At 45.8% G+C, this 245672-nt stretch overlaps 1 protein-coding gene and 1 long non-coding RNA gene across 4 annotated transcripts; one reads left to right on the forward strand and one right to left on the reverse strand.

Moving 5' to 3' along the window:
• Positions 1–4163: 4163 nt before the first annotated feature.
• ASTN1 (astrotactin 1) lies at positions 4164–215750 on the reverse strand. Of its 3 annotated transcripts, XM_083507036.1 has the most exons (24): positions 215736–215750; positions 214657–215330; positions 140902–141089; positions 127036–127429; positions 123903–124076; positions 120438–120545; positions 106007–106156; positions 103518–103685; positions 99366–99450; positions 59533–59607; positions 58790–58927; positions 54455–54605; positions 48021–48187; positions 45496–45690; positions 44617–44744; positions 37090–37194; positions 35771–35959; positions 16172–16440; positions 14649–14782; positions 13269–13420; positions 10596–10731; positions 10329–10429; positions 9300–9483; positions 4164–4813 (listed from the first exon to the last, which is right to left on the reverse strand). In XM_083507036.1, the coding sequence occupies exons 2-24, from the start codon at positions 214988–214990 to the stop codon at positions 4579–4581; spliced, it is 3960 nt and encodes a 1319-aa protein (XP_083363162.1). In that variant the 5' UTR covers positions 214991–215330; positions 215736–215750; the 3' UTR covers positions 4164–4578. The 3 variants fall into 3 exon arrangements, with proteins under 3 accessions (XP_083363162.1, XP_083363163.1, XP_083363161.1); XM_083507037.1 differs by lacking the exon at positions 215736–215750 and having other exon boundaries at positions 123903–124049; positions 214657–215674; XM_083507035.1 differs by lacking the exon at positions 215736–215750 and having other exon boundaries at positions 214657–215672.
• LOC310708668 lies at positions 158558–165705 on the forward strand. The gene is made up of 3 exons (XR_014527141.1): positions 158558–158683; positions 162719–162814; positions 165596–165705. It is a non-coding gene; the product is annotated as an uncharacterized lncRNA (long non-coding RNA).
• Positions 215751–245672: the final 29922 nt, after the last annotated feature.

Raw genomic sequence — 245672 nt, forward strand, 5'->3', positions numbered from 1 at the left:
CTCCAAAGCTATAAAAATCCAGTGAACAATACCTGCAAAATTAGTAACAAAAAACACAAACTATTTCAGCAATTCAGAGAGGGAACCTTCATCGTTCAGGGTGGAAGTTCAGAATTCTGCAACAAGGAACTCCCAAACTTCTTCAAGCAAAAAATTGTCACTTTTGGGAGCAAGACTTGAGCATTAGATGAGCCCTGGCAAAATAAAGTGTTGGGTGGGGGCAAGAGAAAGATACTATGAGAGACTAAGCATGGATGTGAACGGAAACGATTTGAGAAATTAGAGGCATCTCGTTTAGTCAATTAATTTGTGAATCTATTTAGAAGGTGTCCCAATCAATTTGGCAGCAGTTTTTCAAACCTGTTCATTATTTTTAGTACAAGTAGCTACAAAAATTGTGGCAGCACCATCATCTTAGAACAGATGTTCCTTCTCCTTTCCCAAATGGTAGGGAACTCATCTTCTAAGGTGGTGCCTGGCTGCAAAAAGGGTGTGCATCATCTAAGAACAAACACATATTTTCCCTTCTGGAATATTTCAATTAAAATACACAGTGCCTTGGCCTAGGTCTGCCATCTTAACCTCATCCACCTGGGTGTAAGCCCCACTGAATTCAATAGGGCTTACTTCTAAGTAGACATAGCATTGTGCTGTATGGCTTCTAGTGAGTAACAGCTCTGCTAGATATTCTCCCATCAGGGACAAGGAGAAGCAGTTGCTTGCCCTCCTCAGAGCACTCGAAAAGGGATGGACTCGGGACTCTGTCATTGTGTCATTACCAGTGAATTTGTCGTGTTACAACCAAATTCCTGCTGAGCTAAAGTCCCTTTCTTCCATGCAACTTCTTGTCTATACAGTGGTGCCTCACAAGACGAAATTAATTCGTTCCGCAAGTTTTTTCTTCTTGCGAGTTTTTCGTCTTGCGATGCACGGTTTCCCATAGGAATGCATTGAAAATCAATTAATGCGTTCCTATGGAAACCGACTTCAGACCAGGTCCGGGGACAATCTGTCCCCCGACCTCTTCTGAAGGCTGGGGGGGGGGCGAAAGTCTTTGCTCCCCCCCCCACGGCAGCATTTTAAAATCGCCCCGGACAGCGGAGGACTTCTCCGCTGTCCGGGGCGATTTAAAAGCCCTCCCGGGAAGGCAGCCAGGGGGGACAAAGATTTTCGCCCCCGGACAGCCTTCAGAAGAGGTCCAGGACCTCTTCTGAAGGCTGTCGGGGGGCGAAAATCTTTGTCCCCCCTGCCTGCCTGCCTTTAAAAGCCCTCCCGGGAGAGCGGAGAAACGCAGCGCGTTTCTCCGCTCCCCTGGGAGGGCTTTTAAAGGCAGGCAGGCAGGCAGGGGGGACAAAGATTTTCGCCCCCCGCCAGCCTTCAGAAGGCTGGGGGGCGAAAGTCTTTGCTCCCCCCCCCCACGGCAGCATTTTAAAATCGCCCCGGACAGCGGAGGACTTCTCCGCTGTCCGGGGCGATTTAAAAGCCCTCCCGGGAAGGCAGCCAGGGGGGACAAAGATTTTCGCCCCCCGACAGCCTTCAGAAGAGGTCCAGGACCTCTTCTGAAGGCTGTCGGGGGGCGAAAATCTTTGTCCCCCCTGCCTGCCTGCCTTTAAAAGCCCTCCCGGGAGAGCGGAGAAACGCAGCGCGTTTCTCCGCTCCCCCGGGAGGGCTTTTAAAGGCAGGCAGGCAGGCAGGCAGGCAGGGGGGACAAAGATTTTCGCCCCCCGCCAGCCTTCAGAAGGCTGGGGGGCGAAAGTCTTTGCTCCCCCCCCACGGCAGCATTTTAAAATCGCCCCGGACAGCGGGGGACTTCTCCGCTGTCCGGGGCGAATTTAAAATGCTGGCGGGCGGCAGCGAAGCCTTCGCTGCCGCCCGCCAGCATTTTAAAAAACCTCGGGACAAAGGAGAAGTCCCCCGCTGTCCCAGGGTTTTTTTAAATGTTGCTGGGCGGCAGCGCTGCCGCCCGCCAGCATTTTAAAATCGCCCCGGACAGCGGAGAAGTCCTCCGCTGTCCCGGGGTTTTTAAAAAACCTCTCCGCCCCCCGCCAGGCTTCAGAGCAGCCTTCCGAAGCCTGGAGGCGGGAGGAGGTCCGAGGACAGTGGGCAAGACGCCCTGTCCCGGAGATTTCCCTATGGGCTTTCGTCTTGCGAAGGAAGCCCATAGGGAAATTCGTTTTGCGAAGCGTCTCCAAAACGGAAAAACCTTTCGTCTAGCGGGTTTTCCGTCTTGCGAGGCGTTCGTCTTGCGGGGTACCACTGTATTTTTAATTTATACCATTGAGAAACATGATGGACTCAGAAAGACTATCATGTACCATTTTCTATTATCTAACAGATAATAGGCAGGCTACAGTCTATAGTTGAACAGACTACAGGCAACTTGACTGAGGCTGTTGTTGTTTAGTCGTTTAGTCGTGTCCGACTCTTCGTGACCCCATGGACCAGAGCACGCCAGGCACTCCTGTCTTCCACTGCTTCTTGCAGTTTGGTCAAACTCATGTTTGTAGCTTTGAGAACACTGTCCAACCATCTCGTCCTCTGTCGTCCCCTTCTCCTTGTGCCCTCCATCTTTCCCAACAGGGAGTCTTAACTTCTCATGAGGTGGCCAAAGTATTGAAGTCTCAGCTTCAGGATCTGTCCTTCCAGTGAGCACTCAGGGCTGATTTCCTTCAGAATGGAGAGGTTTGATCTTCTTGCAGTCCATGGGACTCTCAAGAGTCTCCTCTAGCACCATAATTCAAAATTGACTGAGGGTACTCAGGTTAAATTCAAGAGGGCAGTGATTATATGCTTCTTCATCACATTTTGGTGAGACAAAAGAAGGAACAAAGAGACCACTTATGAGGCCATCTCTAGGGATGACACTCTGCTGGAGATATCTGGCAGCTAGCATCACAGCATGCCTTGAATGTGAGGAAGTCACCTTAACATTTTCCTCTCTTGTCAGTCACCCCTTGTATACAACAGCTTGTAAAAATAGCAGCCTCTTGTCTCTTGGAAGGAACATCTCTACCTGCTACATCTAGCACTACGTTTAGATATTGGTAGTACTGAGTAGGATCTGGGCAACTCTACTCACTCCACACACAGAAGATGGTTCTATTTGTAGTTATTAGCTATGATAGAAAAAAAGGAAAATCCAAATTTAGAGCAAGCGTACTCCTGAAACAACAGTTGCTGGGAAACAACCAACCAACAGGGAGCTGTCCAGAAGATTTGGCTGGCAACTGCTGAAAACAGGATGCAGGACAGGATCCTGCACATTTGGAGAGGGGGAGAGGCAGTGGTGGTACCACCGCCAACCCAGAGCTTCCCTGACCATGGTGCCACTGAGATGGACCCTTTTACAGGCGTGGACTGCCCTGTTTTGCCACTTGAGGCAAAATGGGAAGGTGCTTCTCTGCACTGACTCACTGGCCCTTGCACACTGAAGGCTAAGCTGGATATCCGGATGCAGGCAACAGTCTCCCAACAATTTTTTGGTTTAAAGTAAAAGGCTTCTGCCAAAGACTGCAATTGTGAAAGATGCTTCATCCTTCCTCCTCCAGCTGTTTTTCTGTCCAAAACTATTCCCTAGCTCAGGGGTCTGCAACCTTTAAGACAAAAAGAGCCACGTGGACCCGTTTCCGAAGGGGAAAAAAACCGGGAGCCGCAAAACTCGTCATTATAAAAATAACTTTTTTGTCACTTTTTAATTATTTCTTTGTTTGACCCCTCAGAATTACTCCTCCTCATAGAAATAAATGTTAAATTAACAAGTTACCTTTTTGTGTGTGTATGTTCTTCACTCCCCTTCAAAACAGTGACCAGCGTACATGCCCCCTTTCAATGCAGTGACCAGCGTACATGCCCCTTACAATGTAGCGGGCAGGCGGGAAGGATCCTGATGAATCCCAACGAAGTACATTCAAGTCACAGGCCATAAAGGCAGCCATGGGGGCCGCAGATAGAGAAACTCTAGCTACATGCTAGAAAAAGTTCTCTACAGCGGCATGGATAAGACATGGCAGAGGAGCTGAAACCATAAGAAGGCACAAACCTTTCTCTGTAAAAGTTAGGCTATTAATCCATCTCATTCCAAGCATTTTATACCTTCCTTTGAACCTGTCTCCATTTTTTCTTCCTCCGTTTTTCAGTCCCAAAAAGCGATTCCCCTATTTCCTTGGCCTTGGCTGTTCGGTTGAAATTATACTGGGTGTGGGAAGAGAGCAGGCTGCCACTTTTGTACCCCAGTGTGAAGGAGGATTTCTCTCCCCAAAACACCCCCCTTTGTCTCCCCACACCACTCCGAGGAACCTCTTGGCAAACTTAGCAGAGCAATCCCCACCCCCACCCAAAATACCAAACACCACCCACTGGGTCCCACACAGCTTGAAAATGTCAGAAGTTTGTTGACTATGTCAAGCCAGGCTAACCAATGCAGCGAGTGAGTTCTCCTCTCCTTGGCTAAACATTGTCCTAGAGATCTATCTGATGCCCTGAAGATCCATGTACAAAACCCACCCATCCTGCACCTCCAAACTCCCTGTCTTCCTCCCGACTCTGAGGAAGTCCTTTGTCTTCTTTCCTTGATTCCTCTCAGTTGTCTCTGTCCCCGTAGTCATTGTAGAGGACACTCAACATCTGCTCCTCGCAGGTTTTCTTGAGGTCCCGACTCAGCTCCATCCAGCTGAATCCGTATGGCTTGATCTCACTGTAACGGCAGGCAAGGAATTTGAGCGACATGCGCTGGAGACCAATCTTGGGCTCCTGCAAGAGGCCATGGCACCAGGTGCTGAGGTCCCCAAGCTGGGAGAGAATGAGACCGGCTTTTCTGGAGAGGACAGAAAGCGACAAGGGAAGGGAAGTAGAAATGGGCCTAAGCAGGAACACAGGAAGCAATCTTATACGGAATCAATCCACCTTCTACACCAGCGGTGGGGGACTTTTTCAGATGCTTATCAAGATTAGCCTTAGCGGCCAAGTTGGACAAGTGGGCATGGTCAAACAACTGTTGATCACCTGGTGTCATTAGGTCACATGATTGACAATTGGGTTGTACTGCTCACTTGTCAAAATGCTTTGTGGGTTTCCCAAGCTTCTGCTGCCAAGGAGGGGAGCCAGAATGAAGCCTGCATTTTAACATTCAGATTTCTTTCTCTTGCGTCTCACAGGGAGGTGGTGGTGGGGACACAGGAGGAACCGAGAACTGACCCCTGAACCATGCTGGTAGTGCAAAGCCCACCTCAGTCCCCCTTTCAACACATGACATTGGAGGTTGAAATGGGGAATGTGGGAAAAGGCTTTGTGATTCTTCCTGCACTTTGAGTGCCCCTATTGCCCGTAAACCGCTGGGTGGTTGGGAACTGGCCTTGCTGCAGTAACCAACCAACTGGGAGCCACTTTCAGCTTCCAGTTGTTCAATCTGAAAGGCCACTTCACACCCAACGCCATGTATGATGTCAGGGGAGGGACGGAGGGTGTGGCTTGCTCAAAATGGCAGCCACTCTCCAGGGTTTAAGGCAGTTTCTCCTCCAGTCCCATCTGGAAACGCCAGGGCTTGCATCTGAGTCTTCTGCATGTGAAGCTTTACCAGTGAGCTATGGCTCTTCCCCAGAGAGATGGCAGAATAGAAATTGTGGTGAGAAAGATGAGACATCAACCACGCTGGAACTTAGATCGCAGCCGGGTGTGTGTGGGGACCACCTTTACCTAGATTTCTCATGAAAGCCTTCACACGAGGAGATTTTATTTGCATTACCCTCCTTGGGCAGCTTGTCCTAAAGCCCAAGAAGTGAGGCCTTTGCATCAAGTCATTAATTTAGCATCCTCTGTTTGTTGGATCGTAACATTTGTTTGTATTTGGGATACATGTTCAGGGTACAGTTCTCTGTTTCAAGTTTAAAACACGGCAAAACCCTCCTGCTGACTTTCTTATAGAACATATGTTCCTATGCAGTGCTTTTTTTCTTAAGGAAATGTTTAGGGGTATTCTCATTTTGACTCAAGAAAATCACCATTTTATAGTTCAATTCGGGGGGAAATAAATACAGTAAATGGACCAAAGTACAAAGATTCACAAAATGTTTAGGGGTATGCATACCCCTGTGTCCCCCCTTCCCAGAAAAAAGCACTGTTGCTATGGCTCAAGACAGATGTTCTGGGGAAAATACATTTCATGCTACATTGTGACAATGGCATTGTATGGGGTTGGATTGGGGGGAGATGGCAACTAATATTATTCAGCATCTTCCCCAAAGACGTTTGAGACCCCATTTCCAAAGTCTGATGTGTTGCTGGCTCAGTTGAACCATGCCTGAACTTTTAAATGGGGGGGGGGGGAGACGGAGAAATTAAGAAGCCCTTGAACCACCCCCTAATTAAAGCTGTGCTTCTGTCCCCCTCCTGGAGGTCAGTGAAAGGTGCAATGGAGTCAGCAGGAACCTTTGCTCAGTCCCAGTTCACATGTGTGCCACACTGACTTCTAAAAGAGGCCATGGAGGTCAGCATGCAGGTGAACCGAATTTAACTGCTACTATGATTGCTGTATGAGTTACTGAGAGAAAGTGCATGAAACAATTTGAACTGCTTGAAATATTTTGAATTTAATAATATGGTGGCAGGGTTGGAATGGGACCCCCCCCCCCCAGATGTTGTTCGACTACAGCACCCATCACCTCTGACCATTGGCCCTGCTGGCTGGAGCTGATGGGAGCACAACATCTACAGAGGATTAGAACTTCATCAGCTGAGCTCTCCAGGATATCAGAACCAGTGTGGCATAGTGGTCTGATTGCATCACTTGGGCCAGCAAAGCTCGTTGGCTGGGCTTTGGCAAGCAACTGTCTTTTAGTTTAATGTACCAGGCAGGGTTGTTGCAAGAGCAAAATGGCAGGAGGCTTCATGGATACCACCCTGAGCTCCTGAGAGGAAGACTGGGGACACAAGATGTAAGTGGGTTCAGGCTGGTCTGTACTCTCCAAGATTCCTCTTTGACAGACTGCCACTAACCTCTCACTGTCATATAAGCCAGATGTTTGGCTTAAGTGTCAGCATGGCACAGCCTGCAGCCTTTCAGCTTCCAGATGTCAGAGTTACCAACAACCCAGCTTTTTCTTGGGTGCTTGTTCTTTGTCATGGCAACTACTGTTGCTAGGAAATTACTTGAAAGCCAAGTGGTTGCTGAAGAAGTGCTCAAGGATGGCAAAGCATAAGAAGCCATGAAGAGTCCTCCCCCTCAGAGACTTTCTAGGGCCAAACCACGTGAGATGATGGGGAACAGTGATCGCTTTACATTTTGGCAAAAAAAGAAAAGGTCTCTAATCTGGATTGAGTCTACAGTGGAGCTCACCCCACCCCACCCAACAACATTTTCTCAGTGAAACCCATCCTCTGAAGCTGCAACACACAGATTTTCCCTAATGGAGTAAACAGCATGTTAGAAAGGGGTTTTCATTAGGAAAACAGTATTTGTGGAGTGAGGAGAGGGGCCAAACATGTATCATGATGTGCCAAGGGACTTGAACCCAGTGAGACTATGGTTGCTTTTGGCAAAAAACCAGACTTGAAACAACAACTAGTGAACTCCAGCTACAGATCTCTGTCTTCTTATTGAGTTTGACTCCAAGAGAGTTAAAGGGGGATTTCGGCTTCACTTCCTGCAATGTACACCCCCCCATTTCTTTGATTCCACTATTGCTCAGAATCATGCAGGTTGTGTAGATTTTTGAAGCAATACAAACACTTGCCAAATGTGTTTGACCAAGGGCAAAAACAGGATGAGGATAAATACTACAAGGAGCTGTGGTGCCTCTTCCAAAGTGGTTCCAGGGTGAAAAAGCCCTATTACTTTGTCCCCTCCAGCCCTCAAAGCAGGAGGGACACTGTTGGTATGCAAGATAACAAGTGCATTGAGGACAAAATGTTGAAACAGAGCAGCCGGTCTCTTAGTTAAGGTGGAATCTGCAAGTCGCTTGCCCTGTCAGTCACAAGTGCATTTAATCTGTCTGCAGGCAGCTGATCCAAGCAGCAAGTTGGATCCCTAAGTTTTATCATCATCCTTAGAGACTGATGAAATGATCTCCATCAAATGCTGTTGGGTGATAATAACTTGACACCACCTGACTCCTCTAATTTCAGTGTTCGTTTGTTTTTAAACAAGAGGGAATTAACTCTTGCATCTCTCTTGAATCTTTTTTTAAACATCCCTTACTAGTAAGTAAGAATAAGTAAGAATAAAGCTCATCCATAACCAGGAAAATAGTAAGGTAGACACCCCCACCCCACTTGCTATAGGGTAATCTGCTCTGAGGCCTTTTGAAAGGGTGTGCAAATTAATCATTTTTTTTGTCAGCCCTCTGGCATCTAATATGTGTTACTACCCTGAACTAAAGGACAGAACAATGCCATACATGTGTGCCCCTTTTATATCAGTTTAATTGTTATAGATCCCCTCAAAGAATCCTGTGGATCCCCGTTTGGTGACGATATGGGCAACTATGTTGGAATTCTTATTTCCTCACAAAGCCATAGTTCCCAACACTCCTTGGGGAAAGGTAAAAAGGTAAAGGGACCCCTGACCATTAAGTCCAGTCGCAGACGACTCTGGGGTTGCGGTGCTCATCTCGCTTTACTGGCTGAGGGAGCCGACGTTTGTCCACAGACAGTTTTTCTGGGCCATGTGGCCAGCATGAATAAGCCACTTCTGGCGAACCAGAGCAGCACACGGAAATGCTGTTTACCTTCCCGCCGGAGTGGTACCTATTTATCTACTTGCACTTCATGTGCTTTCGGACTGCTATGGGGAAAGATAATTACAGTGGTGCCCCGCAAGACGAATGCCTCGCAAGACGGAAAACTCGCTAGACGAAAGAGTTTTCCGTTTTGGAGGTGCTTCGCAAAACGAATTTCCTATGGGCTTGCTTCGCAAGACGACAATGTCTTGCGAGTTCCTGCTGGTTTTTTTCCCTTCCCCCCCTTTTTCTAAGCCGCTAAGCCGCTTATCAGCTGATCCGATCAGCAGATAAGCCGCTAAAAGCCGCTAAAAGCCGCTAATAGCGCTAATCCGCTAATCCGTCAATGGGCTTGCTTTGCAAGACGAAAAAACCGCTAGACGAAGAGAATCACGGAACGGATTCTTTTTGTCTTGCGAGGCATCACTGTACTCTTAAACCAGGTAAGCTATGCTGTGGCATAGACACACTCCCAGTATCTTTTCCATTTTACATGTTGCTGCTTAAAGAGGTCAAGGCTAGTGATGATAACTTTGGCAGATACTGTATTCTGAAACAACCGGCATGGCACAGAAGGTCTCATCTTACCGGGGGCCCAGTTCATCCTCGCATCGCCAGGTGAACTCCCCAAAGCTCTCGTAGTGCTGGTTGTAGTGGTACAGGACCCGGTGAAGGCTTGGTGAGCCCAAGTCCAGCAGGGTGTTGTAGGCTGTTTGCTGCTCCTTCCCGCTAGTGTAGCCATTGAAGAGGTTGTAGATCTTGTCTGCTATTTCTGGTTTTAAACAAAAGTGGAAGGTGAAATGTTGATCGACATAGTGAAGGGTAGTTTGGAGTTTAAATAGCGCCTCTTGGAAAAAAAGCGTTTCCCCATCACAGCTGCCCTCCTCAACACAGCATTTTTGGGAAGGGCGAAGGGAGATTGCTGGGGAAACCTCCACCCTTGGCAAGCAGGGCAAGGGAAGATAATAATAATAATAATAATAATAATAATAATTTATTTATACCCCGCCCATCTGGCTGAGTTTCCCCAGCCACTCTGGGCGGCTCCCAATCAGTGTTAAAAACAATACAGTGTTACATATTAAAAACTTCCCTGAATAGGGCTGCCTTAAGATGTCTTCTGAATGTCAGGTAATTATTTATCTCTTTGACATCTGATGGGAGGGCGTTCCACAGGGCGGGCGCCACTACCGAGAAGGCCCTCTGTCTGGTTCCCTGTAGCCTCACTTCTCGCAATGAGGGAACCGCCAGAAGGCCCTCGGCGCTGGATCTCAGTGTCCGGGCTGAACGATGGGGGTGGAGATGCTCCTTCAGGTATACAGGAGCGTTTTGTGTTTCAATGCAACAGTGAAGATGGAACAAGGATTTCAAATATGAGCTCCCGCAAGCTCTTTACCAACAACCTAGCTTTGCAACTTGCAACACAGATGTACATGCCAGATAGTATATTGTGCATTTTCAAAGCATCATTTTTCAACCCCAAACCCTAAAATTTATAGTTGCAGGAATAGGTTTTGCACACACACACAAAATGATTAAAAATAAAATAAAATCCTCAAGCAGTGTACGCAGAAGCTTCTTTTGCCAACGGGCAGGTCTCTGCAGCAGCACTGTTACCTTGGGCCTTCACATCGTCCACCACCGGGCAAGGAGTCTTCACAGTCACGTCGCTTGACCTTGAACGTCTCCCTGTGTTATCCACACCCCAGAGAGTGAACCTGATGACGGAACAGAAAATATCACCAGATACATGCAGCATATATGTTTGGACTGCATGAGCAATTGTGCCCTGCACTGCCATCTTAATTCAAAAGATGTCTATTCCCCTTTGCTGCTTGCCACATGTGGGCTCGAGACAAGTCAGCAGCAGGTATTGCTACTCACATGTAGGTGGTGTCAGGTTCCAGGCAGCGGATGATCAAAGAGATGGTGGCGGACAGCTTGTCAGGCACCTGCGCTGGCATGGCGCAGGGCGACTTGGCCCCAGAGATGATGTCATCCACAAAACTCAGCACCGTCTCTAGGGAAACAGGCAACCCAGCCATTATCTGATAATGCAGATGGACAAGGAGCAAGGAAGACAGAGGAGCATAGGAAATGTCTGCATGTTTTTAATAAATCATGTTATTTTTATGTTTTTAATAAATTGTACAGTGGTACCTCAGGTTACATATGCTTCAGGTTACATACGCTTCAGGTTACAGACTTCGCTAACCCAGAAATAGTGCTTCAGGTTAAGAACGTTGCTTCAGGATGGGAACAGAAATTGTGATCCGGCGGCGCAGCAGCAGCAGCAGGAGGCCCCATTAGCTAAAGTGATGCTTCAGGTTAAGAACAGTTTCAGGTTAAGTACGGACCTCCGGAACGAATTAAGTACTTAACAGGTACCACTGTATTATATGTGAGTGTGTATTAATGCTTAATTGCTTTTTAATTATTGGGCTTTTTCTAGGTGTTTAGCTGTTCTCATTTTTATCTGTAAGACACCTTCAGTTCCTGTCAGAGGAAAAGGGTGGTATAAAAATAAGTATATAGATAGTAATAGTCATAACGTTAATAATAATAAATTGAAGCTGGAGAGGAGTTTGGCAGCCAAAGCCATTTTACTCTGCTTCTGATTGACAATTAATTCTTAAGGTATTTGCACCCCACCTTCCTGACCCTTCAGGGTGGCTGCAACCCCCAAACAGAAGCAATTGCTTAAGCAAGCAAAGCAATAAGAATCAAACCCATCCAGCAGCAACGAGCAGAAATAAACGTGGAAAAGTAACAGAAGAGTTGGCAGCAACATTCATGGTTCATTTATGCAAGAGTGTGCCAAACAAGCGCTGATTTTTTTTACTGGCTCTGTAAGGCAGGGAGAGAAGAGGTCAGAAAAATTTCACAGGGCAGCAGATTTCACATCCTGGGTGCTACCACCAAGAAGCTCCTATCCATCACACCTTAAAGGGCAGAGAGCCCAAACCTCCTGTGGTGATTGAAGAATGTAGACAGGCTCCAATGGGAGGAGGCTGCCCTTTAGATAACCCAGTCCCAAATTGCTTGAGGCTTTAAATGACACAACCAGTACTGTGAACTGAGCAAACAAACAAATCGTGAGCCTTGACATTTCACCAAATATTCCACGAGAGGATGAACTTCCATTCATTTCAAATCCGATGGCAACGTACGGAAGTGCTGGACATTCCCCTCCTGCATTTGCCCTGAGAAATCTGGAACTTTTTATCCAATGTTTGTTTCCTTTGAGATTCTTCAGGTGCTCTACATGAGAACGAACCTCAAACTCAAACCCTGAATTTTGCTTTAAACCGGATTTTGATGGCAACTCTAAAAGTGAGTCCTGTATAATTGTTTGCACAAAAAGACAATGTAGGAAATATCCAAATGAGTGTGATCATGATGTAGAGCACAGAATAGGGTGACTAATATGGGGGGCATCCATTTCCCTTCATAAAATGTCCTGACTCTTTGCAAATGATTGTGGCATCATCCCCAGGCGTTTTGGGGCTACATTTTTAAGTCAGACACAGGCTGATACTGAGGCACAATGAAACCAAAGCTTGCCATTTAAACATAAAGGGGAAGGAATCTTTTTAAAGTCCTCAGAAATTATTGCAAGCCCTCCTGTTTATTCCCATCTACCCACTCTGGACCTCTTTGTGGGGACCAAGCTCTGCTGAATGTGGAGGGAGCCTTCTGGCTCATTCCTAGCGCAAACGGTTGAGAAACGATGGAGGTTCTTATGATCATGATGGTTTTTAAAAATGGATTTTGGATTTGGGTTGGAACCTGGATGACTTTAAAACAGGGTTGGATAAATTAGTGGGTGATATTAGCAGTCAATGGCTGCTAGCCAAGATGTCTATGTTCACCCTCTACTGCCAGATCCAGTATGATTCTGAAAACCAGTCGCTGGACAACCCAACTGGGAGAGTATTATTGTGTTCGGGTCCCCCTCTCTGGCTGGACACTGTGAAAGCTGCACCTGAAAGTGCCTTGGGCCTCATCCAGCAGAGCTCTTCTTATGCTCTTATGGAGGGAGCTCTTTTTTGTCGTCTAAACTGGAACAAACTATTTTGGCAACACTGTGATTTAGTATTAGTCCTTCTTTAAACCACAGAGCCTCTTGGGTTTGCGACGGGGTGAGCTCCTGTTTTCAGTTCAAGATCCTGCCAACCTAGCAGTTCAAAAGCACGTCAAAGTGCAAGTAGACAAACAGGTACCGCTCCGGCGGGAAGGTAAATGGTGTTTGCGTGCACTGCTCTGGTTTCGCCAGAAGCGGCTTAGTCATACTGGCCACATGACCCAGAAAAACTGCGGACAAACGCCGGCTCCCTCGGCCTATAGAGAGAGAGGAGCACGCAACCCCAGAGTCGTTCACGGCTGGACCTAACGGTCAGGAGTACCTTTACCTTTAAGAATACGGTGTTATATTGCATCAATATTTAATTCTTATGCACACTACCCTGGAATCCATGTTTTGGATGAAAGACACTGTTTAGAAATTTTCAAAAACAATTGTGTAAATGCATTTATAAAAGAATAAACTGCACTCACCAGTTTCCACTTTGGAATGGTCCAAGCGGTCAGTCACCTTCTCCTGGCGGATGAGGTAATCAACGATCTGTACTCCAATTGGGGGTTCCGAATGCTCCCACTCCAGAACTACCAGGGAGCTACTAGGTTCATGAACAGTGGACAACCTCAGCCTGCAGAGGGGAGAGCAAAAACAGAGGTCAGGCTATGGCTAACCCTTGGCAAGCGTCTCCTGGCGATGTCAATGGGAATGCCAACTCAAATTCAGCAAAATTCTGACAACAGAGTACCCCCCCTTCTGCCTTCATTTCACTATACTGCATTCAACAGAGCATCTGATGGTGCTTAAGCAATGATGCTCAATTAATAATGTGTTCTGCTTATTCAAGTACCTTCAAGCCCCCACAAGGGTAGGGGGGTAACATTAATGAGATGAACAGGGCACACTTTGCCATGCCCTGTCTTTGGTGCACAACGCAAAGGGGGTGGGCAGGGGAGGGCCCAACTAGAGATCTTTCAGACACACACCTTGCACAGAACCCAAAATGGGGACAATTAGATGGACACTCTAAACCCAGCAGGCAGATTCAGATTCCATTCCATTACGACACCTCAGCTCAACCTACCTTCTCACGGTGCGGGCATAATGGGACAGTGACCACTGCCCTGCACTCCTCGGGAGAAGGTCAAAATGAAATATAGAAACGAGCAGCATCAAACTCGTTACGCTGAGTAAGCTATGAAACCTTGAACTCCCAACAGTTGTTGTTGCTGCTGTTTTTTTTTACCCTGGTGGACAGTAAAAGCTTGCCTTTGCACCTGCAGCCTCCTTTGCAGGCTTACTACAATATTGATTTAATATTTACTTTTTGCATCCTGCCTTTTTCCTGCCATGAAAATTCATGACATAAACAGAGTATCCTAAAAACAGCAATAAAACATACACGCAAAATACTCTTAAGACCCAATAAAAGACAGACACCAGTAAAATGCACTTTCCTTTGGAAGCAATGGAGCAGAAAGGCAGTGCCTTCCTGCACTTTTTGATATACACTTTTTGATGTACACCCTGCTCGCACCTGGGCTCCTAACAGCATTATGGGGACTGTCAGGAGCTGCAGGCATGGAGATCAGTCCATGGGTGCCTTCTCTCCCACACCAGATTCAAAAAGGAACAGTCTGATCAAATCCACCACCACCACCATGATTCTGTGAAAGAGACTCAAGAGAGGTAACTCTGTTTGGAAAGGCGAGATCCTCAGTTTTCAGCCATTATTTCTCTCTTTATTTCTGGTGCTGGAAGAATATTTGCTACAACAAACAGTATCACATGAGGTCATGTTTCCCAAAAGACATTTAGCAAAATCTCAATTCTGCAAACTGATGGTGGGGGACACCTACATAGGGCGTGGGAGGGGAGCACAGGCTGGAAGCCCATCAGCACCGAAGGCACTTGAGTCACACCGACACCAGTCCTCGATGACGTCCCCACTGCCTGAGCACCATAGGGAACTCATGGTGGCCTCTTGCAACAGCTGAGAGAGAAATGAAAGGAGAACAGGAATGAGGAATAGCACAGGAGGAACATCAAGGAAATCCCCGCCATGAGCTGAATTTTCATCCTACCCAAGGGCTGCAAAGCAGGGGGCCCCTTCTGACAAATTTTGTTGAGAGGCCTGCAAATCGTTTGCTCATTTCACACTAAGCCATGGTTTGGTTTAGGACTAGGTCACTGAGTATAACAGGCAACAAACCTGCACACGTGTAGCGATCAAAACAGAAGTTGAGAATTCAATAATAGAAGACCAGCAAGCCATTAACATATCAGTCCTCTTCTGCAAACAGAAAGTAATTCAGATGGGGAGAATTTAATAAGCACTGCTATGCTGACTGCAGTTATTCTGCTTCAAGTCTGTTTCTAGCCATCACTGTTTGAGAAGATTGGAAATGTCACCATGTTTTCTCCCACTCCCTCTGCCCCCTTCAGATAAAGCGTGTTCTCATTCATAGAGAGCACGTGTTGTGGTGGGGTCTGGCAGGCCACCCCTCTGTTGATGGGCGGGTTAGTTTGGATGACCATCCGCAGTGATTGGGCAGTTGGGTTGCTGGGCAAAATTTGATGTTGCCATTTAGGGGGTTGGACCAAAGGTTATAAAATGAAGTCACGTACCACTGACTGGGCTCTTTTGCTGCGGATCACCCGCCCACCCTTCCTAATTTAGGGCTCTTGGTTGACCTTGCTATGCCTGTCATGGGGTCGCCTGCTTTGGGGGCAGGGGCCTGGTAGGAATTTTGTCCAACTGGCTGATTGGCTGGTGCCATTTGGTTTTTGCTTACTGCGTAGCAAATCGTCACAACTTATAAGGTTGCGGTTAGGCATTGGTTTAAAAACTGGTTGGTGGAGGGGTAAGGATTGGCAGTGCCTGCCCCTCCAATGCTGCTGCTGCAAGGGAATTCCATTAAAGGAGTCTAGGAGCTTGCCATCCTTTCGTCCGTACCCCTGAAGGGGGCTTAGGGCCATGTAAGCCCCCGGGAACATGCGGGGGGGGGTGTGAGGGTCTGGTGCCCGGCTCCATGCTCTGCCTAATATTGTTTTCTCTTACTGGCTTTCATTGGAATCCGGAAGTCAGTTCTGTCCCTGGGCGTGGGGACAGATAGTCATAACCAATGCCTAAGCAACCACTCACATTTATATATTTTAATAAAGTTGTGGCCAAAAATATGCCAAAAACCTTAAGCAAAAATTATGTGTGGTGTGAATTATTTATAGGTGGTTTGGAGTACCTCGACACACAATCTTGTTTATATGAAAATTTGAATACTTAAGACCGAGTGAGAGAGTGGCCTGTCCCCCTTTAGAATGCTCACTTATTTGCAACCACTGATACTACATTTAGTCCTGCCTCCCATATAAAGCCACTGACCTTCTGAGTTTGATTGTTGGTGACCAGCTCATAAATGGGTGCTGCTTTTGTGACCTCCAAGAGGACAGGCTCAGGTACAGTGTCTGTGCCAGAGGATACATGACACAGAGGACAGGATGATGGACAGCGGCCTCTGCTCTGGCATTCCATGCGCACGCCGGCTGCCATGCGCTTGGTTCCTGACTCTGACAAGCTGGCTATGTACTCTGGAAACGTAAGGACCCTGGGATCTCGCTCACGCTCCTCAGACTCATCTGATGGGGAGTTACCTGTAAGAAATGTGATTGGATAGAATCAGGAAAAGGTGAGTTGTGACCTGGTCAAGTTTCATGGTGCCCTGGACTAGAGAGATAAAACATCTGCACCCACAGGGGTGTGCAATCATTTGCAAGAACCCTGTGCAGATTTCAAGCTTATATCATTGTTTTTAAGTGTTCCCCTGTATGACTTGCCTTCCAGAACATAGATCTCTTTGGAATAATTTCCAACTTCTTAATGTTCTTCTTTAAAACTGGCATTCAAAATCATACATAGATCAGCAAACAGGAGCACTTGAGTGAGAGTCCTGAAAATCTGTTCCAGGCCTCACAGGCCGTTTCCCACCAGGCCTGGCCCTGGGCAGGGCCCTGACTGACTCCAGCTACAAAAAGCCAAGGCTGCTGAAAAGGCGAGAGACCATTTTGGCTGTCTCTTAGTGACCCGGAAACTGCAATTAATCCAGAATGCGGCAGCTAGACTGGTGACTGGGAGTGGCCGCCGGGACCACATAACACCGGTCTTGAAAGACCTGCATTGGCTCCCAGTACGTTTCCGAGCACAGTTCAAAGTGTTGGTGCTGACCTTTAAAGCCCTAAACGGCCTCGGTCCTGTATACCTGAAGGAGCGTCTCCACCCCCATCGTTCAGCCCGGACACTGAGATCCAGCGCCGAGGGCCTTCTGGCGGTTCCGTCATTGCGAGAAGTGAGGCTACAGGGAACCAGACAGAGGGCCTTCTCGGTAGTGGCGCCCGCCCTGTGGAACGCCCTCCCAGCAGATGTCAAAGAGATAAATAATTACCTGACATTCAGAAGACATCTTAAGGCAGCCCTGTTCAGGGAAGTTTTTAATATGTGACGCTGTACTGTTTTTAACACTGATTGGGAGCCGCCCAGAGTGGCTGGGGAAACTCAGTCAGATGGGCGGGGTATAAATAATAAATTATTATTATTATTATTATTATTATTATTATTATTATTATTATTATCTTAATGCAGTCCCAAGTCATCGAGTCAGAGCTTCCACAGCCGCCGCATGCCATGAACCACCGTTGACAGGACTGGTAGCGACAGCAGCAGATATGTATGTTCTATGCATATGATAATTTTTTAATTTTTTAAAAAATTAAATCTTATAAATATTTTTTTGACAAAACATCCATCTTACATATAATATATAAAAACCACTTGGCAGTCTTGGCCTGAGACTTCTCTCCTCCTCAACTAACGGTTTTCCTAATTATACTCTGATATTGCATTTTGTTATTATCATTATTATTACCCTTAAATCCAAATTTTAAATACATCATTTAAACATCATGTTGGTAATAATTGATATCTCTAACCTTACAAAACTTCTTGTAGCCCTACTAACAATGTCAATTGTTTACAATTGTCTCTCAAATATAATGTAAATTTATTCCAGTCTTTCAAAAAGGTCTGGTCCTGCTGGTTCCAAATTTTCCCAGTTAGTTTCGCCAACTCGGCATCATCCATTAACTTCATCTGCCACTCTTCTTTTGCTGGGGTCTCTTCCTGTTTCCATTTTTGGGCCAATAATATCCTTGCTGCAGTTGTTGCATACAAAAACAATGTTTTATCTTGCTTATGTATTTCTCTACCTACAATACCCAATAATAAGGCTTCTGGTTTCTTTACAAATGTATATTTCAACACTTTTTAAAGTTCATTATATATCATTTCCCAGAAAGCCTTCACTTTCTTACAAACCCACCACATATGATGGAAGGTTTTTGAATTATGGTGCTGGAGGAGACTCTTGAGAGTCCCATGGACTGCAAGAAGATCAAACTTCTCCATTCTGAAGGAAATCAGCCCTGAGTGCTCATTGGAAGGACAGATCCTGAAGCTGAGGCTCCAATACTTTGGCCACCTCATGAGAAGAGAAGACTCCCTGGGAAAGACCCTGATGTTGGGAAAGATGAAGGGCACAAGAAGAAGGGGACGACAGAGGATGAGATGGTTGGACAGTGTTCTCGAAGCTACCAGCATGAGTTTGACCAAACCACGGGAGGCAGTGGAAGACAGGAGTGCCTGGCGTGCTCTGGTCCAGGGGGTCACGAAGAGTCAGGCACGACTAAACGACTAAACAACAACAACAAACCACTTTGAGATTTTTTCTTTAAAATATAAAGGAGTATATAGAGAATTGAAATTAATAATAATAGTAATAATAATAATCCTGGCAATAATTATGCTGTTGTTTCTCAAATCTTGATTCAATAGTCTAAATGTGAACTTGGGTTATTTCCTCCCAGAATACTGCTGGTTCTAAGTGCGCGGCTCCTCAAGTAACCTTCAGCCAGGTCTCATTCCACATTTTTTAAGAATGGTGCAAAATACACTTGATTTTCCATGCAAAACCTGCATAGGCAGTTAAATGTTCTGAAGAAGCAGAAGAACTGAAAAATGCCAAATTGAGGTGGGGTGGCTGCTGAGCAACAGTAATTTAGATAAGCACTAGAAAAGTTGAACTTTTGAAAAGGGGAATGATGTGCAATTAAGGCAATTGCCCCAAGTGCAAGCAACAATGGTCCTGGTCTGCATTTTGTATGCTGAAAAATTGTGTTTCTAAATTGAGAACCACATGCAGTGAAGGCATATGGGGGGAAATGATGTGCAGCCGGACCACTACCACTTAATATCAAAAAGGTCATAAGAGGGCTGGGCGATATCTGGCGATCAACACCGCAATATGTCACCAGCTAAATATCGCAATGTGTCAATATATCAACAATGTCTGAAATAAGGATGGAGCTATGGAGCTATGCATTGGCTGGCTCAGTGGTTTTCCCACACTGTGATTTTTGCATAGCAAACACACACACACATCATGATTCACAATATATTGCCAGGTCAAAAAGAATGAAACTGATATCACAATATGGACTTCAAACTGGTCAGACCATTAGGATTGGCTGGGAGAGGAAGAACAGAAAAAGGAGAGAGAGAGAGAGAGAGAGAGAGAGAGAGAGAGAGAGAGAGAGAGAGAGAGAGAGAAGTGGGTGTCAGAAAAAGAGGGGTGACAGAAAGACAGAAGGGGGAATGGTGGGCTTCTCAGACACATCCTATTGGCCATTGTCAGGAATAGATGGACCTTTGTTCTAACTCAGGGGTAGTCAACCTTTTTATACCTACCGCCCACTAAATGCATCTTTCTTGATGGTAAAATGTCCTTACCACCCACCAGTGCTCAATGGAAGGAGGAGTGAGCTTGTGCCGTAGAACCCCCTACCACCCACCTAGAAACCTGAAATGCCCACTAGTGGGTGGTAGGAACCAGGCTGACAACCCCTGCTCTAATTCAACATGGCTCTAATTTTTAGATAGTTTGGGTTGGCATAAGGAAAACAGGTGCGATCCCAGGGCAGTTAGTCATAACTGAGCCCCACTGAAATCAACAGAAAAAATTAAGTCATGATGACCAACTCAAGTACCATTGATTTCAATGGGATTGAAGGCAGGACCACTTTACCTGAATCAGGGCTATGGTGCTTTTGAAACAGGATTAATGCAGACAATTAAGCCAACTCTGCTAGTGAGTGATGTGACACAACGGGTCTCTCTTAGAAAGAAGTTACTTTTGAATAGGCCCATTTGCATGCAGTGAGCAACAATGGTGCAAAGCACTGGTTCAGATGCTGCCAAAAATCTATGTTTGTTTTTAATAAAAACGTGGTGGTCTATTTTCCTTCCAGGAAGGGAAGTAAAATGAAGTACCGTAATGCATTCAACAGAAAAGGCTGCCTATGAACACTAGATGGTGCTATAAAATTACAGATCATGACAGGTCTGAAATCTTTATCGTATGTCTGATGGGAAAGATATGCATGTTACCAATGGCTGTAACAAGGACTCACTGTATCTGAGCCAATAGTAGATGGCAAGTGGTCTAGATGGATGAAAGAGCATTTGGATGATATAAAATCTCCACTAAGTGCATAAAAGGGTGCTTTCTGAGCACACATACACACACACACTTAAATGTGCAGTAAAATAGCACCAAATATATTATTGTCACTTTTTCCTGCTAATTCTGAGCAGCTGCCCCTAAACAGGCATTTGACACCCATGTATTGACTACATGGAATTGGCAGAAATGACTGGCAGAATCCAAGACCAGGGAGAAGAGTCGGTGAAAGAAGACTGGAAGAAATTCAAAGACTACTTACAGAAACATTGTAAAATTAATGAATGTTAGAAGAATGTTGGATAGAAACTAAGCGGTTTCCAGCTGTAATGCTTTAAGAGATATGAAAAAAAGAGGTTTTACAAATGGGTAAAAGTTTAATGGTAAGGATTTGCTGAACTAACAAATCGAATTGGAATAAAAAGAAGGGAGGTATGAGGAGGTCCGAGGAAATAAGTGTATGGAAGTTATGTTATTGAAAATTAATGTGTGTTTTTAACTGTTTTTTATTTTGTATGTTTATTTTTCTTTTTTCTTGTTATATCTTAAAAACTTTTAATAAATATCTTTTACAAAAAAAAAGAAATGTAAAGAGCAGGGCCAGAAGAAAGCCAGCAACCTTAGCAAAAAAAAAAAAACCACACTATCCAAACATTGCTTGGCAGTCTCTAGGGGTGGGCTGACCAATCTGTAGAAGTCTCTCCCCCACAACCCCACCCCTCCTCAATAGAAGCCAAATGGTCCTCCATTTCACTTAAAAATTACAAAGCTCTGACTGTATACCCAGGATCTCTTAACAGTTAAGGCATAACTGATCTGTGTTAAGGGACCCTGAGAATGCGCTCTTGGCTTAAGGATAGAATAAGTGTCTTGGTATATCAAATTAAAAGTGTGTCTACCTGTCCTAGCACAGCATACAAAAAACAACCCCAGTAACCAGCAGGTGCTGTGTTTTTAAATGGAAACTGTCTATGATTTATTCCCCCCCTAACCTATTGAATTATTGCATTTCGTGGCATCTGCTCCCTGCCACAACTTTCCCCCCAGCCCTAACATCCTCACATAGCTGTGAGGAGCGAATGTGTTCACCTTACGCATCTCCTCTCCCAAGACTGATATTCTCTGTAATCAGGGGACCAGGCAGGAGAAGCTTAGTCACAACGAAGAACTTTAGAGAGGACGGTCCCTATTTAAAATTCTGAGAAAAGCAATTATTCCATTTCACCAACTGCTTCCATTTCAGAACACAAACATTGATTTTGCAAATCCCAATGAGCTCCCAACTTGTCCTGATTGACTCAGAGGAAGGCGTGAATCCCAGAGAAAACAACAAGGAACCTGCCTGTTGTTTTGTCAAGCACAGGGGTGTGGAAATTGGGACTTTTGGGAGACCATGCATTGCTTGCACTCTCTGGCACGGCTATCCAGGTGATCCGAAGCTGCAAATCAAAAGGCGTCTGACACAAAAGCCCTGTTCACCTGTCTGGAGAAGCAGCAAGAGAGCAAGGGGGCTGCTCCGGGGCACCTTCCAGTTTTCCATGTGGTTCAGGCCTGTCGCACTTGCTCACGCTCCCCACGCAATCTGGAACCCTGCACGTTTTCCTGAACGTGAAGGAAGCTGGAAGCAGCCACATGAAAACAGCCTCTTTGTAGTCATGTTGCCCCTTCTGGAGAGCAATGGCTGCATAGGACTAATGACTTTGTGGAATATCTGGCAGCAATCAAACAACATTTTTCAGCTGACAGTAGCTAACCTGCAACTTCATTCTATTTCTGAGGCCTGGTACAAATGAATATTTGTCCCTCTATTATAATTGCCAGGAACATTTCCCTGACTGTCATTTTCTACTGCCTCTTTCTCACCCCATTCTTGTCTCACAAAACTTATGTATTATACAAATGCTGATGTACGATATTTAGGAGGCAAGATGCCAATTGAGCACATACATGCAAAAATAAGTCTATTTACACAGCCTCATTCATCTGTGCCATTTATTTTGAACACAGAAGCTGGGGTCTCGCTCCCTCCCTACCCGCAAGAGAAGAATTTGTATTTTTGGTTAGATCAAGGCGTTAATTTCCCTTCTCAAGATCTTCTAAGATCCTTTGCTCCCAGCACCCTGTTGACCCAACTCTCCCTCATTAATACAAATTGCCTGGCCAAGGTCAGAGTAGTTTCCAGCAGCCAGATATATCTGCTTTGAAATACTTTTGTGGGCCTTTCGAACCAATATTTAAACTTCCCCGGTGATAGCTGGAGGTCATGTTTTTTTAAACACTTAGATTCTTGCTATCCAGAGCATATGTTCTCTTATGTTAGCTTGTTATCTTTTAATTGGTTTCTATTCTAAATTTAATGCCAACTGTTCCTGCTGGCGGCAATAGCTGCGACTGAAGCTAGGATGGTGCCGTGTCAACGTTAGTGTTGCATGTGCAAAGTGAGTATTGCCATTCCCATTTGCCACTCTGCTTCTGGACTGCTTGTTGGGCCACTCAGATCACCCTTTTTTGGAGCTGGATGATTCTCATCTCTTAGAATAAATGCTCCCAGAAATATGTAATTGCTAAACAATGGCGCAGAAGCATTTGAGATGTCCAGTTTTCAGGGAAAGTATTCCAGCACAACTAAAGGCGTGTCGGTACAAGGTTGTGGGTGTGTACCCTGATGTGTGCACTTGGTGCCAGGCTTCCATCCCATCCCCCATCCCCCCGCCATCCACCTACCGTATTTTTTGCCCTATAGGACGCACCGGCCCACAGGATGCACATAGATTTGGGGGGGGGAATAAAGGGGAAAAAATTATTCCCCCCCCCGGCGCGGGGCTGGGGAAGCTCGGGCTTTGGCAGCTTTGGCATCGCTCTGGGAGCTTGCGGGGCTGGAGGAGGGGAAAGCGGAGCTTCCCCTTCCCCCAGCCCCCAGAACGGGACCCAGAGCCATGCGGAAGCTGCGTGCAGCTTTGGCATCGCTCTGGGAGCTTGCGGGGCTGGAGGAGGGGAAAGCCCTCGGCCAGCCTTCTAGCCAAGTCGGGGGACAGCGGGAAAGGCACGCTGCGCCTCCCGCTGTCCCCCGAGTTTGCGGGGCTGGCGACGGGGAGGAGCAGGCTTCTCCCCCCGCCAGCCTTCTAGCCAAGTCGGGGGACAGCGGGAAAGGCGCGCTGCGCCTCCCGCTGTCTCCCGAGTTTGCGGGGCTGGCGACGGGGCTCTCCTGAAGCCTGGAGAGCAAGAGGGGTCGGTGTGCACCAACCCCTCTCACTCTCCAGGCTTCAGCGAAAGCCTGCATTCGCCCCATAGGACGCACACACATTTCCCCTTCATTTTTGGAGGGGAAAAAGTGCGTCCTATAGGGCGAAAAATACGGTATCTATGCAGATTAGACCTGACCCTAGCAATTCAAGAAGCAAAACTGATATGGAGTTCTTGTATTTCACAGTGTACAGTTTTGAACTTAGTGTAATCCATGGGATAAGATATTCAAACATGGACCAGGGAGCCCTGGGTTCAAATCCTCACACATACATGGAGCTCAAAGTGGCTGAAGTAAGTCAGTCTACTTCATAGGGCTGCTGTGAAGATAACAGCGACATGATCTCAGATATGCTGCTTTGAGCTTGTGGGTGGGGGGAGGAGAGGAGGGACCCTAGAATTGTTGAGTTGGGAGGGATCCTGAGGATCAGTCAGTCTAACCTCTTGCACTGCAGGAATCTCAACGCATGATCCAATCTGAAACCATACGAATGCTAAAAATAAAATACTGAACCTGAAAGGCACGATGCCCCTTAAAGTCAAGATCCATGTAAGATCCATGGCCATTAACAAACTGTTAATTCAACAGCTTCCATTTAACAATCTCTGAACTTGTTTTAAGAACGTTGCTACTCACAATGAAAGGGTTATGTTGTGTACGTCACCCTCCATTAGTGGAGGAAAGAGCACAATTCCTTCCTTCGGGAGGAAGGGAAGACTAAAAACCTACCAACCTACAAATATCTGCACCCTCTGGACTCTCCTGCTTGCATAGCTGTCTGTTGGACAGCTCCTCAATTTAAATGCAAGAAACAAGGAGAGAAATGTCTTTGCACCGTAACACCAGTCATGGGGGCGGGGAGAGGGCAGGGCTAAGTAGGCCTGTGAGATCAAGAGGCGGAGCTTAGTACCTTTTCCAGCCAACACCTCCTCTGTTATCCATACATAGCTTTAGTCAGGCAACATGACTGATCTACTGGCAAGTTTCGTTTTCTTTATGGCTTTGAAAAGAGAGATTGGCAGATACTTTCCACTTCATAGAGAGCAAAAGGCATTGATGTCGTGGAGCTAGAGCCATGTGAAGGTGCACACAGCAGGAAGCCCCTTCCTCTGTAGGGAAGGAACAGCCATTGTATTAAGATGAAAGGTTAAGCTCTGCTTGTCAGTTCTGAGATGCCAACATCCTTCAACAGGGAAGGGGGACATTTGGATTTCATCTGGGTCATATCCAGATGCATTGCAGTGTTTGCCAACTTGCACAGCTGCAGGAGGCTGCAGGGAATGTTTGAGAGCTTTAATGTACTGGTTCAGACCACGGATGCTGCAGGTCCGGGCAGCACCTTGCCCTGGTTCCTGTGCCAAGACCTCCCCCCACAACAGGCCAGATTTTGCTGCCAGAAGCCATGGGACAACTGTGCTGCTTCTCACCGGCTAACTTCAGAATCTGCACTTTTCCACTGTTCTTGCTAACATTCTGCTGAAACATTGCCTACAAACAGCGGCCGTGGATTATCCTATTCTTCCCTTGCATTTGAGCATTATTTTGAACTACCCCCACAGGGCATTCATGTGCACAATGTAGGAATTAGGGATATGCAAAGAGAGTTAAATGAATCCCACATCAAAAACCCAAGCAAGGCTGCTTCAGTCACATTTGGGGCTTGTACAAGCCAAAGCTGGAGCGCTCTCTGAAAATCAATGCTTTGAGATGCTTTAGAGATTCAGGTGTTGTTTTTAAAGCAGCAAAATATGAAACATTTCTCCCCAAGTTCTCCAAACGAGGTAACCTCCATGGTAGAGGGAAATCTGCTCTGCAACTGACAAGTCTAGGTTCTAATCAGAAGGAATGATTTCACTAAGGCTCTTCAATCCCAGTGTTTTGGGGGAAGGAATATTGAATTAATGTATTATCATACCCATGTCTGTTCTGTGTTTGTGGCTACCTCTGCTGATGGTGTTTGCTTGGGAAAATGCTGAGCTCCCAGAAGTCTTCTGGGACTTCTGTGCCACGTGCCCACACAAACTACTTTCGTCCAATCGACTTTGCACTTAGGTTTTGTGGCTTTTGGTGCCAACTGAACAGAACGCTGTAATCGAAGTGTTTCCCGTGCCCTTCACTGAGCTGGAAAGTGGAGGGTGGGGTGGAGGGGTAGAGAAACCAGAAATAGGGATACAGTGTAGTAAAGATCTATGGAGAAGGAAGAAGTTGGGGGGGGGAGCAGAAGACTTCTGGGAGCTCAGCCAGACTATTCACAGCAAGAAGCAGGGCTGGTCTGGAGAACAGGATGGCCCCTCCACCCTGGATGAGGTGGTTAGAAGACTGGACCATGCCTGTCTTCCAGGAACCACTGGGGAACTAGGGGAGGGGGGGTAGAGCCCTTTGCATCACTGTAGAAGCTTTTAATGGGAGAAACAGCTCTCTGCTTCTCAAACATGGGTGGGTGGGTCAGGTGTTTCGTGGCCAAACAGCTGTGGAAAAGGCAGGAAGTCATTATAGGAAGAAGGTGTAACTGCTCCTGGCACTGTTGTACCGGTAAAGTCCAGTTCCTGAGAGCCAAAGAGTTGGCCACTTCTAGTCCAAGGCATGCCTGGAGTAAAACACAGATCCACTTTCCTGCTTGCTGCTGAACCACTCTGGCTGAAGCCTTGTACCCGTACAGCTGTGCTGCACAAAGACCAGGCGACCACACAGGCATGGAAATTCTATTATCAGCTGATAGGCACGCCCTAGGTCTGGAAAGAAAAGAAGAACAAAGCAGCAAGTTGTCCCCCTTCACTAACTCTGGGGTCCTGGCAACTTAAGGCCAGGTTTTCTACCAGCATGCTGCAACATGCAGCTCTAAACACATGGCCAACACTAGGAGGCAGCAAGGAACCCACAAGGTTCTAAATAGTACCAATGGTTTCAGTTCACCCAGTAAATCTTTAATCCCACCTCAGAGAGAAAAATTTTGCACAACTGAGTCTTATTATAAGGACTGGGAGATAAAGGTTTGTGCCTGAGCTGAAAAGACCATTTCCTCCCCAATTTTTACTGCCCATGTCTAAATGTTTTGCAAGGAATAGTCTGCTGCCAGTCCCTTATTGAAGAAACCCCCACAAAGAAAACAAGGCTGCTAAACTTGGGGAGGGGGGGAAGGAGCCAAGAAGATGCAGGGCATTTCTTAGCCACCCCATCGTGCTGGAAATGGACCACTTTGGGACAGCTTTGAATTGCTGCTTAGCAGGTTCGGGGGACAAAGCAGCGGTGACAGAGAATGGTTTGTCTCTTGCAATTTTTCAATCGATATAAAGCTCTTGACGTGCACAGAGGGGGGAAAAGAGAAAGGAAGAAAAAGAAGCGGGGAACATGGCAGGTGACAGGACTGAAGAGAAGCTGAAATGAGAAACTTGGGGAGAAGAAAAAGAGAAAACGCGAAATCTAAAAAAGTAAGAGAGGTTATGAATGGTGTTGCTTGAAACATGAAAAGGATAAAAACTCTGTGGTTTTTTAAAGTGCTTGATGCACACCTGTGGGGTGGGGGAGGATACAGCAAAAGGAAACAGAGAGCCTCTGAGTGAATCCAAGTATACCATCCCAGTTAATGCAAAAGAGAGAGGAAGGTCTCCTAACCAGGACTGTACACAGCAGTAAAGGCCAACCATAGCTGTATGTCGTGATAGGTCAAAAGGTCACATCCTTGCTGCAATGCTTTATCCTTTCCTTGCCAGCTGCTTTCTCCCTCCCATTTTGGACCTGTGCTTGCAAGCTGGACACTGGTCCAGGGCATTAATAAGTGGAAGGCATGTGTGTGTGTGTGTGTGGATTTTGGTTGATGTGCTTATTGGTCATAATGGTGTCGTGTTTTCCTTTGCACTTAATTCTAATGATTACACATTTTACCCAAACCACTGCAGCCTTCCTGAGGTCTGGAAAAAGAACTCTATGCCCTAATACATAAACCCAGTGAGGAAATTTTGAAGGAAATAAAGGAGGAGGATTGAAGGTTTCCTAACATTGGAGGTAACGCTGTGATGTTGGACTGGAGAGAAACTCTTGTCAATTTTTATAGATTAGCACAATTGGAGAATTTTCTTTGGACTTCTTGCATCAAAAGAAATGAATGAACTGGAGGGCCCTGGATTGAAGACTGGAAAAAATATCTAGCAGAGAGAGGAATAGCTGAATATTAGTCTAGATTGAACATTTCACTATTTTGAAGAATTATTGTAAATATAACCAGTGCTTTTTTTCTAAAGAAAAAAAATGTTGAGGGGTCCTCTCCTTTTCCTACTCATATTGAAATACTGCCCCTCAATGAGGCCAAACTTAGATTCACAAAATGTATAGGGTTATGCGTCCCCCCAGAAAAAAGCACAGCATATAACTGACAGATGGATAGTTGGAAGCCCTTTTTAAAATCTTTCTTTCTCTCTTTATTCTCTTTAATATTTTCTCTTATTGTATTTTGAAAAGCCCTAATAAAACTCTATTATTAAAAAACAACAAGAGCTCATGGGAGGAGACCCTTCCCAATGTCATCCCTTGAGCTTTAATTGAAGTGCAGGAAGACTAGTTGTCAAATGCATGACATTAATGCACTCACTTATTATGTTTTTAGAGGAAGTCCTTCATTTTACCTTTTACATACTACAATGATTTCTTTTTAACTTAAAAAAAAAGAGTTCACTTAAAGAAATAACAACGAGCAGCTGCCAGGCTCGCAGGAGGAAGCCGTCCTGCCTTCTTGCCCTTACAGAGAAGCCCAATTGAGGATGTCACGGCATTTTCAAGAAAGGCAAGGAAGGCTGCGGAGGGCAGACAATCAGAGAGATGATTTATAGAATGAAGGAACAACTCCTCGCCCACCTTGAAACTAAGGAAGATAAACACACAAAAAAGTCCTGCATCCCAACCCTTGAAAATTTCACCAAAGTTCTCTCTCCCCTATGATTTTTTTGAAATGCAATTTCTTTTCCCATTGATGGATGGGGGATACGTGAAAACATGCAAGAGGAATTTTCTGCACACACAGCACTAGTATATATGGATTCCTTCATATTTATCATTCACAAAAAGATTGTTAGGTAGGTTAGCTTGGATAAAGGGCCCCACGATCACTCGGCGAGCTTTGTGGGGGGGTATTGTTTTGCTGTTTTGTTTTACTTATTTTCATGTTTTTCTCCTGTATTTTACCACCCTGAGATCTTATAATGAAGGGCGGTATATAAATCTAATAAATAAATTAGGAAAGTCAGGATTTGGATCTGTGCGCCCCCAATGCAACACGGTAATACCATGTGATCCTTGGATGAAGTGTAATATGGAAATTTAATTCAAAAATTAAAATAAAGAAAATACACACAGCTGTCCCCACCCAAATACAATGCATTTTCAGGAAATGGTTTGTTAGGCAAGCATTCACATATTGAATTAACAATTTCCCTTGATTCCCATGGGAAATTTTCTAACCATGGAATTTTGACCCCCAAATGACCAAAAAACCCACCTCCAGATGACCAAAAAAAACCCACCTGGGAAAACCCTCTGACACATTACAAAAGCCAAACAAGGAAGGGGAAAATGCTCTCTTATTTGTCTGACCCACCCCCTTCATTCCAGCTATGGTTTCTGATGAAGCAGTTGCTGTGTGCCAACAAAACACAACAAAGTCCTGCTTCTTCAAGAGTGCTTATTTGTTTACAGTACCACGTGCAGGTTTAGTGTTTGGATATCTGAATCTGTGGCGTGTATAGCGAGGTTTGGGTACTAATTCCTTGTGTTCAGATAAGTGCAATTTTGTGTAACGTGCATTTTGGGTCGCAGGACCTGCGTGTGCCAAACTAGCTCTTGAGTAAGAGAAGCAGCTGCAAGTGACCTGCAGCCTGAGCATTGACTGGGCAGCTCAAGAGGCAAGCCATGGGGAGTTCTCTAGCCATGGGGCCCTGCCCCTCATACCTGCTGGCCTCTGTAGCTGATCTCAAATCTCTCACAGGCCCATGCAATGCTGGTGTGCTAGGTAACCTGGTTCTAAACCATTAAGACTTAATGGTTAAGGGCTTTAAAGGTCCCCATGAGCGCTCGACTAGGCCAGGAAGCAAACAGAAAGCCAGAGCAGCTGGCATAGAGCAGTAGTAAATGCTTTGAGCATTTAAGCCTCAAGACTGCATTGGTCCGAGAGTCTGCAGCCCTTGGTATTATGGTGCCCACCCTGACAATTGAACTGCGACTGTGCTGGCCCTGGAAGGGTTCCCCAATCACCCCACTTCTAATTCCACTACTGGTGCCCAGAAGTGAAGACAGTGGATCAAAGAAAACTTTAGCACTGCTAAGCCCAGTAGTTGTAGATTTCCAGAGTCTAAGCAAGAAGATCCCTCTTCTGTTAATAAATTTAGAATGGCACTTTGCCGCAGTACCGTACTGTTGAATCATGTTCAATTTGTTAGTCGCTACAGCCCTTAAATCCTTCTTGGCAAACAGCACTACCTGGTTCCCTTGCAGTCGTGTGTAATGCTTTACATTGATCTGTCCCTGTTCCAAGGTGTCCCTGTGACATCCAAAAATCACAGAAATAAGTGTCACTGGGGATAACTCATCAAATCCACCTCAGTGCAAAGCAGAATCACTCTCCTTTCCCCCCCTCTGCAGGTAAACCAGCAATCAATTGGATTTACCAAGTCTTTAGAAATCGGATTATTAAAAAGAAAAAAAGAAAGAAAAAGAAAAGTACGTAGAAGGAAAATAAGCCAAAGTATTTCCTGAGGCTTAACAAGATTTTAACCACCAGAATGGTGGAAACGGCAGAAGCTGCCACAAGAGTCATTCCTAGGGGTTTTGTGTGTGTGTTTAGGAAAAAAGGGTCCAATCTCTTGGGCCCATTCTCCTCTGCAAGGCCCAACGGTGTAGCTAGCCAGCTTGGACGCCTGGGGTGGCACATGTCTCGATGGCCCTTGTGGTCTCTTCCAACTCTATGATTCTATGATTCTATGTGCTGCACAAGGGGGCGAGGCACCCATTGGGCGGGACAGGGCAGGGTGCGCCAGAATGCCAGTGCACAAGCTATGTTCCACTCCGGCGCCCTGCAGGCCTGTGTTGCTTTTTCAAGCAGTGCAGAGCCTGTAGGGAGTCCCCCAAGCTGTAGAGCAGCTTGGGGGAGGCGGGGGGCAGATGCAAGCCCCACACTGCCGTTTTGGGCAGCGCGAAACCTGCAGGCACCCGAGCCACCACGTCATTCCCAGGAGAGATGCGTGGCTCGGGCAGACTGCAGGCCCCACAGTAAGCGCCACCCTCGCAGTGTGTCACCCAGTGCGCCTCCCCAAGCTATGCCTCTGGCAAGGCCCATTGAAATGAATAAGTGCTGCACAAGAGCACTTTGGCACCCTTTTATGGGGCTTGTCTGTTAGAAAACACCCTGGGGTGCCCTGCAGCCCCTGAACTCCGAGCATCCTCTGGTATGCGCTGGAAAAGGCATTTCCCTTCTTCTCCAGTGCGCTTCAGCGACATATATCAAATGATATATGCACACTAATCTTCTAGCATAACACAGCCAGAAGCGTGAGACATCGTAGAGCTAATCTACGTATTTATTTACACACTATGTACAGACAAAGGAATCATAGAGTCTCCTCTCTCCAGCTCCAAGAGAAGAACAGGGACAAGTAAAAGCAAAAGTACAGTACAATAGCTAATACAGCAGAAGAGATAAGACTGTCTTCAGTTCCTTCACTCTTCCCAGACAGGCATGTGATTTATCTGCAGCATCAGAGGCGTGAAATACTAACATTGTCAACCTGGGAAGGTAGCCTACCAGGAGAAGGAAACCTCTTATCCTAAACCTCTTCTGCCTTGCGGGATACATTTGGGAGGAGGAAGGGCTGGGAAGTATACCCTAAATCCAGAGTGGAGTCCCCAAGTTGGTTGGATGGCATCTTGTACTCAAGTTCTGCTGGATCTCTCAGCGGCCTTTGATACCATCGACCATAACATCCTTCTGGACCATCTAGAGAGGCTGGGAGCTGGGGGCACTGTCATATAGTGGTTCCGCTCCTTCCTCCTGGGCCGTGTTCAGAAAGTGTTGGTGGGGGATGAGTGTTCAGACCCCTGGGCTCTCACTTGTGGGGTGCCTCAGGGTTCTGTCCTCTCCCCCATGCTTTTCAACATTTACATGCAGCCACTGGGAGAGATCATCAGGAGGTTTGGGCTGGGTGTTCATCAGTATGCCGATGATACCCAGCTCTACCTCTCTTTTAAATCAGAACCAGTGAAGGCGGTGAAGGTCCTGTGTGAGTGTCTGGAGGCGGTTGGAGGATGGATGGTGGCTAACAGATTGAGGTTGAATCCTGACAAGACAGAAGTACTGTTTTTGGGGGGCAGGAGGCGGGCAGGTGTGGAGGATTCCCTGGTCCTGAATGGGGTAACTGTGCCCCTGAAGGACCAGGTGCACAGCCTGGGAGTTATTTTGGACTCACAGCTGTCCATGGAGGCACAGGTCAAATCTGTATCGAGGGCAACTGTTTACCAGCTCCATCTGGTATGTAGGCTGAGACCCTATCTGCCTGCAGACTGTCTTGCCAGAGTGGTGCATGCTCTGGTTATCTCCCGCTTGGACTACAGCAATGCGCTCTACGTGGGGCTACCTTTGAAGGTGACCTGGAAACTACAACTAATCCAGAATGCGGCAGCTAGACTGGTGACTGGGAGCGGCCACCAAGACCATATAACACCGGTCTTGAAAGACCTACATTGTCTCCCAGTACGTTTCCGAGCACGATTCAAAGTGTTGGTGCTGACCTTTAAAGCCCTAAACGGCCTCGGTCCAGAATATCTGAAGGAGCGTCTCCACCCCCATCGTTCTGCCCGGACACTGAGGTCCAGCTCCGAGGGCCTTCTGGCGGTTCCCTCACTGCGAGAGGCCAAGTTACAGGGAACCAGGCAGAGGGCCTTCTCAGTAGTGGCGCCCGCCCTGTGGAACGCCCTCCCATCAGATGTCAAAGCGATAAACAACTACCTGACATTCAGAAGACATCTGAAGGCAGCCCTGTTCAGGGAAGTTTTTAATATGTGACATTTTAGTGTATTTTTCATCTTTGTTGGAAGCCTCCCAGAGTGGCTGGGGAAGCCCAGCCAGATGGGCGGGATACAAATAATAAATTATTATTATTATTATTATCCTTCTGACAACTCCTGCAACCAAGCTCATGCCAAACGTCTTGCTCTGCTTTCCTTTGCACGACATCAGCAAGGCCGAGAGGGTGCTCTTGTTGTCTGGGCAGCTCAGGTAATCTTTGGTGCTGCTTACACAGTAGTTTGACTTCACCGCTAGAGGCGTACTCCATGGTCTCTTGAGACAGATGGATGCCAACAACCTCCCGCAACTTCCTTAGGAGGAACGCCCAGCAGTATGAATGTCGTAGTGCCATGCTACTCAGTCATGACATAGCTCAGTGGTGGGAGAGGCCAACCAAGTCTCAGGGGAGCACTTGCCTGGAGGCAGAGCCTGTATGCAAGGTTCAGTCCAGTCTTAAGGTCAGGAGTATCTCACTTCATGTAGGCAGTTAGTCTGTGGGTCAATAAAGCTGGGAGTCCAAGGTCACGAGAAGCAAGAAGCAGCAAGGTCTGGCCAGGAACGACAAATGTTGTTCCCAGCAACTGACTGCGACTGGAGAGCATGCTTAAGAAAGCTGAAGCCAGCTGGTTTACATTTGTTCAGCTATTCGTAGCTTAAATCAGGAATGGTTAGCCTGTGGCCTGCAAGCTGCATATGGGCCCCTAAGAGGTGTGTGTGTGTGTGTGTGTGTGTGTGTGTGTGTGTGTGTAGGTGATGCCCCCAAACTGTAACACATAACTGATGACTCAGCAGTTGCCAAATATTCAGCAGCTGCCTACCCTAGAAGTAGGGTGCTCATGGACCACCCCTTCTAGCCCAGGTCATCAGACATCCCTAAGATTCCAAGGTAGCCTTTCTCAATTTTGAGTCCGCAGGTGTTGTTGGACTACAACTCCCATCATCCTTGACCACTGGTCCCGCTGGCTAGGGGTGATGGGAGTTGTAGTCCAACATTTATCTGGGGACCTGAGCTTGATAAAGGCTGTTCCAAGTTGTTATGTGAGCCTTGGGCTAAAAATTCAACAGCTCAGTAGCAGGGGACTAAGCAGCCAAGTACTGAATTTAGTACCTAGGCATTTACCTGAACAAAAGAAACACACACAATTCCAAAAGGAGGCAAAATCAGTTAGCAAAAAAGAAACCACTTTATAATTGCCCAAATGTACTTTTGTTAGTGCCAGATCACAACAACCACAACTACACTCGCTAAGCCTGTCTCTATACATACCCACAATGCCATTGGCTCCACAGGGAGGAAACATACAGTACAGAACAAGAACTTGCTTTATAGTAAATGGCATAGTGAGCTTATTAACCCATCAAATGGCTGCAAGACTCAAACTTTCTAGCAGAGGCAACTATTCCAATCAACAGCCTCCTGGCTGGCCTTGGGGGAGTGGGGGGGGGGAATCAAAACAAGGTAACACAGATGCCTCCATCTCCCTGTAAGCTTAACTAGGAAACAAAAAATACCTTCTACCCCAAAGCACAAAAAAGGAAAACACTTTTTTTGCAGTGCCCCCCTCCAGATACCCAATTTACATACCCCCTGAGCACTGCAATCCTATGTGTTGCACCAAAGTGAGTGAGTGCAGGATTTCAGCCAAACTGTCATTTGGCATTATGCAAAATTAGCTAAAGGTAAAGGTACCCCTGCCCGTACGGGCCAGTCGTGTCCAACTCTAGGGTTGCATGCTCATTTCACTCTAGAGGCTGGGAGCCGGCGCCGTCCGAAGACACTTCCGGGTCGCGTGGCTTCTGGCGAGCCAGCGCAGCACACGGAAACGCCGTTCACCTTCCCGCTATAAAGCGGTCCCTATTTATCTACTTGCACTTAAGAGTGCTTTCGAACTGCTAGGTGGGCAGGAGCTGGGACCTAACGACAGGAGCTCACCCCGCCGCGGGGATTCGAACCGCCGACCATACGATCGGCAAGTCCTAGGCACTGAGGTTTTACCCACAGCACCACCCGCATCCTTTGCAAAATTAGCTACACAGCACTAAAAACGTCCCAAAGAGCTCTGGCTACAAAATCCACAAAACAGCACACTCACAACTTATGCACATTTAACTTGAGTGTGTTCAGCTTCACGTGCTTGGCAATTGAAAAATAAATAAATAAAAGGAGTGGTAAGGGCGCAGGCACCCAGGAAGAAAAAAAGCTTTGGCAATCCCTCCCTCCATTGCACCCAATGTGTTTTGACTATATGCAATTTTGGCTTTGGGTGCTATCCTCAAAATTTAGCCTCTAAGCAGGTTGTGGGCTTACTGTTTCTTTTCGCTTTGTTTATAGAAAAACAGCCTCACCACCTGTCTGAAAGTATTTGGCTGCTCACTTACAACAAAGCACCTAAATCTTTTAATGCATAAGCTCTGTGAAAGACAGCCCAGTGACATGGCCGCCATTTTACCGCTGAAACATTGAGACACAAAGCTTTTAACACAAGGTCACGAAGGCACCCTTTGTGGACGGCACCATCCCATTCATCACTGAGCCATTCTTCTTTCAGAAGGAAGTAGCATCAACATCACTGCTCCCTGACAGTCCTACTGCTCTCTAATTCCCTGTCTGCCATGGCGTGCCTGACCATATTCTGCAAATCAATCTGCAGTCTGGAATGTGGTCTCTTATAGCATCATTGGGAATTTCTACTTTTTTAAAAAACAAACAAACCCTAATTTTCTAGAACACAAAATGGTAAGGGAAATATATGAAAGGAAAGTAGTCCATTTGCAGGACAGGGCCTATTGAAATGTTCAGATATTGTTCATTCCCTCGCCTTTTCCTCCACCCTGCACAGCACCACAGCCCAATTACTTTCTGCCCTTCAACTGTTTCCCTTCCTCTCATATTCTTTACAACCCCTGAGAGCCACTAAAACACAAACACTGCAATCAAAATTTATTGTGCAGATTAAGCAACCTTTTGCAAATGATGCAATAGGCATAAATTATTCCAAGTGCAGAATTTTTCTGACAATGGAATAGTGTCAACCCACTTCTATCACATTAGCAGACCACTGATTATCTCCGCAGTTACGTGGTGTATGTTTTTAAAAAGATAATGACCATCACGGCCCCTACCTTTGCTGATATCTTCATATTCCAGCCAGAGCTGTTTTTGGACTTGCTTGTTGGGATACCAGATAGAGCAGGACTCTTCAAAGCCATAGACAGCTTCTTGTATAAAGTGGTTGCCAAACTGGTCCAGCAGGGCCACAAAATCTCCTCGGGATGTGGCTCCATCTAGAGAATGGAGGGCATTGCCAAAAGCTGCAAAGTACAACAAGCTGCAATTCAGGGGCAGGTTGAAGGTGGAGGGAGAGAAATACAAAGCATACAGGAGAAACCTCTCCTTGAAAACCAAGGGACTCTCTGCTCCAAAATGGACGAGATACTTTGGAAGCTCACAAGCAAGGTGTGAAAACTGTTTGGTAAGAAACCTTACGTCAAGCACATGAGAATCTTTGGTTCTGACATGTGGGTCCACACCCCACAGAGCAGCAAGCTTGGGAAGCGTGGGGCACATGGTTTGTTCATGGGGTACGAAAAAGGTGCATACAGGGTATTCATGACTGACTCTAAGTCCATTAGGTTCACAAAGAGTGTTGAGTACAATCCTAAGTGGGGGGGGGGGAATGTGGGAATTTTCCAGAGTCACTCAGAGGAGGATGAAGATGATGTGAAAAAAGCAGATGATGAAGAGGTAGAAGAGGAAGCTGAGGATGATGATCAGAGTTCGGATTCCAGCTCAGTGGGCAGCGCTGCTGCTGCTGTTGTCAGTGACAGTGATGACACAGCAGACTACAAGAGCGCAAAGGCCTCAGTCAGACCATCTGATGCGTCTGACACTGAACTGGAAGAACCACTGTTCACCATTGGCCATTTTTCTCCTAAGAAGGAGGAGATGAGTGCAGAAGACTTGCGTCTAGTACACAGATCTGAAAGGGCCACAAAAGGCAAACCTCCAAAGAGATTTGCTGATGAGTTTGCTAAGACAGCAACTGCTGTTCTTAGTAGCTCAGAGAAGGTATGGGAACCTTCAACAGCCCCTTTCCATCGTCTCTCTCTGGTGCCCGACCCTCAGAGGTGCCCCACTTCTGTACATGGAGGGGTACACAGCACCAATATTGAATAGTTCCTTTAGCTTGCTACTTTATTAAATTTATTCATCTCTTCCCACACCAAAAGGAGCCCTGAAGCGACTTAAAGAACCTTTCCTCCATGAGTGCATCCATTTTTCAAAAGTGATCCAAACTTCTTGCTCCCGTCGCATATTCTGGTAGTCAATTCCATAATTTAATTAACTGTTGTGACAAGAAACTCCCAAGTTCCACCTCCTGGGTCTCAGGCAGTGTGGCAGACCACAATCCGCCCCACTCACTGGGCTAAGCAGCACTTACCTTGGGAGATGGTCAGCTGGTTGAGCTGGGCGTGGTACATGACGGAGCGCACTTTCCAGTGTTGCAGCAGAGGGTATCCAGACACCTCACTGAAGTTCACCATCCCTGTGATCAAAACAACAGGTAAGCTTGGCTTTGTCACTGGGGGAGGCACAGAAAATCAGCAGACACCCACCCAACTCTCCTGAATTTCAGATTTGGCCCCATTATGTGATTTGCTTTGCACATTCAGCAGAAACAAGAAGTAAAGTTTCCCCCCTAGACTGTCCCAGGTGGAGGTTTGCAAGTTTAAATTGCCCCACACCACTTCCATTAGGAAATAAGCATGCCAAGAAGACTTGATTCTAGCTTGCTGAGAAGGCAGCTGCTTTTTGATGGACAGGGATGACGCCCTCCTTGCTGCCCCTCAATGATGAAGTATTTAGAACGCATCAATATCACCCTGTTGTTGTTTAGTCGTTTAGTCGTGCTCGACTCTTCGTGACCCCAAGGACCAGAGCACGCCAGGCACCTCTGTCCTCCACTGCCTCCCGCAGTTTGGTCAAACTCATGCTGGTAGCTTCGAGAACACTGTCCAACCATCTTGTCCTCTGTCGTCCCCTTCTCCTTGTGCCCTCCATCTTTCCCAGCATCAGGGTCTTTTCCAGGGAGTCTTCTCTTCTCATGAGGTGGCCAAAGTATTGGAGCCTCAGCTTCAGGATCTGTCCTTCCAGTGAGCACTCAGGGCTGATTTCCTTCAGAATGGAGAGGTTTGATCTTCTTGCAGTCCATGGGACTCTCAAGAGTCTCCTCCAGCACCATAATTCAAAAGCATCAATTCTTTGGCGATCAGCCTTCTTTATGGTCCAGCTCTCACTTCCATACATCACTACTGGGAAAACCATAGCTTTAACTATACAGACCTTTGTTGGCAAGGTGATGTCTCTGTTTTGTTTTTTGCCTTTTTTGTTTTGTTTATTTATACCCAGCCTTCTTCCCTGACAAGGACTTAATGCGGCTTACATACATAATATGAACAGCTAAAAACATAAGGGGGGAAGCATTAAGCAACTATTAAACATTGATAGAACTTAAACCACAGACATGCATAAAATCTATTAAAACCATACCAATAACAGCAACAAAAGCATCACGGCACCAGCCCTTTCATTAAAAGCAATCAGCTCCCAAAAGCCCATTGGAACAAGCAGGTCTTCACCTGCCTGAGGAAGGACAACAAGGAGGGAGCCAGTCTGGCTTCTCCAGGGAGCGAGTTCCAGAGTCTGGGAGCAGCCACGAAAAGGCCCTCTTCCCAGGCAGGTTCATATATGGGAGCAGGGCGTTTCAGATATAAGCTTGGACATAAGCACATCACCTCTGCTCAGAAACCCCCCCCTCCCCCACACACACACTGTGATTGTGCTAAATGTATAAATTGGTCTTCAGTCAAAAGGCACTCTTGGGGCCCACCTAATTCATATTCAACTGTATCCAGCAACTATATGAAGTCCAAGCTTGCTGACATCTCTGTGGCAGGCCAGATTGCGCTCCTGGCAAGGCAAGGCAGCAGAGCATTGCTTGATTTCCAGGTTGGCGGCATCACTGCAGAGCAGGAGCTAGGCCAGCTCTGAGAGCCAGTCAGCAGCCTAGGCTGGCCCCCAGGGTGGACTTCCAGACCAGAGTGAAGACTTACTCTCCTTTGATCTGTGGACGAGCTATAGACAGGAGCCCAGTCTGCTGCTTCACTGGTGCTCCTGCCCCCGTGACTTGTCCACCCACCAGCTCCCCTTGGATGCTGGTTTCTTGTTAATGAGGCTGAGGAGGAATTTTACACAGGGCTCAAATTGGCCTGGGATTGTGTGGTTTTTGCCTTCCTCATAGCAGAGCTGGGTTTAAACCAATGATTATATATAAATTTATTGTTCTATCCAATGGCTACAACATTCAGCAAGAGTATTAATAAAATAATAAAGAGCATACATCCGTAATATAAAAATCTGCAAAAACTTTGCCAGGTTCCTGAGCATTAAAACACAGTTTCCCTTGTGCATTTTTGACAGCTCGAATTCTAATATTATTTTGCCTTTTTAAAATCCAATTTGCCAACATCCATGATGGAAGAGAGAGAAGTTACCAGAGACACCAACAAATTCAAACCCAGCTCGATTTCAGATTAAACGTCTGAAAAACCGCAACAATTTATAGTGATTTTATCTAACTCTTTTTTCCCTCTCCCCCCCCCTCCAGAACCAGCACTTATAGGGCCACTCTGTGCACTATTGTGACTCAAAAGAAACCAAACCATTTCTGCCAGGGTGTGTCTGCTTGCTTATGTGAACAAAGGCTTCAGAAAGCGATCTCTTAGGGACAGGCTAAAAAGGGATGTGGGTGGCACTGTGGGTTAAACCACAGAGCCTAGGACTTGCTGATCAGAAGGTTGGCGGTTTGAATCCCTGCGACGGAGTGAGCTCCCATCGCTCGGTCCCTGCTCCTGCCAACCTAGCAGTTCAAAAGCACATCAAAGTGCAAGTAGATAAATAGGTACCGCTCTGGCAGGAAGGTAAACGGCGTTTCCGTGCACTGCTCTGGTTCGCCAGAAGCGGCTTAGACATGCTGGCCACATGACCTGGAAGCTGTACGCCAGCTCCCTCGGCCAATAAAGCGAGATGAGTGCTGCAACCCCAGAGTCGGCCACGACTGGACCTAATGGTCAGGGGTCCCTTTACCTTTACCTAACATCATGAGTGATGTCTTCCATCAGTGGGCGGATTCTTGCCCCATGCTGTGCCAGCTCCCCATGACTATTACCAATTAAAAATTGTGGCCATTTTTAACCCATTCCCTGCCTCTTCTCTGCTCCTTGTGCCTGCCTCCCTGCATAAATTCTCCCTAAAGCTGCTGGATCTGGAGGCATGCACAGACATTTTCCATTTGAATGGGTCTTGTGCACATAGAACCTGCAGTGCCCTAGAACCTGACTTGCAGTTCTTGGGTTTCTCAGAGTGAGGCTCACTGCCTTTTTTTCTAGAAAAAAAAGGTGCCAGTACTCACTGACGGCTCCCGCCCCGTCCATCACACGCTAGGCAACCAGGGCGCACACAGCCAGCAGCAGGGCACAGGGCACAGTGGGGGAAGTAGGACACACGTCATGTGCCACTCACTCTCACGCTCTTCTGGGAGTGGGACTCGTGCACCCCAGCCAGCCCTGGGGGTGTGACGACAGCAGTCAGGCTCCACTGGGGCTTTGCTCATGCCTTTGCAGCTCCCCATGTGGCTGAGCATCTCTGTGGTGGTGGGGAGGTGCTGGTAATGTGAACCGGTGAGTACCATCAGAAAAAAGCACATGTGAGGCCCCCACGGTTCATTAAAAACGGCAACATTCTCAAATCTGATTTCTGTATCTCACTGCGAGTCCTCTTTAGTTGGCTGTTATGCTTTCCCCTCTGCTGCTCCCCTGGGAGAACGCTTACCTTTTGGACTTAACAAACCTCCTTTCCTGGGCAAGCAAAGCAATTAATGTGCTAGATAACGGCCGTTCACCTTCGCCCAATTTCCTGGGCAACGGCCGCCCAGTTGCTTTCAAGCAGCCAAACTGGTTAAAGCACTTAATTCAAGAATATGCCTAATTAAATGTTGCTTCAGACTGCAAGAAATACAGAGGCAGGTGTGGGGCAGGAGCGGGAACAGGGGTGAGCGGGAGGCAGCGCGAGAGGCTGGAAGGTGTGGAGGTGGAAGAGAAGCACTAATTATACTAAAGGAAGGTCTGTGGGTCAGCAACTCTACGGTAATTAAAAATACAACTTGAAAGGAGCTTGCTTGTGCTTGTTTCTTTTCTGCAGCCCAGTCTCTACTTCTGAAGATAACAAGCCTCCCCCCTACTCTCTGCCCCCCCCCCCACTTTTCCTGAGAGGCCTGTCCCAAAGGCATGGCCCCACCACATTAATTTCTCCACTAATTGCGTTTTTAATGAGCTGTCTTCCACACACAGCAGGCTGGGCATTTCCCATGGGCTCCCAAGGGGCAGGCACAGCCTCAACCCATGCCAAGGGGTGTGGGCATAGGCACTCAGGAGCTTCTGAATGCCAGCTGCAAGGGAGGAGAAAGGGGCTGGATGGTGAGTGGCAATGCTCTGTCCCTCGAGCCAGTGTTGAATGGGGAGCCGCCACATTCATTCCACAGAGCCCCCTCTGGCCCTCACCCATAAAACAGCTCAGCCTCTCCTCCAAAGCAGCCCCTTGCGGCAGGGTTGTATGGCAAGTTGCCGAATGCCACACCTTCTGGAGCTATCCCCTTACGTTCTCCAGAAGCACTGACTCCTTCAGTACCTGGTCTACTATGTATGCACACCCACCAGGAGGATAGGGAAGGTAAAGCTCCGAAATCATGCACAGAAACAAAGCCTTCATTACAGTACATCCTGCGGGATTTCAAGTGCTGCCTTCCTCAGGAGCAAGATCTTATTGCACTGTTCTTGCTCCAGTTCATTTCATTATCTCATGCCTACTAATTTGTAGCGGCAGTTGTTTGTGCTCTGTTTGTGCTCTGACTGATAGGAGGAACACAATAGGAGATAAGGTATTATTGCACTTGAAAAAGACGATATATGAAAACATTATTATTATTATTATTATTATTATTATTATTATTATTATTATTATTATTATTATTATCATATGCCACCTTTCATCCAAAGATCACAGGGCAGTTCACAACATAAAAATGAGAGCACAAAATACATAATGCTTCTTGAGGAGTGGTTTTACCACTGCCTCCTTCAAGCAGGCAGGGTCTACCCCCACTTGGTAAAGGCAAAGGGACCCCTGACCATTAGGTCCAGTCACGGACAACTCTGGGATTGCACGCTCATCTCACTCTGTAGGCCAAAGGAGCTGGCGTTTGTCCGCAGACAGCTTCCAGGTCATGTGGCCAGCATGACTAAGCCGCTTCTGGTGAACCAGAGCAGCGCACGGAAACGCCGTTTACCTTCTCACCAGAGCGGTACCTATTTATCTACTTGCACTTCGTGCTTTTGAACTGCTAGGTTGGCAGGAGCAGGGACCGAGCAACGGGAGCTCACCCCATCGTGGGGATTCGAACTGCCGACCTTCTGATCAGCAAGCCCTAGGCTCTGTGGTTTAGACCACAGCGCCACCCGCGTCCCCCACTTGGTAGGAGGCTTTAATCACCTCCCTGGCCTACCCAGCTGTTGGTTCCTTGGTAGTTTCTATCAGCCAAGAGGTGCAAGGGTTCAGAGAACAAGTGGTTGCCTTGACTGACCCAAGCTCCTTGTCTACATCTCAAGCCTTACAAACTGAAACTCAGCTGAGATTGGACTAGCTAACCCTTAGGAACCTTTCCAACATTACAGTTCTACGATTCTCTGATTCATCCAACACAACAAGACTAGAAAGTGCTCTGGACACCCCTTGAGATTCAACTGTTGTAACAATGAGCTTGTGATCCCAGTGGATGTGAGCGATTTTATCCTCAAAATGCTTTGCAAGCAAGTCACAGCAAGCTACTTTCAGTTCTGCAACCTCCTTTGGGCCAGACTGTAACAGGCCCTGCACTACCTTGAAAAACTCTGCCAGAAGGCACGATGAGAATGCAATGGAGGCAGCAAAGTATGCCTTCTTTGCTGCCTTCACTGTCACTAGATAACCTCGATTATTACACCTCACCAGTGTTTGATTGCATTCAACTGAAGTTCCCACCACTCGTGTTTGAGCAGTCTTCAAGCTTGTTTCCTTGCCCTAAGCCCTGGAGTATAACAGGGAGCCTAGCAGGCTCCACCAAGTGGGAGAGGAGCTCAGCGGCGATCCTGTCAATGGCACGAACCATTTGGATGTTCCAGAGGTTGGCCAGGGCTTCAATAGGAGCACCAGTAGTATCTGCCAGAAAATCCTCCAGAGCCATCTGGAAACCTATTGGGTCCATCAGCCTCCAAGCGCAGACAATCCTAACATGTTCCCTACCTCTGCGGAGGGAAAAGGGTGCTGAAAGCCTCAATCTCTGGACCTTGTTTTCTCAACTGAGCTTGAGGAAGGTGATTTGAAAGTGGGGGGATATTGACATCAGTCCCTTGTCATGGTCAGATCTGCTTGGATTCAATGGTAAAATGTGGTTTTCACGGGACAAGTGCTGGGACCAAAAAAACAAATCCCCCCCACTCAGATACAGTGCTTTAAACCCCCGACCAGTGCCTAAAGACGCAGCACAAATGAAAGTATGGATGAGCACTTGTCTGTAAATCTGAACACAACTCTCAGTCAGTTTATGCACTTCTCCAGATTCTGGACTGCTCTTCACATATTTTATGCATGCAAAACGTTTATTTTATGGGGGGGGGACATTGAAAAATATGCATTTCATATAAAAAGTGTGTTCAAAATGTGTAGAATTGAAATGTGCACTTTCAGTATGATATTTCAAAAAAAATATGACAAAATGGGATGGAATGGACCTGTGACTGATAGCAAAACAGGAATAGGGCAGAATTAGGCTGCCAACCCACTCAAACTTCAGGTCCAGCCTGCAAGTTACAAGGCAACCACCACATGGAACGTAGGGAGCCACCTTAGAACAAGTCAGACCACCTGCACTCCCCTGGGTCCTATGGTTCTTACAGTCTTTGTGGAAGCAACAGATTTCCATGCAGTTAACAGGTTCCCTCCCCTTAGGAGTGCTGCAACAGGTGGGGGCTCTGTTCCTGGTCCCATGCACATTGGCAGAGCATGCATAAGCCCACCCCATCCTCATTATACCCCCTTCCTGCCCTCTTCCAGGTCCAAAAGGACCCCTGTGGTGGTGGGCACACATCAATTGGACTTACACAAAATGGTCACCACCTGTACCTAGGCTTTGAGGTTGACACAGGCCCCCTCCGGAATACCTGGAAGAACGGAGAAGGCCCTGGTACCTTTGAATTGCTATTTACTTCAGCACATTCAGGTCCTGACCACATTAAAGTGCCTATCTCGTCTCTGAAGTGATTATGGAAAAAACAGAGAACCTCCTTACTCAGCACTTCTGCTCCCTCGTGCACATTCGGAGTAACGCCTGATCTGCTTGGACTGGTAAATAAAATCAAGCATTTATTTCCTTTTTAAAACAAAAAACAAAAAAACCCTTACGACCAGCCAGCAGGAATCAAACTACTTCCTTTCTCATGCACCATCTGCAGAGCAGTTTTTTTAATTATTTACATTTTATTGAAGTTTTATGCAATCAGCAAAAAGAGCATAGAATCTCTCTCCTACAGACCCACTGAACACCCACTCAAATCGTATTGCCCTTACACTTATCCATATTACCTACTTCAAGAAAACGGTGTCCAAAGGGAAGAAGCAATGAAATGAAATTTCTCAGAGGCATATCTGATGCAGTTATTATGTTTTGCTACCTTTCTTGGCTGCTTTCTCACCTGCACTATTCTCAAAATTGCCCACAACAAAATTTTAAGAAGTAACTTGATACTGCCCTGTGCAGCTTTTGAGACTAGACAAGGGGCTGGATGGACACGGAAGAACTCCAGCTGGGATTACTCACCGGTAAGGAAATCTGGGTCAGGGGTAGGCTCAGAGAGCTCCTCTTGGCACTGGTTCTCTAGTGGAACGGTGGCCAACACCAACCCATCTGGCAACTGCTGCTCCAATCCACGGGCAAAGTTATTCTGCCTGGAAAAACCCAAGAGAGACAAGTTCAGAATCTGCAAAACAACAGGAAAGGTTGCTTCAAAGGACGCTGAGAAGAGAAGCGCAGCCCTCTCTACAAGAGCATGGATGAAGCAACCCATGTCAAACCAGCTCTCTCACTGTCCTCCTGGCAGTGCCAACACTCCATTCACAGGGATGGGTGAGGTTGGTGCATGCACACCTCCAGCGCCACGTTGACCTCACTGCCACCACCTTACACCATCCCAAGAGAATTGCCACTACCAGCAACAAGCAGGCCATGAATACGTCATCCTGCAAACAAGTGGGCAAAACTCTGCCCCGCCGACTGCTCTCTGATTGAAGATGAGCTCCTCTTTTGTGGTGGTGTCAATGCTTGAGGAAGAACAGCTAGAGCAGAGACCAGATGGGGGTGGGAGGTTAAGCATCCCTGTTTCCGCTTCTCCGCTGGAAATTGCTCTTTCCCTAAAACGTTTCTTATACGCAGCCTCCATTCTTATTCTGCCCATCAGAACTCCTCCAGAAGCTTGTCTAATTATGGGCAACTGCCCTGCTCTGGCTAAGACACACATCTTGCTACATTTGCCTCCCTCCCACCCCTCTCTTCTCTCACTCCCCTCTCCTTTGTGAAGCTGCATATTCTAAGAACTGAGAGGCAGCCCCTTTTTGCAGTTTTGCGTATGCTGTAAAAGCACAACACACACGGATACCGCTGCATAGACAACTAAAAGAACAGCAAGCCTTTATCCATCACCTGAACGTCCCCTTCAGCACCTGCCCAGGTGCCACCTCCCGAGTTTGATTGTTGTAACCATAGAACATCTCCCCAAAGAGAGTTTGGTTCATGGGCAGCTCCCGGCTCTCTTCACAGTCGCCACCCTCTGGACACGACTCTGAGATTAAGTGGCATGACCGACCATCTATGCCTAGCTTGTAATCTTCGATGCATCTGCCGTGGGAGGGAATGCAAGGGACAAGGTTACATCTTGCTGTGAGAGCTGTAGAAGGGAAGATGCCTGGCTCTGGAAGCGTAGTTTTGACAATAGAAGAACCCATGCACAAGTAATTTGCTGCTGCAACGCTGTGGTGAGACACTGTGTCGGAGGATCTCTCCAACGATCTCAGAAATGAAATCATGCTATTCAGCTAGAGAGTGAGAAAGGTTAACACTAGGTCTAACTCAGCAGTACGTCTCCAACAAACCCTTTCCACACTGACTTGTGTGCTAAGAAACTCCTGCATGAGGCGGATGATTCCAGGGCATGTCCCAACCAGTGCTTTTCTTCTAGAAAAAAGGTCCCATTACTGCATACCTTTGCATGCTCCCAGAAAAAAGCACTGGTCCTAAGATGCATGATCAGTTCACATGGACCTCACTTTTGCCTCATGTGAAGTGAGAATGAAACTTAGAATGCACACCAAAACACTCAATCACAGCTTTTCCAGCATGTTGCATTGGAAAGATTGATAGAGGCGGGCAAACTGTCTACTATGAAATGTTGAGAAAAGTTTAGGAAAGTATTAGGGTGTGTCGAATTTTTTGACTTTCAAATTCCAAAAAAAAATGAAAGGAGCTAAAAAGTTGTAACATGACTTGGGAATTTTGGTTAAATTTATATACCCGTATTTTTCGCTCTGTAACACGCACCCGACCATAACACGCACGTAGTTTTTAGAGGAGGAAAATCCGTAGGCATGCCACCCGTAGGCATTCCCTCCATAACACGCACAGACATTTCCCCTTACTTTCTAGGAGGAAAAAAGTGAGTGTTATGGTGCAAAAAATACGGTAATTTAGTTTTGCTCTGTAAACAAAGTGTGATTTTATTTGCTTGTTAATCAAACGTAGACTTACCAAGCTAAATGTTGTCCAATCACATAATAGCAAATTTGAATTCCTCACATCATAAACCATATTTAAAAGACCCCTCAGTGAATAAATTTCACCTCCTAAAATGACGCATCCTAATGAGGTGTTATTTATAACTCACTCCAGCCTCTCTGACTGAGGGAGTCACTCCCATACCTCTGACAGGTAGAAAGCAACCCACTCATCTCAGAACTATACAGGTAAGGATACGTATGAAATTACTCCTCCCAACTATTCTCCTGGATTTTGGCATTCCAGATTACTAAATCTAATTTCCAGAGCAGTGCAGAGCAAGCACCATTCTTCTAATTTATTAAATTTCTGAATTTTGTTCAGGCCACGGAGCTTTCACAATTTGCTATTTTTCAGGCCATGTCTCTTGCCGCCCCTTGCAGGATCTCAACATGCTTCAACTTTGATCGATTCACAGCAGGAAAAGGAATCCTCTAGACCAGGGCTTCCCAAACATAGGTCTCCAGCTGCTTTTGGACTACAATCCCCATCATCCCTGATGACTAGTCCTCTAGCTAGGGATGATGGGAGTTGTAGTTCAAAAACAGCTGAGGACCCAAGTTTGGGAAGCCCTGCTCTATACAATGGTATGCCCTCAGTGAGATTCCCCTGTTTTCTTGATCAATGCACCCAGGCACCTCAGTAGCTGCAAGAAGGCAGGGGTGCGGGAGGACACAGGCAATATTTGCCAAATCATTCTTAGAAAATTTTAGGATGTTTCCTGCTTATAGCGTTTATGGCAGAACATGGGGCACAGTGAACAGAATGGAAAGAGGGAAACGGGCTCTTCCCAATTCCTGGGAATTCTTCCAAGGAGATCCCAGCATATTTAAGGTGTGACCCAGCCTTCCCTGCCATTGCAAGATTCAGTTATTTCACCAAATGAACACACACTGTACAGCTACCGTATCATCATTATTTCAACTTCTTAATTAAGGACTATGGGCAGTAGCCAACTAACATGCCCCATCAGGACAAGGATTTGCTCTTGTGCAATGGGACTCCCATTGCACCCCATGCCCTCCCCATATCTGCCCTGGAGGGTTGGGGGAGACCCAGAAGAGATTTAGGGAGCATGTCAGGAGAGGAGAGGGGGAAAGCCTTGTTGCAGAAGTGAAAATCTTTGTGCTAGTGAGACATGTTACTCAGAGCTACTTTGGATGCTCAGCGCTACTATGGAATAACCACTAGCTTATTGTTTTGAAGAGAAAGCCAGGAGTAACTGAGTGCTACAAAGGGAGTTTGAAGTGTAGATTAGCAGCATAGCAGCTATAAATGGTGCATTTAATACTGAGAAAAGAAAAATAAGCACAGCCAGACTTACAAACACACAAAAAAAGTTCAACAAAAGATGTTCCACATTCCTGGAAGATACTAAAGACGTTTGTGGAACTCACCCACAGAACATAAGGATATTGTATAGAACAGGATCTTCTGGCAAAGGCACCATCTGCTGCAGGCAGAGCTGTTCGCAACCACCATTGAATCCGTCCGAACAGTCCACACCAATGTGGCGATCGTAGCAGCCAGTGCCATCTTTCATGGGGCTGAGGCCAGGCGGACACTAGCATGACAAGAAAGCACAAACCAGCTTAGCCACACACAGGAGGTGGGAGATTGCAGAGCTCTTGCTTTCTGCTTCGCTCGACACAAAATTGTGTTAATGGCACGCAACAGCATAATCGCACCTCTGCTGGCTGCCTTCCAACAACAACCGTACAAAAACAAACTTCGCTGCATCTCCCATCTGGGCAGTTCAAGGCACCATGTTTAGTGAGAAAAACTCAATTAGAACCCTACTATTTCTCTTTTGCTTGAATCAGTGGCAAGATCTGCAGTGTCTTCTCTGCTATTTCCTTGATTCTCATTTCTTGGAACCGATTCTGCTTTCCCCCACCCTTCCTCCTGCTCCTCCTCTCCCACATTCTTTCTACTAGATAATTCCACAATACCATTCACACTCCAGGCTCATAACCTTAGTGTTACATTCCTAATCTCAGTTGTAAAATCTCATAGCTTTCATCTTTGTAATAATACCTGCAACTATTGGCCCTTTTCTCTCATTTGATGTGACTGAGTAGCTTGCTCTCTTCCATTATTTCTCACTTCAACTGTTTTAACACTTCTTCTTCTTGCTAAGTCTTCCTATCTCCTCTAACTTGGGCACTGTGTCTTCCTTAGCCTCAATGCAATCCCGAGGAAGTGCTCCTCTATTCGGTGGGTGAATAGGCAATCACCCCATTCATCATCACCCTCATCCACGCTACTGCTTTCTTCATAGTTACCCGGGAACTATTGGATGCACTAGATGTGAGGAAGTATCTCTGTGTGTGCATGCGCACATACACACACACACACGGCTGGATTCAGGATGGACTCAGGTTCCTGCAGGGATTGTGCCTCTGCAGACTGATGAGAGAGTTGTACCTTTAACTGACTTCCGTTGTTTTTAGGCGAACAACGTGCTTGCAGTGAACTCTGAACTGCATCCATCTCTGGTTACTTGAGAAAATGGTCATGGTGCTACCTCCATGGCCAGACATCTAAGCAACTGAATCAGGAGCCCCCAGTTATCCAGGGACTGTTTCCCTAGGCTTTCCAATTCGTTTCAGTTTTTGGATTGAGATACGGAACACAAGAACAACTTGGAATGCAGTGAGTTAAAGAGCTATCCAGCTCAGAGAAAATACTGTCAAGAAGGTTCTTCTCTCAAATGGAGCCCTTTGAGGCACACGGTGGAAAAAGTCACGGGCTGCTCTCTATCCTTCTTCATGTATTTTGGCTCATGAGGTGTTAACAGAGGATTTGTTCCTGAAATGATTTCCCCCTCACAGTCCTGGTGACTGAAGCTCACACAACAAGTCACAGGTTGCTTGCTGACACTAATTCTGCAATTTCCAAAACAAACGGCCCCCTGTGGGCTCACTAGGCTCTCATCCTGCCCCATGTCGCACTTCCCCCTCCAGTGCCAGCTGGAATGCTGAAGCACAGGAGCACTTTAGGTGTTTTTACGATGCTGGCACTTGATGAGCAAGCCCAGATGTTCAGGATGATGGCAAACAGGCAAATGAGGAGCCTGGGGACCCTGCCCAGCACCCATCCCCATCTCATTGGCTTCCCATCTGTCTGACCAGATGTGCAAGCAAGTTGGGAGTGGGTGGGCAAGTGAGGTACGTGTGCGTGTGTGCGCGTGCCTCCCTCCCTAAAATTGATTTGATTCCTTTGTGGCCATTAGCAGGAACCATTTACCGTCATACTCTTCTGTAGCTCCCACTCTTTTACATGGACCAGGGGCAGGTATTTGCTAGTGGGTTGTGCCTCAAGTTCGTGTAGCATAAGCAATAAAAAGGCAACAGTGCCTCAGTGCGATGCTCCCTGCACTTTCCCTTGTAACCTGCACCATTCAGCAGCAAAGCATGTGTTTGCTACACTACAACATCTGCAACGCTCGGGTGTTGGATACTACACTGGTGGGGGTCACCCCCTTACATGTTCTTCTGCTTTGTCGCCACGCCCTGCTACTTCCCTATAGCCTCATCATTTTCTTCAGATGGAAATAAGGTTTAAAACTTGTGCAAAGTGTACATCAACTATTCTGATTAAAAAGGTAAAGGGACCCCTGACCATTAGGTCCAGTCGTGACTGACTCTGGGGTTGCAGCGCTCAACTCGTTTTATTGGCTGAGGGAGCCGGTGTTTGTCCGCAGACAGCTTCCAGGTCATGTGGCCAGCATGACTAAGCCGCTTCTAGTGAACCAGAGAAGCGCATGGAAATGCCGTTTACCTTCCCACCAGAGCGGTACCTATTTATCTACTTGCACTTTGACGTGCTTTCGAACTGCTAGGTTGGCAGGAGCAGGGACTGAGCAATGGGAGCTCACCCCATCACGGGGATTTGAACCGCCGACCTTCTGATCAGCAAGTCCTAGGCTCTGTGGTCTAACCCACAGCGCCACCCGCGTCCCTTCTATTCTGATTACAAGGATGTATATACCAGATGCCTTGTTCTATATCATACTAATACCTCCAGCACACCAGAAGCTGCCTTATGCTGATGGAGTCACATGACTGCTCCATCTAGCTGAGTCTTATTCTATCCTGACTGGCAGTGGCTCTTCAGGGTTTTGGACAGGGAGCCTTCCCACTCCAACCTGGAGATGTCAGGAATTGTACCCTGTGGCCTTTGCTCTGCAGACTGCCGCTGAGCCTTGGGGTTAAGTTATAAGAAGTTCCGCTTGCGCATTCTGAAACCATTGAGTCTGCATTAGTGGCCCACAGACAAGGCAAGCCTTGATCAGCAAGGATAATAGCATCTTCAAGGATATGGTGTGTGTTTTTGTGAGGGAATACATGGGTTTGGCTTCCTGGGAGTTGTAACTGCGATACAACCTTTCAGACTCTGCCTCCTATGATTAGGGTACTGCAAATGTTTGTGATTATTTTTTTACCTAAAGCAAAAATTGCACATTTGCCATTGCAGACAAGTATCCCAAACAAGAAACAGGTTTGAAAACAGTCTTTGAAGAATAAAAGGGGAGTGAAACCAAATTGTGAGGAGAAGCCATGAAGTCAGCAATGATATGAAAGCACATTAGATTTGCTCTTTAAATGGGGAATGACATGCAGTTAAGCATGTGGTGTGCAAGAACAATTGGACACTGCAAAATTCTCACCCATGCTTTTGACAACAGCAAAAATATGTCTCAAAGTATGCTGTTTTCAAGTTGCACTAACTGTAAAGAACATTTGGCTGTGGTGGCAAAATTTACCACCTTTGTGCATTCATGAGATGGAAAGCAAGACCAGGAAACTTTTAAGTCCTTGTGGGCCTCTTATATGTGTCAGAATTGCAAAACAGACACCAATCCATTGAAGGACATTTTCCTGCTGCTTTAAGAGATTATATTAATTGCTTAAGGTTTTTATTTGTGGATTTATCTTATATATGGATCATCATACAGTGGTACCTCAGGTTAAGCACTTAATTTGTTCCGGAGATCTGTACCTAACCTGAAACTGTTCTTAACCTGAAGCACCACTTTAGCTAATGGGGCCTCCCGCTGCTGCTGCGCCACCGGAGCACGATTTCTGTTCTCATCCTGAAGCAAAGTTCTTAACCTGAGGTAATATTTCTGGGTTAGCGGAGTCTGTAACCTGAAGCATATGTAACCTGAAGCGTATGTAACCCGAGGTACCACTGTATTATATGTTTTGTTGTAAGTGAATGAACTGTGTTTTTACGTGTTTCACAATTTTATTCATACCTATGTATTAAATGTCCTGAACATGTGAAGCCAGAGGTGGAATTAAATGGGTACATTCTCTTCCCCTCCTCCACTCCCTTGCTCACTCCTTCTGCTCATGCTGCTGCTGTCAGCAGTGGCCCTGTCAGCAGTCATTTCAGAGATCTCTGTGCAGAAAGTGTTCTACCTGCTGATCGCTCCCCCAATTCATCGCACATCCGACTTTGGCACAACGCCTCTCCCAGTGCAGAGCAGGTGCAGAGGAAGAGCATCAGCAACGGGACATGTGCAGCAGCTTCGCGGGCGCAGTTTGAAGCAGATGGATTGCTTTCCACCTATCTCTCCTGGGAGTCCTTGTGCAAAAGGGTGCAGTGAAATGGGCTGCGGGGGCGTGAGAGCAGGTGGGGAGGTGGAGGAAGGGAACATCTGCCACAGAGCAGTTAGCAAGCATCTCCTCCAGAGCATTGGGGGCTGGTAGATAGACAGTGGCGGCGGCAGCAGGAGGAGTGGACTCTGGAGGCAGAGAATTAAGTCGTCAGGACCCGACCCCATGTGGGAGCTTCACTTATAAATATAGGGATGCCCAAGCCTGCATCGAACCTACCCACCACATTCTCAGCCAGAAGTTCTCCCACTAATCATAGGTGCACATGAACTTTCTGTGGTTTCATGGTAGTTAAGGAAAGGCTTGCTTGTTCCAACGGGTGCACATAATCTCTCCCACATTCAGCTTTCAGGGGACAAGGAATTTAAAAAAGAAGAGCTGTCTCGGGACAGAGTCCTCCACAGATCAAGGCACCACTGACTGTGGCCTACGAAATTTGGCCTTATATTTGTTTGTTTTTGTTTGTTTGTATTATGATTATTTATAAAATTTATTTTCAAGGCAACTTATAACAAGTTAGCTAAGAACAATAACACAATACAGTGAAATAGCTTGATATGAGTGTTGCTTGCCTCCCTTGCCATCAGAGGTGAGGCTTCTGAAGCTCTGGAAGGTACGGAAGAGTACCTGTAAGGTAAGTCACACCTGCTGAATTTCTGTTTCTCGTGCAGCTGTCGAGAAATAATGGTAAGCATCTGCACAGTGGTTGAGAGCATTCAAAGGGCTTCATATATGCTCTGCTCATCTCTAATAATAACTGAGTGCACATTACAGATAGGTAGCCGTGTTGGTCTGCCATAGTCAAAATAAAAAAATTCCTTCCAGTAGCACCTTAAAGACCAACTAAGTTAGTAACTTAGTTAGTAACTTAACTTACTAACTTAGTTGGTCTTTAAGGTGCTACTGGAAGGAATTTTTTTATTTTGAGTGCACATTCTTGACCACAGAATCGTTTGTCCAAATTTGAACCATAAGGATGCAAACAGAGGTTGGTTGCACTCTAATACTTTCTGAACTTTTCAGCTGGGAAGTTTGCAAAAGCGCATTCCTGGCTAGCTTTCGAAATGGGAGTTCTTCTATTTTGGTGGTTTGTTTATTTCAACTTACTCTTGAGTCTTGTGGCACAGGGATAAAAAGAGATAAAAAGAGCAAGGACCAGGAAAATGTCTTGCTGTGAATTTCTGTTTATGGGGAATGATTGATGACGTTCCTCTTAGGGATGACTCCTCCTAGTGGAAGGAACAGGCAAGGCCCACTAAAGCTTTCCTTCTTCACTCCAGGGGGAGCAGTCCTACCTCTCACCAAAACACTTGGCAGAGCAGACAACTCCTCGGCCCCACATCCCAACCTCAACACCCTGAACGCTGGGTTTGCACTTGCTCAATGGAGCAGCTGGGGTAGGCAACACACCAATCAAGTAGAAAATGGAGCTCCCACTTACCCAGGTTGTTTGTTGTGTCCTCGGGTTTCTGTGGCTCACCCAACCCTGTCTCTTCCACATTCACTTATTAGAAAGAATACCATCTCCGCAGCTCCAGGGGAATTTTGCTAATATTTAAATAGCTACTGAGCAGATTGTACCAACAAAGAGTATGACTCATTCATTCCCTTTGGCACCCACGCTAATTCATCGAAGGACTTCTTCACACATTAAAAAAATACACAAATGTACATCAAAGATGTTTTACGTGTATTCCTAAAAAAGTGAAGTGTGAAGGCGGCAAACTTGTAGTTGCAAGAGTATGTAACATACAGAAAGAGTGTGCATCGTACTCATTAGGAAGTCAAGTGTCATGCCAGCTTCCTACCAGGTGTGGCAAGTCTATATTTGTCTTGCATAAGGGGGAAGGTGGGCATAAAATGGGGAAACTGTAGGAGACGGGAGACAAAGAACAGCCACAGAGCTGAAAGATAATACAAACATATGGGGCTTTGTCCGCTGCCTTGAAGGATTTCTTCGGGAGAAGAAAAGGCTAAGGATTAAACCCTACACAAATCCGGAGTGGAGTCCCTAAGATGGCTGGATGAATGGAGCTTTCTATGCGTCCTTCCAGCAACTCCTGCAGCCGGTCTGGTGCCAAACGTATACGCCAAACAAATACATTGAAACCCCAAATAAATCATGTGTGCAAACAGACATTTATCTCTGCAATCCCACTTTCTCAAGAGGCAGCCTCATCACTCTCAATAAAAAGTACACGAACCATACAACCCGTAGAATCCAATTTCCGATCTGCAATGCAGCGGAAGTTCTTGCTGCAGCCACCATTGTCCCTGGAGCAGTCCCGAACTGGCCCAAATGAATCCAGAAGAACTTCCAGGTTGTCAAAAGAGGAGGAAGTCATCAGTTCTTCCCTGCAAGAGAGAAAAATACAATTGTTAATATTCATTGTTTTAATATTACTATTCGTTGCAGCACATCAGTGTTCTATGAGCTTTAGAGCAGACGCTGCTGGACTACAAATTCCATCATCCCTGGCCATTGGCCAAGAACATCTGGAAGGCCTACTATGCTTAGCAGGAGAGTATTAAAGTGGCTTAATACATGGAGCTGTGTGTCTCTGCTAAAGGATGACTGAGCACAGAGACAGGGTAGCTGCAGATGATGTGAGTTCTTTGTGGCTGTGCACAGATGACCATTTCTGTGGACCACCAGTAGCTTGAAAAGTGGAAAAATACAGCCAATTAATGTAGTAGGCATTAACTACTCATTAACTACCCATTTCTTAGTACAGGCAATGCCCCATTTGCATGAGGGATAGGTGTTTTGATGCACCACGCCCATTTATTTTATATATTTATATTTATTTTTGTGCATTTGTGTGCTTGCATAATGCTGCAGTTTGTGTGGGTGGAGATAGGTAGCCATGTGAACTGCAGCATGATGATGGATCAGGTGGGCATCCCAGGCAGGTGAGCCTAGGTGAACATTGTGGGCAGCAAGCAGCCCACAGGTGAGCTGCAGAGGGACATCCAGGGCAGGGCAGGGTCCCCAGCAGCCCCCTTGCTCTACTGGCACTGCATGCCTCACGCCAATGTCACCATTCTGGCATCTGGAACGTGAGGAGGCAAGCAGCAGCACAGCCCGTGTGCCACGGGGGAACTGCTCCAGCCTGCCTTGCCAGATCCTCAGTGACTGGGCCGTGGTGCAGCTCAGCTGAAAAGGGGCAAAGAGGTGGACAGGTGCATGAGTGAGGAGGCAGAAACCCAAACCTGATGGAGTCAGGGAAGGGCATATCATTTTATGGGCTGGAACTCATTTTTTGCAAATTTCTTCAGTGAGGGGTCTATAAAAATATGTTTTGGGGTGTGAGGAATTCAAACCTGCTATTAGTTTTGTGACTGGACAACATTTAGCTTGTGATCGAAGAAGAAGCATGTAAACTTGCTTTCGGAAAACCAAAGAATTTTAATTTTACCTTCTGGGAATGTCAGGTAATGCTAAACAACAACAACAACAACAACAATGTACAATAATATTAATTTATGACATAACTGCAAGTACTTGGCAATCATTTTAAATGATTTATATGCAATTTTACACACATTTTACTTACCACGCAAAGCTAAATTATATAAATTTAACCAAAATATCTTTTGACTTCCCAAGTCATGTCACAACGTTTTGGCACCCCTCATTTTGGGGAAGTTGAAAATTGACAAATTCAACACACCCTAGCAGGGAGGGCTTTGCAAGCTTTCCTGCAACCCCCCCCCCTTTTGCTGCTGCCACTGGAGGTGGGCAGAGAGAGGAGCCAAAGAAAAGGAGCACCCCTTTTGTCCGTCTACCACTATGGGCACGACTGGAGGAAGGAGAGAAAAGCCTGCATTTCACAAGGAAAGCTACTTTCTCCCTCTTCGTGGGGCAGAGGGGAAAGGAGCTTCTTTCCACTGCTGTTGTAGGGCGGAGAGGGGAAAGGACGCGTTTAAAAATGCAGGCTTCCAGACTTCCGGGGTGGCGCCTCTGGCAATGGCGGACTCCCTCTGAAATGGAGGGACTAGCTCCGCACGAAACGGGTCTTTTCCGCTGCGACGTAGCGGGGACCCTTCTGGAAATCACAGGCGGATGAAGCCTGTGACTGTGGGACTCGGCGGGCACCCTTAGCACCCCCCCCAACCCAAGGCAAGGGTTATGAGAAGCTGGTAAAAATAAGATTTAAATTTTAAGTTTTAAGGTTTTTATATAAGATAAGATGAAAATAGAGTAAGGTAATGTAATGACAGAATTATGGTTACAGATAGGTAGCCGTGTTGGTCTGCCATAGTCAAAATAAAAAAATTCCTTCCAGTAGCACCTTAAAGACCAACTAAGTTAGTTCTTGGTATGAGCTTTCGTGTGCATGCACACTTCTTCAGATACACTGAAACAGAAGTTGCCAGATCCTTCTATATAGTGAGAAGGTGGGGAGGGGTATTACTCAGAAGGGTAGTGGGATGGGTGATTGGCAGATAGCTAAATGAGCCTGTTGACGACTCTTAACGACTGCAATAGGTCTTACAGGAAAAGGCAAGTGGTGAGAAGGTGAAAAATGTCTTAGTCATGTATAATGAGATAAGAATCCAATGTCTCTGTTCAGACCAGGTTTCTCCATGGTTTTAAGTTTGGTAATGAGTTGCAATTCAGCAGCTTCTCTTTCCAGTCTATTTCTGAAATTCCTTTGTAGTAAAACAGCTACTTTGAGATCTTGTATAGAATGTCCTGGGAGATTGAAGTGTTCTCCTACTGGTTTCTCTGTTTTGTGATTCTCGATGTCTGATTTATGTCCGTTTATTCTTTGGCGTAAGGTTTGGACAAACAGGCCTGTAAGACCTGTAAGACCTATTGCAGTCGTTAAGAGTCGTCAACAGGCTCATCTCAGCTATCTGCCAATCTCCCATTCCCACCACCCTTCTGAGTAATACCCCTCCCCACCTTCTCACTATATAGAAGGATCTGGCAACTTCTGTTTCAGTGTATCTGAAGAAGTGTGCATGCACACGAAAGCTCATACCAAGAACTAACTTAGTTGGTCTTTAAGGTGCTACTGGAAGGAATTTTTTTATTTTGACAGAATTATGGAAAGGATTTGCTGGGACAATTATTAATCAAGATACAAGAGATGGGAGAAGGAGGATGTCATGGAAAGAAGGTAATGAAAGTGGAGAATTTGAAAATGATGGTTTATTTTTCTTTTTTCTTTTTCCTTGTCTTTTTTTCTGGAATTTTTTTTTCTTTGTAATTTTAAAAAATTCTTTTTTCAATAAATATTATTCAAAAAAATAAAAATAAAAATGCAGGCTTCCTTCTTTCAGTGGTGCAGAATATGGCTGCCTGAGGGGGCCCTGACTGTGGCTTTTGGAAGGGGTGTGAAGCAGGCGCCCCCAGTGTGGCACAGGCCAGAGCTCCTCTCCCGGGTTTGGAGGAACCAAGACTCATGGAGAAGAGCACAGGGCCAGGTTGTACTGGAGGCTCTGCACCGGCCAGGTGCTGTTGGCTGGCTGCGCTCTCCCCTGCGTGGTGTACAGGAGGCACCGCCCTCTCTGGATCCCAGCCTTGCCAGGCTGCTGGGAGAGGGGGCAGCCATGCCCTAGCCTCGCCTTGCTGGCGGGGGGCACGTGCCTCTTGCACCCTTCTCTGGAAGACAAGAGAGCCAGTGTGGTGTAGTGGTTAAGAGTGGTAGACTTGTAATCTGGGGAACCGGGTTCGATTCCCCGCTCCTCCACATGCAGCTGCTGGGTGACCTTGGGCCAGTCACACTTCTCTGAAGTCTCTCAGCCTCACTCACCTCACAGAGTGTTTGTTGTGGGGGAGGAAGGGAAAGGAGAATGTGAGCCGCTTTGAGACTCCTTCAGGTAGTGATAAAGCGGGATATCAAATCCAAACTCCTCTTCTTCTTCTTCTCGTGCTGCCCTCCCCAAATCTGAGCCTTGCAAGGGTGCTGTGGGGACGCGGCAACTGTGCACCCTTCAGTCCCAGCCTCGCACGAGCCCAACAAGACCTGGATCTGGGGAGGGTGGCACGAGAAGGGTGCAATAGCCAAGCTGGCATCACTCGAGCAGAAGCAGGGGCTGGACGAGCGCAGTGGGGTTCATTTGTCCTCTGCCCCTCACCCTGCCCCACTGCCTTATTTCCTTTTGCAGGCAAGTAAAGCCTCTCCCCCTTTCCTCTGCCCTGCCCCCTGGCCTGCGGCAGGTTTTTGGAGGGTGATGTGTAAAGGGAGAGGAGGCTTGGCTGAGCTGTAAAAGGAGAGGAGTATGGCATGACCAGAGGAGTATGGCAGGGTTGGTGGGGCTGGCAAGTAATGCAAGCAGGGACTGTAGCTCTTAGTAAAAGAGAAATCTGTTGCCCAAATGGTAAGTGTGTGTCGTCTGCCGAATGTGCCCTGCCCTGCTGTCCTGTACCAGAGGTGTGTCCAGGGAAGAGGAAGAGAGAGAAGTGGAGCCATTCAGGTGTCCTGGGAGTCAACTCTAAGCATGAGAGTGCAGAGAGGAAGAAAACTTAGGCTTCCAGGAACCCAAGCGACCCTTTGATCGTTCTAAAGCTTAGAACAAGCACGTACCTGACCTCCACAGCATCTTCCATCACTGTCATGTCTGTTTTGCACTTGGCTGATGGATTGATGGCCAATTCAGCGGGTGGGATGACAAAGCTCTTGCTCAGCGGCAGCCACATCCCTTCCCCAAGAGTATAGGTGAATCTGGATTCAGAGAGAGGAAACCAGTTGGATACGTGGCCCAAGAAGAAGCATTCATTGTGGACATGAATCTAGATGCAATTATCTAGCAGGCTATGACTCAGTTGGCAGGACTTTGCTTGCGTAATGTTCCCTGTTCAGTGACCGGCATCTAGAGTTAAATATCTCCAGGAAGAGGTGCTGAGGAACACTTCTGCCTGCATGACTCTGCCAACAGTGTCTGTGGCTGGAGGGCCAATGCCTGGATTCACTCTGAGTTAGCTTTGCTGCATTCAGCTATGTCACCTCCTAGCCAAATCTGATTGGTTATGCAGAAAAGTCACAGTTCATAGGAAGAAGTCGGGTTCCAAGACATAAACGGTGTTGCCAAATAGGGCTGTGTGGTTGTGTGCACAAGGAGAGAGGTTTGTCAGGCATGTTTTTTCTCTCCCCGGTAGTTCGCCCCTTTCATGCTGAAAATATTCACTTGTGAATATTTGGTGCCACTCTACCTGAAATGGCATTTTCCTAGTATATGCTGAGGCAGGAAAGGGAGAAAGAGCAGCAGAGAACAAGGAGGGATAATATAGATGATTGGTCACTCTGGCTGCATTGGAAAAAAACCTTACCTGAATATCTTGTCAGAAGGTTGTTCTCCCAGCACCAAATCAAATCCACGTTGGAATATGGTATATGGCCATGGCCTGGAGAAAAACAAAACCACAGAAACCATGAAAGCTAGCTAGCTTTCTTTCTTTCTTTCTTTCTTTCTTTCTTTCTTTCTTTCTTTCTTTCTCTTTCTTTCTTTCTTTCTTTCTTTCTTTCTTTCTTTCTTTTCTTTCTTTCTTTCTGCCTTACTTTCTACGTCACCAAATGGCTCAGGAGAAGTTACAAAAAATGTCAGAACTGGAACAACTATATTAAAACCATAAAATGAAAGCACAAGTCAAGCAATGACAAAGCAACAGAGCAGAAGACCAGAACAGCAGTGCACAGCAACAAAGGAAGATAGGAGATACTCACTCAACCAAAGGCTTGGATAAGAGAAGAGTACACACCTCACAATATTTCACCTCATAATTGCACGTGAGCTGACAGCACGCAATAGCAGCCAAACCCGAGACAGGACACAGGTTTGCTGTGGCACCCAAGGAAGGAGCTCCTCAACACCCTTCAGGCAACTTTGAGGTAAGTAAACACAGCAGAGATATTTCTCAATGGAGTCCATCACATAGCATGCTAAGTCCCACATGGGTGGGATGCTAGGCCATGGGACTTCCCAGACTCTTTCATTCACTTGTATCAGTGATGAGGAGGTTTCTTACAGTAACCCTGAATAGGAACTTAGGCTTGCAAAAGAAACAAACCCCAAACTGATTAATAATAATGGACACTCCCACACTTATACTATAGCAATTAAATTTTCAATGCAAGAGATTCTACATTACAGCCTTCAACTTATTCACTGTTCCCCCCTCCCTATTTAACATGTTTATTGCATCACAGACAAACAAACAAACAGAAATAGATATGCCAGTCTTTCTGTTTTCACTGCAGATCTAATCGCTAGGGTGTGCAGATGCAGAAAAAGACAGGTTTCTTTCAGCACCTTTAATACGGTCAAACCTTGGTTGTCGAACGTAATCTGTTCTGGAAGACTGTTCAACTTCCGAAATGTTCAGCAACCAAGGCACGGCTTCTGATTGGTTGCAAGAGCTTCTTGCACTCAAGTGGAAACTACGTCAGACATTTAATTTCCGAAAAACGTTCCAAACCTGGAGCATTTACTTCCAGGTTTTCAGCATTCGGGAGCCAAAACGTTCCAAAATGGAGGCGTTTGGGAACCAAGTATTGACTGTAATTGTACAGAAGAGGGAATTCCAGCAGGTGTGGCTTGACCATATGTAAAAGTAAAAGCATCTAGTTTGCTTTTAAGGTCAGCACACATTACCAACTTCAAAACTCAGTGAGGTCATTTCCCCATCCTGCCTCACATCACTGGATGCGCTTCCAATTCACCAGCTGTCTGTCTACACAAGGGTGTGGAGAGGGAACATGGATGTCTTCCTATGGCTTGCATTTTCAAATTGTATCAAAGCTGGTTTGGGGGGAAACACAATCTAAACACAGTATTTCTCAAGGAACAGCAGGACAGATGTGGATTGTGGCTAATGCAGTGGCGTAGCGTGGGGGGTGCCAGGGGTGCTGGCCGCACCGGGCACAAGATCTGGGGGGGTGCGAGTCCAGAGGGAAGGGACAAGTTCCTTCCTCCGCCGGGCTCCCCGCCGCCACCGCCAGCCTTGCGCCCTAGCGCACGCGCGCCCCCCGCCGCGGCTGCGCTCCACTCACTGCTCGCAGGAGGAGCAGCCGCTGCAGCAGCGCCAATGCCGCCACCGACGCCTGGCCGGGCACGGGCAGCCTCCGCACCCCGACGCCGACGCCATCCCCTCGGCCCAGCCACAGGCGGTGGCTGCTTCTGCCAACTGGGAGGGAGGAGAGCTCCGAGGGGCCTCGCAGCGCCCTGCGCTCCCCAAAACCCTCCAAGAGGAAGCTGACGGGCGGGCGAGGGTCTCCCGGCGGAAGGGGGCGCCGCTGGCTCCGGCTCTCAGCGCAAGTCTCAGCCGCGGGGGGGGGGGGCGCGAGGACCCGGCCGGGAGGAGGAGAGGCGCTCGCCAAGCCCGGATCTGGAGCGCCTTGGAGCACGGGCTCCACCTACAGCCCAAGTAGAGGAGGGGGCGGGGAGGTGCCCGAGGGGAGGGGGCTTCGGCTGCCTCGGCCCGCAGGGGCTCCGCAAATAATAAATTTAATAAATTCCTGCTGAGCCTTTGGAGGGGGTTCTTGGCTCCTTCGCTCGCCCCCAGCCCCAGTGGGGGGCCGGCCGCAACATTGGGGGGGGCGCTCGCACTCGAGTGCTAAAATCCATGGGTTAGGGGGCGCAAATTACTTGCCTTGCCCCGGGTGCTGACAACCCATGCTACGCCACTGGGCTAATGTCATGTGCATTAAGAAGAAGAAAGCTTTTGGCTTCAGCCAGGTCTGGATTTAGGTTTGAGGAGGCCCTAAGCTACTGAAGGTAATGGGGCCCTTTATATGTCCAGCTGTCCTTTGTCAACAATAAATTGTCGCTGTTTTTTGTGTTATTGTAATTTATGGAACTAATAGGTATCTAAAGCCATTTGCCACTGTTGCTGTATGTAGGTCTTATTTTATTTGTTTTTTATCTTATATTTTGGAAACATAAAGTAAAGGTAAAGGGACCCCTGACCATTAGTTCCTGTCGTGGCCAACTCTGGGGTTGCAGTGCTCATCTCGCTTTATTGGCCGAGGGAGGCGTACAGCTTTTGGGTCATGTGGCCAGCATGACTAAGCCGCTTCTGGCAAACCAGAGCAGCGCACGGAAATGCCGTTTACCTTCCCGCCGGAGCGGTACCTATTTATCTGCTTGCACTTTGATGTGCTTTCAAACTGCTAGGTTGGCAGGAGCTCACCCCGTCGCGGGGATTCGAACCGCCAACCTTCTGATCGGCAAGTCCTAGGCTCTGTGGTTTAACCCACAGTGCCACCAGTGTCCCTTTGAGAAGGGCTAACAGGAGGTACATAAAAGGACTGTGCCTAAGCTACATGCTCAGGGATTGTATGTCAGGAGTGGGCAGACTTCAGGCTTCTTGGATCTAATATTTCACTTGAACCCCAAAATCTACTAGCTAGAGCCAGGTGCAAAAGATATATAGTTAGAATTAAAGAGCAAGGTACTTCAGAGACTAGGAATTTGTTTTTAGAGCTGTGCTCACACTCTTTTCATACCAAAGTCCACTCCTGGCTAGCTTTCTTCACCTCAGCAGCCTAATTTAGTTAAGTTATTGCTATCGTTAAACAATTAGGAGTGATAAACACATCCAAATTTCTGTCCCCCCCCCAAAAATCCATCCATCTACCAGGAGATCCCAGTCTGTCTTCTGCCCACCCCAGTTTAAATCTTGTTCCCACAACTTCAGAGCTTCAAAAGACTTGCCCACAGTTCTCTGAAAAGTTGTGTGTTATCCTGTGGTGACATTGGTACAGCTCTGGCTGAGGTATAATTACAGCCCATGACTCACACAAAAAACACAAGATATTTTGAAGGGCAGCTGAAAATTATAAGGTGCAGCCACCATTATGAGTCAACCTCTAGCACAATAACCCCCTCCTTCCCCCCCCCCTTTTTCCTTTTTAGCATTCTTGTTATACTTGTAATTTCTGGCTGGATTCTGAATCAATGTGAAGAGAATTCATCCATCATCCAACATAGGTGTTCAAAGGAAGGGATTTCAGCCGTAAGCGAGAGAGAAAACAGAGTTGTTCCAGAGAGCATGAACATTCCAGGTGGTTGAGGGTAGTAGCTTTGGAGATGCAAGTGTAATAGATTGAATTTTTACACTGGTGTAGCTCAGTCGGTATAGCATGAGACTCTTAATCTCAGCGTTGTGAGTTCGACTCTAACGTTGGGTGAAAGATGCCTCCTGCATTGCAGGGGGTCAGACTAGATGACCCCTGGGGTCCCTTCCAACTCTACAATTCTATGATTCTGTGATTCTACAGTTCTGTTTTGCTGTTTTCCACACCCCAAATGCCTGTCACTCACCAAACCACCCTAGAACAATCGGTTCTCATAATCCAGTCTAGATTATCCAGGCTCACCACAAGTATTAGTTAGTATAGAATCATAGAATCATAGAGTTGGAAGAGACCACAAGGGCCATCAAGTCCAACCCCCTGCCAAGCAGGAAACACCATCAGAGCACTCCTGACATATGGTTGTCAAGCCTCTGCTTAAAGACCTCCAAAGAAGGAGACTCCACCACACTCCTTGGCAGCAAATTCCACTGTCGAACAGCTCTTACTGTCAGGAAGTTCTTCCTAATGTTTAGGTGGAATCTTCTTTCTTGTAGTTTGGATCCATTGCTCCGTGTCCGCTTCTCTGGAGCAGCAGAAAGTAGTAGGTTTAGCCTGCCTCTCAGGTCTGTGACAGAACCCTCAAGAGAGCTAACAAGCTCAAAAACCATTTACTCCACTGACCATGAATCCAACTCAGGAGAGCTGCCGCTATTCAGCAGCTTTGCAAAGGAATGCTACATTAAGACACCAGCAAAGCTAAGTGGCTTTCTAAACTTCAGAGGCCTCATGGGTGTAGAGTGATCTAACCCCAATTCTGCAAGGAAAGGCTCATGAGCTTCTGTCAGTCCCCAGGGCCTTGTGAAGGAGGCTATCTATTGTCTACAAAGCACCAACAATGGGAACATTGCAAAATGAAGAAATCCAACTAGCCAGACTGCGATGGTGGCTTCAACCAGCTGTATATCGATGAAACAGATGTCGTTCCTGAGCCACTCAGCCAGCAATGTCAATTTCAACATTGGACCACTGGAAGCAGAGGGATTCAGGAGTAGCAGCAGTTCCACCCACAATATACTGCTGGGTGAAGCCACCAACATGCTCTGCCCCTCAATCGCAAAGGGAGGGCCAAGCTGTATTGCTGGGCCGATACAGTTTATTCCTCCCTTTGCTACTCTAAACTGCTACTGCCCCCAGGTGAGTGAGCCCTAGTGCCTCACATGAGAGCCAGAGAGGCATGGGGCTCACTCAGCTGGGGGACGGGAGTCTTCCCACCCCCCAGCTGAGCAGTGCAAACAAGCTGCGTTGTCCTGGCCTGTGAGGCACTGGGGTGAAAGAGCCGCAGCTCCTGAAGCGAGAGCTGCGGGAGTTTCACCCTCACAGGCTGGGGACAATGCAGCTTGTTGTTTCAACATTGTGGTGTATTGCCAGATTGCAATGTTTGACAGTGTTGAAAACCTCACACCACCCAGCCCTAAAGGTAAAGTTAAAGGACCCCTGACAGTTAAGTCCAGTCGCGTACGACTCTAGGGTTGCGGCACTCATCTCGCTTTGCTGGCCGAGGGAGCCGGCGTTTGTCCGCAGACAGTTTTTCCGGGTCATGTGGCCAGCATGACTAAGCTGCTTCTGGCGAAACCAGAACAGCACACAGAAACACCGTTTACCTTCCCGCCAGAGTGGTACCTATTTATCTACTTGCACCTTGACGTGCTTTCGAACTGCTTGGTTGGCAGGAGCATGGGAGCTCACTCTGTCATGGGGATTCGAACCACCAGCCTTCTGATCGGCAAGCCCTTGGCTCTGTGGTTTAGACCACAGCGCCACCCGAGCCTCCCTGGAGAGAGCATTCTACAAACAGGGAGCCACCCTCCCGACCTCTTGTGGGGGAGGCACATGAAGAAGGACCTCAGATGATGATCGCAGGGTTTGGGTCGGTTCATATTGGGAGAGGTGATCCTTGAGGTATTGTGGTCCTGAGCTGTTTAAGGCTTCATAGGTCAAAACCAACACTCTGAATTGGACCCGGAAACTAATTGGCAACCAGTTTAGTCGGACCAGGATATGGTACAATGGGCAGAGTGTCCCGCATAGACCACAGAGTTTCCTACTCAGTCATAATATTCATGGAGTGACTTTGGTAAGTCACTGTCTCTCAGCCTAATCGCTTGTGAGAATAAAAGGTATACGTTTGGAGAACTCTCAGTGTTCTTTGAGCAATGAAGCACCCTGAGAAGACAATGTGGAATAGTGGAATGAGTGTTGGGACTTAAGAGTGGAGAGAAGAGATTTCAAACTCCCACTCCACCAGAAAACTTCCTGGTTGTCATTGGAACGACTGACATGCTAATCTATTTCTCCACTTGCTGTGAAGTTTTAAAAGTTGGGGGGGCCAGGCACACAGCTTAGATGGCCTTGGAGGAAGGGTGGAATAAGCAGACAGGGGAAGAGGAAGAAAGGGGATGGTGAAGGTAAAAAGGGCACTTGTGAGCCGTTCCACGTAATTAGGTATCATTTTGGTCAGCGATTCAGATTGAAGATAATTTCCCAATAAATACAATGGATGAGAAAATGGTGGTGACTGTTGCAACAATAAATAAGCACTTTCATTTCTAACCCAAGTGTCACAGCACCACAAACAACAAAAGGTTGATTGCAGAATTATGTATTTTGATGTTGTTTCAAGGCATAGATATGACTCTACTTTTTTCTGCTGTTGAAATCGATGGCTGAAACGGGAAATTTTTTCATTCCTTTTTGATAGCAGGACCAGCCTGAATAAGGCAAGATTTCCAAAGAGCTATACAAAGTGTACTTTATGGGCCTCATTTATACCTCTCAATACTCAGGTAGATGGGCTTTCTTTCTATTCTGCAGGCTTGCAGTGAGTGAGGAGCAAAAGATCAGATGGACTATTGTTCCACAGACATACTGGGGTGAGCATTTTTTAAAAAAAAAAAATAAGGGAGAAGTTTCCATTTAGGTGTGAGCAAGGCTGGATTTACGTATAAGCTAAGCAAGCTATAGCTTAGGGCCCCACTCTCTTGCCCCCCCCCATTTCGCTATTAATATACTTCTTCTTAATTGTATTTCAGTTCAACAATTACTTTGCTAAAATACATATTTCATTATGTGCAAATGGCTTTAGATACCTATTAGCTCCATAAATTACCATATAGCATATATTGAACACAAAAAGCAGTGACAATTTGTTGTTGACAAAGGACAGCTGGACATATAAAGGGCCCCATTATCTTCAGTAGCTTAGGGCCTCGTCAAACCTAAATCTGGCCCTGGGTGTGAGGGGAGTGAATTAAGTCAGATAGACACCTCTGTGGAGCCAGGTTTGAGCAAGGCTCCTGTCAATACAGACTCACTCACTAATGGTTCATTGTCCTTGATTACTGATTAGAACTAGTTAGTCAAAGGTAAGTATTTTTGTATTATTAGCAAAAGGCCCCCTGAGTTGGACTGTCCAGCTCTCCTAATTCCTCACATCATCTGTTACTGAAGCTCTTGTGTCAGATTGACCCAAGCTAACCTTATTTCTCCAAATTGAACGTGACCTCCAGACCCTAAGGAAGAAGTGAAGGCCACTTTCCCCATCACCTACTGACTGATTGTAGCTGCATAGTAGAACATATGGATTCTGGGTCCACAACCTGGCTTCTTCAGCGAGAAAGGATGCGAAAGACTCAGCTGCTGTCAGTCAGAGCAAGGCAACACTGGGTTAGATGAAGAAATAGACTGCTAGAAAAAGGCAGCCTCCTATGTTCCAAACCCAGAAGTGGTTACTAGCAAAGGCAAAGCCAGAACCACAGCAATGAATCATGCAGAGTTGAATCTTCTGGGTGAATCCTTTGGGCTGAGAGGAGTCTTTAAATGTTCAATTTATTTCTCTCTTGTGGTACGCTAGAGTGTTTTGGTACACAGGTTGAGAATTACTGGCCTAATAAGACAAACTCAGAAATAGAGGATTGTGAGGGGAGAGGGTTAGAATGGAGGTGGAGAGAACACACCAAATGCTGAGCAGATATAAGGATACAAGTGCCAAGAGAAAGCAAAAAGATATATTTTAAAACATTTTTTTTCTTGGTGGCATCACTACTTTTGGCATTTCTCATTTTGCCTGAGAAGGAACCTCCCAGCTTCTTTTAAATGAAACATGGAAGCAACCTAGGTATTTACAGAAAGCCTTGAGAAGGAGGAGGAGGAGGATTTTGGATTTGATATCCCGCTTTATCACTACCCTAACATTCTCCTTTCCCTTCCTCCCCCACAACAAACACTCTGTGAGGTGAGTGAGACTGAGAGACTTCAGAGAAGTGTGACTGGCCCAAGGTCACCCAGCAGCTGCATGTGGAGGAGCGGGGAAGCGAACCCGGTTCACCAGATTACAAATGAAACAGAATCTTCAAGAATTAAACGGCATTAAGGTTGTGAAAAAACTGAAATTTTGGGGAGTCTGGTTGACAGCCAGAAACCCTAATCTATTTGAAGATAATTATGTTAAGATTTGAAAAGAAGTGAAGATGGGGAGGGATGAAACATTCACTTTTAGGGCCATTGTCAGCTATAAAAACGAATGTATAGATGGTATTTAACACCGTATAAAACTGCAAAAATGTATAAAAGTAAATTAAGTATCTTTTGGAAGTGTAAAATGTCAGATGGAACTTTTTTTCATGTGTGGTGGACCTGCAGAAGGGCAAAAGGTTATTGGGAAATTATTTATAATGAGTTTTAAAAAAAATGATTAAAGTGATGATCCCCAAGAAACCAGAACTTGGACCAGAACTTCTGAAGGAACTGTTTGCTTCTGTGTGCTATGACGGTGGCAAGAACAGTCTACACGCAAAAACGGGAAGAAGCCCCAAGAAAAGAAGACTGGCTTATGGAGACACTGAGATGGCTAGACCTACTGTGAGAATTAAAGAACAAAATGAGGGGGGGGGGAATCTTGGAGAATGGAAATATTTTGTGGAATATTTGTAAAAATATCATGGTCATGGTAAACCGTATGCAGGATTTGAAGTGTAGTAACAGATGAGAATTAGTAGTTTAATAATTTAGAATTAATGTATATAATGGATAAAATGTAAGTGATATAGCAGCTTTATAAGGGAATAAAAGAACACCGTGGAAGGGTGGATGGGAAGTCAACGGATATGAAAGATTTGTTCTGATTGTATTTGAAAAGAATCTGTAAAATTTGAAAAAATAATTTTAAAAAATGCAAAAAAGAGAGAATTCTTCAGAACATCCATATTCAGCTTAAAATTCCACTGTAGACAACGTGGGCAGTTGAAGTCCCCTACCTAGCTTCTTTACCAGGGTTGATGAGACAGCTTGACTCATAATCTGCATACATATTTTCTATGGGTCCCAGGCAGAGGTTTGCAGAGATATATACAACCCCCTTTCTAGAAAGTTACACCAATCTTATCAAAATGTTTTTTTACTTCTCTCAATATTCATTATATGTTTTGCCCTAGCAGAAACCTTTGAATTCACCAGGGGCTGTGAAGTACCGTATTTATAACATGCACCTTACCATAACACGCACATCGTTTTTAGAGGAGGAAAACGGGGGGGGGGGGGATTCTGAATGAAACAGTGGATGTATCATTTTTGTGATTCATGCTGTGGCCACAGACATGTGATCTGATGGTGAATTTGGGGTGACCCAATGCAAAGATCCTGAGGATCCATGTGGACCCATGCTTTGTAACCACGTTTTTGCACCATTGCAGCCCCAGGCAACAGTGGGTGCGTGATTTTTTTGTTGCAGGCTGTAGCCATGGACATGTAATGTGATCTGATGGTGAATTTGGGGTGACCCAATGCAAACATCCTGAGGATCCATATGGATCCGTGCTTTGTAACCACGTTTTAAGTGGGGAGGGAAGGAAAAACAGAGAAGGGACAAGGAGCACAAGAGGGGTGTGCAGAGAAGCAGCTGGCTAAAATGCAGGAGAGGGATTTAACGGGAGGGAGGAAAGGAAGGCAAAAGTTTTTCCCCCACCCAAGCCAGCCCCCCCCCTCTCTCCCACCTGCATGTTTTCCAGCTGCCTACGAGTCCCTAGAATGCTTCCCTGGACGCAGCAGCAGCAGCACCGGAGCACGGAGAGGAATTAGAAGGAAGGGCGCGATCCTTTCCTTTCCCCTCTGCTTGCCTGGAGGGCAGGGGATTTCCCTGCTCTTTGTTCCGCTTGAGCAAACACAGCAACAAAACAGAAGAGGGTGGGCAGTAAGACCCTGAAGCAGAATGCAGGAAAGCAGCAGCTTCCTCTCTTCAGGCTTCCCTTCTCCGCGACACGTGATCTCATTTTTGCCTGATTTTTGCCCCTGCACTCGCGCCAGTCGGCTCCAGGGACCACACATTTGCTCAATAGCACGCACAGACATTTCCCCTTACTTTTTAGGAGAAAAAAATCTGCGTGTTATAGAGAGAAAAATACGGTAACTCTTTCAGCCATGGGCAAAGTTGATTAGGCCTACAAAGAGAGTTGTCAACTATGTTTTCTACCTAAAGCAAAATTTCATGATCAGATGGAGAGCAATTTGAGAATCAAAAATCAGTGACAGATTTAAGGTTCTACACTTTAGGCAGGAAGATGCACAAATATAAGATGAAAGACACCTGGTCATAGTAGACCACAAACTTAACATGAGTCAACAGTGTGATGCAGCGGCAAAAAAGCTAATGCTATTCTAGGTTGCATCAACAAAAGTATGGTGTTCCAATCAAATGAAGTCATAGTAGCGCTCTATTCTGCCTTGGTCAGATCACGCCTGGAGTTCTGGGTGCTACTGTTTAAGGAGGATGTTGACAGGCTGGAACGTGCACAACCAAGATGATCAAGAGTCTGAAAACCAAGTTGAGGGAGTTGAGTATGTTTAGTCTGAAAAAGAGGAGATGTGATAGCCATCTTCAAATATCTAAAAGGCTGTCGCATGGAAGATGGAGCAAGCCTGTTTTCTCCTGCTCTGGAGGGTAGAAGCCAAACCTAAGGATTCAAATTACAAGAAAGGAGATTCTGGCTAAACATCAGAAGGACCTTTCTGACAGTAAGAGGAACAAATTCCCCTAGAAGGTCATGGATTCTTCTTCCTTGGAGGATTTTAAGCAGAGGGTGGATGACCATCTGCAACGGATGCTTTCGTTGAGATTCCTACATTGCAGGGGGCTGGACTCTACGACACGCAGGATTCCTTCCAACTCCACAATTCTATGATTCTATGCACACATTCTGGCAAATCCAGAACAATTCATCATACAGAGTGATTTGAGCTAAGACAAGTACCTACTTCTTATTTTCGTGCTCTTTCATGGCATACTAGCAACTGCCTTACAGCACCCACTTTGTGAATTATAGTAGTTCTAGGGGCACGGGTGGCGCTGTGGGTTAAACCACAGAGCCTAGGACTTGCTGATCAGAAGGTCGGCGGTTCGAATCCCCGCAAGGGGGTGAGCTCCCGTTGCTCGGTCCCTGCTCCTGCCAACTTAGCAGTTCAAAAGCGCATCAAAGTGCAAGTAGATAAATAGGTACCGCTCCGGCGGGAAGGTAAATGGCATTTCCGTGCGCTGCTCTGGTTCGCCAGAAACGGTTTAGTTATGCTGGCCACATGACCCAGAAGCTGTAAGCCAGCTCCCTCGGCCAATAAAGCGAGATGAGCGCCACAACCCCAGAGTTGGACATGATTGGACCTAATGGTCAGGGGTCCCTTTACCTTTAGGAAGTAAACTCATGACCGGTGCCATTCCATACAAGAGTTTTGGCAATGGTGGGTGGAGTGGAAAGTGCAGACCAGTTTTGTTAGTTCTGCCCCCAGACTCCTAGGGGAGAAGGCTGCCTGTGAATGACTTTGATGCTGAAGCCTACGACAAACACTGGGTGGAGCATATGGGGGCAGGAAATGGAAGAACCAAGGCCAAGAATCCATGCTGATGTATTGTCCTAACTGCTTTTTCCTGCACACAGCCACTCAAACACTCTGAAATGTCTCGTGCCCCACAGAGCCTCTCTTTTCTCATCATTTTGACTACCATCCCCCAAGGAGCTATTGGCTTTTCTTTCTCTGCACAGTGAGAACTCTGGAGCTGTTGTGCTTGTTCCCCAAAATGAGTAACAGATGGATGAACATTCTCCGTTCAACCCACCTTTTTAGTCGATATCTTTTGCCCCCTGTCGTTTATGTCACTTTGTTTTTCTCCCATCTTCCTTTCTCTCTTTAGTGTCTCTCTTTTCCCTTCTTTCATGTTCCCTGCAGGTTGCTTGGTGCTACGATTCCATACCTCTTGGCGAGTATTTCGGCTGCCTGCTCTTTAGATCTCACAAAAGGAAACCGGGGCTGATCAAACACAATTCAGTGCCTGATGAGAGTGGATTAGCCCTAGTGGGAAATGACAGGTCTAATATTTTTGCTCAGGCTTCTAAACTGAGTGTAAATTCAACCCTCATAAAAGTCAGTGGCTGGTGGGGCTGAGATAAAACAAACAGATCAGGCTTGTGCATCGTCAACGCTTCCACGAGTCCACAGCACAAGGAGGTGGGATTCGGTAGCCGGTGCCAAGGATTGCAACTTTATTTCTTTGTGAAGTATGTCTGTAGCCCTTGAGGTTCCCAGAATCGCTTGGGAATAAGAAGGAAGTAGAAACAAGGTCCAGAGGGTACATTTTTAATCCAGTTCTTTCCAAGGTGTACTTCTCTGTACCCATCAACTGTCCCGCTTTAAGTAGGACATCCCAGAATTATAGAAGAATTACCCCCTCAGTGCCATGAACTGGCACGACAACAGGGAGGGGGGAAGAGGATCCTGGTGAGGGGTGCAGACACAACTGGTACATATCGGGGCAAGCAGAGGATGGAGAAGGGGAGGTTGTGGGGCTTAGGGTTGGGATGGCAGGGGATGGTGAGGGGGCAGCCATCAGTTCAAGAGAGTCAGAGAAGGGGGACACATCACCAAAGGAGCCTCTATCTCCAAGAACACGGTGGGCTCTGAGCAATGCTGGATTTGTGTATAAGCTAAACAAGCTATAGCTTAGGGCCTACTCTCTTGCCCCCCCCAATTTATTTCTTTTTTAAACCTTTGATAAAATATATGTGTTGTTATGTGCAAATGGCTTTAGATACCTATTAGGTCCATAAATTACCATATAGCATATATTCAACACAAAAACAGTGACAATTTGTTGTTGACAAAGTACAGCTGGACATATAAAGGGCCCCATTACCTTCAGTAGCTTAGGGCCTCATCAAACCGAAATCTGGCCCTGGCTCTGAGACATCCAGAACAGCGGGAGGTTGAATTCCAGAAGACTGGGGCAGGCAAAGGAACACAGAGCAGCTCACCACTTGACCAGGTGGGGATCTTGGGGCTTGTTAGCTCTCAGAAGAGTTCCCTCAGCTGGATCTGGCTCAGGGCAGGTGAGGGTCACATGCCTTGTCAAGTGGAGAGACCCAGCTGCTCAGCTGGAGCAAGCAAAGATGCTTCAGTCGAGATTCAGGACAGAAGGGGAAGCAGGGCAAGAAGCTCTGTGTCTGCTCAACTTTCCACGTTGATGGACCACAGTTTGGGTATTCCAGAAGCTCCATGGGACTGTGTTTTTGGGGACTGATCACTAGGTTCCCTGGATCAGCTGCAGCAGCAGGAGCCTGGTCTGACTGTTGGACTTTGGACTTAGCTTACAGTATCAAAGCGGGACCATTTTTCTTGATCTGTTGGACTGCTGAACTACAGGCTAGCATATGGGACTGGGTACACCAGTGGGTCTTGACACCTTATACATCGGAGTTCAGGACACACTATTTGCACTGGGGCAATATTAGGGTTGCCTTATTTTGAAGAGCAAAAAAGAGGACACCTCAGCGGCGCTTGGCATCATGGGCATTATAAGTCAAGGGTGGGGAATCTGCAGCCATTCAGATGGTACTGGACTGCAACCCCAATTATACCTGACCAGAAGCCATGCTGGCTGGTGCTAATGGGAACTACAATACAACAATACCTGTCCCTGTACGTGGAAGCACTATTTTGTTATCAAGACAGCCACTGACATCTCTATGCTCCATCCATTTATGTAACCTAAGCTAATGGGCATCACCATGTAAATCGATCTGTTAAGTTTAAGCTTACCTTGAAAAAGTCAATTTCACTGAGTGATGCCTAGTTCTAATATTATGATCATCTTAATATCTTGCTCACTGGAAGGACAGATCCTGAAGCTGAGGCTCCAATACTTTGGCCACCTCACGAGAAGAGAAGACTCCCTGGAAAAGACCCTGATGTTGGGAAAGATGGAGGGCACAAGGAGAAGGGGACGACAGAGGACGAGATGGTTGGATAGTGTTCTCGAAGCAACTAACATGAGTTTGACCAAACTGCGGGAGGCAGTGGAAGACAGGAGTGCCTGGCGTGCTCTGGTCCAGGGGGTCACGAAGAGTCGGACACAACTAAACGACTAAACAACAACAAATATCTGGTTGCAAAATATGCATTAGCAGAATACTTTGCTTTCCACCAGTGGGTGCAGCAAAGGCTAGAACTTGAGTCTGAAGCCCAGGCCTCTTCAGTCCAGACCCCCTCCATGGCCACCTGGGAGTGGCAGGTGATGGAGGCAGCATCAACTGGGCCCTGTGCCAATACCTGAGTTGGCATGGGCATGTTGAATCCCACAGACTCCATTCCTTCATCCTATTTTGATAAAACATTTTATAGCCAAGGGGCACCCAGCCAGGCACATACATGGTTATAGATGCTCATTTGATTATCTTGACTTTAAAAATTTATATTGTACTTTTTTACCAGAAAATGACACTTATTCCCAAGGAAATGCGTTTAGCACTGGGAGCAGAAGCAAGCTCTGTTTTATTCCCGTAGTCCTGGTGGCACTATGATTTAAGTGAATTTAAAATGTGAAACTGCAAGTGCTCAAAACATTTCATTTCATTTTTTTACATGTTTTGTTGTATCAGAGTCAGCAACTTAGGTTCCTCGGGCCCAGGGGCCAAATGCTCCGCTTCACACCTTGCCCTTGGGACTCTCTCCAGGTTGAATTCTCCACACAGTCCTTGGGTACTTTTCTTGCCTGTCTGCAATGTGTTTTTGAGAGGTGATGATGCCCCCTGCTTACCTGGATGCAGGACAGAGAGAGCCGTATATGTATAGCCTTTGCGTGACTGACATGTAGCCAGCTGTACGAAGATGGGGGGATGTTGTGCTCTTTCTGGGGTAGTTTGTCCACCTTTGGTCCCCACCCTTCACTCAGCTCTCACCTGTGGTTCGTAGAAGCTTGTCAGTATGTGACAGCGGCCACATCCTGGCAATGGCTTCAACTGGCTGGCTAAAGAAGGTAAGGGTAGCTGATGTGTCTTAAACCCTTGGTGAGTTCCCCTGCATGTAAAGACAGGGTCCAGCGGATTGAGTGGACAAGATCAACAGTGGGGTCCAACAGTCAAGAAAGCGGTTTCTGCATATGCAGTAGAGGAAAATGAGGTTCATCAACCTGGGAAGGTAGTTCATCAAAGGGAAGGAAAACTCTGGTCCTAAACTTCCACTGCCTTGTTGGGATATATTTGGGAGAAGAAAAGGCTAAGTAAAACTTACACAAATCCAGAATGGTGTCCCTATATAGTTGGATGGTGTATTGTACGTCTCCTTCTGGCAACTCCTGCAGCCAAGCTGGTGCCAAAGGTATTGCTCTGCTTTCCTCTGAACCACACCAGTGAGCCCAAGAGAGAGATCTTGTTGCCTGGGCAGCCCAGGACTTCCATACACACTGCCCAAGCTTGCAACCCGGGGAGGTCACTCCATGTGACCATCTAAATGGGGAGACTCAAAGGTCTCTTAAATCCAGGGTCCAGATCCACCATGGCTTTCCATACAACTCAGAATCAACACTTCTACATCTCCTACAATCTCACATATTTTTATGCTGCTAGATGCTAGTACCTATTTAATCATTCTATAAGATGTACGGAACAAGAATGGTTTATAAAGAATAATCAGGGGAGCAGAGAGTGAATAACAGCAGGGCAAGAAAGCAATAGCCTTCCAAACGGTTTGTTTATCTGGCTTTGGCTTGTGTTCCATGTTGCTGGAAGCAAGAAGGTTTCTGAAAATTCACTTGGAAACCCACGCTTTGAATTTCTGAAAATGTTAAAAGCAGTATTTATTATGCTGCTCCCATGCTACCTGTTTACCAAACCTTGCACATGAAAAGGTCCGCTTCCTGAGATTACGTGGTCTCTTCAGGGCTTGCTAGAAGCTGCCTGAATGCAAATTGTCCTAGGTTTGATCCTATGGTGTCATTATTCTCTGAAAGGAGCGATAGCAGCCTGCAATTTACAGGAACAAATCAAACATTCAGGATAAAGCCCAGGTTCTCAAAGGAAGAGGAAACCTCCCTGAAGAAGGAGCTGACAGTTCTAAGGAGAGGCGTGGATTCTGGCAGAGCAGAAGGGCAAGAAAGGTGAAAAGGAAAGGAAGGGGAAAAACCAAGAAGACAGGACAAAAACAGTGAGCACTTTCCCAAGAAGTGCTTTTGAGTGGAGGGCTCAAAAAGGCCAGAGCCTTGAAAAGTGATCTGAGAAAAGTAGGGCCACTCTTTCATGAAGTGCTCTAAGAGGGATTTGGTTTGCTCAAAGAAAATAAAATCTCAGTCAAAATAAAGAATATCCATCTTTCCATCTCAGACATTCCCCAAGTATCTGATAGCCAAGGCACACTTTTCTGAGTTAAAATTAGAGGAGCACTTCCCTCTTGTACCTGACTAGGACAGTGTGTAGAAGTAAGAATTGTGCCCCCCTCAGGAGCACCCCCACCCCCTGGTCACTAGGAAGCCCGGTCACCAGATTGCTCAGAAGCTCAGAATGGCACCCTTGAAGCTTCTATATCATTCTGTGCCAATGCAACTGGTAAAGCATTTCCAACCATTGAATACTGCATGGGGATGGGTAAAGTGGAAAGCAAGGACTTACTACAACACAGAACTGAGAGTAGCCAGCGGGGTTGGGTTTTTTGCACCAAGGCTTTTGAGTAGAAGCAGTCTATCCAAGCAGTGATAACTTGTGGTTTCAGTGCGGGGACTTTAAAGGTCCACAACCATTCCTAACCTGCCCTTGTGCTGCTTCATGGAGTAAGAGGAGGAACCAGAAATGACTAGTCAAGGAGCAGAAAGTGTCCCTGGAAAAGAAGACTATCAGCTTGTAAACTGTTAATTTGACTGTTAAGAATTCAAAATGACACCGGCAAATGAAGGTTGAGAGCCAGGAGCGCCATCTTGGCCCTGCAGTGTGCATGGCCCTGGCGCTGAAATTCGTGGGTGCCCGGCCCCTTCATGGGGAATTTTGTGGGTGCTCAAGCACTCAGGGCCCCAGGGAGTTGGCACCTATGTTGAGAGCAGTATTGATCTGAAGGCCGATTTTCTTCATTGTACATGTTGCTATCTCTCTTTTATTGGCCAACTGTCCCTAGGGGTTGGGAGAGGGAGGAACTGGCACAATGAGCTGCAAGGAAGAGAAGCAGAGATAAACTGTAGAAGCAGAAATAGGCTGTATGATCCCCTCTATCTGTCTTTAGAGAAGACATCAGAATTCCCAGAAGTGTGAACAAAGGGTGGAAATTCCACAGTAAAAACCTAATATGGAAGCACCTACGTGAAGCCAGGTTTACATATGGCTACTTTTCACATGATAGGTGTCTCATGGCTGTAGCTACTGCCAGGATCTTTAAAATATCCACCGGCACTTTTGATAATGGCCACCAGGACAAGACTTTCTCTACTGACTTCTGTGGGACTTGACAGTGGGGCGTGTGCCTGGTATGCATTTTCTGTAACTTCCATCTCCACTTGGATTCTATATGTTGCCCTTCTAATAACTTTTAGTGATTGGTTTACTGCCCTGTAGCTTTGACCACATGCCTCATCCTTTTCCCAATATCCTAGAACAAGCAGCACTTGACCTTTCTAGGTTCCATTTGATGTTTGGGAGTGATCCTCTGGCCACAGGCAGAAGTTCTCCCACAACTCTAGAGATCCCATAGTAATCTGAAACTGCTGCTAAGCCTAGTCTGACACTACAAGAGGGAGTGGTATAACTTAGGCAGGTATGATTTTGTTTTGCTGAAACAAATCCCCAGAGAGAAATAAAAGGACAGGGATGCAATGATTTAGAGAGGAGGTAAAATAACCGAGGTGTAGAGAGTAGCCGGCCATCCCAGCACAGGGCAGGTTCTTATATCTCTCCCCCTTTTCCCTCTTGTGTTCCTTTTTCTCACAGATTTTTAAAGCCATGGGCTCTGCCAGCAAAATCAGTAAGTAAAAAGAAGAATGATGTTGCACCAGAAGTTTAAGTCCCTTTACCTCAAGGCAGTTTTGGGGGGGTCAAATTGAAACCTTTGAAATGGCCACCTCCAATTTGTCACCCTCAAAAAGACTGGCAAATTAGTGGAATCTGTTCCAATGCAAGCCCAACATTTACATGTGGCCAAGGAAACACAAGCAAACCTAGCTATTCTTCTGAACTGGTTCTGTCTCTGGAAGACAGAACCATTCTCCAACTACCACACCCCTTGTTATGTGAGGGATTGCAGTCAAAATAACCATGCATTCTTGCTGTTTAGTAACTCTAGGGACAAACAACCACAGAGCTGCAAAGTGCTAGATAGACAGGTTGCAAATAAAAGCAATTTAATTGACAGAGACAGAGCTCTGTGTCATGTCACTTCCCTTGAGTTCTCTGGTGGTGAAAGGACACAAAGGTTTTAATCTTTTCTACTTCCTCTTGATTCAGAACTCAATCTCTTTTCCACTATGCTTCTGAGGCAGATGGACGTCTATCTGGTCTCCATTTGGAGAATCCATTTTAACCCAGCCATGTATTTTGTAATCTAGAAGTAGAATTTGCCTACCTTGTTTTTGTTATTGGCAATGCTGGAATTGAATGCAATTCAATTGTTATGCTTACTTTACAGTTTATTGCATGATTATTTTATTAAAAGGGGAAATCCAGTCTGCTACCACAGACTGGGTAAATATGGGAAGGCTATACAGCCTAGTCTCAAAGTTTCTACATTAATGCTGAAAGGGATGAAGTTTTAAACTAAGCATATTATGTCTAAGAGGGACGCGGGTGGCGCTGTGGGTTAAACCACAGAGCCTAGGACTTGCCGATCAGAAGGTCGGCGGTTCAAATCCCCACAATGGGGTGAGCTCCCGTTTCTCAGTCCCTGCTCCTACCAACCTAGCAGTTTGAAAGCACGTCAAAGTGCAAGTAGATAAATAGGTACCGCTCCGGCAGGAAGGTAAACGGCATTTCCGTGCGCTGCTCTGGTTTGCCAGAAGCGGCTTAGTCATGACCCGGAAGCTGTATGCCAGCTCCCTCGACCAAGAAAGCGAGATGAGCACCGCAACCCCAGAGTCGGTCACGACTGGACCTAATGGTCAGGGGTCCCCGTTACCATTTTATGATGTCTAAACACTACACTGATCACACTAAACATTCTGCTCACACAAACGAGCAACAGGGAGGGTAGATTGTAAAATAATACATCCTATTCTAACTACAGATACCTCAGGTTGAAAGTGCTTCAGGTTGAGCGCTTTCGGGTTGTGCTCTGCGGCAACCCAGAAGTAATGGAGTGCGTTACTTCTGTGTTTCGCCACTCACGCCGCTCAAAACGACATCACGCGCATGCATGGAAGTGGCAAAACGCGACCCGTGCATGCACGCCATCGCATCTTACGTTCCATTCAGGATGCGAACGGGGCTCCAGAACAGATCCCATTCGCATCCCGAGATACCACTGTACAAAATCCACCCAACAGATTAAAGTAGCTATTACTTCAGAGACCATGCCATCAGTCTGAGAAAAGCTAAAACTGAAAATCTTCAACCCCATCGCTGGGATTCAAACCGCTGACCTTTTGATCGGCAAGCCCAGAGGCTCAGTGGTTTAGACCACAGCGCCACCTGCGTCCCCTAAAGCTATGCAAACTGTAGTTCTATGTAGTTTGGTAAGCAGGCCAGGCCTATGTAGGCAACCCCAAATGACTAACATTTGATACCCAATCAGGAATTCAAATGCTCTGTGTTGCCTTGACAGGGATGATATCACAATAGCTAGAACAGAATCACCAGTGTTTTCCTGCATCTCATGGAAACATCATTCCAGACCTTCATTGTATGTTAATTTTGGGGGGAAATGTGACAGGACTAGCTAATAAAATTCAAATGTACATGTTGGTTTAAATGACGAGAGCTTTTAGATTGAGACCAATATTCATGACTCGCAAGCCCAGCTCTGCCTCAAATTGCAGGGAGGGAATCAAAGAATAGTACAATCAATTATTATGGTAAGCATGCCAGTTTCTGGGCCAGCTCTACTAGGCAGACAGCTGAAAAGAGTGAGGGCCACAGAGGGTGAAGTTCCACTAGCATTGGAGTAATTCCACCCAGTCATATATGTTCCTGAAAGGCTTATTCCCTGAACAAAGAAAAGTAGGTTCCTAGTGTCTGTGGAGCAAGAGTGAGGTGCTATTAAAGTCCTATTGGGGATGCTATAGCTTTATCACACATATCAAGCCAGATCCTGGAGGCTCCAGGTTTATGTGACAACCCAACCCAACCCAACAGTAAGCTCAAGCAGAGAAACAAAGTGATATACAGTGGTGCCTTGCAAGACGAAAAGAATCCGTTCTGTGATTCTCTTCATCTAGCGGTTTTTTCGTCTTGCGAAACAAGCCCATTGACGGATTAGCGGATTAGCCCTATTAGCGCTATTAGCGGCTTTTAGCGGCTTATCTGCTGATCGGATCAGCTGATAAACGGCTTAGCGGCTTACAAAAAGGGGGGGGAGGGAAAAACCCCCGCAGGAACTCGCAAGACATTGTCGTCTTGCGAAGCAAGCCCATAGGAAATTCGTTTTGCGAAGCACCTCCAAAACGGAAAACTCTTTCGTCTAGCGAGTTTTCCGTCTTGCGAGGCGTTCGTCTTGCGGGGCACCACTGTATATGCATGTGTGAACCAGGACCAAGGCCCAGTTTGTACATTTGCTGGCCCCTGAGAGGGGCCATTGCTATTGCACACATGGACTTTGTGAGATTCCCCCTGAGCCTCAGGCCTGCCAGTTCCCCTACACACTCCTGTGGAGGATCATATAGGGACCACCAAATATAAGAACAAGGCCCAAATTTACAGTAACCGTATGCCTGCTTCTATGACCCCAGTCCTCAACTGCATTGCGTTTCTTTTTCAACTAAGATTCATGACTCTCAAACTCTATTACTTTCGAGCATTCTGATTGTCAGTGACTCGGTTTTCTATTGCTCACCCTCTTCTACCCCACCCTCTTCTGCCACCCCCCAGCGAGGTTATTGTGAAGAGAATGCTAATGCTGACGCTTTTCTCCATGGGCTGCTGGGAGCTGCAAAGCAGAATGAGAGAGGCCCGGGGAGGAAAGGAGAAAGCAGATCTGAAAGGGAGGGAAAAAAGAAGCTTTTCATCTCACCGTCCTTCAATTTTGCAAAGCTGAGGCAAACAACAGGGCAGTGTGTGTGTGTGTGTGTGTGTGTGTGTGTGTGTGTGTGTGTGTGACTATAAAAAGAAGCAACTATAAATAGTGGGGCAAGAGTTGGGTGGCAGGGAAGAGCTTGAAAAGAGAGTGGAAATGCAGTGCTAGTAACCATCATTGGTTCCTCAATCCTTTTGCACTACCGACCCTGGCATCCCCATCCCCTGTGTCCAAGATACTGAATACTCCTGAGGCAAAGGGATGCACACAGCAGAACAAAAAGGGGCACTGTGGGAGAAAACAGAGGAAGTGGGAGCAAGAAAACTGAGGAATCTCCAAGAAAGACATGGGAGCCGTTTTAACCAGCCACACCAAACCTCAGTCCACAAGGGAGCCAAGCTCAAGTGGAGCAGCTGGGTGGGCAGTTGGCTGTAGATGATGAGCCCATCTTTTAACTGAATGAATGTCTTCGGTGCCACCTCTAAGGTCATTTCAACAGAGCTGCCAATTTGTGAGCCAGTTGTGGCCATGTGCTATCCCACAAGCCTCAGTTCTTCCTCTGCCCAGCACTCACTGGATTTACCAGTTTGCTGGCCAGCATTGACCTGGGTCCTCCTGTGACACTTTGCCATGCCTAACCTTGACAAGGCCCTCCTGGACACCCCTGCCAACCAAATCCAGGGGGTGAGTGAACCCTGACTATTCTGTTTCGACTACCACAATTCAATGGGCTGCCACCACTACCATTGGTTTGGCAGCACTGAAGCTGGTTTGCCCATTACCAGTCCTTACACATGCCCACCTGTTTGCTCTAGAGTCAAGCTACCCGCCTCCTCCCAGAGAGAAAGGAAGGAACCCAGGCTGGCTCCTGGAGCACCAACCAGGTGACTGGCTTCTGGGCTGGCATGGCAGCTGCCAACTGCTTTGCCACTGCTGCCATCAGACACCTGCCTACACAGCCCAGGAACAAATCTGACATGTGCCTTCAGTGCTGGCTATAGGGAAGCTGCCATGGCCAGGCCAATGGCTTTCTCTTTTAAAACTCCATGTCTGGCACCCCCAAGTGGACCGGCAGCTGCTACTCACCTCCTTGGATCAAAGTGCAGCAGATACTTTAGAGAGGGGGCGGGTATCAGCCCAGTTGGGTTTCAGCACCTCAGCACCATGGTTTGCTTCTCTGTGTTAGAGAGGAGGAGAAAGGTGGGAAGAGGGACCTGCAGTTCCTCATATCTTTGCTGTATTCCTTGCTTGCCACAGGAGGAAGAGGGGAGATGGAGAAGGCAGAGGCACAACAAGCGGTAACCCTTGTGCCTCTCTTTCTGAACAGGAGACTGCACCAAACTGGGTGCCCAGCAAAGCAGAACGTCGCATGATGTTAGCGATCCAATTTATTGCATGAAGAATCCTTCCTGGGTCCCATTTTTCTTAGATTGCCCAAGATTTGCTAGTTCCAAGTTGCTCACTTTTCCAAGCAGACGTTGTGACAGAAGGAGAGACCTCCTCTGACCAGAGCTGGGAGGGTCCTGAGGGCGGCAGTCCACTGGACAGCTTCAGTTAGGGAGGGCAAGACTGGACAAGATACATGGGAGGAAGGGAAGCAGGAGGGGTAGAAAGCAAGGGCCTCCTCTACTCACCAAGGCCATCATCCTTTTAACAGGATGTGCAGACAAAGAGGGAAGCCACAAAAACATTACCGTGTATAGTATTCTCCAGAAAACGCTTCCTAGAGTGCTCCTGAACATGTGCAGAATGTCCTTTCTATATCACTGAGTATCCACACACACAATCCTCCACAATATCAGGCAAGGGAGGCAGGAATTCTATCAAGATAAGTCTCAAAACCCGCTGTCCTCTTCAGCACAGAAGAGAATGAAAAACACTGCTCATTGACACTGCCTTGTTCTGGGGAGATGTTCAGCACTAGCACGGTCGTCTCTAAAGCAAGGGAATGAAGCTATGGCCCATGTCTAGAATTTGGGGCGCTGGTGAGGTGACAGAATCTGCCTGGGGAGATCTGGGCTGTCTGGGTTCATGACCCAGTTTACTTTGGCCAGCTGCAGATCACTTTGTTTCCATCCTCCTTTAAGTGACACGCCAGCCAACAGCCCACGAAGCCCATGGCAGAACGGAAGGAAGGCAGCAGAGGGTGACAGAAAGGGCAGCAGCACATTGCATGCCCTCCCGGGGCTACGTAAAGGACACGGGTGCCATAATAAGAACATGCTTTTACAAATGTACACTGGTGTGTGTACAGGTGTACAGGCTTTCATAATCTATTTTGTGTGAGATGTAAACACAGGAGCAGTCAATGACAACATTCCTAGAGTGTACATGTTAGAACATGGGGAGGGATGTCTGTCCAGCAAGCAGGTAAACTTCCTGGGGACGGACTTCCTCCGCATGTGACTAGAGGTGGGTGTGGCCTCACCTGTGCAGGTAATGACAAAAGCACAGGGCAGGCAGCCACTCTCTCTCTCTGCCATTTTCCTTCGATGAGGAAACATCTAAGGATGCCCTCTTGGCTCCCAGCCAAGAGAGGAGATAAGGACTATCTTGCTACAAGATAGATTCTAAATGTATGTAACCCTTTTAAGCTGTCTGCCTTCTGGGATCATATTGTGAAAAGAACGTGAGTAAACTCTTTTATACTTTTATAAAGACTGTGTCGTGTCTTGTATTTTAAGAGGGAACAAAGGGGAAATTACCAGAGTAATTATTATAGAGGTTCTAGCGAACCTGTGCACACGTTACCGTTGCGAACTTAAAGGGGAATGTCTATAAACTCTGCTGATATTTTGGGAACTTGTTAGCACAAGTTGGATAAGGATATAATTAGTCAATATATCCTCTCCTGCACCCTAGAACATTCCCACATTTTGGGAGGTCTCTGGGGAAACTTAAAGAACATACATACATACATCCACGTGTAAACATCACTTGATTAATTGGTTAAGTCTGTATATAATTGCACAAGAGCAAAATGACAGCTAAGGAAAAGAAAAGCATTCTTTCTTTGTCTTTAAATGTGGTGCACGCGTTGAAGCAGTGCCTTCTTATTATTATTGCTGCTGTTATTATTATTGCCCACGCAGTGGGGAGCTTGGCCAGCCGATGCAGCCCTTGGCGGCCACATCCACCCAATACAGTGGTACCTCGGGTTACAGACGCTTCAGGTTACAGATTCCACTAACCCAGAAATAGTTAAGAACTTTGCTTCAGAATGAGAACAAATCACACAGCAGCAGCAGGAGGCACCACCAGCTAAAGTGGTACCTCAGGTTAAGAACAGTTTTCAGTTAAGAACGGACCTCCAGAACAAATTAAGTTCTTAACTCGAGGTACCACTGTACTGGCTGGGCAGCCATTCAGCGAGGGGGCTGGGGGGCTGCAGCAAGCCCTGGCTGTGGTTATGGGGCCCTCTGGGGGCTCACCCACACTTAGCTTTTGCCTTGAGCTTTCTAGGAACAGGTCCACACTTAAAAGCTCCAAGCACTTTTTCTTTTGCCCCTCTGCTTTCCCCAGGAAAACCTGCTCTTTAATGCCGAATCCGTGGAAAAAACAGAAATTTGGGGTTTTCTGTGGATTGACGTTTGCTCTGATTAAGTGGTAAAGAGTGGGGGTTTGCTGGAGCAAAAAGAAAAGAAAACAGCTCAGACAGGGAGCTTTAAATAGCAGACCTGTGCATGGCACAGAAGTAATTCTGGATGAGCCCTGGATCTCACCATATCTGTGAGTTAAAATGATTATTTTAACCAATTAGTCTACTAAACATTGCAGCCCTAAGTAATCAAACTACAGCAGCAAAAACAAATCATTGCGACACATTAGGAGTCAGGAGACCAGCCTAGCACTATGTTTAAAATGGAAGTAGGACTTTTGGGGAATTTTAACGTGAGCCTAAGTCAGGCAGTGGAGGACAGAAGTGCCTGGCGTGCTCTGGTCCATGGGGTCACGAAGAGTCGGACACGACTAAACGACTAAACAACAACAACAAGTCAGGAACAGCAAGTTCTCTATCCTGAGTATTATCCATGAATGAACAGCCAACCAATTAGACTTGATATGGTCCACAGAGCAATTTGATCCAGACCCTGGAAATCCCATCAAGTCTCAATCAAAGTGTGGCAAAAAGGGGTTTCCCACAGTTTTGCGCATAAGAAAGGAATGTTATGTGTGCAATAGCAATTCCACACTCTCACTGTGGGCTAATATATAATGCACCAGCTGATGGCTACTTCAGAACTTCTGCCCAACTGTGAAATTGTTACAAAATACCTCAGAGGTTCTGAAGACGCTGACCCATATATGTCAATATGTAACTGAATAGGATAAGAGACACTGGCTATAGTGTTTGCCTTCTTGGCCATAGGTCACAGCTTTAGAACCTTGCCTTTCTAACCCAAGGCTGACTGTGGCTTGCCGTGGCTGTCCAATGAGATCACCTACAGGGGAACTTTTCAGCTGGAGCCACCAAGGCTGCTAAGCTATGACCTCTGTTTCAGCAGGACTGGAGTACAGATGTTGTTGAGTTAGTCAAAACTCTTCATCAAGCAGAATAGAAAGGGAGCTACTTCTCAACTACGCAGAGAAAAGAGTCGGCTAGAAGTGAAATAAGTTCAATCACCAAGCTTCCTTTCCTTTCAAAACACATATTGGCCAGCAGGAATTTAGAGACATTTGGCTTCTTGGGTCATTAGTATGGCCCCATGCAGGCCAGTGTGGCCTGTACAACAAAAGAAGACCTAGTCTTTAGGACGATCTGTCGCCACCTCCAGCTAGGATGCCAGATAAAAGAAAATGTAGCCGAGCCCCGGTTGGCTCTCTGAAAACAAAATTCTGTCAATTTTTCCTCCTCTGTGAACTGTTTCAAGTCTACAAGCAGAAGGAAATTGGCTGAAACAGAATCGGACCTGAAAGCCACTGGGATCCCTGCTATGGAAACCATTGTGCAATGTGGAGGCTAAGCTTCAGAAACCAATGGTAGAATTGCAGCAGAACTCATTAAATGTGAAATGTGGGGCCGGTAATGAGCTACTTATATAGCTGACTTGCTTTCAAGTACACCTATAAATAGTGTAAGCTTCAGGAGAAAGGGAGGAGGGAGAAGAGACAGAGAGTGGTATCTGAATTAAATATTGCTCTGCAGCTACCTGTTTCTGAATTGAAAGCTGAAAACTTCAAAGGAGAGACAGATAATGACCCCCCCACCTGCCCCCACCCTATTATAACAGCTCGGGAGACTCATCCAGGAGAGAGGCCTGACAGAATGGGTAAGCTACATACATGCAGTAGGTCCTAATGGGACTTCAGAAATGGAACTGTTACATGCCTTCTATAAGGAACTGGAAACATTTAGTCTTCGGAAAATAAGATTAAAGGGAGTTGGGCATGTTAGAATTCTTCCCATGCCTAAAGAAACTGATAAAAAATGGGAAATGGAAATAGAAAAGAACCTATAGAGAATGTTTCTCTGCTGCTTCTGCTAAGAGATAAAGTGTTGAAGCTCCAGCTGTACACAATTAAATGAAATCTTATACTAGAGACAGTTAGTATTTTTTTCTGGAGTTGAAAGCACTTTGAAAGAGGCATTTTGTGGTATATAAGGTTGGTAGACTGGATAGAGCAGCTTCTCTCAACCTGGTGGTGTCCTCCAAATGTTTTGGACTATGATTCCCATCAGCCTGACAGGGATCAGGAATGATGGGAGTTGTGTTCCAAAACATCTGGAGGGCACCAGGTTGGGAAAGGCTGGGATACAGTGCTGGACTTTGAAGAGATCTTTGTTCAAATTCCTGCTCAGTCCAAAAGCTCGCGGGATGCAAATGGGCCACTCAGTCCTAGCCAAAACTACCATGGAAGTTATTTGCAAGGATAAAAGATGGAAGAGCAGGACAAACTTTTAATAAATAATGTTGTTGGGTTTTTGCTTTTTTTTAAGTATTTGTTTCAAAACCTGTTTAAGCAAGGTCAACAGTGGAAAAAGGAAATGCGTGCGTACACCACAGGAAATGATGCCTCTCTCAAACTGCTTTCAGCTCTTTGTAAAAGCTATTCTGAATCTAGTCTTAAATGGATTCCATGGCTACTTCACATTTTATGCAGCAACCTGAAAGCACAATGGTATGCGTAATGATCAGCATCACAAACTGTGAAGTAGAGATGCAATTGTGAAAACAGAAGGGAAATCTTCTATGGGGCCAGCTTTGTCAAAGTAAGGGTAGCAGAGAACTACCCTAAGAAGTTCAAATCATATATATGACTGACACCCTTCTTTAGAAATTAAACCAAATTATTCCAAGTTTCTCAATTACTGTTTATACAACTTGTAGAATCCAGCTTGTCGTTGTATACTGCTACTTGTGCAAAAGTACACTTAGTAACCAAAGGAGAAATGGCCGCTGGGAAGAGCACAAAGAGAATGAATGCCAGGAAAACAAATTTCAGCAGGGCTAATTGTGGGAAAATTAACAATAATAAACTGAGAATCTTCTGCCTGCACCTGAGTTATGGCTCATCCCCAATGAGTAGGCATATGATGTCCCCCTCGCCTCCTGCCATCATTTTAGAGATCAAAGAATCCATTTACGGTATGAACATTAAAACATGTTTTAATCATACATTATTGTTAAATAAATATTTAAAACCACTACTTTATTATTAGTGTCTAATTTCCCTTTTAAGATGTACTAATTGATGTCATAACCCTACAAAATTGAAGAAAATAATAGCGGAGACACCTAAAACGAGGCAGTGAATCTGTTTCTTGGGGACGGCAAGGAGAAGTGATTCATACATGGAGACGGTTGCTGTGCGTTCTATGGAAAAATTGTGTGTTGTACCACACCAAATATGGCTCTTACAGGGCACACCTCAACATGTTTACTCAGAAGTAAACCCCCTTGATTTTGTTGGGACTTTCTACCAGGTAAGTGTAAAATTTCAGTTCTAATGAGCCAACTCACATCATGAAGGTCATAGCTAACCATCTCCATAAATAGAACAATATTGATCTGTACCCACAGACATCAAACTGCACAATTCCTATGGAATGCGGAAAAAGCCAAAACATTTATTCAAAGGAAAGCCAAATGCATTGTGGTAGATCAGAGCCACTGTGAAATAATCTGGGGCCTAAGAGATATGAGTATATCTAACACACTCAGGCTACAAGCCTATATACACAGTTATCTTGGGCTGTCTCATTGAACTTAGTGGGGCTGACATCTGAGTAGGCAAGCATAGGATTGTGCTGTTAATAGTCAAGTAAGACTGCATTCTTTACTTACTTGGATGCAAGGCTGAAATGAGACATGTTAGTTGTCTGGAATGAGCATGCACAATTTTGTTGTGGAAAGAGGAGCTGCAGAGAAGCCTGAGCAACCTCAGGACCCATAATGAGGGAATGTTTACTCTTTCCCACAGTCCTAACAACTTTCCCCTTCTAAACCTTCCATTTGCATTTCAAGGAAATCCTCCCTGGCTGCCAATGGGAGCTTCCCTGGAAATGCAAATAGCAGCTTCAGGTCTCTGCTCAGCTCAAAACAACTTAGGAGCATTTGATTTCCCACAACATTGTTAAGGAGAGCTTTCAGTGTCGTGTGATCCTTGTTTCCCTTTGCATCTTGTAATTGTGTTTCCATTCTTTTGTTGTTCCTTTTGTAAAGGTAAAGGGACCCCTGACCGTTAGGTCCAGTCACGGACGACTCTGGGGTTGCCGCGAACCAGAGCAGAGCACGGAAACGCCCTTTACCTTCCCACCGGAGCGGTACCTATTTATCTACTTGCACTTTGTGCTTTCAAACTGCTAGGTTGGCAGGAGCAGGGACCGAGCAATGGGAGCTCAACCTGTCGCGGGGATTCGAACCGCCGACCTTCTGATCGGCAAGCCCTAGGCTCAGTGGTTTAGACCACAGCACCACCCACGTTTTTAAAGCTAGGTAACAACAAAAACAGGGACGTGGGTGGCGCTGTGGGTAAAACCTCAGCGCGTAGGGCTTGCTGATCGCATGGTCGGCGGTTCGAAACCCTGCGGCGGGGTGAGCTCCTGTCTTTCGGTCCCAGCTTCTGCCCACCTAGCAGTTCGAAAGCACCCCTAAGTGCAAGTAGATAAATAGGTACCGCTTTCTAGCGGGAAGGTAAACGGCATTTCCGTGTGCTGCGCTGGTGCTGGCTCGCCAGAGCAGCTTCGTCACGCTGGCCACGTGACCCGGAAGTGTCTCCGGACAGCGCTGGCCCCCGGCCTCTTAAGTGAGATGGGCGCACAACCCTAGAGTCGGACACAACTGGCCCGTACGGGCAGGGGTACCTTTACCTTAACAACAAAAAAGGCATGGCAGTGGATGGCACAATTGCTGTGACTCACCTAAGGTCACCTATGGAGGGATGCAAAAGGGATACAACTTGTGGGTCCTTACCCATCAGTTGAAGTCAAAAGAATGTGGTAGTGATTCTCCTAATTAAAAAGAGTACAGGCTTCTCAGAAGAAAGTAATTTTTCTAAATAGTATAATTATTTCTGTTGTTTCTTATTGTTCTGACAAAATTAAACAAATATTTGACTATATTTAACCAGTCAACTGACCAAGGGCTTTCCCTTCTTTTCTTTTCATTTCACATCTGATGCCAAGTCTTGTGCAAAGGCATCTGTCCCCAAAGGCATCTGACTGGCTACAGTGGTACCTCGGGTTAGAGATGCTTCAGGTTACACACTCCGCCTACCTGGAAGTAGTACCTTGGGTTAAGAACTTTGCTTCAGGATGAGAACAGAAATCGTGCTCTGGCGGCACGGTGGCAGCAGGATGCCCCAAAGTGGTGCTTCAGATTAAGAACAGCTTCAGGTTAAGAACAGACCTCCAGAACGAATTAAGTTCTTAACCCGAGGTAACACTGGACTTTGGAAAACAGGATGTTGTACCAGATAGGCCTTTGGTTTGATCTAGCAGGTTTCTTCTGATATTTTGCTAGTAGCATTGGAATATTTTGGGTTCCATCAGAATTCTTCAGACCGTTTGCCTGAAAAGAAATCCCAAAGTTTGCTTCAGGAGAAACAAAAAAACGTTGCCAGCAGTTTTGCAAGCGGCATTTGGTGACTTGCCCTTTGGTAGCGATATGTAGCCTTTGTATACTGTATAACCAGTTTGCATAGGATTACAGGCCCTACCTGCAGTACGCAGCGCATAATCTGGGAGGGGTTCATGGACCCAACAGAGAACAAGCTCCCCCCCACCCTACCCCTTTTAGGACAATTCTGCACAGCTATTTATTTCACAATCCCCTGTCCTGCATTTTCTGATGTCCTGTGCTGCTTTTAATTGCTAAATTGGTTTCAAAATGAAATTCTCAGAAAGGAGTCTGGAGATAGAGAGTCGGCAGCCCTCTCCCTGGGCCCCAGTTCAAAGAAATCTCTGCTTAAGGCTGGGGAAGCAAAGAGCCGACTTAGCAGGCTCTCTCAGCAATCCTCTGGCGCATAACGACACAGCAGGGGTTGCTGGGAAACAGAGTCTTTGATGATCATCTCTTCCTGCTGAGAAGACTAATGACTTCAAAAAGGGCATCCTGCCAAAGATAGGGGTGCACTAAAAGTGTAATTAGACAAGAGAAGTATAAAGTTTTTGCTCACTACTCTAAAAATAAATCTCCCCTTCCATAAGAAAATTCTATGTAGGGCAGCTTGGGAAAGGACTGCGCAGGATACATGGGGTCTTTTGCCTGGGGCTGCCCCGGTAGGGAGAGAATAAAGGGGGAAAGCTCTCTCCTCAGCCTGGTTCCCAGACACCCAACTGAGCTCGGAGGAAACCCTCCCTGGCCAAACAACCACTCATCCAACTTGCAACGTCTTCCACAGCTTCCTCAAGATGACCGGCATCTCCTGTGAGACCAGGGAACATGTTTCCAATGCCTTTCTAAGCCTTGACTCCAGGGCCACCCCTGCCCAAGTTGCAGCAAGCAGACCTGGCACCAGGGGCATCTTGCCCATAGAGGCAAGTGGCACAAGGTGCCAAGTTCTGGAGGGCGCCAGGGAAGAGGCAGCGACTGGACGTGGCGCCTCCCAGCATCAGCTCGCTGCCTTCCCCTGCCTCTGCCATGCCACGCTGAAGCGCCACACCCAGAGCCTCCACCTGCCATGGCCACCGCGGCACGGGCGCCAGGGAAGAGGCGGAGGCTGGGCGCAGCACCTCCCAGCATCAGCTCGCAGCCCTCACCGCCTCTTCCTCAGCCGCTGCCCGCCTCCTCCAGCCCCACAAAGCTGCCGGCAGTGCCGTAAAAAGGTCAGCAACCCTGGGAAGGGGGGGCACCAGAGGGATATTTGCACCACGGCGCCGGATATACTTAAGACGGCCCTGCCTGGCATATGAGTATTGTGCCAAACTATGTCCTGAATCCTTTTCCTTTGACCACTTCAGTTATCCTCTTATAAATGAGCATTTTTCACAACAAGCCACCCACTGCATTTACTTGACTGCCCTGCTTCTACATTCTACAGATGATTTTGAAGATGGTGTTGTTGCTATGGAGAGAGAGCCAGCAAGTGGACCTGGAGCTGTGCACAGCTACATAAGCCAGAAGTCGTGCCCATGCTCTGAGATTAATTCTTTGGCAGCGGGAAAGTGAGAGGGGATGAAGAAACAAGAGTGGCCTTGAAGTATGCAAACAAATCATAGTTAAAGCAAGGGGGGTCTATTTTTAGAAGCAGCCCCCTCCTCCCTACCCTTGACTTTCCTCCCCCCCCCCATTTATCCAGACGGGAGTACTGCATTATCAAAGTTTTGCTCACAAATTTTAAAATCGTATTGAGTTCAATGGAGCTCACTGCCAGGTGAGTGGAGAAGGTATTGTAGTTCCAGCCAAATAGGGATCATGTGAAGAATGTGTCACCTGATGCACTGAAGTCACTAAGGACAGAGAAGAGGGAATATCTCCCATGGCGAGGCATTTGAGCTGCGCAGAAGCTCAAAGAGGATGTGTTCCTTTCCTCCACAAACATGGTCATATCATCTGAGCTCCTTTGTCAACCTATTGTTGGGGGGGGGGTCATATTTCAGGGGTGCACTAACTCCCCCCCCCCCCCACTTCTGCCAAGTTTCAACTCGGCTCTAATCTAGGCAGCCCATGTGGCTGTTGTTGTTTTTCCTTCTTATAATTTGGTACCTAGAAGTTCTCTTTCCTGCAGTACCAGTTAGGAATATGCCCCGAGACCGTGGAGCTCTAATCTGCTGTGAAGAATGTCAAGTGGTCCATGGCACAAGAGCTGATAGGGTCAATGGTCTGACCCAGACAATCCAGTCCCTTTCCTTCAAGCTCATTTGCAGGATGAGTGCAATAAATTGTGTTGTTTGATGGCTACTAAATCCCAAATTGCTCAAAGCAGGCCACTTGAACGCACACTGCAAGATCTCAGTCTGCAGTCTTTCCTGCCAGAGACATTTACTGGTGAGAAATCGGCTGCCTGTATCCCACCAGCCGCTTAACCCAGTCCTTGAGCCAGCCTAAAGGGGGAAAGGAAATAAACAGAGCTGCAGGCTTTCCACCCCCCTTCTTCCCTAGTTTGAAGCTACATCATCAACAAAGCAGATCCATGCAGCCAAAGGGCTTTTCCTACAATGTGAGGCAGATGATGATTTTTGGCATCAGATTCCGGATGCTGTTAAAGGACAGTTAGTTGCCAGTTACTGCATGTATTCAGTGCAAACTGTTTAGATAGAACATGAAATACATAGTTATGGCATGATGGACACAACACGGCTGAAGTCGTGCCCCATGAGCTACCGCTGATCTTTTCTTCCATGGCATCTTGTTAGACTTGATGTTTATAAAAATGTCTATTTGGCCACATCACACCCATTTTAGGTCCTTTTTACTGCTGTGGGTGGATGGTGAGAGCACATTTGGATTTTCTGCCCTCAGATGATAAAATTATTTGGGCTGGGCCAGTGAACTCAGAATTATGTAAATGCATTATGATTACCGTAATTTTCGCCCTATAGGACGCACTTTTCCCCCTCCAAAAATGAAGGGGAAATGTGTGTGTGCGTCCTATGGGGCAAATGCAGGCTTTCGCTGAAGCCTGGAGAGCGAGAGGGGTCGGTGCGCACCGACCCCTCTCACTCTCCAGGCTTCAGGAGAGCCCCGTCGCCAGCCCCGCATAACTCGGGGGACAGCGGGAGGCGCAGCACGCCTTTCCCCTCCCGCGTTGCGCCTTTCCCGCTGTCCCCCGACTTGGCTAGAAGGCTGGCGGGGGGAGAAGCCTGCTCCTCCCCGTCGCCAGCCCCGCAAACTCGGGGGGCAGTGGGAGGCGCAGCGCGCCTTTCCCGCTGTCCCCCGACTTGGCTAGAAGGCTGGCAGGGGGGAGAAGCCTGCTCCTCCCTGTCGCCAGCCCTGCAAACTCGGGGGACAGCGGGAGAGGCGCAGCGCGCCTTTCCCGCTGTCCCCCGACTTGGCTAGAAGGCTGGCGGAGGGCTTTCCCCTTCTCCAGCCCCGCAAGCCCCCAGAGCGATGCCAAAGCTGCACGCAGCTTCCACATGGCTCTGGGTCCCGTTCTGGGGGCTGGGGGAGGGGGAAGCTCTGCTTTCCCCTCCTCCAGCCCCGCAAGCTCCCAGAGCGATGCCAAAGCTGCACGCAGCTTCGGCATCACTCTGGGTCTTGTTTTGGGGCTGGGGGAGGGGGAAGCTCCGCTTTCCCCGCCCCCAGCCCCACAAGCTCCCAGAGCGATGCCAAAGCTGCCAAAGCCCGAGCTTCCCCAGCCCCGTGCCTGGGGGGGGGGGATAAATTTTTCCCCTTTATTCCCCCCCCCCCAAATCTAGGTGCGTCCTATGGGCCGGTGCGTCCTATAGGGCGAAAAATACGGTACATACAAAACATGGAACTAACCTGCGAGGTAGGTTAGGCTGAAAGATACTGAGTGAGTAAAGGCCATTTAGTAAACTTCATGGCTGAGGGGAGATCTGAAAACTTGCCTATCATCTGAGACCCAACAGTGTCCCCTATACTACGCCCCCAGTAACCGCTTTTTTTAAAAAAAGTTCAAATGGTCTATACCTCTTTACAACGCTGAGAGATAGGAGTGGCTCATACAGTGGCCAACTGTTAGCCAATGAGCTCTGAGGATGAGGGGGCATTTGAACCCAGAATTTATGGGTTCATGAAGTCCACACCATACAAGCAATAACATTCTCTTTACAGACCTAACTAATTCATCTCCTCCCAAGTATAAAGGTAAAGGAACCCTGACAGTTAGGTCCAGTCGTGAACGACTCTGGGATTGCGGCGCTCATCTCGCTTTACTGGCTGAGGGAGCCGGTGTTTGTCCGCAGACAGTTTTTCTGGGTCATGTGGCCAGCATGACTAAGCCGCTTCTGGCGAAACCAGAGCAGCGCACGGAAACGCCATTTAACTTCCTGCCAGAGCGGTACCTATTTATCTACTTGCACTTTGACGTGCTTTCGAACTGCTAGGTTGGCAGGAGCAGGGACCGAGCAACAGGAGCTCACCCTGTCACGGGGATTCAAACCGCTGACCTTCCGATCGGCAAGCCCTAGTCTCAGTGGTTTAGACCACAGCGCCACCTGCGTCCCGTTCCTCCCAAGTATGCTCATAACCATTTAGTCTGCCTCCTGCTCCAACAGCTTTTGGTTCCAAACCATCAGACTCATCTGCTTCAGCCACTTCATTCCACTCTGGGTACAGAACTCGTGCAAGGCAGCCTTAAGAGAACCTTACATGCCATGGGAGGACATAGGCTAGGAGATGGAAGAATATAAAAAGGGGGGAACAAATGAGCCAGAGAGAGACAAGAGGGCAGAAGGCAGAGAGCAGAAGGCAGAGAGGGAGAAAAGGAGGAGAAGGAAGGCACTAACTGGCGGACAATCACATCTGCAGGCATATCAGCAACGGCAAGGTCTAAATGCAATCTTGAGTAGCTGGGCAGGTCGAGGAGAGGCAAAAGGTGTGCTTGGTGTGCTGTTTCTTTCTGAAGATTTGTAAGCAAACAGATAAAATAAAAATCCACTGCAAATTGACAAGATGAGTCTCCTAGGGGGTTACAAATAAGAGCAAAGGGGGGACAACAAAGCCTTGGAAGACATAGGATCCGTCCCCTGGAAGAATCAGATAGTGATGAAAATCACAGAGCCCTGAAAAGGCAGTGGGAACTTGGGTGGGAGGATGAGACGGCTGAGGCGTGTGATGGTGAGCTGGAAGAGTGTTATCTGAAGCTACATTTCAAAAGCAAAGGCCCAAAGACGTTCTGATTAGAGTGTTTATGACCAAGGGCAAGTTCTGCACTTTCTTTTTTTAAAAAAAACAACATATTTCTTTCCGTAAGAAAAAAATCTCTGTAGTTCCTTGAAGTTCCCATGCTCTTATAAAAGCCTTCCCCATATAAAGGAAAAGGTCGTACTGAATTGAGCTTTCTGTTTTCTTCCTTTCTGTTTTAAATGCCAAGTTTCTAACCCTTTGGTATGCTGGGAAGTGTGTGGGTAATGTCAACAGAATGCAGTGGGTGATTGAGCTTGGTCACTGAACGGCCTTGCACATTTCCCCAGCAAAGCGAGCTGGCAATTGGACTGCTCAGTCTGGACATGCATGGCTCAGTTAGGTAAGTTAAGATATGCAAAGGTTTTTTCCTTGTGCCCTCACACCTCCACGAGCCACCCCTTCCCTCCTCCCTGTCGGGATTCAATAATAATAATAATTTATTATTATAAATAATAATTTATAATTCAAGCCTGCCTTCAGAAGAAACTGGCAATTCTCCAGGCACCTGGCTTGATTCTCCGGTTGACCTCCCTGTCTGCATTCCCCGGCAGGATACAGGCTAGGTCGCGATCGGCCATCCTCCTCCTCGTGAGAAGAACACACCACTCTTTCCTGCCTCCCCCCCAGGCAGGGGAAAGAGATAGACAGAAACGTATTTACATGCCTTTATTTCTGTCTTTGCAGCGTTACAGAGAAACACGTTTGCTCTCTTCAAACTCCAACAGCAGAGAGACAAACTCCACCTACTGTACTTCCTGTACAGCTCATATTACACTGTGAGCTAATTCCGGTGCTTTGCATTGTGAAGAGACTGTCCCTCTGTTTCCCACGGAAACAGTCCTAACATTCCCATTATGTTTTGCTTCCAAGCTAGCAGCAGCTCGTGGCCACATTGCTTCTATATCGTAACACTCCCTTCTCGGTCTGGGATTTCCTAAACTGGGAAACTGTGATTACTGGAAACTGAAAAAGGCAGCAATCCTGGGACCCTGGGTTCTTTTGATCCTGGTCACCATAGGTTCCCCGTTCGGATGTTAACGGGAAATTATTGTTAATTAACCCAGGGAGTGTTGAATCACGATGCACTGAGACTCGCCAACAATGAGAGTACTTACCAAAGCCATGTCATTGGGAGGCAGGGAGAACGCATGTGGGGTTTAGCTACAGCTGCACAACTTCATGGAGCTTGCCTGGCTTTTCTCTCACACAAGAACACTGCACTCACTGCATTTTAATTTAATTAAACTTGCTGGTCCACTACTTCCATTAATTAACATGGATTAGAATCCCCACTTCAGCCATAAACCTGCGCTGAATGGGGAGGGGGGGCACAGAATCAAATTCTGCCCTCTTTTGACATTCTTTAACCACCATGATTGTGATTATGATAGTGTGGCTAAAGAGTGTGAAGGGATAATTAATCCACACTTAGCGTTCTTGCAGATGCCAGCAGGCTAGACCCCTTTTCTCCTTAGCACACAGGCCATCACTATGATTAAGCTCTAATCTGAGCAATTTCCCACACACTTAAGTCAGCACTTGTGCTCTCCTGGTAATTTGGCAGCAGTGCTGGGAGCAGATTTTTAAAAAATGAAAAAAAGAAATAAAAGTGAGGGGATCCAACAGATCTAAAGTGCAAGTAGCAAAATAATAATAATAACAACAGGGACCCCCCCAAAAAAAGGACAAGCCTGGGTATTATGTATGGGGCTGCCAAGGTGACAAGACCCCCCAGCCTTGCTCCAAAGGAAAGGAAAGCAGTATACATTTCTACACTCAGAAAATGATTTATGAATGTGTTGATTCATATAACACAACCTCAAAACACAAAAAGTTTACTGTTAACTTCAATTTAAATCAATGGGACCTAAGTATGTACTTGATTCTCCCACTGAACCTACTGAGATCTCAATATCCTCAACTCTGGATGGGTCATACTCATGGAAAAGACCGTAATAAAAAATAATGATAAATGTGCAGAATCAAGTCTGTAGCACAACTCACAAAGCATGCATGATCAAAGTGCTTAAACCATTCACAGAGAACAAAATAAGAAGCCAATCACGTTGCCCATCTCTAAGAATGGAGAAGAAATCTGCTGTGCTTGGATACCAAAGCAAAATCACCTGATCCAATCCAGGCAGATCATGACCTGGATCAGATCAATGGTCTACTTCAGAATCAGGTAGAAGACCACTAGATTCCCTAACAAGAAGGTTCAAGGGTTGCACTGTTCTCATTCCACTCCAATTTTTTTTCCTCCAAGACTTCAGAAAAAGATTATTCATCCACCCACCGCTTTAGTAGCGAGAAGACAGGGCTTCTTGCTGCAGCGCACACTGATTCACAAAGTCCCCCTGGGAGCAATAGGACTTGATGACATCCCATCACAAACTGATGATGATTATGATGATCCCTTAATCTTGTTCACATTCAAAATAAAAAATTGCAGGCAGGCAGGCAGGCAGGAAGGAAGGAAGATTATGCTTTATGATTTAGTTATATTTATATTTGATATTATATTCACAGAAAAGTGGTCCTCTTGCTGCTTTGCGCTCCTTCAAGGCAAATCTGAGATCTCTGGGCAATGATCTCGTAATCTTAGAACTTGGAGACATTCAGGAATGCTCCTGCAAACTTTGTCTTCTGTGTAAGCACTACTGAACACTAGGGGGCAGTGCTCTCTCTCTCTCTCTCTCTCTCTCTCTCTCACACACACACACACACACACACACAGAGTGCATTTGCACTTAAGCCAATAAAAGCAGCAATCATACACTTGTCTCTCTACTGTACTAATGACTTACAACCTTGGGATTTTGGTCCTTAGACAGAGGAGTTTTACTAATTTGCTAGCTAGCTTGCAATACAGGCATATCTTTCAGAGCAGTTACTAAGAACTGCCTTTATCCTGCCCTTCATTCCAAAGAACCTCAGTGTGGCAAACAACAAGTGATAAAGCAAACAACAGCAGCAGCAACAGCAACAACTCCAAAGCATATTCAAAACAATTCCTGACTGGGAAAGATCTCAACTTTTCTGTGGGCAGGATTTTTGCACTGCGGGGGGTTGGACTAGATGACCCCTGGGGTACCTCCCAACTCTACAATTCTATGATTCTGGTAACTTAAAAGGTCCGTTGAAAGAGGAAGATCTAATATGTTTAATATGTGGTGGGAGGGAATTCCAAAGCGGAGGTGAGACGGCACCGAAAGTCCTGATTCCTACATTTTGCAGAAAGGACCTTCTGAAAAGACAGAATCTGCAGGAGGCTCTCACCTGCAGAGTGCAGTGATCAACCAGGTCTATGACAGTCTCAGTCTCAGGTATCCTGGTTCCTTTATACACCAAAACCAGCACCTTGAACTTACCCCAGTAGCTAACTGGCAGCCAGTGCAAGTATTTCAATAGAGGGGGGGTACACGTTGCCGATATCCTGCCCCAAGGAGTACCTGAGCTGCCACATTTTGCACCAGCTGTAGCTTCTGGACCAACCTCAAGGGCAGCCCCATGTAGAGTGCATTGTGGACAAGATGGTACCCTGCAGCAACCCAGAGCACAACTGCCAGGAGGCCAAAAAACAAACACACAATGCTTTTCTCTGATACAGACCCTGCAGGTGGGGCCTGAGCCACTGCAAAATAGTGCTTCCCATACCCATCTCACTAAGGCAGCTCAAAAGGATACCATGGATAATGGCGTCAAAAACAGCTGAGATATCAAGCGTAACAGGATCACACTCTCCCTGTCCTTCTCCCAATGAAGGTCACCCATCAAGGTGGCCAAGGCCAATTCACTCCCATAATCAGGCCTGTACCCCTCTCAAAATGCACCAAGTTAATCTGTTTCAGCACTTGCAACTGCTGCATCACCACACTCTCATTTGTGACTGGGTGGCAGCTGTCCCAACTCAGTGGGTCCAGAGTGGGCTTTTCAGGTGTTGCTGGGATCACTGCTTTTTCCCAGGATCACTCCCTCCCACAAGGATGTGTTGACCACAGCCTAGATCCATTTGGTCATATTTTGGCTGTAAGTAGCTTTAGGCTGCCTTGAGCAAGCTAAAGACACTAACAAAACACAAAAAAGAAAAGAAAAAAGAGAATAAATAATAGTCCCTTGGCAAGCTTTAATGAGCCAGGAGGGGCATATTGCTGGCTGCATTGTTGCAAGGAATTCATCCGCTGATACCGACCCCAAGAAGTTGCAGCAGACACTGCACTGAGCAATTCACTAGAGACTGCAGCAATCATAAGTGGCAGGCATGCAGGGCTGCCCTCTCCATTCAGGGTTTGCAATGATTCTGGAGACCTGTAAAAGTCACCTACCCTTGGTTTGTGCCCCATTCGTTCCTGATGCAAAGGTGTTTATGCACTGGATCCTTCATGTAACCTTCGTAGCAAAGGCACTCGCCTGGAGGCAGAAGAAGAAACAAGAGAAGGAAAATAATGAACGAACTGTATGGGTATCAGGGACAGAGACCTTGCTTTTCTGGTGGACCTCATCAACTCAAGTGTGTAGCAGCAGTGGAAAACGACCAATTTCATGCCAGGAATTTTTAGGAAAGAAGTCAGAAATAAAATGACCAGTATCATACTACTTTATGCAAGTCTTCAGCTGCATTTATTGTCACTCCCCTGTCACTAGTTCAATGACTAGATCACTATTCTCCTGCTACAAAGGAAAAATAACCAGGACAAGGAGTAAAGGTAAAGGGACCCCTGACCATTAGGTCCAGTCACGGACGACCCTGGGGTTGTGGCGCTCATCTCGCTTTATTGGCCGAGGGAGCCGGCGTACAGCTTCCGGGTCATGTGGCCAGCAGGACTAAGCTGCTTCTGGCGAACCAGAGCAGTGCACAGAAACGCCGTTTACCTTCCCGCCGGAGTGGTACCTATTCATCTACTTACACTTTGTCGTGATTTCGAACTGCTAGGTGGGCAGGAGCTGGGACTGTGAAATGGGAGCTCACCCCATCGCGGGGATTCAAACTGCCGACCTTCTGATCGGCAAGCTCTAGGCTCTGTGGTTTAACCCACAGCGCCACCCATGTCCCTTAAGACAAGGAGTACTGGGCTCTAATTTCTCACAGGGCCTCCAACTGAGATTCCCTAAGCCAGCAGTGGGGGGAGCCTTCAGCCCATGGGGGGGGGAATTAAGCCCTTCAGGCTTGCTCGCCCTCCTAAGGCCACACTCCCTTATTAGACCTGCTCTGTGCACTTCTGGAGTTCTTTTGCCTGGGTGAAATGTGTCCCTGAACGGTGGCAATGTCTCTGGCTTGCCTGGAAGGTGGAGAGATGTGTCTACAGAAAGCTCTTTGTCTTCTGTACTTGTTGCTACACACACTTTTGCCTCTGACTCTGCCTGTCCATGCCCAGCAGCATGCACACGCCCACGAGGAAATGCTCCCCACCCCTACCCTAAACTGGGTGGCACAGCCTGCTAAATGGGGATCCAGCACTCTCGCTTACTGTAGCCCTTCGTTCCCCAAGCTACTCAGGGCTGACAACTGCTTCCAAAATACATCAACAAATATATTTACTCAGACACCTCTCTCAGATTCTAAATGGTGCATTGCAGGACCTTTCTTCCTGATTAGCTCTAAGGTAGGTCTATATCGGAAACCAGCATTTCATCTCCAGGCAAGATTCTTTTCTGAGAAATATCATCCCAGCTTGAACATATGGTACCCTCCATAATTTTTATTCCCATCAATGAAGCAGATGAGAGAAACGATAGTTGTTGATCCCGTTATTCTTTAAGTTGCGTGATTTGAAACAAGCAAAGAAGCAGGCATAAAATGTGTTCCTCTAAACACCTCTTCACCAAAACTACCCCTTTCCTTTCAAAAGCCTCAGTGTTCAATGCAAAATCAGACGCTTAAAAGGAGGTGGATGTCAAAGAGCCCTGTGAAAAATTGCTTCTTTACAGAAACAGACCAATTTCTTGCCTAACGTGTTTTGAGCATATCATACCCTTTGTGAGATGTGGCTGTCACTTCTTGTCCCTTGAATAATAAGTTCCTTTATCTTTTGGCAGAGCACTTTCTCAACTGCTTCTGCAAACAAATTAACTATTTTCTACAGCATCTTTCGATGCTCACCTCCTTTCTTTGGTTTAAAGATTGCTGCTGTCCTCCTTTTTTCCTGTTCTCTTTGCTTCTTCCAGCTCAATGAGCAAGGAAAAGCCAGACAAGCTGCAACAAAGGTTTACAGAGGTGGGAGATAAGAGGGCAGGAATATTCAGGGCAAGACCAGGGCTAGGTTCAACTCTCCACTCCATCCGTTAATTCACTGATAAACTATCTACTAGGATGAGCATTAAAAAAGAGAAAAGTGTCTTCTTCCACTGGGCTGGTAAGTTTTTCAAGCAAAAGGAAAGAAAGGCTTGGGTTGCCCCCATGAGTGGCAAAATGTCCTGGGCCAGCCCTGGTTGCTGGAACAAGGGAGAGGGAGAGAAAGGTACAAGAAACCAGCTGTGAGTTTTTCTCCAGACTGTAGGTGCAGCTCTTATACTGAAGCCTCTGCCGAAAGACATGCTTGCAGGCAACATTTTCCCAAATGCTCTCAGTTTGGAACACTGCTCTTGTTCACAGTGATGAGGTAAAGGCATTCTGCACACCCTCAGGGGTACTTTTCTTCCCATTTTTAAGGAGTTCACTCTACTTTTTTGCAGGCATGGTCTGTGCCTTAAAGGTCCATGTCCAAGCACAAAATTTGTTTTGCTCTGGAGCTTTCCCTGTGAAAGCCTGTTCTTTAAAGCTCAATTGGAGCAAACCGATTGATGTTTGCTCCGATTGAGCACTAGAGAGGGTTTTTGGGGAAACACTCTGGGGCCAAAAAACAACAACCCCAAGATCTGACACGGAGCTTTTAAGAGTGAGTCTGTGCCTGGAAAGGGTGGTGGAAAAGGCAAGTGTGGGTAAGTCCGTAAAGGGTCTGTGGTGTCATTCCCAACAGCTTCTGTCTTGGGGGTGCAACAAATGAAGCAGGAGAAGCTGGTGTGTGGCTAACAGAGCAAAGAACCAGGCACTGGCCTGTGTGTGTGGAAGGTCTTGTGGCTCAGCCTGGACCTGCTTCAAGCAACCAGTGGTAACCTTTTGGCAACCCGCCATGATCTTCACAGCACCCGAATCGGGTTGCAGCCAAATGAACAAAAGCCTCAACAGAAGCTCTTCTCTTTTGTTTAAAGAAAAACATTGTGGGGTTGTTGTTTTTTCAGAGCACTGACAAAAACCTGTGAATTTGGAAAAGGCCCCCCTAGGAGGATGCTTGATGCTCTCTGTCTCAGAGGCCTGCTAGGGTTGGCAGCTGCCATGGCAGATGGCTGTGAATAAATGGAACGCCAGCTCTGTAGTGGAATGCAGGGACGGCAAGTGAGTCACGGTTGCAAAGGGAAGAAGAACGGGGAGTGAGTGCAAAAGATGCTTGAGAGCAAGGAGGGCTGCCTGCTCTCCTGGGGACGGACAGACAGAAATTGGTCTCATTAGCATTTAGGTACCAAACTCACCTTTCCCCAAACAAAACACGGCTCTCCTTCAAAATGAACACTACTCTGGCTTTAACAATATAACTCTCCAGCCATGTAGGGTGGCGGCTTATTTTATTTATGAATGAACATAGTTGTATGCTGCTATCCATTAAGAAAGATATCAAAACTTTCCACAACAAACACATATACAAAAAAAAAAATTAATTATGCTTATATTAAGAAATGCATGCATTAGCAAAAGCACATGCAAAAATGCCTGTATTAGTGAAGAGAATATAAAAAACCGTGTCCTTTAGGGAAAATTTGCTTATAAAAATATGTATACTAAGCAAAATTGCACACGTAAAATGCACATAAAATGCATATGAATTTTCATGCAGACTTTTTAAAAATTGAAAATGTAAAAAAAAATGGGGCAAACTAAACTAAATATTGGGAAAATAAGAGAATGAGAGGTTCATCCATACTTGCCTCAGATTCAGCTCTTTAGAATTACAAGGAGGAGCCTGGAACACTCAAGAGATTTGTTGTTGTTGTTTTAATGATCTCAAGTTTCTCTCTCTCCTAATTTAGCACATTTTGCATATATTAATAAAGTTTGAGACCCAATCTCCAGCATTTCCAGTTAAAGTATCTCTGGCAAAAGGTGCTGTCAAAGACTTTGGGCCTGAAGATTTTAAAGAGCTGTAGCCAAGCAAAGTCAACAGTATTAGGCTGGATGGACAAACGGTCAGATTCAGTAGAAGGCAGCTTTGTATGTCTCTTTGAGTTTTGTTGTCACTATGTAGGCGGAATCGAGGGAGAAGCAACCTTGTTGAAAGGACTTTACAGCCAATGTTTGTTTGGCAGCCTGTGGGACTTGGCAAAGCTCTCCCAGTTCTCTCTGATACTTATAGACAAGCTCCCTCCATCCTCCAGATATAGAAATACAGGGAGAGAGATACAGGTGCATACAGACACATGCCCATCTTCTCACAGCACCCACCTACCAGTTTCAGGGTCACACTCATGTTCACAGGGGTCCAGAAGCCGTCGAGCGCAGAGGTCCAATGCCCAGGGCCCACTGGAGTTTTGCTGGGAGAAAAGAATCACCTGGGCAGGATTTAGCCAGTCGCTGGCATCCAACTGGCTGCCTTCTAGCAAGATAAAACGGCTTCCTAGAAAGTGCACAGGAATTGGAAAAAAATGGGTGTTCTTAAGATTAATTATTATTATTATTAGGCAGATGTTGACTCATTAAACAAGTAATGCAATAAATAAACGAATGCAACAAATAAATGATTTTGAGAGGGGCATTTTCATATGTGAGGTTTAAATCTGCTGAGAGTCTCTCCCTCTCTTGCAACCCAGGTAGATCCCTAATGAAGATTAACGGCAAGGAGAAAGCAAAAGAGATTAATAGCACGAATGAATGTTCCAGGCAACATAGGTTCAAACCCAAGAATGATTTTGGGCACCCTTGGGTGGCCAAGAGACAAAGAAGGCAGGGCTCCTCCTACACACTGGGTAGCTGTGCAGAAGAGGGGATTTCAGCAGGTGTAGCTTTTCACCTGGTCAGCTGAGATAAATGCAAAGAAGACCTGGAGGAACTAGAATAAGGGGAGGCAACTCCGTCAAACACGAAAGCATAGAAGGAAGCTAGTTACCATGGGAATAATCACAGGAGCGAACTGGGATCCTCAAGCCAAAACCCATTCAGTCCCAACTCTCCCACTGACAATTTTCTTCTCACAAGCCAGCTTCTATAAATCCGATCACTCTACCGGTTGCTACCTGTCTGTTGTGCTTCTCTGGGCAGCCTGCAGCCAGCCAGATCACTGCTCTTTGAAACCTGCCCTCTCCCACATTGGTCCCGCTCCTTTTGTCTGCAGACCATTCCACTTCAGACTGCAGGTGGGGCTGGCATGACTGGAAGTGTTTCCATCAGCAAGAACTCCCAGCATCACATTGAAAAGGAGCTAGCCTGGGGGAAGGGTTCTAACCTAACATTCTACCAAAATCCAGTGTCATATGGGACAGGACTGGTTTCTTTTGCATCAGATGAACCTTCAGTCCAGTGAGATACACCCACCACAGTATGGCCCAGACACCTCTGTTACTGCATCAGCCACTATTGTCGCGTTGGGTGCTGGGTTCCTCAGCTAAAACCCTTTTCGGCTGTTCATTTATAAGCTTACTTATGTGTGGCATGTGTTGCAATGCCTTTTTTTCCACTCTAGCCATCTGTCAGCAGAAGGTGAGGGGGCCTAGGCTTGGCAAAGGTACAAGCACCCAGTTCAGTATTTTCAGGGGAGAACATTTGTTCCTACAGGCTGGGAAGTTGGAACCAGCATTTAAAATATGGGGGTCTATGACCAACAAGCCATATTTTCTCAGCACAAAAGCAATCTGGGTGTTACAGTTTGCTGTTCCTGTCCTCCTGCTTATACTGAAAAAGCTATCATTTTTTTTTCAAATCCTGGCCCACAACGAGGGCTGTGGGGAAAATAAAAGGAGCTAAACACAGAGGGCAACAGAGGCAAATTCTCTGCAGTGGTCAGCTCCCACATTCAAATATCCAGCATTTAAAACAGCTGTTTGAAGCATTCAAAGTTTCACTTATGTTTCACTCTGAAATCACCCTGTAATCCTTACAACAATGTGTAAAGTCAGCACTATAAGGCTGCAGATGCTGGTCATGCTGAGATGCAGAGTTTATCATCTAAGAACAGGGGTTGTCAGCCTGGTCCCTCCTGCCCACTAGTGGTCTCCATTCACAGCCTGAAAGTCTCAACAGGACCTTGGCCATATATGTTCCTGTGCAAACATCATGTCTGAATCTTTATTATTTGTAATTATCACACTGGAATATCCCAGTCTGGCTCTGGCACTATGGTGGTATACTAGCACACTGTAAAGATTAACCTGGCCCTGTTGGGAGGGCATAGATAGCCAATAGATTTTTCAGCAGAAGTTATTGGGCTTGTGCACACAGTAATTCAATGCTCAGGGTGGAGTGTCAATGGTTTCTGCATGCTGCCTCCCTTCCCTAGCTGACAGACACAGAAATACCAGGTTTCAAGTAGGCCAACGTAGTCAATGGGATATCATCAAGGCGCATGCATACACAGTTTATGAAACTTATCGTAAGTATCACTGCACAAGGGGGTGAGCGCCTGTTGCTCTGAGGCAGCTCCTGCCAACCTAGCAGTTCAATAGCATACCAGAACGAGTAGATAAATAGGTTTCACTGCTTCGGGAAGGTAAATGGCATTTCTTTGCACTCTGGTTTCCATCATGGTGTGCCGTTGCGCCAGATGTGGTTTAGTCCTGCTGGCCACATGACCTGGAAAGCTGACTGTGGACAAACGCAGGCTCCCTTGGCCTGAAAGTGAGATGAGTGCCACATCCCATAGTTGCCTTTAACAGGACTTGACCATCCAGGGGTCCTTTTACTTATCCAGAAGGAAGTGAAACAGGGTGACAGAGTGTTGCTCACCATCAGCGATGAGGTGCTCTGGAACATGCAATGTTATCTTGACCACAAGCGGGCAGTTGACGTGGGAGGCACAGACCAGGCCAATGACACAGCTGGTGATGCTGATGAGTGTCAGGGTAGTCTTGCTAACAGGACTCCTTGGTGAACCTACTAAAATGGCAAAGGAAAGGAGAGATGAAAATAAAGTCATTGTGACAGTATAGACCCAGAGAAAACCCATGGGTCACAACACTCAGAGCTACATCAGTTAAAAACAGAAGATGAGCCTGGCCATCATGGCAAATGCAGCTGCATGTAATTAACATTTCTTTCTTTGTTTAACTAGACAAGGTTAGAGAGAGAACTTGCACAGCCTCTGATCTGAACTGGATGTCAGGGACAGATGAGGAAGAGTGGTGGAAGCCACCCACCCAAGAGCCCCTCGGGGAGGACACAGAAGATGGTGGCTTAGACCCGGGATCATGGCGGTGGGACACTGAGCAGCTGTCTGGGAAAGGGATGAGCTGGCAGGTACGAGAAGCAGGGGGGTTGAGCAATCAAGGGTGGTCAGGAAAAGATGGTCCTCCCAGGACAGGGTTAGAGGCCGAGAGACACTGTGCTCACACTGTACAGACACAAACAGAGAGGAGTCAGAGGTTGCCCTTGCTACCCAGCAGGACAGTCCCAGTCCTGCTGACTCTCCTACCCCTCTGACACCCCACACTCAAGGAGAGTCCTGCATGTTGCTGAGCAATGGGCCAGACAGGCGCAGAGCTTGCCCTCTCAACGCAGCCTTCATCTGCTTGGGAGGGATGCAGAGTGAAAGGCTCAGAGGGGGAAGGGCGGGCCTAGTGGTCATTTTCAGCAACGTCTGGATTAACGTGAACCAGAGGACTCTGTTGTGTTGTTATTTCCTGTTAATAAAGAACTAACTGTGTTTTGTGCCTTCCGCGTGTGTGCCAGCCCTGTGGATGACCTGGGTTCACTCGACAGCTCCTTGACACTGGAACAGAACTGAACAGAAAGCACATTGCCACACAATGTGAATCATGGAAAGGTCAGATGAAGAATGTATAGGTACACAGCCCCACCCCATGGCAAGTTGAGGGTGCTGGTCTCAATTTACATCACACTTTATCAGTCTGGGCCCCTAATCCATTAGACATTAGGCTTTAGAGGAGATGTGGAAATTGTTACTGAATAATATATATCCATCTGTTAAGCAGAGTAGCTGAGCAGGAAAGCCCAGAGAGCTGACTGCTGACTGCATTCTGTGGCTGGCTTATTTCGGAGTCTGGATTGAGAGAGCAGCATGGCCAACCTAGTTGTGTCTGCCTCAATCTAGAGGACAGGGAGATGAGTCAGTCACCTGCTTCCTTGTCCTCTTCCCGCTCAGGGTGTGTTAGGTAGGGAGCTACTGAGGATTCCTCCTTGGTCATCGACCTGCTGGCTTCCAACAGAAGTGCAATACCAATGCCACCTGGCTTTGGTCTTCTTTAAATGTGACCGCATGACCAAGTGAGCTGTTGTACCTGAGGTTCATCCCATGTCACTCCGATAACACTCAAAGGCCTGTGATCATAGAGTGGAGCCTATTATATGTGTCTGTCCAGATAATGAACACCATTGACTGCCATTCTCAAGCTAACTTGTGTTGTCAAGTTACAGATAGGTGTTGGTCTGCCATAGTCAAAATAAAAAAAATTCCTTCCAGTAGCACCTTAAAGACCAACTAAGTTAGTTCTTGGTATGAGCTTTCGTGTGCATGCACACTTCTTCAGATACACTGAAACAGAAGTTGCCAGATCCTTCTATATAGTGAGAAGGTGGGGAGGGGTGGATCTGGCAACTTCTGTTTCAGTGTATCTGAAGAAGTGTGCATGCACACGAAAGCTCATACCAAGAACTAACTTAGTTGGTCTTTAAGGTGCTACTGGAAGGAATTTTTTTATTGTGCTGTCAAGTTATTGCAGTGATCTCCTTTCGCCCCTCTCCTGGGTTTCAGGTAAAACCACCCATTCATCCTGTGGACCACAAGTAGCCCAGTTTTCTACTGCCTGTGGTGAAATAACCAGTGGATGGTGGAAAGTTAGCAAGGCAAGGGACTGCGGAGAGAGAGAGAGAGAGAAAGAGAGAGAGAGAGAGAGAGAGAGAGAGAGAGAGAGAGAGAGAGAGAGAAAGAAAGAAAGAAAGAAAGAAAGAAAGAAAGAAAGAAAGAAAGAAAGAGGTGCACAGACCCTTAGATGAAATGCAGAGCGAAGGGAGAAGGATGTGGTCAATGAGGTCCCAAGGATTTGGGTGTGCCCTGTGGATCTTGATGGGAAAACAGCATCTAATGCACAACCTTTGCCTCACCATTTGCCTCATATGTGATGCTCTAGGAAAGGAGATGGGTAATTTCCAAAAGTAGTGTCAGCTAAGAGTACCCTAAACTGTATTGATGAAGGATGGAGACATCAGGGTCTCTGGGGTAATTAATGGCACGCCACAGAGTGCTCCACCAAGCCTGTGTGCTCCCTGCAAAGTGGATCTATCACTGTCTCAGAGACGCACTCTTGAGTGGCAGCCTCTCTCCAACTCCCCTGGGCATCAAGGCATCCTGCCATCCACTATCTCTGACAGCCGGTATGATGTCCCAGCAGGGCAGAGGAAACATTTCGATAGGCGGGAAGGGTTGGCACAATAAAACCTGAAGCTTCAGACAAACACTCATGTTTATCAGCTTTCGATGCCCTGCCCCAGGCCTTGTGAGATATGAGCAGTGTAGACTATCTGTGAGTTTTAGTCCCTGTTTGAAGGCTCACTTTTATAGCAAAAACTGAAAATAGCTGTTTTATTTTTTTAAAAAAAAATAGTTGGAATTGTTTAGTTTCCAAGCAAATGAGTAAAAAAAGATAACTTTGGAAATAAATAAATTAAATTAACTGACTGCCTCTACCACTCTGGCTCTATCTGTAAGCTAAGCTGAGAGCTAGATGCAGTTCTTGCTTCTCTCATTCCTCTCTTTACCACTACCCTTGCCTCGCCCCCAGATGTTTCTGCCACTGCCAACATCGAGACTCTATGCCTCAGTGCAAACACCGGCACTGCAGTGATGCTGTTTAAGGTATCAAGTGCCTGCCTGGCACACCATCATGCCATGGGGGTCTGTAGAATATCCCTCCTGGAGACACAAGTTCTGTGTGCCTTTGGCTCTGCTGGTTCACATCTCCTACTGGTTCGAGGAACATTGCTGATCAATCTCCCAGGCTGCCTTCTTGCACCTCCCGTCTCAGTTCTGCTTGTGAATGGTTAATTGCTCTTTCTAGGTGGCTGGCTTTATTCTTGTTCAAAATCATGTTGCTCCTCTTTATTATTTGCTCGCTGTCTTCTGTTATCACATCATACAATTATGAAAGAAAAGCTTGCACAGTTTATAATTGTCTGCATGGATTCTGTGCCACCTGTACTTGGATTTCACAGTATTCACAAAACTTTTGTTCTTCCAGTTTTAGCTTGCTGTGCTCTCACTGTCTCCTTGGCTGCAGCAGAGCTGTAAGAAAATACTCTTATTTCCCTAATGTTTAAACGTCTACCTTTCTTCTTTAAACTTTCTCTTTTCCCTGGTTATCATAATCTTACTGGGTTAGTACTGGTTTTGTTCTGTTTTCATATTCCTCTTTGCTTTGTCTCTTTCTATCCCCCCCCCTATTTCCTTCCCCCTCCTGCTCCTTTTTGTTGGTGTCTCACTGTACACGGGAGAACTTTTCTGAATTTGGGTTTATTCTAATGCATTGAGTACATGTCAAACACTAGAAAGAACAACTGAACGTGATTATAACAACAGTGGCTGCCCTGCTCCCCACTCCCACTCCCACAGCAAGCCTAATAGCCGAGTGGATGCCTGAACTGGAATCCTCCACATACAAACTCAAAACTTAGCCTCTATACTTCATTGGCTCTGTCATTAGTACTCAGATGAGGCCAATCAAATTTAGTGCATGGCCGGTTGAGGTATCACACTAATGGTTACATCAGCAGATACGATAATATGATTTTGGGGCCATTTATGATGATGCCACGTTTTCTGGACAGCTGAAGTATTAGCCGGGGGCCAATGTTAGTGGCAAATTGGCAGCAGTTTCAGAGATAGATTCAAACTGCCCTGGTATTTTCCAGGGTCTGGTTTTGCAGCTCTCAAGATAACCACTTGTTGGGAACTGAGAACACAGATGTTAGCTTTCTGCCTAGGCAAGGCTTTCCAACCCAACAAGCTGCGCATGTTGTGCCATGCGCCATCACTTCTTCCCCAAAATGGGTCCAGTTCTGAAAGGGCAGCTTGGCATCCAGATGGACAACAGCTAACTGCCACCCAACAAGGGCTGGGAACCTTCTGGGCCAAATTAACCCAATCAGCTGTTGCCTTGCTCACAAAAATGTATATTCCTGCTTTCAGCAATGTCGGTAGAACAGCAGGGAAGCCATTGCAGGAAAAAGTAGCTTTGAATTAAAGCTACTTTGACAGCAAAAAGTCATTGTTTATGATTTGCTACATAATTTTCTTTCTTAAAGGCATCTAATAACATGTATGTTAATGTTTCTTTGTCTATAGGAAGCCGGTCACTACAAAGAACAGCAGGGACCCCATTTGACAAAGGCAGGTTTAATCCTCAAAAGCACTTATACCTCTGGCCAAAACATTTAGAGCTCATTTGCATAAACAATTACAGCAGTGTTTCCCAACCTTTTTTGGGCAAAGGCACACTTGTTTGATGAAAAAAATCTCGAGGCACACCACCATTACAGCCCCGTGACGTCAGCGCGCAGCATCATGCCGGGAGGGACGCATGAAAGTGTAAGTTTCAATTTTTTCCCTCCCCTCCTGTGTAAAGGGGAATGCACTCTGCTAAGTAAAGGCACTTGCCACAGCAGCGTCAACGTCACAGCACCCACCGGCACCCAAGAGAGAAGGGGTCTCAGCAGCCCTTTTGCCAGGAAGAGGAGCAAGAACGAGAGGAGGAGGAGGAAGAGGAAGAGAGTGCCCCCCAAAAAACATTCTCCTTTTGATCTTCCTTATTTGCAATTCCTCATTGCAAAACAGCGGTTGATATACAGCTGATTTTTTTGTTATTACAGTCCCCACCCCCTAACCTAGAAAAACACCACCTGTCAATTTTTTTATTATTATTATTATTATTATTATTATTATTATTATTATTATTATTATTATTATTATCATTATTATTATTATTATTATTCCCCGCCACTCTGGGAGGCTGAAGCCCTTTAAGGCTTCCTTCTGTCCACTCTCTGTGAATTACCTGCCCGGAGCGGGTTTTGGGGTGGGCGCTGCTGCCGGTGTCCTCCCCGTCAAGTCTCGCCTTGCCCGGTGCGTGGCGGCCGCCCTTTCCCACACTCTGCCGGCTGCGCTGCCAAGCCCCGCAGCTCGGCCTGTCAGCGTTACCGGGCTCGGCGGGCGGTAATTCCCGAAGAAAGCCGGCGGCGCTTGAAGAGCTGGCAAGCCCCCATTTGCATGTCTGTTTTCCACAGCCCTTGGAGAGGATTAAGTTCCCTCCTTCCTGCCGGGGAACCTCCAAGCTTTGGGGGTGGGGGGGGGAGGAGGCAGCAAAGCGAGGCAGGAAGGAGAGCGCGGCTTGGCTACTCGCCGCCGCCACCCCGCCTCTCGCCGCCGGACTCGCCCGCCTCCCTCCAGGCAACATCTCGCGGCACACCAGGCAACATCTCGCGGCACACTAGTGTGCCACGGAACAGTGGTTGGGAAACACTGAATTACAGGAGCGTATCTACAAGGTATGTGTACCAAACACACAAATCTTGTTCCTTTAAAAGGGGGCTGGGGGATGAGCTGTCTAACTTGCTAAAGCTGCTATAGGTAATTGTGAGGTACAGAAATAATGAGAATGTGCATTGCAAAATCACATTTTGGAGCATCTCTTCTGCCATGAGCATACTGGGTAGCTTTAGACAAGCCGGACTCCTTTAGGCTTAACTCCTTATCTGCAAATTATAGGAATGATAAAATGCTGGTCGAAATTGATGATTACAGCAGAGTAACTAAGTACTAGTGATCTTGAGTCACAAGAAGCTTGCTGTGAATTCTCCACCTAACTAAAATGTAGAAAACTTGTATTATTGTTATTTACTGGATATATACACTACACCTTCTCCCCAGGAGCCCAGGGAAGCAAACACATCAATACTTATGCAATTAAAAGTTCTAACAGTTTAAAGCAACTTTCTAAAAAGCAATTATTTGCTCTCAAACTAACAATTTCAGGGTTGCCAGGGACACAACTTTCAGCCAGCCAATGCCTGGGTAAACAGGAACGTCTTTGAATTTCTTCTAAATGTTAATAGCGAGGGAGATTGACGCGCCACACTCTCAAGGGGGGGCATTCCACAAATGAGTGACTGCTTCTGAGAAGCCAGTGGCATAGGTCACCACCATTTGGGACAACCACCAACATGGCCTCCCCAACTGATCCTAAAGCTTGGAAGATGGTTGATACTGGCGAAGGCCAGGAAGAGGCAGTGTAAGCTGCTCCCATCACTCATGGCTCAGAACAACATTTCTGGTCAGATTCAACCAGTCTATTGCTATTTCATGGAGTGTACATTAACATTTTTTGAGAGTAAAATATTTTTATTAATTTCCACCAAAAAAACCCAAAATCATTGCATTAAAACCCCCCCATAAAATAAAACATTTATAACAGCTGCATACAGAATCAATATTAAATCCACATTGTGGGACTTCCCTCTACTTCTTCCCTTGGTTCCTTTGTATTATCTACATTCATGCATGTCAATAAAATCTTTATCTCTAATTACCTCCAAATTTAAACATTGTTTATCGCATTACAAGTGTTTTTTAAAGACTATGGAAGAACGATATAAAAATTGCGGCTTGTACCTTACTTAAAGAGAACTATATGGTATTTAACACCGGTTAAATTGGCAAAAATGTATAAAACAAGTGAAAATAAGTGTTGGTAATGTAAAGAAGTAGAAAGTACCGTATTTTTCGCTCTATAACACACGCCTGACCGTAACACGCACATCGTTTTTAGAGGAGGAAAACGGGGGGGGGGGGATTCTGAATGAAACAGTGGATGTATCATTTTTGCGCCTCATGCTGTGGCCACAGACATGTGATCTGGTGGTGAATTTGGGGTGACCCAATGCAAAAATCCTGAGAATCCCTGTGGATCTGTGCTTTGTAACCACGTTTTTGCACCATTGTGGCCCCAGGCAACAGTGGGTGCGTGATTTTTTTGTTGCAGGCTGTAGCCATGGACATGCTATGTGATCTGATGGTGAATTTGGGGTGACCCAATGCAAAGATCCTGAGGATCCATGTGGATCCGTGCTTTGTAACCACATTTTTGCACCATTGCAGCCCCAGGCAACAGTGGGTGCGTGATTTTTTTGGTGCAGGCTGTAGCCATGGACATGTAATGTGATCTGATGGTGAATTTGGCGTGACCCAATGCAAAGATCCTGAGGATCCATGTGGATCCGTGCTTTGTAACCACGTTTTAAGTGGGGAGGGAAGGAAAAACAGAGAAGGGACAAGGAGCACAAGAGGGGTGTGCAGAGAAGCAGCTGGCTAAGAATGCAGGAGAGGGGTTTAACGTGAGGGAGGAAAGGAAGGCAAAAGTTTTTCCCCACCCAGCCCCCCAAGCCAGCCCCCCCTCTCTCTCTCCCACCTGCATGTTTTCTGGCTGCCTGCGAGTCCCTAAAATGCTTCCCTGGACGCAGCAGCACCGGAGCACGGAGTGGAATTAGAAGGAAGGACGTGATGTCACTGTATTGTCAACTGATTGGGGGGGGGAGAGAGATATTGACAAGGCAGATGTTGAGAAAGAGAAAGAATGATGGATCGATTCCCTTTTTCTAATCCCTCCCAAAAGCTTTTTCTATAAATTGTTGGCTGTGCTTGACAACCTATAGAAATATTGCTGGGGGGGGGGTGTCAGAAAAAGGGATCTGCTTGTTCCCTTCGCTGCCGTCTGGTAAGAAGCAAGGGGAGGTGAGGAGAGGTGGAGAGAGGGGGAGGAAATGGGTACCCCTTTCTTTGCTTTGGGGAAATTCATTTACTCCTTTCCCTTTTGCCCTTACCAGGCAGCAGAGAGAGAACAAACTGATTCACTTTTCTTTCTTTCTTTTTCACAAAACTGGATAAAGAAAGAGGCACCATCAGCTCTATTTCTGCCACTTGGGAAGGTGGGGCAAAAATATTGTGGGAAGTCAAAAGAAGAAGAATCTGATTACTGAAATTTCTTGGGGGCAGTCCACGAACAACTGGATTGAAGAGGCCTCAATATGGCGGAATACCATGGGAAACAGGACTGAGTACCTGGCCTTAAAATATGTTAGTCCAAAGGAAGAGATGAGCACTCTCTAAATATTTAATGCACAACTCCCCTTCCCAGTCCTTTCCATGGTTTGGTTTCTCCGTAACAACTGGCTCCTTGACACTGCAGTTAGCTGCCTTAGGGATCCACAACATGCGAGCAGAACAGACAGAGCCTGGGTTTCAGAGATCTCATCCAGACAGCTCATGCAGAGAGAAATCTATCATAGAAATGTGTTTATCAGTCTGGAAAAGATGATGGATTGTGTCGGCTCCGCTGGGAGCTCTTCTTAAAGGGGTGGGGGTGGGGAAGGCTTCAGATGATTTAAGCTTTGCATTCTGATTTTCACAACTACATTTTTCAGGGGCAATGCTTTCCAAAATTTTGTGCTGAGAAAACTCTTTCCACATCAGCTCATCCGCCGAGGAAGGGGAAGGCCAGAAGCACTTGCTGGAGTTTGGGTGGGCAGCAGAATGACGAGGGTGGAAGAAATGCCCCATTAACCACTTGCTAGCCTTGGTGGAGAGGAAGATTGCAGGGAGAAAAGATAACTCGTAACCGTCACAGGAGTTGGGGAAGAGCCAAGATGGTCTAGCAGTAACTGGGAAACTCTTTGCAACTAAGCATGTATTGGGCGCCATTTCCTCGCCATTTAGTAATCATATGAGACACATCTGGTTGCTTTTTCAACAGGGAAAGAAAATAACACCGTATTTGATCCCTCCATCCTTGCTGGAGATATTTCCAGTCCATGGCATGGTCCACTCTGTCCTGTCTCCACACTAATCAGTTATTTTGTAATAAAAATCTGCACCAAAGTACACAGGCAAGGTTATCCTGCCTAAAGCCACAAGGGTCCTCAGAAACACAGACATCCTCTTATTGTCAGAGACTCCTGGCTGGGAAGGAGTGGAAAGTTTGGGTACCACATCTCTATAGCTCAGTGGGCAGAGCATGAAGCTCTTAATTTCAGGGCTGTGAGTTTGAGCCCCACACTGGGCAAAAGATACCTGCATTGCAGGGGGTTAACTAGATCAGTGTTTCCCAACCACTGTTCCGTGGCACACTAGTGTGCCGCGAGATGTTGCCTGGTGTGCCGCGGGAAAAATTAAAAAATTCGAAAGATTTTTTTTTTAAGTCAAATTTTCGATTGGGGCGCCGTCACTAGATGACCCCTGGGGTTCCCTCCCGCTCTGCGCCTCCATCCTCCTCCTCCGGGGAGGCCCTTCCTGGCTCTCGGGAAAGGCTTGGCGGCTGCCACTCACTCACTCGCTCGCCCACCCGTCCCTCCATCCCTGCACCCGGCCTCTCCCCCTCCATCCCCGGCGCGGGGGCTGCCGGGATCCGTAGTCCCCTCGCCCTTGGGCTCCGCGCCCGCGCGGGGTGCGCGAACTACGTTTCCCAGCGTGGCCTGGCGGGCCGGGCGTTTTGTTTGAAGCGCTCTTCTCCCGGCCATGGAATGAGCGCAGCGGCGGCGGCCGGGCGGGCAGGGCCTCTTCCGCGCAGACCCCGCGCAGCCTGCCTGCGCCCCCGCGGAGATCGGGTGGCAGGATGGAGCCCGGGGATCCCCGCGGAGGCGGAGCGGCGGAGGCTGCCCCCCAGGTAGGGCTGCGTCGGGGGGGGGGTGTTTATTTTTGCAATGCTGCATCCGCGCCGGAGGGGACGCATCGGACTGCGGGGAGACCCCTTGGCGGGCGTGCAAGGCAATGCATGCGTGCAGGCGTTGCATGGAGTGCAGTGCAATGCAATGGCAATGCGGCGCCCTGCATGCATGCATGCAACTTCCACCGGCGCTCCGGACTTGGCAGGTGAGGGGGGTCCCCAGTGGGCGGCAGAGAGAGCCGGGAGGGCGAAGGGGAGCCGGGGGGGAGCAGCGCTGCTCCCCGAGCCGAGCCCGGGGGGAAACTTCGGCGTCGTTGCGCCGGGTGTTGGAAGCGGAGGCTGGCGGGGGCCCCTCACCTGCAAAACCTGGTCGCCTCTCATATATTTCGTGCATTGCATTCATCGCCCGCTTTTTCCTTCAAGGAGCTCCCGGGGGCGCGCGTGGTTCTCCCCGTGTTATCCTCGCAACAACAGCCCTGCGAGGTGGGTCAGGCGAGTGGCCCAAGGGAGCACCCAGGGATTGTCCTGGCCAGGTGGGGTGATTTGAACCCTGCTCTCTGCCCGGTCTTCGTCCTCATTTAGCCCCCACATGTGCATGACTCTGCATGACTGAGGTTTTCCCCCCTCGTCTTGGCTATGGTGTGAGTCTGTGCTGTTAATTAATGGGGTTCTGCCTTCAGAGAAGATGAGCCAGCCCTCAAGGAGGTGATTATGTAATTTGCTAGCAATTCATGTACCTCCCGGCGTGACGCTGCGCGCTGACGTCACGGGGCTGTAATGGTGGTGTGCCTCGAGATTTTTTTCATGAAACAAGTGTGCCTTTGCCCAAAAAAGGTTGGGAAACACTGAACTAGATGGCCCTTGTTGTCTCTTCCAACCCTATAATTCTATGATTCTATCTTATTGAAGGACACTTCTGTCTAAATGCACAGCTTCCCTCTGCTCTCATCATCTCCCTTCCCCCTGCTCTGGAGTTAGGGGGTTGCTACCTTCTTCCCTTTTTCTCACCACTTCCTTTCCCTCAGCCCTCTCCTTCCCCTGCTCCCTCCCACCATCCCTGCCTCCTTAATCTTCCTGCTCAACGTTGCTCCTTGCTCTCCAGGCTGCCTTGCCTGCTTCCTCTTATGCTACATAGTCTTCTTTCACTTCCACCCCACTTTGCCGCCTCCTCCTCCTCCCCAATGGGGCCTATTCCTAAAGCTCCCAAAATACACAATTTTAGATATAATGGATATGGCATTAAAAAAAATCCTGAGAAGGTCTGAAATCCAAAGAACGTGTATCCAGGGGTGCAGGCCCAAACAGAGGGGGGGGGGGCATATGGGCCACTTGGCCCAGGCCTCCAATTCCAAAGGGGGCCTTGCCAAAAGCACTATTATATATCTATATTTTCCATTTTGTCTTTATATGCAGATACTGTTCAAGCCTTGAAATACAATTATTTGTCAGCATAACGTTTGTGAAAATTATTTATATACTTACTTATTTATAAGACTTCAGTTATCCCCAGGGTAAAAAAAGGGGGGCCACATTATTTTCCTGGCCCGGGCCTCTGCCTGGCTCTGCAAGGCCCTGCAGGGGTGTAGCTAGCTGCTCCGGCACCCAGAGAGGCGGTGGTGGGGCAAACCACCCCGGTGGGGGGGCCATCCAGGGGGGTGCTGTGGTGATCTGCGGGGGGGGGGGAGTGCCACGGCGAGCTGCCCACGGAGTCCACCTGGCAGACGCAAGCCCCATGCTGCCATTTTGGGCAGCATGGGGCGCCGAGTCACTGTGTCACTCCCAGGAGAGACGTGTGGCTCAGGCGCACTGCAGGTCAGGCCCCGCGGTAAGTGCCACCCCCTGCAGTATGCCATTTTGTTATCTCCTCAAGGATGACACCAGGGGTGGGCTGCAACCCCCCCCCACACACACACCCTTCCTATGCCTCTGGGTGTATCAGGTCATTGTATCGGAATTCACAAATATCTAATCGCTTGAGCATTCCTGAGCAGTAGTCTCCACCTGTAAGGAGCACACCCCAAAGAGGGGAGAAAAGGTTGTAAGACAAGAAAGATGGAATGCAGTGCACAGTTACTTCAGAGCAAGTCCCACCGGACTCCTCGGGACTTGCTTCCAAGAAGCAATGCACAGAGGTAAGAAGGAAGCGGGTCAGGCACGAGAAACGCAAAGTTAAAAGGTAACAGAAGGAAAGAAGTGTGCAACCAGTGAGAAAAATTATGAGGGGGAGGAGGTATGAAGAGAAAAACCTAGAAGCAGAGGGAAGGTGAACATAAAGTTCTTCACTTGGGAATAAGTCCCACTCTAACTCAGTAGACCCTACTTCCAAGGAAAGGGAGCAGTGGCGCTGTGGTCTAAACCACTGAGCCTCTTGGGCTTGCTGATCAGAAGGTCAGCAGTTCAAATCCTCACAACGGGGTGAGCTCCTGTTGCTCTGTCTCAGCTCCTGCCAACCTAGCAGTTCGAAAGCACACCAGCGGGAGTAGATAAATAGGTACCGCTGTGGCAGGAAGGTAAATGGCATTTCTATATGTGCCACACCCCATAGTCAAGTTTGACTGGACTTAACTGTCCAGGGGTCCTCTACCGTTACTTTACTCCCAAGGAAATATGAATGGGGTTGGGAGGAGCATAAAATTCAGGGGGAATAAATTCAGAGGGACAAGAGGAGAGCAGACACGAGGCTCAATGCCAGAAATGGGGCGTTCTACCACCTGTGTGTGAGACTAGAATGCTAGCTGTCACACATTCCTGCTTCCGCCCCTCGTGGATATTCATTGGTATTCCATGATTTGCCATCCCTACCGGTGGGCTGTCCTTGACAGAATGTCTGCTGTGCTCTGCTGCTTTTTGTCTTGCCCCTCCTTTGCGCAGGAGGACAGGAAATACTTTCACAAGGACCCTTTTCTCTCTAATCGTGCTGGAAGTGAACAAGAGCAAATGTTGCCAGCTGGAAAGATCCATCTATAGAAACTTGGCAAATCTGGCAGGCAGCGGTGCCTTTACTTTTTCTTTCTTTGTTGCATTTTACTCTCCTGGATAGCTTTTGTTTGTTTGCTTGCTTGCTTGCTTGCTTTTTTAAAAGAATAAATCTGTGTTTTGAGGAGTGGAGAAGGGGGCAGAGGGAGGAGAGAGAAAGAAGAAGAAAACTCGCAGCCCCAAACAAACCCACACAAATGCCAAAAAGAACAGCTTGCTTGCAGACTTGGTTTTTGCAAAGCAGCCATTGTGGGTGTGGAGCTAGTCAAGCAAAAAACATGGAGGGGTCGATTTCCTTGAGTTTGGCATGAGAAGAATGGGGAAGGGTGCAAATTGAAGATACGATTTTGAAAAAGAAAAATCCTTAAAACTTAAGACTAGAAGCCATCTGACAGTATCGACTTTGTGATGGTAGACTCTCTTTGTTACAGTAGATAAATATGTTTCTAAGGCTGTACAGTACATAAACCAGTCTTTTAAAACATTTAACACACAAGTCTTGTATGAGTGAAATCTAGCCCTACGCAGCATAATGGTGGCGAGAGAAGAAAAAGAGTTGGGATTTGATATCCCGCTTTATCACTACCCAAAGGAGTCTCAAAGCGGCTAACGTTCTCCTTTCCCTCCCCTCCCCACAACAAACACTCTGTGAGGTGAGTGGGGCTGAGAGACTTCAGAGAAGTGTGACTGGCCCAAGGTCACCCAGCAGCTGCATGTGGAGGAGCGGAGACGCGAACCCAGTTCCCCAGATTATGAGGCTACCGCTCTGAACCACTACACCACACTGGCTCTCCAGAGAAATCTAGGACACATCCTAGGGCACAGAAATGTGTTTTCAGGTCTGTGTCTGAGTGTCATCGTCGTCCCCCCACACACACTCCCAAGTGCCTTCCCCCTGAAAACTCCCACTATCCTTGAGCACTGGCAACACTGGCAAGGGCTGGTGGGAGTTGGAGCCCAACTATATCTGGGAGGGTTACAGGTTTGCCATCTCCTGCCAGTGGCGTAGCGTGGGGGGTGCAGGGGGGGCCGGCCGTACCAGGCGCAACACCTGGGGGTTAGGATTAGGGGGCGCAAATCCACGGGTTAGGAGGCGCAAATTACTTGCCTTGCCCCGGGTGCTGACAACCCACGCTACGCCACTGTCTCCTGCTTTAGCAGACGGGAGGCAAAGTGAGGAAATGGAACAGCAGACAGGAGAATCCATTCCACTGCAGGGAAGCATTCATGCTAAATGCTTGGTACAAACGACGGCTCACTTAGGCCTCCCGCCCCCTTAGCAAATGAACCAAAGCTAACATAGCCTATATGCTGAATGTGCTGGAGAAACTCTAGCATTAAGGAACTGGCCATTCAGATGGAATTCTCCCGCTATCCTTAGCGCTCACCAACATCAGGCATGTGATCTGGCACACAGCTAGGGCAGCTTAGACTTGAAGGGTCTCCAGTTTGACATGCCCTTCTACCCCTTGCCCACTGTGCTTGCCCTCTCCCCCCTCCCAGTTGTGGCCACATACCCCGACTTCGCCGCCTGCTCCGTGATGGATCTGTGTAGAAGGTGAGCTGGGGATCGTTGTCTGCCTCTGTCCCAGAATCCCCTTCAGGGTTCAGAAATGCAGAGCCAGCTACACGGAAAAGAGAGAAAGGAAACCAGCTGCTCACTGTAGCCAGAAGAGCCCTCTTGTGCCCCATTGCCCAGACCATACATCATCACAGTACAGACTTCTTCCTTTTCTCATCATAGGTTGCAAAGGCTCCTGCTGAAATTAAAGACTGCACTTCACTGAATTCTGCTTAAGAGGATTCTTTCATGGGGTCCATGACACAGTGCCCTGTGTTTCGATTTCCACCATGTTCATTTGGTGTGTGTTGTTGTTTTTAAAGCAAGGCTGCAAATCATAACACTGGGAGGATAGGTGCCTCAATCTCTCTCTCTCTCTCTCTCTCTCTCTCTCTCTCTGTGTGTGTGTGTGTGTGTGAAGAAAAAGGGGACAGAATCATCACAGACTTTCTATATAGGGTTAATAAGGTAAAGGTAAAAGGACCCCTGACCATTAAGTCCAGTCGTGGCCGACTCTGGGGTTGCGGCGCTCATCTCGCTTTATTGGCCGAGGGAGCCGGTGTATAGCTTCCGGGTCATGTGGCCAGCATAACTAAGCCGCTTCTGGCTAACCAGAGCATCGCATGGAAACGCCGTTTACCTTCCCGCCGGAGGGGTACCTATTTATCTACTTGCACTTTGACGTGCTTTCGAACTGCTAGGTTGGCAGGAGCAGGGACCGAGCAACAGGAGCTCACCCCATCGCGGGGATTCAAACCGCCGACCTTCTGATTGGCAAGTCCTAGGCTCTGTGGTTTAACACACAGCACCACCCGCATCCCTGTATAGGGTTAGGGGACCTTTTTCAGCTCAGTTCTTTGTGAGGAACCTTGTAGGGGTTGCCTCAATGTCAGAAGTAGGCAGAGTCCCAAGGCAAAAGTGGTCAGAACAATGGCCTTCGCACAATGGGCTACACCCCAGCAACACAAAAATCAGACGTTTCTACAGATGCAGTTCCATTTCCAGCAATGGACGAGATGACCCTAGCAGTTCCTTCCAACTCTACAATTCTGTGGCCTCCAAGCAAGCAAGGGGCATAAGCGCACAACACCCCCCCAACAGGGGAAAGCGTTTCAGGACGGGGTAGAGCAGGGCTGGTGATGTTGGGGAGGGAACCTTAGGAGGCCAGACAGAAAGTCCTGGAGGGACATATTTGGTCCCTGCGCCTTAGGTGCCACAACTCCACTCTACCTCTTTTCTTAGCTGTGGGCAGGATTTCTGCATTGCAGGGGGTTGGACTAGATGACCCTCGGGGATCCCTTCCAGAATTCTATTATTCTCTGCTGGTGAAAAGTAGCTTGGGAACAATGGTTCCCAGCTGGAAAATGACTAGATGGAAGGGGAAAGGGGTAATTTCTTTCTATCTCTCTCTCTCTCACACACACATACACATACACATACACATACACATACACACAGTGGCATAGCGTGGGGGTGCAGGGGGGGGGCCGGCTGCACCGGGCGCAACATCTGGGGGTTAGGGTTAGGGGGCACAAATCCACGGGTTAGGGGGCGCAAATTACTTGCCTTGCCCCGGGTGCTGACAACCCACGCTACGCCACTGCATACACATACACATACAGAGAACGGTGCTCTCTCTAACAAGCCCTTGGAAAGTTCCCCATGAAGAGCTGTGGTCCTCTGCTTACCTGATTTAAGTCTCTTCCAGATATACTATGCTGCCTTTTTAATTGCTATTTGTTCTTCTATTATTTTTACTGCACTGCTTTCTTTGACTCACTTCAATAGGGATAATAGCAGCAGCACAGCAGCAGCAGCAACTTATGGCCCTCGAGTTGAAAAAGGTTCCCTACCCCTGATGTAAAGGAATATGTAGAGACCTGATCCTGTCTCCACATGGGGCGGGCGGGAGGAAGCACTTCTTGAGAGAGATGATTCAATAACAGCCAGTAATGAGATGTGCTTAAAAGAAGAAGAGGCAGAGATGTAGATACATCCCAGATATTATGACAAGCTCTTTCTATTTGCCTACCATAATTAGGGGCAGAATCTAATAAGTTGGCACAGCACTGTCAGTGCTATTATTAACTAGTGAAATGGCCATCATTAGAAGGAGTAGAGGAGAGGGGGGGGTGGAGAGACTGGGTCTGTGTCTTTCCGGCATTCTTATGTGGCCAACGTCCATATCTATCCCAGGGTCCCAGTCAATGAAGACAAGGCTAAAAGTAACGGGTGTTTTTTTCCCCTTTTTTATGCCTCTACATATTTAGTCAGTCCCTGCCAACCTATCCCGACCTGGGAGTTCCATGTGACATTAGTTTTTTTGGTGTGTGGGGTTCCCCCCCCCCAACTTTATTGAAAATTTCAAAAACAGTTACCTGGAAGCCGGTTTGTGGAGAAAAAGCAATCCATAACATAAATGCTTCAAAGTGAAAAGAAATAATATCAAAGCATTCTTTTTAGTTTATCCTGAAAAGAACTCTCATGATATTGGTCACCATAATTCCTGGTTTCTGCAAGTGTTTGAACCATATGGTACTACCACACTAAAAGCAGCCCTGTGGGCGACAGCAGAAGGAAACTTCAGGAGCATGGAGGGAGATCACTAATGACGGCAGCAACTGGAAGGAACTTACACTGGCGCAAAGTTAAACCTGGCCTGGTAGCATATGGGCAGCCACTGCAGTTCCTTCAGTCACGGCACAACATTTTGATGGCAGGCTGCTCCAGCCAGTAGCTTAGCTACCACACGCTGCATTAGCTGCAGCTTCTGGACAAACCCTGGCACAACTCCAGTCTCAGGTGGTCAAGCCGGGTGGTTCTACCTGGACACTGAGGTCCAGCTCCAAAGGCCTTCTGGTGGTTCCCTCACTGCGAGAAGCCAAGTTACAGGGAACCAGGCAGAGGGCCTTCTCGGTAGTGGCACCCTCCCTGTGGAACGCCCTCCCACCAGATGTCAAGGAAAACAACAACTACCAGACTTTTAGAAGACATCTGAAGGCAGCCCTGTTCAGGGAAGCATTTAATGTTTGATGTATTAGAGTAATATATTTTTTTTGGAAGCCACCCAGAGTGGCTGGGGAATAATTAATTAATTAATTATTATTATTATTATTATTATTATTATTATTATTATTATTATTATTAGCTATCTCAGTCCAGGAACAGCCAGGGTTGGTGTACCAACCAAAGCTTTAGCAAGTGAGGACACCTGTGACAAACATGGAACCAGGAGCAAACCAGAATCTACATACCTGCTCCTTTGATGGGAGTGTGACCCCAGATAGAATGGGCAACTGGCCTATCTCATGGAGATGGGAATATCTCGCCCAGTGCCGCCAGCAGGGCTCTTCTCAGAATGCGCCTTCATGATTGTCCCAACCCCACCCCAACTGATCCAGAAGGAAGCTCTAGATGGTACCTCGTGACTTGTTACTGATCCGCTTGCGCTGGCTACTGGAAGTATGAGACAGGAGCGTAGCCTGTTGATGGTTGGAGTCCACGGGGCTGGTGGCGATGATATTATCCTTATACTTGTTCATCAAGGACAGCTTGGCATTGTCACTTCCTGAACAGGAAGAATTTAAGGCAAAAACTTTTGAGAAAGAGAGACAAAAAAAGGAGAAAGGGCAAGAGAAGGAGGAGAAGGAAAGAAAGAGAAAGTATTCATTTCCAGCAATCCAGGAAGTAACATCAGGATCATCTGCAGGTGTGCACCAGTGAGCAGTAAGGGCAAGATCCCGATGCGGTTAACTACCCATTTGTATGATCAGAGCTGACCAACTCTACTCGCATCTCCCAAAGAACCAACAGCAAACAAGTTCAAAGGGATTATTTGATCCTTGCTTGCTAAAGTATTATTAAATTACTTACAGATTCTTATTGATGTATGAATTACCCCTGGACAGAGTCCCTGGGAAGAAAGCCTGGGCCCTTGTTAACATCTGAACTACTGACACATTGGTATGGCTACAGAGGCTGGAGTTTCTCACTGCCCAAATGAGACTCGATGTTAGTTTAAAATGCAACTGCACTATGGGGGTAGCTTTAGCCATTTGTTCCAGCCATGATCCCAACCAGAAATCTCTCTCTCTCTCTCTCTCTCTCTCACACACACACACACACACAAATAAATGTATACATACCGACTATTTGCCATAGGAAGAAAGCTGTCAATTGTGCCAATCAATTTTCCTTCCATTGCAAATAACAGAAATGCCTGCTGGATCTAAGATGTATCAGTGCTAGCAGCTCAGATCCTGCTCAGAATCTGCTGTACAAAAAAAAGGCCCTGGATAGCTGCTCCTGAGCAATCATCAGAAGCTAACTAGGCTCACATGCCTCTGATTTCTTTCTCCCACAACTGCAGTATTCCCAGTGGCGTAGCGTGGGGGGTGCCAGGGGTGCCGGCCGCACCGGGCGCAACATCTGGGGGGGGCGCGAGTCCAGAGGGCCCAGCCCCGTCGTGCCCTCGGCCCGCCCCTATTGTCAGAGCGGCCAGCCAGCCTCCGCCTGCTCCTACCTTGCCCACCCGAGGACTGCGGCAGCGCCCGCCCCCGTGGCCACCTACCCCCGCCTCGCCCATTGGCTTGCCTCCCTCGGCCCCGCCTCTCTCCGATGGCCGCGGGGGTGTCCTGCTCGGCGCCAGCGCCTTTTTTCAGGAGGTAGGGAGGCTGGACGGGGAGGTGGGGTCGGAAGCGGGCAGAGAAGGAGGAGAGCTCGTAGCCAAAAGGGCTGCACCGGCTGGCAAAGGGCCGGGGAAAGTTTGGAGAGGAGAAACGCACTGTCATGATTTCCCAGTGGAAGTGGCAGGATTAGGGATGGCAAAGCGTAATTACACACGAATTTCGCTGGGTGAGAGCTTCGGGGATCAATCGGCGGAAATGGGAATCAATTGGAATATGAGAAAGAGAGAGAGGGGGGGACCATCATTCATAGGCATAGATTTGTAGGGTTAGGGGGCACAAATCCACGGGTTAGGGGGCGCAAATTACTTGCCTTGCCCCGGGTGCTGACAACCCACGCTACGCCGCTGAGTATTCCAACAGCTGAATGTGCTTTCCTGTGCTAGGCTGAAAATACAGAGCAACTGAAAAACTGCAGCTCTTCCTGCTCTACAGCTCTCACTTAAACCACGGTGGAATCTACACACACATTAAAAAACGTTCTGAAAACGCTTTTTAAAGTGTTGTTTTTTTTAATAGATTGAATTTTCCATAAGGCTCACCATCGCCATCTAGTATCACATTGTATTTTGCACTAAAATGTTTTATTTGCAGCTATATAGCTGAGTCCCAGGCGCAGGCATTGGGCCTTAATACATGAGCTACAGTACAAGCCAGGGTGAGGGCAGGGCGTGAGTGGAAGCCCCACCTCCAGTGTACCTGGGCATTAGTAAGACTTTTACATGATTAACTTGTAATCAGACCTTTTCAAGCACAGCCGAACACACTGAGAAACCCTCCTGCAAGCAGAAACTATGTTTTACTGGGTTTCCCAACAATGATGGACGTTTCTAAACACCTTCTTTCCATCACTAAGCATGCTAATTGCAGGGAGGCCTAAGGAGCTGCTTACACACCCAGAATATTGGGAATGGAGGCTTCCGGTACACCATTGCCCCTTCTATCGGTGTTACATCTTGTGCATTCCGGGAAATGCCTAAACACATTTCGGGTCTCTCCTGGCAAACTGGAAACTGGCTTTTTAGCTACCATTTTGAAAACCTGCCTAACATTTCGTACTTAAGAGCAAGCAAATGAAACTTTAACACGTGGAATGATAAAAGTTTGTAATCTTATCAGGACAAGTTATTTGTTCTTTACTGTTGTAACATTTGTTTTCTCAAAATTTATCTTCTGTGCCATGAAAGTATATAAAGACAGTATTATTATTTTTTTAAAAAAGGAAATGATTAAATAATTTAATGATGCATGGCTAACTTTATTTATGCATGAATTGTGATGCTTGTTTTGAGTCCCTATCCAAGCTGTGGGTGGGATGGATGCCCCAATTTATCCCATCCTGGTTGGAATACCATGAGCATCCCTTGCAAAGAAAGTTGGGCCATCTGGCATCCAGACTTGCATGGCTTGTTTTGAATGACCACATGGGGGTGGGGAGAAGAAAGATGCACAAGGGGGCAACAGAACTGAAAGCTGGTCCCATATTGTGGGTTTAGGTTAAAGATGGGCTTTGGGTACAAAAGAATAAGGACCTGGATAGTTCAGTTGGTTAATGCCAAGGTCACAGTTTTGATCCCTGTAAGAGACAGCTGCATATTCCTACATTGCAGGGAGTTTGACTAAATCAGGCTTCCTCAACCTTGGGGCCCCCCCAGATGTTTTTGGCCTACAACTCCCATGATCCCTAGCTAGCAGGACCAGTGGTCAGGGATGATGGGAACTGTAGTCTCAAAACATCTGGAGGGCCAAGGACCCCCCTCTGACCCTGTGGATTCTATGAAATCTATGCCTAACACAGCAACAACCCACCCACTCAACCATACACAATATTGAAGGCAAGTATACACAAAGTTTAAGTCTCTGCCCTACCTGGCGTAAGATCCATGCCTGACTTCTCATTGCAGCCCTGCAGCGAGTCCAGTGTTCTGGTGACCTGGCTGGCAAAATCCTCGCCACCGTTCATGCACTCCCGCTGCAGATGGTGACGCAGGTCCGTGATGTCGTATTCATAGCCGTCCAGGATGGGGGTCTCGCGGATGCTCAGGGTCCCGCTGGAGTTGTGGCCTTGCACCCGGGCGTTCCGCAGGCTCTCGCGGCCGTGGCCCCCAATCAGCACCGAGGGGATGTAGTGGATCTCGTTGGCTGCCTCAGCGCTGGCGCTTTTCTGCGGCTGCGGCACCCGGCGGCGTTTGCACCAGCGCCGGCGGGTGTACAGGATCATTACCAAGCACAGGATGGAAAGCAGCAAGGCAATCATGCCCCCCTACAGAAATCAAAGAGACTTCAGGTAACATCCAGGAAAAGGCTTGGTGTAATTGCAACAGAGAGCTTGTACCTTGCACCTGCGCCTTCCCCAAGTATCCCATTATCTTTTTAAAAGCAAAAAATAAACAATACAGTGGTTACATACGCTTCAGGTTACATACGCTTCAGGTTACAGACTCTGCTAACCCAGAAATATTACCTCGGGTTAAGAACTTTGCTTCAGGATGAGAACAGAAATTGTGCAGCGGTGGTGCAGCGGCAGCAGGAGGCCCCATTAGCTAAAGTGGTGCTTCAGGTTAAGAACAGTTTCAGGTTAAGAACAGACCTCCAGAACGAATTAAGTACTCAACCCGAGGTACCACTGTATTTGCTATTTTTCAAGGCTGCAAGAAGAAAAACCCATAGAAATGTGGCTGCTGTTAACTGTGGAAGAACCACTTCAGAAGGAAACAGAGAAAATAAGACTCAGCAAATAGCTACACAGTTAGCAGACTTTAACAACCAGCAGAACACTGTCACGTATTTTAATTTAGCAGTTAGCTTTCCACTTTCTGCTCCTCATTCACTCCTCTGACTCCATACCAGATTGTGGGTCACGGGAATCACCACCAATGCTGATGTCCTAAACAAGCACCACTGAAATGAATGGGAGCTGTGCTTTAAAGGAGTTCCAGATCATTTCAAAGAGGCCTCCTGTTGTATTGGACTCTTATGCCTTTCGTGGATTTTCTCAACAGTCATGCCATTAGCATCAGAAACACAAGGGGAGCTGCTGGGTATCTTCCTGTTAAATTAATCAACATGTATTTTAAAGCTCTTGCTATGACATTGGGGCCAATTGAATTTGTTTGGTGTGGGGGGGAGGAGGAGGAGGAGGAGGAGGAGGAAGAAGAAGAAGAAGAAGAAGAAGAAGAAGAAGAAGAAGCAGCAGCAGCAGCAGCAGCAGCAGCAGCAGCAGCAGCTTGTATATCAATTTCCATCCAGCATTACAGATGTTTAGGGGTGGCCTTGGTTGGAGTCAAGGGTAAGAGAAAAATGCAAGCCATGTTGCCGGCTGATGGATACATGTTCCTTAATCTCTTGGGAGGAAACAGGTGTTGGCTGGAGGCTGCATTTGTGGCATAAAGCACTAAACTACAACTCCCATAATCCTTGACCATTGGCTGTACTGGCTAGAGCTGACAGGATTTGGAGTCCAATATGCCACCCTTGGCCTAGAGCTTAAGCAGTTGCCTTGAAGCTGAGCCACAGATCAAGAGAAGGGAAGGTTGTTGCTGTTTAATCCCATACTCTCAATCTAAAACTCATACTTCCTTTTCAGTTAAGTTACAAAAGCGTGAAAAACTATTTGCAAGAAGGTGGGCATCAGGGGAACAAGAAATAGGTCACTAATAAGGCAGCCGTGTCCCATTGATTACCTGGGCATAAAACAGGAGGGAAGGCCCCAATCACAAGAAAACGGGGAGGGAGCCTTAAGGTGCACAAAAATGGTTTTATTAGGCCCAACACATTTTGGATTATAGCTGCCTGCAGGGGGTACTCACAGGTGACAGTTCTCTGACTGGTGCAACATCACTGTTGCCATGCCTTTCCAGTTGCAAGTTGCCTGCGGTTGGCTCAGTTTGTGTATGGGGTTTGTGTATCCCTTTGGAAAGGATGTTCTGTGGAAAAAACAGCATCTGCATGTGGATGCAGGCAGTGGCGTAGCGTGGGGGGTGCAGGGGGGGCCGGCCGCACCGGGCGCAACATCTGGGGGTTAGGGTTATGGGGCGCAAATCCATGGGTTAGGGGGCGCAAATCCACGAGTTAGGGGGCGCAAATTACTTGCCTTGCCCCGGGTGCTGACAACCCACGCTACGCCACTGGATGCAGGTATATCCAAATCCGGGGGTTATCTATCTGCTGTACTTTCAAAGGGATGGACATCCACACTCACATTCTGCCCCAACTAGTCGTGCATAACAGCACACAACGCCTGCTGGATCGTGGCCAAAGCCTTGCCGTGCAGCACCGGCAGGAAATGTAACTGTCAGAACAGCATGGCAAACCCAGGGGTGTCGGCTGAGTTGCTTGGGCAAAGAAATATCATCCCCCCCTGATCCCTGAACTAGTAAAAGACGTGGAAACAAGAGCAGCTGCAAACCAGCATGGGAAATGCACAAAGCGTAGAAGGTAGAGAAGGTTTTGCAAGCATTTACTGGGCTTCTCAAAATCTCAACTTTCTCAGTTAAAACAAACAAACAAACAAACAAACAAACAAACAAACGGAACAGAAATCTGACACAGCAAGTGGCACCCTGACTCTTGAACCGATAAGCAAAGCCACAGCTCCCTTCTGCTGGGTTGCCTTCCCTTTAAATTTTGCACATCAAGGAATAAAAATATATAAATAAATGACCAGCAGAGCTTCATGTTTTTTCTTGGCCATGTTCCAGTCTTTTCCATCTTCCTTTTTATGCAGTGAATAGTCTTGATAAAATAAAATAATAACCATCATCTGTTCCATTAGGACAAGACATTAAGCAAGAGTTACTAAGTGGGTAATAGAACCAGCAGCTAGCAAAGACTTTTCTAAAGATTATTATTCCTCCACCACCCCTCCCCTCCCCACCGCTGTTCTTGGCCTAATGGAAATGGAATGCTCCCACCCTCCCTAATGGGGAAAATATATACCAACAGATTAAGCAGAGGAACAAAGACTTTTCAAAGCACAGAGCACTGAGGACAGGTAGGATCCTGAAGCCAGCTCTTATGGGTTCAGTTTACTATATCCTATTCTCCACAGCTGCACTCATTAAAATGGGGAAAATGCACCCAATTAAAACTGAAACAGAGTTTTGCATAACATTTAACTGGTCAATTTTTTTAACACATCAAACTTTTAGGTTTTTGAAGTTTCAGACACAATAAAAGAGCATTCAGACCCTGAGTGTTCATTTTACACACCAGGGAAGATGGAATCCACCAAACAACTGAAAATTAGATATACTTTCAAATTCCACCCCAAAAAGTATTTGAACTGGTTTCATACATTCCAATTGGTATGGGGTTAGGATTGAGCAGGAACCACAATTTAACAAAACTGGAGTTTTACAAAGTTTTAGGGAATCTGAAACCTGCTGCTAGGCCTGAAATCTGGGGTTGTACAGTGCCATCACGAAGACACCCACCCACGGCCTCTGCAGTGCACATACAGTGGTACCTCGGGTTAAGTATTTAATTCGTTCCGGAGGTCCGTTCTTAACCTGAAACTGTTCTTAACCTGAAGACCACTTTACCTAATGGGGCCTCCTGCTGCTGCCGCGCCGCCGGAGCACAATTTCAGTTCTCAGCCTGAAGCAAAGTTCTTAACCCGAGGTAATATTTCTGGGTTAGCGGAGACTGTAACCTGAAGCATATGTAACCTGAAGCATATGTAACCCGAGGTACCACTGTATGAGCAGAGGGTCACATCGCACTATTCCCATGATACACCTCAGGTCTCCATCCGCGTGTAGCACAACCTCAGACTTATAAATTCACTCTATCCAGAAGATTCAGTGGACACAGGAAAATGAAAATCTGCTCCCAGCAAAACTTTTTAGGGAGGGCAGGTGTTGCAAATGGACTACTGTTTGCTTCATTCCAGCCTTGGACACAACCAGGAAAATGAATAGGATATTGTTCCATGAGGCTCCTGTTTGGGGGTCCGCTACATTCAGAACTGTAGGGGCATCTTTGGGAGCCATTAAATGGAACTAGAGGGGGAAATGCTCTCTTCAACACCTAGAGGATCCTGGAGGGGGAGAGACTTAGGGTCCTGCCCCCTCCTGCTCCCAAATCTGGGGTGCTAAATGCTTTTAAGGATTCAGAGTAGAAAGTTGGCTGCAATTCAAACTAATCATCCACTCATGTCTGTTTAAGTTATGAAAGGGCCAGAGAACATTACAGCTTAAAGGGAGGGAGGGAGGGAGGTGGAAGGGTGGCTGAGAGATGTTCATTAACTATACATTCTCACCCAAGCTCACCCTTACATTCTGCCACACAGCACAGGAAAGTGGGATAATAATACTCTCTTCTCACTGCACTCTTGTGCAGACAGCTCCTAAGCATCATCTGCAGAATGGCAACACCACAACTTGTTTATAGGAAGGGTTTGTTGCGGATTGCACAGGCAGGCAGGCTGTGCTGGTCCCGTGGGCTAACCGAGAGGCAAGGTCTGAGTCCAGTCCGAGGTTGAAGGTTGGAGGGGGCAAGGTCCTGTTGCCTCCAGTATCACACTAAGCTTTGGAGGCACTCAGAAAGCAGGAAAAACAGACTTCACAATGACTTCGGAGGCCTTAAAAACCAGCCACATGTTTCAAGGCCTTGCACAAGGAACCCCAGCCTCTCCCTTGCCTGACTAAAGGGGCACTTGCCATGGGCAAACTGGTAAGCACACTTGTGGACCTCAAGTCACACCACAAGGTGTTTCTTTCCTTTCCTGCTTCCTTGAAAACAGGAGTGAGGGTTGAGTTGAGGTTTGAGCATGAATCACTCAATAGCACCTTGAATGCCTTCACCAGCTCCAATAACTCAGTACTCAAGGGAGGCTCTGCATTACAATATATTTTGCATTTACTTCCCTCAACCTTTGAAATGGGTATGGAGGTTGAACAGGGACTGAAACACGAGTACCAAATTTCATTCTGAAATCTCAGAGATAAGAACACATCCACCCATAATGAAACAGAGAATGTCAAATGGCAAGTGTGTCACTTCATTCAATCAATTGCAGTTGGTGGCTTTTCATTTTAATAAGACAAAAGGGGGGAAATGAGCAAAGAACTCAAGTTTTTGTGTAATAGTTCAATAAAATGCTCCTGAACAGCTAGATCTTTTGATGCCACCCACTTGTGCTTAGAACTTTCAAAAATGCAAAATAAATGCATCAAGTGTCTCTTGATAAGTCTGTAAAAATGCAACCACAATAGGATATTTTTCTCTGCTTTTCAAATTCAGTCTGATCCAGCATTGAGACTTGAGCATCAAAGGTCATTTTAGGTGCACTCTAATTTTGCAAAAGAATCCCACGTACACAGGCTTTCATTGGGTGATTGGTGTAAGTCACAATGGCCGAGCACTGTCACCTAGCAACAGCTCATTACACTTTTAAAAAATGCAAATATTCTCCCACAAATGCCACACATTTATTCTGGACCAAAATTACCACCCACATAAAACCAAAGACTCTCATTCTAATGGTAACCCAAAAGAACCGGTGTGGGTGGTTTCATTGATAGGTCCAGAATATAATAACCAATTTCTTGTCCTTTCTAACTCGCATGGAATTCTCCAAACCATGGCAGATAATGATGCTCTAGGGGAGCCTTCTGGATAAAAACAACTACTTCTGGTTAAAATTTAAAAAGGATGTGTGAAAGTAGATGTTTTTTAAAAGGAAAGGCTTTTTCAACCAGAGAAAGATGAACCGCTGGCTCTCACTGGGTGCTAAACCCGTGTCAAGACTGCAGGCGATGGCTCGCATGACTGAATGGTCCTCCAGAGGACTTGCACCTAGAAAACTAGCTGTCACAGAAAAGACTAGGCTAGAGGAGCCTTCTTCCTGACACGCCAGTTTTTAATATGTAGTGGGGCTTTTCTGTTTTCAACGTGAATTCCCACCTGAGCCTGAAGTGCCACTTCAGAGATCACTAGACAAGAGCATACGGTTTTAGGAGAGAGAGTCGAAGTCAGGGGGAGCCAACACAGTTGCCCTCTGACCGTTAGCCATGCTGGGTCGGACTGGTGAGAGTTGGAGGGTCACAGGTTTGCAACCCCTAGTTTAAGGCTACAAAAGAAAGGAAGATGAGGGCAAACAGTCCCATGTTTCCAAGCCAAGGTTGTTTGTCTTGAAGGGCTGGGCTGAGTGAGAAGGGCTGGCAGATGTTGTGGGTTGAAGCTTCCATAATTGTTGACCATTGGCCATGCTGGATGGGACCGGTAAATTTTAATCCACAGCAGGGGTAGGCAACCTAAGGCCCGGGGGCCAGATGCAGCCCAATCACCTTCTAAATCCAGCCCATGAATGGTCGGGAATCAGTGTGTTTTTACATGAGGAGAATGTATGTTTTTATTTAAAATGCATCTCTGGGTTATTTGTGGGGCATAGGAATTCGTTCATTCCCCCCCCCCCAAAAAATATAGTACAGCCCACCACATGGTTTGAGGGACGGCGGACCGGCCCATGGCTGAAAAAGGTTGCTGACCCCTGACCTTGAGGGTACCCTATTGGCTAGGTAAAAGGTAAAGGGACCCCTGACCTTCAGGTCCAGTAGTGACCGACTCTGGGGTTGCGGCACTCATCTCGCTTTATTGGGAGCCTGCATACAGCTTCCGGGTCATGTGGCAGCTCACGGAAACGCCGTTTACCTTCCCGCCGGAGTGGTACCTATTTATCTACTTGCACTTTGAAGTGCTTTCGAACTGCTAGGTTGGCAGGAGCTGGGACCGAGCAACGGGAGCTCACCCCGTCACAGGGATTCGAACCACCGACCTTCTGATTGGCAAGTCCTAGGTTCTTTGGTTTAGCCCACAGCGCCACCCGCATCCCTACCCTATTAGCTACCCATGTCCTAAACCAGGGAGGGAGAAACCCATGGTTCTCCAGATGGGCAGCCCCAGGCACTAAAGCCAATAATCAGGGGAGATGGAGTCCAACATCTGGAGGGCCACAGGTTCCCCATCACTGGTCTAAGTGGAAGAGGCTCCACTGGTGTGCACGATGACCTAGAATGCAACCCCTCACAAATGGGGAGTTGTCTGTATACGTTGAAGAGGCAGATGGGGCTTATCAACCTGGGAAGGTAGCCCATCTAGGAGAAGGAAAACTGAGCCTAAACTTCCACTGCCTTACAAGACATCTTTGGGAGAAGAAAAGGCTAAGGAGTAAACCTTACCCAAATCCAGAGTGGAGTCCCTAAGATGGCGCCTCCTTTTGCCAACTCCGGAGGCCAAGCTGGTGCCAAACGTATTGCTCAGCTTTCCTTTGGGGGGCTGGGGGGGGGAGTCTTGTAATCTGGGCAGCCCAGGATCTCCATAAACACTGTGACCCACAGAGGTTGCATCAGTGCTGCAAATGCAGGACAGTGGTGCCTCGCAAGACGAAAATAATCCGTTCCGCGAGTCTCTTCGTCTAGCGGTTTTTTCGTCTTGAGAAGCAACCCTATTAGCGGCTTAGCGGATTAGCGCTATTAGCGGTTTAGCGGTTTAGTGGCTATTAAAGGCTTAGCGGCTTAGTGGCTAAAAGGCTATTAGCGGCTTAGCGGCTTAGAAAAAGGGGGGGAGCAAAAAAAATGGCAAGACTCGCAAGACTTTTTCGTCTTGCGAAGCAAGCCCATAGGGAAATTCGTCTAGCGAAGCAACGCAAAAACGGAAAACCCTTTCGTCTAGCGAGTTTTCCGTCTCACGAGGCATTCGTCTTGCGGGGCACCACTGTAGTTTGAAGTCACTGTCACCTCAATGTGGTAACATTGAGTCTGGAGCAGCAACATATAGGATTGCACTGCTAAGTCTGCTTTGGTTGCTGTACTTTGAAAACGATGCAGGCAGTTTACAGAGAATTCAGCAGTGATCAGAAAGATGATAAACAAGTTGAGAGCCAATGATGACTGAGGAAAGACTGCCGAAACAGGAAATGCTTAGCTTAGACAAAATAAGATTTAAGGGGGACAATGACAACAGTATCTAAAGCTCTTCCATTAAAAAGGAAGTAGGCAAATACTTGCTGAGGCGATGGAGGTAAGAATCCAAGTGGCAGCAAACAATATAGTTAATATTTATAAAGCCCCTCTCCCCCCAAAAGTGCTCGTGTGCATTATTGTATTATCTTTTCAAGGCCAGGGCCACTTAAAGCCAGCCAGCCAATCAGCCTGCCCAGTAATGAGGCTTGAAAGGGGAGGGGGTGGAGGAGTATCAATTTGGCACTCCCACACTCATGCCGCCTGAGACGATGGACTCATTCTGCCTCATCGCTGGGCCAGCACTGCACATTTTTTAATCCTGCCCTTTCTTCTAGAACCTCGGGACAGTGTGTGCCACGTGGTTCTCACATTGCTGCTTTAGCACAAGCCTCTGTATGTTGGCGTAGATCTGAGTAGGAAATAGATCTGGTGGATCCACTGCCGCTTCCCAAGCCCTGTGGGCTCACATCAGTCGGGGAAGCAGGGTATGGAGGGCAGAGAGTGGCTGATTTTGACCCCTCAGTTGATTTCAGTGGGGAAGGGATTAGTTGCAGCAGCTCCAGGCTGGCCTAGAGGGGCAGGCTGATCTTGGGTGCCTGTTTCATCAGAGAACCATCAGCAGTAGCTCTTCACCCCGGGGAGCTATCTTTGGACATAGTGATGGCCTCTGTGGCAGACATGCTTCTCTCTCGGTGGAGAAGCACCTTCTCTCCTTTCCAACCCTCTTCAGGCAAGGGAATTGCAGGTTAGGATTGCACTTCCTGGCTCAGAAACAGCTCCTCAATAATGCTAACAATCCCCATAGTATTACACCCATTTTACAGATGGAGAGGCTGAGGAGAGAATGGTACCTTTGCCTATGTGAGGCAGCACACAGCTGTACAAATACAGGAAGTCCAGTAAATGAGCAAACTTCTAGAAGCAGGTGTTTACATGGTGCAATTCAACACTCTGACCCAAGGAGCCTACTGCCATTTACTCAAGTAGAGGATCCGACCCACAACTTAGGGTTCTATCTGACAGTCAATAGGCAGTGTCTAGGGAAAAGAGGCTCTAACTGCTCTTTACTGTTTTGTTTTTGCCGCTTATTAATTTTTCTCCAGGACTAATCAAAAACAAAACATGAAGGGAGAGAGCTAGCCCCCGGCAGCAATCTGGGAGAGATATTGACATTCTCATTAAGGCAGGCTTCATTAAACAGCCCCGTCCTCAGTATCAGCGCAGCCTGACGACACATTGTCTCCAGCTAATTATCTTCTGCTGGCAAAAGGAATTGCACAATTCTTCAACATCGCTTAAAAAAGAAAAGTCTACCTCGCCAACATTGATCTTTTGTTTCCTTTCCTTATTGGCATCCATTGAATTTTATCTCTGGCTGGCTTCCCCGCCTCCCCCCCGCCCCCACCCGCCGCCTGCTTTCCCTTTTTAAAAGTTTATGTGAAGAAACCAGCCAGTGGGGGTCAGGATGTAGGGAGGAGAGATTCTTCCAGACTGTTACTATTTTGGGTTGGGGTTCAGTCACATACCAGCAAATTCACATTGCATAATTATAGCAGATTGGGAAGTTTTGCGCAACAATCCTGCCTCTCCAAAACATTGGGGGTTGTTTTTTTTTCCAGTAAAGGAAAATGACAGGAAATAATGTGATAGCAGATTCAGGCAGCAGGTGCTTTGATGCAATATCATCTCTCCTCCCTGCAAACGAATCAGGATGGACGAGTGTCCATCCTGGAAGTGCCCTTTGTCTTACAACAATAGGATTGCACCTCCAAGACTCCGGGCTCTGTATGCTCAAGAAAGTGAGGCGGTTGGTAGCGGTGGTGGGAGAGGAATCTGAAATGTAGCATGCTGTCAGATTCAGTTCCGCTCCTGTGGATGGAGGAGGGGAAGACAAGCATGATCTCTCACTAGCCTACGGATGTTAGGAGGCTTCTTCACCAGGTTTTCTGAAGTCCTGCCTTGGGCAAGAGCCAGGTGATGCACACAGCCACTGCCAGGCTTGAGTCCCAGCTCTTTATTTAGAATAAAACCAGGGCATTCTTGGAAAGGATTGATCTCCTGCTGTTGTTGACCCACCACCCTAGCTGTGAAGCCTCGGCAGCTGTTGGGTGCTGGGAACAGGAGCTGAATGACAAATGGGCAAAAAAAGAGAGAAAGCAATGTGGTATCTGGACAGAATATGGCATGGGTCAATTTGGGGAAGAGTTGTAACTCGGTGCTTTGCCTTCAGAAGGCCCCTGATCCGATTCTTGGCACCTCCAGATAGGCCTGGAACCCTGGGGGATGCTGCCAGTCTGTGCACGTAACATTAGTGATGGTGCTGAAGCTCATGACAGTGAGAAAAGAAGGCAGAAAACGATTCCCTGTTCTGAAAGCCCAAGCCTATTAAGAGCCAATCCAAGTCTCCTTTGACTTGATGAGCTAGTGTGGTCACAGCCTTCTCCAACATGGAAGCTGTTGCTGGTTGTCTCTAATGGCCCACGGCCCACCCTCATGAAACAGGGGCAGGGAAGGCTGCTGGCAGCAGCAGAGGCCTCATCTTTAAACCCTGGATTCTTGTGTGGATCATCCATTAGCACCTGGGAGTATGGAAAATGTAGTTCCCAAAGCTTCCACACTCAAAACAGGAAGCAAGCAAGCTGCAAATCTGTAGGCTATGCACCCAACTGAAAAAGCATTACTAAAACATTTCCTCCCAACACTCATAAGCGCTGGTTTCTGAGCCCCACAAGCAACTTGTTTTCTAGAGCAGAATTCTGTCCACTAATCAGAAACATAAGCACACCCTCGTTCAAGGATGGGACCTGTGGCCCGCCAGATGTTCTCAAACTGCCAATATCCATGACCATTGTCCTGGCTCTCACTGGAGGATGAAGAACTCGAACGTGGAGCATGGTTTCTGCCAAAATCTTTAAGGCTCGGATCAGCGTGGTGCAGGGGCAAAAGAGGGTTCAAATAGGATATGCATAGCTAAGCAAACTAGCAAGCGACGTGCCCACTTGGGTGCCATTATATGGAAATGGGGCAAGCACAACTTCAGCAAGTTGAGCTATCGTCTGAACTGGGCAAGCAAACAGGAACTCCTTTTCGAGGGCTGAACCTGAGCTCACGCCTGCACTGGCGTCCCTGTGACTTAGGTGATGGAGGAGGTGACCACAACAGCTCTGAACTAGACTGAGCAGCAGACTCCTCCTGAGAGGATGGGCTAGAGCTGGGCTCCAGTGGTACCATGACTGGAAGCATGGCTGGCAAAGGAGCCGGGAGTGAAGTGGTCACAGCGCACCTGGGTGGTGTCGGGGGGGGCAGTGCTGGGGGGCTATGCCACTGAGACCCTCCCCAGGATCTGACTCCTCATCTGTAACTGTCTCCCAGCAGGGATTCTTCTGTCTCTTGAGTCCCTGGTGCAAACCACCCCAACCCACTGGGCCTCTCTCTGGGTCATCAAGAGGGAGCTCCTCCAGCTCCCTCCCCCCGAGTCCTGGTCTGACCAGCCCCCCATGATGACTCCTTGGGACTCATGACAACCATTGGATGTCTGGCTGGGTGAGTGGGAGTTTAACATCCCTGCCCTAGTGCATTACGTGTGTGCATGCGTGTGTGTGTGTTAAAAAGTGATGCCAGGGGTGTTTGCCAAAAGCACTAAGACCAGAAAAGGTCTGGCAGCCACAGCGATAGGCATTTTCTTTTCTTCCTGGCCATGAAAGCCATTCTCCTCATTCTTGCATTTCAATCAACAAGTTAAATATTTTTTTTTAAGTACTATACAGATTCCTGAAGAATAATTCTACCAGCAACTACTAAAGACAGTAGCTAAAAATGGAATCTCCCCGTTTGGACCTGCAACACCTCTGATGACGAAAAGGGGGGCAAACGGCAGGGGGTGGCCACTTATACTGAGCTCCATGCGCTCTCTGTACTAATAAATAATAAATAAATGTTCTACACTACCAAAGAAACTGAACTAAGTAGCCTCATTTATGTAAATTAAATATGCCTATTTTTGCATAACTGATTGTCATAGGGGTAGGCAAGGAGGTATGAAGGGCACTGGAGCCCACCCCCTGAATATTGATAATATTAGGGCCCTTGGGGGGGGGGGCTTGTTTAGCAGTCTAGGATGGGGAAGCATTGAAGGAATAAGGCCCACTGAGGCTCTTTCACTTGCACAAAACGATTGCTTGCTGTTACGTGAGAAAGAGACCAAAGAAGAGCTAACTGAAGAGCCTGGTTCAGACAAGACAGTCCCAGCTCCTGAGAATTTTAGTTCTGTGAGCTGAGAATGAGCTTTGGGTCCAAAGACTCCCCCCACTCAGCTGCTGCTTGCCTCTCTCTTTCATGTGCCAGTTACAGGCACCAGCTCTAGTTAGTGGAAGCCACAGTTTCCCATCATGCCCAAAACAGAGAACTGTGGCTTGATGCCCATTTACCACCCAAAATCTTAAACCACACTTGGTATGTGGTTTAAGATCCTGGATAGTCAACTGACATTAAACCACAGTTCCTGATTTCAGAAGAAATGAGCCTCAAAGAGAAATGAGTCCTTGATCATTGCCCATCATGGCTGGGGCTGAGCATCATCTGGAGTCACTCCTGCTATGAAGAGTGGCCTTCATTAGGGACACTTCTGGCAAACATGTACCATGGTGTGTCGATTTCAAGGCACTGTTCACAATAAGCAGCACACATGGTATAAATGATTGTGTAATAAACAAATCAAGGATATATGAATAGATCCTTGCTTCGTTTAATTTCCTCAGGTGATTCATTTTGCTTGTGGAAGAACCTTCAAGCTTGCTCTGAATCCAGGGTTGAACTGATGACTTTTAGAACCACCTTCAAGGAATTTTGCTCCTCCCAGAGAAACTCTTTTGGCTCCCTCAAAAGTATCTCAAGATGCATTGACTGATGAAGGATCGCCATATTTTCTTTCAGCTTTTCCTTAGGCAGGTTCTCTGTAGCGATTGCAACTACCGAATTTTTCGCCCCATATGACACACCGGCCCATAAGACGCATCAAGTTTTTTTGGGGGGAAATAAAGGGGGGAAAAATTATTTCCCCCCCAAGCGCTTGTGGGGCCGGCAGCGGGGAGAAGCGCTCTTCTCCCCGCCGCCCGCCTTCAGATCAGGTCCGGGACAGCGGGAAGACGCGCTGCGCCTCCCAGCTGTCCCCGGAGCTTGCGGGGCTGGCGGCGTGGTCTCCCCGCCGTCAGCCTCCAAACCACTTCGGGAGACAGCGGGATGGCGGCGTTCCGCCTCCCTCTGTCCCCTGACCTTGTGGGGCTGGCGCTGGGGCTCGCCTGGAGAGCGAGAGGGGTCGGTGCACACCGATGCCTCTCGCTCTCCAGGCTTCAGCGAAAGCCTGCATTCGCCCCATAGGACACACACACATTTCCCCTTCATTTTTGGAGGGGAAAAAGTGCGTCCTATAGGGCGAAAAATACGGTAATTGCCAGGCATTTCACTTCAAAATTACCCTTTTCACAATAGCATTGAGGTCTGGAATAACTGATTATAGGATGGAAGGCAACCACATCACATTGAGAGTTGGTGGTGGTGGGGAGGCTATAGCTCAGTGGTAAAGCACCTCCTAGGCATACAGAAGGTTTTGGGTTCAATCTCTCACATCTCCAGGTAAGGCCAGAAAAGGCACCTGCCTGAGACCCTCAACAGCCACTGCCAGTCAGTGCTGAATGTGCTGGATGAATCAGTACTGCATTGGGTAATATAAGGCAGCTTCGAACGTACTTGTGGTGACAAATTTTGTACGTACCATGACAGAGATGTGAAGGATCCTTAGCTCTTCTTCTGCTGATTCGCTCTGGGGTTCTTCTGTGGGTTCCAAACCGGGCAAGTTGGGCGTGCCATCTTGGTGGTGGATATGGAAGAGGAGTGTGCCATTTTCCAGCCATTGCTGCCTCCAGCGCACCAATGGGATGTCTTCAGTGTTGCCTGAGATCTCTGCGGATGAAGGAAGAGGACCAGTACAGCCAGGGAACTGCAGCACAAACCCTCTTCCATGCTTTTGCATTGCTAGAACATAGCCTACTGTCTCGTCTGCCTCTGGTCATGCCCACTTTTGCTCTGGTGATTGGCAGGGGAAGGTGGCTCTCAGGCTGAAAGAGGTTCCTCACCACTGATGTAAAGGGATGGATACAACCATGGCTTTCTAGAACCAGATGCTTCAGGATGAAGGATGCACATGTAAAATTGTAAGTGTGTGTGTGTAATCACATCCCTGCAAACTTGTCTTTTGAGATCAGGGCAGCTCTTTGGGGTTTTCCAGGTCAAGACTGCTGAAGGACTGGACTATGGCTTAACAAAGCAGCACAACCTGTTTATACGCAGATTTTCATTGGCTGGCTGAGGGTCATGTGGACTTTGGCTGACACTTGAATTCATGAACCAGGCTGATGCTTCATTTCTTGCCCTCAATTCCTACTTTAAAAATGACACACACCCCGTCTTATATCCTGCCAAATCCTCTTGCCTCAAAATCCTCTCAGATAAGTGCCTTGCTTTTGAGGCACTTTGTAAATAATAAATATTATTATCTGTTTTGCCTTTTCCTCACTTTTCTGTACTAGGCCTTTCTCCCTCCAGGTTCTGATCCTCCAGCAAATAAGCCATTACTCACAAGGAGGGTGGACTTCTCTGGTTCGTCATTGCCAGCTCTGAAGCCCACAGTGTTCCTTGAGCTGGAATGCCAGCAAGGATTTAACCCAGTGAGCCACTTATGCAGCTCAGGCCCAAGGCAGGAGCTGTGACAAGATTAGCCTCAACAGCCTCTGGAAAGGTTTGAAGATACTCCCTTTCCCACAGGTTAAGTTTGCTCACTAGTCTGAGTGATCATCCAGCTGCCCACCACATTAGCTCCACTCAGAAGCACGTTGCAAACAGGCTTATCTGTTCCGGGTCTTAAGTTGATGTTGATTCTTGAGCAGATGCTGCTGATTAGTTATTATTGTTGATCTGTGCTTTTGAAATGTACTTCATTTCAGCCTATTTTGTTTGTGTAAAGGTAAAGGTGAAGGGACCCCTGACCATTAGGTCCAGTCGTGACCGACTCTGGGGTTGCGGCACTCATCTCGCTTTATTGGCCAAGGAAGCTGGCATACAGCTTCTGGGTCATGTGGCCAGCATGACTAAGTAACCAGAGCAGCGCACGGAAATGCGGTTTACCTTCCCGCCGGTACAGTACCTATTTATCTACTTGCACTGGTGTGCTTTCAAACTGCTAGGTTGGCAGGAGCAGGGACTGAGCAACGGGAGCTCACCCCGTCATGGGGATTTGAACTGCCGACCTTCTGATCGGCAAGCCCTAGGCTCTGTGGTTTAACCCACAGCGCCACCCGCGTCCCCATTTTGTTTGTGTATTTCAGTATTTATTCTATATTGCATGCTTTGTGTTGTGAGCCACCCAATATTCCTGTCTTAGAGAAAGGGCAAGGTATAAAAACTACACAGTGACTAAGTAAGCAACTAAATGACATGCTCAGCTGCAGATGAGCTTCAGTCTTCACCTTTGCTTTGCACCCCTTTGCCTTTGCTCATGACTACACAGGGGCTGTGTCTGCTGCTTCATCTACCTGTCTTATTGTTTCTACCAGTGGGACCCCTTGGCATAGACTATTATCATCTTGCTTATTTAATCCTGATTCTTGATATGAGCCAATAGGCCAGGAGCAATTTTGCTTTTACATGCCTGCCTGCGTTCACGGGGTGGAAAGGTAACATAACCATTCCCTCAACTCTGAAACAGGACTCAATTATATTGTAACTTGCCCTAGGATCCTATTATGAAGCGCAGGTTAAATAGTTCCTTCCTAAAGAAAAATAACAACTAAATTTTGTGAGTTCCATAATGCAACTTTGGAAATACACATTCCGTCTTCCCAGATACAGCCAGGCCCCAGCTATTTCAGTTCCTTCCACAGGGCAGGAATGGACAATGTGGTACCCTCCCAGGTGTTTTGGAGCACAGTGCCTATCAGCCCCAGCCAACATGGCTAACGGTCAGGGGTGATGCGAATTGTAGACCACATTGGCTGCTCCTTATGTAAGGTGGCTAGAATAGTAGAACATTTGTAAAGAAGAGGCCAACTCTAGGATGGTTTATAATAATGCCTAATTCCACCGGGTGCAATCCTATGCTGGGCACTCATGGAAAACAAGAGGCAGAATTACTCCCATCAGGTCCTACTGTATAACTCTCCCCTCATCCATCAGTTTCCTCCATGCATGGCATGCTGCTGTTCCTCTGAGCATGCAACAACTCAGAAGGGCCACGAAAGGGCAGCTAAGTCCTTCTCATATCTTACTATCAGCATCTTTCAGCTTGTCATTCCCCAGGGTCCTGGCTCACCACAGGCTAACTTTCAGCAGAATGATAGAATCATAGAGTTGGAAGAGACCACAAGGGCCATCGAGTCCAACCCCCTGCCAAGCAGGAAACACCATCAGAGCACTCCTGACAGATGGTTGTCAAGCCTCTGCTTAAAGACCTCCAAAGTAGGAGACTCCACCACATTCCTTGGCAGCAAATTCCACTGTCGAACAGCTCTTACTGTCAGGAAGTTCTTCCTCATGTTTAGGTGGAATCTTCTTTCTTGTAGTTTGGATCCATTGCTCCGTGTCCACTTCTCTGGAGCAGCAGAAAACAACCTTTCTCCCTCCTCTATGTGACATCCTTTTATATATTTGAACATGGCTATCATATCACCCCTTAACCTCCTCTTCTCCAGGCTAAACATGCCCAGCTCCCTTAGCCGTTCCTCATAAGGCATCGTTTCCAGGCCTTTGACCATTTTGGTTGCCCTCCTCTGGACCCGTTCCAGTTTGTCAGTGTCCTTTTTGAACTGTGGTGCCCAGAACTGGACACAGTACTCCAGGTGAGGTCTGACCAGAGCAGAATACAGTGGCACTATTACTTCCCTTGATCTAGATGCTATACTCCTATTGAAACAAGAGTAGGGCCACCCACAGAGGCCTCTAGAGCAAAGCCAGAAGCAGATGTGACTCAACTGAACCACAGTGCACACTCAGAAGTGGAGCAGCACCAAATGCAAAGGCAGCTGGGAGGGAGAGAGAGAAGAGGGACAGAAGGATTATAGTTTGATCCAATGGGTGTTACTTCCCATCCTGCACTTTGTGAGGACTGCGCCTCTTTCCTCTCCATCTTTCCTTCCTCAAGGGCCAGGACGCTTAGCATCTGCTGCCATTCTGACTTCTGAACCAGCTGGGAGCCTAGAAAGGCCATTGTTCATTAGGTGCTAAGGTATCAGGCCACATCTGATGCCACCATACGCTGCATTCTGAAGGGTAACGAGTGTTTTCCCTTACTGTTATTAACCCCTGGCTCCAGATGGCTATTTTTTAATCTAGGTGTTAGAAGTTAATGCCAAAGTTAATGGCTTCCCAACCAAGGCCTTAATGGGAGCCACACAGGGGAACCAAGCCGACCATCAATATCTTTCAAACTCTGAACCTGAAATCTGTGCTTTTTCAGCTCTTTCCCTTCTTGGCTCTAAATCTGGTATCCCATCATATAGATTCATGAGCTGTATCCTTTGCTCAGGGTAATGCAACAAATTCCCCATCACATAATTTAACATGCCAAGGACTCGTATCCCTGGCCCTTCCCTACTGAAGGTAATGTGTGCCGGCAGAACTAGGCTAAAGCTGAGACTGATAGTCCTTTTCAAGGTCATAATCAGTGTGGTTCACTGGCAGGAGTGAATGGTTGCCCCCTCCTGCAAAACTAGCAAGGCTTAAGGCTGGTGTACTGCGGAAGGCCTTCTACGCCCCAGTTGCTGAGATCTGGGTGCTATTAAGATGGATCTTAGTCCTGGACACAATCCTTCAGGAATTTTCTCTCCTGCAAGCTGGAGAGAAATGAACAGGATAATCTCAAAGATGGCTAATTCCATGTCAGTTCAGCTACGTGGCCACATATGCAATTGTATGTGGGAAATACGTGGAAAGGGCTTGTGTAACCAAACCGGCCCCCACTGTCAGATTCCAAGCAAATGACTGACTGACTTAATTCTGAATTAAATGTCCAGCCCTGCTCCTCTATTTTTAAGAGCTATTGTTGTTACACCTTGGGCTCCTTTAGAAGAAAGGGCAACATAACAAACAAACAAACAAACAAACTTGTTTTTCAAAACTGATAAAAAGAAAGGTATATAATTTAAGGTGCCAAATACTATTTGCATGAACACAATTATACACATAAAACACCTAACGATTTGCAACAAACACTAACCTGTACAAAGGAGGCTTTGCAACATGATGTTGCAGTATGTAGAGATACGAAAACTGGAGAACACTGCAATTAACTGAGTTTAAATCTGTACCAGAGACTTACACTTGGATAAATTACAAGAAAGAGCCTTATTTTTTATTATTATTTTTATTCAAGTGATCAAGGATAATCTAGCCATAATCTATATAAACAGGTGATTGATATTGGGGGGGGGGGCTGTATATTTAGTCATTCAGCTTGTGATCACTATTTCTTTGTGCATATAACAGCAAATCATGCCATTCATCACTTCTATTGGATTTTTAGTGAGCAAAGGTATTTGCTATCCTTATGCAATTTATGTTCACACCATTATAGAAGATTGCAATTGAGCCTAAATCCATGTCAACGAAGCCTTGTCACCCAGAAAAGTGGTGTGCAAGTTTAATATTTTCATACTGTGTTGCCTAAAAACTGAAATGATATAATGATCCAACCACTAGGAAATCCCAATGGGAGATGCTCTGAATCTTCCACATTGTTAAATGTAGTTCAGTCAAAAACAAAACAAAAAACAAAACCCCACGACATGTTGATCTTTCAGAATAATTGATGTGAACTAAACAGCAGTATTATTGCATTTATATGCATAAATCAGTCTCTTTATAGCCTATTACAGCAAATTAGTAAAAGCTGGATTAATTATTAAGCTGGGGGGCGGGGGCTCACTCAAACTGGCCCCTCTGAGTGCAACAGAATGGCCAGAGAGTAAGGGTGTCCAGCAAGCAAACAGTCCTGTTCTCTGTTCCAGGCTCCTCTGGGGAAGAAACTAAACTAAACTTTGCCTGGACATTGGAGTTACTTTCCTCTACAGGAAACCAGCTTCAGCCATAGCAGGTAGCCACTCCAAGCAGAGGAGAAGCAGTCAGGACTATTTCCAGCTCAGATTGACCCCAAGGTGCTTTATCACTGATGGAGACCTATGGGGTATCTGTATCTTTCAAGAGATTAATAAAAGAGTCTAAGGGAGACAGGATGAGCAGAAAAATAACAGAGGGCGAAACATTAAAACTTAACCATCCTAATTGTCCACATGACAACAAAAAAAACCCTTTCGCTACGGAGGGGAGTGTGTCATTCCCAGGGCCACCTTCATCACACAAGTCAGCTAGGATGTTTGTATCAAGGTAATTAATATCTGCTAAAGGCAGACAGTCAAGGTAATGGCCATCTATTCTAAACCATCTGCCAGGCACTTGGCTTGACATCGGAACATATTTGTGAAGGCGAGGTTAAACGGACAATTGTGGTGGGACTGGGGGGGGGGGGTTGCATTATAGAGATGAGAAGGACTCAAACCTCAGCCCATTCCTGCAGGCTAATTTGTTTAAGTGCTCATTATGGCAACGGCCAAGAGGGCAACTGGAATCAGATATTATTTTAGCAAATTCAGGCTTGCTGCATGAAAATAAGACGGCTGGTTGTTCATCATCTATCCAGAGGGAGAACACTTAGCTAAAAGCTGGCTTTTGCTCCCGTGTTTGCCTCTATGTGAAAAGTAAGAAGCCGCTGCTATTTTGTAGTTCTCTATTATCAGCGTCACACAAGCACCCATAACTGGGTTCCTTGCTTCTCTTTAAACCACAAAGAGAGATATGTCTGAAAATATGCAGCCATCATGTTGGAAGCCATTCCCTTGCTCTTGGGGGGAGGCTTTGGTGTCACATACCGCCACTCCCTCTTTCATAAGCTTCTTCCCCAGAGAAACAAAAATGAGATCATCACATCTTGCCAGCACCCCTTTTAACAAAAAAAGGCAAGAAGTACTCTGATGACTGCCTTGCCAGAGTAGTGCATGCTCTGGTTATCTCCCACTTGGACTACTGCAATATACTCTATGTGGGGCTACCTTTGAAGGTGACCCAGAAACTACAACTAATCCAGAATGCGGCAGCTAGACTAGTGACTGGGAGCGGCCGCAGAGACCACATAACACCGGTCTTGAAAGACCTACATTGGCTCCCAGTACGTTTCTGTACAATTCAAAGTGTTGGTGCTGACCTTTAAAGCCTCAGTCCTGTATACCTGAAGGAGGGTTTTCACCCCCATCGTTCTACCCGGACACTGAGGTCCAGCACCGAGGGCCTTCTGGCAGTTCCCTTGCTGCGAGAAGCCAAGTTATAGGGAACCAGGCAGAGGGCCTTCTTGGTAGTGGCACCCGCCCTGTGGAATGCTCTCTCACCAGATGTCAAAGAGAACAACAACTACCTCTGGTGTTTTACTACAAAGGAATTTCAGAAATAGACTGGAAAGAGAAGCTGCTGAATTGCAACTCATTACCAAACTTAAAACCATAGAGAGACCTGGTCTGAACAGAGACATTGGATTCTTATCTCATTATACATGACTAAGCCATTTCTCACCTTCTCACCCCTTGCCTTTTCCTGTAAGACCTATTACAGTCGTTAAGAGTCATCAACAGGCTCATCTCAGCTATCTGCCAATCTCCCATTCCCACCACCCTTCTGAGTAATACCCCTCCCCACCTTCTCACCATATAGAAGGATCTGGCAACTTCTGTTTCAGTGTATCTGAAGAAGTGTGCATGCACACGAAAGCTCATACCAAGAACTAACTTAGTTGGTCTTTAAGGTGCTACTGGAAGGAACTTTTTTATTTTATTTTGACTATGGCAGACCAACACGGCTACCTATCTGTAACTGGAACCATTGATAGTCCTGTCCTCCATGAATTTGTGTAATCCCTTTTTATAATAATAATAATGTATTATTTATTATTTATACCCCGCCCATCTGGCTGGGTTTCCCCAGCCACTCTGGGCAGCTTCCAACAAAATATTAAAATACAATGGTCTGTTAAACATTAAAAGCTTCCCTAAACAGGGCCATTAAAGCCATCAAAGTTGGTGGTCATCACATCTTGTGCTGGTGAATTCTATATTTTAACTACATGCTGTGTGAAGAAGCATTTCCTTTTCTCTGTCTTGAATTTCCCACCATCCCACCATTCCCACCATTCATTTGGTGACCCCCAGGCTGTAAGTACTGCAGAATGAAGGAAAGACCCAAATGTTGTAACCTTCCCTCACAGGGGAATTGCCCCAAGCCCTTATTTTGTTTGCACTTTTCTTCACTTTTTCCAGCTGAGAAGTATTATTTTTTGAAGTGTGGCGGCCAGAACCTGTAGTCCGTAGTCTTAAATGTGGCCATCTATAAAGATACAATTATAGCTTTATTTTGAATGTGGAGTTGGCCTTTTTCACAGCTGCCACACACTAGGCATCTATATTCTTTGAGCCTTCTGCCACAATTCCAAGATCTTTCTTTCCTGGTCAGCCATCACCAGCTCAGACTCCATTAGTGTAAACACAGGGCTGGGATTTTTAGCAATCTCAATCTCCCTAAATCCAGATCATTTATGATCAAGTTAAAAAGTACATGCTCTAATCATGATACTTAGAGGGCTCCACTGCTTACTTCCCTCTATTGTCCATTTATTTCTATTCTCTGCTTCCTGCTCTTTCTTCAGTTGTGTGTAAAGACCCCCAAAACCACCCCCTAAAATAAATACACAATAGACACAGATTTTTTGTTTAAGGTTTTCGGCAATAATTTTGGCCACAACTTTATTGAATTTCAGCTGTGAGTTATTGCCTAGGCATTGGTTCCTGACTACCTAATACAGTGGTACCTCGGGTTACATACGCTTCAGGTTACATATGCTTCAGGTTACAGACTCCGCTAACCCAGAAATAGTGCTTCAGGTTAAGAACTTTGCTTCAGGACGAGAACAGAAATCGTGCTCCAGCGGTGCGGCAGCAGCAGGAGGCCCCATTAGCTAAAGTGGTACCTCAGGTTAAGAACAGTTTCTGGTTAAGAACAGGCCTCCAGAATGAATTAAGTAGTTGTTAACCTGAGGTACCACTGTAATAACAACTACAACAACTTTTATTTTTACCCCACTATCCCCGGCCAGAGCCAGGCTTAGGGCAGCTAACAACAGTAAAAATTACAGTAAAAACATAATGGGGGGGAGACCCAATTTAAAATACAGATTAAAATGCAATTTAAAATGCAGCCTCATTTTAAAAGTAACCCATGGCAGGAACAGGGTTGACAACTGGGCTCCACCAGAGGTCAGTAAGGGAAAACATACTGGAGGAGCACGGAGTTGAGTGCAGGCTCCAGTTCACCCCATATGCTCCCAGGGACTCTGGCGTGGCCCTAACCCCAGAAAGCGGATCGGACAAAAGCAAGGAGAGTCCTTGGGTTCCTTTAAAGGAATTCCCTAGCAGTAGCGATGGAGGGGCAGGCACAGCCAACCACTTCCCTTCTGCAAAACATTGAACCAGTGCCTAACCGCCAACCTTACAAAGTTGTGATGATTTGCTACACGGTAGGCAAAAACCAAATGGCAACAGCCAAATGGCAAAATTCCTACTGGGCCCCTGCTCCAAAAACAGACAACCCCTAGAAAGGCATAGCAAGGCCAAAGAACAGTCCAAAATAAAGGGAGGGAGGGCAGGTGATCTGATGCATGTTGAAGGAAAGAGAAAGCTCTCAGCGACGTGCAACAGCCTGTATAGCCCCTCAGCAGCCAAAAGAAAACCCAACAGGCCAAATTTCTGCCCCAGCAACCAAGGGGCAACCAGTAGGGTGTTGTGGCTATCCAAACGATCCCGCCCCACAACAGGGAGGCAGTTTAGGTGATCTCACCACAACACGTGCTCTCCCTGATTGAGGACACGATCCACCAAGCCGCCAGGCTCCTCTTCTCCCATGCCTGCAAATTTACTCAGGAAGATTTGATGTAGGGCTTTGTCACAACCTCTTTGAAAGTCCAAATATACAATGGCTGGGTTTTTTCGTTCTGTCTTTTGGTGTCCCTTATTTTGTCAGAGTTGGTGTTCCTTTTTGTTCTCCAAATCTGGGCAAGACTTCAGTTTTCTGAAGGGAGCCTTCTTGCATCTTTCCTTGCCTGTGGCTTGTTAAACACACTGGCAGGGTGGGAACTTTCCTGACCTGCTGTATAAATTCTACCTGAGCTTCTTTTATTGTGCTTTTGAATAACTCCCATGGGATGTGGAGAGACTTGACTCTCTTTCCCTTTCAACTTCCTTAAACCAGGCTCCTTGTTTTTGATAGGTTTCCTCTTCTGTAGTCTTGGCAATTGTACATCAAACTCACTCTATATAGCACTGTGCTCATCGTTTCCCATTAGTCTGGCAGCACATCATGCGCCAGGTTCTAGGCGCCACTTAGGATTAAGTCCAGGGCAGGATGACTCCCTTCTGGCTGGTTCCATGGTCAGTTGTTCTCAGACACAGTTGTTTAGAGTATTTAGAAATTTTATTTTAACAGAAATCACCTATTTTCACAACACTTTCTCCTTTCAATGCCTCCCTGATTTTCATTCTTCAGCTCAATATGACCCTGAACATTTCAGTGGAAGGGGATGGAAATTCAAGATCTGTCATGAGCGTTCGCAGATCTACAAAAATAAATATCTGCCCCCACAAACAACAACCCAGAACTCAAACACTGCAAAGTGAAATTCCAAAGTCCTTTTTTTAAAAAAGAAAAAAATGATTTTGTTTATACGATTTCAACATTGTATGCCACAAGCACCTATTTCCTCCAAATTCACTCCACCCGCAGAGTTACAGCATAGTAGCTTTTTAATACACCAGCATGCCAAATAAAAAGAAAGATGGAAAGAAGACCTGGCTGAGTGCAGCTCGTTAATTTATCTTTCCTGAAGGGAGGGAGGGAAGGAGGATCTGTCACAGGGTCCAGAGACCAGCAATGCTGAGAGACTGATCAGTGCAAAGGACTTTTGGGTCTAATCAAGCGTGTTTCAGAGTTACAAGAATTGGATAAAGTCATAAATCTGCCCACGGCTCAAGGAAATGGGGGCAATTAAGCCTGCAGGTGTGTATAATTGTCAAATTGATGATCTATATAAATCAGCAAGGTCTTGAATGTGGCAGGCTTAGTACGGCTGGGAAACGGGCTTCTTCCAAGAGGCTCTGAAGCAGCAGGAGGTCACTCGCCTGTGGAAAGCAAAGCACTGAGAGAAATCCGTTTCACCTTCACTGAGCCGCTTCCTTCTGCATTCATCGTAATCAGTCTCTCAGCAGCAAGTTATGTCAGAGACTTCAAGTAATTGGCACAAAGAGATGACAGATGTAGCTCTTAGTGGTTACAGTTAGACATGCCCTGAATATTTGTGATTTCCGACTTCCAGTGTGGAAAGCCCCATCTTTGTTGTGGTGGATAAGTGTTTTGAAGAGGCAGCAAGTTTAAGTTAGTGATGCAATGAAAATGTATTGGCAGGATGCACAATTAAGGACCAAGCACAGGTGCTTATATGCCTGTTGACTTTGTCCATGGAGTTTTCCTGGCAGGGATACTGGAGTGGCTTGCCGGTTCCTGCTCCAGGTGGATCATGTTTGATCAAAACTCTCCACTATGACCTGTCCGTTTTGAGTGGCCCTGCACGGCATAGCTCATAGCTTCTCTGAGTTATTCAAGCCCCTTCGCCACTACAAGGCAGTGATCCATGAAGGAATTATGGTGCTGGAGGAGACTCTTGAGAGTCCTATGGACTGCAAGAAGATCAAACTTATCCATTCTGAAGGAAATCAGCCCTGAGTGCTCACTGGGAGGACAGATCCTGAAGTTGAGGTTCCAATACTTTGGCCACCTCATGAGAAGAGAAGACTCCCTGGAAAGGCCCCTGATGTTGGGAAAGATGGAGGGCACAAGGAGAAGGGGATGACAGAGGATGAGATGGTTGGACAGTGTTCTCAAAGCTACCAGCGTGAGTTTGACCAAACTGCGGGAGGCAGTGGAAGACAGGAGTGCCTGGCGTGCTCTGGTCCATTGGGTCATGAAGAGTCGGACACGACTAAATGACTAAACAACAACAACAGGTGCTTATGGACTGCACAGTTGACTTAATTTGTGTATTCCATTCAACATGGAAATTTTCAACAGGCAAAATGATGCCCACTTATGTTTACTGTGGATAATAACAACGTACATGTGATGTGAGGAACAGTGATTTAGAGCTGCATTAGGATAACGGCCAATCTACTTTTGGAGATACATGTCCCAAACATATGCGCATGCAGGAAAGCTATCTATCTATCTATCTATCTATCTATCTATCTATCTATCTATCTGACAGGTTTTCCATTATTTCCTGCCTCCCTAGATTTCAGAGCCAGGACATATTGCATTCCACATTAGGCTTGATTGCCATGAGAATGATTTCCCAATCAAAACGTTTCTTTTGAGAATATTGAATGTGCCTGGCTGCAACCTTGCAGGTTAACAGCCTACTGGACAATATGTACCTAGACACAGGACAATGTGAGATCCCTGTGTCATAGGCTGTAGGCTGAGAAGGAATTATTACTTGCTCCAGACACGTAGCTGAGTGGCCACTTGCAAGGCTGCATTAATGACTGAGAAAAAGGCGGAATTGAGAAAGGGCCATAGCTCAATGGAAGATTTCTGACAACAGGCCAAGAAATTACCTCTGAGACCTTGGCAAATCACTACCAGTAGAAGCAATAGACAGCGCTAGATTTTATGAGGCAATATAAGGCAGATTCTTGTATCCTGAAGTATGACAGAGGGTTACAAAATTAGGAATGTTATGAACAGTGTGACTGGAGAGAAATCTTTCCTCTATCTCTCGTTGACCTGAAAATCACCCAGTGAAGCAGTAGACTCAGGCAATGTCCTAGGACACTTTTATGTAATATTTGCAAATCTGACCCACAAAAAGATTACTAACCTGCCTGCCCACGCATATCAAAGTTCGTTGTAAGAAAGAAAGATTCTTCCAATTTACGAAATGCTCCCACTTCAAAAAGGCAATCAGATAAATGTTTGTTTCCAAGCTTGACCCAGCAAGATCTTACTCACCAGGCCAGGTCTTGGCTTGGCTTGGAACCACTGGTGCCAACTCCAGGGGGCCCTGGGTGCCTGGGCACCCAGAAACAATTCACTGTGGGTGCCCAGCCTCCACCCACTACTGCCCACTGCTTTATTTGCAGCTCTTTGGCACCTCTGCGGCGACTGGATCGAGGCCTCCGTCTCCACCACGGGGCCTCTGTTGGGGCCTGCTGCTGCCACAGAAGCACAAAATCGGTGCTGGAGAGCGGCGGTGGCATGAGACATGACATTATGTCATGACGTCACATCGCATGTGCACTGCTGGACACCCACAGGCTGGGGCCCAAGTTATAATAATAATAATTTCTTATTTATACCCCACCCATCTGGCTGAGTTTCCCCAGCCACTCTGGGCGGCTCCCAATCAAATGTTAAAAACAGTACAGCATTAAATATTAAAAACTTCCCTGAACAGGGCTACCTTCAGATGTCTTTTAAAGATAGGATAGCTGCTTATTTCCTTGAGATCTGATGGGAGAGCGTTCCACCGGGCGGGCGCCACTACCGAGAAGGCCCTCTGCCTGGTTCCCTGTAACCTCACTTCTCGCAATGAGGGAACCGCCAGAAGGCCCTCAGCACTGGACCTCAGTGTCCGGGCTGAACAATGGGGGGTGGAATTGCTCCTTCAGGTTGGCCCCTCTGACTGGAACTCACTGCCTATGCTCAACCACTTGGCAAAATCATACCTTCCAACATTTCTCCAATGAAAACAGAGAATCCTATTCCATATCCTCCAACACTTCTCCACTGAAAATAGGAATATCCAAGGGAAAGTGGGGCATTCCAGGATCAAATCAGAAACCAGGATGGCTTCCCTAAATCCGGGGCTGTCCCTGGAAAATAGGGACACTTGGAGAATCTGCAGTGATGACTATAGAGGCTTGCTTTTGTGTTGCAATGGGAAGGCTGCCAGAGCTACTCAGTGAGGTTAAGAGGCTACCCATGCGTTTTCTTATTTCCCAGCCTGGAACATCTCAAGGGAAATATTAAAGACACCCCCATGACACCAGAGGACCCACTCAGGATGGAACTGCAAGACACAGCAAATATAGGACTCCCCAACTCATACTTGCCAAATAGTCAGGCCTGAACATGGGTACTAGTTACACTGGGATCCAATGAACAGTGTGTGAGAGAGTGTGCATGTTTTCCCAAGCCACTTGGCACTCTCCTGGTTTCAAAGGTAAGGTTTGTGATTAGGGTCTCTCCCACAAATGCATGCCTGACCCATTCCACACACAAAAATGTAATAGCAACCACCTATTTCCACTTGCTGGAACAGTATGCCAAATTAAACAACACAGCTCTGGAAGCCTTCCGACCAATCAAATCCAAGCAATGAAAGTTTATAAAGACTCTGAGCTTGTTAGATTAAAGGCCCTAAACAGCAGAGGTCATTAGTGCTCCATGAAAGTATGCTCTTCTATAAACCTTTCCAATTCTGCAGCATTCCTACTCAGCCAAGACCATTCAAAGCAATTCACAGATGAGATATTTGAGGCAAAAACAACACTTTGTGCTACAAAGGTCCATGTCCCCATCTCCTTTGCAATAGAGAAGGGATGGGAGTGCTTAACCCTTCCCTTTCCAACCATTTTCCCACTGAGACATGTTAAAGTGTTCAGGAAGGGTCAGCTCAAGCAAAGTTAATCCGTAAAGGAAGTACTTTATATACCTCCCTATGGAAGAGGAGGAGCCAATGGCCAGCTTGGGCAGGTAAAGTCAAGCCAGATCCAAATAGCTACAGTGATTTGGTTCCCCACGATGGTTGACAGATCTTGACACCTTCTTTTACAGTACATCCCAAACAATCTTGGATATATTTGGTATGCTTTGTTTTTTTCATTCCATAAGCAAGACAAGTCAATTTCACCCTACTCCTTTACTCAATTGCACATTATTCTATTCTATTATTCTAGGAAGATACATACATAAATGTATGTTTACATTTTTTTATTTATCTGAATTACTTCCATAGACACATTGCAAGCAGCAATGGGGTTTTGATCTGTTTTTTAAACCATTCCACTTCTTACAAAACCCACAAAATAGGTCATTTTTTTCATCTGCTTGTTGCAAAATAGTCTCTTGGGGTTGTTCTTGGTGCTCATTAATATCAGCTGAAACATTCCCATCGACTTCAATTGACTTTTTAAAAAAATACCTATTCTGGCTCCCACTAACATTAGTTCCTCACTATTCCAACAGAGTTGGGTTCAGGCCCACCTTTTCCTTTGAAAGAACCAATCTTTGAAACTTCAGCAGATAAAACTCACAGGAACATTTCTGGAGATAGCTGTGAAGTTTGAAGACACAGGGTGACCAGGTTGCAAATTGGTTATCTGACTGGATTATCTACTTAAATTAATTCCTTATTTTTAAAAGAAATCTAATCCTGCTGTGTTAGTGTTTTTTTTTATTCCCCTTTCTTTCTTTCAAAGGGGAACTTTTGGGTCCTTTTTCAGCACAATTCTTTGGTCAGGAAGGCAAAAGTGCAACAAAGCAGGTTTTCTTTCAAAAAAGCATTGCAATTGATTCTGCCTCAGCCATTTCTTAGGGATTTTGCATCAAGCAAAGCACATGAACAAAGTGCTGCCTGAAGATCTCTGTGCAAGTCAGAAGCTTACATTCTCTTTCTTCGGTAAAAGACAAAACCCCACCACCCTCCTGTTCTGTGTCTTCCACACCCTTCCCCATATATTTCACCACACTGGCCCCATCTTTTCCTGCTGCCATGCTGCTTTAAAGCCAGTGTGGTGTAGTGGTTCAGAGCGGTAGTCTCGTAATCTGGGGGACCGGGTCCGATTCCCTGCTCCTCCACATGCAGCTGCTGGGTGACCTTGGGCCAGTCACACTTCTCTGAAGCCTCTCAGCCCCCCTCACCTCACAGAGTGTTTGTTGTGGGGGAGGAAGGGAAAGGAGAATGTTAGCCGCTTTGAGACTCCTTAAAGGGAGTGAAAGGTGGGATATCAAATCCAAACTCTTCTTCTCTTCTTCTTTTGATATTGCCCCATTTGCCTCTGTCAAGCAGTCAACACACTCTCCTCCTTCCTTCCACAAAATCTGCCCAAGATTCCTAGAGTCACCCATATTTTCGGAACTTTCTGCAAACAGTCAATTGGCTTTTTAGTACAACCCTCTCTGCTCTTAGCACACCCTTTCCTCTATGATTTCTTACACCCAAATCTTATTCTGCCATTCCAGTTACAAGAGCAGAGCAACGGGTTACGGTGCTGCAGCTAAGGCTATGCTTGGTGCTCGTAAGCGGAGCAGCCACGACATTTTTGAAAGGTAATACACAGGTTGCACTGTTTTGCCAGTAGCCAAATCTTGGGTCTACACAAGGGTTGTGGTACCTTTGGCCCAGATGTTGATGGACTCCAACTCTCAGCAACATCTGGAGGAGTGTGAGAAGATTGGTGACAGGAGATTCTTTTAGATCAGAGTGTTTTCAAGAAAGACAAAATGACACAAATCTTCCTTGAAATAACCCTTTATTGATTAACAGGTAATAACTAATAAGAACTCATTCACTCCTCTCATTCACACCTACCAGATGGGCGGACTCACTAAAAAGGGTGATCTTTTCCAAGAGTCTGTGGGCGGCCACCTCTGCAGCAGGATAGCAACGTTCTGTGCCAAGGATTTCCCAGCCTTTGTATAGTTTCAGGTTCAATCCCCTTATGGGACAGCTGCATATTCTTTGTATTGCAGGGGGTTGTATTTGCAGGGGGTTGGACTAAATGATAGCTTTCGTCACATTATCTTCATGAATAATTATTTGTCTCAGCATATCCTTTAAGAACAGTTCATATCCTTTCAGAACAGTTCTTTGTCTCAGTATGTCCTCCGACTCATTCAAACATCTGGCACATCCTGTTTTGTCCACCCTGTTTTGCACATTCCAGTAGCTGCTTCACCAGTTCAACAGTCCCTTGAACTCTGAACATTGAAGCCAAAGGTTTCCTACCCAAATCTACACATGTGATCCAGGCATTTAAACAGCCCCCTTCCTGTTTACCTGCAACAGGCAAGAATCTCCTCTTATCAGAGGTTCAGCACCAGAATCACACCCAGGCCCATTGGCTATGAACTAGCCAGTTGTGACCAATAAGGGTCATACTCTCATCTAAAGTGACTTGTGCCAACAATACCACCACCAACGGGCTGAAATGACTGGCAGAATCCGAGACCAGGGGAAAGAGACGGCGGAAGAAGATTGGAAGAAATTCAAAATTTATCTTAAGAAATATTGTAAAATTAATGAGTGCTAAAATGTTGAGGTTATAGAAAAAAGGGGACTACAGCTGTAAAAGATTAAGTAAAAGAAAAGAACAAGGGAAAATTAGATAAACTCAAGGGGGAGGATTTGCTGAAACAAATTTGGAAATTGGGATGCAGAAAGGGGAGGTACGGGGAAGTCGGTGAAGTAAGGTTTAAGAAAAAAGGATTTGAAATTATACATGTTTGTTTATGTGTTTGTTTGTTTGTAGTGTGTATTGTTTGTGTTTATATAAATTGTGAAAAACCAATAAATTTTTTTATAAAAAACAACAACAATACCACCACCAACGGTTCCTTTCTTTCGGGAGTAAAAGCAAAAATGCTTGTAGGGCCTCGAACCAGCAGTGACCAATGGAAGGCTACCTATTCTTCCTCCTGTTAGTTCTCTCTTTAATAACATTTGTTGTCATGTAGCTTGTGTTCCTCACACTAAGAGGGGATAACTGGAACAGCAAAAATAAGAAACACTGGGCCCATCCCAAAGTACTTCCAAAAAAACACAGGATGTGCAAAAACTCAACTATTGTATCCCAAAGAAAACATGAAGTTTTAGCAAATTTGCTTCTAACTTGCAGTCTCTGCCTGTGAAGACACCATTTCCCAAAAACTGATTTGATTTAAGGAGTTCATATTCCTTTGACATAGATTATTTTTTCTTTTTTTTCTAGGCATAGAATATGAATGCTTGTGTCATTTCAGTCCAGATACTCGCTAGTGTAAGGTATTCATTGGCTGTTAACATTACATAAATGTCTTCCACCGACACTTTAAACTTATGCTAAACTGCAGTCCTGCCGCTCTGGGCTTGTGTTGTGTGTGTTTTAAATACTCAAAGTGTCCTGTTATAGAAAGTTCCAAAGGTCGCAGTGAAACCTCGCTCACATCCTGTTAATATTAAGTGAAGCACTAAGTGCCTTTTGGGCATAGAATCAAAGCTCCATTGGGAGGAGTCACATAAGATTCCAGTTTTCCTGATCCTAAAGGCACAAACAGCCCTTTACAGGAAAAAAAAGAGAGATGAAGCAAAAGTGGAAAAGGTATGTTTTCTTTCCAAACTCCAGGATGCTCTGATAACGAGAAAAGTCGGGAAGCTGTTCTAGTTAGGATAATAACACAATCCACCCAAAGACAAGTTAAAACACTTTAAAGTCCATTAAATTCAGTGTGAAAAAACAAAGGTCATTATTATCTTTGCAATGCAATTTAATTTACTTCACGTTGGCTCGGGGGGGGGGGACTCCATCTATTCTACCCTTTGAGGTGACCACAGCCTACTGAACTTACAGTATTGTGTCTTTTTAAGCCAGCTTTCACCTCTTATGGCACAGGAGGTGTCTATGTTGGGCATGTCGTCAGCAGTACATTACACCATGGGCACAGATTCCCCTGTAATCTTCTGGTAATTGACCTTCTGGTAATTGAACACAGGAACAACTAGATGAATATCTAGCTGGACTGTACTAACTCAGATTATTGATAGGTTTGAATCCTGACCCCACATTACAAAGAAATACTATGTACATATGAAACTGGCATTTACAGAAGAGTTCCAACCTAACCACCTTCCTAGTGGCTGGCAGGGAATTTTTAATGGGAGAGGACAGCCAAGCTTGCAATCCTGAAGTGGTACAGCTCAACAGGGGCGCGGGGGTACACATGGAGGGCTTAGCTCTCACACATTGCAAATAATATTAGTCTGTGCATGTGCAATGGTCATCAACATTCTGCCCAAGCATTAAGGCTTTCCAAGTCTGAACAAGAGGGGTGCATTAGCAGTCATTTTCTGTTGGAGCTGTGGCTCCTCCACAACTTCCTATACATTGCTCTAGAACCCCAACATACCGTATTTTTTGCTCTATAAGACTCACTTTTTCCCTCCTAAAAAGTTAGGGGAAATGTGTGTGGGTCTTATGGGGTGAGTTCAGGTTGCCCAGCTATCCCAGAAGCCAGAACAGCAAGAGGGATCGCTGCTTTCGCTGCACAGCGATCCCTCTTGTTGTTCTGTCTTCTGAGATTCAGAATACTTTTTTTCTTGTTTTCCTCCTCCAAAAACTGGGTGCGTCTTATGGTCTGGGGTGTCTTAATAGAGCGAAAAATACAGTAGCTCCATTGAGTGGAGGAAGCTGGTGATCTGAATTTCTGTATGCTTGAGCTTACTTCTGCAAGCTAGTCAAGCCAAGTCATCTGACAAAAAGGCAAAACAAAATCATACCCAGGGTCGTACCAAAACACAACCTTGGCAGGTATGAGAGGCTCGGCACATGCTTTAGAACCTTTTTGCAATGTGTTGGGGTTTCGAGGTAGCCATGCACAAGTTCCATGCTAGGTGAGTCTAGGTGGAAAGTTAGAAGGTAGAAAGTTTGGATGAATAAATAATTATTTTGGCTGTGTACTTTAACATTCTTCTCTCTCTCTCTCTCTATATATATATATGTTTGTGTGCAATTGTTTTTGTCGCATTCTATTGTTTCTGTTTACCAAGACTGCTCCCCACCCTGAGCCCCCAGGGATAGAGAGGGCTATCTATCTAAGTAAAAAGAATAAAATAAAATATGTCAGCCCAGTGCTGAAAACAGCTGTGGGCTATATTGCTTCCTACGGGAACTCAGTGTTTTCTTTAGGATAATTATTCCAACTCAAGAGATATTACCTGCACAAGCACATATACCGAGATGACAGATATATGTGAAAGTCTAAATCAATGTTCCCCAAGTGAAAGTTTGACTCCAGTTGGAAAAGCCCATCTCCTTTCCTGCTCCTGCTCTTCTGGCAAAAGCAAAGTTGCCCATTACTATAAGTACATTATAGTACTGGGATCCAGAGACAAATGCTGGCTCCCTTCAACAGTCCAGTTACCTAACTGGAAACCCCCCAGTACACAGAGTAAGCCTATTTGGCTCACTGTTTCAGGATCCTTTCAATTTGCCCATGGTTCTGAACACGGTGGTTGTTCCCTCAGCACATGACACAAGAATAGCAGCTATATTCCCAGAACCTGCAGGGAAATTGACAATACTGATCTATTTCTCAAAAATGCTGGCTGCATTTTCCCTCTGTGTACTGGGAAGAATGTGGATTTACTGACTAAAGACACAAGAGGCGTCCGGTTATGCATCAGATTCAGAAGATGGCTACCATGCCTTCTAGTACATGAAAGATTCTGGGGAAATACAACAGCTTTAAAAACCTTCCAGTTTCAGAGAAGATGGGGGCCTGGGGGCCTCAGCACCATACCAATGAATGTGGCAGCCAGATTTACCTTAGAACATGAGCTGATGCACTAACAGAGTTCTATTCCTATACACCTTTGGTTGATTTGATTGGTATCCTATTCTCTTTTAAAATGTGGGGAGTTTTGTGGGGGAGAGTGGTTATTGGATTGTTGTTGTTTTTATTTTGATTATGTATTTGGTGGTTTTGTATTTTGATTTTGTTCTGTGAACCACCCTGAGACCTCTGGGTATAGGGTGGTATAAAGGTAAAGGACCCCTGACAGTTAAGTTCAGTCGCGAATGACTCTGGGGTTGTGGCGCTCATCTCACTTTACAGGCCGAGGGAGCCGGCGTTTGTCTGCTTCCGCAGACAGTTTTTCTGGGTCATGTGGACAGCATGACTTAAGCTGCTTCTGGTGAAACGCTGTTTACCTTCCCGCCTGAGAGGTACCCATTTATCTACTTGCACAGCATGCTTTCGAACTGCTAGGTTGGCAGGAGTAGGGACCGAACAACAGGAGCTCACCCCATCACAGGGATAAATTATTATTATATTATTCGAACCGCCGACCTTCTGATCGGCAAGTTCAAGCGGCACACTCTGGGTATAGGGTGGTATGTTGTTGTTGTTGTTTTCTGCTTTGCAGGTGTTGAGTGTGATACTCACTACAAAACCCAAAGTTGTGTCCCTTTAGGCCAGTGATGGAGAACATGTGGCTTTCCAGATGTTCCAGAATACCAGCTCCCATCATCTGTAACCACTAGTCATGATGGCTGGAGCTGAGAGGAATAGAAGAACTAACACCCATCTTTGACATGCCCTTTTTAAAATAATAATAAAAGAACTCTGTATCCAGGTTTTTAGATTCCAAACTTAAAACCTTCCAATTCCCCCCATCATAAACCTGATTTCAAAAGCAATGTAACAGATATAGCAACAGCAAGTAGCTTAGGGCCACACCTCGACTGGTGCCAATGGGAACTTTTTCACATGGTGAACAGCAGCCAAGTGGATAGGGGTGATCCAACAGGCACTGTGCTGAGTACACAGACTTCCAAAAAGCTTTCAGGATAGTTCCCCACCAAAGACTTGTGAGTCATTGGATAATTGGTTAAAAAAAAGTAAGTGGAGTGTATGAATAAATGGCATTTTCAGCATGGAGAGATTTGAGTTATGGGTTTTTCCCAAGCAACAGTACTGAGATCTGTGCTTTTTAACTGATTCATAAATGACCTGGAGTTATGGGTGAGGACTCGGGTGTTTGTAATTGTTCAGGGTGGCAAGAACAAAAAAATTGCAAGCAGTTCCAAAAGGATCTCTCTAAACCATCTAAATGGGCATTAAATTGGCAAATATGATTCAGTGTTAAGCAAGTGTAAAGTAAAGCACATTGGGGCAAAAAACAAACCTAGCTAGTTTCGCATAAACACAGTGTCTGAACTGGTGGTGGCTGACCATGAATATGGCTCGATGAAAAAGTTGACCCAGTGTGCAGCAGCCATGAAAAAAGGGTCAGTTCCATGCAAACCATCATTAGGAAAGGTTTCAAATATAAAACTTCCAATATAATAATGTCATTCTACAAATCTACGGTGCGACCGCACTTGGAATACGGTGCAAAATTCTGGTTGTTGCACCTCAAAAAATATAATGTAGAGCAAGAAAAGGTTCTGGAAAGGGCAACCAAAACTATTATAGGGCTGAAACAACTCTGCTATAAGGAAAGGTCACAACATTTGAAGCATTTTAGTTTAGAAAAAAGGTAAGGTAGTGGGAACATGATCGAGGTGTAAAAAATAAAGTATGGTGTTGAGAGAATGGATAGGGAAACATTTTCTCTCTCTCTCTCACAATACTAGAATCTGGAGTTATCCAATGAAGCTGAATGTTGGATGACCACAACAGACAATAAGATGTACTTCTCGCGGAGCATAAACAATGGAATTCAATAGCAGGTATTAAAACAAAAAACAGCTACTAAACAGCAAATTACATGATCAAAGTCACACCTAATTTGAATCCAAGGATGTTTTTATCAATGGCTATTTATAATACAGTGGTACCTTAGTTGAAGAATAGCTTAGTTTATGAACAACTTGGATTAAGAACGCTACAAACCCAGAGGTAGGTGTTTTGGTTTGTGAACTTTGCCTTGCAATAAGAACATGTTCCGCTTCCTGTTGAGTGTGTTCCATTTGTAAATTGAGTCCCCCGCTGCTATGGGAAAGCACACCTTGGTTTCAGAGTGCTTTGGCTTAAAAACGAACTTCCGGAACGGATTAAGTTCATAAACCAAGGTACCACTACATTCTGTGCAATACCGCTCTGTATGTTTTGCAGTCGGTCGCTGGAGAAATCTGCTCCCTGCTGAGCAGCAAGGCAGTTTTGTTTAAAAAAACATTGCAACAAGCCTAGGCATAGCCAAGGGGGGCAGCTGCTCCCCCATCAAAATCAATACAAATATGAGGTTCTGCCCCCACCCCAACAAAAGGCTGCCCCTGCCTAACAAAAATCTAGGCTATGCCCATGGCAGCCAGCTCCCTCCAAGCTTGTCTTACAAAGTTCCACGGATGCTGCTGGAACTGGGAATGTTTTTGGGAGGAGTCGCTAGAGACTAGTGCTTTTCTGGGTTCTCCCCGTCTCTCTACCACATACAGTGGATGCTCGGGTTGTGAACATGATCCATGCGGGAAGCACGTTTGCAACCCACAGCGTCCACAACCCGCAGTACCACATCTGCGCATGTGTAGGTCACAATTCAGCACGTGCAAGCGCCGAAACCCGGAAGTAACCCGTTCCGGTACTTCCGGCTTTGATGCAGTGCACAACCCGAAATCGTGCAACCCGAAGCATCTGTAACCCGAGGTATGACTGTACTGACAAGCAGCCTTCTTATTCTCCCAGGTATAAAAGAGTGGGGCAGCCTAAAGCAGCGCTCTGGCAATGCACAAAGTGCACTTAGTATTGCACAGTCGTTCTATCAATCTGCAAGAAGACAGAACAATAAGAAGCTGGAGAAAGTGACAGCTCAGCAGAAAAGACCTTGAGATTTACTCCTGTTTAGCTGACAGCATTTGTTAATCTAATTAATGTTGATCGTTCATTTGGTTATGGTCTTCAGGTATTCTCAAATACCTTCCTTTTAGACAAAGAGAAAGATAGAGAGGGAACTTCTACTTATGAGAAAGAGGAAGTGGATAGAAAATAGGGGTGGCCCTGTGGAATTTCATGGTCTAAATTTCCCTTTTCCCTTCCATTAAGAGTCACAGGGGACCTTCCATTCTCCCTGTGTAATAGATTTGCTGTCTCATCTTCTGTATCTGATTTTAACACCCTCCTTCCTAAGGTGAGTTAACCACACGTGATGAGGAGGGACATCCTGAAAAAGTTTTAGATAATGAAAATTTTGATACAAGTGAACCAGTGGTTTCAGCTGAACAAAGTTGCTTTTTTCATCTCCATAACTATTCAATCTCATACAAGGACATTCATGAGTTAAAAATAAATGGTGTGTAAAGCAGTGGTGTTGCAGCATTTGCCAGCGCCCAAGGTGCATGCATGCAGGGCAGAAGCAGGGGCAGGGTGCACCCGCTGCACCAATCCAGTCCTCACTGACCCCCTGCTATGCCCCTGTGTAAACAGCATCTTGTTTTGGAGTCCACCAAGTCTGCTAAGCAGTCAAACACCAAACAGTCCAAGACCTACAAGGTGGCTGGTGGAAAGGTAATCTTAGGATGGGGCATTCCTCTACAAGTCTTATCTTTTTTGGAGACTCAGATGTTTTGACCTTGTCTACAAGGTTTCATGGGGTATGACACAGCAGGACGTCACTACTCAAAATTCTTGGGACTCATTTACCTCTGCCTCCCTCTAAAATTGATTCGATTCAATTAACTCACCTTCCTTCGTGCACAGGTTCTAAAAGGATCGTCTTGATGCTTAACACTCCTCAGCTTCCTTCCTCTATATTGAGATCTACAAACCAATTTTTCCTTTTGTGAAAGATCTTTCCTGAAGCTAGCAACAAGCTCCCTGCAGACTTGTAACCACTGTCTCGGGGAACTCCACTGGGATGCAGGGTGAATTCACATGAGCAAAAGTATACCCTGGGTTGGGCATGACACGACTGTGCCATTACCGTTGACACAAGCCCTTGAATGACAAGAGCAATTTTAAGCACACAACTGCAAATGATTGCTTCTTTTCAGACAGAAGACTGCATGGTGGGCCAATCACAGAACCACAATGCTCTGTGCACTGACCTCACCTTTCACAAGGCCTATTTTTAGGCAAGTGAATCAGACCACAACTTCAAGGAGTGCATATGGGCAAGTCAAACAGAAACAAAGGCAAAGGAACAATTCACGACATCATGCAGGGGTATTGATGTGCATGAAACCAAAACGTTCTGTCTCACAGGGTTAGGACCACTGTGGATGGTAATCAATTTTTTATTTTTATTTTTATTTTAAAGTAGCCGAAAAAGTGAGAGAAAACTGCCTCCTTAGAATACCTACTCTCCCCTAGAGAGAAATGGGATTTCTGAAAATAAGAGACCATTTTAGTTGCCTGGATAAATCGATACACATTTTCTTGGCAGAGTTAGATTGCTGCTTCTCTCAACTGCTTGCTGGGTAGCAACTCAAGACACAGGTCAAGGAAATGAAACTGATGTACCTTTACGTTTATTAGTGAGAACCATTCAATGCAAGTTTTCATTTTCTTCTCTCTCCCAGCAGAACAAAGAAAATTACCATCCTGCAAGAAATCATCAATAATTTATTCCTAATGTTATTAACCACTGAGAAGTGTTTGATTGGGACATATTATGTTGTTTGATTGCCCTGTTTATATTGTAACTTCAAAGTCAATTTTGAAAGATACCTATTATATCTGCATGTGCGCTCAAAAAGCAAACACCATCTTTGAGTCAATAAGTTATTTCAATAATTTAAATAAGATTTCTATGGGCTCTGTTGCTTAATGACATCTGCTTTTGCTTTCACTAATTTAATTTCTTCATATGATAGCCTTTCCTCTGAATATGTGTTTTCTCCTAATATTACAATGCTTGTTATCTTTACCAAGATGTTAATCTAGGGTGAATGGACATTTACTCAAGAGCTGGTTGCTGGTTTAGTGGAGTAGCTAAGAGATTTAGCTAAGACTCTCAAAAGCTCTGAGCTCTGCAGCAATTGCACTAGGTCCACACTCAGGGGCAAGCATAGATTTCCCCTGCCCCCAGCCTGAATTATAAACTATTTCAGAGAAAAACTATGGGGTTATTGTGCTTGCCTCAGATTGGAAAAAATGAATTATGTGTCTCCAAGGTTCATATTGGAGACAAGGCTCATATTAGGGGACGCGGGTGGCACTGTGGTCTAAACCACTGAGCCTCTTGGGCTTGCCAATCAGAAGGTTGGCGGTTCGAATCCCCGCGACGGTGTGAGCTCCCGTTGCTCGGTCCCTGCTCTTGGCAACCTAGCAGTTCAAAAGCACATCAAAGTGCAAGTAGATAAATAGGTACTGCTCCGGCGGGAAGGTGAATGGCATTTCTGTGTGCTGCTCTGGTTCACCAGAAGAGGCTTAGTCATGCTGGCCACATGACCTGGAAAAACTGTCTGCGGACAAACGCCGGCTCCCTTAGCCTGTAAAGCAAGATGAGCACCACAACCCCAGAGTCGTCCGCGACTGGACTTAACTGTCAGGGGTCCTTTACCTTACCTTTTTTTTAAGGCTCATATTCTGAACCAGATTGTTATGAATTTAAGTGACACCATACTGGTCTGGAGCAGATTAGTTTGTCTGTGACTAATGGGGTCTATGTGACCTTGTATGAGCAAAAAGTCCTCCTTGATCTGGCTCTGGTCCTTGAGAAGCCAGAGTTGTTGCCAGGGGTGTCTTTTTCCTTCTCTAGCCAATAATAATGCAAGTCAGACTTTGCCATGCTGCACTATGCTTCTGTACCTTCTAGATTTGATAGCTTCAATGCGCTTCATCTGGGGCTGCCCTTGAAGATGATTTAGAAGCTTCAGCTGGGAAAGACTACTCCTGCACGACTCCTAACAGGTACTGATCAGCAGACACATATTCAGTCTGTTTTGCACCAGCTACACTGATTGCCAATTTGCTTCATAGCCCAAGTTAAGGTGTTGGTTTTAACCTTTCCTTGCATGGCCTGGGACACTCTTGCTTTAAGGACCCCTTCTCCCCTTATGAACCCACACACCAGTTGGGAGGCTCAGCAAACCTTACTGTCCATGCCATCTGTGGAATAAGCTTGAGCAGGGAAGACCACAAACAGAACCTTCCAGCAACTGCCCTGAATTTGTGAAAACTTCGTCCTAAAGAGATGACAAAAACTCCTTCTCTGATGTTTCTTTGGAGAGGGTGTGTGTAAGGCCCATTTATTTTGCTAAATTCTGCTTTCAGAATTATCTTCTGTAGTTCTACGGTGCTGTTATGCCACTACATTTTTTTTGTTCTAAATTGTACCATTATTACTGTGGATTTTAAAGAAATAATGAATACAGTAGTACCGCAAAGTACTCCGGGAAGTAGTGTCCCAGTTTGCAAACTTTACATCGGTCTAAGAACGGAATCCGAATAATGGAAGGGCACCAGTGGCAGGAGGCCTCATTAGAGAAAGCGCTCCTTGGTTTAAGAACGGTTTTGGTTTAAGAACGGACTTCCAGAACAGATTAAGTTTGTAAACTGAGGTACCACTGTTCTTGAGATGAGCAGTCTTGACCATGCAGAAAATCAGCAGTTGGCATAAGGCTGTTTCACTCTCCCAAACCCCTCTCCTTCTTTGTTTTACACAGCTCCTGACCAAGTCAAAGGGGATTTGTGCAAGGTAACTTTCCACTGGGTTGTACCCCAGATTTTAATCATTGTCTTTCTGTACTCAGAGCACAAACTCAAATTTTACAGCAAAATGATGCAAGTATTCATTTTCATTTAGTTTAGTTCCAAACCCGATGACCATGAAGTCTGGACACCACAAGTCTGCAGAAGGGTGTGTGTGTGTGTGGCTTACTCAGGTTTTGTGCTGGGAATTAATGATGCTTCGAAAGGGATTGACAGAAAGTATGCTAGTGGTACAAACAACAGCTGCTAAAAAGAACTCTCCACACTCCCTTCCCTGTCCTATGCACCTGGCTGGGATTATTGTTGTTTTTCAAGGTGAGCAAGGAGCAATCCAGAGGCCTCCAGAGTCTTCTGGACACACCTGTGCAACTTTTGTACAACTGTTGTACACAGAGAAAACTTGGGAGCAACATGCTGAAAGACACAGGAAATGACTAAACAAGGTGACCGCAAAAAATATTTTTTTTGTAAAACATCGCAATAGCCGAATCAATGGGCAGCAAGCACCAAGATACATATGAGTATGTTCCCTTTCTCTTTTGCATGCCCATGTGCATATCTTTGCTTGAGTCAATGCTCCTTAGGTTATATTTTTGCCTTGCAAGGACTGATCCTAGGAAGGAAATAATGTTCCGCAAGCCCTTACTGCTACTTGTGTTGGGTTGCCCATCCATCACTCATCTGATTTCTTTCCTACTTGTGTAATTCCAGGCAGGCAGTGATCACAGTATGATAGTGAATTTTACCTGTGCCCTGTTGTCACTAAGGGCACAAAGTCCCACTAGAGAGAACGGCGTTTCTTATACTGGCCGTACAAACCATCGTAGCTAATCAAGGATCATTGCTGAAAGAAGTGGGCTCCTGTCCATTCTGATTCACAAATTTTGGTTCACCGGCACCATGTTTCCTCACCAAGCTGTATATGCACGATATTGTATTGTAAGATACTCAGGTTATGAAACAGAAGGTTCAAGGTTCAGCTCTTGCTTCTAGACTCATCTGGGCACCTTAGACCTTTCTCTTAGCTTCTTTTCTTGTTTCCCCCAGCCTCAATTTGCAACAGGGGGTAATAAATAATGATAGTGTCCTAATTTGCAAGATCAGATCAAGAAGAAGAATATGAATTCATCATACCAGTGGCGTAGCGTGGGGGGTGCAGGGGGGGCCGGCCGCACCGGGTGCAACATCTGGGGGTTAGGGTTAGGGGGCGCAAATTACTTGCCTTGCCCCGGGTGCTGACAACCCACGCTACGCCACTGCATCATACTAAGAACTGGGCCCTGTAATCTTAGGCTGATCTGCTTCCATATTGAACTCAAATGTATAGAACAGGGGTATCACTTGGAACTATATAGTTTTAAATGTGTTTGTAGGGGGATTGTGGGTTTGCTTTGTTTTTGTTCCTGTTTTTATTGTGTATTTTGTGATTTTATTTTGTATTTGAGTGCTGTGAAGTGCTCTGAGATCTTCAGATGAAGGGCAGTATACCAATTTAATTAATAAATAAAATAATAATAACCAGGGCAGTTTACCTACAATGCTGTTTAAGTTGTTGTTTGGGAAGAAGAAGAAGAAGAAGAAGAAGAAGAAGAAGAAGAAGAAGAAGAAGAAGAAGAAGAAGAAGCAGAAGCAGCAGCAGCAGCAGCAGCAGCAGCAGCAGCAGCTCTGAGGTATGAAGAACAAACAAGCCTGCTCAAGTGAAATGGACTTGAGTGAACATCACTTGGATGTATTTTGTGTGTGTGTGTGTTTCTGGTGGCTTCCAAATATTTAGTTCAGGAAAGAGGGGAAGGGAAAGGAGGAATGCCACTACCAGCTTATAATAATGGATAATAATGAGCCAGATCCCTGAAAGCTTCCTTCACCTTCCTGCTTCCTTTGTTTGCTACCACTTCCCTCTGACGTGACAGAGGCATCTGCCTCTCCAGTTTGCTCCTCATTCCCACTCTTATCAAAATGAAGGCTGACACTCATCAGCCACAAAGTGAAACTGACTTGTGTCACTGCGATGAGTCTCTCCAGCAGATGGCGAGTGTAAAATCACAGCCTTCAGATGCTTTAGCTGTCAGTTGTCAACACACAAAAGGGCCAAATGCAAAGGTCCTGTGAGAGCAAGGTGATGGCACCTGAGACTTGGTATATGAGCACAAATTCACATTCTTTTGCTGCAGATTAAATTAATGTGGCCTAAGAACCACCATTGCTTGGGTTCTATAAAAGGATTTGCATTTCTGGTCTGTGCCACTTAACATGTGAAAGGGACACCCACCATTCTGTACCTTTCTGTTTCCACCATGTTAACCTGCAATTTAAAAAAGAAATGTCTCAAAACATAGGTTTAAATGTATGGTTCAATACGTATTTCAGCCTTCACCCTCTCCAGATGTTCTGGACTACAACTCCTATCAGTACCAGATAGCAGAACAGTGCACACTTTGTTTCGAAAACCTTCAGTTTTCAGAAGTAAATATGATATTGATAAATATGACAACAAATATGAAGAAGCAGGAACCTGAAAGTGACAGTTGAGAAACAGACTGATCAAATTTCACGTAGCATCCATTGAGTCTTGGTTCACTACCCTGTTTTTCAGCTCTTTTTATGGAAATTAGTATTTTATGCCTGTTGACAGAGGAAGACTGGAGCAGGCACAACAATTTTCAGAATATGTAATAATCTGTTTTACTCTAATGATGATGGTTACTTCTGTTTTTATTGTGCGTGTTTTTGCTCCTCATAAACTGGCACAGCCAAAGATATGCTAAGTTATTTGTAAGTTCAGCATCTTGTAGCTCCATTTGTAACAACAAAAATTAAAAGCAAATTCTATTTGTAATTATTGCCTGAGTATTCTCAATATACCAAACATGACAATTTTATGGCAAACTCAGTTATACATAATATATCTTATGCTCCTAAAGTAACAAATCAATTTTCAATCTATAAAGGGTGCTTTAAAAAAACCAACCAAAAACCCAGGGTTTTCCTTTCCTTTCAAATTTCCATCAAAATAAAATGTACTTTTTTCTGACTGACGGTCGAATAAAAAGGTTGATGATGATGACTCCATCAAAATAAATGGGGGATTCCACACACCCCATGGATAAAAAGTTTCCAGAAATTTTACACCTCTGGGATTCTGATCAGCAGCTTCCAAAGCCTTAAGCTCAGCTCTGACTGTTTCTAGAAGCCCACAATGTCATTCAGTAGATTGAAGAAAGGGGTAGCAAGGACATATTTGTCAGCCACAGACTTCACAGAGACCTCTTGGCTCTGTTGCACTTTTAACAACATTGGTGGGAGCACTTCAGCAGGACCTGATTGAAAGAATGAATTCATTCTGGATAGCCAGAAGATTAAGGCATTTGAATCAGACCCGTTCCAAATCAGATGCAGGGGTTGGAGGCCAGGGTGACACAGCTTGGGAGGCTGCTACTGTTCCTCAGCTGGGCATCTACCACCACTGCTGAGCACCTAGGTTGCTGCCACAGCCGCAGGAAGATGAGAGGAGCAACTACAGCTCAGGCCAGCCCCTCTGGGTGTCACTAGCTCTCCAACAACCTCTGTGTTTGGGTGAGCCACCTGGGGAAGGAGCTTGAGAGGAGGGGAGATACACATACCGCCTGGAGAATGGGGAGGGGGCTGCAACTTATGATGAGGGATACTTTGAAGGCAGGTGTGAGGCCTCTTTGGAGGGTGGCATGTTTTGAAAGGGAATAAGAGGGGGCACCTGATTGAAGTTCACAATCAGGAAGGGTGGTGGCAGTACAGGCTTTTGTCCCCATAGCAAAATTTGTGTACAATGGCTTTTATTTCTTCTCTCTTCTGCACAGTCGGTGCAGCAATAGTCATGGCACCAATTTAGTCATGCCATCCTTTTAGCCCAAATACGGGTGCTTTGTTGTTGTGTAGTCGTTTAGTCGTGTCCGACTCTTCGTGACCCCCTGGACCAGAGCACGCCAGGCACTCCTGTCTTCCACTGCCTCCCGCAGTTTGGTCAGACTCATGTTAGTAGCTTCAAGAACACTGTCCAACCATCTTGTCCTCTGTTGTCCCCTTCTCCTTGTGCCCTCCATCTTTCCCAACATCAGGGTCTTTTCCAGGGAGTCTTCTCTTCTCATGAGGTGGCCAAAGTATTGGAGCCTCAGCTTCAGGATCTGTCCTTCCAGTGAGCACTCAGGGCTGATTTCCTTAAGAATGGATCGGTTTGATCTTCTTGCAGTCCATGGGACTCTCAAGAGTCTCCTCCAGCACCATAATTCAAAAGCATCAATTCTTCGGCGATCAGCCTTCTTTATGGTCCAGCTCTCACTTCCATACATCACTACTGAGTGCTTTAAACCAAGCCAATTTAATACAACCAAGCACTGTCCACTCATGTCCACTGGTCATTTATGTTTGCCTCATAAGCATCCATCCATCCATCCATCCATTAATCTACTGAAATAGATTTACTTAAATCTACCTTCTATAGAAGTCACAATACTGACGGCCACATTGGATTGGTTACGTAATGTCATGATATCCTCTCTTTCCCTGTTGATGAGGAAAATGCTACAGAAAGCAGCAAGTTCAAGAAACAGAAGCTCTTTTTGTGGGGGGTATTTTGTTGCTTCTCAAAAGCAATACAGGATTTTCTTCCCCCAAAATGAGCAAAAGTGAATGTTCAGAAGCGTCCCAATTCCAGCTTCTTAGAAACGTAAAGGACTGTCAAAACATAAACTCCAAGGGACAGATGGGATTGCGTACTGTTGAAAGGTTCAGTTTTAGGTTTGGAAGAGAAAGCGTTAAGTATCATGAACACAGTGTTGGTCAACTGTTAGATTATGTGTGTGAATGTTCAGTGTGTTTGAGACAGCAGTATGAATGACAAGTGCAGAAGGGCTCAAATCACTACTGCATCTGAATAGTGGAAATGGGGGCATACGTGTGAGAATGTGCTGTGAATGGGCAGAGAAAAGGAATATTTGTGTGCTGGTAGAAAGAGCCCCTTTTTTAAAAAACCTCTGTGAGCACCAAGTATTTAGGGGCACTTTATAATAGTAAATATAATACAAAATTATAATAATTAACTTTTATCATAATAACAAACCTTTGACACAGTTTGCCTTCTGTTGAGTTTTATTTGATTATATTATTACCACCCATTATGTTGTATCCTAGCTTTAACTTTTCACTGTTTTAATTTCTTGCTGTAAATGTGTATTCTGTTGTGGCCAATAGCCAAATAAATTTAAATCTCTCTCTGTTAGTCTGAAATAATAATCACACACAAAGACTCATACCTGAATTTAAAACAGCATATTGCTAACCCCTAATGAAAATTAGCCCTTCAAAATGTTGAAGAAAAGCGTGAGTCCACTCTTAAGTACCATGATTGTGGACTCAATGTCCAACCTGGAATGCACTCCCAGAATGCCAACCTATCCTAAAATCTCCTACACACAACAGTGACTTGTTTTAATTAATGCTAAGAGTGTCAACAATCCTTGATTTCCCTCCCCCCCCCCTTTTCTCTTCTGCACAGTTGGTGCAGCAATAGTCATACCATCAATTTAGTCCAAAGATGAAAGCTTTAAATTGATTTAACCAAGCCAATTTAATACAACCTCCCTGGAGAGTTGTGCTAAACTGATATTTCAGAAGCAGAATTCCAAGCAGCTTGCTCACCCTTCCTTCCTCGCTTCCTTCTTACCTTCCTTCCCTGATTTAGGTTCAAGTGTGCATGGAGACCTGATCTTCAAAGCTACAAGACTCACCCTTTAACCCCAGATTTGATTAAGAGAGCTGTGGTCACTCAGTGGTGAACAAGAAACACACTCGAATATGCTTGAAGAAATTTTTGTTTTCTTATTCCTTCATATGTTTCAAGACTAAGTTCTGCTGCTGAAAAACAGGTTCCAGGGCAGAACCTTGATGAGAAACAGCTCAAATAAAGTCCTTTTCCAATCTATAGGATCAGGGTCCCTCTCAAGCTCTGGGGATAAATAACTTCAGTGTAGAATATTTGGTTAGCTTGGGTTCTTCATAACTAAAGTTATGTGGATCCTTCCCACTAATTTGTAGGATTTGTGTTGGGTTCACCACAAAGCTTATCACCACAACAGAGGACTTCCTGTACCTATTTACACAGGTGTATCCTACCCTTCTGCCAAGGAGCTTAAGGGGTTATCACATTCATCCCACAATAGTGTTGTGTCAGAGTTAGTGCTTTGTCCAAGGCACCACTTCTCAAACAATGGACCAGGGACCTCCGTCCACTTTCAGGTGAGCCTGCCACTTCCTCAGTTGGGGGTCGTACCACCTGGCTGTTCCCATATGATTTTAGTTAGAATGGAACCAACATCCTAGAATCATAGAATCATAGAATCATAGAGTTGGAAGAGACCACAAGGGCCATCGAGTCCAACCCAAGCAGGAAACACCATCAGAGCACTCCTGACATATGGTTGTCAAGCCTCTGCTTAAAGACCTCCAAAGGAGGAGACTCCACCACACTCCTTGGCAGCAAATTCCACTGTCAAACAGCTCTTACTGACAGGAAGTTCTTCCTAATGTTTAGGTGGAATCTTCTTTCTTGTAGTTTGGATCCATTGCTCCGTGTCCGCTTCTCTGGAGCAGCAGAAAACAACCTTTCTCCCTCCTCTATGTGACATCCTTTGATATATTTGAACATGGCTATCATATCACCCCTTAACCTCCTCTTCTCCAGGCTAAACATGCCCAGCTCCCTTAGCCGTTCCTCATAAATCAATCCTGGTGCTTGCAGTTTGGGAGTTGGTTAGAAAGTGAGGCTGTAGCATCCCAAGTTGGAGTGAAGGAAAGAGAAGAAGGGAGAGAAAAGAGACCATGGATGAATAGAGTGACTGTGATAAAAGGAAGAGAAATAATGGGGGAAAGGGGGAACAAAGCGTGCACTGGCTGGCATAAAAAGGAGAGATGCTCAGAGCTGCATCTTCTTGTCCCTTCACTTCACACACCAACACCAACGTTCACCATTTCTGTGGGTGAATATCCACAGGAAGGGAAAGAATGTGGAACTGAGTAAAGGTGATCAGGAGACAAGAGGCCTTTCTCTTCTCTCTTCTGAGGGGAAAGGGTCAGGGGAGAAAATGAGAGAGGTGAAAGATTGCAATATTTAATGGGGATACAAGAGGGAATCTGTTATAGGAGGAAGAAGTAAATGTAAAAGAAGCAGGGAGGAGGGATGAAAGAAACTGCCAATTGCAGGGGGAACTACAATACAAGTTACACAAGAAACAAGAAGGGGAAATATCTGTGGCTAGCATGTAATATGCAGAATAGTCCCTGAGTTTTGTCTACTAAACATGTGTTGGAGAATCTAGACAATCCATGAAAATGAAGCAGTTTTGCAGCTTAGAAAGGTATTTGGAGTATAAAGCCAGGGTAAGGGAAGATACACAGGAAATTCTTATTGAAGAAACTGTTTGTTTTGTAGCTGCTGTTACCAGTTTGGCACAAAGAGGTACCTAACCCAACAGAGGGCAGTCCACACAATAATTGGAACAAGTAGCCTCCTCATCTTTTTATCCACAAGAGCATCTATAAAAATGTGCTGTGCATAAATGCAAGGAGAAATCTGTGTCTGATCTTTCACATTTTGCTGGCAGCTGCAAAGAGAAATGAGGATTCTTTTTTTGGGGGGGCGGTCTGGTTTCTTCACACATGCACTCTTTCCAGATAATCAAAAATATTGGATACTCTAACTATTGGATATCCTCTCTTTTTTGTAAGTCACCAATATCATCTCCAGGGCCCCGTTGACATAGCCGAAGCAGAATAGGAACTGGGTTGCCACGGTAACGGACTAGTGAAGAAAAAAATCTCAGTTTACACATGGACTTTCTAACAGAGTCAGTCAGGAATAAACCATGGCTTTGTTTTGCAAATGAAGCATTGGGTGGTGGGTGGGAATCACCAGGAAGAAATTAGCTAACCTGGGATGAGGAAATAAAATTATGGAAGCCTCCCCAACAAGTCAGAGTGCCTGGAATCATAGCTGTCAACTTTTCTCATTTATAAGGGAAATTCCCTTATTCCGAATAGGATTCCTTGCAAGAAAAGGGAAAAGTTGACAGCTATGGCTGAAATGCTGCAGTAGGGAGTTGCCCTTATTGGTGCAATGCAATAGGGTTGCTAGGTCTCAGGTTTCCACCTGGAATTCTCCAGGCTTTAATCGCCTTCTCAGAGTCTCCAGAGGAAAAATTAAAATCCAAGGTGAGGGGAGACAGACCAAAGGACAGGTGTGTGTGTGCGCTTGGCTTGAGAGCTTTTACAAGCCCAGAAATTCTATCTGGCCTTGGTCGCCAGCCAATATTTTCTACTAGGCAGCTTTTGAGGACTGATTCAATAATGATATTAGAACATTACACAAATTTTTAAAATAGACATCAGACTGCATGCAATTATGTATTAATAACCCTGGTTTTATCTAGGTTAACAGTGGAATGGTCTCCCTCTGGAGTTTGTGAGCTCTCCTTCCTTGGAGGGAGCAAAGGTTGGGTGGTCATCTGTCATGGATGCTTTAGATAAGACTTCTTAAGAATTATTATTACTTTAACTTTTAATCTGATTTATTGCATGGCTTTCAAACGTTCAGATTTTTAAGGCTCAACATCTTACATACTATATAACAGGCAATGCAAGTTGAGTGGCTTAATATACATAAAAACTGGCCACTGTGCACATTCGCTCTGCCTCTTGGGAAATGTGCTCATAATCTGTGAATGAAGAAAGAATTGTGACATTTCCTGGTCAATATGCATAATAATCTCCTTAGTGATTGTGCATATCTTGACAGGTTTTTGTACATTATCTGTTCAATCGGCATATTCTCTCTGTATAAAAAAAAGACATTTGTCTCTAAATCAATGGTGGGCAAGCTGCTGACCACAAGCCACATGCAACCCACTGTCTAATTTTACATGGTGTGATGTCTCTTCCCGCCAAACAGCTCAGCAGCCGAGAAAAAGTGTATGACTGCAGCCTTCATTCCCACACTGTTCAGCTGTTCCATGTCACTCGGTTGAGAAGCATTGAGGGTGGTTTAAGCATTCACTCCCCCAATGAGCAGTAGGGGATTTGGGACAGGGCTGAAGATAAACGTAAGTCTGCACTGGAAGTGGGACTCTGTTCTCTCACACATCCCATGCAACATGCCCACCACTGACATATTTATTCAGAGAGAACAGATGGATGTGGGTATGGGCTTGAGTAAGAAAAAATTCTAAATGATGAGCAGGCAGGCTTCAGGAAAGATGGTTCCACAGGTGTATCACAGGCTTGTCCTATGGCACCTGGCTGAGAAATACACAACCCCAGTCGGAGGTGCACTTTATGAAGCCTTCGTTTATTTTAAATCTGCTTTTGATCCTATACCAAGACAGAGACTGTGAGACAAGCTTGAAGAAACAAATCTAGGTAGTCCTTTATTGACTTTGATACGCTGCCTCTATGAAAACACTCGATTGCAGGTGAGATGTAATAGCAAAGGTCATCTATCATGCTCCACCCTGCTGTCAACGGAGGGAAACAGGGATGCGTCCTTGCCCCATCTCTCTTCAGTTTTTATATAAATTCTCTCCCAGGAAGCTTACCAGCAGAACACACTCACTACCCTAGTCTGTCAAACAAATCCCTGCTAATATTATTATATGCAGACAATGTGGTACTTTTCTCTTTGTCGAAAGTGCGCTTGAGGCAATTGTTGAGAGCCTTGGAGAGCTATTGCAAAAAATGAATCATTACAAATTAACTATGTCAAAAACTAAGATTATTGTAGTAGATAGGTAGCCGTGTTGGTCTGCCATAGTCAAAATAAAAAAATTCCTTCCAGTAGCACCTTAAAGACCAACTAAGTTAGTTCTTGGTATGAGCTTTCGTGTGCATGCACACTTCTTCAGATTATTGTGTTCTCCAGGAAAAGGATGAAATACAGATGGCTAATAAATAACCACAAAATAGAGCAAGTAACCTGCTGTAGATATCTAGGAATGTTATACCAGTCATCAGGCACATGGGAGTCACAACTGAAAAATGCTATTGCAATTATACAGAGAAGCTTAAAGGCACTTCTCTCGTTCCACTCTGGTCAGTGACTGAAATAAATCGATTCATTCATTCATTCACTTCTCTCATTCTTCTTCAAAAGTGGAGGACAATTCATCCCTTTGGCTCTCCGAGTCTTTACAGCAAAGATTCTCAGTTATATCAATATACCCTTTAGAGGGTGTGCAAAATAAATTTTTAACAGCCATATTTTTGGTACCCAGTTGTGTCCCAAAGGCAATAATACAACTGGAAGCAGGCCTAATTTCAATAGAATGGCACCAGCACTTCCCAATTTTTTGACAAACTTGACCACCAAATTTAGAAAGGCATTTACGCAAGCCAAATTCAATGTCTTGCCATCTGCACTACTGGAAGGCAGATACAGAAAGACTCCCCACGATGAGCAGATCCACCCTTGTAAGATTGGTCAAATTGAAACCATGGGCGATGTTCTGTTCCACCGCAGATTTTATTCAGATATCAGAGCCAGTCTCATAGCCCTGCTTGCATGAAAAGTACCAGGGACAACAGACCTCTTGTCTGACTGGAATCCTTATGCCACCAGAAATGTAGCTAGATTTTGTGCAATAGCCATAAGTCAAAGACAGCAAAAGATTATACAGCTCCACAAACAGTCATAAATTGACACAGCTCACAGTCAAATTGTTTATTTTTTAAAAAAAACTTTTAATGGAGTTTATATTTCCTTGCATACATATTTTAAGTCTATTTAATTAGTATATTGATTGCTAAATTCTACACTGACTGTTTTAACGTTCATGTAAAAATTATGCTGAAATTCTGGTTTTTGTATGCTGGCTGTTTAGCCATAATAATAAACATTCATTCATTCAGGAAGACAACTTCACTGTGCCCAATGGCGGTAAGATAAGCACATCTCAGCCATTAGATAGAAAATAATACATAGAAAACATAACCATATACATAGAATTTTTTTCTCGCATGCACACACATACAGATGAATGAAATCCTATCCAAACAAACCTACAAAAAATAACTTATTTCCCCTACAAGTGAAAATATGGACAAAATGATTGCCAGGCCTTGATTATAACTGGGTAAGGTTTCCAGGAGCCTTGAAAAACTGCTTTCTGTTAACCATCCATGGCCAAAACTACTCACAGTTACAGATAGGTAGCCACAATAATACTACAACCAGACTTAACACGGACACTGGCACCAGAGCCTGCAATAAACCCAGATGCCAACTTTGCTGCCACATACACCCGGACAACACCATTACTGGCCCCAACAACATCACACATACCATCTCGGGACTATTCAATTGCTCATCGTCTAACATTGTGTATGCCATCAAATGCCAACAGTGTCCTTCAGCTATCTATATTGGACAAACAGGCCAAACCTTACGCCAAAGAATAAACGGACATAAATCTGACATCAAGAATCACAAAACAGAGAAACCAGTAGGAGAACACTTCAATCTCCCAGGACATTCTATACAAGATCTCAAAGTAGCTGTTTTACTACAAAGGAATTTCTGAAATAGACTGGAAAGAGAAGCTGCTGAATTGCAACTCATTACCAAACTTAAAACCATGGAGAGACCTGGTTTGAACAAAGACATTGGATTCTTATCCCATTATACATGACTAAGCCATTTCTCACCTTCTCACCCCTTGCCTTTTCCTGTAAGACCTATTCCAAGTCGTTAAGAGTCGTCAACAGGCTCATCTCAGCTATCTGCCAATCACCCATTCCCACCACCCTTCTGAGTAATACCCCTCCCCACCTTCTCACTATATAGAAGGGTCTGGCAACTTCTGTTTCAGTGTATCTGAAGAAGTGTGCATGCACACGAAAGCTCATACCAAGAACTAACTTAGTTGGTCTTTAAGGTGCTACTGGAAGGAATTTTTTTATCAAAACTACTCAGAAAGAAAAACACTCTCATTCCTTCTCCCTCCCTCATCACTTTCAAAGCATTCACTACCATGTTTAATCTCTACCAGTTCGGTCAATTTCCTCAGCTGGAGAGCAGAAGAACTTTCTCATACCTTGGCCAATGCTAGTATTGTGATTTTAAAAGGCATTTTGCAAGAAAAACTCCACTCCGTGAGGGAGCAGCCTCTCTCTGACTCAATGTCAGAAGCTCTCCCCACCCACACTATGAGCTCAGCTGCTCCACATGCCAGAAGGTGGAGCAGATAGGGAAAACAGAAGGATTAGCAAGAAGCCTCCATGTGCCAGCCCAACACAGGCACAGCTGCCATGGCTAATTTTAGACCCAGCAGGCTTGTGGCAACACTATTGCACCCACAATACTAGAGGAAACCAGAGATCAAGGGCAGAATGCGTGCTTCCATTTAAGAAGAAGAAAAAACCCCCAAAAGTTGGCATTGCGCCCCCTCTTTTAAGAATGGGAAGCAGAAATTAAGCATGGAGATAAAGCAGTGGGGAACTCTTCCCTTGTTTTGCATTTTGGGCTGCTGTTTAAGACACAGCAGCAGGGCCAGAGAACAGCTGGCTTATTTAGGCCATAATCCAACTGGAAAGTCTACTGGGAATGGCCAGGGGGTACTTATGAAAGAGCACAGGTGTTTCCAGTGAGGCTCAGGCCTCAGTTCCTGCAAGGAACCTTTTGGTGCACAAGGTGCAGGTGTGTGGTTGTGTGTTTGAGACAACCCACGCACACCTTACGTTATGTGACAGGCCTTCTAGCTAGTCTTTAGAGAAGGCTTCAGGCTGACCATAATTTCACGAAGCAAGGGAAAGATGGGGCTAGTGGCTATAATGTTGAGTTCCCTATCTACATCCTTCCCACAATTCAAACACTTGCGTGCTCTTTTGTAGTCGCTTAGCCAGCTTTCAATTCATGCAAAAGGCGCCTTGATCCAAGCCAAGTTCAATTAATTTCTTTAATAAGATTTTGCAAGCCATTATTTCAGAGCGCTTACTGAAATCCAGATACAGCTGTTGCTTTCCATCAGTCCTGCTCATTTAGTAATTCAATCAGTTTTTTTTAAAAAAGCTATCAAGTTCCTCTGGCATAATTTGGGCTCTATTAGTCTCTAGATTCTTAAAGATTTTCATCATGTTTGTGCCATTATGTCGTCTATCAGGCAATGACAACTATTTGTAGGCACAAATAGGACTCACTTAAATTGCTGCCCTGGCCTCTGGGAGATAAGATAGCGACCTATAAGATAGGGCAGCTATGTCCCATTCCTGGCTTTGTCGCAAATTAAAGGTTGTATCAAAAGCACTCAATGAACTTTGATTACGAGCCAGCCAGTTCCCATAACCTGAATCAAATTACTGCAGTAATCTCATTGGTTCATGCTCTGAAGGGAAGAAAAAAAGGTGTATAGCATTGCCATATGCCCACATACTAAGGAGACGTGTGTCGTCTGCTGTCAGCACTTACGTGCCATTGCCCAAAATGTGAGTGCACGCAGACTTAGGAACAACAACAGACACACCCCAATGAATTTACTGAGGGCCAAACTAGATGGTGGGAAGTGATATACGTGGAATGCAGCACAGGGAAATTAAGGGAAATTTTCACCTATAGTCCCAAATTTGATCAGCCTGTCCTATGGCAGCTATTTTTGTTTTGAAAAAGAGCCACATTGGGTGCAATAAAGCATTCGGTATGGTCTTCTGTAAGGAGAGGGAAATAGCACAGTGGTGCATTTACTTTGTACAGAGAAGGTCCCTGGTATCTTCCGATAGGGCTGGGACTGTTTCCTGTCTGAAGCACTGGGGAGCCACTGTCAGTGCAGGCAATACTGACCTATTTATTTATATTCATTAAATTTGCATATCACCCTTCATCTGAATAGCACAGGGAAGTTCACAACAAAGAAACACAAAATGAAAACACAAAGGCATAATAAAGCAAAAGAAACCAATTAACCCCCCACAACCCACAGCAAGCCAACTCCGTATAAGGCAGCATTGTATGTTCCTTTCAGTCTTGTATTCAGGCTAATCCTGAAGCCTGCTCCACCAGAAGCTCTTTGTGGTTTTGACCCTCAGGCTGGACCTTGCCGCACATATTGTACATTTTTATTTTTGTAGCCCACCCTGGGACCTTATAGTAAAGCTAAGAGATCAAGCAAAGAATAAATATTTGTTAACATCAGCTTCCGTAGCTAAGGAGGAGATGGTTCAAGTGGAAGGAATGGAAGGAAGATATAATGAAATGCTTGCTTACAACAAACATGGCGAGCAGGCACATTATCTGCAACACCGAAAGTTGTAAGGACAGCTCCTAGTCACAGTCCTACTGCCTATTTTGCTCCCTGCTTAGCATCCTGTATACACAAGCCTGCTGCAAATGCAGCAAATGACGGGGACACAAAACTTCTATGAATACAAAAGCCACGGTGAGCCAAGGGTGATCATCTACCACTATCTAAAATAGCAATGGAAAGGCTGGTTGTGAGCTCCAGCAAGCCAAGACTGCCCTAGTTTAAAAGACTAAGTGACCACCAACCAGTCCATTGTCCCAGTCTTACTAGCATGCAGTGAAGTGAATGCAGACAGAGAGTAAGGAAGTCATTTGATGGTATTAAAGAAACATTTGGGACAAATCTGCTCTGTATCATCTCCTGTTCATTTGTTTATTCAGAAGTGTTTTGAACCTGCCCTTCATTGCAAAGCAATTTCAGAAAACAATTGAAGCCACCAAACGCCTCTGATCTTGAGAACATCTAGTATAGAGATCCCTCAGAACAAGCAAAATACAGCGCCCTTAGAAATGGCTGACCTCCCAACCAGAAATGGACTGATCCCTCCTGTACTACAGCAGCTGTGACAGCCTTTCAGATCCTCTCAGAGAACCGAGATCATAAGCCCACATATTGAATCCACTGGATCAGTAAAAGGAGAAATGTTTGCATAGCCATAGTGTGTTCCCTCCACCCAGATGCTTCAGCCCTGTTCCCCACAAGAGGCTCTTAAGTCTGGGCACTGTTGATTCATAATGGGGTGACCTCTCATCTTAAGGAACTGTCAGCTTTTCAGTGTTCCGATTCAACCTAATCCTTTTAAAGCCGGTATGTTCTAATCTGGAAGTTGAAATGTTTTAACACTGACACTTGGAGCAGAAGGAGGGTGCTTAACCATCCCCTCCCCTGCTGTTTCCCCCCACAACTCCCCATTCCTGCTGCTTTTCCTCCAGCCCACACTGAGGAAAGGAGGCTGGAAGAGAGAAGATTGGAGTCTTTGGGGGGAACTAGTTGTCAAGGAGGGGTTTTGTTGCCTTCCTCCTGGCTCGGAGTTTCTTCGTTTCAAATTCTACCCTCCTGGCTCTGATTGGCACAGAAAAAGCAGTGGCTAGACTTTCAAAGCAGGAGGATGAAGTGGAACACATAGATGAAGTCACAGCTATATCACATTAGAGAGAAATACTTCCTGAGGATCTCAGATTTGATAGATTGGCCCCAGTGCTATTTTTCTAGAAAAAGAGGTGCCAGAAGTCACCATGAACGCCTCCCTTGTTCTCTTAGAATAGCAATGGCACCCATCTGAGAGGTGCCGGAACTGAGTTCCAGCAAGTTCCGGCTGAAAAAAGCTCTGGAATGGCCCATGCTGAAACTCTGGATGTGGAGCTCTGGGTTTTCATGTCAGTTTGCTTCTCACAAACACTGTGTTCTGTCTTCTCATGTTACCTTTCTGATTTGCCACAGCACTTACCACCTTGGTCAGATCTCCAATTTTTGGCTTAGAAAGTGCTCACTGTGCTAAACTCTCAACCTTTAAGGAGCTTCCTCAATGAAAAGGAGGCATGTTATAAGACTAAATGCTCACCAAATGATGGAAAGAATGACATCAGAATGGTGGTATATTAAACACTGTTGATGTTTGCCCATTTGGTGTTCATTCAAAACTCCTCGTTTTAAACCAGAGGAAGACACTAGTCCACACACCTCTTACTCCAGTCTCACTGAAATCTATGGATGTCCTCCAGTATAAGTCTCATCACCAAGGTTTGTTCACAATGTTGTTGAAGCCAACTGTTTCCCACTTCGCTAAAGGTTATTATTATGACCAATCTTAGATCAAGCTCTGTATCTTGAGAGTACTGGTTACCGGTATATTCCTACCGTTCTCTGTGGTGGTGTGACACCAAAATATTATTCATTTAAAAAGTGGCTTTGCAATCTGGCAGTAGGGATATGGAGAGATTCGTGGAATGGAGGGCTCCAACCAACTTCCTTTCTCCAACTTCTCCCCAAATACAGTGGTGCCCCGCAAGACGAAATTAATTCGTTCCGCAATTTTTGTTGTCTAGCGAATTTTTCGTCTTGCGAAGCACGAAATCCCATAGGAATGCATTGAAAATCAATTAATGCGTTCCTATGGTCAAAAAAAGTCCAAACAAAGCCAAATTTGGTACAACAACAGTTTATTAACTGCTCTTTAAAGTCACACATACTGTAAAGAGCAGTTCAAAAATTGAAGGGAAAATAAATTAACTTTATAAACAAAACATGTCTTTGTTTTTAGTCAAAGAAAAAAAAGTCGCGAGACGTTTTCGTCTTGCGAAGCAAGCCCATAGGGGAAATTCGTCTTGCGAGGCAAATCGCGAACGGAAAAACCTTTTGTCTAGCGAGTTTTTTGTCTTGCGAGGCATTCTTCTTGCGGGGCACCACTGTACTGTTCTGATCTGCATACAGTTATTCTTCACACAAGATTTATGAATTCTTGAGACAGAATGTCTTTTATTAACAGCTGGCATCTTTCTTGAAAATCCATGCCGCATATGATATGGACTTTAATGGGCTTTGAAGCAAGCACGATTTACTTCAGCACCATGGGGAAGAGACAAATTTGCTCTCAAGAACTGATTTTAAGTTATTTCAAGGACACTTAGATCATTCAACCCCCACAGTTCCGCCCCATACATTAACGGCACAACAACCTTCCCTGTAAAGATTTTTAATGCAAAGTTCACAATGCTATGAAATTTCCTGCTTTGCCACAAGTGAAATTTAACATGGCTTTCAGGTAGTTAATTTAGGAGCTAAAAAATCCCTTTCTAAAAGAGTTTATTTGTCAAATTACACACCAAGTTGGAAGCACATGCTCCAACCATCCAGAGATCATTTTGATCTTTTGGGTCCCTTCCCAAAAATGACCATTTTGATTTTACTTTAGTTCATCAGTAGTTGTGCTCCAGTCTCTGGCAGAGATGTCCAGACTTTCTCAAAAGTCATTAAGGCTTAATGGTGCTAGCAAGGTAAGTGCCATCTCCATACTGTAATATTGATAGCTTATAATTCAGAGCAGATGGCAGGGAAGAAACTTGGACTTTGAAGTTTGTTAATGGTATTATTGACATAAATTAAAAAGCATGCACAGCAAGCAGGACGGGGGTTGTCATCTGGCTGTCAAAGCACAAAGTCTTAGCTAACAGTCTCATGCCAATGTTAGCATGTGAAAAGTGGTGGGACCAGGAATAAAACACCGCAGTGTTCCCTCGCAGCTAAAGAGAGTGTTCCTGTTTTGTTCAGGGCTTGCTGATAGGGGAGATTTCAGGAAAGGGAGAAAGAGGCCTCTTCTTTCTTTGCCACCTGTCCTGAAGCCTTCCCCAAACACCTGTGCTATAAATTACTGAAAGGTTGAGATTCAGAGCTGGCTGCCAGCCTCAAACCAGAGTGCTTAGTTGCTTTTCATTGAGAGGAGTTTCTGGAGAGTGGTCAAGAGATCCTGAAATCTCTCCATATAGTACAAGCAAACTTTTTAGATACACGGCATCTAAAACCCTATTCCCTACCTCCAAGATATTTACTTTAAGCTTGAAAAAGGTCAATATGAGTGGGAAATGGATAACATATGGGAAATTAATATGTAGAGAAGGAGGTAAATGGAAAATGAAACCATATGGAGAAGTTAAAGAGTATGTTAATGATTGGTTACATTATTACCAGGACAATGAAATGTTTAAACAAGATTTTAAAGAAAAAGGATTTGATGAAAATGAATCTAAATTTGAACAAGAGATATTAAATAATGATTTTAAAATTTTGTCCAAAATGTATAAATTGCAACTTGAATGGCATTTGAAAGATGAGGAAGTTAAGTCGGTTATAATTCATTGGGCCAAAGATTTTGGGTATAATATACAACTGAGTGATTGGGTTAAATTATGGAAAGAAGAGTTAAAGTTTACTGCATGTAATGCATTAAAAGAAAATGTGATGAAAATGATGTACAGATGGTATATTACCCCTGTTAAATTAGCAAAAATGTATAAAATTAGTAACAAATGTTGGAAATGTAAAGAAAAGGAGGGAACATTTTATCATATGTGGTGGGATTGTAAAAAGGTGAAATGCTTCTGGGAGAGGATATATAATGAGTTGGAAAAAATGTTGAAATATACATTTATTAAGAAACCAGAAGCATTTCTATTGGGCATGGTTGGAAGTGATATAAATAGAAAGGATTGTAAGCTTTTTCTATATGCAGTAACAGCAGCTAGAATACTATTGGCCCAAAAATGGAAACAAGAAGAATTTCCGACGACTGAAGAATGGAGGATGACGTTAATGGACTATGCAGAATTAGACAAATTAACAGGAAGGATCCGAAACCAGCGAGACCAGAAATTTACCGAAGACTGGAGTAAATTTACGAGCTATTTGAAAAGTATTTGTGATGACCAGACGACGTTTGTAGGTTTGCAAGAAGTTCTGTGAGGAGTATAATTGGAAGTATTGTAAAAATGGAAAAGGGGTGATGGTATGTTAAGAGATGTAAAGACAATATAAAGTTAAGAAATGCATAAGAAGTGGTTAAAATGGAAGATCATCCGAGGTGCTGATGGAAGTCGAATAAGATTGTATTTGTTATAAATTGTGTGGTATGTTTTATAATTTATATGTTAAAACTAATAAAAATGTATTTTTTTTTAAAAAAAGATATTTACTTTAAGCTAGGGTTACCAGACGTCCCCGTTTCCCGGGGACAGTCCCCGGATTTGCGAATAAGTCCCCGGACAAATTCCATCCCCGGAATGTCCCCGGATTTCATCTAATGTCCCTGGAAAACGCAGCAGCAGCAGTCTCAGCAGCCTGGAGGAGTTGGCTCTGGCTGGCTTCAGGAGCTGCTCAGAAGTCCCCCTATGATGGTGGTGCAGGGGCTCTCAGATGCAGCTTCCGGGCTGCCTCCATCTTCTTTGACCTCAGCAGCTAAGCTGTGAAGGGAGGCTTCACGCTGCCTATCGGAGCAGCCTCCCAACTCCTACTTGCGTGCAAGAAGGGGGGGGAAGGGATCTCTCAGTTAGGCAACGGGAAGCCTCCCTTCCCAGCTAAGGGATCTCTACCCCCTCCTGCTTGCACGCAAGTAGAAGTTGGGATGGGGCTGCTCCGAAAGGCAGTTAATGAATTAAAGTTTCCCAGGATTCATTGAAAAAAATTGGTAACCTTACTTTAAGCTGTTTCAGGCTAAACCAGTTCAATTCACTCTCTTCCCTCCATTTTCCTCCCCTGCCCAACTCTACTCTTGTGCCTCACACCCCTTAACAATTTGCAGCTCCTAGAAGCTCACAGTTCCTTGCTGGACGACTCTGGGGCATTTTTCAAATTGTCTATGAATGAATGAATAAATGAATGACTGTGAGCTCAAATACCTCTGCATGCTGATGGAGTCCTCCAATTCACTATCTAATCCGAGGGTGGCCTGTTCCACTTCAAATCTGACCAAACTTCCATATTGGGGGTGAGGGGTGGTAGTTTAACCCAGGAGTGTAGTTATGTAATTTTAGCCTCCAGACATTATAGCATGAGCTTTCCAAACTTTTCGTGTTGGTGACACAATTTTTAGACATGCATCATTTCAAAACACAGTCATTCAGTTTTGCTGTCAAACCAGAGGTTAAACTAACCCCTTTCCAGCCACAGGGAAAGCGAGGGGAGCGTTCATGCGACACACCTACACACTGCAGCCAACACACTAACGTGTCATGACACAGTTTGGAAAGCTCTACGTTATAGTCTTATTGGAGACGGGGAGAGGGTCTCTTTAAATGGTATGTACAGTGGTGCCCCGCAAGACGAAAGCCTCGCATGACGGAAAACCCGCTAGACGAAAGGGTTTTCCGTTTTGGAGGTGCTTCGCAAAACAAATTTCCTATGGGCTTGCTTTGCAAGACGAAAATGTCTTGCAAGTTCCTGCGGTTTTTTCCCCTCCCCCCTTTTTCTAAGCCGCTAAGCCGCTTATCAGCTGATCCGATCAGCAGATAAGCCGCTAAAAGCCGCTAATAGCGCTAATCCGCTAATCCATCAATGGGCTTGCTTCGCAAGACGGAAAAACCGCTAGACGAAGAGAATCACAGAACGGATTCTTTTCGTCTTGCGAGGCACCACTGTATTTCATTTCAAAATGTGGTAAACTAGGTCTGCTTCATTTGGGGGTCCCCTCCTGCTCATTCATTCTGCTGCACTGGGTCCTGGGTGTTGACCCAAAAGTCCTGCCTAGACAGTACCACTGGTTTTAGCGCAGAGTCTGTCTCAATTCATATCAAAGCAGCTGTAAGGTCTACAAATAAAGCTGCTCTCTTACTGTTCTTGCACATAATGAGAAAGTAGGTGGCTTAAACCATAAATCTGGTCCCAAATACTTTTTCTTTCTAAAATCCAGCTTGTTCCTTGGCTATGAAATGATTTTGCTCTACCTTGTTAGTAATGCAGTTTATTAAGCAAGTAATGGATTTGTATTTTAGATGGCATGTCTAAAAGACTTATAGGCCTTCACAGTTAAGGCTTTTTACAACCTTTTTTATAAGCAGGTATATATCCTTGAGCTCCATTCTGTGGACAGAGTAATATATGTAATGAGAAGCAATAATCACACTGGAATTAATTAAAGCATGCAGGTAAAACTGAAATAAGGTAGTTATCCTGGATGTTATTGCAAGAACAGAAGCAGATACGAACGCATTAGTGCTTTTACTGAGATGTTTGTAGAACGCAGCAGCTGAACAAAAGCTAGAATTCACCATGAATATCTTGATACTGATAAAGACAGATATTATACAAATATGCAAAGCACCAGAAATTCCAGCTAAAATGGGAATATTATGGAAATCTGGGAATGTGGTAGAATCTGTTAATTAACAGATTTGGTTAATTTTTAGGACTTTTTAGTTTAGACTTTTAGTTCAAAGTAAAGGCAAGTACCCCTTCCTGGATCACTGCCTTGCTGTGGTGAAGGGGCTTGAATAACCCAGAGAAGCTATGAGCTATGCTGAGCAGGGCCACCCAAGATGGACAGGTCATAGTGGAGAGTTTTGACCAAATGTGATCCACCTGGAGCAGGAACCGGCAAGCCACTCCAGTATCCCTGCCAAGAAAACTCCATGGACAAAGATAACAGGCATATAAAAGTTATGACGCTGGAAGATGAGCCCCTCAGGCCGGAAGGCGTCCAACATGCTACTGAGGAAGAGCAGAGGACAAGTACAAGTAGATGTTCTGAGTGGTCAAGTGGTCAATCAGAACTGTTCCAAAAAATTTTTTTTAAGAATAAACAAACTGGACTTTGATTCTGTACGCTCACTGGCATGGAGGGAGTAGAGCAGCTAAGGGGAGGAACTAAAAAACGCACCCAGGTTATTTTCTGCCAAGCTCTGTCCAGCAGTGTGGAAGGCAAGCAGCAAAATTGAAGTGCATATGAGTGCACGAAAAATGGGCGGGGGGTTGAGAACCCTCACGTACCAGACAAGAACACAGAAAAACCAGATCTTAATGACTTATTTGCAAGATATTGCCCTTATCTGAACATAGCCATGCATTTTGAAATGGGATGCAACTGACAACAATCGTTATTATAAAGATACATCAACTGACAGCAGGAAACTATGGCATAATAAAGAACAGAACAGAATCAGAAGTTGGTTGTAATTGCTTGAACCGAAGGGCAAAGTTTTAAACACCTCTTAAAAGAAAGCAGTAGTAAACGGGTGCAAAAGGGCTCCTTCTGTAACCAAAAAGTTTAAAAAAAACCAAAGCAAGGCAACAGCCTTTGGCTTCTGCCAACTCCTGTTTGCACCGTCATGATTTGCATTTGGAGGGGGAGGAGAAAGGAAGCGCGACCCACAGCGATTCCCAGTCCACCACAGAGTTAACAGAAATGACAGGGGAGGTAGAATGGAAGGGTGATGTGGACAAGAGCTGGCACGTGTCACGTCTCACCGCTTCCCGCAGAGGCAGAGCTCTATGCAGCCCGAAAGGAGAGCCAGAGAGTGTAAATGCCTTTGCTGCCTGTCAGGTTGATTAGATGCAACAAGCAGGGCTGAAAATTTTGAGGAGCGACAGGTTAGCAAGTCCGGCTGATAAGGAGCCAGGCCTGTCACTCCTCTGGTCCTTCCAGAGAGCATCTCTCCTCTGGCAAGGCTGCTCTGCTTCTCCCTAATTACAAGCTTCTGTACAGATTTCCAAAGGAGGGTAGAGTTACTCTGCAGCAACCATGTAGAGAGGAGGGAATGCTACCTGGATGAGGGAAAACATGAGCTACTCTATAGTCGGCTTACTAAGGCCACGGAAGTTCATGAGAACCTTTCTGGATAAGATGAAAAGCTTCATCCAGCACAGTGGATTACAAGCAGCGCTCATTTGTCACACCAAACAGCTAGTTGTCCAGTAGCATTACAGTGGTACCTCGGGTTAAGAACTTAATTCTTCCCAGAGGTCGGTTCTTAACCTGAGGCGTGCTTTCACTAATGGGACCTCTCGCTGCCACTGCATCACTGGTGCGCAATTTCCGTTCTTATCCTGGGGCAAAGTTCTTAACCTGGAGCAACCACTTCCTGGTTAGTGGAGTTTGTAACCCGAAGCGTCTGTAACCCGAGGTACCACTGTACTGCATATGAACACAGAGACTGCATCTAGCTAAGGTATGGGAACACTTCACATTTTGTTGGCCTCTTAACTCCCATCAGCCCCAGCCAGCAAGGCCAACAATAAGACATAAGAGTTGCAGTCCAACAATATTTGGAGGGCCACAGGTTCCCCATCCTTGATCTAGGTAATAGTCCTCCATATTATTATTATTATTATTATTATTATTATTATTGCTGTTGTTGTTGTTGTTGTTGTTGTTGTTGTTGTTATTTATACCCCACCCGTCTGGCTCAGTTTCCCCAGCCACTCTTTGTGGCTTCCAACGAAAGATTAAAAGTACATTAAAACATCAGTCATTAAAAACTTCCCTAAACAGGGCTGCCTTCTGTTGTCTTCTAAACATCAGATAGTTGTTTATCTCCTTGACATCTGCTGGAAGGGCGTTCCACAGGGCGGGCACCACTACCAATAATGCCCTCTGCCTGGTTCCCTGTAACTTCGCTTCTCGTAATGAGGGAACCACCAAAAGGCCCTCAGCGCTGGACCTCAGTGTCCAGGCAGAACGATGGGGGTGGAGACGCTCCTTCAGGTATACTGGGCCGAGGCCATTTAGGGCTTTAAAGGTCAGCACCAATACTTTGAACTGTGCTTGGAAACATACTGGGAGCCAATGTAGGTCTTTCAAGACCGGTGTTATATGATCTCGGCGGCCGCCCCCAGTCACTAGTCTAGCTGCCGCATTCTGGATTAGTTGTAGTTTCTGGGTCACCTTCAAAGGTAGCCCCACGTAGAGGGCATTGCAGTAGTCCAAGCGGGAGATAACCAGAGCATGCACCACTCTGGTGAGACAGTCCGCAGGCAGATAGGGTCTCAGCCTACGTACCAGATGGAGCTGGTAAACAGCTGCCCTGGACACAGATTTGACCTGTGCCTCCATGGACAGCTGTGAGTCCAAAATGACTCCCAGGCTGCGCACCTGGTCCTTCAGGGGCACAGTTGCCCCATTCAGGACCGGGGAGTCCCCCACATCCACCCACCCCTTGTCCCCCCAAAACAGTACTTATGTCTTGTCAGGATTCAACCTCAATCCATTAGCTGCCATCCATTCTCCAACTGCCTCTACACTCTGCTATTTCCAGGCATGGACTGTGTTTTAAAGCTCCTTGTCTGCAGTGGTGTACTGTGGGGAGGCCAAGGGAGCCATGACCCCGGGCACAAAATTCTGAGGGGATGGAACCAGGCTCCCCCACGCAGGCAACAGCTTCCTTGGGGATCCCCACCCCACCAACACCATACCTTGCAAGTGCCCCCCCCAAAATGGGACATCCTGTTTTCTTTATGTGAGAGCACAGTGGCCAATTTGAGTGCCAATATCTCTCACACACCCCAGAATGTACCCCAAAATGCATATTTTTGATCACTGTGAAGAAAGTGTGTCTTTTTGGGCTCCATCAACTCACACAAGTCACAACCAGGAAGACACACATCCCAGTTTTGGGACTCAATATGTTGGAAGGGAATATGCAACACAATAAAAGAGAAAGAGATAATGAAAAATTAAGGGCAGGAAACCATTTCAAATTATTAAGAACTAGAAAAGTTGATATTAGTTTAGGGTCTATGAAGGAAGTTGTTCAGTGTATGACATCACAGATAATGCCTCTGTGATGGCATTACAAGTAGGGCTGGGCAATATCTGGTTTTCAACATCATGATATATCACCAGCTAAACATTGTGATATACTGATATATCGCAATGTCTGAAATAAGGATGGAGCCAGCATTGGCTTGCTTCACGGTTTTTCCCACATCATGATTTTTGCATAGCAAAGTCTCCAACTACCAGCAAATGACAGGGATGTTCACCACCACCAGAGAAGATATGTGTAGCAACACCTGTCAACTGGCTCAGGACTGTCATCTAGGTCAAATGATTTATCCCTTGAAGGAACAGGTTCATATGGTTAGCAAAATTACCAAAAACAGAAAGAATACGAAGGACATTTAGATGTTGGTTCTTGTGCCTACGATGCAAATAAAGCCCATTTATTTCATCCTACCAATGATCATCGCGTATTAGGTTGCATCCAATTAAGTTTTACTCAAAGTAGAGCCACTAAAATGAACAGACCTAAATTAGTCATGTCTGTTAATTTCAGTGGGTCTACTTTTAGCCGGACCTAGCATTGGATGCAATCCATATGATTTTATAGTGATCTAGCCGCATTTTTTCAACAATTCAAGAAATCTGGACCACCACGGTCAATGTGGCCTCACTTTCAAATGTGATCCATTTTAAGATCTTGGCATCAAGTTTTCTTGGCTTTGCTGAAGCAAACTAAGACAAAATGGGTACTAAAGGACAAGAGAAGCAGCCTGCCTCCTTGGCTGCATTTCAAAGGAGCAAAACACAAGCCACAAACAGATCCAAGAATTAAAAGACGCTATCAACATCAAAACACCTGCAGATCAGGCAGGCAGTAAAAATCGGAGGGTGAGGGGAACAATCACACTCCATCAAACTCCAAGCAGGGAGATGCATGAAGGTGGCAAATGGCTCAGAATGCAAACACCTTGGTAGATAAAACCCGGAGATGGAGCAGATTTATAAGGAAAGAACAAAAAAGGGCAGGCTCCAGAGCATAAATGTAAAGTCAGTGGGGGCAAGTCTGTTTTTCTGTGTGGGTATGATGCACTTTTCCCTAAGCAACTCTCCTGTGACCATCCAAGCACCTCTTTCCAAACGGCAGAAGTATGTTCCAATTGATGAATCTAAGAGTTGTTTGTGCATAGCATCATAGAATTGTAAGGGTCAGATGATGAGGGTCATCTAGTCCAACAGTGCAGGAATCTTTTTGCCCAACATGGGGCTCGAATGCATTACTCTGAGATTAAGAGTCTGAGCTGATAGGATATGTTTGGGTTGAAGGTGTAGAAGTCATTGAGTTCCTGAGCACTCTGAACTCAGGAATATCCAAACAGTGGTTCCTAGAGAAACATCAAAACACAAGCACTAGCCAAAACTGCTGGCAAAGGGCAATAGTGGCAAAGTGCATGCAGAAAGCCCCAGGTTCAGTCCATGGCATCACCAGTTAGATGGATCAGCCACTGATGGGGGGGACGGACTCTGCCTAGGTGCCAATTACTCTGAGCAGGTTTAAGGCTCCTAAATGGGGAGTGGTTTGAGTTCATTTGTATGTGAAAGTTCCCAGGTTCAATCTCAGGCTCGGACTTGGAACTAGAGGAGACTCAGTCCGCACCGGATCCTTTGCCTCAGGCATCATCTGAACCAAGTCTGGGGCCTGACGAGTCCCAGTCTGCACAGGTTCCCCTGCAACAAACACCAGCTGGGCTAAGTCAGGGGCCTGAGCCTGCCCTGGCTCCAGATGCAGGGATTCCCTCACTGCCTTCAGCTGGGCCATCACTTACAGCTGCTCCACTACCGATTGGTCAGGGAAGGCTGAGGCGGCCCCTGGGTCTAGTAACCCACCGACGTCTCCCAAGCTGCAGAGACTAAGGTCTGAGAGAAGGAAAGACCTGAGTACTCGCAGGAGGAGTGCTCACCTTTGGGCAAAACAGGGAGGTGAGTTACTGGGGGATCACGACCGGCTGCTACCCCAACAAAGATAAAAGGCTGTTGGACCCCAGGTTGTGGGAGCAACATTGCACCTGCACCTGTCCTTGCCTGGTTTCCTGCCTCGTGTTCTGCCTTGGCCCTGTTGGACTGACTCGCAGCAGAACCTTGGGATTCTGGACCGAACCTGGACCATGTTTCATGGGTTACCCAGCACACTGTAGTATCTCCAGGCACACCAAGGTAAGACTCCTGTTCAACACTCTGAAGAGCCACTGCCAGTGTAGACAATACTGAACTACATGGACCAATTGGCCTACTTGGTATAAGGTAAAGGTAAAAAGTAAAGGACCCCTGGATGGTGAAGTCCAGTCAAAGGCAACTATGGGGTGTGGCACTCATCTCGCTTTTCAGGCTGAGGGAGCAGGTGTTTGTCCACAGACAGCCTTCTGGGTCATGTGGCCAGCATGACTTAAACCACTTCTGATGCAACAGAACACTGTGACAGAAGCCAGAGCGCACGGAAACACTGTTTACCTTCCCACCACAGCAGTACCTATTTATCTACTTGCGCTGGTATGCTATCAAACTGCTAGGTTGGCAGGCACTGGGAAAAAGTGACAGGAGTTCACCCCATTGCACGGATTTGAACAGCTGACCTTACAACCAGCAAGTTCAAGAGGCTCAGTGGTTCAGACCACAGCGCCACCCACATCCCTCTTGACTTGGTATAGGCACAGGATTTCTACACAGGCCCTGGCAATGGGACAGTTTTCTGGCATATCTGAGATTCTTCTGTGAAATATTGGGTATGAGTGCACTAACAGGAGATGGGTGCATTTGCCTTTGTTTCTGCATGTTTATCTATAAAATGCAACATACAACTAAATGGTTCTATGGAGACACACGTGATCCTTGCGGATACTATTCTTGTGCAGCACAGAGTACCCATAGATAAATCTGTGACTCCAAACAAGAGAGGATTTTGATGGGGGGAGAGAACTCTGAGCAGGCAGAAGCTATTTAGTTAACAATGGTAGGAGCTATAGGAAAATAAATGAAGGTTGATACCGTACAGACTCTCTCCCCCCTCCACAGCCTCGCTCTGCAAATAAAGAACCAACCTGCAGCCAGAGGCTTGCCTCAGGAGACCATCAAATGTCATAGAGCCCCTGTGGCACCCACTGCATGCTGCCAAGGGGAATTAGCATCATCTCCAGGGGAGACTCTCCTCTCCATTTCAATTTAGCAAGGACAACAAGTGCCAGGCAGACTCAGGCTCTTAAGAGTGGCAAGAGACTGGGGAGACAGTCAGGGTGGAACCAGAGAACCCGTCTTTTCTTCATCTTTGTGGATGCGGCAGAAGCAAAACACAATGGCCTTTAAGAGGACCGTGGCATTAAACAATGAGACTGGGAAACCCATGGCATCTCTGACGCGTTTCTGATGAGTTCCAGAAGTAATGGATTTGGACAGAAAAGCAGAGGAATCCTACCAAGAGAGGGGGGGGGGATAGCAGGAGATCCAACTGCTCCAGACCACTGCAGACTGGTGCAAATACATGAACCATCTAAATAGATGCTAGAATCTTAATGCTGGACTACAGGCAAGACTTGGAACAAGCAGGCTAGGGTCAGTCCTTCCCTCGCATGCCCCCTTCCAAAGTGTAATGCGCCCTCAAGGCCAGTTTCATGTGCCCTGATGGAGGAACCTGAACAAAACAATCCAGCCTGTGGCTCAAATTTGGACTGGTAACCACCTTAGCACTTTGGAAGCTGTTCAATCAAAGTTTCTAAGACAGATTTTTTTCTGTACCGCCATGCGTCCCAAACACATCATTGAGACTGGAGGCAAGTCTCCCTTCAGTAGAAGTACAGACTTGGCAAAGAACTCTTAACTTCTGGCTCCGCCTAAACTAAAATCCCCCCGGTTTACTATCCCTAGTACTTCAAGACTCCCATAAAAGTGCCAGGCTTAAAACCGTCTATCAAAAACTTCACTCTAGTGACCTATCCCCACAACACCTACTCCCTATGGGCCCCACTAAAGCAAACAGTCTAATTGGTCAACGTCTAAAAGATACTGAGCGTCAGAACAACCTGGCCACTATAAGGAAATTCTGCCCTTGGTATGTTCAGTTTCCACCTCTCCATTTTGATTCTCTGGCCCCATATCTGCAAAAACGTATTATCCTAAAATACAGACGGGCTTTTACACTTGCAAGACTGGATGTTTTGCCACCTGTGGTACTTGAAGGTCAATTCCAAAAGATCCCGCATGAAAAACGTCTTTGCCCCTGTGGAGATGGTAGCACTGAAACAGCGGCACACATCCTCCTGTCCTGTTCTCTCTGCAAAGACCTGAGGAACGAGATCATCACCCCACTCATACTAACCATCCCAGGGCGCTCAACTACTGCCACAATGTCCTTTCTTCTATCAGATCAAAATAAGCAGATAACAGCAAAGGTTGCTAGGTTCATAGCAGGGGCAATCAGAATAAGGGCCTCTGACTGCTGATTCAGGACTTTAGATTGTGCTTTTTATATCAAATTTCCTTTTCTGCGTATACTGTAATGTTTTATTGTTGCTATGGCCATTGGCTAATGCAAATAAAGTTTTTTCTCTCTCTCTCCTTCAAATCCAGCCCATGATTTGCATCACCTTCTTTCCCTTGTGGTGGATATGAACAGAAGAACAGAAGGGGAGCCCTTCCGGATCAGGCCAATGGCCCGTCTGGTCCAGCACCTTGTTCTCACAGTGGCCAACCCTATGCCTGAGGGAAACAAGCAAGGAGAAACATGAGCACAAGAGCACTCTCCCTTCTCATGGTTTCCAGCAACTGATATTCGTAAAAATTGCTGCCTTCAACTGTGGAGGTAGAGCAGAGCCATCATGGTTGGTAGCCCTTTATAGCCCTCTGCTCCCCGAATTTGTCTTCTAAAACTATGCTTCCTGAAGGACCAAGTTCCATAGTTTGACTACACATGCAGAAAGAAGAACTTTCTTTTATCCATCTTAAATCCAGTTGGGGACCCTAAGCAGGCCATGCCCATGGATCTCCTCACCTACCTCACCCTTTTGCAGATATGGCTGCTTATTTCAACCCAGTTTGTACCATTCAGAGTGCCCTGGCATCAAATTAGAGAATGTTTGTTGTGCTTCAGTCCCATGGAAACCAATGGAACTTAAGTTGAATTTTCTGATTTTTCTGCAACTCTCCTCCTCAAGATTAGAGCCCCTCTCCAATAATGGCTACCCTGGTGCCCTGGAAAGCTCATGAACTGGGTAGGATGGGCATGGCCAGTCTCTGGGAAATAATGGCAATGGTGAACATAGTGCCTCTTAACTACATGGATTTGCCCATTTTACTCCTGTAAAATTTCAGACTGTAATTATATGCTGCTGGTATGGTTTTAGTTTTCTCTATTTTATACCGACTATCTTAATACTTTAAAGACATGTTTTAAATAACTGTATTTTGCATTCTATGATTTGACTGTATTTATTATATGTTGTACATCACCCAGAGAACTTAAGTTAAAGTGTGTTTAATGCACACTGTAAGTAAATAAAAATGTCCATATTGCACCAGCTTGTAAAAAGAGTAGAAAGTGTGTGTGTATAATTTTATTTGCATGTTTTATTTTGGGTCAGGAAATTCTGGTGTTTCTTCCATGCACAATCTGGCTGATGGTTCGCATCCACCCCCCAACTACATTGATGATTCTGCATTCTGTTTTTCAGAGAAGGAGCCATGTTAAGTCTTTTGCGGCAAAAGTCTTGAGGCACTTTAAGGACTAAAAAAATTATTGTGGCAGATGCTTTCACTGACGACAGTCCACTTCATAAGAGGCACTCTTATTCATTGTGTTAATTGCTTGAGCTTATGCTTTCCCAGCTAGGCAAGCAGGAGCATTAACACAGCAACAACAACCTGACCACTGCCAGCCAGTTTCTTATCCTGCAGTTTTATACCCAACTCCAACACAGGTTATAATCTAAGAGTCCTTCAATGTGCAGCTTGACCCCTGGCTACTCAGCTTGAGATAGCAATGCGTGCTTGTGGATAGCTTGTACTGCTGCATTCACTCCCTTACAAAAATGAATTACATGGGGGGATGACAAGGAACTAAAGGGCTCCCTTGCAGAACAAAAAGAATTCTTCTGCCCAGTAGTAAGGAAAAATAATGAGAAAGCAGGCAGCAGACTAGAGCACCTCTTGTCCTCTCCATTTGCAGGGAAAGCTTGTAAGGAAGATTCAGCAGCCTGCAATTTTGACTATCTTAAGTAATTTCAAATTGTACTCTTATAATACATTAAAGGACAAGTTTGCATTTGCTTAAGTATCCAGGAATACCAGATTCAATTCTGCTTAACCAGAATATTATCAATGAGATCTCTGCGGAAAGATGTCAGTGCAAGTAAGGCAGGCCACAAGTTGCATTCCAAAGGTGAAGACAGGTGTAAAATATTTAGAGCAGCAAGGTCTCTTGCAAAGCACCAATTCTGACTTCAGCGCAAACAGACATTGTCTGACAGGAGCTCTTCAAAACGCAAAAATACCCTAAACCCCCAAGCCTTCCATGGCCTAATCATTCAGGTTCCATTCTCTCCCTCTTTCACTTACACAAACTCAGGGTGGTATTCATCTGACGACTCCTCAGAATAGACCTGTTGAAATTAATGGACTTGTTAGTAGTAATGTCCATTGATTTCAGTGAGTCTACTCTGAATAACACCAACAGACTAAAGGGATTTCATTTTTCGGTGCTTGGTTCAGTGCAGCCTGAAACACACACACAAATGAAGCTTTCCCCTAGTGCCAAGAAATTATTAATTTCCTTAAGTATGCTGACATTAAAATCACATAACAAAAAAAAGTTTTTTTTAAGTGGTAACCCTAATTATCAACAAAAACTAAGAGCACCTCTTAATTTTACAATGTCATGCAAAGAAGGACTTTCTCTGGACAGGTGTGTGTGTGTTATTTATTCCCTGTTTCCTGCTCTACTGTCACTTCGGTGGATGTTCCGAGGACAGGTTAATTCCTCATGTCACCTTCTCGCATTGCCCTCACAGAGCTACAGACAGCCCCTGTCGCCCTTGTCAAGTACATTCAGTTCGCTGCAATGCTTCCAACCAGCAGTTCTTTATAGCCTTAAGGATCTGGCCTTGTGGGAGCCAAACCCTCTCAGCAGGCGTAGCAGAGAGCAATGGCTCAAGTAGGAGCAGGTCAGTAAAAGTAGCTGGTGGAAGTTGAAGTTGATTAAGGCCAGCTGGCAGGTGCCACAGTGCTAGGGCCTGGTGCTGTGTGGCCAGGGAAGTTGCCTGGTATTGAGCTGTAGGCACTGGCTGGTGCCTTTTCAGGAGAACTCCATGGACTCCCAAGTTTGCATCCATCCCTAATTAATATCATGGTTCTCTATGGCACAGTACCTACAGAACTCCCTATATTAGTTTCTCTTTTATCTCCTTCTTTGACTGCCAACAGGGCTACTCCCACACTCTACCTGCAGTGGCACCCTGGGCCAGCTTCTTGTGCACATAAGCCTTCTTCCAACCTTTCTATTTCTGAAATGTGGCCTTGACAAAAGGTGTTGGCTTTGTGCAAGTGTACTAGAGTTGCCCTAATGTTGCTGGTTGTTGTTTTTCTTTCATGAAGTGGAGCATTGCATTAAGCTTAATTTGCCTTCATCTAGTTCATTTGCCTTTAATCATCTAGCTCAGGATTATATATTTCTTCCTTATTCAGTGTTTGCTTATTTGGTGTTTAGCAAATTAGACTCTGCTGTTGCAAGTCTCACAATGCCCCTGTGACTGAGCAGTGAAAGAAGCGATGGTGGAACTCATTGCTCAAGAAGATCTTTCTCCAAAAACTTTTATTTAGAGAAAGCTTGTTGATTTGTTTCTGGACTTAAGCTTGGGGAGTTTCATTAGTTCTTAGTTCTTCATCCCTTTCTTTTTTCCTCCTCTTCCTCCTCTTTCTTTATGCTTCTTTTCATACTGACCTGTGTCCTTTCTTAATTACTTAAGAAGCAAAAATATCCACCATTAAGAGTCACAAGTCTATTTTGCCAATTAAAGGTAATGGTAAAGGGACCCCTGACCATTAGGTCCAGTCGTGACTGACTCTGGGGTTGCGGTGCTCATCTCGCTTTATTAGCCAAGGGAGCCGGCGTACAGCTTCCGGGTCGTGTGGCCAGCATGACTAAGCTGCTTCTGGCGAACCAGAACAGCGCACGGAAACGCCGTTTACCTTCCCGCCAGAGTGGTACCTATTTATCTACTTACACTTTGACATGCTTTCGAACTGCTAGGTTGGCAGGAGGGACGCGGGTGGCGCTAGGGACGTGGGTGGCGCTGTGGGTTAAACCACAGAGCCTAGGACTTGTTGATCAGAAGGTCGGCGGTTCAAATCCCTGCGACAGAGTGAGCTCCCGTTGCTTGGTCCCTGCTCCTGCCAACTTTGCCAATTGGATTTGGCTATTTGACAAAGTCACCTGAGAGCAAATAAAGCTGATTCCTAGCAAGGATAGTGATTTCTGTATAAATTGCCTTTACTCCGAATTGGCTACTGTTGCCCTGATTTACTTATATGTTTATTTGTTTATTTATGTGTTGTTGTTTTACATAAATAAACTGCCCATTCAACAAGATCCTCCAGGTAGATAACAAAACAGTATAGTCAAACAGCCAAATCCAATACTTTATGTACAGTGTTCGCCAGCAAATACACCTGTCTTCTCTTTCTTAAACTTATAATACTTTTTTCCCTCACCTATACCAACCCAGAACAAATCATCTGTTCCACAAGAGAGCATACATATATCCCACTGCTGAATGTGAAGGCAGAAAAGAAATAGAGAAGGGTTTGTTTGTTGAAACCCCTTCCCCAAGCCATATGCAGTGAAACGTAAGAACAAGACTGCAGTTATTTCTGAGCTCCCATTCCCCATGTTAAAGTGGGGGAATGACTTGTATTAAGAGACATTTTAAAATAGAAATAGATATACAAATTTTTGAGGGCACAAGGATTGATGGCACAACAGAGGACAACAGAGGACGAGATGGTTGGACAGTGTTCTTGAAGCTACCAACATGAGTTTGACCAAACTGCGGGAGGCAGTGGAAGACAGGAGTGGCTGGCGTGCTCTGGTCCATGGGGTCAGACATGACTAAATGACTAAACAACAACAACATACAAATTTTGAAATATTGCCCTACATAAATAAAGAAGATTTGTGTATTGTTTTGCATGTTTAAATTATTGTTCTTCTTCTTTTGTACATTGCCTTAAGTATGTTTTTATAGAAATATAATATTAAAGGAATAAAACCAAATAACCTTGAAATTCTCTGGCAGCAAATATAAATTGAGCTACTAGAATGTGTCCTTGAATTTGCTTGTTTGAATTGAGGATAACCACTAATTTGAATTCTAGCAGCTTTCCATGTTGTAGATTGTTAAATGTTCAGCTGCTGTCTAAGCTCACAACATCACCAGCCCCTGTGTGGTGGTAGCCGCTGGTTTGGCAGAAACTGCTGTCTCCTCCACAGTTTCCTAGCTCCAAGGGCCTTTGTCACCCCCAGTGCAACCTACTGCCACTTGGATTAGTGCCTGAAACTTCCCATAATTAAGTTGATTATCATAATAGGGTGTTAAAAATCAAAACACAGCCATAAAAGTTCAAGTCCAACCAGTGTTTGCTAGCAAACTGTGAGACAACTGGAGCTGGGGTGTGATTTCTGCTCTAGAGAGACCTGCAGAGAACAAGTATAGGAATACAGGACATAAAAAAAACCTCAGGTGGTATGCAATTAGGGCAACATTTCATTGTTCAAAGGAAAGCTAAGCCTGCATAGCATTTCCTGGTTTGACAATTCCAGTCTCTTAATTGCTTCCTACCAAAGAAAACCATTAAATGAGCCATAAGCGCCAGGTGATGATTGCAATTATCATATGATAGCCTAATCACTTGGTGCATTCATTACATGGTGACAGATGTGCCATGTATTTTAATCTCCAAGCTGCAATGAATTATGGAAAGAGAGGGGTTCAACTAATCTTGTGCATAAATTGTGAATATGTTGATTAAATTAAACATACTTGTGCAGATCCTGTAATCTGCCTAGCCACAGAAGGAGCACAAAATGTGGAATTAGTAATATAATTTAGCTTCCCGAGAATATGCATCCCTGTGAATGTGGAACATATGACTAAAATAACTCAGAACGGCCTAGGTAGTACATCTCATTAGAAGCTTGAAAACTGCACACATTCTCCATATTAGCTGAGTAGTTCATTCACTGCTGCACTGTACTGGGACCCCACATTACTCTGCTAAATTTTGGGAACATACTTACTAGTAAGCAACATCAGGGCTGCTTGCCTTCTTCACAATGAACTTCCTAGTCAAAGTGTTGCTATGTTTTTGCTGCAAATGACTAACAGTCCTCTGGATATTACTCTTAGTACTAATAGTATTTATTAAATTGATATAGCCTCCCATTGATAAATATTTTCTGGGTAGCTTACAAACAGGACAGCAAATATTACTTTAAAACATACAATAGCTCAAAAGTGTGGGTGAAAAATAAGGTCTTCACCTTTTTCACCTGGCATGAAAAAGACCACAGAGAAGACACTAGGAAAGCCCTCTGAGGTTGCTATTCCACTGTCAAAAAGGCACTCTTATACAGACCTGTTGAACTACCAAAGCCACAGTACAAATGCAAAACCAACTTCTAAAATCACGAGACCCCACACAAACATAGCTCAAACACCAAGTTTAGAAATCCTGACTGGCAATGCCTACTAATCTTTCCAGATTTTTATTGGGTACAGCGTATGCTCTTTAAATACATTCTGGATAGGACAAGTCATTAGAGAACAGAAGCAGATGGAGACCAGCATATAGTGTAAGCAGCAACTTTCATTCAGTTGACTGCACACAAAAGTTTCAAGCTTTAATACAAAGCCACAGGATAAGGACAAGGACCACAAGGCAACGTTTTCAGCCCTTGCAGCTGAAAAGTTATCTACCCCCAAAACACAAATAAAATCACAAAATCCCAGAAGCTGGAAGGGACCCCAAGGGTTATCTAGTCCAACCCCCTGCAATGCAGGAATCTTGCCCACAACCGTCCCTGGGTGGGCTTGAACCACCAACCTTCTGGTTAACAGCCAGATGCACTGATCCATTGTGCTATAGGGGGTTCTTCATCTTTGTTTGTTTGTTTGTTTTTAAATGATATTTATTGAAATTTTACAAACAATAAAGTTACAAAAATAAAAATAGGAAATAAAAAGAATAACAATAATAAAAGAAAAAGAGATACAAAAATACACAAAATACATAAAAAGAAAAAAAAGTCAAAAAGAAATCAATATTTTCATATATTATATTTCATTTACTTGTTTCCTGACCTCCTCACACACCCCTTTTTTGTATTCCAGTTCACATGGTTAATTCAGCAAATCCTTACCCTCTATCATTTATCTTTACTCAATATCTTAACCTATTATAACTATATATTTTCAGCCATTGTCAATCCGTATTTACATATTCTTGTTAATCTTTTTACCAATACCGCTTATTTTCAATCCAACATCCCTTTAACATTCATTAATTTTACAGTATTTCTGCAAGTAGTCTTTAAATTTCTTCCAGTCTTCTTCCAAGGTTCTTCGTCTTTGTTTGAATGGCGCAGCACCAGTAAACCTTAGACTGTGCCTTAAAAAGGAGCTATATCTTGATAAATAGCTCCACTTTCAGTGAGAGGAGCTCCTTATTCAAAGGGCCATAGTTTGCTTTAACAGTTGTCATTTCAATAGCACACAGGAAGGCTCCTGAACTGGCATCAGAGGAGTCAAAGGGGGGCAACATGATCTCCTTAGGCCAGAGGTGCAACAAGCGCTTTTTAGCATCTAGAACTGGCTCTGAGGACCATTTTCTCTCCCACCCTAAATCTCTAGACTCAACCCCTAAAGATGGAGGGTCTGAACCCACAGTCATCACACCATCCACACATAACGCTCACTTCCATATTGTGCACATCACCAAAAAGGACACCAGCAGCTTAATTTTTTTAAGACATCATGTACTCCAAGAAACTCTCTCCTGTATTTCATCTAGCTGAAGGTCGTGGTTGCTGCTTTCACAGCCCTAAGTCAAAGAGAAGGCATACAGAAAGCTCAGAATAGTGCTTTCTACACAACCTCAAGCCCACTGCAAGGCAAAACTGGACTCGTGAGTGCCAGACTAAGCACAGGCGACGGGTAGATGAAAGGACCACTGTAGTCATTCCTATATGCTGTCTTGCTGATGGAACTGGTAATGCAGACACGGTCTCCAAAACAGTCTGCCTATTGACAGGACTGAGCAACTGCAAGTCCAGCAAGAATTTCCCTGCCAGGGTCAGCCAGCAACCACCTTGCCCCAACTGCAACACCTGTGAATCCTTATCACTAGTAAGTCTCCAGATGAAAATGATGGTGTACATCCTTATACAGAAATGCTGAAAACCTGAGCCAAGGAGACAAGTCACCAGCTGCCACAGATGTGGAGCTCTCTGGCTGCAAAAAATCAGCTCTCAATCTTAGGATGCTACTGCAAGAGAAACAAGCTTCCAGAGTCATCCCTACAACTTCAGGACTAGGCATGTAAGAGGGTTCAAGTGGAGTCCATTTTCAGGAACCACAAGACACACCTACAGTGAGGGGGAGAAAGTATTTTTGTTGTTGTTGTTTAGTCGTTTAGTCGGGTCCGACTCTTCGTGACCCCATGGACCAGAGCGCGCCAGGCACTTCTGTCTTCCACTGCCTCCTGCAGTTTGGTCAAACTCATGCTGGTAGCTTTGAGAACACTGTCCAACCATCTCGTCCTCTGTCGTCCCCTTCTCCTTGTGCCCTCCATCTTTCCCAACATCAGGGTCTTTTCCAGGGAGTCTTCTCTTCTCATGAGGCGGCCAAAGTATTGGAGCCTCAGCTTCAGGATCTGTCCTTCCAGTGACCACTCAGGGCTGATTTCCTTCAGAATGGATAGGTTTGTTCTTCTTGCAGTCCATGGGACTCTCAAGAGTCTCCTCCAGCACCAGAATTCAAAATTTGCCCGTTTGCCCTCTGATGAAGAAATGACCAGTCCATAATTTTATTGGTAGGTTTATTGTAGCTGTGAGAGACAGAATAACATCAGAGGGCAAACGGGAAAATTTAGCAGGGGATAAAATACTTTTCCCCCTCACTGTAACCACTTGGAACCTCTCCAGGGTTAAGAACTCTAGCCAAGAGGAGATGGAAGTACTCTAAGAACATAAGAAGAGTCTGTTGGATCAGGCCAATGATCCATCTAGTCCAGGATCCTCACAATGGCCAACCAGATGCCGGTGGGAAACCAGCAAACAGGATTCAATTCCAAGGACACTCTCCGCTTCTGTGGTATCCAGCAACTGGTATTCAGAGAGTCCTCAGGAAGAAACAGGGCCAGGCATCTGAAGACCTGGCTATTGCTGATGCAAAACTGCTGCAAATCTAACTTCAAAAGAGTCTACTTTCAGGACCTCACCAGATAAACATGACATGGAATTGTGTGTTACTTTCCCCAAACAGTGTGTGTTGTAAAGCAGTCTTGGAGGCTGCAACTGAGAGTGGGAGAATGGCAGGAAGAGAAGCTTCTTATCCCTTTCTCTTGTAACCCTTTCCTCTCCAGTTGTTTTTCAACTCAAAATTGCAGGCACATACTCACTGATGCTCTCCCACTTGCAGGAGAAAGTGCATGGGGGCCCCATATCTTGTAAGCAGCTTGGGAGGAGAACACTGAGCTACAAATTTGCCTGAGAAGACTTAAGAACTTTTTCCTTGCCTGCCCATCTTGAGTGTGTGTGTGAGAGGGGAAAAACACAGTGTACCATATTTCTTGCTCTATAAGACGCACATTTCCCCCTCCAAAAATTAAGGGGAAATGTGTGTGCGTCTTATGGAGCAAATGCGGGCTCCATGGCTTCAGCGATAGCAACCCGAAGCCTCCAAAGCGCAGTGGGAGCGCTCCCGCTGCGCTCCGGAGGCTTCGGGTTTTCCTGGTGAAAAATACGGTAATTAAATGAAGAGTCCTAGGAACAGCCAGCATTGTGGTTGTCTGCTGAATAGCTCCCTATATTCACCTCCAACCCTTTCTGCTGTTGCCTTTGGTAGATCAGGTCAGTTTCCTTTCTACACAACCCATCATATTCAAATCACAGTTTCTCTTTATATAGGATGAAGAGGTCTAAGGTTGCAAATATGAACCCAGATGACTTTTGCACCAATTAAACTGCCCTCTTCCTAACAGAGGTTAACAACATACACAGATACAACCTCTTCCTTGCTTGCTATGAATTGAATTAATCCCATCAGACTCCAAAGGCCCAAGCGCTCAGAGGCTGCTTGATATGGATCCCGCATCAACTGAGCAACAATCTAGTTTCGCTCCATCTTTTTCCTGTTCAAAGGCACTGCAAAACTAAATACATAAAGGTTATTACATTTACTCATACATGTTTTTCTAAGCTATATGCTATCATCCTTAGTGGCTTGGTCACTAACAATGAATATTGATTAATGATCAATCAATCAAGGTTGACTAGGAATCTGTCCACAGCCTTTTTCAGAACCTTCAGCAATGTGAAGAAGTAATAAAAGTGTTCCTCTGAGCATATACTAAATCCTTGTTTACTGCTGTACCGAATTCTAGCTCCCATGCTAGTAATTCCTAAAATGTGTGTCAGGGCACAATGGTATGCTGCCTGCAACAAATAATTAAATTGTGATGGTTCCTGAGTGCCAAAAAAGCCAACATACAAAATAGCCTGCCTGCCGGAACTCTGCATGATAGGAATAAAAGTCTATACTTAAGTTACACACGAACACAAAGCATTCACTGTACAAGCAGAAGGACAAAGCATACCTTCATGTTTGTGCAATCAGTGTTAGTGTGAAAAGTGTCTCTAGAAATGATGCACTATGCTCACAGGTCTCCCTTGTGTGATCAGAAATGCTGATTGCCCCATGGATGGCCTCACACACAACTGTACACCCATAGGCCCCTTCCACACTAATGCTGAACATATGGAAGCTGAGGGGAGATCAGCAGGTGTGCCCATGTCAAGGGCATACCAGCACGCATGATCTCATTTCATTCAGTGCATTCAGTTAACAAGGGGGTGATGACTATCTTGCAGAGGTCTTTTCTGTTGCCTCCTTCCAGTTGGCCTCTGCTGGGAGGATGAGAAGTCTATCCAATCTCTGAATCTGGTGTGATTCAGCTCACCTGAACACTCCAGATCCAGAGATGTAGAAGCACCTACTCTTGGAGGGGGTTCTCGACTCTAAGTTTGTCGCCTTCCAATCAGGAAGTTTGCCTGAGGGAAGGAGGGCAACGCTCACTTATCTTTTCTCCTGTGAGCATGCCACCAGTTTCAATGAAACAAAAGTGTGACCCACTTTTTATCAGAAAATTTGGGGCCACTGCCCTGGACCTTTTATGTCTTATTTCTCATGACCTTCTTGCCCCTTCCCACCTGTGTCTTCTAATTGCAATGCTCCTGTCCCTAGATCAGCTTCCTCCTGCCCACCACGACATTCCCTTCTCCTCAAACCTTTCATCTATGGCACATTTAGTTATCTCTTCTCTGTAGTCCTGAATCTCCATCGTTGAGAGCTCTCCTCTCATTCTGCACCATGTTTATTATTCATTTTCTTTTCAACATTATAACCCCACCGAGCAAGCACCATGTCACGTTTGTGTTAAACAGTTGAAAATAAATAATGAACAGCTACAAATCAAGCTATTTACATACATGCAATTATCACAGCAACCCTCTTAAGATTTTACACATACTCCAAGATCCGGGTTTCCTCTGTTCTCTCACACACCTAAAAGTTCAGGAGGCTGAAAAAGTACAGATTGGGAGAGAAGAAATTGTGGGTGGTTTATCCTAAACTGTATTGAGACTCCAGTTATGCCCCCATGGGTTGGCATTGTGAGTGGGGAAAACCTTGGCCTGAATAGCACAGGCCTCCGCTGTGTGTTGCCATGGCAACCTCACCAGGTCTTTCTGCAGCAGAGGCTGTAGCAAATGCGCCAAGAGCCCAATTTGCAGCCACCCCATCGCTGCAACTGAGTCATGGGCACAAACCTCTGTGTGGAAGCCCAGAGGCATATTAAAATGTAGGGATGAAGTAGAAGTTTTTTGGTGGGGTGGGGAGGCAGGAATTCGATTCGGTTGTTTGGGAGCTTGCCTTATGCCAACTCTGCATGAGCCAGCACTAGCACAATCTGCTCTGTCTATATTTACCATGTACATTTCACAACCTCAGCTCTCTCTTTTCCCTCCCCCCCCCATACACCCACCAACCAACACAAAGACACGTTTCATAGACCACAAGGGACTAGTAACAGCTGTATACTAATATACCACTGCAAAGAAAAAAAGCCTCACATACATAAGGACATTTAGCAATATAATGAAAGGCGGTATGTGAATTCTAATAATAATAATTATTATAATTAAATATTCTTTACAATTAAGCCATTTTAGCTGATTCATAATGTATGTTTCAACAAATTCATATCTGCATATTTGAACAAGCACATGCGGTGCTCTTTTCAGTAACTGCTATAGGCTTGTGAAACTAATTTCTTGTGGCGAGCCATCAGTACCTGAGCTTTATATTTTCCAGAAGTACTATAAAACTTTGTCTTGAAATAGTATTCTGTGGCTAGGAATAAGCAGGTGTTAGTAAAACTAATTTTTTGTGGTTTTTGTTTTGTTTTTATTTGTTTCACTGTTACTGCACAGTGGCCTGATTTGCACATCACACTTAGTCAAACTTTGCCTTAGTCTAAACTAAGGGCCAGATTTGATGAAGTGAAGGGCCATGAGGACCAACCAAAGGGCCAATCAAAGCTGTTGACCTTTTTTTTTTAGGATTGAAGTTGTTGAGCTTTTTTAGTTGTCAAACTTTTTTTAGGATTGAAGTTGGCAAGGTTTTTTAAGGATTTTACCCCTGGAAATAAACAGCTGCAGGGGCCAGATTAAACCAACCAGGGGGCCGGATTAGTGGAAATGTATGAGTGTATGGACTTCTGAAGAGAAGCTCACATTTGCTTTGCTCCAAACCCAGCCTTTTGTTCCTGCACTACACTGAGCTAAGCCAAGGGCTTACATGTCTTCCGAACCTGGGCTAAGTCTCATTAAAAGGTAAAGGTACCCCTGCCCGTACGGGCCAGTCGTGTCCGACTCTAGGGTTGCGCGCTCATCTCACTCAAGAGGCCGGGAGCCGGCGGTGTCCAAAGACACTTCCAGGTCATGTGGCCAGCGTGATGAAGCTGCTCTGGCGAGCCAGCACCAGTGCCGCACATGGAAACGCCGTTTACCTTCCCGCTATAAAGCGGTACCTGTTTATCTACTTGCACTGAGGGGTGCTTTCGAACTGCTAGGTGGGCAGGAGCTGGGACCGAACGATGGGAGCTCACCCCGCCACGGGGATTCGAACTGCCGACCTTACGAACAGCAAGTCCTAGGCACTGAGGTTTTACCCACAGCGCCACCCGCGTCCCAAGTCTCATTAGAATCATATAAACTACCAGCACTTCAGACTTCTCCTGAGTAAACTAATCATGATTGTTTGAAAAAGGTACATTTAAAAGAAACTTTGGCATTCTTTGCCCATCTGCAAGGATTTCCATGGGTGCGCACTGTTGTCAAAATGCATTTTCCACAACCTAGAGACTGAGGCAAGTAGGCAGAAATATGAAGAAGAGGAACTCTATTGCATCCATGAGCTCATGAAGAAATATTTTTAAAGGCATTCCAAACATCTCCCCAAAAGCCAGAATAAGAGTGAGTTGGGTTAGGCTATTTGTATTGGTTAGGGGTTTGGGGAGGCAGATTGTTGCTGTTATCGATTTTTGTATCATAATCTTAGAAATTATTGTGATTCACGTGGACATTGTTTAATTTGGTTCCGTACTTTTGAGTTAAAGCTATGGTTTTCCCAGTAGTGATGTATGGAAGTGAGAACTGGACCATAAAGAAGGCTGATCGCCGAAGAATTGATGCTTTTTGAATTATGGTGCTGGAGGAGACTCTTGAAAGTCCCATGGACTGCAAGAAGATCAAACCTCTCCGTTCTTAAGGAAATCAGCCCTGAGCGCTCACTGGAAGGACAGATCGTGAAGCTGAGGCTCCAATACTTTGGCCACCTCGTGAGAAGAGAAGACTCCCTGGAAAAGACCCTGATGCTGGGAAAGATTGAGGGCACAAGGAGAAGGGGACGACAGAGGACGAGATGGTTGGATGGTGTTCTTGAAGCTACCAGCATGAGTTTGACCAAACTGCGGGAGGCAGTGGAAGACAGGAGTGCCTGGCATGCTCTGTTCCATGGGGTCACGAAGAGTTGGACACCACTAAACGACTAAACAACAACTTTTGATGCTTTATGTATTGTTTATGACCACTTTTTATGTTTGTAATTATGTAAATTTGCAGTGTTGTGTGCCAGCTTGAGCATGGTTTGAACTGTTAATGGAAAGGTGGCATACAAATAAAACTCTGTACATATGTATGTATGTAGCGTTTGCCCAAGGCCAGGTGTCAAAAAATAGGAGACTGGCAGTAAAAACTAGGGCCACTTTGATGTAGGCCCTCAGAGAATCACAGACCTGTAGGCTCTTATGTGGAAGAAATGGAAGATCTCTTCCAAATCAGTCCCTTGCTAGCTGGCTAGCTCTAGAGCTGATGAGGTGTTACAGGCTGGATGATGGAGAGTTAAAATAAAAGGCCACTGCTCTTTCCTTCACTATCCTTTGTCACATATTTTCTCTGGATGGCTCTTTTCTCTCTCTCTTTACTTTCTTTCGTTGTTTCCTCCCCACCCCCAAAAAACCCTACATACTCCAGACTCCTACACTAGGACAAAAAAAGAGTGCTTTGCTGATAGCCACTAAGAAGTGATAAAACTAGGTAGCACTTCACTTTGCAGGTTGGGACTCACTTGATCAACCTGTAGTCTGAAATAAACAGACACAGGGTCAAGCACATTGGTCTGTGTTTCAGCGTTAAGTGTGGACCAAGTATATATGATAGTGAACATCTCAATAGCTATACTACGTAGATAGGGTTAAGTTGTGAGAATGCAACAAATCTGACAGTATTTTTGGACAGTAGAACTTTAAGGTGTGGAGGGAGGACACACAGCTGCACATCAGGCAATAAGAAGAAAAACAACAACAGGACTCTGCATATCTTTATATAATTTGCATGCAAGAGATAATGCACATGTGGAAGGACCATGCAATGCAGACAATACTGAAGTTTTGATGGATGCATGAGTCATACAGGCAGAAGGTGAGCTGCATGTAGATGATTGGAGGGTGTTGTAATAATTATGTAGGGAGAATTAGATTGTTGACAGGATGAGTGGGGGTTGTGCACTGATATCATAAAAAACAAATATAGCAGCCTGCACAATTAAATTCTACTTTGCTTATAAGATTGATAATCATTTTTGCTCAGCAAATGAGCAATTGACATATATTTGTTTTGGGTCCTGAGATGAGAGATTTACATATTTTCTTTCAAATAATGCACAAGCTGCATGATAAACACATTTTAACAGCACTCATACCATGATGCATTGGCCCACTGTGGCACAGTGACCTAGATGAGGAAGCTGTAGGTTCAAATCCTCCTCTGTATGACCATGCACGTGCTACATGTACACATGCATGCATGTACTGTGAGGTTTATGTGTGCAGGTGGAGATGCCCACTTTTGTCTTGGGCATACCCACAACTGGCATGCAACCACAAAATGGTATCCAATGCAGAATGAGGCAGTACAGCAATGAGTTTGGGCAATGAGGAACATCTAACCTACAGGCCAAATTAGCCCCATTTGGCTCGTGATGCCAGTTCTCCCCAGCCATGTCCAATTGCACCTGATGTCATATGAACAACAGAACTGTTGTTCTGCAAGTGGGAATTGCAGAGCACTGCAGGGATTGGGTCCACTCAGGAACGGCTAAGGGAGCTGGGCATGTTCAGCCTGGAGAAGAGGAGGTTAAGGGGTGATATGATAGCCATGTTCAAATATATAAAAGGATGTCATATAGAGGAGGGAGAAAGGTTGTTTTCTGCTGCTCCAGAGAAGCGGACACGGAGCAATGGATCCAAACTACAAGAAAGAAGATTCCACCTAAACATTAGGAAGAACTTCCTGACAGTAAGAGCTGTTCGACAGTGGAATTTGCTGCCAAGGAGTGTGGTGGAGTCTCCTCCTTTGGAGGTCTTTAAGCAGAGGCTTGACAACCATATGTCAGGAGTGCTCTGATGGTGTTTCCTGCTTGGCAGGGGGTTGGACTCGATGGCCCTTGTGGTCTATTCCAACTCTATGATTCTATGATTCTTGAGCAGAGCTCCCAAATGGAGTCAATCCCTTTCAAAAACAGAGTTTGCATGAAGCTGAGGCCAAAAGGAATGCATATGGCTGGTGCAAGCCTGGCAGTGATGATGAAGGCATTCCTGCTAAGTAAAATATTGGGACCTTGCTGGAACTTCAGGAAGGGAGGAAAGGGTTCATCCTCACCCTCCTACACAATCCAATCTCAGTGAAAATTATCCTCCCACATTTAGGTTCTGCTTGTTTTAAACTCATGATTACAAGCATCAGATCACGTTTGGCCGCAAAGGTGCTGCTGACAGCTAAAAGGGGATTGAGTCTGGTAGCATTACATTCTCAAACCTATGTCACCTAGAGAGGATGACATAGGATTGCACCTAGCACTTCAGGGTGCCTGAGGGGTTCCTGGTGCCTGGGGTGACTGACATGGAGGAGAAGTGAATAGCAAAAGCCCTCAAGCCAGGCTGAAAATAGCTTCAGTTGCCTCCTCACCCTGAGATTCTGTGGCTTTCCCTGAACTCTTAAAGCTAAATCCCTGAAAATTCAGGTCAAACCCTGAGACTTAATAATCCAAGTCATATCTCAAATGTTCACTCACCAGCATGTGCACATTTTATGGAGGATTTTGAGAAAATGTAACCTGCTACTGCATGCACAAAAGGTCCCTAGCATGGGTGCATGGCATCTGTATGCAAAAAAGCAAAGTACACGTCTCCTGCAGCATGCGGAAATGAAACCTCAAAGACGCCTGGGCCTTTTATGTGGTGGCACCTCAGCTTTTGAACTCTCTCCCAGAGGTTTGCCTTTGTCCTATCGGAACCTGGTAGAAACCTCCTTCTCCAACCCCCTCAGGCTTTTCAGACCTGTGTTATTATAATTTAAATGTTACCTGGTTAGTTAGGCCTTTGCCATTGCAATAATGGTGGTGCATTTTTAGACTCTGGAAACTCTCATGCCGCCATATGTCGCCAAATAATGAAACAAATAGATAAATAGATAAAAGAAACCTGCTTGGCTTCTATGGCTAGTATCAGAGACCAGCACCTCAGGATGTTCCAGGAGCAGCAACCTAGTTGCTTCTAAGGACAAGCAACCGCCACTGGGAGATTTTGGACCCCTTGGTGCTGAAGCCTCTGTGCTGCTGCCTGTAACCAGAGGCACCAGCTTCTCTTCCCCAAACTCCCCCTCGGACCCCAAGCAGGCAGGCAAATGGCAGCTCAAGTGGCATCACACTGGCCTGCCGCCTGGGCACAGCATCCCTGCCTCTCTGGGCAAGCAAGCAACTGACCATGGCAGGCCACCTTGGCCACTGGGCAGGCCCAAGCTCATTCCTCAAGCTGCCCAGAGACTGGACAGGGTGGCAGCTGCTCTTTCCGAGGGAGGCTGAGTCCCCACCTGCCCCCTCCAGGTGCGGCACTGGGGGCACTGGGGGCAGGTAGGCCCCGCCCTGCTTGGCTGGGCTGGCCCTGGCCTGCCCCGCAAGAAGGAGGCCCAAGTTCAATCCCCGGCCTCTCCAGGGAGGGCTCTTGGGAGAGACTCCCTCGCCTGAAATCCTCCAAAGCCGCTGCCAGTCCGTGTGGGCAATACGGAGCAAGACGGCCTCATGGTGTGGCTCAGGAGGCGGCTGCTCTTCCCGTCGGCAAGGAAGGCGGCTGAGGGAGAAGCAGCTGCCGCAGCCTCCGCTCTCGCTCCGGGAACGATCCGCAAGCGCCACCCGGGAAAAGCGGCACCGCAGCGACGCCTCACGCCCGCTGGGCCCCGTGGCGGAGCCCAGCCGGTGCCTGCCGTCACCTCGGCTGCCTCACCCAAGGTCCGCGCAATCTCTCGCTCGCTCTCCGGGCCTCGGCGGGGAAGGGTGGCCGGCCGAGCCAGCCGGGGCGAGGGCCCCTGGAAGCCCGGCGCCGGCCAGGCTCGGGCCGCATGCGGACGGGAAAGGTCACCTCGCTTGGCGCGGAGCGGAGGCCGAGGGGTCGGGCGAGGGAGGCCGCCCGGGCGGGCCGGACTCACCCAGCACGAAGTAGGGCAGCTCGGTGTTCTCCAGGTCGTCGACCACCACCATCTCCCCCGGGAAATCGTTGCGCACCGAGAAGAGCAGCTTGGGCTCGGAGGCCGACGGGCTGTGCATGATGCTCAGGTCGTTCTCCCGCAGGAAGGGCAGCGCCGACACCGTGATGCTCTTCAGCTTGCACTCCATCTCCTTGGAAGGGTCCCCGTCCGCCTCGGCCGGCCCCGCGGCGGCGGCGGCAGCGGCGGCTGCAGCGGCGGCGGCCCCGGCAGCGGCTGGGAGGCGGCAGCAGCAGTAGCAGCAAGAGAGCAAGATGCAGAGGCGAGCGAAAGCCATCTTGAGGCTGCGGGCGCCGAGCGAAGACGCTCCCTGGTCCAGAAGCGGGGCTGTGGGTGCCTGCTGCTGGGCGATGCGACCGGGCTGCGGAGGGGGCGGGCGGGGGGGCGAGAAGCGAGGGAGGAGGCCCTTTGTCTGCCGCCGAAAGGGAGCGCAAGGCAGGCGGAGGAGGCGATCACGAAAGCGGGCTCGTCTCCGTTCCCGGCGCCTTCCTCCTCCTTTGCATCTTCTTCGCCGCGCACTCGCGCGCTCAGGCTGCTAGTCGCCACCTGGGTTGTGCAGCGCTGCTGGGGAGGGGAGGGCGATGCGCAGCTACATTTGGGGGTGCAAGGAGGCTTCCCTTTTAAAAAAGAAAAAAGTCCCTTCCGTACCCCTGAACGTGCAAGTGAGAGAGGCCACGGGAGAGAAGCCCCGCAGGATCAAAAGTCCAGCATCCTCTTTGGGGGAATCACGCAGGCAGGGAAGGAGGATAACAGCTTCGCCTGTCCCCCAAGTATTGGCATTCCAAGGTATACTGCCTCTGGAGGCTATGCTTACCTGTTTTGGCTAATAACTGCTTATAAACAATACGGTTTTTTTGGGGGGGTGGATTATCCAACGTGCATCTTTTGAATCCCCACTGCTATCTCAAAACACTTTTTAAAAAATCCTTTTAACCAAGTGAAAGCTGTTGGTTGTTTTTTTTTAATGGCTTTAGAATTCCATTCATATTAACGGGGCATAAAACGCAAGGGCTTCTGCTTACCTGGGTTGTGTTAATCAAGGGACTTTGCTTTTGGAGTATTTGTTGTTTATGAAGATATTGATTCACTAGTGGAGAGTCTCCCTGTGAACCTGGAACTCTGTAAGGAGACAACCCAAGGCCCGAATCAAAATATGGAAGCTTCCTATGTTATTTTTCTCAATTTGAAACACACCTTTCAACCTTACTGAGACTTCACAGCAGCTCCCTCAATTAAAATGCTTGCGTAAATGAAAGCAATATGAATGTACAGACATCTGTCAACTTACACAGGAGTTACGTTCCAGGGATAGCGCATTAAGTCAAAATCGTGTATTGTCAAAACACACTGGGTTCAATGGCAGGTAGGGTTGCCAGTCTCTCTCTCTCCCCCCCCCCCAAATGCCTGCACTGTTTCTGTCCCCCCCAATAATTTTTTTGAAAAGTATTTTACCAAGTGCAAAACGCTGAATAAGCACAAGTTAAATGTGTGCAAGTTGCAAGTTACCTGAATATTGGATTTTCTTGTGAACTCTCCAATCTTATACCCGCTTACCTGAATGAGCCTCACTGATCTCAGTAGGACTTACTTCTGAGTAGACATAGAATTATGCAGTTGGAAGCAGCGGCGGAGCAAGCCGATCAGGCGCCTGGGGCGGCGCGTACGCTCTGTGCCCGGGGCCAGCCAGGGCAGGACGCTCCGCGGGGCCTCTGAGGAGTCTGTCTGCCTCCTCCCACTTAGCTTCCCTACAGCTGAGGGGGAGGTGGCGGGTGGACCATTTGGGGCAGCGTGGAGCCTGCGGGCGCCCAAGCCACCGCGTCACTCCCAGGAGAGCGTTCTGCAGGCCCCGCGGTGAGTTCCGCCAAGCATTTTGTCACCCCCCTCAGTGGTGACGCCCAGGGCGCCCCACCCCCACCACACACCCCTTCCTGGTTGGAAGGGATCCTGAGGATCATCTAGTCTAGCCCCCTGCGGGAATATGCAGCTGTCCCATATTTGGATTGAACCTGCAACCTTGGCCTTATCAGCACCATGCTCTAACCAACTGAGGTATCCAGGCTGACATGTACAAGATCGCACTACAAATGTATCTGCTGATACATGGCTTCTCTGTTCCCCATTTTGTCTTCACAACAATCGCTTGAGGTAGGCTTGGCAGCACAATAGTGACTGGACCAAGTCTACCCAATGTGCTACATCCAGCATACTACCCATTACGCAACAGCTGCTTTCACGCAACAGCCGCAATTTCAAATATGCAAAGAATCAGGGTTCACGCACATTACTCAGGAGCAGGACAGTGCCAAAAGCCCTCTCTGGTTCAGAATGGGTCTAACGTAAAACCAGATTAAGTTGAAAAATACAAAGTCCACCAGATTAATCTATTTTAAAGAAATCCATTCATGATTTCTTTTGGCTGGAGCTAGTATTTGTGAGGATGCCATTCTACACTTTATACAGAGGAAAACCCAGATTTACTATCAACAAGAAGCAGGAGGAGGCCATGTCTCCATGGTGAGTCTACCATTGTGTTATGTGCATGTGTAAAGCTGGGTCTGTCATAGTCGCACTTTACATTTTTTGTATTACACTTAATTAAAAATACAGTGGAACCTTGGGTTGTGAACGTGATCTGTGTGGGAGGCACGTTTGCAACCTGCAGTGTTCGCCCCCCCCCCCTTTCCCAGAGTTTTTTGGGGAGGACGGCACTGTCAGCAAGGATGGAGGAGGCGGGCAGCGGCTGGAGGGTGGCTCCTTCAGCGGGGAAGAGGCGGGGGCTGGACGCGGCGCCTCCTGGCTCAGCTGGCCGCTTCGTACCAAGGTGGCCACAGCAGGCGGAGGCTCCAGGCATATGGCGGAGGCGGGCGAGGGCAGCAAGCTGATGCCGGGAGGTGCCGCATCCAGCCTCCGCCGCTTCCCTGGAACCCTCCAGAACTTGGCACCCTGCACCACTAGCCTCTATGGGTAAGACGCCCCTGAGTCTCTCAAATTCAGAAGTAAACAGAGATTTGAATCCGGATCTCCAGGGCAAAAGTCAACACAATACCCACAGGAGAATTGCTGGAAGTGAAAGTGTGTTTTGCAAAATTTGTTGCACACCTGTCAAAGTGGCCCGGAGGATCTGGCCCATGAGGTTAGAAAAATCTTCCACCTCTGATTTATCCACTTACATGGTTCCAGTCCAGGCCCCTCATGATCTCCATTTTATCCAGTCACCTTTGACCTATACAGCCATGTGTATCCAGCAAAGCCTTTCTACCTTCCCAAACACTGATTCTACCACCCAGGTTGGATCACACAGGAAAGGTTTTAGAATCTGAAAAGCACTTCCTTTCAAAGCTAGGGCTCCACTTTCTGTTCTTCAAGGCCCTTTACACCAGCATGCCAGGCAGAATCTAAGCACAATGAGAACTTGATTATTCTTTCACTGATGGCCTCAGCAATGGCAACTAGTAACTGAAAGGAAATGGCTCTCAGCTGGATCTGGATCCAGGCAGGATAGAGTGGTTCCTGTGTGGTGCTTCCTCTCCCTCTAACGTCCTCAGCCATCTAGATGTTTATGATGGGAACATGAGGTTCTCACCAACCCTTCTCTGCACCCTCCTTGAGTCTTTTGCCTGCCTGGAATGTGTTTTTGAACAGCTATTATGCCTCTCGCATGCCTGGATGAAGGGCTGTGTGTGTGTGTGACTATCTATGTGTAAACCTCTGACTTTTACATGGCTGGGAAGTAGCCTAGTGTTACAAAACTAAGAGATACAGTGGTACCTTGGGTTACATACCCTTCAGGTTACATACGCTTCAGGTTACAGACTCCGCTAACCCAGAAATAGTACCTCGGGTTAAGAACCTTGCTTCAGGATGAGAACAGAAATCGCACGGCAGCAGTGCAGTGGCAGCGGGAAGCCCCATTAGCTAAAGTGGTGCTTCAGGTGAAGAACAGTTTCAGGTTAAGAACGGACCTCTGGAACGAATTAAGTACGTAACCAGAGGTACCACTGTACTATTATTTTGCTTCTGGTTGCAGCCACCTAAAGTATTGAGGCCAATGGAATCATGTCTGAAGCAAGTATTGCCATCCCAGCAAGCAATTTTTTCCCCCCATTGTTCTAATCACTAACTAAGAACATAAGAAGAACCCGCTGGATCAGACCAAGGGCCTATCTAGTCCAGCATCTTGTTCTCACAATGGCCACATGTCCGGGAAATCCTTGAGCAGGATCAGAGCACAAGAGCTCTCTGGTTTCCAGCCTCTTTTAAGGACATCCACGTCTCTGGCCATCACTGCCTCCTTTGAGTACCATAGTTTAACTATGCACTGTGTGAAGAAGGACTTTCTTTTATTCATTCTGAATCTCCCAACATTTATTTAACTCCCGAGAAGCTATTTAGAATGTATAACAATGTTTCAAACGTTTGCTGGAAGCACCAAAAATATGAAGGAGCATTTCATCATGCCTGGTGGACTTTTGAAAAAGCTAAAAGTTATTGGATACAAATACATACATTGATACATCAGATTCTAAAGGTTAATATCCAACTGAAGCCAGAACACTTTCTTTTGAGGCTAATGGGCATACAATTAGAAAAGGATTATGGAAGATTACTCCAATGTAAGACTGCTGCGACGAGACTGCTATATGCACAAAGAGGGAAAGACACAGCCTTACACATTACAGAAGATTGGCTGATAAAATTATTGGACTTGGCTGAGATGGTTAAGCTAACATGTTTAATTAGAGAAAAAATCATTACTGACATTTGTTAAGGATTGGAAATTTCTTATGGACTTTTTGCATGAAAGAGAAAATGAACTTGTAATATATGGATTTGAAGATTGGAAAAAATACTGGTTTATAGAAGGTAGAATGGTTGGATCTTAAATAATGAATATCATATGTAGCTGCAGAGAGCTGGAAGTCCTTTTATTTTACTCTATCTTTCTATAGTTTCTTTCTTTCTTTTCCTTTTCTCTTGCTTCCCCCTTCTGTACCATCTGTACAGAACCCTAGCATGGTAGTCTTTCAGTTTAGTCTTTCATTTCTGACCCTAATAACAATGACTGCTGTCTTTCCCTTAGTGCTGGAAAGGTTGCTATAGTGTCACAGGCAGCTTATTGAATGTTCCTTGTGATATCAGCATGTCAGAAGTCCTTCTTCTACACCATTTAAAATTAAGGGACAAGCTTTCACTGTGTGCTTTGTTTTGCATTTGGAGCCTCTGTGCTGCTCCTCTGCAATGTGGGACTGCACACTTCACTTCCTACAATTAAACACACACAGACACACACACACAATACTACCCTTCCCGGTAGAGTACAGACTTAAGGTGCTGCTTTTAACCTTTAAAGCCCTTCACGGCCTAGGACCCTCGTACCTACGGGACCACCTCTCCTGGTATGCCCCACGGAGAGCCTCAAGGTCCATAAATAGCAACACCCTAGTGGTCCCGGGCCCTAAGGAAGTTAGCTTAGCTTCAACCAGAGCCAGGGCCTTTTCAACTCTGGCTCCAGCCTGGTGGAACACTCTGCCTCACGAGACCAGGGCCCTGCAGGATCTGATTTCTTTCCGCAGGGCCTGTAAGACAGAGTTGTTCCGCCTGGCCTTTGGCTTGGAGCCAATTTGATTCCCTCCCTCTCTTTCTTTTTTCCTTTCCTTCTCCTCCTGCGATGAGGCTACATTTTAATATTTTAATGTTTCAATATTTTAATGTTGTATTTTAATTTTGTTTTTAAGTTGTAATCATTCAACTTGTTTTTATTATTGCTTGTAAGCCACTCTGAGCCCAGCCTTGGCTGGGGAGGGCGGGGTATAAATAAAAATTATTATTATTATTATTATTATTATTATTATTATTATTATTATTACCCTGTGGGATAAGGCTGTGGCGCTGTGGTCTAAACCACTGAGCCTCTTGGGCTTGCCAATCAGAAGGTTGGCGGTTCGAATCCCCATGACAGGGTGAGCTCCCGTTGCCCCTCCCAGGTCCTGCCATCCTAGCAGTTCGAAAGCATACTGGCATGAGTAGATAAATAAGTACAGCAGCGGCGGGAAGGTAAACGGCATTTCCATGCACGCTGGCACTTGTCATTGTCCTCCATGCACCAGTAGCGGTTTACGATATGATAATCTTTATTGTCATTGTCCCATACAGAACAACGAAATTGAAAAATCTACATAAAACATTCAAAACCCAAGCCTGCTATCCCAGCTATCCCAACCTGATTAGCCCCCTAAAAACTCTGATACCCTATTTTTAATACAATATACTCCCATAGAGAAACGTTTAAAACCAAAATCGCATTTGGGTAGAAGCTGTTTCTCAGGCGGCTAGTCCTAGTCTTTATAACCCTGTACCTTCTTCCAGAAGGCAGAAGCTGAAAGAGATCATTTTCGGGTTGCACACTATCCTGCGCTATCTCTGCAGCTTTCTTATGGCACCTAGAAGCATAGATTTGATGAAGGTGGGAAGAGTACACCCAATTATTCTCTCCGCAGTCTTTACAACCCAGGACAGCATTGTTTTTCCCCCTGACCATGCAGCTCCCAAACCACACACACAGACCATAAGTTAATACACTCTCCACTGTACAATGGTAAAATGCCATCAACAGGTCCTTTGAAAGATTGTTTTTCCGGAGGATTCTCAGAAAACATAACCTCTGAGAATCATGCTGGCCACATGACCCGGAAAACTGTCTGTGGACAAATGCCGGCTCCCTCAGCTTGAAAGCGAGATGAGCGCCGCAAGCCCATAGTCGCCTTTGACTCTACTTAACCATCCAAGGGTCCTTTACTTTTACCTTTTATTCCCTGGTACCAAAGCCAGCCCCACCCATTTCCCCACATTTGAGATCAGAACAAGAGGAAAGCAGTGTAACCATAGTAGTAGTCTTGACAGGATCCAAAATGAGGATTTTGCAATTCATTTATTTGTTTGGAACTCTGAATGCTTCCACCGCATAATAACTCTTTCATTTCAACAAAAAATAGCAAAACTCAAAAACAGCACACAATTCTGTAGTGGTGTCTATTTCTTCTTCCAGTCAAAACTGTGTTCTTAAAAGGTACTGCCAACTGGAAGCCTGATCAATTTTTAACACACATAAATGAGTTAGTAGTTTAGGCACACCTGCCATTACTGCCTCCTGCCAATTATTGTCCTTTTAAAACCAAATGCTCCGGTAATAATAATTTTTAGAAGCTTCTGTCTCCGTCACTATGTGAAAAGGCCTACAAAAGTGATAAAGAAATTGACAGCTGTCAACATGGGAAAATGTCACAATATGGCTTTTAATCTATTCAAGGCTTTTCATGCTTTTCTGATACTTCAAGGGGTGGGGCACCCCAGGCACCAACATTATTATTCTCAAGGCAGAAATGCCCAGTGAATCTCTGGGGAAGGGTCTGTAAACTCTCTGATGCATTCAAAAAATCAGTAGGACTAAAGAAATGTATACCCACTGAGGATTCATGGAATCCTGTGAGCCAGTGTGGTGTAGTGGTTCAGAGCGGTAGTCTCGTAATCTGGTGAACCGGTTCGCGTCTCCGCTCCTCCACATGCAGCTGCTGGGTGACCTTGGGCCAGTCACACTTCTCTGACGTCTCTCAGCCTCACTCACCTCACAGAGTGTTTGTTGTGGGGAAGGGAGGGAAAGGAGAATGTTAGCCGCTTTGAGACTCCTTCGGGTAGTGATAAAGCGGAATATCAAATCCAAACTCCTCCTCCTCTTCTTCTTTTGTGGTGTTTGCAGCCCAATCAGAAACACATGTTTTGCTAGACAAGCACAGAGGCTTCTTAAATTTCCTAGAGAGGACCTTCTGTGTGATGAACACAGATTCCTCACTGGCCTTGCAGACAACTTCATTGTCCAGAAAGTGGGAGAAGCAACAAGAGGAACAGCCATTTTAGATCTGGTCCTAACCAGTGTTGATGACCTGGTTAGTGGGGTAGAAGTGGAAGGATCATTAGGCGCGAGTGATCATGCTCTTCTGAAGTTTACTATACAGCGGAAAGGAGCAGCCAAGCATACTAGGACTCAATTTCTTGACTTTAAGAAAGCTGACTTCATAAAACTTAGGGAAGTGCTGGGTGAGATCCCATGGACACTAATACTAAAAGGAAAGGGAGTTCATGATGGCTGGGAGTTTGTTAAGAGGGAGATAGTAAAAGCACAACATCAGGCAATACCAATGAGACGGAAACATGGAAGGTGCCTAAAGAAGCCAGGGTGGCTATCTAAACAACTTTTAACTGAGTTAAGATTAAAAAAGGATGTGTACAAAAAATGGAAAAGGGGGGAAACCATCAAAGAGGAATTCAGACAAATAGCCAGCACGTGTAGACACAAAGTCAGAAAAGCTAAAGCACAGAATGAACTCAGGCTTGCTAGAGAGGTTAAAAGCAACAAAAAAGGCTTTTATGGGTATGTTCGTAGCAAAAGGAAGAACAAAGAAACCGTGGGGTCACTCAGAGGAGAAGATGGTGAAATGCAAACAGGGGACACAGAAAGGGCTGAACTCCTCAATGCCTTCTTTGCCTCAGTCTTCTCCGATAAAGAAAACAATGCCCGACCTGAAGAATTTGGAGCAAATGATTCAGCAAAGGAAACACAGCCCAGAATAACTAAGGAGCTAGTACAAGAATACTTGGCTAGTCTAGATGTATTCAAGTCTCCAGGGCCAGATGAACTGCATCCAAGAGTATTAAAAGAACTGGCAGATGTGATCTCAGAACCACTGGCAGTCATCTTTGAGAATTCCTGGAGAACAGGCGAAGTCCCGGCAGACTGGAGGAGGGCAAATGTTGTCCCTATTTTCAAAAAGGGGAAAAGAGAGGACCCAAATAATTACTGCCCAGTCAGTCTGACATCAATACCAGGGAAGATTCTGGAGCAGATCATTAAGCAAACAGTCTGTGAGCACCTAGAAAGGAATGCTGTGATCACCAATAGTCAGCATGGATTTCTGAAAAATAAGTCATGTCAAACTAACCTGATCTCGTTTTTTGACAGAATTACAACCCTGGTAGATGAAGGGAACGCAGTGGATGTAGCCTACCTTGATTTCAGCAAGGCATTTGACAAGGTGCCCCATGATATTCTTGTAAAGAAGCTGGTAAAATGCGGTCTTGACTATGCTACCACTCAGTGGATTTGTAACTGGCTGACTGACCGAACCCAAAGGGTGCTCATCAATGGTTCCTCTTCATCCTGGAGAAGAGTGACTAGTGGGGTGCCACAGGGTTCTTCTCTTATTCAACATCTTTATCAACGACTTGGATGATGGACTCAAGGGCATCCTGATCAAATTTGCAGATGACACCAAACTGGGAGGGGTGGCTAACACCCCAGAGGACAGGATCACACTTCAAAACGACCTTGACAGATTAGAGAACTGGGCCAAAACAAACAAGATGAATTTTAACAGGGAGAAATGTAAAGTATTGCACTTGGGCAAAAAAAATGAGAGGCACAAATACAAGATGGGTGACACCTGGCTTGAGAGCAGTACATGTGAAAAGGATCTAGGAGTCTTGGTTGACCACAAACTTGACATGAGCCAACAGTGTGATGCGGCAGCTAAAAAAGCCAATGCAATTCTGGGCTGCATCAATAGGAGTATAGCATCTAGATCAAGGGAAGTAATAGTGCCACTGTATTCTGCTCTGGTCAGACCTCACCTGGAGTACTGTGTCCAGTTCTAGGCACCACAGTTCAAGAAGGACACTGACAAACTGGAACGTGTCCAGAGGAGGGCAACCAAAATGGTCAAAGGCCTGGAAATGATGCCTTATGAGGAACGGCTAAGGGAGTTGGGCATGTTTAGCCTGGAGAAGAGGAGGTTAAGGGGTGATATGATAGCCATGTTCAAATATATAAAAGGATGTCACATAGAGGAGGGAGAAAGGTTGTTTTCTGCTGCTCCAGAGAAGCGGACATGGAGCAATGGATCCAAACTACAAGAAAGAAGATTCCACCTAAACATTAGGAAGAACTTCCTGACAGTAAGAGCTGTTCGACAGTGGAATTTGCTGCCAAGGAGTGTGGTGGAGTCTCCTCCTTTGGAGGTCTTTAAGCAGAGGCTTGACAACCATATGTCAGGAGTGCTCTGATGGTGTTTCCTGCTTGGCAGGGGGTTGGACTCGATGGCCCTTGTGGTCTCTTCCAACTCTATGATTCTATGATTCTATGACTTCACCTGCCTCCTCTGGTGGAAAATTCTGTAACAAAGGAGGTAAACTTTTATACAGTGGTACCCCGGGTTAAGTACTTAATTCGTTCTGGAGGTCTGTTCTTAACCTGAAGCGCCACTTTAGCTAATGGGGCCTCCTGCTGCCGCTGCACTGCCGGAGCACAATTTCTGTTCTCATCCTGAAGCAAAGTTCTTAACCTGAAGCACTATTTCTGGGTTAGCGGAGTCTGTAACCTGAAGCCTATGTAACCTGAGGTACCACTGTACTTCCTCCTGCCTCTGAGGAGACTCTTTTCCTACCATGCTTCCAAGCTAAGCAGATGTGTTTTGCTGAAGCTTCAGCTTTTAGCAATGTTTGTTGACACTATGAACAGAATATAATTTTTTAATTAAAAGTATTTTAGCAACAGCGAATTTATCTAGTGGGCATCACAACATCCTGTGATCAAGATTGTCACATGTCGAACGAACTACTTCCTTTTGTCTTCCCTGAACCAGCTGCCACTCAGTTTCTGTCAGTGACTCTGCAGGCTTGCAGGGAAAGCAGAATTATCTTTATCTATTCCATACTGTTCCCGGTTTTATCAACCTGCTTCATTTTTTCCTAAGCCCAAAAGCCTAATGAATCACACGGAGTAAAGTTCTCAATTGCTGGACTTTGCTGAAGTTATCTCACTGGTTAGACATCATGATATTGTTACAAAAGTTGGATGCCACCCCCTCTCTCTGCAAGTTTCCAGGGGGTTCCAGGCACTCACCCAGGGTCTGTGTTGCTTTGGAGAATTGAGACATGGCAGAGACTGTCGTAGTTTATTCACCTACGTATTTACACCTTCAGTCTGCATTGAGGGAGTCCAGATCTTGCAGCACAGTTATTTCATGTGGGGCTTGTCACCCACAGTAGTGAAGCAACGGAGTCCAAGACATCTCTCCCAGCCAGCCTTCCACCAAACTGCCCAAGATGAATCTTTCTGTTTTTGTTTTCCCATTCTTCCCAGCACACCTTGCTAAATACTCTCTTTCCTGTCACTTCGAACCCACACCCCATCACCATGGCAACCACTGTCAGCCCAAGCTCTCCGATAGGCCATCAACCCTTTTGCCATGTTAATGCCTCTATCCCAGGTGAGGCCCTGGCTTGGAAAGTGGCCTGTACTTTTCCACTGACCACTACTCTTCTCTTCAATACTCCAGATAATCAAAATCCTACCATTTATTAATTTCTAGGTTTTAGGGGGGTCCCCCCCCAAATCTGTAGGTAAAGGTAAAGGACCCCTGGGCGGTTAAAGGTAAAGGGACCCCTGACCGTTAGGTCCAGTCACGGATGACTCTGGGGTTGCAGCACACATCTCGCTTTATTGGCTGAGGGAGCCGGGTCATGTGGCCAGCATGACTAAGCTGGCGAACTGTTTCTGGTGAACCAGAGCAGCGCACGAAAAAGTCGTTTACCTTCCCGCCAGAGCGGTACCTACCGTATTTTTTGCTCCATAACACTCACTTTTTTCCTCCTAGAAAGTAAGGGGAAATGTCTGTGCGTGTTATGGAGCGAATGCCTACGGATGGCGGGGGGATCTGCTGCAGTCGTGAGCAGAGGATCCATGGTTCCCCTTCCTTCCCTCCTCCATGGCTCGCTTTGCTCGCTTTGAAACAGCAAAGCGGGAGAAGAGCCGCTGAGTGGGGAGAAGAGAGGGACAGAGAGCCTGGTTACAAAGCACGGATCCACATGGATCCTCAGGATTTTTGCACTGGGTCACCCCAAATTCACCATCAGATCACATAGCATGTCCATGGCTACAGTTTGCACCAAAAAAAATCACGCACCCACTGTTGCCTGGGGCCGCAGTGGTGCAAAAACGTGGTTACAAAGCATGGATCCACATGGATCCTCAGGATTTTTGCATTGGGCTACCCCGAACTCACCGTCAGATCACATGTCTGTGGCCACAGCATGAACCACAAAAATCATACATCCACTGTTTCGTTTAGAATATTTTTTTCTTGTTTTCCTCCTCTAAAAACTATGTGCGTGTTATGGTCGGGTGCGTGTTATAGAGCAAAAAATACAGTATTTATCTACCTGCACTTTGAGGTGCTTTCGAACTGCTAGGTGAGCAGGGACCGAGCAATGGGAGCTCACACGTTAAAGCAGAGGCAGTTACTCCCTTTTAGCCCAAGGGCCTCTGACAGACACATGCCAGCACCAGGTGTGGCCCATAGTGTGGTTAAAATGCACACAATGAGACATGACCCGGGCACCCCCTCCTCCGCTAGTCCATTCAGGTCAGCTAAGAGGGTCTCCCTTCATCCAATGACCAGTCTGAAGACCGGAAAGAGCCAATCAACATCACCTTCAGAGTGCTGGGGTGCCCCTCCCCAATGCCTTGTCCAATATATATTTGCCAGAGCTGCCAAAATTGGTGGGGGCAGAGAAAAAATTGCTTGGGGGAGGCTGATCAGGCTTCATATAGTGCAAAGCCCAGCCTAACCACCAAATGCATAGTTTTGTTCTTTTGCAATGCAAAGACAAAAGCTGTTTGGTTTTTAAAAAAATGTTCAAGGAAATTGATATAGTTGCTTTCATTTAGATGATTAATCAGGGAATACGCATAGCCAATGAACAAAGTTTCTGGCAATTGCCTATGGGAGTTCTATGGGTGCGGCTAGGAGCAGAGCTGGTAATTATGCTGCTCCCGTTTTATTTATCTGAATGCATTATTTATGCCTTTTCACAAAGTTCCATTCTTTTAATATACTACTGTGTATTAAAGGGACAACTGTTTGAAATCTAATCAGTTTGAAGACTGAGTTAAGAGTCATTTTAAGCGCCATATTTCTCAGTGGGAGCCCCAGTCAATTCCCCACCCCCACCCCAGTATGCTTTTTGGAGGAAATGTTTGGCTTTCTGTTACTGATTTGCAGAACCATTCAAATAACATTGGGCTTGGTTGGGGGATATAATAGAATTTTGTGCATGGGACAATTTAGCGGCACCCAGTCATTGCTGTTCTGCTTTAAGCGGGGAGTGGAAAAGCAGACTTCTGGAATCCAAATAAATAACATAGGAGTATAGCATCTAGATCAAGGGAAGTAATAATGCCACTGTATTCTGCTCTGGTCAGACCTCACCTGGAGTACTGTGTCCAGTTCTGGGCACCACAATTCAAGAAGGACACTGACAAACTGGAACGTGTCCAGAGGAGGGCAACCAAAATGGTCAAAGGCCTGGAAACGATGCCTTATGAGGAACGGCTAAGGGAGCTGGGCATGTTTAGCCTGGAGAAGAGGAGGTTAAGGGGTGACATGATAGCCATGTTCAAATATATAAAAGGATGTCACATAGAGGAGGGAGAAAGGTTGTTTTCTGCTGCTCCAGAGAAGCGGACACGGAGCAATGGATGCAAACTACAAGAAAGAAGATTCCACCTAAACATTAGGAAGAACTTCCTGACAGTAAGAGCTGTTCGACAGTGGAATTTGCTGCCAAGGAGTGTGATGGAGTCTCCTACTTTGGAGGTCTTTAAGCAGAGGCTTGACAACCATATGTCAGGAGTGCTCTGATGGTGTTTCCTGCTTGGCAGGGGGTTGGACTGGATGGCCCTTGTGGTCTCTTCCAGCTCTATGATTCTAACATTCTAGAGCCATTTGATCAGTTTCCCTTTTTCCAACCCCAAATAATAATAATAATAATAATAATAATAATAATAATATAATGATAATAATACCTTTATTGTCAATGTACAACCTGTGTACAGTGAAATTAACCGAGCCTCCCCCCACAAACACTCAGTCTCTTTGCACTCTGTGCTTGTCGCACAACACACTGTTGTAAACAAAAAAATTTCCCTTATGGGGTATCCAAGAGCCCATATAGAGTCTTTACATAGGTTCCCTAGGAGAGAATAACAGGCCAACCAGAGAATACTGAGAAGCAAAGCAACTAGTAACCTTGATCTTTATTGATCTGTTGCAACAGGGTGCTCCCCTCACACGCAGGAGAGAGGAGGGACCCAGAAAAATGGCCCTCAAGGCCTTATAAAGACTTTTGAAATTGCCACCCTGTAGATCAAGACCACCCCCAGAAACATCATACGTACATCACAGAAAGGGTGTAACCTAAGACCACCCCTCAGTTACATCACACCTACATCACAGAAAAGGCGGTCTAAAACAGAAATTTGAATATTGTTTTTCTCCTGTTGTTTATCTCCTGTCTGGCAGGTTACTTGATTGGATTGCCTGGGGAGCCTGGCCATTCTTTTGTAGTGATAAATACTTATTTCCTGGGCCGGGTCACAGGCTCACACCCTATTCATATCTTAAATTGTCCTTAAGACAGGATTTGTGAGGAAAGAGAGTGGTTTCCCACTTTGACCTTGCAGAGAAAATATTTGGTCAGTTTAGGAATCAAAATGGTTTCAGTTCGGTCTTCCTGTGCTGACCTATGTACAGTGGTGCCTCGCAAGATGAAAATAATCCGTTCTGTGATTCTCTCTGTCTAGCGGTTTTTTCGTCTTGCGAAGCAAGCCCATTGACGGATTAGCGCTATTAGCGCTATTAGCAGCTTTTAGCGGTTTATCGGCTTATTGGATCAGCTGATAAGTGGCTTAGCGGTTTAGAAAAAGGGGGGGGGGAACCCGCAGGAACTCGCAAGACATTTTTGTCTTGCGAAGCAAGCCCATAGGAAATTTGTTTTGCGAAGCACCTCCAAAACGGAAAACTCTTTTGTCTAGCAAGTTTTCCGTCTTGCGAAGCATTCGTCTTGTGGGGCACCACTGTACGTGCTTGGTTGGTACACTTATGAACATTACCATATATCTAAGACTATAAAATTCCTATCACAACCCCAACCCCAAAAGTATGCATGAGTAGGTGAAGTCTGCACCTCGCAAACACATCCATACACATATTATTCCAAACAACACACACTCTTCTCGGGAGCTCAAAGCCGCAGCATATGAACACGCCGCCATCTTGTGTGTTTTGAGGCATGGGGGGGATTTTCATTGGAACCAAGGTGTAGGGGGTGGTAAAGGTCAAATACTCCTCCCTCCACTCACAAACATTATTGTTCCCTTCTCACCCATGGCAATTTAAGGGGGTGAGGAGAGAAAATACTTTGGTGTATTGGGAAAATGCCCAGTTAACGTGATAGACTGATTGTTAAAGGTAAAGGTACCCCTGACCGTTAGGTCCAGTCGCAGACGACTCTGGGGTTGCATGCTCATCTCGCTCTATAGGCCAAGGGAGCCGATGTTTGTCCGCAGACAGCTTCCGGGTCATGTGGCCAGCATGACTAAGCCACTTCTGGTGAACCAGAGCAGCGCACAGAAACGCCGTAGGCCTTCCTGCCGGAGTGGTACCTATTTATCTACTTGCACTTGACATGCTTTTGAACTGCTAGGTGGGATGCGGGTGGCGCTGTGGCCTAAACCACAGAGCCTAGGGCATGCCGATCAGAAGGTCGGCGGTTAGAATCCCCGCGATGGGGTGAGCCCCCGTTGCTTGGTCCCTGCTCCTGCCAACCTAGACTGATTCTTAGAGGGATGGAAATAGGAAATAGCCTTTCTCACCCTGCATATACCCTGTAGGATGGGTCATCTCTCCCAACCCCCCTTCCTGCCAGGAAGTTACACAGCTGTGCCACTGGGCATAAAATAAATAAAAGAAGTCAGGTTTGGTGAGGCAGGGGGAGCTGAATAGGGGAAACACGGGAGAAGAATGCTTTGATTCCTGTGGTATGCAGACGTCCCATAACAATGGACTGAAAAGAAGCATATTTGCTCCACAAAAAAAATGTGATGTAGGTGCAAGCGAAAGTGTTTCCTTTCCACAGTAAATGGCCAGTCGTGCTGGCAGCCTTAGACTTAAAATAAGGAGCCTGTTTCTCCCGATGCCAAAGCAAACGGGGCTAGTCATATGATTAATTATGTGTTTTGAATCTCAAAACTAAATACACTTGCTGGGAGAAATTCTCATTGATCTGTTGAATGGAACTTGCATCCAAGTAAGTGTGTTTGAAATCAATTGGAGCCAGAACTGTGAACACTAAACAAAAGGAAAGAAATCCTCTGTTGGTCATACCAGCAGGGCCAGTTGGTGCAGAACTCAAATGTGTGTGTGTGTGTGGGGGGTTCTTTACTGCCAGGACCTGCCAAGGGCTGTGGCCATTGGGCAACCCTCGTACCTACAGGACCGCCTCTCCCGGTATGCCCCATGGAGGACCTTAAGGTCCATAAATAGCAACACCCTAGTAGTCCCTAAGGAAGTTAGATTAGCCTCAACCAGAGCCAGGGCCTTTTCAACACTGGCTCCGGCCTGGTGGAACGCTCTGCCTCATGAGACCAGGGCCCTGCGGGATCTGATTTCTTTCCGCAGGGCCTGTAAGACAGAGTTGTTCCGCCTGGCCTTTGGCTTAGAATCAGTTTTATTCCCTCCCCCTCTTTCTTTTTTCCTTTCTCCTCCTGTGAAGAGGCTGCATCTTAATGTTTTAATGTTGTATTTTAATCTTGTTTTTTAAATTGTTTTCTAATCAACTTGTTTTTATTATTGGTTGCTAGCTGCCCTGAGCCCAGTCTTGGCTGGGGAGGGCGGGGTATAAATAAAATTTATTGTTGTTGTTGTTGTTGTTGTTGTTATTTTATTATTATCTGATTCTAGGCCTGGAGGGATGTGCTTGAAATACAGTGGGCAGTAAGGGTGCGAAACAGTTCTGTGTATATCCCAAATTACGAGGCAGATTGGGGTCATTTGGGAAAGTTCTCACATTTCTGAGTTGGCTCACACCACTAACAAGGGTGGAATCTACACACATATAAAAAACCATTCTGAAAATGCTTTTAAAAAAAAAAGCGTTTTAAAAAAGACATTGAATTTCCCATGAGGCTCACCATTGCCATCTAGTGTCACATTGTATATCGTGCTTAAAACACACTTGAAGCGTTTTATTTGCAGCCGTATAGCTTAGTCTCAGGCTCTCTTCCGAGTCGCTGCCGAATGAAAGGAAGAGGCAGCAAGGAAACTCCTGCTGCATAGAGATGCTTGCATCTTTCTGCTGCTTTCTCAAATCTCTCTGGGAGCTCTGTGCAGCAGGCTGCTGCAAGAGGCTCTTGGAGAAGTTTCAAAAAACAGCAGGAAGAGGCTCAGGGCTGACTTTATTCCCTTCCTCTTAGCAACGTAACTGGATCCCTGGGTGAGTTAGCCTGAAGTTGAACGCCAGTGGGAGAAGGCTGGGAGAGAGGAATTATCTGACTGGCACAAACATTCCCCCCCCCCTCTCCCCTAGGCTCCAATATTCCTCACTTCAGGCCCTCCCCCCATTTTTTGCCCCCCCCTGCAAGAGCACTTCTTCTTTTTTGTAAATAACTTTTTATTAATTATTTGCAAAAATAATAATCAATAAAATAAAGATACCAGCTAACATTTATACTTCTAATAAAAAATCCTACTATTTTACAAACCTTCTTACCAATCAGAAGGTCGGCGGTTCGAATCCCCACGACGGGGTGAGCTCCCGTTGCTCAGTCCCTGCTCCTGCCAACCTAGAAGTTCAAAAGCATTTCAAGGTGCAAGTAGATAAATAGGTACCGCTCCGGCGGGAAGGTAAACGGCGTTTCCGTGTGCTGCTCTGGTTTGCCAGAAGTGGCTTAGTCATGCTGGCCACATGACCCGGAAAAACTGTCTGCAGACAAACGTTGGCTCCCTTGGCCAATAAAGCGAGATGAGCGCAGCAACCCCAGAGTCGCCCATGACTGGACCTAATGGTCAAGGATCCCTTTACCTTTTAAACCTCAAGATTTCCTTCCACTCCCTTCTACCGGTTCTTTACATCTTACATCACTCTCTGCATTTTGTTATCATTTTTATCCACTTGGTACACCTTTACATTCTCTACTTCTTTACTCTGCTTACAAGTGCTTAATCTAAACCTGCCAATGTACCAGATTGTTTACAGTATTTCTGCACATACACAACAAATTTCCCCCATTCTTTTTTAAACACAAGAGCGCTTTCGATCAGGAGAAGGGCGAGTGCCACTGGACCAACTACACAAAACAGCACACACACCCTCCACTGTCCCGAGAAAACCCCTTAATCCCAATTTCATTGCATTTTATTATTTAGTGGATTTACAAAAAGAAAACACACAACAATAAATACATTTAATAAAGGGACAAGATTAGACATGGATGCACAAAGCTTTTATAACAACAACCACCACCACCCCTTGTGCTCCGGTCTGCTGCCCCTTTCTTCCCACCCAGGGCAGCCCTGCCCTCTGCCTGCCCCACAGAGCTGGCGCTTCACACAGGGTTGGGTCTCGATGGCAGCAGCCTCTCCTTTTCCAGCAGCCCAAAGGACGAGGTCAGCAGCAGTGGCCATGGAGAGGCAACAGGATGCTCCTTTGCAGCTAGCACTGCCATTGCTGCCACTACTTGGGATAAACGCTGGCTCGTCCCCATCCCCATGCTCGGCACAGGTGGAGCTGGCAGAGGAAATAGGGACATTCCGTAATTCTAGGACTTTCATGGGAGAATCGGGATACTTGGAAGGTATGCTCTCCTCTGTTTCATTATTACAGATATTATGCAAAAAATTTTTAAATGATATTTATTAAGCATTTTAAAATTACAGAAAAAACAAAAAGACAAAGAAGAAGAAAAACAAGGGAAAAACAAACAGCAATCAAACAATACAAATTGATAAAAATCAAAAGCAAAAAGCAAAACCAAAACACATAACACATCAAAATCAAAAAACAAAAGTAAACCACAAAAATTTAAAAACAGATCCAACATTCTCAAATCCTTAACTGTCATTACCTTATTTCATCGACCTCCTCACACCTCCCTTTTTGTATTCTAGTTATTAATTATCACAGCAAATCCTTCCCATTTTTCATAATATTCTGTCATTAAATTACCTTAATCTATTTTAACCTTATCTTACTATAAAAAACCCTGAAACTTAAAACTTAAATCTTATTTATACCAATTTCTCATAACCATAACATATTCTTGCATAGTTCTTTTTAACATTTCTGCTAAAGCCAAATAATTTCGTTCCAACATTTTTCTAATACTCATTAATTTTTCAAAACAATCCTAAATAAAAAAAAATTAAAACTTTCTTCCAATCTTCATCCAACGTCTCTTCCTCCTGGTCCCGGGTTTTGTCAGTCCTTTCTATCCCATCCATCTAGTTCATTAACCTGGTAATCTTATGTCCGAGGCCCTTAAGTCTCTTCCATGTCCCTTCCGCAGATCTTCTTCATATTTATACCTGTACTTTACTTTGTCTCCTGGTCCTTTCACTCGTGGAAACTCCAGCTTGACAGTATTTTTGTCCCTTCTCGACAGATCAGCCCCTTTTCCATAGTCCACACTGAACTCCATGTGGTATTTAAAAGCATGTTTCAAGGTCCCTCCAGAGTTGAGGACCCCCACAACCCCAAACTCCGCATGGCCCATTGCCAGACTTGAAAAGTCAAGACGAAATTATGAAAAGCTGGTACGAAATTATGTCATTGCCTGCCTACCAGAGGGACTGGACACATTCCAATTTGCTTATAAAACGAAAAGATCGACAGAGGACGCTGTGGCGATTGCCCTCCATGCCGTTCTTGCACATTTGGAGCAGGGGGGGGGGTTATGCCAGACTGCTTTTTTTAGATTTCAGCTCGGCATTTAATACCATTCTACCACAACGTCTGATGTCTAAACTGGAAGATCTGGGGCTTCCGTTATCACTTTGTGGGTGGATATTGGACTTTTTGTCAGACCGCCCCCAGAGGGTTCGGTTGGGCCCTTATACCTCTAGTATGCTTAGGACTAACACAGGAACACCACAGGGATGCGTACTCAGTCCGCTCCTTTATATTCTCTACACGTACGATTGTGTCGCTGCTCACCCTAGTAATAGGGTTGTCAAATTTGCAGATGACACAACCGTGATTGGGCTCAACTCTGAAAGGGAGGGTGAAACGGACTATAGAGATGAGGTGGAGCGGCTGACAGAGTGGTGCAGAGCTAACAACTTGCTTATAAATACAAGGAAGACAAAGGAGCTTGTGGTGGACTTCAGGAGACAGAAGAGCAATGTCCAGCCACTTTTGATTGATGGGGTCTGTGTGGAGAGGGTAACAACGTTCAGATTTTTGGGCATTGAATTACAAGAGGATCTGTCCTGGAGTGTCAACACAAGGGGGCTTGTGAAGAAGGCGCAGCAGAGACTGTACTTTTTGAGAATTCTAAGGAAAAACCATCTTCCGCAGAAACTGCTGCTTGCCTTCTATCACTGTGCCATTGAGAGCGTGCTCACTTATGGCTTATGTGTGTGGTACGGAAGCTGTACTACCTGGGACAGGTTGGGGTTGTGCAGAGTTGTTAAGGCAGCAGAGAGCATTGTTGGCTGCCCACTCTCCACCTTAGAGCAGATTTATGCCACAAGGTGCCATAGGAAGGCACTGGACATAGTAAAAGATCCATCGCATCCTGGTCACTGTCTCTTCGAGCTCCTGCCGTCGGGACGGAGATACAGGACGATGAAGACAAGAACGAGCCGTCTTAAGAACAGCTTTTTCCCCAGAGCGATCTCGGCCCTGAATGGGAAGCCTGGACTTTGAAAGTCATCTAATCTTCCTTGCTGTTTTATACTGTATTGCTTTAATTAGTGTTTTTATAGTTGTTTTGATTTTGTGTGGAGTGCCCTACCTGGGTGGATGGAGCAGCCAAGTAATTTCGTTGTCCCCGAGAGGGGGCAATGACAATAAAGATATTATTATTATTATTATTATTACATCCCTGCATAGGGGGGTCTATCCAGCCCCCCATCTCCAAGCCAAACAAAACTCTGTCTCTCCAAATCTGGCTTTTTCCAAGTTCATTTGTCAGATCCAACAACTCATGTTCCTGCTGGGCCACAGCTCCCTCCATCTCTGCCACCCGAGGTCCAGCAACAACCTCCTCCCTCATCTGATCTGTCAGAGCACATTCCTGAGTTGATTCCTGGGTGGGCTCTATATAGATACCCACTACCTGTCCAAAATTTCTAATCACAACAGTCATCAAATCCGTCTTCTCATGTAACTGTTCCAATAAAGCACTTGTCTTGCAGAAAGCATGCACCAGAGCCTCTGAATACATTGTTATGCAAGGTCAGAAGTCTGTTCCCACGATCTTAATCTGTTTGCAGCTGTGAAGCTCCCCAGTTCAAATTTAATAACAGTTTCACAAGCTCCCTCTAGGGGAAGAACTTCTATTTGTATCAATCTCTTTTCTTTTTTTTCTTTTTTAACAGCAGATCTAACAACAAAGCTTCCTTTTTCAGATATTTTGTCAATATTTGTTCCTTTAAAATGCGAAAGAGAACAATGGAATCACTATGTTTCTCTTCTTTTAACTGTCTGTCAAAAACATTTGTCTATAGTCAATGAACTTCCCAAAAACGTCTGTCCTGACACCCCGCTCCCAAGTTCAAGACGGTGGAAAATTACTTTTCTTTACACTCTCTTCTGCAGGTTTAAACAGTCCGAAAAAAATCCCCCCTCTTCTTCTGCTTCCAAAGGGGGTTCAGTAGTTTTAGATGATGAAAGTTGATCCTTTAGTGACGATTTTCTAAACTCTAGTTTGCCATGTCTTTGCTTTAATCTATCTACAAGAAACGGAAGGCTGACTTCCTGTTTAGACCTTCCCGCTTCAGTGCCAAATTAAGAGGAATTTCTTAAATCCAATTTTCCGTTCTACTCACAGATCGTTGTTTAAAGTCCCATTGTCCAAATTTGATCTGCTCACGGGTAGTTGTTTTTGTAGCCAAATTGTCCCAGGAAAAAGGTAGTGCTCTCCAGCAACGGCTGTGCGGCTTCGCTCCACGGAAGAAGCAGTTGACTCTCAGCACCGCGCCACTAGCCCCTCTTCGCTCCAGAGCCCGTAATTGGGTTCCTTTATGAATTGGGGGGGCGTGAAAGGTGCCCGCCGAGTCCCATGGTCACAGGATTCATTCGCCTGTGATTTTTTAAAGGGTCCCCGCTTCGCCGTAGCGGACCAGACCCGTTTTCCGTGGAGCCAGTCCCTCCGGATCAGAGGGAATCCGCCATTACCGATGGCGCCACCCCGGAAGTCCCAGATATTATGCAAATCTGACCTTGTGGGAGAACCACTGCAGTCATCATTCTGAAATTGGGCAGGCTTTAGGGATGATCATGCTTCCAGTTGTATCCAATTCTGATAAAAACCAGAACAAGTTACCGAATTTGTTGGGGGGAAAACCAAACTTTACATGTGCCCTGCATGAAACCCCATGGATGTTGTTGTTGTTTAGTCATTTAGTCGTGTCCGACTCTTCGTGACCCCATGGACCAGAGCACGCCAGGCACTCCTGTCTTCCACTGCCTCCCACAGTTTGGTCAAACTCATGTTGGTAGCCTCTGGATGTATCTGCCTGCAAAACAGAAATTTTTCTTCAAGTGTATTTACATCTATGCTGCCTGTCTCATCCTGAGGACTTCCAGGTTTCTTCCATAAAGAGGCAGCACACAACAGTTGCCTTCTTTATGTACAAAGCTATTCCTTTCTTCACGTGAAGACAGCTTGAAGCTTTAACACAGCCTGTCTCAGACTGTTTGTCAAGCCACAATGAGGTTCCTCGTTCAAGCCCAATTTTTTTTGGTACTTTCTTCACTACTGGGGCAGCTGGTCAAAAAGAGGAAACCGTGGACAGTTCAAGCTACCAAAGAGAAATATCTTAAGTGGCACTACACTAGCTAGGGAGTCAGGTGATCATGGGGAACCAATAACATTTTGCTTCCACAAAGTCTTCATGGCTTCTTGGTGCCCTTCAGTCTGAGCAACAAGTTGATCAGCAAGGGCACTCACTTCCATATTGACCCTTATTAGGCAATCCCCATGCCTGCCTTTTCACCCATCGGCTTCTCACAACTTGTCCTATTGTCTCATATTCACCTCTTGGCCTTCTGCTCTGGTTTTGGCATTTTGCCTGTCCATGGACTTCACAGCCATTTGCCCCATCTGTCTTGGCAGCTTGAGCCCTCCATTATTTCTGGAGCCTGGTTACGTCACATTCCCAGAACAGAGTATTTGAGAATTGGGAATGTAACATAGACCCTGGAAGCTGCCTTGTAGAAAGCCAGGTCATTGGTCCATCTAGTTACGTATCGTCAACATTATCCATCAGTGGCTTTATAGGGATTGGGGCAGGAGTCATTCCAAGCCCTACCTGGAGATACCAAGGGACTGAACCACCTGGGCCTTTTTACATTCCAAGTATGTCTTTTACAACTCAGCTACAGCCCTTTCAGCAATCCACTTTTAAAACTTAACAGCTATAACTACTATCTCATCCTTTTAGACATACTTGTCCCGACTCCAACTTAGAACAATAGTCAAATGGCTGCAGGATCAACATCGGCTGAGAAAGAGAGATTGTTGGGGGTCAGTAGGACTGCCAAAAATGCGAATTTACTTAAGGGTAACTGTGAAGGACGTTGGATTGAAGAGAAGGGGGATTGGGAAATATGGACAAATCTGAAGTTTTTATGGTTGGGCCGAGCTGTTGCTGTGTTGCCGGGGATGTCGCTTTTGTGTCAAAATGTGCAAGTTTTGGATGGGAGGGATTGTTTCAGGAGGTGGCAGAGGGATGTTTCTGGATTGGTTTGGCAGGGCAGGAAGCCTCGAGTAAAACTTAAGATATTGATGGATGCTAAAGAAGGAGGTGGACCTGCCCTGCCAGACCCCTAAACTTTGTTGTGAACCATCTGCTTTTTGCTGACTGAGAGAATGGCTGTCTCTTAAAAGCACTGAAGTGTTGGATAATGGCAGATGAAGTTGATGGACTAGATGGAATTGGCGGAAAAGACTGGCAAGATCCGAGACCACGGAGAAGAGTCGGTGGAAGAAGACTGGGAAAAGTTTAAAGATTATTTACAGAAATATTGTAAAATTAATGAATGTTAGAAGAATGTTGGAATGAAATTATATGGCTTCAGTAGAAATGTTATAAGGAATTAAGTATAAATAGATTAATAGAGTATTAAAGGAAAATAAGGTTAAAAGGTGTTAAGATAATTATAGGATAGAAAACAGGGGAAGATGGTAAGGAATTGCTGAAATAATTAATAGAAGTGGAATACAAAAAGGGAGGTGTGAGGAGGCCGTGGAAATATGGGAAAGAAAGATAAGATATTGGACGTTTTTTCTTTTTTCTTTTTTTCTTCTTCTTTCTTTTGATGTGTTTTTAATTTGGTTTTGTTAATTTTTGTGTAGTGTTTTTGTATTATAATGTATTGTTTTTCTTTGTTTTTTTCTTTTGTAAGTGTTCAAATTGTTGTAAAAGCAATAAATATTATTATATAAAAAAATAGAACAATAGTCAAATGAGACCACAGAACTGGACTCAATTTAGTGTGTCATTTTAATAGCTCAACTGTGAGTGCAGTGGAATAAATTCAAGGTTGGTTGGTTGGTAAACTGCACAAAACTATAAAGATGCCAGATCACCTAGGTTTGGGAGCTGCTGCTGCTGCTGCTTCTTCTTCTTCTTCTTCTTCTTCTTCTTCTTCTTCTTCTTCTTCTTCTTCTTCTTCTATCAAGTGGCATTTTTTTTGCTAAATAAATAAATAAATAAATAAATAAATAAATAAATAAATAAATAAATACAGTGGCCTTTTCATGGCATAGCTCTGTTATTCCTTTAATGGTCAGGGCAAAAGAACAGTACAATCCTCATGAAGTTAAGCCCTTTCTTAAATAGGGCTCAATGAATGAATCAATCAGTCAGTCAGTCAGTCAGTCAGTCAGTCAATCAATCTTTATTGCAGTCAAAGACCAGACAGCAAAGTTAACAACAACAACAACAACATATGCCACTTCTGCATGAAGACGCAGATGTAATTAAATGGGGGTGTTATTTACAAAGGGCAGGAGGGCAGTTTACCACGCTCACTCCACTTCTGCTTATTCCTCAGAAGCACCTCTGAAGGCCTCTCCTGGAAAGGAGAGAGGAGAGTTTTCTTACCGACTCTCTAAGGTGAGAAGACTGCAAATCTTGGGGTTTTTTTAGGTGGAGACACTATGAACATAATTAATGCTTTCAGAACCTTGAGGCAAGATTGCTTTAATGCACTCTATGCATGTCTGCCATTAATGACTATACAAAAGCTTTAGTGACTCATCCTGACAACAAGGGACAATGCCAGGAGGATATTGTCATGGATCTAGGGTACCAGAGTCTTGTTAGTTAATGGTAGAAATTAATAAACAGCAGTATTTCATTAATATTTGGGACATGAAGGGAAATACAAGCTGCAGAACTGCGGCAGGCAAGAAATTCCTGGGTTAGCTTATGCAAACTAGCCTGGCTGGGTAGCTAAGTGCAGAACAAATGAGAAACAATGGGGAGCCAGGTGCTGGACTGTTTAAGACAATTGGCAATGCAAAGGCCATCCCTCCCTTCTGCTGGGAGGAGTGGACAAAAAAAGGAGATTTCAAAGGTTGCCAAGGTGACAGTGGGGTGCATGATGTCACAGGAAAATTTGTCCTTTTTGAAATCTAAATGTGTTCTGGGAACAAGGAGGAGGAAGTCGGCAGAACCATATTGGCACTGGCTGGAGGAGGTTGCACCAAGAGATGGGGAGTCATGACTGACTACTACTTTGGACCCAAACTTCTGAAGCTATGAGAGGGGCAAGGAGCAACACGCTTGGGGTATAATGTTCAGCACCCCCTCCAGGTGTAAATACGTCTTACAATAAACCACATTTCTTAAAGACACTAGCTTCCACTGTGATTGAAATTGCAGAGTTATGACAAACTTAAAGAGAAGTTGCGAGACTGGTTACACTATTTTCAAATAAGAGAGGTTTATAATCTGGATTAAAAAATTGGTTTTCAGGTGGAAAAATCAAAGTTAGAAACAGAACTGTTAGAACCCAATGCTAAGATACTTTCAAGAATGTATAATCTGCTGTTGAAATGGAATACTGAGGAAGAAACGGTAAAATCTGCAATGATAAAATGGGCACAAGATATAGGACATAATATTATGTTTGCTGACTGGGAGAAGTTGTGGACCACCGGGATTAAATTCATGGCATGTAATGCCCTAAGAGAGAATATTATGAAAATGATGTACAGGTGGTACATGACTCCAGTCAAGCTTGCAAAAATATACCATTTGCCCGATAATAAATGTTGGAAATGTAAAGAAGTTGAAGGTACTTTTTTTCACCTTTGGTGGACGTGCCCAAGGATCAAGGCTTTCTGGGAAATGATATATAATGAATTGAAAAAGGTATTTAAATATACTTTCCCGAAGAAACCAGAGGCCTTCCTCCTGGGCATAGCTGGCCAATCGGTGTTAAAGAAGGATAGAACTTTTTTCATGTATGCTACAGCAGCAGCAAGAATTCTCATCGCAAAGCATTGGAAGACACAAGACCTACCCACCTTGGAAGAATGGCAGATGCAACTAATAGACTATATGGAGATGGCAGAAATGACTGGCAGAATCCAAGATCAGGGAGAAGAGTTGGTGGAAGAAGACTGGAGGAAATTTAAAATGTATTTGCAGAAATATTGTAAAATTTTTGAATGTTGAGGACATTGAAATGAATTGCAGGGGTTTTAGCAACAAGGTAAAATGCAAGACTGGATTAATAAATAGATAGACTAACAGGACATGAATTTGCTGAACTAATTTTAAAAAGGGATACAAAAATGGGAGACGTGAGGGAGTCAGGAAAATAAGTTAATCAAAGAGGAGAAATTAAGAAAGAGGGAATTTTTGTCTTTTTATATGTGCTTTTTTCTTTTCTTTTTTGTGTCTAATGTCTGTATTTTTGTATTTTGTAATTTTGTATTTTTTCCGTTTTTTGTATTTTTCTAAACTTTTCTATTGATAAAACCTAATAAAATATTATTAAAAAAAAAAAAGCTTCCACTGTGCCTCGATTTCCCCAATGGAAACAAAACCCTGGGAGAGCTCCTGGAACAATATTATGGTAACAATTTTATTCTACTGCTCCAGCATCTGCACTTGTCTCTCCTTTGCAAATGAAGCAACATGAAACCAACATTTCATGCATCAAGTTTCACAGGGCACAGTATTTTCTTGAGTTCAGTCTGTACGTGCTTTAAAATAATGATTTTAAAAGCTCCAGTGAATATCTAAGAGAGGATCTTTTCAACTTTTTGCTTCAGGTGCAAAAATGTCTAGGGTTAGAAATGAAAATTAAGTTTCTAGGTTTTATTCTAAGCAACTTAACACACCAATTTATTTCCCACCCCATCCCCAATCTCTTTATGTTCCCCTCTGATTCACTCTGACCTGTTAGGAGGAGAGATATACTGTAAATTAAATTGAAATATATAAATAAAAGATGGTGCAAAACCAGCTGCAGCTCCACAATGATGTCCCAGTCAGATTTCTGCATTCTTTGGTAGGCTCCAGGTTGGATTATTGCAATCTGCCTTTGAAGATAATTCAGAAGCTGCTTGTGTGCTTGCTGGAGCTGAGAGTCCAGAACTTAGCACACTTGTTTCGGCGCAACTGCACTGACTGCATTTTAGCTTTTAAACACAATTCAGAGTGCTGACTATTACTGTGGTAATGATCTAGGGTGTGGTGGCTTAAGGCTGCAAAGGGCTTTATAGTTTAATCTAACACTTAAAGGTGAAAGTATAGGACCCCTGGATGGTTAAGTCCAGTCAAAGGCGACTATGGGGTTGCGGCATTCATCTTGTTTCAGGCCGAGGGAGCAGGCATTTGTCCACAGACAGATTTCCAGGTCATGGGGCCATCATGACTAAACCGCTTCTGGCGCAACGGAACACCATAATGGAAACCAGTGTGCACGGAAACACTGTTTACCTTCCTGCCACAGTGGTACCTATTTATCTACTTGCACTGGCATGCTTTTGAACTGCTAGGTTGGCAGGAGCTGGGACAGAGAAATGGGAGCTCACCCAGTCACGGGGATTCGAACTGCCATCCTTCCGATTAGCAAGCTCAAGAGGCTCAGTGGTTTAGACCACTTAAAACAACTATATTAAATGCTGCTTTTCAAACAATGCAAAACTCTGATGTACTTGCTATTCTCATTTGATGTTCCATGATATTTTGGGATGGATTTGCTGTAAGTGTCTGCCCACTTTTCTTTGTTTGCAATATGGCACAAGCTAGATAACATTCAGAATAATTGTTCAATTTTTGATTATGTGGGGAAACTCAGTTTATTTATATACTGCATTTTCCACAAATACTTTGTGCTCAAAGCAATTCTCAGAATATTATATATATTCATATAACATGTACAGGATGTCTAAAAAGATCATCAGGACAAAAAGCACACATCGAAAGAGAACCTTACAAAGACACAATATAAAATCATTAAGAAGCAAAATGGCCATGGGGTGCTTGCAGCCAATGCTAGTGGGGTCGTATGTTCCCCCAGCACTCAGACCCAGAAAACAGAAGCAAGGTGTCCACCTCAGAACACAGACCAATAAGTGTCCACATCTGGACAGCTCTCCCAGCAGCTGTCTGATTCTAGACCCAAGATATGGGCAAGCCTGGCTGGTGTGTGGAACCACCAGTGCACCCCTTGGACAGAACTCTCCCATATATTGGCAGAAACCGAAGGGATAATTTAATTACAATAACAGAATAATCGTAAGAAATGAAAGAATACATTACGACAACCAGGCTCTCTCCACCATGCGCGCACGCACCGCACACACACACAGCCTATAGCCCCATCAGCCCTGGCCAGTGCAGTAAATGGTCAGGAAGACAGGAGCCACATACATAATTCTTAAGAAGGATGTAGGCAAACTGGTGAGCAATGAAGATAACAAAGAGGTTATCAATTGTTCTATGTATGAGGAAGGTTAATGCACCAGGCATTGTGCATTGGGTCATTCTTCAGGTGCCTTTAAAACACTGAGGCTACAATTAAACAATTCAGACAGAACTGTGCCTGCACCAAGGTCAACAAGCAACTCTGGCTCAATAGGCAGAAGATGCTCTCTTAACAATTGGTCATCCCCTGTACTCAGCCTGGAGGTGTCAACATAGCCAAGGTCATCAACTCTGCTACATTAGTCATTTTCTTCACCAAGTAAGGAGAAGCCCTTGTAGGCACAGGAGGATGAAGAACGCCTGTTCAACTGTTGTCATAAAGAAAAAGTTATTTCCTGACACATCCTTTCTTTCTGTCTTTACTTTTACCCTCCAGAAGCATCTATGTTATAAATTAATTACTGCTATCTGAATTGGTGAGAGCCAACAAGGCCTGCCACTGTGACTGACACCTTGTCTACATGTAATTTAAGCATTGCTGGATCTGTTTCATTAGGGGATGGGGTACAAAATAAGAGTCAACATTTCTTATGTATTTGGGATCTGGCCAGCTTTTGAAATTTAGATTTTGAGGTGTAGATTTCTCACTGTTGCTATTTCCTAGGGTTCCACGGTGTGTGCCTCTTGAGCATGGAAGTTCCATTTAGCTCTCAAGGTTAGTGGTAGCTAATAGAACTATCTTCCATATATAAAGCCTTACACATAGCAAGCTAAAGGAAAAGTAAATCTCACCTTAGGTTGGACCAGAAAGTTCTACCCCATTCCCCAAAGATGTACAATATCGACAGTGTGGGGCTTGGGTTCCACATCACCCAGAGCTCCTCTAGGCCCTAGTAAAGGAGTCAAGCGCAGGGCACCTGAGGAGAACCACAAAATGGTGTCACCCACTCCACGTTCCTCACCAGAGAAGAAGGGGAATCAAGATCTCAATCCGGCTCTGCTGCCCGTGTGGATCCTGCCACCTGAGACAGTCACCTCACATTGCCTCTTTGGTCTCGGCCTAGGGGAACCTCCCAGTTATTCAGATAATGGATAACTTCCCCCCATTAAATTGACTGATCTCTTTCCCTCTGGCACTCCCTGAAGTGTTACTAGGTATTCTAAGCTCAGAGAGGGATGTGGATGTGAATTGCCCAGCAACTGGCAAGAGCTGTGTGGTCTGCCCTCTTTCATCACTGCTTCGTTCCCACACTTGTATAGACTAATCTTGTTGTTGTTTAGTCGTTTAGTCGTGTCCGACTCTTCGTGACCCCCTGGACCAGAGCACACCAGGCACTCCTGTCTTCCACTGCCTCCCGCAGTTTGGTCAAACTCATGCTGGTAGCTTGGAGAACACTATCCAACCATCTCGTCCTCTGTTGTCCCCTTCTCCTTGTGCCCTCCATCTTTCCCAACATCAGGGTCTTTTCCAGGGAGTCTTCTCTTCTCATGAGGTGGCCAAAGTATTGGAGCCTCAGCTTCAGGATCTGTCCTTCCAGTGAGCACTCAGGGCTGATTTCCTTAAGAATGGATAGGTTTGTTCTTCTTACAGTCCATGGGACTCTCAAGAGTCTCCTCCAGCACCAGAATTCAAAGCATCAATTCTTTGGCAATCAGCCTTCTTTATGGTCCAGCTCTCACTTCCATACATCACTACTGGGAAAACCATAGCTTTTACTATACGGACCTTTGTCGGCAAGGTGATGTCTCTGCTTTTTAAGATGCTGTCTAGGTTTGTCATTGCTTTTCTCCCAAGAAGCAGGGGTCTTTTAATTTCGTGGCTGCTGTCACAATCTGCAGTGATCCTCAGTAGCATGTTGGACGCCTTCGCATATGTATTTGGAAATAGGTCTCAAAGAGTATGTCCTCCCTTTCCCATTTTCAAATCCAAAAACTACTAACTAACCCTGAATTGCC

Source organism: Podarcis liolepis, assembly GCF_965112155.1.
Source record: "Podarcis liolepis genome assembly, chromosome: 6".
Taxonomy (NCBI): domain Eukaryota; kingdom Metazoa; phylum Chordata; class Lepidosauria; order Squamata; family Lacertidae; genus Podarcis; species Podarcis liolepis.

Bases quoted from the DNA above. Each gene is read 5' to 3' on its own strand.
- ASTN1 (XM_083507036.1), bottom strand. From the start codon at position 214,990: ATGGCTTTCGCTCGCCTCTGCATCTTGCTCTCTTGCTGCTACTGCTGC. The intron at 37,195-44,616 runs GTGAGTAATCCC...TTTTGATCACAG, and splicing joins TGACCCAGATTTCCTTACCG to GGATGGTGAACTTCAGTGAG. The intron at 14,783-16,171 runs GTCAGTGGCTTT...TTTCTCTCTCAG, and splicing joins CCAACAATCAAACTCAGAAG to CTGTTGCAAGAGGCCACCAT.